The following is a 288,358-nucleotide window of genomic DNA, read 5'->3' as shown; positions in this document are numbered from 1 at the left end:
ACTAAAGCTTCACTCAGTGTTTTTAAATCATTTAACTAAAAATTACTTTTACTTACATTTTACCCCACAGGGGAGTAAAAAACAAATAGACTTCTTGGATCTGACGATTTTATTGAGAACAGGTCGATACAGACCAGAACCTATCACAAACCAACAGACACTAATAGTTTCATACCCTTAGAGTTGCCACCTACCAGTTTGGCTCACCAATATACCCTGTAGCCAATACATAAGAGCCCGTAGAAACTGCACTAGTGATGCACACTTCAAAGAAGAGCCTAACCTGCTTAATAATAAATTTATTGAGAAGGGTTACCTATTTAAGGATCTGGAACCCATTATAGAACAGGTTAAAGAACTAAACCGTAATGAACTCTTACAAGAGAAAACCTTGAAGGAAGCACTTACCAACAATGAAGGTACAACCAAACCTGATGCCCTGAAGGTCCCCATTATCACTAGATATAGTGAGGGTGCCCGTACTTTAAATTATCAGACAACATTAGGAGGTTCTGAAGCAGGACAAATTGATTGGCGACAAAATTCCCATACATCCCTTTTTTATATTTAGAAGGCTCCCAACTTGGCTAATTTAATAGCTCCCACGATTAAATACGACAAATCAGCAATAAAGCAGACTAGGAAGAAAGGCTTTTTTCCTTGCAATAAGTGTGGGAACTGCAAATTGACCAAACAATTAGCAAAATGACCAATTTTGGAGATGAAAGGCGACCGACTGACATACAGAATTAACCAACACATTACATGTAGTACTAAGGGCGTTGTATACTATATAAACTGTCCATGCCAGAAAATGTATGTGGGAAGAACAAAACGGGAGTTGAAAATAAGGATTAGGGAACATATTTAGAACATACGTAAAAAGTATGATGGACACCCGTTATCTCACCATTACATACAACACCATGCAGGAAATTTTTGGGGATCTATATTTGGGGGCATAGAAAAGGTGGCAATGAATATAAGAGGGGGGAATTACATAAAACAAATGTACCGTAGCGAAAGCAAATTGATATTCAGGTTCTCATAAATTTCCCTTCTCATAAAAACAGTTTTTTTCAATAAACAAAGAGAAATTGGTGCTTATTCCAACAAACTCACTGGTGTTTCTATGTTTTCCTCTAGACTCAAATATCTTTTAGCTAGGTATTCCAGAAAAAAAAAATGGGCAAATCTAAAAGAACTGATAAATTGAGTGATGCTTGCAAGGAAGACCTCTCTTAGAAGCCTTGCAGTTCTCATTGGGAAGATAATTACAATGCAACCAGGTCTCAAACGAGTCCCACTATTGTGCAGACAGATGCAAATGTGATTGGCAGAGTTACAGAGAGAAGGGCTCAGCAAAAACGCTTCCGTTACTGATAATACAACCATCTGCATCCATTATGAACAGATACAGTTGTATTATCTTTACCATAGCCAAGACGGATCCGTCATGAACACCATTGAACGTCAATAGGGGACAGTTCTGTTTTCTATTGTGTCAAATTGTGTCAGAGTTAAATGGATCTGTCCCCATTGACTTGCATTGTGGGTTATGACGCATTTATCTTGCTCCACATTCCATGATGGAAAGAAAACCGCAGCTTGCTGTGGTTTGCTCTCTAATATGGGAACGCAACCAAATGGAACTGAATGCTTTTTGGAGCATTCCATTCTGTTCAGTTACGTTTTGTTCCAAGTGACAATGAATGGGGACAAACAGAAGCGTTTTTCTCCAGTATTGAGATACATTGACGGATCTGAATAACGAAAAATAGAAACGCTAGTGTGAAAGTAGCCTTACAGAAAAGAAACTGCACATAAACATTCCGGAACTCAGAGCATCAAAACTAGGTTACCAGGCCTTAATACAAAACATTTCCCCCCAGAAGTCAGTCCTCTTTCAAATGGACAACAGGACTATAGCATATATAAACATGATGAGGGGACATGATCAAGGATCTTGTGTGCAGAAGCCCTAGAATTGGGCTCTGGAAAAGGACATAAACCTAAAAGCTCAGTATTTTCCAGGACAGACATTTGAAATTGCAGATGTGATATCCGGACTTTAGCTACATTGACCCTGAAGAATCAAGTATTCTTGAGAATACTACAAACCTATGGCAACATACAAATCAATCTGTTTGCGTCAGGGACAACAACACAGACACCCATATTTGTAGCGAGAACTTGGTCTCCGAAAGCATGAAAAGTAGATGCATTATCCTTCCCGTGGTCAGGCCTAGTAGCTCTGTACACATTATCTCCCACTATCTTACTTCCAAGAATAATTCAGAAGATTCAGGAGGAACAAATAGAACATTTAGTCATGGTATTCAGTGTAGCCATCCAGGCCATGGTACCCAAAGATTCACAAGTTAATGATAGAGAAGAAATTTCCATTGGGCACCACATTGGGGTGTTTTCAGGGTCCAGCAGACCTGCTAGCTCAGTTGCCACAACTCATGTGGATAGCAGGGTTAGTCAGCTATTAATTTACCCAGAATTATCTACTTTAACTAACGAGTTATTAAATTTGTCACTATAGCCTAAGGCTCAAAAACGATATCTGTCTACAATATCAAAGTTCCACTCTTGGAGATCTGAGAAGGAAGGAGATCCCAGCGTACACCTGATATTGGGACAACTCTAGAGTTCTTAACAATGAAGTTCCATTCTGGCTTAACTATAAATACTTTAAAGTCTATTGGTTCTGCTCTTAACATTATAATCACAGACCTTATGACTAATGATCTTTATTTAAGGATTTTCTAGGCCTAGTATTCCCAAATATTCAAAAACATCGGATATTGACCCCCTTTTGAAATATCTAAGTGAACTATCATATCCAGATTTATCTTTTAAAATGACAAGGACAAAGCTGGCGTGTCTTGGCTTTAGCCTTGGCTGCAAGAACTATGGAATTGATACTGATTCATATCAATGAACCCTGGTTAACTACAAGACCATTTGATTCTTAAGGGAAGAACAAAAACATCATAAAAAATAGAAAACAAAATATGTAACAGACAAATAAAAGTAGCTAAACTAGAGACCGAGAGATTAATTTCCATAGAGAGTACAACTAACCCTAAAATGCTCTTTAATCATATAAATGGTAAAAAGTATAAATCTGAAGGTGTCAGCCCTTTACAGAGTGATGAGGGGGGAGTTGCAGAGAGCGATGAGGAGAAATTAAATATTTTAAATATTTTTTTCTCCACTGTATTCACTGAGGAAAATAAACTGTCAGATAAAATGCAGAATGTGAAAGTAAATTACCCATTAAAAGTGCCCTGTCTGACCCAGGAAGAAGTACAGTGGCGTCCTAAAAAGATTAAAATAGATAAATAGCCAGACCCTTATTTCTGATATTTAAGGACTCTATACTAACAGGGAGTAATCCACAGGATTGTTGCATAGCAAATGTGGTGCCAATATTCAAAAAGGGTCCAAAAAGATAGCCCGAAAACTATAGGCCAGTAAGTTTAAACTTTTGTGTAAACTTTTTGAAGGTTGCTATCTCTTGTGCTACCTCAATGAAAATAAGCAAATAATGCCATATCAGCATGGCTTCGTGAGGGATCGGTCATGTCAAATTAATGTAATAAGTTTCTATGAGGAGGTAAGTTCTAGACTTGACCACATAGAATCAATGGATGTTGTATACCTTGCCTTCGCCAAAGCATGTGATACTGTACCACATAAAAGGATTAAATGAAAAGATTGAGCAGCTCTCACCTGCTGCACCTGTAGTGAATCTGGATAGATTGGAGGCTTGGGCAGATAAGGTTTAACACTGACAAATGTAAGGTTATGCACATGGGAAGGAATAATGCAAGTCACCAGTACATACTAAATGGTAAAACACTGGGTAACACTGACATGAAAAAGGACCTAGGAATTTTAGTGAACATCAAACTAAGCTGTCGAAACCAGTGTCAGGCAGCTGCTGCCAAGGCCAATAAGATAATAGGTTGCATCAAAAGGGGGCATAGATGGCCGTGATGAGAACATAGTCCTGGCATTTTACAAATGACTAGTCAGACCACACATGGAGTACTGTGTACAGTTCTGAGCTCCTGTGAACAAGGCAGACATAGCAGAGCTGGAGAGGGTTCAGAGGAGGGCAATTAAAGTAATAAAAGGAATGGGTGGACTACGGTACTCTGAAAGGTTATCAAAATTAGGGTTATTCACTTTTGAAATAAGACGACTGAGGGGAGATCTAATTACTATGTATAAATATATCAGGGGTCAGTACAGAGATCTATCCCATCAGCTATTTATCCCCAGGACTGTGACGAGAGGACATCTTCTGCATCTGGAGGAAAGAAGGTTTGTAGAAGAGGATAGAAGAGAATTCTTTACGGAAAGAGCAGTGAAACTATGGAGCTCTCTGCCTGAGGAGGTGGTCATGATGAATTCACTAAAAGAGGAGCCTAGATGTATTTCTGGAGTGTAATAATATTGCAGGTTATAGCTACTAGAGATGAGTTGTTGATACAGGGAGTTATTCTGATTGGAGTCGGGAAGGAATTTTCTTTTCTTGATCAGCTGAATATGAGCCCTAATAAAATACATACTTTATACCATAGATGTATTGCTTGTGTTTTCTAATCTTACATGTTAGTAAAAAGACCTAAAGAAACCAAGAAGCTCAATAGATGCCTGGATCATAGTCTACAGATGATTTTACAACTAGACATTTTTATCACACTTCAAAAATTCCCTGTAAAGTCTCTGTGACATTGCTCTTCATAGGGAATGCACGAAGTAGGTTAAAAATCACGTCCAACTTGCTCCAGCCAAATAAGTGTTACTGGAGATCGTTAATTACTAGAAATAAAATCGCTTTAAAATCGCTGAAGACTGTAGCTGTGACTATTTAGCAGCATTTTAAATTATATGCTGCGGTTTCAAAACAACTTCAAAGCTACCTTTTTCTTCCATAAACCGACACTGATAAAGAACACACTGTACATATATAATTGTAAAAATGAAGATACTTTATTATGATGCACAATTAAAACACAAATAAAAGGTATTGACACACACCATAGATGAGGCACTAAATATATGGTCATAAATGACACAATAATGGCAGCAAGATATAATCAAGTTGTCACAGTGTGGTTCACTATGACAAGGGTTACTGTGTTGCTCACTTTTGTGCTCTGGATACGGCGGATTCCGTGTAGGCTGGTTTCCAGGGGCGACGTGTAGTACCAGCAGCCTCTGTGTGTATTGTTCGTTGTTGATGCACGCTCCCCTCCCTGTCTGGTTCTTGTGGGTTTTATTTGTTGGTATGGGTGTGGTCACTAGGTGCAATATATTCCTGTTAGCTGTGGGCCTGAAGTCACTCTGTCTTCAGCTTTGCTGGTTGCAGGAGCAATGCACCTGACCTGGGGATATTCCATCTGCCCAGTCTCTGTGGTCTCCTAGTGAGATATCAATGTCCCCTTGTCCTGTTCTGTGTCTTGTGGTGCAGCTGTCTGTTCGCCCATGGACTAACTCTGCCTGGGTAACAGGCATCTGCTAGTCCGGGTCTGTGTCCTGTTGTGCAGCTGTCTGTTTGCCCATGGACTAACTCCGCATGGGGAACAAGTATCTGTTAGTCCAGACATCTAGTCTACGTTTGCAGCTCTGCCTGTGACCGCCATGTGTCGTTCCGCATGGGGTCCAGGCATCTGCTTGTTCTGGTTCCCGTTTGTCTTCTCTGCATTGTGCTCCTTGCGGTTGTTTGGGTACTCTTCGTGTGCTGGAGTTCCAGTCCTTGTTTGTGTAGACTGCTGGTGCTTGCCCCATCAGTCTGCAGGTAAGTGGCCAAGTGCACCAGGACAATCCTGGATGTGCGGCCAGTGAGCCCTTGGCTAAGTTCATCCCCACCATCAAGGGCTCTTTGAAGAATGAGGCTCGCTGGGTCTGTGCCCTCTGGGTTTGGCCCCAAGTCAAACCGGTGCACTTGGTCCAATGGTATTACCTGCTACTGGTCCCTTACCTTCTAGCAGTGGCGTCACCAAGGGGGGGCCAGAGGGGGCCACGGCCCCCCCTACATCATTCTGTGCCCCCCCATGTGGCCTCCCAACTAAAATGCCCCCCCCCAAGTGAGCCGCCGCCGCAGCCAGGCACAGGGAGATGAGTGCTTCCATTGCGCTCGTCTCCATAGTAATCTGCCTGTGCTGCGGCGGTGCAGGGGAGGGAGAGGTGTGTCCCTTCCCCTTCCTCTGATAGGCTGCAGGCACTAGGCCGGCAGCCTATCAGAGGCCGGCTCAGGCGGCGCGATGACGTCATCGCGCCGCCTGAGCCATACAGCATGGGACACAGGCCGGAAGAGGCCTGCATCGCATCGCTGACACTGAGGTATATTTTTTACTATAGTATTACTGGCACATTGGGAGGGGCTTAATACTCGCACATGATGGGGGGCTTTAATACTCGCACATGATGGAAGGCTTAATACTGGCACATGATGGGGGGCCTTAATACTGGCACATGATGGGGGGACTTAATACTGGCACATGATGGGGGAGACCTAATACTGGCACATGATGGGGGGCCTTAATACTGGCACATGATGGGGGGACTTAATACTGGCACATGATGGGGGGACTTAATACTGGCACATGATGGGGGACTTAATACTGGCACATGATGGGGGGGCCTTAATACTGGCAAATGATGGGGGCCTTTAATACTGGCACATGATGGGGGGCTTAATACTGGCACATGATGGGGGACCTAATACTGGCACATGATGGGGGTGACTTAATACTGGCACATGATGGGGGGACTTAATACTGGCACCTGATGGGGGGCCTTAGTACTGGAACATGATGGGGGGACCTTAATACTGGCACATGGGGGGGCCTTAATACTGGCACGTGATGGGGGGGCTTAATACTGGCACATGAAGGGGAAGGCCTAAATACTCGCACATGATGGGGGGCTTTAATACTCGCACATGATGGGGGGCTTAATACTGGCACATGATGGGGGAGACCTAATACTGGCACATGATGGGGGGACTTAATACTGGCACATGATGGGGGGACTTAATACTGGCACATGATGGGGGACTTAATACTGGTACATGATGGGGGGGCCTTAATACTGGCACATGATGGGGGGCTTTAATACTGGCACATGATGGGGGGCTTAATACTGGCACATGATGGGGGCCTTAATACTGGCACATGGTGGGGGGACTTATTACTGGCACATTATTGGTGGGCACTATAGGGGCATCTACTGAGGCCACAAAGAAGGGGTGTTTTATATGGGGGGGCTCTGTACAGTAGCATTTTATACTGGGACACATTATGGTGGGTACTATGGGGAAGGGGGAGAGGAGTACTATGGAGTCATCCACAGGGGCACTAAGAAGGGGTAATATATACTTGCAAATTATGGGGGACACTGAGGGCATCTACTGGAGCATTTTAACTGTAAGTGTTCATGTGAAATATGTTTATGTTATAGACATAAAGCCTACACTGTGCCCCACAATATACAGTATACCGCTACACTGTGCCCCACAATATAAAGTATACCTCTACACTGTGCCACACAATATACAGTATACCTCTACACTGTGCCACACAATATACAGTATACCTCTACACTGTGTCACACATTCAGCAGGCTGAATCCAGCCTGCTTTTGTGGGAGGGGCGTAGGGGGCTTCTTAAGCTCCGCCGCCCAGCTCTCCTGGTGCACGTCCTCTCTCGCCTTTTCGTCTTGGTAGGAGGAGTTGCACCAGTCATTCCTTACTTCCAGCCAAGCTGCCCGCACGTGCAGCGTTTCTGTGCGCCAGAACCCGCCGCCGTCCAGGTAAGTTGCCCCCCTCCAGCTTCCTCTTCATCCCCCTCCTGTGTCCACACCACCCACCCCGCGCCACCACTTCATCCCTCCGCCAGTCCGCTCCTTCGCCTGCCGCTTCCGCCTTGCCTCCATGCGCTCCAGCGTGGAGCGCATCACGTGGCCGCTGGACAGCAAGGCGGAAGTCACCGGGGGCCGCCGGCACGATCCTCCTGCCCCCACACTCGGACCGGCGCAACCAGTCCCCAGGGTCCCACAGATCCCCCTCCTACCGTGCCACCTCTCCCTGCAGGACCACGTACCGCTCCGCCAGCTCCTCCCACCGGGTCCATCGCTTGCAGCCTACTTCCGGTCCCACCACTCCCGCGACTTCCGCCCGCCGTGCATCCCAGCGTGGAACGCATCGCACTAACACGGCGGGTCAGGGGTCGGCAGGGTGGGGCCTGGCACCGGCATCCACTCCTGCATTCAGTCCGACCGCTTCCGCCCGCCGCGGACCACAAAAACAATAAAATACAGTGAACAGTGGGGACGGTTCTGATGCGAAGGACAATCTCGGCGCAGCGCTGCCACAATGCATACAACGATTCACTCACATCAGAATACATTGCTTTCACAGAGGGGACGTCCATAATCACGTCAGTCTCCGTGTAGACTGATGAACCTCCAGAACTCATGCCCCTGCCCAGCCCCCGGCCACCCCCACTTCCTCCTGCCGCCCTGCCTAGGCCGGTACCCCGCTCCCGACCGCGGCAGGGAGCCAGTAAAAAAAAAACACTCGCCATCACATGGCCGCGGCCATCCCTGTCCAAACGTACAACCCCCCCCCACCTTCCATCTCCCATCACACCCGCACACCGGCATCAGGGGAGGGACAGTGCAGCCTTCCCGCCCGGCACCTGTCCCTCCCACTTTTGCCCCCCCAACACTGGTTCGTACACCCACCACCACTGGGGCTCTTGTCCGCGCGGGCTTGCCTTCCCCGGTGCTGGTCCGGTGCCCCCCCGCCGAGCGCCGCCGCCCCCCCTCCCTTTCTCCTCCCGAGTCCGGGTGGTGGCCGCCCGCACAGCCGGGGGGGGGGGCCCGGCCGCTTCGGGGTCCACCATCCTAGCACCCGCCAGGTGTCTCCGGCATCATCCTTCTTCGGGTGGTCACGTCCGGGTAAAAAAAAAAAAAAAAAATCATGTTTTCCACCACCGTCCATCCTCCACTACTCTTCTGTCCGCAGGAACGCCCTGCTCTCTTCTCACCTCTTTCCTCTCTCTTGTCGCTTGTCGCTCTTCACAGGCAAGGCCTGTTTCCCTCCGTCTATCCGACATCACCTGCCTGGTACGCCCAGGCCCCACTTTGTCCCAACAGTCTTCTTCACAGGTACGCCCTGAACCGCTCCTTAACCTCGTCCACCCAGGATCGCCCTGGCACACATTTCACTCAGCGACCCCTCATTACAAACTCCATCAGTTCCGCCGGGATGCAATCCCAACCATGGCGCGCTTTTCCCCACTCCTTTGCTTGCCGCTGCAGCAGTCACACGTGTCATTCCCGGCACCGGCACGGTCATACCCCAGGAAACCTCTGGTCATGCACCAGCTACGGTTTCCCAAATCAACATGTCCGGTCTTGTTCTTTCAGGTGGCTAAGCTACTCCGTGAGTGCTCCTTTAGAATCCATTTGGTCTTCCAGGTAAGTAGCAGCCACGATTCGCTATTCTGGCCACCCGGCATAGCCAATCATAGCATCATATACCATTTTTTTCAGGTGAACTAGTGACAATCTCCACTTCGCCAGTTTTTTCCGTCCCCTTTATTCGCGGCGCAAACTGCTCCAGTGACTTAAGGTAAGTTGATAAATCACGCCCAGCAAGGGGACCACGCGTCCTCCGGCCTCGCCCAGACGCACGGCACCACCGTCCCGCTACGCGCATTCTTCTGTAACACCGCCCGCACCCATCTCGCTTCCCCCTCCAGCTTTCGTCTTCTCCCTCTTCATTTTTCAGCTCTAACATGTCCCACGTTTCCAATCTCGAGGACGCTCTATCGACCGTAGAGTCCGCGGTATCGGAACGAGCAAGTCGCTCTTCTTACCGGACATGGACCATCCCCAAGATGATCGCTGAGCTGAACAAGCAAGGAATCCGCCATTCGGCCACAGCCCGAAAGGCCGAATTATATCGCCTCTTGTTTCCTGAGCCATCCACAGGGTCCACAGATCAGGTCTCCATGTCAACCATACAGTTGTCACTGACGCAACTACACGCCACTATCAATAACCTGTCCAGTTCCATCTGCGACATCAACACCAGGCTCCAGGCAGTCGAAAGCAGGTACGCTTCGCCTGCCGCTCCCTCCAGTCCCGCCCCTGGTCCTTCCACTTCCCAGCCGTCTTCCCCAGGTAGGTTGTCCGGGGCTCCCGAAATAGCACCTTCCTTTTTCTTCCCCGAAAACCTGCGCAGAGACATTCTCGCAGGCAAGGACATGAACCTGGCAGCGGTCCTCATCTCCACGCACGACACGGTGGAAAACCGGACCATCGCATGCGGGGATGTGTCCGTAGTTCTGAAGGCCAAAGACTCCCGCCTGAACAAAAAATTCTCCATCCCAGAGTTCGTGCTCGCGTTCAGCCTCTGCCGTGACATCATCTGCTCGGCACATCCAGCTAGAAGAGAGGAGCTGGACGCATATTTATACAGGGTCACGGAGCTCGGGCACAAATACGGAGGATTCGCTTTCTACGACTATCACCGGTCACTTTTGGCGAAGGCAGCCGCAGCCCTCGCCCAGTTCCAGCATATCACCAACTGGGCCTCCCTAAACATGGAGCTATTCTGCAGACACTTTGCAGGTCTCAGGTCACCTTTTTGCTCCAACTGCCAGTCAGTTCTGCACGCATCCGATTGGTGCCCAAACTCCCACGCCTCCTCCCAGCCCAAACAACAGCCCAGCACTTCTGCCCCCCAGAAGCCGGGTCCGCTCCTGGACAAATTAGGTCGCCCCATCATGTACCTGGGTAAAAACCAGTTGTGTAATAATTTGAATTCCATCTTCTGCAACTATAGCAAATGTAAGGCGCTCCACATTTGTTCCACCTGCTTCTGGGCCCACCCCCAGTCCTCCTGCTCCCAGCGCTCGGCCAAAAGCTGACTAGCCGACATTAATGTCCCCCTTCTCATCTCCCTCCTCAATACCCACCACGATCCCGCCTTCATCGATTTCCTGCATTTCGGTTTTTCAACAGGCTTCCACACCGGTGCCAATCGTAACTGAAAATATCTAAACCAAAGTATTTCTCATGTGTTTTCCTTCTGCATTATCTCCTCGAGAGAGAGGATCCGTCCATCACCAACTACTTGCGCTATGTAGTGAATATTCTTGGACCTTCAGTACTGCTGGCAATCAAAGTCCCCCAGCACTGGAAGTCTTTGATTTTGCCATAGTGGGGTGCAAACCAATGAAGATGTGATAGAAAGCCAGATCTTTATCAATTTCCAGGCCCTGGTGACAAGCTTAACAAAACCTCCAAACTCCTGCCTGCGACTCATTAGGCATCCTGACTCTAACAGGGTAAAGAAGTCAAGAAAACCAAATTGATCCACTAATTTTTTACATAAGGGGCTGGCCTCCCACTCATGAAAAAAAACATAGCTGAGAGTCAATAAAGTATCCCCTGAAACTCGGAAGGTTCAAACCCCCTCATTCCAACGGCATTGAAAAAAAAATCCAGTTTCAGCCTTACCCGCTTTCTCCCCCATAACAAATCATCGATCATCTTCTCTATCAATTTATAGAATTTATCCTCTATCCAAACAGGGGAATTTCAGAAAACTTAAAGCAGTTGGGGAAAAACTATCATTTTCACCAAAGAGACCCTATTTCCTCTCGAAAGGGTGAACAGATGCCATATTCTAATTTTAGATCTAATCTTTATAATGGCCGGAAGTAAATTAAGTTGAACATAATTCTGAATATTACCAGAGATGTTTATCCCCATGTACTTCATGGAATCCGCAAACCCCAGGTCCAGAGGTAGATTCTCCACTAACGCTTGAGGCTTATCTATAGGGAGGAGGGTCGTTTTGGACCAATTCACCTCCAGGCCCGAGAACCTGGAGTACAATTCTACAATCTCCATGACTTTTGGCAGAGTAATATTGGTCTGTTGCATAAAGAACAGATTATCGTCTGCATACAAAGAAATCCGATCATAATCTCCCGCAATCCCCAATCCAAGAACCCCCGGGTCCTGTCTGATATTTATGGCCAAAGGCTCAATATAAATGTTAAATAAGAGTGGAGAGAAAGGACATCCTTGACGGGTGCCTCTCTCCAACATCAAAGACTTAGTCAGGATCCCGTTAATCCTAAATTTGGCCAGGGGGGATTTGTAAAGCAAACGCACCATGGCTATAAACCTTGGACCAAATCCCATTCTTCCCATAACCCTCCAGTGGAAACTCCACTCAACCCTGTCGAAGGCCTTAGTGGCATCTAACGACAGGATCGAGCGGGTGGTCCCCCCGGGGGATTGAATATTAGCAAACAAGCGATGTATATTATAATGGGTACCCCTCCTGGGCATGAACCCATTTTGGTCTGGGTGAATTAGTGATGTAATCACCTTGGAAAGTCTGTTAGCCAGGACCTTGGAGAGCAGCTTGATATCAGTGTTAAGTAAAGAAATAGGTCTATAAGCACCTATCTCAAGAATATCCTTATCCTTTTTTGGAGTTAAAACTATGAGTGCCTCATACATGGAGGTCAGAAGGCCTTCTCCCTGCAACCCCTTTGTAAATACTTCTAAAAGATGCGGGAGGAGTATATCCCCATATTTCCTGTATAAGTCATATGGAAGGCCATCCAGCCCCGGGGACAAATTACCTGATATTGACCCGAGTGCCAAATAGATCTCCTGGATGGTTATCTCCCTCTCCAGCGAGGCCCTCTGGCCTTCTGAAAGAACCGGAAAAGAAAGACCATTCAGATAAGCGTCCACGAGGCTGTCCAGCACATGAGGAGCCGCCCTGTAGACTGCTGCAAAATATTCCCGAAAAACCTCAGCTATACCCTCCAAGTCTCGTACAATCCTACCATCAGGCCCACAAATGACAGTTATTTCCTTCCTCCTGTTCTCTTGTTGCTTAACTATCCTAGCTAAGATCCTGCCTGGTCGTCCTGACTCCGAAAAATATTTCTGTCCCTTAAAAAACAAACTGTGGTGGGCCTTATCCAAGAGAAAGTGTTTAAGGTCCTGACTAGCTTTCTGCATTTTTTCCCTATTTTTTTCCGTTTTTTGAATAATAAGCTGCTCTGTGGTGCTAGCCACTAAGTTAATTCCTTCTCTCTTCTCTTAAATGATCCTCTTAGTGCAGAGATATTACTAATAAACAGCCCCCTCATATAGGCCTTCAAAGTATCCCATACACAGCCAATACCAGCTGAGGGGTAGTTATTCTGCTAAAAAGAGGTTATCTGTGTTTTGATAGACTGATGGTCATCCATTATAGCCAACCAATATGGGTTTAATCTAAATAACGAATCTAATTTAACCTGACCTGGCCATAGCAGAATTTCTATTGAGTGGGGAGAATGATCTGAGAGAGTTCTCGTTCCGTATTTCACTGATTTAATATTTCTAATATTATCTCTATTGATCAGTGCCAGGTCAATCCTGGACATTGACCTCCCTCCATTACTAACACATGAGAAGATACTCTTTCCCCTCCCCATATACTCCCACACATCCACAAAGCCCGTCTCTCGGCAGAAATGTGACAGCAGCGTCCCAGTCCCACTGATTGGGGTGCTGGGATCTGCTGTCAACCTGTCTCTACTGGGATCCATCACATTGTTAAAGTCACCTGTCAGGACCCCCCTACAATCTGGCCACCGTTCCAGAAAGGACAACAGGCAGTTAAGGGGGTGCAAGGAGAATGGGGGGTATATTAAAAAAGGGAAGAATATATGGGTGACCCCCAAGTCTACCATGGAGAAAGACAAACCTTCCCTGATCATCTATCCAGGAGTTAGTCAGGACAAAGTCCACTGCTTGGTGTATCAAGACTGATACCCCTCTAGAGTAGCTATTAAATTTTGAATGGTAGATCTGTGCTGCCCAACACAACCCCCCCCCCCCAAATGAGGGGTCACCATCCCTGAAAAGTGGGTTTCGACCAAGCAGACTATTGTGGAGAGATAGCTCCGATTTGCGTCCATCTGCCTGTCTTTTAGCTCTCTCTCCAAGGCCCCTGACGTTCCAAGATAAAATCTTAACAATTACTCAAAAACAGGCGGCATACCCCAATATTTCTCCCCCCTCCCCAACACTCCCAGAACCCCGTGACCCTCCTGCTCCTTCACTACCTGTGACAGACCCCCTAACTAGGACCATCCCTCCCCCACTCCCTCAGCAGAGCCTCCAAAAATAGTGAAAAACACAGATTTTAAACATTTTTCCGGTCTAACCAATCCATAGCCGCATCTGGAGTATCATCAAAGAGAACATTATCATTAAACACAATCCTTAATTTAGCCGGGTATAGAAAAGAGTACTTAATATCCTTGGACTGGGGATGTTTGTTATTATCCAGAAAAGTGCATCTTTTATCTTGCACTTCCTTTGAAAGATCTGGAAAGAAAGAGTTTACATCCGTTATACAAAATCGAGGGGGAATCTCGTGCTCGCCTCAAAATCATATCTCTATCAGAAGCGGCCAAGATCTTAATTATCACTGTCCTTGGCGGCCGCCCCGGAATGAGTTTATCCCCAGGGATTCGATGGGCCCTTTCGATTAAAAATAAGGGTGAAAAATATTCCTTCCCGAAATTGTAAAAAATAATGGATAGTATTATTCTTACTAATGTCCAATAATGTTCGTACATTTGATCTTCTGGACCGATCTTCTAAATCAACCATTTTTTTTTTCAGATAGATATAATCAATTTTGAATGTAGTGTTCTCTTCTTTTAATATTTTCGCTTGTTGCTCCAAATTAATCACTGTATTTTCGAGTTCTTTAATTCTGTCCCAGATCTTTGTTAAATCGTCCTTTATAATTAGAACATCTGTCTGTATTGACCCCAGTTGCACTGCCATGCTTTGTATCGCCTTTCTGTTATTTTTTACAGCTGATAAAATTTCCTCTAATGGAGAGGTGTTATCCGTAAACGTCTCCGCCTCTCCAATATGAGGGTCCCCCTCAAGTGCCTCCTCCGGTCTATGTTCTGAAATATTTTTAACCCCGACCTGGTGCTTAAATTTGGGGATCTCAGAAACTGGTCAATTTTGGAAAACTCTACTTGTTTTTGCATTGCTTTACCCCCAGTCAGGTTTATTGAGCATCTATTCTGTTTAGGGATCTTTTTTTTTTTTTTTTTCCCCTTTCCTTCCCTTCTTTCTTTTCTCTTTTTTTTTCCTCTCTCTCTCCTTTACCCCCCTTTTTTTCCTTTTTTTTTTCTTTCCCCCTTCTTCTTCTTCCTTCTTTATTTCCTTCCTTCCTCTCCGCCCCCTTGTCAGCACCTCTTTATATATTGATTTTTTATTTATTTTTTTATATATTTTTTTATTTAATTTTATTATTTTTTATGTGTATTACTTTTTTTTTTCCTTATTTCTCTCCCTCTTTCTCTCCTTTTTTTGGGCTCAATTCCTAAATAAACAGTAACAAAAAATTAGTATAAGATGTTAGTTAAAGATAGAGGCTCAGTAGTGGGGGGTTAGGAAAGGGGGCCTTGTAGTTAGCTGTAGTTAGATGGGGAGGCGAGGGAGACCAGAAATCACAAAGAAGTACACAATGTCCATGGGGGGGCGATCAGTTTAGATCTCACCCAGCCAAGATGTTTCCAGTCCACTCCGGATCCCAGGACCAGCATCAATCCACGAAGGCTGTGGAAGTAAGCCACCGATCTTCTCACCCCGTCCGGACAGAGATGCGCAGAAGATAGAGCACTGGAGACAGTCAGGGAGCCCAGGGACCCCTGCAGATCCAACTCCGGCACAGAAAACCAGCCGGAAAAGCAGACCTTCCAGTCCCACCAAGCGCCATGCAAGGAACCCAGCGCACAGATCGAGCACCACGGATTACAGCTCAGGAGGGAGAGACAGCGTTCAGGACATCTGCCCCTGCACCCCCGCAGCAAACCGAAGATCCGATGTAGGTAAATACTTTGTCACAGGAGAGGGTCGGCGCGGGGCCGGAGCAAATTCAGGCTCTCGATATCATCATTCAAACACCCGCTCCATGGCAGAGGAGGTAGATCAGAGAGCCCTCGGTGTTGAGGGAGGAGGGGGAGGAGCGACAATGCGCTATCATGTCATCACGTCCTCTCCTTAAAGGGTTTCTAGGGGCGGAGCTTGGAACCCATGCAGAGAGGAAGCAGCTAGGCACAGCTCCTCGTGTATACCTGCTCAAGCTACAAAATAAGGCGACTTATGACTGTCAAACAAGCGCAGGCAGCCTAAGAAAAGGCCCTAGATACAAGAGCTTTATTCTGAACTAATCAGTCTTCGGAGAAATCTGGCGTGAGAACATATTTCAAGATCTGAAGCAAAGCCGCGGCGCTGGGAGGAAGAAGCGCGAAAGAACGCATCACAAAAGGGGCGGAGTCAGCAAAGGAAGAGAAAGGAGCGACATCTTGTGTGGACCGCAAGGCAAAGAGACTGCCAGAGTTAAAACGTAAGCTGCAAGACAACTCCCCTAGCTGCTCGTGAGGAGCGCTGCTACTGAAGCAGCAGGCAACAGCTCAGTAACGGTCACGATCTCTAAAAGTGACCGGGGGTGGAGAGCATAAAGAGAAGGGACACAGAACGGTGAAGCTGCTGAAGAGAGGCACTAACTAACCTGCGGATCACAGCCTGGCAGCAGTGCGACCCTTAACAGTGGAGAAATATACAACGATCTCTGTCAGCAGGAAATTGAAAAGCTGAGGCACAGCTCTGATTACAGCAGCACCAGGAACAGCAGCGCATACATTAACCCATCAAGTCCCAGAGCCCAGCGGCACAACAACCACAGCAAGTAACCTGGTAGGACTGGGGGACATTTTATAAGTGGGATATACTGCTGTACAGGCTGCATCACAGATATTGCCTTTTATAAAAACAAGCTGCTATTGAAAGCCCTTCCTCACTAACATGAAATACAGCATCCTGCTTTAATATATAGAACTTACAGTATCCCTGCTGTATATACACATCATAGCTCCCTTATTTACGCAGTGAGATGCAACAGAAACATAACCACCCTTATCGTACAAGAGGGATAAATAATCCTGAAGCTTGGAGAACCCCATCAAATAAAACTTATCAGTCAAAAGATTATCTAGAAGAAGATTTCCCGGACATATACACCATGCAAAGCGCGCAGAAAAATAAGACGAAATATCCCAAAACTAAAGGCCTCAAGATTAACAATAAAATTATGGGAAATGAGGAACAGGAGGACAACATGGAGAACGAAAATATCTCAGACAATTCCTCAGATACTGCTAGCCCTCAAAAACAGAGAGCAAGGAAAAAATCATTCAGTGGATCCTTAAATTAAGAAACTCAGACACTTCGAACAGATCAGACCAAAACTATACCTGAACCTAATCAGGGAATAGACCTGAACTCTATCATTGCTACTGACAAAGCGGCCTCCGAATCCTTTATAAAAGAGACGATTTTACTGCTACACAAATCCTTTACAAAAGAGATAAGCAGTGTCTTCTTATCAACTACCTCAAAGCTGGAAAAAATGGACTCCAGAGTAACACACATAGAAAACAAAGTAGATCAGATCTGCAAGTCACATAATGAGATCGCTGACACCATTAATTGCAACTCAGATGAAATTGAAAGATTACAACTTAAAATAGCTGATCTAGAAGACCGAAATAGGAGAAACAACTTGAAATTCAGGGGCATACCGGAATCCGTTTTGCCCTCGGAATTAACACAATACTTACAAAAACTAATGGGCACAGTACTTCCAGACTGTTCCTCACAGGACTTTGAAATAGATAGAGCCCACCATCTGCCCAAACCAAAAGGACTAGACCCTTCAATTCCAAGAGACACTATCGCTAGAATACACTTTTATAAAATCAAAGAGAAGTTCAACCAAGAATTCAGAAAGTGCAAACAACTACCAGAAGAATTCAAGAATATACAAGTCTATACAGACTTATCACAATTCACAATCCAACAGAGGAAAAAATACCAAACGATAACTAATGCTTTACGCAAACATAATATACCTTACAGATGGGGCTTTCCGGTAAAGCTATTAATCCCAGACGGAGGAACGACAAGGATCATCACGTCCATGGAACAAGGTCTAGATCTTCTGAACAAATGGGACATTTCACCAGAAATAGAAGACGGTCCACCTGAAAGACCATCAAAAAGAGAAAGACCGCGCTGAAGAAGAAGAGATGAAACTACGATGATGAAACCACTATGTATCTTTCTACAATAGTTTCAAAACATGTTGACAATCTTTACAATTATTGCAGTATACACTGGAGTACATGTATCACCAAGACTCCAAGTGTACTTACTGTATTTTCTTTTCCCTTCCCTCTCCTACAATTGACCCCAATTGTGTAGCGAAGGCTACTCTTCTATAACACCTATATTCCCCTATCTTATTTTTACTCTTTATTGTTTTCTATTTTTACTTTTACTTTATTTTCCTATCTATCAATATAGTGGGCCCTTATGGGGTAACCCCCCTTTCTGGGTTGCCGCATTAGTGCTCACGCATCCTATAACTTTTGCTTACCATTCTATTTTTTTCTTTACTTTTGTTGACCTAATTATCTCTATACTCTTGTTAACTACGAGTTTATTTACTATTTAGGTTGGGCTTGATCAGCTCTTGTCATATATTGTGCCTTTACTTAAAGTATAACCTATATATATATATACACAGGTGTAAATTACCCACGTACAGATCGTCCAGGCTATCACCAAGTCTTGTACTCATCTCATCTCATACCTTGAAAAAACATACGCGCTAACAGAGGTACGGAAGACTACAAACGTAAGTGACCTCCTTCGGACACACTCCACCCCCGCATCCAACACTTCCACTAAGAATACTCAACCTTCCTGCCTCTGCTAGATACAGGAAAGTAGCATGACATTGTTAATGCTTAGTTATAATGTAAGGGGCCTGAATAGTCCTCAAAAGAGAGCATTCCTGAAACATGACCTACAAAAGCTCAAACCAGACATAGTTTTTATTCAAGAAACACACTACAAAGAAGGAGACAATCCACAGATAAAAATTAAAGGTTATTCGAAAACTTTCTATGCTAATGCGGCATCCAAAAGGGCAGGTGTTGCTATCCTTATCAAAGACACAATAACCTTCCAAGAGGAAAAAGTAACAAAAAGCAGCGAAGGAAGATTCATCATCCTAAACTGCAAAATAAACAATACCACATACACACTAGTGAATATCTATACCCCCAATACCAGACAAATAAGATTCCTGAACAAACTTCACAAAAAAATTGATAGACTATCCACAGGGATTCTCTTGATGGGAGGCGATTTTAACGCAATACAGGACCCAATCCTAGATACAAACAGCGGGAAAAACAAGAACAGAGTTCTCATAGATAAGTGGCTAAAGGACAAGGAACTGTACGACATATGGAGATGTTTAAACGCCTCTGAAAGAGACTACACACACTATTCACAATGCCATAATTCGTACGCAAGAATTGATATGTTCTTAGCTAAAGCTGATGCATTCAATCATATTACATCGAGTACTATAAACAACATAACCTGGTCAGATCACGCGCCAATATTGCTAAAAATTAAAAATACAGCACCAGCCCCTACATCCTTCACATGGAAAAATAACATATTCATACTCAACAATGAAGAATCTAATCAAGCAATAAGGAAAAACTTAAAAGAATTCTTTGAATTTAATTCCTCCTCACATTCTGACCCCATTATGGTGTGGAGAGCTCACAAAGCCTTTTCAAGAGGGATAATAATTCAACAGACGGCCAGATTTAATAAGTCTCATAAAAGGGAAATCACAAACACATTAAAGGAATTGGGACACCTTGAGGAAAAACACAAACTAGACAACTCTTTTTCCACACTAGAAGCCCTAACTAAGATTAGGCTAAAACTTCACAACATCTTACTTAAAAATCATCTAAAAACAACAAAAAGAATAGCAGCACATTACTATAGGGATTTCAATAAACCAACTAAACTAATGGCCAGACAATCCAAAAATATCAAAAGTCAGTTCAGAATACAACACTTAATAGACGAAATCACGAAAGAAAAAATAACTAACCCGATAGAAATAGCTAACTCAATAGCTAAATACTATGAAAAACTTTACAACTTAAGAAAAGATAAAGACACACACCAACCAACAAAAGAAGAAATTACCGATTACCTGAAAGAATGCAAACTTCCAAATATTAATCCAGAAATTAAAAATTCGCTTGAATCCCCTATATCTGAAAAAGAAACAGAGCTAGCAATAAGATCCTTAAAACAAGGGAAAGCGCCGGGCCCAGACGGATTCTCATCTGAATATTATAAGATCTTCAATGACATTCTAATTCCTCATATGACCAAGACTTTTAACAAAGCAATGGAACAAGGAGAATTCCCTCAAGAAATGTTATCAGCCAACATAATCACGCTCCCTAAACAAGGTAAGGACCCCACCAGCCCAGGAAACTTCCGCCCAATTTCACTGATAAATGCGGACGTCAAATTATACGCAAAAATTCTAGAATACAGGTTGAAAGATTTAATACCGTCTCTGGTAGACTTAGACAAAGTAGGATTTACCAAAAACAGACAACCATATGATGGTACTAGAAAGATCATTGACCTAGCTTTCTGGTCAAAAACCAGGAAAACGCCCTCTCTGCTTCTCTCCCTGGACGCAGAGAAGGCGTTTGATAGAATTCAATGGGATTACGCCAAATTAGTCCTATCTCACTACGATCTTCCGGAAACAATGATTAAAGCGATTTTCGCGCTATATAAAAGTCCGTCTGCAAGAGTCCAATGTAATGGTATACAGGTCCTTCTCAAAAAATTAGCATATTGTGATAAAGTTCATTATTTTCTGTAATGTACTGATAAACATTAGACTTTCATATATTTTAGATTCATTACACACCAACTGAAGTAGTTCAAGCCTTTTATTGTTTTAATATTGATGATTTTGGCATACAGCTCATGAAAACCCAAAATTCCTATCTCAAAAAATTAGCATATCATGAAAAGGTTCTCTAAACGAGCTATTAACCTAATCATCTGAATCAACTAATTAACTCTAAACACCTGCAAAAGATTCCTGAGGCTTTTAAAAACTCCCAGCCTGGTTCATTACTCAAAACCGCAATCATGGGTAAGACTGCCGACCTGACTGCTGTCCAGAAGGCCATCATTGACACCCTCAAGCAAGAGGGTAAGACACAGAAAGAAATTTCTGAACGAATAGGCTGTTCCCAGAGTGCTGTATCAAGGCACCTCAGTGGGAAGTCTGTGGGAAGGAAAAAGTGTGGCAGAAAACGCTGCACAACGAGAAGAGGTGACCGGACCCTGAGGAAGATTGTGGAGAAGGACCGATTCCAGACCTTGGGGGACCTGCGGAAGCAGTGGACTGAGTCTGGAGTAGAAACATCCAGAGCCACCGTGTACAGGCGTGTGCAGGAAATGGGCTACAGGTGCCGCATTCCCCAGGTCAAGCCACTTTTGAACCAGAAACAGCGGCAGAAGCGCCTGACCTGGGCTACAAAGAAGCAGCACTGGACTGTTGCTCAGTGGTCCAAAGTACTTTTTTTCGGATGAAAGCAAATTTTGCATGTCATTCGGAAATCAAGGTGCCAGAGTCTGGAGGAAGACTGGGGAGAGGGAAATGCCAAAATGCCTGAAGTCCAGTGTCAAGTACCCACAGTCAGTGATGGTCTGGGGTGCCATGTCAGCTGCTGGTGTTGGTCCACTGTGTTTTACCAAGGGCAGGGTCAATGCAGCTAGCTATCAGGAGATTTTGGAGCACTTCATGCTTCCATCTGCTGAAAAGCTTTATGGAGATGAAGATTTCATTTTTCAGCATGACCTGGCACCTGCTCACAGTGCCAAAACCACTGGTAAATGGTTTACTGACCATGGTATTACTGTGCTCAATTGGCCTGCCAACTCTCCTGACCTGAACCCCATAGAGAATATGTGGGATATTGGGAAGAGAAAGTTGAGAGACGCAAGACCCAACACTCTGGATGAGCTTAAAGGCCGCTATCGAAGCATCCTGGGCCTCCATAACACCTCAGCAGTGCCACAGGCTGATTGCCTCCATGCCACGCCGCATTGAAGCAGTCATTTCTGCAAAAGGACTCCCGACCAAGTATTGAGTGCATAACTGAACATAATTATTTGAAGGTTGACTTTTTTTGTATTAAAAACACTATTCTTTTATTGGTCGGATGAAATATGCTAATTTTTTTAGATAGGAAATTTGGGTTTTCATGAGCTGTATGCCAAAATCATCAATATTAAAACAATAAAAGGCTTGAACTACTTCAGTTGGTGTGTAATGAATCTAAAATATATGAAAGTCTAATGTTTATCAGTACATTACAGAAAATAATGAACTTTATCACAATATGCTAATTTTTTGAGAAGGACCTGTATATTCAGATACCTTCCTTATCAGTAATGGGACTAGACAGGGATGCCCACTATCCCCAACTATATTCATTCTGGCAATTGAACCCTTGATAACACACATAAGACTAAACCCGAATATAAAAGGCATTAAAATAACTGATAAATCATATAAAACTACACTATTCGCAGATGATATGATATTAACTTTGACTGATCCACTTAGGTCCATTAGAGAAACACAGAAAGAATTAGACAGATTTGGAAAAATCTCCTACCACAAAGTAAACCAAAACAAATCTCATATACTAGGGATTCACATTAATGAAGATACCAGAACCAAGATTATGGAAGAGTTCAACTACATATGGAATCATAAAACGATAACCTTTTTAGGATCAGAAATAGCACCAGACAGAAACCTTCTAATAAAAGAAAATTTTCACACACTGCTTAAAAATCTCAGGAAAGATATAGATTTGTTAGCGTTAAGAGAATGGAGTTGGTTTGGCAGATTAACCCTTTATAAAATGCTTATACTGCCTAAAGTGCTGTACAAATTTAGAACAGTACCCATCTCTCTACCAAAATACATACTAAAAAACCTCCAAACGCAAGCTAATAACTTTATATGGAACAAACAGAAACCTAGAATCCCAATGCAAGTTATCACAAAAAAGACACAGTTCGGAGGAATATCCCTTCCTAATATAGAAGCTTATCATAACACCAATCTGCTGCAGCAATCAATGGACTGGATAAGACATATAAAGGAACCCAAAATTTGGGTAGAAATAGAATCGGAAGCAACTCAAGTAAAAAACTGGACACACCTCATAATGAACTCTGATAAGCTCCCTGAATTTACAAAGAAAATTTTACCCACCGTAAAATGCACCACAGAGGCTTGGAACACACAAATCTCCAAACATAAAAAATCACCAAACTCAATTAGGCACCCTCTGGAAATAGTATTATTAAAACATATCATCGCACTCAAAAACATTGAAAACTGGACGTCTAAAGGACTAGTCCACTTAAGACAATTGACTGAAAACAACAACTTCAAAACATATGAGTCTCTTAAAGAAAAATATAATTTAACAGACAGAGACATGTACAAAACTATAAAAACCATTTGGGAAAAATACCCTTCAGCAGAAATAGTGATGCCACAACAGCTATCGGACCTCTTAAACCACTCTATAAGCGGCTTGACAAAAAACAACTTTAAAAAGATATATGACTATTGCAACAACGATACACTACAAGAAAGTGTATCATATCATAAGAAATGGGAAATGGATCTAAACAGAAATATATCACTTAATAATTGGAACAAGGCAACACAATTGTTTAAAAAAGCCACCATCTGCACGAACCATAGAGAGCAATTCTTTAAAATGTACAGCAGATGGTATTACACTCCGGTTAAGCTCCACCAGTTCTACAACACTTGCTCAGATTACTGTTGGAGAAAATGCAACCAAAGGGGCACCCTATTACACACCTTTTGGATATGCCCAAAACTTACCAAGCTAAAAAAGGACCTAGAGATCCTAACTAGTATGATAATGGGGAAACCTATTAAGATAACCCCTGAACTGGTGCTGCTAAACTTGGAAATGGAAAATATAACCTCGGAAATACAATACCCTCTTACTCACATATGTATAGCATACAGAATGTTGATTGCTAAAAATTGGAAGTCGGAAATATCCCTAACATAAGAAATGTAATTGAGATGGTTTCAAAGAACTACATAAACGAAAAAATGTATGGAATATGTGCAGGGAAAAGCAATTACATAAAACTAAAGTGGGACACCTGGTTAAAACATTTTCCGGAGAATTAACGGAAGCTGAAGTCATTGACAAGAGCCGATCACCCTTAATTTACTGTTGTATGTACGTTTATATACAGTTAAGTATTACAGGTCACATGAGCCTGTAACATTCTGTAAGAGCTTATGATAATTTTATGTATCACAAATGACAAAAGAACGTTTGTAACAGCAAGTGTTAAAATGTTTTTGTAGGTTAACTACACTCTACCCTTCTTACCCTTACCCTTCTTAAAATAAAACATATCGAGAAGACGTGATATAAAAGTGTACCATAATGTGGATGTACTAATGCTTTTCAAACAATATGTAACGGATAATCCTCTTATGACTTGTATTACTTGTGTCGAAATCAATATATTTTTCTGATATCTCTGATATTTCAATAAAAATTACTTTGACTTAAAGGGTTTCTACCACCACATTTTGACCTAATTAGCTGTCTGACACTAGCGATCTGCTAGTGTCTGCTGTACCTAACCATGCTATTGCAATACTTTTCTCTGCAGCGGTTACCCTAAAAAACAAACTTTTATTGCTATGCAAATGAGCCTCTAGGCGTCTTTTCAGCACCTAGAGGCTCCGTCTACTCACAATGTCTGCCGCCCAGCTCGTCCCTCCAGCCCGCCCATCTCCTCTAGATTGACAGCCTCCATCGCGGCCGAATTCTCGCGCCTGCGCCGTGTGCGTCTGTATTCGGCGCAGGCGCAGTGACTGTCAGACCACTCCCTGTGACGGCATCTCCACTGCGCCTGCGCATCTCCACTGCTTGAGGCCGGGCGTCGTCTGTTCCTGGGAGCACTCTGACATCATCGGCATAGGCGCAATGGAGATGCCGGTGCAGGGAGCGGTCTGACAGTCACTGCGCCTGCGCCGAATACAGACGCACATGGCGCAGGCGCAAAAATGAGCTAATTAGGTCAAAATGTGGTGGTAGAAACCCTTTAATGCCAGTCTTTTTTTTTTTTTTCTTTCAATGCCAGATTTTGAAAGAAAAAAAAGCATACTCAGTGTATGATGAGATTTGAAAAGAAAATGACATTGACCCAAAAATACCACTGCAAAAAAATGCCTGTGTTAAAGTTTTCATAGACTTCCATGCAACATCTGGAACTGATGCTATGCACCAAAAAACACATTATCCCTCTAAAACGTCCATTCACCTAACGCTTTTTTACGGTAAAATCACCAGCTCTGGATATTAGCTGACAGTCTATAGAAAAAATGAAAGGCAGGACATGTAACCATATTTTTTTTTTTGCTACTGGTATTTTTGTTAAGTGAATTTTTGACTCTCTACAGTTTTATTTTAATTACTATACAACAAGGTCTACAGCTAGTGTAATCTTACATGACCGGAATACTCAATTTTTCAATCTAACAACAACTGAGAGAGTATATATGATTCCTTCAATATAAAATATGTTTATTGGTAATTTTTTAAAAAGTGTACAAAACACTATCATGAACAACATATAATACGAGTTTCCAAAGTTATAATACCACATCTATAACGCTCAATTACTTATACAATAATACCACATGTATATTGGATCAGTATGGAAAGGACACACAATATGCGTGATTGCATGAACTGCAGGATATGATAATCCTTGCTGAATTAGACCGCTCCTGTGTCCATATATCTATCTGATTGAAAGTAAAGCGACTAATGCATATGAATAGACAACATGTAGGGTTTGTCTATATCTGTGTGGTGACAATATAGATGAAGGTGCCTCTCCTCGACGTGCGTTTCGTCGTCTGTGACTTCCTCAGGAGGACTGAACTTTTAATAGGGAGAATAATGATATATTTAAATTATGTGTTGTCACCAGCCTAAAAAAGGGTCATGTGATATGTCATGTGTTAGATGTTAATTACATATGCTGATCAGGTAATGAACGCGGCGCATGACACACCTCTTCCAAATACATGTTGCGACCTCTGCCCTCACCCTGAGTCGCGCATAGACTGTCATGTAGCTGACAGTCTATAGAAAAAATAAAAGGCAGGACATGTAACCATATTTTTTTTTTGCTACTGGTATTTTGGTTAAGTGAATTTTTGACTCTCTACAGTTTTATTTTAATGCAGCATAATGGCATTTTTTATGGTGTTTTCATGTGTTCTCTATAGACGAAAATCGGTTCACTTCACACACACACACACACACACACAAAAGTGAGATTCCTATAGCTTTTTTTTTTTGCTGAACAAAAATCCCTTTTTTCCTTTTTGGCATATTTGGTGGTAAATGCATTAAAACTGGTGAAAGGGCACTTACTCCGAAATTTGTGAATTTTGTAGACCAGAATGCTGGCATACAAGTTTCAACACTACTTCATGTGTTTTTTGTATTTTATTTTATTTTTTCATAATTTAAACATGCATTTTTCTAGAATTTTTCAACTCCTATGGGGATACCTAAAAATGCCCAGACCTAGACCATATAGCAGTTTACCAAGAAGGAAAAAAAAAAAACAATAGATACAGGACAACACAATAACACCATTAAAAAAGAAAAACTTTGACTGTAGTGAATTTCACAGTTCTAATCCTACAACTGAAGCTTTATCTACATGTGTAAAGGTCAAGGCTAGGTCTTGATCTCATGACCCAGAGTACAGGTCTTAACTAGTCACACAATGTGCCAACTGCTGTCTGAACAGTTGTATTGTAGGCACATTTGGTATTTGCAAAGCGGCACAAGATCAGAACATTGAGTGGAAATTAGCAAGGTTGGTGTCACACATAAGTGGGTAGCAAAAAAATGTCATGCATCCATATTAGCATACCAACATACATACATTTTTGTTAAAAGTTCAAAACCTATATGCAGAGATGACCTTGCATGGAAGTCCCAATGCCATGATGGAAGCCAGATCCATTACTTGCAAAATAAAGAAACCATACTAAACAATAAACAATATAAATAATATGCATAAAACCATTAATATGCAAACAGTACACAACTAGAATATACAATGTGACATGCAATAAGTTGAAATAACACATGGAAAATGTACTAAGAGGACCAGGAACCAGGCCATTGTGTCTGACTAAGTTGTATTGTGCTGCACTGTTTTCATTGTCCTCTGTTTTGTTCGTTTTGCACCCAGGAATCTGTTGTAATGGTACTGGATGACTGGAATTTCCACTGTTTCTCATGCTTAAAGGGAACCTGTCATGTGGATATTTGATTGCAATCTAACTAATTATATACAATCATTAACTACTAAAAAGTACCTTAGATATATTCACTTACTGGTGTGACAGATGGTTACCTCATAATATACACACAAAGATGCTGCATGCTAATGAGCTGATTCGAGTCCAGCATGATGTCATTGAGTCCAGCGTATATTTAATTAACATCTATAGCCACTCCCCTGCCCACCTGCTGCTGATTCATATGGAAAATAACTGTCACTCAGCAGCAGGTGGGCGGGGAGAGTCAGGAGCTCATGAATATTCATGACTCATCATTATCAGTTGGAGCTTTTCAATACAAGATGTTGGCAGATTGACTGGGTCAATTAAAGAAAGTGACCCAGCATTTTGCTAAGCGAATCAGTCACTTATTTATGTTGCCCTTAGTTCGGACACCATAAAAATGGTGACAAGTTCCCTTTAATTGTGTATTAAAAAAACTACAATTAAAGCTTTAAAGCTCTGTCAACAGAAAAATAAAAAAAAGGATGAGCCCTAAAAAATTGCAAAAACAAAACTATTAAAAAAATATATATATTTTTTCAAAAGTTGTAAAGCTTAACTTCTTGTGTATCTCCCATACATATTTGGTGGTCTGCATTTAACTCTTCAAGGATGTTTCTGAACATCCTTGCAGAGGTCAGTCAGTGACAGCTGGACTCCAGTGGAAGTGGCAGAGAAGTTTTATTTCCATCTCTGTCTTCTCCATCATTGTATACATACTGGCAATGCCACTTCCTACTTTAGACCAAGTGATCATGTGATTGCTGGGGCCCAGATAACTGCACTAGCTACTAGGTCTCAGCAAAGATAGATTAGCTCTGGAATGAGGTTGTAGTCCTGGGACTATGTCAAGCCTAGTTACAGGAGAAATCAGTAATAATCATAAAAAATGAAATATTCTATTGTCCCTCACAGGCCTTGTATGACATTACACAAAATGTAACATAAAAAATAAAGAAAGAAAGAAATAAGTAAAGATTTACCACTGCTAGTTGACACTGCAGCTTCTAGCCCCATCTCTGCCACTAACACAATGTAAATAATTAAAATTATTTCAATAACTAATCAGAAACCAGACAGGCAAAAGTTATGGCTTTCGAAGATGCATATACTGAAAAAACTGAAAATGCATTTGGGCAGGAAACAGGGGTTAAAAGACCCAGTCTTGAACTGGTTAAATAAACAATATAAATTTGGTATTGCTGTATCCTGCATGGTTAAACAAAGCCAGATTGCTGTTTTTTGCCCCCCCCCCCAAACAAACAAACAAAAAAACTAAATAAAAAACTAAAATGTAAAGCGATTATAAAGTCATATGTACCACAAAATGATAACTTTAAAAGCTACAACTCATCATGCTTATAAAAAAAATAAATGCCTGACACAACTTAAGAGAAAAATACAATGTTATGTCTTTTGGAATGTGATGAAAACCAAAAAATATTTTAGGACATTATGGCCCAAAAAGGCAGGTTACTAAGTGGTTAAGAGACAAAATCAACTTTGACAGTTTATTTCAGTATTCAGTATGTTTCCGTTTTTATATTGTAGATTAAAACTTTCACATAAACTTTGCTTATTATGCTTGTATAATTTTAATGTAAGTTATAGTGACTCAAGTGGCAGTGGCTGGCATTACCCTTGGACAGTAATTTGTGCAACAGCTGTGCCTTTATCATCTTCCTGTTCTCATCTAGTTTTAAGACTTGTGGGGAGAGCGTAAATGTATTCATGAGTTTCTTCTCTGTTAAAACTAACGTTTCTTATGTCACATATTTCTAGCCGTGGCCTAAAAAATAGACAGAATGGTGTGACTCTCCTGGGTAGGATGTTGTCTTCAGAATACTTTATAAGTTTTGACGATAAAAAGGCTTTTTCCACCACTGTGGACCTGTTGATCTATTCAATCAACTTTCCAGGGCAAAAAATAAATAAATACATTTACATAACTGGATAAACTTTTTTCTTTGATAAATAATTTTCTCTTACCCTCCTAGTACTATGTATATGTATGTGTGTGTGTATATATATATATATATATATATATATATATATTTATATAAAAAAAATCTGGCAGCACTCCCTTCATATGCAGCTGTAAGGTGCCCGCGGTGGTCCCTCAATTCAGGACGGAAGACAACAAAGAAAAGGAGTGCTGCAGACTTTTCTTTGTTTTATATATATATATATATATATATATAATGTGGACATTGGGGAAGGCGTGTGTATCCCACTCGCATACCTCAGCTGGGTGAGATACCTAAAATCCGGAAAGCTGCAGTGGTCTATATAGTTTGCTGAGACAGTTTTGTATAGATTTTCTTATGGGATGGATTTTACTTGGATTGGCAGATAGGTTTGGTAGTGGGATCTGCCAGTCCACACCCTTCCGGCATAGGTATTCCCTTTCACCTGTGGTGATCGCAGGTGAGGCCTGCTATAATCAAGGAGGCATAAAACCAACCCTTTGTGTGTTAGTCAGGGGGAAGGAAAGGCTGAGGAGGCCTGAGAGTGAGAGAGAAAGGCTGAGGAAGCCGGAGTTTGGTAGACCTAGTGACGCCTGCGGAGAGAGGATCGCAAGGCCAGAGTCAGGCAAACTTCTGGGTATTGATATTGTTGTAGTCACAGCCTGGAGGCTGCTGGACTGTTTGGGCTAAAAAAAAGGTGCTTCTGATCACGTGTGTAAACTGTGTTCTTTAGAGGTGAATCAGGGAATGAATTATGTATTAGGTAGTGCCTAGATGGGCAGGAGTTAATTTGGTTGCTGTATTGTGCTAAAGTGCTAGAAAATAAAGCATTGTTTGGACTTCAGTCTGGTTATCTGCTAGAAATCTGTGATTGAGACCCCCTGAGAGAGAGCGATCCTTTACAGTATATATATAGTAAGGGATCGCTCTCTCTGTCTGGGGTGGCAATGACAAACTTTTCATCAAACAGGGTTTTGAAGCTCAAACACTGCTTTATTTGTCACACAGCACGTCAAATTTCCAAGTTTGGCATCACTTGGCATGATAAAGTCGTAGCTTCACATGAACAACAGTGTGTTACATCAACAAAAAATAATAAATCCTTGCCCGGCAAGGCGATCACTATACAGAGGCTTTCCCTAACTCACCTCTAGCTGAATGTTCACACTGTAGTATATGGCTTTACTCAGCCATATGGTCAGAAAGCTTCCTTGCTGTAACCAATGAAACCCATTAGGGTCTCAAACAACTAGTCCTCCTGACGGTGACAATGCAATACCTTGGGGTTGGTGGTATGATCCAGCAGTTCTTCCGACTCTGACCGTGTGAGACCTTATTTCCTTTGGCGTTGTTGAGCCCCCCCAAAACTCAGACTTTACTCAGCCTTGTGGCTCCACACACTGAGTATTGATTTCTCTCTCAGTGATTAATCACAGCTGGCCTCACCTCAGGCGAGGTAAATACACCACTATATATATACACTGAACGAAAATATAAACACAACACTTTCAGTTTTGCTCCCATTTTGCATGAGCTGAACTCAAAGATCTGAAACATTTTCTACATACACAAAAGACCCATTACTTTCAAATATTGTTCACAAATCTGTCTAAATCTAGCGAGCACTTATCCTTTGCCGAGATAATCCATCCCACCTCACAGGTGTGGCATATCAAGGTGATTATTAGACAGCATGAATATTGCACAGGTGTGCCTTAGACTGCCCACAATAAAAGGTCTCTCTGAAATGTGCACAGTTTTGCCTTACTGGGGTGGGGGGGGGGGGGGGGGTCAGAAAACCAGTCAGTATCTGGTGTGGCCACAATTTGCCTCACGCAGTGCAACACAGCTCCGTCACATAGAGTTGATCAGGTTGTTGATTGTGGCCTGTGGAATGTTGGTCCACTCCTCTTCAATAGCTGTGAGAGGTTGCACAGCTATTGAGGCATGAGGCAAATGGTGACCACACCAGATACTGACTGTTTTTTTTACCTCCCCCCCCCCAGTAAGGCAAAAAGTGTATCTTATGGGGTGAAAAATACGGTATATATATAATCATCAAATTAAAATACTCTGAACACCATTGAATTGAACACTAAAAAAGACAAGCTGAAGCAGGTGTCGCTATGTTCTGCAAATGATCAAATGTTCAAGCACCAAGCTCCAATCTGTAGCTTATGGGAGAAGCATAAAAGCCAGATTAACCACCTCCCGACCGCCTAACGCACCGATGCGTCCGGGAGGTGGTTGATTTGTTCCTCCTGGACGCATCGGCGCGTCATCTCGCGAGACGCGAGATTACGTCACAGCCGGCCCGCGCATGCGCATCGCGGGCCGGCATTTCGTAGCCAAGTATTTAGTCAGCAGCCTGCCGGCCACGATCATTGGCTGGCAGGTTGCTGATTTTTAAAAAATCCAATCAGCAGCCATTTAACCCCACATATTAGTAAATATGATGGGGTTATATGGCTGCTGTGCTCCTCTGCTCCTTCTTTTGGTCGGTTGGTTCCAGCAGAGGAGCAGAGGAGCACACATCACTGTGAGTACCCACTACACCACATACTAGCCTCAGATCACCCCAATTAACCCTTTGATCACCCCTTTGATCGCCCCTGTCAATCACTAGTGAAAGGAAAAAAGTGATCAGTGCAAACTGTCACATTTTTTTTTCACTGGTATTGACCGTTAGGTTTCAGTATAGTTTAGGCCCCTTGGTTAGGTAGTTTAGGGATCGGTTAGCGCCCAGCCCACCGCACCGCAGTCCGTTATTCGCTGATTAGCGTATCGCTAATCAGCATTTGTACTTTTATAGTATCTGGAAGTGATCAAAACTGATCACGGTCAGATCTATAATAGTACTAGTGTCACTTTAGTTCTCCCTCCACCCAAAACGCAGTGTTTGCCCGATCAGGCCTGATCAGTCGCCCACACGTGCGTTCGCCCACGCCCGCCCCACCGCAGTGACAAAAAAAAATTTTTTTTTGATCGCTGCACATTCACTTTACACGCACTGCGGCGATAAAAAAATCAGTTTTGATATTTTTTATCAACCGCAGCGGCCTCCGGTACTTCGCTAGCCTCCCATTTGTAAGACAGGCTTGCTTTTTTTTTCTTGGGTAGTCTCAGGGAATACCCCTAAATTTAGTTGCCCACATGTCTAACAGGGGGTATTCCTCTGAAGAGGCCTACAGGCTTCTGACCCAGTCGGATGAGGAGTGGGAACCCTCATCTGATGAATCCAGCGGGTCAGAATACGAACCTGTAGAAAGCAGTGGCTCTCTGACCCAAAGTTCGGATGAGGAGGCTGAGGTCCCTGATAGCAGCAGGCGTACCCGGCCCCGTGTCGCTAGACCGCAGGTTGCGCAGGATCCGCTTCAAGAGCAGCAGAGTGGGGCTGGTGCTGTCGGATTACGTGGTGAGGCATACACCAGCAGCCCAGCCCTTCCTGGACCTAGTACCAGCACTGCCGTAGAACATGGTGAAGTAGCGAGCACCAGAAGGGCAGTTGAAGCTGGTACGGTGGCACGTGCAGTAGTGACCCCGTCGCAGCCACCGCAAAGACGTGCCCGTAGAGCCCCTAGAATCCCAGAGGTGCTGGCAAACCCTGATTGGCAGTCCCCAACTTCAGCCGCACCTGTAGTTCCCCCTTTCACCGCCCAGTCTGGAGTTCGGGTTGAGACAGCTCAGATCGGTTCGGCCCTGGGATTTTTTGAGCTGTTCTTGACTGCGGAGCTCTTAGACTTAGTTGTGGCAGAGACAAACCGGTATGCCACACAATTTATAACTGCTAACCCGGGAAGCTTTTATGCCCAGCCTTTCCGGTGGAAACCAGTCCAAGTTTCCGAAATTAAAACTTTTCTGGGCCTCCTCCTCAACATGGGCCTGACAAAAAAGCATGAATTGCGGTCATATTGGTCCACGAACCCGATTCACCACATGCCCATGTTCTCTGCTGCTATGTCCAGGACACGATTTGAGACCATCCTGCGTTTCCTGCACTTTAGTGATAACAGCACCTCCCGTCCCAGAGGCCACCCTGCTTTTGACCGGCTCCACAAAATTCGACCCCTCATAGACCATTTCAACCTGAAATTTGCAGATATTTATACCCCAGAGCAAAACATCTGCGTAGACGAGTCCCTTATACATTTTACCGGGCGCCTTGGCTTCAAACAATACATCCCAAGCAAGCGCGCCCGGTATGGGGTCAAATTGTATAAGCTCTGTGAAAGGGCCACAGGCTATACACACAAATTTCGTGTCTATGAGGGAAAAGATCAGACCCTGGAGCCGGTCGGTTGCCCTGACTACCTGGGGAGCAGTGGGAAGATAGTCTGGGACTTGGTGTCACCCTTATTCGGCAAGGGGTACCATCTTTATGTGGACAATTTTTACACAAGTGTGGCCCTCTTTAGGCATTTGTTTCTAGAACGGATTGGCGCCTGTGGTACCGCGCGAACTAGTCGCGCGGGCTTCCCCCAACGGCTCGTTAGCACCCGTCTTGCAAGGGGGCAGAGGGCCGCACTGTGTAACGAAGAACTGCTCGCGGTGAAATGGAGAGACAAGCGTGACGTTTACATGCTCTCCTCCATTCACGCAGACACGACAATACAAATTGAGCGAGCAACCCGTGTCATTGAAAAGCCCCTCTCAGTCCACGACTATAACCTCCACATGGGAGGGGTGGACTTCAATGACCAGATGTTGTCTCCGTATTTAGTTTCCCGCAGAACCAGACGCTGGTATAAGAAGGTGTCTGTATATTTAATTCAATTGGCTCTGTACAATAGTTTTGTTCTCTACAGTAAGGCTGGGAGAACTGGATCCTTCCTCAAATTTCAGGAAGAGATCATCGAGAACCTCCTGTATCCAGGAGGTTCCGTGGCCCCATCCACCAGTGTAGTTAGCCGTCTACACGAGCGACATTTCCCCAATGTCGTTGCTGGTACCTCAACCCACCCGTCACCCCGAAAAAGATGTAGTGTCTGTAGCAGGAGTGGAATAAGGCGTGACACCCGCTATTTCTGTCCTGACTGTCCTGACCACCCTGCCCTATGCTTAGGGGAGTGTTTCCGAAAGTACCACACACAGGTACACCTAGCATAGGGATCATCTCACCAGGATAGGCACACAGGGCTATTAGGGCCCATTCACTCACTGCTGCTGCAAACGTCTCCTTTCACATGGGACAAAGTGCATAACGCACTTCGCCACATCTTTGGGCGATTTGCGCTTTGCACATTGACCCATGGGGAAGGAGAGGTTTGTTCTATAAAGGTAAAAAACAAAAAAAAAAAAACACCAGTAAGCAAACACGTTAATGTTTAGTTCAAAAAGTTAAAGTTACATGTTCTGTTCCAAAGTTAATAAAATTATTGCGTTGTGGCCTGTTTTTTTCTTTTTTTTTTTTTTTGTCTTTTTACCTTCCAGGTGGACCAACCAATCAACTAGCTGCAGCACCGATGTGCATTCTGACAGAAGCATTGCGCTGCTGTCAGATTACACGCAAGTCGGTGTATGCGGCGCTGCAAGATGGGATTTTCTCCTCTGCAGTGACAGATACGTTTGCCAAGGCATACGAGCTGAGGAGGAGGCGGCGTTCCTATGCTTTGGCAAACACTTTGTATATATATAAAAAAATAATAAAAAAATCCCGGCAATGATTTATTCATCCACATCGATTAATGCGAATGGAGAAATCTGGTTTGCCAGGGCATACGAGCTAAGTGGGCATGGATGTAGGGCGGAGCTCCTATGTCCTGGCAGACGCCTTTCCCCTCCATTTTTTTTTTTTGGCAGAGATTTTTTCATCCACATTGATCGATGCGAATGAAGAAATCTGTGCCGTTCATTTTTTTCTTTCAGCCCAGAGGCTGAACGGAAAAAAAAATCTCATTACCTGTATGCTCAATATAAGGAGAATAGCAGAAACTCCTAATGCTGACCATACATGTATTGATTGCGGAGACCCTCAAATGCCAGGGCAGTACAAACACCCCACAACTGACCCCATTTTAGAAAGAAGACACCCCAAGGTATTTGCTGAGGGGCATATTGAGTCCATGAAAGATTGAAATTTTTGTCCTAAGTTAGCGGAAAGTGAGACTTTGTGAGAAAAAACAAAAAAAAAATCAATTTCCGCTAACTTTTGCAAATTTGCAAAAAAAAAAAAAATTCTATGAACTTGCCAGGCCCCTCATTGGATACCTTGGGGTGTCTTCTTTCCAAAGTGGGGTCACATGTGGGGTATTTATACTGCCCTGGCTTTTTAGGGGCCCTAAAGCGTGAGAAGAAGTCTGGGATCCAAATGTCTAAAAATGCCCTCCTAAAAGGAATTTGGGCACCTTTGCGCATCTAGGCTGCAAAAAAGTGTCACACATCTGGTATCGCCGTACTCAGGAGAAGTTGGGGAATGTGTTTTGGGGTGTCATTTTACATATACCCATATTGGGTGAGATAAATATCTTGGTCAAATGCCAACTTTGTATAAAAAAATGGGAAAAGTTGTCATTTGCCAAGATATTTCTCTCACCCAGCATGGGTATATGTAAAATGGCACCCCAAAACACATTCCCCAACTTCTCCTGAGTACGGTGATACCAGATGTGTGACACTTTTTTGCTGCCAAGGTGGGCAAAGGGGCGCATATTCCAAAGTGCACCTTTCGGATTTTGCAGGCCATTTTTTACACATTTTGATTGCAAAGTGCTTCTCACACATATGGGCCCCTAAATTGCCAGGGCAGTATAACTACCCCACAAATGACCCCATTTTGGAAAGAAGACACCCCAAGGTATTCCGTGAAGGGCCTGGCGAGTTCCTAGAATTTTTTATTTTTTGTCGCAAGTTAGTGGAATATGAGACTTTGTAAGGAAAAAAGAGAAAAAAAAAATCATCATTTTCCGCTAACTTGTGACCAAAAAAAAAAAATTCTAGGAACTCGCAGTTCCCCTCACGGAATACCTTGGGGTGTCTTCTTTCCAAAATGGGGTCACTTGTGGCGTAGTTATACTGCCCTGGCAATTTAGGGGCCCATATGTGTTTTTATTTTTTGTCGCAAGTTAGTGGAATATGAGACTTTGTAAGAAAAAAATAAAATAAAATCATCATAATTTTCCGCTAACTTGTGACAAAAAATAAAAAGTTCTATGAACTCACTATGCCCATCAGCGAATACCTTAGAGTGTCTACTTTCCGAAATGGGGTCATTTGTGGGGTTTTCTACTGTTTGGGCATTGTAGAACCTCAGGAAACATGACAGGTGCTCAGAAAATCTGAGCTGTTTCAAAAAGCGGAAATTCACATTTTTGTACCATAGTTTGTAAACCCTATAACTTTTACCCAAACCATTTATTTTTTTTGCCCAAACATTTTTTTTTTATCAAAGACATGTAGAACAATAAATTTGGATAAAAATTTATATACGGATGTCCTTTTTATTTGCAAAATTTTACAGCTGAAAGTGAAAAATGTCATTTTTTTGCAAAAAAATCGTTACATTTTGATTAATAACAAAAAAAGTTAAAATGTCAGCAGCAATAAAATACCACCAAATGAAAGCTCCATTAGTGAGAAGAAAATTCATTTGGGTGGTAAGTTGCATGACCGAGCGATAAACGGTGAAAGTAGTGTAGTGCCGAAGTGTAAAAAGTGGCCTGGTCATGAAGGGGGTTTCAGCTAGCGGGGCTGAAGTGGTTAAAAGCATTTTTTAGCCACATGAAACCTTAAAAATCAGTTGTGTGTGATGACGTGCCTGCCACTTATTGCATTTGTCGCAGACTGAAAGGGACATAAACCTGAAACTTAGAGACCATGATTTTTCACTCTGGCTGATCACTATGTGTTTAAGCCAAGATGTCAATACTGTTGAATGATGTATGTCCCATTGGTTTTACTTTGATCTGAATTTCAGGAAAAAATGTATTTGCTGTGAAGCTGAATATCCTCGCTCTTTGTGGTAACAAATCTATTTTTCCTGAAATTATGGCAAAAACCCCAATTTTTTTTAATACTCACCTCATCTATTTGCTCACAGAGAGGCTGTTGTGGCCATCTTGTCTGAAGATACAGCACAGAATCTCGCACGGGGTGATGTGTGACCGTGTCACTATGTTCGGTTAACATGATTACATCATTATGTCACCGCATGAGATTCCATATGGTGTCTTCAATATGCTTTGAAACTGACAATTAAATGATTAAAGCTCCTTGCTGCAACAGCTAAAATTCACCCATTCAATTAGTTGTATGTTCTATATTGAATATTTCTTGTTGCAAGCAGGAAATACAACAATGTTTATGCAGAGCAATTCTGCTACTTTAAACTCTGTGAGTGAGCGAGCCTGGTGGGTCTCTGGAAGAATAAATGACGCAATATGGGATATAGTCATTTTAATTAAATTTACTGTATTAAAAGGACTTGTGAAAAATTACAGATATTCCTTCTTTAATCTCATTCTCTTATTTTAGCCGTTGAGGCCCAATTCATAGAAATACATAATGGCATAGTACATTTCATTTTATTTAGTTGGAAATTAATATAGTCATAATAATGTTACTTGGGTAATAGGAATCCATGGTCCTGCTGGAATCTTCTGGTCTGGCAGGAGAATGAAGAAAGCTGGATCTGGATTGGTGGGCAGCCTAACAGCCAACTGGAAGAACCTATAAAAAGAAGGAAAAAACGGTTAGTGTGCATGCACATATTTACCATAAATAAGGAGTCCATCTGCTCCACAGATGATGGAATAGACAGAACATCCACAGGCAGCTAGTAGAGCATGCCAGCTATGTACACAAAAAATATTCTATATTTTTAATAAAGCCCAATTGAAAAAATGATTTTCAGCTCAAAACAAGTACAATGCAGTAATAAAAGAAAATTCCCACACAGGTGTACATAGCCTTTAACAAATGTGCCTTTATGTTTTTTTTTTTTGCTTTTTTTCATTCATTTATTTCACCGTGGAGAGGGGGATCGAAAAATGTCTGAAAAATGTAATTGCTTCAACATGCTATGGTTTTCACAAAATGTCAGACACACAAAAAAATTAAATAATTAGAAAAAAACACCAGTAGCTAAAAATACATATGTGTCCTGCATTTCATATTTCCCATTGACTTCCAGCTAACGTGGAACTGGCGTTTATTCACAAAAATGTAAAAAAAATAATGTGGGTGCCAATAAACATAATTAAAAAACAAATGTACTAAAAACCCTACGTGTGCATCCAACCTTAGGCAGCTGGCATCAGCATGGGCATCACTCACTGCTGCCAAACCAGACACTAAGCCCTACCCTATGCACAAGCCCCACCTTTAATTGTCTTTTACATAAAATAGAAGGCATCAAGAGTAAATTTACACTTTTGGCCTTGATTAGTTTTTATAGAGAACCTAAAAAGTAGCATTCATTTGTCACTTTAATATGACTTGTCATGTGACATGTTGTTTTCATTTGGAAAAATAACTCATTAATAGGGATGAGCGAACTCGAACTGTATAGTTCGGGTTCGTACCGAATTTTGGGGTGTCCGTGACACGGACCCGAACCCGGACATTTTCGTAAAAGTCCGGGTTCGGGTTCGGTGTTCGTCGCTTTCTTCGCGCTTTTGTGACGCTTTCTTGGCGCTTTTTGAAAGGCTGCAAAGCAGCCAATCAACAAGCGTCATACTACTTGCCCCAAGAGGCCATCACAGCCATGCCTACTATTGGCATGGCTGTGATTGGCCAGAGCACCATGTGACCCAGCCTCTATTTAAGCTGGAGTCACATAGCGCCGCCCGTCACTCTGCTCTGATTAGCGTAGGGAGAGGTTGCGGCTGCGACAGTAGGGCGAGATTAGGCAGATTAACTCCTCCAAAGGACTTGATTAACTGATCGATCTGCAGCTGTGGATCATTGAGCTGCTGATCCTCAATTGCTCACTGTTTTTAGGCTGCACAGACCGTTTGTCAGTCTCATTTTTCTGGGGTGATCGGCGGCCATTTTGTGTCTTGTGGTGCGCCAGCACAAGCTGCGACCAAGTGCATTTAACCCTCAATGGTGTGGTTGTTTTTTGGCTAAAGCCTACATCAGGGTGAAGCTGTCACACCAAGTGCATTTAACCAGCAATAGTCTGTTCATTTTTTGGCCATATACAAAATCAGGGGCAAGCTGCGCCTGTCACCAAGTGCATTTAACCCTCAATGGTGTGGTTGTTTTTTGGCTAAAGCCTACATCAGGGTGAAGCTGTCACACCAAGTGCATTTAACCAGCAATAGTCTGTTCATTTTTTGGCCATATACAAAATCAGGGGCAAGCTGCGCCTGTCACCAAGTGCATTTAACCCTCAATGGTGTGGTTGTTTTTTGGCTAAAGCCTACATCAGGGTGAAGCTGTCACACCAAGTGCATTTAACCAGCAATAGTCTGTTCATTTTTTGGCCATATACAAAATCAGGGGCAAGCTGCGCCTGTCACCAAGTGCATTTAACCCTCAATGGTGTGGTTGTTTTTTGGCTAAAGCCTACATCAGGGTGAAGCTGTCACACCAAGTGCATTTAACCAGCAATAGTCTGTTCATTTTTTGGCCATATCCCAGTCTAATTCTGTCACTAAATCCATACCGGTCACCCAGCGCCTAAATACTAGGCCTCAAATTTATATCCAGCTAAATCTGTCCCTAGTGCTGTAGCTGGGCGAGTTATTTAGTGTCCGTTCAAGCACATTTCTTGTTCTGGGTTGAAATACAATTCCCAATTTAGCAATTTCATAATTTAGTGGTTCCTGCTATATCAGAGCTCTTTGAAATCTATCCCAAAAAGGGTATATAATATTGAAGGTGCACATAGGGTCATTCAGAGTAACTTCACACACACCCGCTACTGTGTATTTCCAAGTCTAATTCTGTCACTAAATCCATACCGGTGACCCAGCGCCTAAATACTAGGCCTCAAATTTAATTCCCTCTAAATCTCTCGTTACCCACCGCTGTACTGTTGTTGCTGGGCAAGATATTTAGTGTCCGTCAAAGCACATTTTTTGTTCTGGGTTGAAGTACAATTCCCAATTTAGCAATTTCATAATTTAGTGGTTTCTGCTATATCAGAGCTATTTGAAATCTATCCCAAAAAGGGTATATAATATTGAAGGTGCACATAGGGTCATTCAGAATAACTTCACACACACCCGCTACTGTGTATTTCCAAGTCTAATTCTGTCACTAAACCCATACCTGTCACCCAGCGCCTAAATACTAGGCCTCAAATTTAAATCCCTCTAAATCTCTCGTTACCGTTGTCCTGTTGTAGCTGGGAAAGTTATTTAGTGCCCGTCAAAGCACATTTTTTGTTCTGGGTTGAAGTACAATTCCCAATTTAGCAATTTCATAATTTAGTGGTTCCTGCTATATCAGAGCTATTTGAAATCTATCCCAAAAAGGGTATATAATATTGAAGGTGCACATAGGGTCATTCAGAATAACTTCACACACACCCGCTACTGTGTATTTCCAAGTCTAATTCTGTCACTAAATCCATACCGGTGACCCAGCGCCTAAATACTAGGCCTCAAATTTAATTCCCTCTAAATCTCTCGTTACCCACCGCTGTACTGTTGTTGCTGGGCAAGATATTTAGTGTCCGTCAAAGCACATTTTTTGTTCTGGGTTGAAGTACAATTCCCAATTTAGCAATTTCATAATTTAGTGGTTTCTGCTATATCAGAGCTATTTGAAATCTATCCCTAAAAGGGTATATAATATTGAAGGTGCACATAGGGTCATTCAGAATAACTTCACACACACCCGCTACTGTGTATTTCCAAGTCTAATTCTGTCACTAAACCCATACCTGTCACCCAGCGCCTAAATACTAGGCCTCAAATTTATATCCAGCTAAATCTGTCCCTAGTGCTGTAGCTGGGCGAGTTATTTAGTGTCCGTTCAAGCACATTTCTTGTTCTGGGTTGAAATACAATTCTCAATTTAGCAATTTCATAATTTAGTGGTTCCTGCTATATCAGAGCTCTTTGAAATCTATCCCAAAAAGGGTATATAATATTGAAGGTGCACATAGGGTCATTCAGAGTAACTTCACACACACCCGCTACTGTGTATTTCCAAGTCTAATTCTGTCACTAAATCCATACCGGTGACCCAGCGCCTAAATACTAGGCCTCAAATTTAATTCCCTCTAAATCTCTCGTTACCCACCGCTGTACTGTTGTTGCTGGGCAAGATATTTAGTGTCCGTCAAAGCACATTTTTTGTTCTGGGTTGAAGTACAATTCCCAATTTAGCAATTTCATAATTTAGTGGTTTCTGCTATATCAGAGCTATTTGAAATCTATCCCAAAAAGGGTATATAATATTGAAGGTGCACATAGGGTCATTCAGAATAACTTCACACACACCCGCTACTGTGTATTTCCAAGTCTAATTCTGTCACTAAACCCATACCTGTCACCCAGCGCCTAAATACTAGGCCTCAAATTTAAATCCCTCTAAATCTCTCGTTACCGTTGTCCTGTTGTAGCTGGGAAAGTTATTTAGTGCCCGTCAAAGCACATTTTTTGTTCTGGGTTGAAGTACAATTCCCAATTTAGCAATTTCATAATTTAGTGGTTCCTGCTATATCAGAGCTATTTGAAATCTATCCCTAAAAGGGTATATAATATTGAAGGTGCACATAGGGTCATTCAGAATAACTTCACACACACCCGCTACTGTGTATTTCCAAGTCTAATTCTGTCACTAAATCCATACCGGTGACCCAGCGCCTAAATACTAGGCCTCAAATTTAATTCCCTCTAAATCTCTCGTTACCCACCGCTGTACTGTTGTTGCTGGGCAAGATATTTAGTGTCCGTCAAAGCACATTTTTTGTTCTGGGTTGAAGTACAATTCCCAATTTAGCAATTTCATAATTTAGTGGTTTCTGCTATATCAGAGCTATTTGAAATCTATCCCTAAAAGGGTATATAATATTGAAGGTGCACATAGGGTCATTCAGAATAACTTCACACACACCCGCTACTGTGTATTTCCAAGTCTAATTCTGTCACTAAATCCATACCGGTGACCCAGCGCCTAAATACTAGGCCTCAAATTTAAATCCCTCTAAATCTCTCGTTACCCACCGCTGTACTGTTGTTGCTGGGCAAGATATTTAGTGTCCGTCAAAGCACATTTTTTGTTCTGGGTTGAAGTACAATTCCCAATTTAGCAATTTCATAATTTAGTGGTTCCTGCTATATCAGAGCTATTTGAAATCTATCCCTAAAAGGGTATATAATATTGAAGGTGCACATAGGGTCATTCAGAATAACTTCACACACACCGCTACTGTGTATTTCCAAGTCTAATTCTGTCACTAAATCCATACCGGTGACCCAGCGCCTAAATACTAGGCCTCAAATTTAAATCCCTCTAAATCTCTCGTTACCCACCGCTGTACTGTTGTTGCTGGGCAAGATATTTAGTGTCCGTCAAAGCACATTTTTTGTTCTGGGTTGAAGTACAATTCCCAATTTAGCAATTTCATAATTTAGTGGTTTCTGCTATATCAGAGCTATTTGAAATCTATCCCTAAAAGGGTATATAATATTGAAGGTGCACATAGGGTCATTCAGAATAACTTCACACACACGCTTCTGTGCATTTCCAAGTCTAATTCTGTCACTAAATCCATACCGGTGACCCAGCGCCTAAATACTAGGCCTCAAATTTAAATCCCTCTAAATCTCTCGTTACCCACCGCTGTACTGTTGTTGCTGGGCAAGATATTTAGTGTCCGTCAAAGCACATTTTTTGTTCTGGGTTGAAGTACAATTCCCAATTTAGCAATTTCATAATTTAGTGGTTCCTGCTATATCAGAGCTATTTGAAATCTATCCCTAAAAGGGTATATAATATTGAAGGTGCACATAGGGTCATTCAGAATAACTTCACACACACCGCTACTGTGTATTTCCAAGTCTAATTCTGTCACTAAATCCATACCGGTGACCCAGCGCCTAAATACTAGGCCTCAAATTTAAATCCCTCTAAATCTCTCGTTACCCACCGCTGTACTGTTGTTGCTGGGCAAGATATTTAGTGTCCGTCAAAGCACATTTTTTGTTCTGGGTTGAAGTACAATTCCCAATTTAGCAATTTCATAATTTAGTGGTTTCTGCTATATCAGAGCTATTTGAAATCTATCCCTAAAAGGGTATATAATATTGAAGGTGCACATAGGGTCATTCAGAATAACTTCACACACACCGCTTCTGTGCATTTCCAAGTCTAATTCTGTCACTAAATCCATACCGGTGACCCAGCGCCTAAATACTAGGCCTCAAATTTAAATCCCTCTAAATCTCTCGTTACCCACCGCTGTACTGTTGTTGCTGGGCAAGATATTTAGTGTCCGTCAAAGCACATTTTTTGTTCTGGGTTGAAGTACAATTCCCAATTTAGCAATTTCATAATTTAGTGGTTTCTGCTATATCAGAGCTATTTGAAATCTATCCCTAAAAGGGTATATAATATTGAAGGTGCACATAGGGTCATTCAGAATAACTTCACACACACCGCTTCTGTGCATTTCCAAGTCTAATTCTGTCACTAAATCCATACCGGTGACCCAGCGCCTAAATACTAGGCCTCAAATTTAAATCCCTCTAAATCTCTCGTTACCCACCGCTGTACTGTTGTTGCTGGGCAAGATATTTAGTGTCCGTCAAAGCACATTTTTTGTTCTGGGTTGAAGTACAATTCCCAATTTAGCAATTTCATAATTTAGTGGTTTCTGCTATATCAGAGCTATTTGAAATCTATCCCTAAAAGGGTATATAATATTGAAGGTGCACATAGGGTCATTCAGAATAACTTCACACACACCGCTTCTGTGCATTTCCAAGTCTAATTCTGTCACTAAATCCATACCGGTGACCCAGCGCCTAAATACTAGGCCTCAAATTTAAATCCCTCTAAATCTCTCGTTACCCACCGCTGTACTGTTGTTGCTGGGCAAGATATTTAGTGTCCGTCAAAGCACATTTTTTGTTCTGGGTTGAAGTACAATTCCCAATTTAGCAATTTCATAATTTAGTGGTTTCTGCTATATCAGAGCTATTTGAAATCTATCCCTAAAAGGGTATATAATATTGAAGGTGCACATAGGGTCATTCAGAATAACTTCACACACACGCTTCTGTGCATTTCCAAGTCTAATTCTGTCACTAAATCCATACCGGTCACCCAGCGCCTAAATACTAGGCCTCAAATTTATATCCCGCTGAATTTGAATACAATACATTGGGCCAAATAATATATTTGTTGTTGTGGTGAACCATAACAATGAGAAAAACATCTAGTAAGGGACGCGGACGTGGACATGGTCGTGGTGGTGTTAGTGGACCCTCTGGTGCTGGGAGAGGACGTGGCCGTTCTGCCACATCCACACGTCCTAGTGTACCAACTACCTCAGGTCCCAGTAGCCGCCAGAATTTACAGCGATATATGGTGGGGCCCAATGCCGTTCTAAGGATGGTAAGGCCTGAGCAGGTACAGGCATTAGTCAATTGGGTGGCCGACAGTGGATCCAGCACGTTCACATTATCTCCCACCCAGTCTTCTGCAGAAAGCGCACAGATGGCGCCTGAAAACCAACCCCATCAGTCTGTCACATCACCCCCATGCATACCAGGGAAACTGTCTCAGCCTCAAGTTATGCAGCAGTCTCTTATGCTGTTTGAAGACTCCGCTGGCAGGGTTTCCCAAGGGCATCCACCTAGCCCTTCCCCAGCGGTGAAAGACATAGAATGCACTGACGCACAACCACTTATGTTTCCTGATGATGAGGACATGGGAATACCACCTCAGCATGTCTCTGATGATGACGAAACACAGGTGCCAACTGCTGCGTCTTTCTGCAGTGTGCAGACTGAACAGGAGGTCAGGGATCAAGACTGGGTGGAAGACGATGCAGGGGACGATGAGGTCCTAGACCCCACATGGAATGAAGGTCGTGCCACTGACTTTCACAGTTCGGAGGAAGAGGCAGTGGTGAGACCGAGCCAACAGCGTAGCAAAAGAGGGAGCAGTGGGCAAAAGCAGAACACCCGCCGCCAAGAGACTCCGCCTGCTACTGACCGCCGCCATCTGGGACCGAGCACCCCAAAGGCAGCTTCAAGGAGTTCCCTGGCATGGCACTTCTTCAAACAATGTGCTGACGACAAGACCCGAGTGGTTTGCACGCTGTGCCATCAGAGCCTGAAGCGAGGCATTAACGTTCTGAACCTGAGCACAACCTGCATGACCAGGCACCTGCATGCAAAGCATGAACTGCAGTGGAGTAAACACCTTAAAACCAAGGAAGTCACTCAGGCTCCCCCTGCTACCTCTTCTGCTGCTGCCGCCTCGGCCTATTCTGCTGCTGCCGCCTCGGCCTCTTCCTCCGCCTCTGGAGGAACGTTGGCACCTGCCGCCCAGCAAACAGGGGATGTACCACCAACACCACCACCACCACCTCCGTCACCAAGCGTCTCAACCATGTCACACGCCAGCGTTCAGCTCTCCATCTCACAAACATTTGATAGAAAGCGTAAATTCCCACCTAGCCACCCTCGATCCCTGGCCCTGAATGCCAGCATTTCTAAACTACTGGCCTATGAAATGCTGTCATTTAGGCTGGTGGACACAGACAGCTTCAAACAGCTCATGTCGCTTGCTGTCCCACAGTATGTTGTTCCCAGCCGGCACTACTTCTCCAAGAGAGCCGTGCCTTCCCTGCACAACCAAGTATCCGATAAAATCAAGTGTGCACTGCGCAACGCCATCTGTAGCAAGGTCCACCTAACCACAGATACGTGGACCAGTAAGCACGGCCAGGGACGCTATATCTCCCTAACTGCACACTGGGTAAATGTAGTGGCAGCTGGGCCCCAGGCGGAGAGCTGTTTGGCGCACGTCCTGCCGCCGCCAAGGATCGCAGGGCAACATTCTTTGCCTCCTGTTGCCACCTCCTCCTTCTCGGCTTCCTCCTCCTCTTCTTCCACCTGCTCATCCAGTCAGCCACACACCTTCACCACCAACTTCAGCACAGCCCGGGGTAAACGTCAGCAGGCCATTCTGAAACTCATATGTTTGGGGGACAGGCCCCACACCGCACAGGAGTTGTGGCGGGGTATTGAACAACAGACCGACGAGTGGTTGCTGCCGGTGAGCCTCAAGCCCGGCCTGGTGGTGTGTGATAATGGGCGAAATCTCGTTGCAGCTCTGGGACTAGCCAATTTGACGCACATCCCTTGCTTGGCGCATGTGCTGAATTTGGTGGTGCAGAAGTTCATTCACAACTACCCCGACATGTCAGAGCTGCTGCATAAAGTGCGGGCCGTCTGTTCGCGCTTCCGGCGTTCACATCCTGCCGCTGCTCGCCTGTCTGCGCTACAGCGTAACTTCGGCCTTCCCGCTCACCGCCTCATATGCGACGTGCCCACCAGGTGGAACTCCACCTTGCACATGCTGGACAGACTGTGCGAGCAGCAGCAGGCCATAGTGGAGTTTCAGCTGCAGCACGCACGGGTCAGTCGCACTACAGAACAGCACCACTTCACCACCAATGACTGGGCCTCCATGCGAGACCTGTGTGCCCTGTTGCGCTGTTTCGAGTACTCCACCAACATGGCCAGTGGCGATGACACCGTTATCAGCGTTACAATACCACTTCTATGTCTCCTTGAGAAAACACTTAGGGCGATGATGGAACAGGAGGTGGCCCAGGAGGAGGAGGAGGAGGATGAGGAAGAGGGGTCATTTTTAGCACTTTCAGGCCAGTCTCTTCGAAGTGACTCAGAGGGAGGTTTTTTGCAACAGCAGAGGCCAGGTACAAATGTGGCCAGCCAGGGCCCACTACTGGAGGACGAGGAGGACGAGGATGAGGAGGAGGTGGAGGAGGATGAGGATGAAGCATGGTCACAGCGGGGTGGCACCCAACGCAGCTCGGGTCCATCACTGGTGCGTGGCTGGGGGGAAAGGCAGGACGATGACGATACGCCTCCCACAGAGGACAGCTTGTCCTTACCCCTGGGCAGCCTGGCACACATGAGCGACTACATGCTGCAGTGCCTGCGCAACGACAGCAGAGTTGCCCACATTTTAACCTGTGCGGACTACTGGGTTGCCACCCTGCTGGATCCACGCTACAAAGACAATGTGCCCACCTTACTTCCTGCACTGGAGCGTGATAGGAAGATGCGCGAGTACAAGCGCACGTTGGTAGACGCGCTACTGAGAGCATTCCCAAATGTCACAGGGGAACAAGTGGAAGCCCAAGGCCAAGGCAGAGGAGGAGCAAGAGGTCGCCAAGGCAGCTGTGTCACGGCCAGCTCCTCTGAGGGCAGGGTTAGCATGGCAGAGATGTGGAAAACTTTTGTCAACACGCCACAGCTAACTGCACCACCACCTGATACGCAACGTGTTAGCAGGAGGCAACATTTCACTAACATGGTGGAACAGTACGTGTGCACACCCCTCCACGTACTGACTGATGGTTCGGCCCCATTCAACTTCTGGGTCTCTAAATTGTCCACGTGGCCAGAGCTAGCCTTTTATGCCTTGGAGGTGCTGGCCTGCCCGGCAGCCAGCGTTTTGTCTGAACGTGTATTCAGCACGGCAGGGGGCGTCATTACAGACAAACGCAGCCGCCTGTCTACAGCCAATGTGGACAAGCTGACGTTCATAAAAATGAACCAGGCATGGATCCCACAGGACCTGTCCGTCCCTTGTCCAGATTAGACATTAACTACCTCCCCATAACCATATATTATTGGACTCCAGGGCACTTCCTCATTCAATCCTATTTTTATTTTCATTTTACCATTATATTGCGATGCTACCCAAAGTTGAATGAACCTCTCCTCTGCCTGTGTGCTAGGCCTAAATATATGCCAATGGACTGTTGCAGTGGTGGCTGACATGAAGCCTGATTCTCTGCTATGACATGCAGACTAATTCTCTGCTGACATGAAGCCAGATTGTCTGTTACGGGACCTCTCTCCTCTGCCTGGGTGCTGGGCCTAAATTTATGACAATGGACTGTTGCAGTGGTGGCTGACGTGAAGCCTGATTCTCTGCTATGACATGCAGACTGATTCTCTGCTGACATGAAGCCAGATTGTCTGTTACGGGACCTCTCTGCTCTGCCTGTGTGCTAGGCCTAAATATATGCCAATGGACTGTTGCAGTGGTGGGTGACGTGAAGCCTCATTCTCTGCTATGACATGCAGACTGATTCTCTGCTGACATGAAGCCAGATTGTCTGTTACGGGACCTCTCTGCTCTGCCTGTGTGCTAGGCCTAAATATATGCCAATGGACTGTTGCAGTGGTGGGTGACGTGAAGCCTCATTCTCTGCTATGACATGCAGACTGATTCTCTGCTGACATGAAGCCAGATTGTCTGTTACGGGACCTCTCTGCTCTGCCTGTGTGCTAGGCCTAAATATATGCCAATGGACTGTTGCAGTGGTGGGTGACGTGAAGCCTCATTCTCTGCTATGACATGCAGACTGATTCTCTGCTGACATGAAGCCAGATTGCTCTGTTACGGGACCTCTCTCCTCTGCCTGGGTGCTAGGCCTAAATTTATGACAATGGACTGTTGCAGTGGTGGGTGACGTGAAGCCTGATTCTCTGCTATGACTATGCAGACTGATTCTCTGCTGACATGAAGCCAGATTGTCTGTTACGGGACCTCTCTGCTCTGCCTGTGTGCTAGGCCTAAATATATGCCAATGGACTGTTGCAGTGGTGGGTGACGTGAAGCCTCATTCTCTGCTATGACATGCAGACTGATTCTCTGCTGACATGAAGCCAGATTCTCTGTTACGGGACCTCTCTCCTCTGCCTGTGTGTGTGCTGGGCCTAAATATATGCCAATGGACTGTTGCAGTGGTGGCTGACGTGAAGCCTCATTCTCTGCTATGACATGCAGACTAATTCTCTGCTGACATGAAGACAGATTCTCTGTTACGGGACCTCTCTCCTCTGCCTGGGTGCTGGGCCTAAATATATGCCAATGGACTGTTGCAGTGGTGGCTGACGTGAAGCCTCATTCTCTGCTATGACATGCAGACTGATTCTCTGCTGACATGAAGCCAGATTCTCTGTTACGGGACCTCTCTCCTCTGCCTGTGTGTGTGCTGGGCCTAAATATATGCCAATGGACTGTTGCAGTGGTGGCTGACGTGAAGCCTCATTCTCTGCTATGACATGCAGACTGATTCTCTGCTGACATGAAGCCAGATTCTCTGTTACGGGACCTCTCTCCTCTGCCTGTGTGTGTGCTGGGCCTAAATATATGCCAATGGACTGTTGCAGTGGTGGCTGACGTGAAGCCTCATTCTCTGCTATGACATGCAGACTAATTCTCTGCTGACATGAAGACAGATTCTCTGTTACGGGACCTCCCTCCTCTGCCTGGGTGCTGGGCCTAAATATATGCCAATGGACTGTTGCAGTGGTGGCTGACGTGAAGCCTCATTCTCTGCTATGACATGCAGACTAATTCTCTGCTGACATGAAGACAGATTCTCTGTTACGGGACCTCTCTCCTCTGCCTGGGTGCCGGGGCCTAAATATCTGAGAATGGACTGTTCCAGTGGTGGGTGACGGGAAGCCAGATTCTCTGCTATGGAACCTCTCTCCAATTGATTTTGGTTAATTTTTATTTATTTAATTTTTATTTTAATTCATTTCCCTATCCACATTTGTTTGCAGGGGATTTACCTACATGTTGCTGCCTTTTGCAGCCCTCTAGCTCTTTCCTGGGCTGTTTTACAGCCTTTTTAGTGCCGAAAAGTTCGGGTCCCCATTGACTTCAATGGGGTTCGGGTTCGGGACGAAGTTCGGATCGGGTTCGGATCCCGAACCCGAACATTTCCGGGATGTTCGGCCGAACTTCTCGAACCCGAACATCCAGGTGTTCGCTCAACTCTACTCATTAAGTAAAATAAAACTAAATAAAAAGCTGTGTGACTATAATATTAAAATGAATGTGAAACTATCACATGTGACTATGCAAGTAGCCAGTATGTCAAACAAATTAACTCTGTACAAATATGACTACTCAGAAAATCAGATGTATAGTGCAGTGTTTATCATTTGTCCTTGCGTCCCTCTGTACAGTACATTGATTTCTGCTTAGAACAGATTAACCTATAATGTCTACAAATTAATAAGATATGAAGTAATACAATTTGTTCTGGTTAGTTAGAGACAATGAATGACTCCTTTTGCATGCATCTGCAAAACCATAGACAAAGATACAAATTAATTGGTGTGACTGAAGATATTATTATCATGCGTTCAATGGCTTTTAGAGTTGACGGTGGTTACATTATATAGATACTTTTTTTTTTTTTTTTTTACCAGTGATCTTGGTTCTAATAATATTATGTTTGAACAGCAGTTCATATACAGCATACACAGTGCACATAATTCAGCTTTTGCTAACTTTTTATACACTTTGAAAGAGCACATTTTAATGGCATCCTTCTAAGGCTCCCTGCTCCAGAGCTGGAATCTAGAGGGGTGGTGCAGGACTAGAACTGATGCTAGAGCTGCACACTCAAGTTTTTACTGGTTTTATTTATCCAGTCTTTGGGACCTTAATAAATACTAAACTCTAAAATTTTAAGCATTTTTTCATATTTTGAGAATCTGCCTTGTGAGCAAAATCAATAATATTAGCAACAGCAATGAGATCTAATAAATCGAGACCATGATGCCACAAATCCGTAAATCTGTTAGTTTATTCGTAGAAATACTGTGCCTCAGTATTAAAGGGTGGTCTAATATTTCACAGTGTGTATCTTCAACTGCTGCCACATTCTTAGTTACATTAAATTATTACGTTACTGATACAGTTAGGATCCATTCACACGTCCTTATGTGTTTTGCTTATCCTCAAAACACGGACACTGGCAATGTGCGTTCCGCATTTTGCAGACAGCACATCGCCGGCACTCTCATAGAAAATGCCTTTTCTTGTCTGCAATTGCGGATTCGGACAGCACATTCTGGCCCCATTGAAAATTTATGGGTCTGCACCTATTCCGCAAAATTGAGGAACAGATGCGGACCCATTTTGCGGACGTGTAAATGGATCCTTTCTGTACACTATAGCCAACAGACAGTTGCTTGGGCCCTCCAAAAGAAACAGCCAGTGACAAAAATGCTTCTGTAGCCCACACAAGTAGTATCAAAAGAAGGGCTAGTTGAAGCAGCAGCCACAGCAACAGGCCAGAGCTGCCACTGTCATCTAGTGGTCGTGTTTTGACCAACAATTTTTCTGTTAACAATTCAGCTATACTGGAATTGTTGACTTCAACATCATCTCAAGTGACAACAGATACAAACATCCAGGATTCGGTGGGTTTCTCTGACACCATGCTTAGTTGGCATGACCCAGGAAATGCCTCTTTGCTCTCACCTGTCTGAACCTGCCTCTTGCTTTTGCTGCTCCTTCCACTAGCTAAGAAATGTATGTCGCCAGTTCTGCTCTGCTTTTCAGCAAGGATGAGCTTTGTGAGGACAGTCAACAGTTACAGGCCAGCACAGATTTGGAGGAGAGGTCTACTGCGAACTTCTCTAGGCATGCAACTACATGACAGTTGGGTGGGAGCACATGTTGCGAGAGGTCACAGATGTGCTCAAGAGACAGGTGAGGGTGATACAAGTGAAAACAAACAGATATAGATGGTGATGTAGCCAATCATTTGTGGGAGCTGGGTGGAGAGGGGGCATTGCCATCATCAAGGGGCAAGGCTGGCAGTGTGCCCATGACACAGCAGGTTGGAAGCGATGAGAGATCTGGAGACAAATGCTGGAGGGGTACACTATCTGCTACTCGAGAGACTACCTGAGAGGAACAAACTAGCAGATCACGGGTTCATAAAAGCAACAGCAGGCAAGCATCACACAGTGGTGGAGGAAAATGCTATACTCACTAGTGTGGGAATTTTTCACCAAGTTGCTGGGAGATGTTAGTGTGGTGGTATGCACCAGCCTGCACTCCCTCTCAAGCATTTAGGGCTTGTCAACATTAGCAAAATGAAACTGTTGTCACTTTCCATTGACTTTAATGTCCTTGATTGCTCCTGATCTTCCTTCTACTCCTCGTCAATTTAGACAGCAATCGATCATCACGGCCATTGCAAAAATACAACAGTGTGTGTGCACTTATCCAACGGCACAAAAGCTGAACGTGCACATTGCCGATTTTCTGGTACTACAGTCCCTTTCTTTCCATGTAGTTGACTTTGCCTATTTTAGAGAACTGATGGCTTGTGCCCACACAAGGTGGAGAGTCTCTGCACACGTGAGCCAGGCCTCTCAGTGTTTGGTAGAGTTCACGGCAGTGCTGACGTATGGAGTTGTAACTATGGTCAAGGACAGTATATGTCGTTCATGGTCCACTGGGTAAATGTCATTCTGGCCCAGGTGATGGCAATGCTGCCTCTGTGCTGTAAAGCTGGGATTTCTGCGCCAATGTCCTCCTCTGCCTCATCCTTCGCTTTGTCCTCATCCTCCCCAATAGGCTCAATTCACAGTGGTCCTCCAGCATATCACGTATGCAAAGTTAGGTGTTGTCATGCGGTTCTGCACCTAGTCAGCCTTGGTGAATAGAGTCTCACGGGGAGGAACTGCTCTGCATCACCAAAATAAAGAAATCGAACACTGACTGTCTCCTTGATGACTGGAGATAGGAAATTAGTGTTGATTGAGTACCAAAGTACCCGAACACCTTGGGATGCTCGGGTGCTCTACCGAGCACCCGAGCACAATGGAAGTCAATGAGAGAACCCGAGCATTGAACCAGGCACCCCCTGCTCTGAAGAGGGGAGGGTGCCTGGTTCATAGGAAAATGTCAGGAATTGATGGAAACACCACTGAAATGGTTCGGAAACAGCATGGGAAATATAATTACACACACTTCATATGTTTCAAAGGCTTTTATCGACAATTACATGACATTTATGCAAAGAGTCAACATTTGCAGTGTTGGCCCTTCTTTTTAAGGACCTCTGCAATTCGACTGGGCATGCTCTCAATCAACTTCTGGGCCAATTCCTAACTGATAGCAACCCATTCTTTCATAATCACTTCTTGGAGTTTGTCAGAGTTAGTGCGTTTTTGTTTGTCCACCAGCCTCTTGAGGATTGACCACAAGTTCTCAATGGGATTAAGATCTGGGGAGTTTCCAGGCCATGGACCCAAAATGTCAACGTTTTGGTCCCCGTGCCACTTAGTTATCACTTTTGCCTTATAGCACGGTGCTCCATCGTACTGGAAAATGCATTGTTCTTCATCAAACTATTGTTGGATTGTTGGAGGGTGTTTTGGTTGCTGTTGGAGGGTGTTTTGGTACAATTCTTTATTCATGGCTGTGTTTTTGGTCAAAATTATGAGTGAGCCCACTCTCTTGGATGAGAAGCAACCCCACACATGAATGGTCTCAGGATGCTTTACTGTTGGCATGACACAGGACTGATGGTAGCGCTCACCTTTTCTTCTCCGGACAAGCCTTTTTCCTGATGCCCCAAACAATCGTAAAGAGGCTTCATCAGAGAATATGACTTTGCCCCAGTCCTCAGCAGTCCATTCACCATATTTTCTGGAGAAGATCAATCTGTCCCTGATGTTTTTTTTGGAGAGAAGTGGCTTATTTGCTGCCTTTCTTGACACCAGGCCATCTTCCAAAAGTCTTTGCCTCACTGTGCGTGCAGATGCGCTCACACCTGCCTGCTGCCATTCCTGAGCAAGCTCTGCACTGGTGGCACTCCGATCCCGCAGCTGAATCCTCTTTAGGAGACGATCCTGGCGCTTGCTGGACTTTCTTGGACGCCCTGAAGCCTTCTTAACAAAAATTGAACCTCTTTCCTTGAAGTTCTTGATGATCCTATAAATTGTTGATTGAGGTGCAATCTTAGTAGCCACAATATCCTTGCCTGTGAAGCCATTTTTATGCAACGCAATGATGGCTGCACGCGTTTCTTTGCAGGTCACCATGGTTAAGAATGGAAGAACAATGATTTCAAGCATCACCCTCCTTTTAACAGGTCAAGTCTGCCATTTTAACCCAATCAGCCTGACATAAGGATCTCCAGCCTTGTGCTTGTCAACATTCTCACCTGAGGTAACAAGTAGAGTTGAGCGAACACCTGGATGTTCGGGTTCGAGAAGTTCGGCCGAACATCCCGGAAATGTTCGGGTTCGGGATCCGAACCCGATCCGAACTTCGTCCCGAACCCGAACCCCATTGAAGTCAATGGGGACCCGAACTTTTCGGCACTAAAAAGGCTGTAAAACAGCCCAGGAAAGAGCTAGAGGGCTGCAAAAGGCAGCAACATGTAGGTAAATCCCCTGCAAACAAATGTGGATAGGGAAATGAATTAAAATAAAAATTAAATAAATAAAAATTAACCAAAATCAATTGGAGAGAGGTTCCATAGCAGAGAATCTGGCTTCCCGTCACCCACCACTGGAACAGTCCATTCTCAGATATTTAGGCCCCGGCACCCAGGCAGAGGAGAGAGGTCCCGTAACAGAGAATCTGTCTTCATGTCAGCAGAGAATTAGTCTGCATGTCATAGCAGAGAATGAGGCTTCACGTCAGCCACCACTGCAACAGTCCATTGGCATATATTTAGGCCCAGCACCCAGGCAGAGGAGGGAGGTCCCGTAACAGAGAATCTGTCTTCATGTCAGCAGAGAATTAGTCTGCATGTCATAGCAGAGAATGAGGCTTCACGTCAGCCACCACTGCAACAGTCCATTGGCATATATTTAGGCCCAGCACACACACAGGCAGAGGAGAGAGGTCCCGTAACAGAGAATCTGGCTTCATGTCAGCAGAGAATCAGTCTGCATGTCATAGCAGAGAATGAGGCTTCACGTCACCCACCACTGCAACAGTCCATTGGCATATATTTAGGCCTAGCACACAGGCAGAGCAGAGAGGTCCCGTAACAGACAATCTGGCTTCATGTCAGCAGAGAATCAGTCTGCATGTCATAGCAGAGAATGAGGCTTCACGTCACCCACCACTGCAACAGTCCATTGGCATATATTTAGGCCTAGCACACAGGCAGAGCAGAGAGGTCCCGTAACAGACAATCTGGCTTCATGACAGCAGAGAATTAGTCTGCATGTCATAGCAGAGAATGAGGCTTCACGTCAGCCACCACTGCAACAGTCCATTGGCATATATTTAGGCCCAGCACCCAGGCAGAGGAGAGAGGTCCCGTAACAGACAATCTGGCTTCATGTCAGCAGAGAATTAGTCTGCATGTCATAGCAGAGAATCAGGCTTCACGTCAGCCACCACTGCAACAGTCCATTGTCATAAATTTAGGCCCAGCACCCAGGCAGAGGAGAGAGGTCCCGTAACAGACAATCTGGCTTCATGTCAGCAGAGAATTAGTCTGCATGTCATAGCAGAGAATGAGGCTTCACGTCAGCCACCACTGCAACAGTCCATTGGCATATATTTAGGCCTAGCACACAGGCAGAGCAGAGAGGTCCCGTAACAGACAATCTGGCTTCATGACAGCAGAGAATCAGTCTGCATGTCATAGCAGAGAATCAGGCTTCACGTCAGCCACCACTGCAACAGTCCATTGTCATAAATTTAGGCCCAGCACCCAGGCAGAGGAGAGAGGTCCCGTAACAGAGAATCTGGCTTCATGTCAGCAGAGAATCAGTCTTCATATCATAGCAGAGAATCAGGCTTCACGTCACCCACCACTGTAAGAGTCAATTTTCATAAATTTAGGCCCAGAACCCAGGCAGAGGAGAAAGGTCCCGTAACAGACAATCTGGCTTCATGTCAGCAGAGAATCAGTCTTCATATCATAGCCTAGAATCAGGCTTCACGTCACCCACCACTGTAAGAGTCAATTTTCATAAATTTAGGCCCAGAACCCAGGCAGAGGAGAAAGGTCCCGTAACAGACAATCTGGCTTCATGTCAGCAGAGAATCAGTCTTCATATCATAGCAGAGAATCAGGCTTCACGTCACCCACCACTGCAACAGTCAATTGTCATAAATTTAGGCCCAGCACCCAGGCAGAGGAGAGAGCTCCCGTAACAGAGGATCTGGCTTCATGTCAGCAGAGAATCAGTCTGCATGTCATAGCAGAGAATGAGGCTTCACGTCACCCACCACTGCAACAGTCCATTGGCATATATTTAGGCCTAGCACACAGGCAGAGCAGAGAGGTCCCGTAACAGACAATCTGGCTTCATGTCAGCAGAGAATCAGTCTGCATGTCATAGCAGAGAATGAGGCTTCACGTCACCCACCACTGCAACAGTCCATTGGCATATATTTAGGCCTAGCACACAGGCAGAGCAGAGAGGTCCCGTAACAGACAATCTGGCTTCATGACAGCAGAGAATCAGTCTGCATGTCATAGCAGAGAATGAGGCTTCACGTCAGCCACCACTGCAACAGTCCATTGGCATATATTTAGGCCTAGCACACAGGCAGAGCAGAGAGGTCCCGTAACAGACAATCTGGCTTCATGACAGCAGAGAATCAGTCTGCATGTCATAGCAGAGAATCAGGCTTCACGTCAGCCACCACTGCAACAGTCCATTGTCATAAATTTAGGCCCAGCACCCAGGCAGAGGAGAGAGGTCCCGTAACAGAGAATCTGGCTTCATGTCAGCAGAGAATCAGTCTTCATATCATAGCAGAGAATCAGGCTTCACGTCACCCACCACTGTAAGAGTCAATTTTCATAAATTTAGGCCCAGAACCCAGGCAGAGGAGAAAGGTCCCGTAACAGACAATCTGGCTTCATGTCAGCAGAGAATCAGTCTTCATATCATAGCCTAGAATCAGGCTTCACGTCACCCACCACTGTAAGAGTCAATTTTCATAAATTTAGGCCCAGAACCCAGGCAGAGGAGAAAGGTCCCGTAACAGACAATCTGGCTTCATGTCAGCAGAGAATCAGTCTTCATATCATAGCAGAGAATCAGGCTTCACGTCACCCACCACTGCAACAGTCAATTGTCATAAATTTAGGCCCAGCACCCAGGCAGAGGAGAGAGCTCCCGTAACAGAGGATCTGGCTTCATGTCAGCAGAGAATCAGTCTGCATGTCATAGCAGAGAATGAGGCTTCACGTCACCCACCACTGCAACAGTCCATTGGCATATATTTAGGCCTAGCACACAGGCAGAGCAGAGAGGTCCCGTAACAGACAATCTGGCTTCATGTCAGCAGAGAATCAGTCTGCATGTCATAGCAGAGAATGAGGCTTCACGTCACCCACCACTGCAACAGTCCATTGGCATATATTTAGGCCTAGCACACAGGCAGAGCAGAGAGGTCCCGTAACAGACAATCTGGCTTCATGACAGCAGAGAATCAGTCTGCATGTCATAGCAGAGAATGAGGCTTCACGTCACCCACCACTGCAACAGTCCATTGGCATATATTTAGGCCTAGCACACAGGCAGAGCAGAGAGGTCCCGTAACAGACAATCTGGCTTCATGTCAGCAGAGAATCAGTCTGCATGTCATAGCAGAGAATGAGGCTTCACGTCACCCACCACTGCAACAGTCCATTGGCATATATTTAGGCCTAGCACACAGGCAGAGCAGAGAGGTCCCGTAACAGACGATCTGGCTTCATGTCAGCAGAGAATCAGTCTGCATGTCATAGCAGAGAATCAGGCTTCACGTCAGCCACCACTGCAACAGTCCATGGTCATAAATTTAGGCCCAGCACCCAGGCAGAGGAGAGAGGTCCCGTAACAGACAATCTGGCTTCATGTCAGCAGAGAATTAGTCTGCATGTCATAGCAGAGAATCAGGCTTCATGTCAGCCACCACTGCAACAGTCCATTGGCATATATTTAGGCCTAGCACACAGGCAGAGGAGAGGTTCATTCAACTTTGGGTAGCATCGCAATATAATGGTAAAATGAAAATAAAAATAGGATTGAATGAGGAAGTGCCCTGGAGTCCAATAATATATGGTTATGGGGAGGTAGTTAATGTCTAATCTGGACAAGGGACGGACAGGTCCTGTGGGATCCATGCCTGGTTCATTTTTATGAACGTCAGCTTGTCCACATTGGCTGTAGACAGGCGGCTGCGTTTGTCTGTAATGACGCCCCCTGCCGTGCTGAATACACGTTCAGACAAAACGCTGGCTGCCGGGCAGGCCAGCACCTCCAAGGCATAAAAGGCTAGCTCTGGCCACGTGGACAATTTAGAGACCCAGAAGTTGAATGGGGCCGAACCATCAGTCAGTACGTGGAGGGGTGTGCACACGTACTGTTCCACCATGTTAGTGAAATGTTGCCTCCTGCTAACACGTTGCGTATCAGGTGGTGGTGCAGTTAGCTGTGGCGTGTTGACAAAAGTTTTCCACATCTCTGCCATGCTAACCCTGCCCTCAGAGGAGCTGGCCGTGACACAGCTGCCTTGGCGACCTCTTGCTCCTCCTCTGCCTTGGCCTTGGGCTTCCACTTGTTCCCCTGTGACATTTGGGAATGCTCTCAGTAGCGCGTCTACCAACGTGCGCTTGTACTCGCGCATCTTCCTATCACGCTCCAGTGCAGGAAGTAAGGTGGGCACATTGTCTTTGTAGCGTGGATCCAGCAGGGTGGCAACCCAGTAGTCCGCACAGGTTAAAATGTGGGCAACTCTGCTGTCGTTGCGCAGGCACTGCAGCATGTAGTCGCTCATGTGTGCCAGGCTGCCCAGGGGTAAGGACAAGCTGTCCTCTGTGGGAGGCGTATCGTCATCGTCCTGCCTTTCCCCCCAGCCACGCACCAGTGATGGACCCGAGCTGCGTTGGGTGCCACCCCGCTGTGACCATGCTTCATCCTCATCCTCCTCCACCTCCTCCTCATCCTCGTCCTCCTCGTCCTCCAGTAGTGGGCCCTGGCTGGCCACATTTGTACCTGGCCTCTGCTGTTGCAAAAAACCTCCCTCTGAGTCACTTCGAAGAGACTGGCCTGAAAGTGCTAAAAATGACCCCTCTTCCTCATCCTCCTCCTCCTCCTCCTGGGCCACCTCCTGTTCCATCATCGCCCTAAGTGTTTTCTCAAGGAGACATAGAAGTGGTATTGTAACGCTGATAACGGTGTCATCGCCACTGGCCATGTTGGTGGAGTACTCGAAACAGCGCAACAGGGCACACAGGTCTCGCATGGAGGCCCAGTCATTGGTGGTGAAGTGGTGCTGTTCTGTAGTGCGACTGACCCGTGCGTGCTGCAGCTGAAACTCCACTATGGCCTGCTGCTGCTCGCACAGTCTGTCCAGCATGTGCAAGGTGGAGTTCCACCTGGTGGGCACGTCGCATATGAGGCGGTGAGCGGGAAGGCCGAAGTTACGCTGTAGCGCAGACAGGCGAGCAGCGGCAGGATGTGAACGCCGGAAGCGCGAACAGACGGCCCGCACTTTATGCAGCAGCTCTGACATGTCGGGGTAGTTGTGAATGAACTTCTGCACCACCAAATTCAGCACATGCGCCAAGCAAGGGATGTGCGTCAAATTGGCTAGTCCCAGAGCTGCAACGAGATTTCGCCCATTATCACACACCACCAGGCCGGGCTTGAGGCTCACCGGCAGCAACCACTCGTCGGTCTGTTGTTCAATACCCCGCCACAACTCCTGTGCGGTGTGGGGCCTGTCCCCCAAACATATGAGTTTCAGAATGGCCTGCTGACGTTTACCCCGGGCTGTGCTGAAGTTGGTGGTGAAGGTGTGTGGCTGACTGGATGAGCAGGTGGAAGAAGAGGAGGAGGAAGCCGAGAAGGAGGAGGTGGCAACAGGAGGCAAAGAATGTTGCCCTGCGATCCTTGGCGGCGGCAGGACGTGCGCCAAACAGCTCTCCGCCTGGGGCCCAGCTGCCACTACATTTACCCAGTGTGCAGTTAGGGAGATATAGCGTCCCTGGCCGTGCTTACTGGTCCACGTATCTGTGGTTAGGTGGACCTTGCTACAGATGGCGTTGCGCAGTGCACACTTGATTTTATCGGATACTTGGTTGTGCAGGGAAGGCACGGCTCTCTTGGAGAAGTAGTGCCGGCTGGGAACAACATACTGTGGGACAGCAAGCGACATGAGCTGTTTGAAGCTGTCTGTGTCCACCAGCCTAAATGACAGCATTTCATAGGCCAGTAGTTTAGAAATGCTGGCATTCAGGGCCAGGGATCGAGGGTGGCTAGGTGGGAATTTACGCTTTCTATCAAATGTTTGTGAGATGGAGAGCTGAACGCTGGCGTGTGACATGGTTGAGACGCTTGGTGACGGAGGTGGTGGTGGTGGTGTTGGTGGTACATCCCCTGTTTGCTGGGCGGCAGGTGCCAACGTTCCTCCAGAGGCGGAGGAAGAGGCCGAGGCGGCAGCAGCAGAATAGGCCGAGGCGGCAGCAGCAGAAGAGGTAGCAGGGGGAGCCTGAGTGACTTCCTTGGTTTTAAGGTGTTTACTCCACTGCAGTTCATGCTTTGCATGCAGGTGCCTGGTCATGCAGGTTGTGCTCAGGTTCAGAACGTTAATGCCTCGCTTCAGGCTCTGATGGCACAGCGTGCAAACCACTCGGGTCTTGTCGTCAGCACATTGTTTGAAGAAGTGCCATGCCAGGGAACTCCTTGAAGCTGCCTTTGGGGTGCTCGGTCCCAGATGGCGGCGGTCAGTAGCAGGCGGAGTCTCTTGGCGGCGGGTGTTCTGCTTTTGCCCACTGCTCCCTCTTTTGCTACGCTGTTGGCTCGGTCTCACCACTGCCTCTTCCTCCGAACTGTGAAAGTCAGTGGCACGACCTTCATTCCATGTGGGGTCTAGGACCTCATCGTCCCCTGCATCGTCTTCCACCCAGTCTTGATCCCTGACCTCCTGTTCAGTCTGCACACTGCAGAAAGACGCAGCAGTTGGCACCTGTGTTTCGTCATCATCAGAGACATGCTGAGGTGGTATTCCCATGTCCTCATCATCAGGAAACATAAGTGGTTGTGCGTCAGTGCATTCTATGTCTTTCACCGCTGGGGAAGGGCTAGGTGGATGCCCTTGGGAAACCCTGCCAGCGGAGTCTTCAAACAGCATAAGAGACTGCTGCATAACTTGAGGCTGAGACAGTTTCCCTGGTATGCATGGGGGTGATGTGACAGACTGATGGGGTTGGTTTTCAGGCGCCATCTGTGCGCTTTCTGCAGAAGACTGGGTGGGAGATAATGTGAACGTGCTGGATCCACTGTCGGCCACCCAATTGACTAATGCCTGTACCTGCTCAGGCCTTACCATCCTTAGAACGGCATTGGGCCCCACCATATATCGCTGTAAATTCTGGCGGCTACTGGGACCTGAGGTAGTTGGTACACTAGGACGTGTGGATGTGGCAGAACGGCCACGTCCTCTCCCAGCACCAGAGGGTCCACTAACACCACCACGACCATGTCCACGTCCGCGTCCCTTACTAGATGTTTTTCTCATTGTTATGGTTCACCACAACAACAAATATATTATTTGGCCCAATGTATTGTATTCAAATTCAGCGGGATATAAATTTGAGGCCTAGTATTTAGGCGCTGGGTGACCGGTATGGATTTAGTGACAGAATTAGACTTGGAAATGCACAGAAGCGTGTGTGTGAAGTTATTCTGAATGACCCTATGTGCACCTTCAATATTATATACCCTTTTAGGGATAGATTTCAAATAGCTCTGATATAGCAGAAACCACTAAATTATGAAATTGCTAAATTGGGAATTGTACTTCAACCCAGAACAAAAAATGTGCTTTGACGGACACTAAATATCTTGCCCAGCAACAACAGTACAGCGGTGGGTAACGAGAGATTTAGAGGGATTTAAATTTGAGGCCTAGTATTTAGGCGCTGGGTCACCGGTATGGATTTAGTGACAGAATTAGACTTGGAAATGCACAGAAGCGGTGTGTGTGAAGTTATTCTGAATGACCCTATGTGCACCTTCAATATTATATACCCTTTTAGGGATAGATTTCAAATAGCTCTGATATAGCAGAAACCACTAAATTATGAAATTGCTAAATTGGGAATTGTACTTCAACCCAGAACAAAAAATGTGCTTTGACGGACACTAAATATCTTGCCCAGCAACAACAGTACAGCGGTGGGTAACGAGAGATTTAGAGGGATTAAATTTGAGGCCTAGTATTTAGGCGCTGGGTCACCGGTATGGATTTAGTGACAGAATTAGACTTGGAAATGCACAGAAGCGGTGTGTGTGAAGTTATTCTGAATGACCCTATGTGCACCTTCAATATTATATACCCTTTTAGGGATAGATTTCAAATAGCTCTGATATAGCAGAAACCACTAAATTATGAAATTGCTAAATTGGGAATTGTACTTCAACCCAGAACAAAAAATGTGCTTTGACGGACACTAAATATCTTGCCCAGCAACAACAGTACAGCGGTGGGTAACGAGAGATTTAGAGGGATTTAAATTTGAGGCCTAGTATTTAGGCGCTGGGTCACCGGTATGGATTTAGTGACAGAATTAGACTTGGAAATGCACAGTAAGCGGTGTGTGTGAAGTTATTCTGAATGACCCTATGTGCACCTTCAATATTATATACCCTTTTAGGGATAGATTTCAAATAGCTCTGATATAGCAGAAACCACTAAATTATGAAATTGCTAAATTGGGAATTGTACTTCAACCCAGAACAAAAAATGTGCTTTGACGGACACTAAATATCTTGCCCAGCAACAACAGTACAGCGGTGGGTAACGAGAGATTTAGAGGGATTAAATTTGAGGCCTAGTATTTAGGCGCTGGGTCACCGGTATGGATTTAGTGACAGAATTAGACTTGGAAATGCACAGAAGCGTGTGTGTGAAGTTATTCTGAATGACCCTATGTGCACCTTCAATATTATATACCCTTTTAGGGATAGATTTCAAATAGCTCTGATATAGCAGAAACCACTAAATTATGAAATTGCTAAATTGGGAATTGTACTTCAACCCAGAACAAAAAATGTGCTTTGACGGACACTAAATATCTTGCCCAGCAACAACAGTACAGCGGTGGGTAACGAGAGATTTAGAGGGATTTAAATTTGAGGCCTAGTATTTAGGCGCTGGGTCACCGGTATGGATTTAGTGACAGAATTAGACTTGGAAATGCACAGAAGCGGTGTGTGTGAAGTTATTCTGAATGACCCTATGTGCACCTTCAATATTATATACCCTTTTAGGGATAGATTTCAAATAGCTCTGATATAGCAGAAACCACTAAATTATGAAATTGCTAAATTGGGAATTGTACTTCAACCCAGAACAAAAAATGTGCTTTGACGGACACTAAATATCTTGCCCAGCAACAACAGTACAGCGGTGGGTAACGAGAGATTTAGAGGGATTAAATTTGAGGCCTAGTATTTAGGCGCTGGGTCACCGGTATGGATTTAGTGACAGAATTAGACTTGGAAATACACAGTAGCGGTGTGTGTGAAGTTATTCTGAATGACCCTATGTGCACCTTCAATATTATATACCCTTTTAGGGATAGATTTCAAATAGCTCTGATATAGCAGAAACCACTAAATTATGAAATTGCTAAATTGGGAATTGTACTTCAACCCAGAACAAAAAATGTGCTTTGACGGACACTAAATATCTTGCCCAGCAACAACAGTACAGCGGTGGGTAACGAGAGATTTAGAGGGATTAAATTTGAGGCCTAGTATTTAGGCGCTGGGTCACCGGTATGGATTTAGTGACAGAATTAGACTTGGAAATGCACAGTAAGCGGTGTGTGTGAAGTTATTCTGAATGACCCTATGTGCACCTTCAATATTATATACCCTTTTAGGGATAGATTTCAAATAGCTCTGATATAGCAGAAACCACTAAATTATGAAATTGCTAAATTGGGAATTGTACTTCAACCCAGAACAAAAAATGTGCTTTGACGGACACTAAATATCTTGCCCAGCAACAACAGTACAGCGGTGGGTAACGAGAGATTTAGAGGGATTTAAATTTGAGGCCTAGTATTTAGGCGCTGGGTCACCGGTATGGATTTAGTGACAGAATTAGACTTGGAAATACACAGTAGCGGTGTGTGTGAAGTTATTCTGAATGACCCTATGTGCACCTTCAATATTATATACCCTTTTAGGGATAGATTTCAAATAGCTCTGATATAGCAGAAACCACTAAATTATGAAATTGCTAAATTGGGAATTGTACTTCAACCCAGAACAAAAAATGTGCTTTGACGGACACTAAATATCTTGCCCAGCAACAACAGTACAGCGGTGGGTAACGAGAGATTTAGAGGGAATTAAATTTGAGGCCTAGTATTTAGGCGCTGGGTCACCGGTATGGATTTAGTGACAGAATTAGACTTGGAAATACACAGTAGCGGTGTGTGTGAAGTTATTCTGAATGACCCTATGTGCACCTTCAATATTATATACCCTTTTAGGGATAGATTTCAAATAGCTCTGATATAGCAGAAACCACTAAATTATGAAATTGCTAAATTGGGAATTGTACTTCAACCCAGAACAAAAAATGTGCTTTGACGGACACTAAATATCTTGCCCAGCAACAACAGTACAGCGGTGGGTAACGAGAGATTTAGAGGGATTAAATTTGAGGCCTAGTATTTAGGCGCTGGGTCACCGGTATGGATTTAGTGACAGAATTAGACTTGGAAATACACAGTAGCGGGTGTGTGTGAAGTTATTCTGAATGACCCTATGTGCACCTTCAATATTATATACCCTTTTAGGGATAGATTTCAAATAGCTCTGATATAGCAGAAACCACTAAATTATGAAATTGCTAAATTGGGAATTGTACTTCAACCCAGAACAAAAAATGTGCTTTGACGGACACTAAATATCTTGCCCAGCAACAACAGTACAGCGGTGGGTAACGAGAGATTTAGAGGGAATTAAATTTGAGGCCTAGTATTTAGGCGCTGGGTCACCGGTATGGATTTAGTGACAGAATTAGACTTGGAAATACACAGTAGCGGGTGTGTGTGAAGTTATTCTGAATGACCCTATGTGCACCTTCAATATTATATACCCTTTTAGGGATAGATTTCAAATAGCTCTGATATAGCAGAAACCACTAAATTATGAAATTGCTAAATTGGGAATTGTACTTCAACCCAGAACAAAAAATGTGCTTTGACGGACACTAAATATCTTGCCCAGCAACAACAGTACAGCGGTGGTAACGAGAGATTTAGAGGGATTAAATTTGAGGCCTAGTATTTAGGCGCTGGGTGCACCGGTATGGATTTAGTGACAGAATTAGACTTGGAAATACACAGTAGCGGGTGTGTGTGAAGTTATTCTGAATGACCCTATGTGCACCTTCAATATTATATACCCTTTTAGGGATAGATTTCAAATAGCTCTGATATAGCAGAAACCACTAAATTATGAAATTGCTAAATTGGGAATTGTACTTCAACCCAGAACAAAAAATGTGCTTTGACGGACACTAAATATCTTGCCCAGCAACAACAGTACAGCGGTGGGTAACGAGAGATTTAGAGGGAATTAAATTTGAGGCCTAGTATTTAGGCGCTGGGTCACCGGTATGGATTTAGTGACAGAATTAGACTTGGAAATACACAGTAGCGGGTGTGTGTGAAGTTATTCTGAATGACCCTATGTGCACCTTCAATATTATATACCCTTTTAGGGATAGATTTCAAATAGCTCTGATATAGCAGAAACCACTAAATTATGAAATTGCTAAATTGGGAATTGTACTTCAACCCAGAACAAAAAATGTGCTTTGACGGACACTAAATATCTTGCCCAGCAACAACAGTACAGCGGTGGGTAACGAGAGATTTAGAGGGAATTAAATTTGAGGCCTAGTATTTAGGCGCTGGGTCACCGGTATGGATTTAGTGACAGAATTAGACTTGGAAATGCACAGTAGCGGTGTGTGTGAAGTTATTCTGAATGACCCTATGTGCACCTTCAATATTATATACCCTTTTGGGATAGATTTCAAATAGCTCTGATATAGCAGAAACCACTAAATTATGAAATTGCTAAATTGGGAATTGTACTTCAACCCAGAACAAAAAATGTGCTTTGACGGACACTAAATATCTTGCCCAGCAACAACAGTACAGCGGTGGGTAACGAGAGATTTAGAGGGATTAAATTTGAGGCCTAGTATTTAGGCGCTGGGTGCACAGGTATGGATTTAGTGACAGAATTAGACTTGGAAATACACAGTAGCGGGTGTGTGTGAAGTTATTCTGAATGACCCTATGTGCACCTTCAATATTATATACCCTTTTAGGGATAGATTTCAAATAGCTCTGATATAGCAGAAACCACTAAATTATGAAATTGCTAAATTGGGAATTGTACTTCAACCCAGAACAAAAAATGTGCTTTGACGGACACTAAATATCTTGCCCAGCAACAACAGTACACGGTGGGTAACGAGAGATTTAGAGGGATTAAATTTGAGGCCTAGTATTTAGGCGCTGGGTCACCGGTATGGATTTAGTGACAGAATTAGACTTGGAAATACACAGTAGCGGGTGTGTGTGAAGTTATTCTGAATGACCCTATGTGCACCTTCAATATTATATACCCTTTTAGGGATAGATTTCAAATAGCTCTGATATAGCAGAAACCACTAAATTATGAAATTGCTAAATTGGGAATTGTACTTCAACCCAGAACAAAAAATGTGCTTTGACGGACACTAAATATCTTGCCCAGCAACAACAGTACAGCGGTGGGTAACGAGAGATTTAGAGGGAATTAAATTTGAGGCCTAGTATTTAGGCGCTGGGTCACCGGTATGGATTTAGTGACAGAATTAGACTTGGAAATACACAGTAGCGGGTGTGTGTGAAGTTATTCTGAATGACCCTATGTGCACCTTCAATATTATATACCCTTTTTGGGATAGATTTCAAATAGCTCTGATATAGCAGGAACCACTAAATTATGAAATTGCTAAATTGGGAATTGTACTTCAACCCAGAACAAAAAATGTGCTTTGACGGGCACTAAATAACTTTCCCAGCTACAACAGGACAACGGTAACGAGAGATTTAGAGGGATTTAAATTTGAGGCCTAGTATTTAGGCGCTGGGTGACAGGTATGGGTTTAGTGACAGAATTAGACTTGGAAATACACAGTAGCGGGTGTGTGTGAAGTTATTCTGAATGACCCTATGTGCACCTTCAATATTATATACCCTTTTTGGGATAGATTTCAAATAGCTCTGATATAGCAGAAACCACTAAATTATGAAATTGCTAAATTGGGAATTGTACTTCAACCCAGAACAAAAAATGTGCTTTGACGGACACTAAATATCTTGCCCAGCAACAACAGTACAGCGGTGGGTAACGAGAGATTTAGAGGGAATTAAATTTGAGGCCTAGTATTTAGGCGCTGGGTCACCGGTATGGATTTAGTGACAGAATTAGACTTGGAAATACACAGTAGCGGGTGTGTGTGAAGTTACTCTGAATGACCCTATGTGCACCTTCAATATTATATACCCTTTTTGGGATAGATTTCAAAGAGCTCTGATATAGCAGGAACCACTAAATTATGAAATTGCTAAATTGGGAATTGTATTTCAACCCAGAACAAGAAATGTGCTTGAACGGACACTAAATAACTCGCCCAGCTACAGCACTAGGGACAGATTTAGCTGGATATAAATTTGAGGCCTAGTATTTAGGCGCTGGGTGACCGGTATGGATTTAGTGACAGAATTAGACTGGGATATGGCCAAAAAATGAACAGACTATTGCTGGTTAAATGCACTTGGTGTGACAGCTTCACCCTGATGTAGGCTTTAGCCAAAAAACAACCACACCATTGAGGGTTAAATGCACTTGGTGACAGGCGCAGCTTGCCCCTGATTTTGTATATGGCCAAAAAATGAACAGACTATTGCTGGTTAAATGCACTTGGTGTGACAGCTTCACCCTGATGTAGGCTTTAGCCAAAAAACAACCACACCATTGAGGGTTAAATGCACTTGGTGACAGGCGCAGCTTGCCCCTGATTTTGTATATGGCCAAAAAATGAACAGACTATTGCTGGTTAAATGCACTTGGTGTGACAGCTTCACCCTGATGTAGGCTTTAGCCAAAAAACAACCACACCATTGAGGGTTAAATGCACTTGGTGACAGGCGCAGCTTGCCCCTGATTTTGTATATGGCCAAAAAATGAACAGACTATTGCTGGTTAAATGCACTTGGTGTGACAGCTTCACCCTGATGTAGGCTTTAGCCAAAAAACAACCACACCATTGAGGGTTAAATGCACTTGGTCGCAGCTTGTGCTGGCGCACCACAAGACACAAAATGGCCGCCGATCACCCCAGAAAAATGAGACTGACAAACGGTCTGTGCAGCCTAAAAACAGTGAGCAATTGAGGATCAGCAGCTCAATGATCCACAGCTGCAGATCGATCAGTTAATCAAGTCCTTTGGAGGAGTTAATCTGCCTAATCTCGCCCTACTGTCGCAGCCGCAACCTCTCCCTACGCTAATCAGAGCAGAGTGACGGGCGGCGCTATGTGACTCCAGCTTAAATAGAGGCTGGGTCACATGGTGCTCTGGCCAATCACAGCCATGCCAATAGTAGGCATGGCTGTGATGGCCTCTTGGGGCAAGTAGTATGACGCTTGTTGATTGGCTGCTTTGCAGCCTTTCAAAAAGCGCCAAGAAAGCGTCACAAAAGCGCGAAGAAAGCGACGAACACCGAACCCGAACCCGGACTTTTACGAAAATGTCCGGGTTCGGGTCCGTGTCACGGACACCCCAAAATTCGGTACGAACCCGAACTATACAGTTCGAGTTCGCTCATCCCTAGTAACAAGACAATTACTGAAATGATCTCAGCAGGTCCATTAATAACAGCAATGAAATGCAGTGGAAAGTTTTTTGGGGGATTAAGTTAATTTTCATGGCAAAGAAGGACTATGCAATTCATCTGATCACTCTTCATAACATTCTGGAGTACATGCAAATTGCTATTATAAAAACTTAAGCAGCAACTTTTCCAATTTCCAATATTTATGTAATTCTCAAAACTTTTGGCCATGACTGTATAGGAGTGTATTATATGCGATGAATAAGCATGTTGATATGATGGAAGAGGAGGAGGATGAGAAAAGGAAGATTCAACCATATACCCTTGTTTGTGGTGGAAGGGGTCCATGGGAATAGAGTGTATTAAGTGCATTATAAACAACACATTTAAAGTGCCTTTATATGTTCATCAGCTTTGCTCTGATGGAGACGAGAAGTCATGGTCAATCCAGGCCTTGTTCATTTTTATAAGAGTCAACCTGTCAGCATTTTCAGTTGACAGGCGGATACACTTATCTGTTATAATGCCACCAGCAGCACCAAATACCCGCTCTGACAAAACGATGGCGGCAGGGCAGGCCAGCACCTCCAAGTCGTAGAGCACCAGTTCGTGCCATGTGTCCAGCTTGGACACTCAGTAGTTGTAAGGCACTGATGGATCACTGAGGACTCTGACACGGTCTGCTACGTACTCCTTCACCATCTTCCCAAATGTTTCCCTCCTTGTGACAGTAGGCCACACATCAGGGTGAGGGTGTTGGCGGGGTGTCATGAAACTGTCCCAGGCTTTGGAAAGTGTTGCCCTGTCTCTGTTGGAACTTCTGGGTGTTCCCCTCGTCTCCCCTCCTTGGTTGCCCAAGGAACTACGTACTCTGCCGCCAGTGTTGTCAGCTGGAAATTTTTGGAGCAATTTTTCATCAAGGACCTTCTGGTATTGCACCCTTTTGCTCATCCTCTCCACCAGAGAAATGAGAGATGAGAAGTTCTCTTTGTAGCAGGTGTCAAGAAGGGTGAATAACCAGTAATTGGTATTGTCTAAAATGTGTATAACGCGCTGTTCGCTGGAAAGGCAGCTTAACATGAAGTCAGCCATGTGTGCCAGAGTACAAACAGGCAAGACTTTGCTGTCGTCATCAGGAGGATGACTCTCAATCTCCTCATCCTCTTGTTCCTCTTCTGCCCACCCACTCAGAACAGATGGAATTAAACTTCCATGGGTACTACCCTCTGTAGCGGAGGCAAACATCTCCTGCTCCTCCTCTTCATCATTCAATTCGCGCTGAGAAGACGAACTGAGGGTGGTCTGGCTATCATCCTGTATAATGTCTTTCCCTATTTCCACCTCTTCCACATGCAAAGTGTCATCCATAATCGTGAGCAATGAGCGTTCGAGTAGACACAGAAGTGGGATGGTTATGCTGATAATAGTGGCATCGCCACACACCATCTGTGTTGATTCCTCAAAGTTGCGTAAAACCTCACAGAGGTCAGACATCAATGCCCACTCGTCGCTTGTGAAGAGTGGAAGCTGGCTGGAAAGGTGACGTCCATGTTGCAGCTGGTATTCCACTACTGCCCTCTGCTGCTCACAAAGCCTAGCCAACATGTGGAACATTGAGTTCCATCGCATGCTCACGTCGCACAATAGCCGGTGAGCTTGCAATTTCCAGCGCTTCTGCAACGCTGACAGACCAGCTAAAGCTGTCGACGACTTTCGGAATTGTGCACACACGCGGAACACCTTCACCAGTAGCTCAGGCAAATTGGGGTAGGTTTTGAGAAACCGCTCAACCACTAAGTTTAAGACGTGGGCTAGGCATGGGATGTGTTCGAGCCTGCCGAAATCCAAAGCCGCCAACAAATTATGGCCATTATAAGACATAACCATGCTTGGTTCTAGGTTAAGTGGTGAGAGCCACAGCTCAGTCTGTTGTCTTATCCCCTGCAACAGCTCCCCTAAGCATATCAGCTTCAGTACGGCCTGTTGCCGCTTCCCCACTGCAGTGCTATACTGCTTCCAGCTACTGACTGATGGCTGACTGGTGCTCCACATGGATAATTCGGAGGTAGAAGTAGAGGAGGAGAAGTGGGGGTTGGAGCCACTAACGTAGGTGCTGTCGGAAACCCTGATCGACGTAGGGCCCGCAATCCTTGGCATTGTTAGCACCTGTGCCATCCCAGGGTACAACTCCCGGCCTCCACAACGTTCAGTGTGCCGTCAGGGGAATGTAGCGTCCCTGGCCGAATGCACTTTTCCATGTGTCAGTGGTTAAGTGAACTTTCCCAGTAACTGCGTTGGTCAGGGCACGTGTGATGCTATGGGACACATATTGGTGTAAGGCGGGCATGGCACACCTTGAAAAATAGTGGCAGCTAGGGACTGCGTAGCGTGGGACGGCCCTCAAAAAAACGACTGCAGAAGGCCTCAGTGTTCACAAGCCTAAATGGCAATGTTCCCAGGGACAGTAATTTGGAAAGTTGCTCATTTAGTGCTATGGTCTGTGGGTGGGTGGCTGGGTATTTGTGCTTAAGTTCAAATGCCTGGGGTAAGGACATTTGTACACTGCGCTGGGACAAGGAAGTGGGTGTGGTCACTGATGGTGCTTGCGAAGGTCCAGGTGCAGTGTGGGAGGCATCCGGGCCTGCGCCTTCGTCAGGGGATTGGCCAGCATGTAACACAGAGGAAGAGGAGGCAGTGGTGTGACCCGCAGACCCAGGCGTTCATCTCACTTATTATGGTGCTTGGATGCCATTTTTCGGATCATGCTGGTGGTGGTGAGGTTGCTAGTGTTCACGCACTGGCTCATTTTGGTACTGCACAGGTTGCCAATTTCTAATTTTTTGTCGTCCGCACTTTCCTAAAAAAAGCGCCATACTACGGAACACCTACCCCTTGGCAAGGGAGATTGCCGCAAGGGCGTGCTCCGTGGAACAGTTGCGGGTCTGTTTGGTGTGGCCTGTCTTCTCCCTTTTGCCACCCCACTGCCTCTTCTAGCCTGTTGCAATGCCGCAGATACCCCCCCCCCCCCTCTGTACTGCTGTCCTTGCTTGGCTTGCCACTTCCCAGTTTGGGTCAGTGACTTCATCGTCCACCACATCCTCTTCTACTTACTCACTCTGCTCATCCTTCTGACTTGTTGACTTAACCACAACCTCAGTTATTGAAAGATGTATCTCATCCTCTTCATCAACCTCTTGAGACAGTAATTGCCGTTAACTAATTGGCAACTGTGTCTCATCATCATTCACGTCATTAAACAGTAATTGCCGTTACCCACTGTCATCTTCTTGTGACTGTGGATGCTCAAGAGTTTCGGAATCAGGGCACAAGATCTGTCCCTCTTCAAGCGTGCTTGACGAAAGGGCCAAATCAAGGAATGACGCTGAAAAGAGCTGCTTGGAATATCCGAGTGTGGGATCACTTGTTTTCCAAGACTCTCTATGGTGGGAGGAAGGAGGATCAGAGTGAGGATTGTGTTGAGCAGACTCTTGCCTACTGAGACTAGACTTGGTGGAAGACAGGATGGTGCTTAACTGACTGGAAGCATTATCTGCTGCAATCCAATCGACCACCTGGTCGCACTGGTCTGACTTCAAGAGTGGTGTCCTGCGCCGCCCTGCAAACTGGGACATGAAGCTAGCTATTGTGGATGATTGTTTTTCTTGTGCTCTGGCAGCAGGCACAGTTTCACTGCGCCCAGGGCCACGGCCTCTGCGCCCACCATCAGGATCATGCCACTGCCCCGTCCCTAACTGCTCGCCTTCTTCATATTAAATGTTATATATGCTTGAAAGTATGTCACATATATGGTAGCATTGGAATTGTATGCGCAAACAAATTTAAAAAGGTATTTGGGATGTGGACAGGTCACACAGGAGATATCCCACAAATAATGTCAATGCTGTCTCCAGCGGCTAATAAAAAATGACAGGGAATATCACAGGTATTTGGGATGAGGAAACGTTATACAGAAGTGTCTTCGAAAAAAGTACACTATTTGTCACAGATACATTTTTTAAGCGCACATGTTACACTGCAGATGTGGCATTGGTTATGTCACTGTCAGAAGCGGACACAGTCTATTGAAAAAGTACACTGCATGTCACAGATAAAAAAATTTAGAGCACACATTACAATGCAGATGTGGCATTGGTTATGTCACTGTCACAAGCAGACACAGTCTAATGAAAAAGTACGCTGTATTGCACAGATATTTTTGGGATGCGCACACTTTACACTGTTCGCAGCAGACACCGTCTACGGAAAAATTACACTGGATGTGACAGATATTTTTGGGATGTGCACACTTCACACAGGAGATGTGGCGCTGCTAATGTCGATGTCGGCAGCACCCTAACTATTGCACGCTATTTAGCGCAGGATGTGCTAAAAATAGATATTGATGCTGCCACACACAAATAGTCCTTAAAAGGACTTTTGGGTCTGTTAAGTTTTAGCAATTTAGCGCAGGTTGCACTAAAAATATATGTCGCTGCTGCCACACACATTAGTCCTTAAAAGGACTTTTGGGTCTCTGAAAAGTTTTTCTACTAAAAATATTTGTATATCACATCACTCCCTACACTGTCTGTCCCTTCCTCAGCACAGCTCACTAAGACTGAGTCAAATACGCGCCTTCGGGTGCTATATAGCACCCGATGACGCGTATCAGCCAGCCAATCACTGTAATGCCAGTAACCAACATGGCTACCACATTACAGTAAGGGTAGTACTCACCTGCACGTTTATTGGCTGCGTAGCAGCCAAGAAACGTGCGGGGGCGAGACTCGAGCATTATGCAATACATAGTATAACACCCTACAGTATGCAGTATAGCATCCTATAGTATACAGTAAAGCACCCCACAGTATACAATAGAGCAGTATAGCACTCCAAAATATACAGCACCCCACAATATAGAGTAGAGCAGTATAGCACCCAGTATACAGCACCCCACAGTATACAGTAGAGCAGTATAGCACCCAGTATACAGCACCCCACAGTATACAGTAGAGCAGTATAGCACACCAAAATCCAGCACCCCACAGTATGCAATCCATAGTATAACACCCAATAGTATGCAGCATAGCATCCTATAGCATACAGTATAGCACCCCACAGTATACAGTAGAGCAGTATAGCACTCCACAAAATACAGCACCCCACAATATACAGTAGGGCAGTAGAGCAGTATAGCACTCCACAATATACAGCACCCCTCAATATACAGTAGAGCAGTATAGCATGCAGTATACAGCACCCCACAGTATACAGTAGAGCAGTTCAGCACCCAGCATACAGCACTTCACAATATAAAGCACCCCACAGTATACAGTGGAGCAGTATAGAACCCAGTATACAGCACCACACAGTATACAGTAGAGCAGTTTATAACCCAGTATACAGCACCCCACAGTATACAGTAGAGAAGTTTAGCACCCAGTATACAGCAACCCACAATATACAGAACCCCACAGTATACAGTAGAGCAGTATAGCACCCCACAGTATACAGTCCCCCAAAGTATACAGCACCCCACAGTATACAGTAGAGCAATATAGCACCCAGTATACAGCACTCCACAATATACAGAATCCCACAGTATACAGTAGAGCAGTATAGCACCCAGTATACAGCACCCCACAGTATACAGTAGAGCAGTATAGTAACCCACAGTGCAAAAAAGAACAAAGATTCCAGCTCTTCACTAGTGTTGATCATGAATATTCGAATTGCGAATATCGGCACTTTGGGAATTTGTGAATATTTAGAACATCGCAAAATATATTCGTAATCACGAATATTTGATTTTTTTTTTAAATACCAGTTCATGCGAATTTTTATGTGAAAAAATGTTTATGCAAATTTTATGCGAATTTTTGCAATCAAGAAAATAATGCCTGGAGATCACAAATTCGCGAATTTTCGAATATATGGCGAATATTCGCCCAAATATTCGCAAAATATCGCAAATTCGAATATTGCCCCTGCCCTCATCACGACTCTTCACAATAAAAGGCTTACCCACAGTATACAGCACCCCACGGTATACAGCACCCACAGTATATAATCTACTATAGCAGCCCCCAGTATACAATCTTATACAGCAGCCCCCCAGTATATAATCTCATACAGCACCCCCAGTATATAATCTCATACAGCAGCCCCCCGGCCCCAGTATATAATATTATACAGCAGCCCCCAGTATATAATCCCACACAGCCTCCCCCAGCATACAATCCTCAGACCCTTTCCAGTATATAATCCCACACAGCAGCCCCTCAGTATATAATTCTACACAGCAGCCCCCCCCCAGTATATAATCTCATACAGAAGCCCCCCCAGTATATAATCCCACACAGCAGCCCCCCAGTATATAATCCCACACAGCACCCCCAGTATATAATCTCATACAGAAGCCCCCCCAGTATATAATCCCACACAGCAGCCCCCCAGTATATAATCCCACACAGCCTCCCCCAGAATGCAATCCTCAGACCCTACCCAGTAGTCACATCCACCTCTCCAGCGCTGACAGACTCTCTCTAATCTACAGACGATACTGAGCAGCCATCCCTGATCTTCCTACTCTGCAGACAGTCGGCCAGTACAGAGCGCTGCCGACCCACGTGACCTACCCTTCTCCTGCAGGCTGCAGCAAAACTGAGTCACGGAAGAAAGAAAGGACCTTTGATTTGACCTACCTCATAGCCATGTGACCAGTAATATTGCTATGTTACTGGTCACATGGTGATGATGTCCCCCAGCTCTCACTCTCTGTCAGAATACTATACCTTACCGGCACGCATGATGCATGTCCTAAATCTCATTGTCACCTGGTTCCTGAGCTGCAAGGTCTTTTAAAAACGTCCAGGAAATTGTGCATGCACTTCAGCCCTTCTTACTCTGCAAAACAGGCCCTCCTTGAGCTGGAAAAGAAAAATACACCAACATTGCCTCATATGTAACGTTTTCAACCATTGGAATTCCACGCCCCATATGTAAGACCACCTGTACCAGTAAAGGAAAGCAGTCAAGTGATTTCTTAATGCTGCAGACAGACAGGTCTACTCCCTGGAGTAACTTCCACATCAGCCAATGACAGCTCATGCGTGACACTTGCCATTTGATCAGGCCCTTTGAGGAGGCCACTTTGTCAGTCGGTAGAACTATGGGAAGAATGATGTAATTTCACTTCTTCACGTCCTGGAGGGGATGCTGACAAATCTGATTGGTGAGGGGACAGTAGATGTGGCACCTCCATTTCATGGTCACCTGAGCCCAGGGGAGATTAAACTGGCAGAAGGGGAGTAGGAAGACATAAACGCCGAGGAATTTTATACACAACTGTGGTGGTTTATCTTCCCAAGTGACAGGAGAGGAGCATGAGGAGCTGGAGGGTGATGCCGAAATTATGCAGATCATGGCAGTATGCAGTAGAGATGGAGGCAGGGAGGCCCTTACGAGTCCCTTGCGCAAATGGCCAAATGCATGCTGTCATGTTTGTCATGATTCACCAGAAGGATGATTACTGGCTATCCACATTGTTAGACCCTCTCATTGTCAGAAATGGATGTATTTTTTTTAGACCTGAGAAGGATGCAAAAATGGACTACTGTAGAGACATGCTGTGTAGTAAGCTGGTCGGTGTCTATGAGTGCAATCGGCTGGGGTCCCTCTGGCTCATATACCACTGACATGACTGGTGGGGTGCGGTGCAGGAGCAGCACCAGCTCCAAATGCAGCAACTTCAGTCTGCAGTCTATTATGAACAGTGTTCTTCTTCTGCCTACTGAACAAACTTGAAGTGAGGCCACAACTGACGAGTTTGCTATGAGCATACTTTCCTGCCATCCAGGAGCGTGGCAGCAGAGCAAGTGTTCAGTGCAGTGGGGGACATCGTTTTCCCCTAAGAGAACTTGCCTTTCCTCCCAAAATGTTGAGAGACCAGAGAGACAATCATAACGATGAATCAGGCGTGGATCGACCCGGACATCCAGACGGCGGTGCCTGATGCAACAGAACACATTATTCTGTCACTAATAATTATACTGTAGTGTGCTGCCACACCATAATATTCTATACTTCTGGCCTCGTGCTGCTGACACCATTCTGATGCTGCCACCCACCTGATGCCACCCGCATGCTGCCTCTACTGCCATTCCTAAAATGGGGCTTTTTGACCAACTGATATGTACATGGTAAATTTTTACTAGGATATGCAGACCACTAAGCCTTGCTATCACACTGCTATTTTTTGGTTCAGCTACTACTGTGATCTTCCACCATCTTATGCTGTATGCCATTGCTGCTGTCTCCTTCTCCACTCTGTCATGGGGTGACTATTGTGACTGTCACTGTGGGGACACTATGTCATGGGGCCACGATGATCCCTGCTACTGCCACTGCTGATGGACCTCACCCACACTCTGTTATGGGGCAACTATTTTTCCTGTTACTGCCACTGCTGTTGCCCCCGATCCTACTCCCTGTTTGTCTGTGTTGACATCACCACTTGTTCTTGCGTTCTTCTTACCCGTCAGAAGAACTGAAAAAAAAAAAAAAAAGGCTCCTGTATTTTGAGCATCTGTAAGACCTCTTTCACATGGTCAGTATTTAATTTTGTAAGCCAAAAGCAGGAGTGGATTCAAGACAATAAAGTTACTGGTTATTGGTTACGTAACTAACTGGGCAGTGCTTCCCCACCGGCCTGGCACAGAGGCCGGGCCCGACCCGACTGGCCATTAAACCAAGCACTTGCTCCGCAAAAATAATAGTGCTGCAACTGTGCGCAAGCACGGGCCACATGACACAGCTTCGCGGGCCAGATGTGGCCCGCGGGCCATAGATTGGGCATCTCTGATCTAAAACATTAGGGGCGAGGGTCTGTTGATCGACCATCTAAAATATTAGGGGTGAAGGTCTGCTGCTGATCTGACCTTCTAAAACATTAGGGGTGAGGGTCTGCTGCTGAGCTGACCATCTAAAACATTAGGGGTGAGGGCCTGCTGCTGATCTAACCTTCTAAAACATTGGGGGTGAGGGTCTGCTGCTGATCTGACCTTCTAAAACATTAGGGGTGAGGGTCTGCTGCTGAGCTGACCATCAAAAACATTAGGAGCGAGGGCAGCCTAATAAGCATGTTGATATGATGGAAGAAGAGGACGAGAAAAGGAAGATTGAACCATATACCCTTTTTTGTGGTGAAAGGGGTGCATGGGAATACAGTGTATTCAATACACTATAAAAGCCACATTTTAAGTGCCTTTATGTTCAGCCGATTTCCTCTGGTGGGGTAGAGAAGTCAGGGGCAATCCAGGCCTTGTTCATTTTGATAAGAGTCAACCTGTCAGCATTTTCAGTTTACAGTCGGATGCGCTTATCAGTCATTTTCCCCTCAGCAGCACTAAATACCTGCTCTGACAAAACGCTGGCGGCAGGACTGGCCAGTACCTCCAAGGCCAGTTCGTGCCATGTGTCCAGCTTGGACACCCAATAGTTGTAAGGCACAGATGGATCATTGAGGATGCTGACACAGTCTGCTATGTACTCCTTCACCATCTTCCAAAACGTTTCTCTCTTTGTGACACTAGGCTGTGCATCAGGGTGAGGGTGCTGGTGGGGTGTCATAAAACTGTCCCAGGCCTTGGAGAGTGTTGCCTTGTCTCTGTTGGAACTGCTGTGTGTTCCCCTCGTCTCCCCTCCTTGGTTGCCCAAGGAACTAAATATTCTGCCGCCAGTGTTGTCAGCTGGAAATTTTGGGACCAATTTTTCCACAAGGACCTTCTGGTATTGCACAATTTTGCTAGTCCTCTACACCATAGGAACAAGAGATGAGAAGTTCTCTTTGTCGCGGAGGTCGAGAATGGTGAACAACCAGTAATCAGTGTTGGCCAAAATGCATATAACGCAAGGGTCATGGGATAAGGCAGCATAACATAAAGTCAGCCATGTTTGACAGAGTCCCAACAGACAATACTTTGCTGTTGTCATTAGGAGGATGACTCTCAATCTCCTCATCCTCTTCCTCCTCTTTGGCCCATCCACACTGAACAGATGGAATAAACCTGCTATGGGTACTACCCTCTGTAGCGGAGACAACCGTATTCTCATCAACATCATCATCCAATTCGCGCTGAGAAGACGAACTGAGGGTGGTCTGACTGTCATCCTGTGTACTGTCTTTCCCATTTCCACCTCTTCCACATACAAAGCGTCCGCCTTCATTGTGAGCAGCGAGCATTTGAGTAGACACAGAAGTGGCTACGGCATTAGAGTGAGTGGCAGTACCTCCGCGCACGTTTGTTGGCTGCGTAGCAGCCACCAAACATGCAGGAATGAGACGTTGTTCGGCCGAACACTGCGATGTGCCGAGCACATGCTCGGGTAAAAAAGTGTTCGGCCGAGCATGCTCGCCTAACACTAGCCTTGATTAATTAGATCTCATTGCTGCTGCTAATATGATTGATTTTGCTCATAAGACAGATTCTCAAAATCTTAAAAGTGCTTAAAATGAAGTTAGATCTTTTCAGAAGTTAGATCAGAGGAAAATAGATAGTGTATATAGTATTCCAACTTACATGGTGATTGGAGCATAATCCATTCGTACTGGAAATTAATTTTAAGAAATTTGTTCATACCTATCTATGTATCTATTTTTATTCTAGATATGTCAATACATTTTGATAAAAATAAATAAACTGATATCACCTTTTGTTTACACGATTAGCAGTGTTATTTCACAGTTTGTTATTGCTCCATCTGATCATATATGCTAAAATAACGTGAAAATAAGTGTGAGGTAGTTTGTTACATTTCCGGTACATATCAAGTAATTCTATCATCTTTATGACATGCATTGTCAGAAACATGCAGTCTTCTCATCTCTTTAGCGCTATTAAATTGACCCCAGAGGTCTAACTTAATTTAACCGTTGTAGCGATCACCTCATTTATTTGTCATTTGTTTAGTACAAATTTGTTTTTCAGACTCTGAAAACATAGCAGAAATTTTTCAAAGCCTTTCAAATAGTTTTTTGAACACTGAAAGATGCAGTAATTGCTTGACTTCACTATAATGTAAAGTATAATTAAACTGATACTGTACACCATCATCAAAGTCGTTATATACTTAATGTAATAAATACAGTAATAACACATCAAGCAAACAACATGTCCAACATTTGTGACAGATACTAACCCGGATTAAATCCACAATATAGTATGCATCGCTAATTGTAGAAAGACAGCTGGGAATCAACCCATAACAGCAAATTCCTACACCACATACTGAAAAGAGTTTATGATGCCTGAAATGTCAAACTGATTTTAAGATCTTATCTACAGGCAGTTTCCTTCTTACTTTCTGCCTTTAATCATTTTAACTCCTTAAGGACCCAGCCTAGTTTGTTATTTGTTCAACTCGATTCCATCCTCTGCATCGATGAGTGAGAACTCAATATGCGAGCACTTTTCTCTTCTTATTCTGGTGATCGATGGGGTTCTCAGCACTCGGACCCCAAGCAATCAAAAAAATTTCTATGTCCCTTTGACATACAGTCTAAAATTTTTGGGAGAGCTCAGTGACCATATTTTACTCTTTTTTTCATTTCAAAACCACACTTTTTATTGTTTCTTTCAACATGAGGGCTTGTTTTTTTCACAAAGTATTGTATTTGGGTTACACCTAAAGTATTGTTTAACTTACAAATTTTGCCCGCCCCCTGAGATGTAAGACACACGAGTGTACTGCGTAGCGTCGTTCCACACCACTAAGCACACCGAGGTGGTGAGAGCACCTCGGTGCATGTATGTGCTCTGCTGTAGGTTCACTGGAGGTGGGAGAGATAGTTTGCAATTGCAGTGTGGTAGATAGAGGGAGCATACCAAGCTGCTCTCCCACGCTGCAAGAGTGAAAAGTGGAGAAGCATAAGGAACCCATCCCCATCTGCCACCTAATTGCCCTGCTTCGGATAGATCCATAGAGCCACCAATATCCATGCAAGAAGATCGGTGGAGAGCCTGAGGATTGGAAAGAGGAAGAGACTGCCACAGAAGCCCAGCACAGAGGCTCAGAACTAATAATTGAACATTCCATCTTCTCCATCTCTACTTCTATTCCCCATTGGCTAATGCTCTGTCTCTATTGACTATATACCCTGAACAGTTAAGAGCAAGGAAGGAAGAAAAGAGAGGGGGCAAATAAAAAAAAAAAATTTAAATAAAGAGGGGGAGGCGAAGAGTAAGTAAAAGAGAAAAAGAGGATAAGGGGAAGAAAAAAAAATATAAATAAATAAAAGTAGGAAATAAAAAGGGAAAATTTGGCTAAGAGGTACTGCACTACACGATATAAGGTGGCCAGGTGCCTTGATAACATATATCTCTCCTCACTGTGGCACCTAAAGCAGTAAAATATCAAGAAGGGAATCAGTGAAAATGGGGAAACTCAGAGTAAAAACGCAGAGGAAAAATCTCCTGGTCTGTGTAAATATTTTTTTCTAGAAAAAAACAGGTACAGCAATATATTAAAGACTCTATTCACAAAGCGATCAAGCAGGCTATTCCTACTACGAATGACACTATTCAGCAATGAAATGTCCAATTAGTAAAAGGTTAAAACAGACATTTCATCCTATACCTCTAAAGTAGAGGAATTGGAACAAAGTATTGGGGTAATGGAGGACAAAATAGAAGAATACATCAGCAGAAAAGCAGGGAAGAGATAATGCTTGGTTAAAAGAAAAAACGGAGGATCTAGAAAACAGGTCCAGGGGAAACAAAGTCAGAATACTGGTGATACCGGAATCGGTGTCTCTGGACAGGTCCTATTTTTCAGCCCAAATATGTAAGACACTTTTGCTGACCAAAGAAATGAAAGTAGAAAGGATCCATAGAGTTGGACAATTATCAACAGAAATGAAGTATCCATGACTAGGGTTGAGCAAACCTGAACTGTAAAGTTCAGGTTCGAACCGAACTTTAGGATTTTTGGACCCTGTACCCGAATTCGGTGTTTAGTGATTTAATGGCGCTTTTTGAAAGGCTGCAGGGCAGCCAATCAACAAGCGTTTAACTCGTGTGCCCTTAGAAGCCATCACAGCCATGCCTACTAATGGCATGGCTGTAATTGGCCAATGCAGCATGTGACCCAGCCTCTATATAAGTTTGGGGTCACGTAGCGCTGCACGTCACTCTGCTCTTACTAGTGTAGGGATAGGATGCTGGTGCTGTGAGGGAGAGAATAAGAAATAATCTATCTGTTATCAGAACAAGTTGTTAAAGTTTTATCCATCTGTTAGTTAGGTGGCCATCGGCGGCCATTTTGTGCAAGTTCAGTGCACCAGCACTGCATATGTACCAGGGACAATAATTTACTCCCTACTCTTTTAGTTCGGTGGGCAACATATATTCATTTTTTAAGTGCACCTCCACTGCATATGTTCCAGGGGAAGGGAAAATAATAGATAGAATCTGTCTGTGAGTTCAGGGACCCAGACCGTGTCCACACCATAGTTAGCGTAGTGGTAGGACCCCTTGCCATGCTGAAAGACCATAACGTGGTACATGAGGGGCTCCCATGTGTTCCTGACAGGCATATATTGGCAAAAGTCTCAGCTTTTAATATCTGTTTGCATGACTAGCTAGTATAGTCAGTGGCATATCTGTTTGGTGCATTTTTTTTCTGTGATTTATATATTTATATATTTTCATCCGCACAATGCTCCGTTTTGTGTAGGATGCCTTTGTGGTTCACATGGACTGCATCCTCCATTGTACGCATTTTTTGCTAGGAATGGTCGTTTGCTGTGGTCCACATGCGGTGGGACTGCTCCCCCAATGAGAAACATGCTACAGTGTTTAGGGTCTGAGCAGTTCCCCCATATTGGCCACTATATTTCTGTGATTTTGTTCCATATGTATTGAATGTGCCTTCACCTGGCATTTAACATTCTTTTGCACCTGATAGCCTCCATCACACGGTCTGATATGGGTGTGGCTTACAGTCTTGTTTATTCACATTGCATTAGTTGTCCTGCTATGCGGTTGTGTGGAAGCTTGGCTGTGAGCTGGATTTCATCACCTTCAGACCGTGTTCACACCATAGTTAGCGTAGTGGTAGGACCCCTTGCCATGCTGAGAGACCGTGACATGGTGCATGAGGGGCTCTGATGTGTTCCTGCAAGGAATATATTGGCAAAAGTCTCAGCTTTTAATATCTGCCTGGCTAATATGACTAGCTAGTATAGTCTGTAGCATATCCGTTTGGTGCATTTTTCCCCCCTGTGATTTATATATTAAAAAAACACCCATTTTGTGCAAGATACGAAATTTGCGGCCTTTGCTGCATTTGTGACAGTCCAAAACAAGCTTTAAATACTGCCGTTATTTTCTGGTTTTAAAAAAACACCAATTTTGTGCTAGATACTACATTTGGGGCCTTTGCAGCATTTCTGACAGGCCAATACAAGCGTTAAATACTGCTGTTATATTCTGGTTTTAAAAAAACACCCATTTTGTGCTAAATACTACATTTGGGTCCTTTGCTGCATTTCTGACAGTCTAATACAAGCGTTAAATACTGCTGTTATATTCTGGTTTAAAAAAAAAAACACACATTTTTTCCTAGATGCTACATTTGGGGCCTTTGCTGCAGTTGTGATAACTACTGCTGTTATATTCTGGTTAAAAAAGAACACCCATTTTGTTCAAGATACTAATTTTGCAGACTTTGCTGCATTTGTGACAGTCAAATACAGGCTTTTATATACTGCAGTTATATTATGGTTTCAAAAAAACACCCATTTTTTGCAAGATACTACATTTGCGGCCTTTGCTGCATTTGTGACAGTCCAATACAAGCAATAAATACTGCTGCTATATTCTGGTTTTAAAATAACACCCATTTTGTGCTAGATACTACATTTGGGTCCTTTGCTGCATTTCTGACAGTCCAATACAAGCGTTGAATACCGCTGTTATATTCTGGTTATAAAAAACACCCATTTTGTGCTATATACTACATTTGGGGCCTTTGCTGCATTTATTACAGTCAAACACAAGCGTTAAATACTGCAGTTATACTCTGGTTTTAAAAAAAATACACATTTTGTCCTAGATTCTACATTTGAGGCATTTGTTGCATTTGTGACAGTCCAATACAAGCGTTAAATACTGCTGTTATATTCTGGTTTTAAAAAAACACCCGTTTTGTCCTAAATGCTACATTTGGGGCCTTTGCTGCATTTGTGACAGTCCAATACAAGCAATAAATACTGCTGCTATATTCTGGTTTTAAAATAACACCCATTTTGTGCTAGATACTACATTTGGGTCCTTTGCTGCATTTATGACAGTCCAATACAAGCGTTAAATACTGCTGTTATATTCTGGTTATAAAAAACACCCATTTTGTGCTATATACTACATTTGGGGCCTTTGCTGCATTTATTACAGTCAAACACAAGCGTTAAAGACTGCTGTTATATTCTGGTATTAAATAACACCCATTTTGTTCAAAATACAAATTTTGCAGCCTTTGCTGCACTTGTAACAGTCCAATACAAGCGATAAATACTGCTGTTATATTCTGTTTTTTTAAAAAAAAACACCAATTTTGTGCTAGATACTACATTTGGGGCCTTTGCTGCATTTGTGACAGTCCAATATAAGTGTTAAAAACTGCTGTAATTTTCTGGTTTTAAAAAAACACCAATTTTTTCCTAGATACTACATTTGGGGCTTTTGCTGCATTTCTGACAGTCCAATACAAGCGTTAAATATTGCTGTTATATTCTGGTATTAAAAAATCACCTATTTTGTGCAAGATACTACATTTTGGGCCTTTGCTGCATTTGTGACAGTCCAATACAAGCGCTAAATATTGCTGTTATATTCTGGTTTTAAAAAAACACACATTTTGTTCAAGATATTAAATTTGCGGCCTTTGTTGCATTTGTGACAGTCCAATACAAGCTTTGAATACTGCAGTTATATTTTGTTTGTTTTTAAAAACAACCACATTTTGTACTAGATACCACATTTGGGTCCTTTGCTGCATTTGTAACAGTCCAAAACAAGTGTAAAGTACTGCTGTTATATTTTGGCTTAAAAAAAACACCTATTTTGTGCAAGATACTACATTTAGGGCCTTTGCTGCATTTCTGACAGTCCAATACAAGCGTTAAATAATGTTGTTATATTCTGGTATTAAAAAAACACCCATTTTGTTCAAGATACTAAATTTGCAGCCTTTGCTCCATTTGTAAAAGTCCAATACAAGCTATAAATACTGCTGTTATATTCTGGTTTTTAAAAAACACCAATTTTGTGCTAGATAATACAGTCGTGGCCAAAAGTTTAGAGAATGACACAAATATTAGTTTTCACAAAGTTTGCTGCTAAACTGCTCTTAGATCTTTGTTTCAGTTGTTTCTGTGATGTAGTGAAATATAATTACACGCACTACATACGTTTCAAATGCTTTTATCGACAATTACATGATATTTATGCAAAGAGTCAGTATTTGCAGTGTTGGCCCTTCTTTTTCAGGACCTCTGCAATTCGACTGGGCATGTTCTCAATCAACTTCTGGGCCAATTCCTGACTGATAGCAACCCATTCTTTCATAATCACTTCTTGGACTTTGTCAGAATTAGTGGGTTTTTGTTTTTACACCCGCCTCTTGAGGATTGACCATAAGTTCTCAATGGGATTAAGATCTGGGGAGTTTCCAGGCCATGGACCCAAAATGTCAACGTTTTGGTCCCAGAGCCACTTAGTTATCACTTTTGCCTTATGGCACGGTGCTCCATCGTGCTGTAAAATGCATTGTTCTTCACCAAACTGTTGTTGGATTGTTGGAAGAAGTTGCTGTTGGAGGGTGTTTTGGTACCATTCTTTATTCATGGCTGTGTTTTTGGGCAAAATTGTGAGTGAGCCACACATGAATGGTCTCAAGCGTTAAAAACTGCTGTTAGATTATGGTTTTAAAAAAACACCAATTTTGTGAAAGATACTAATTTTTCGGCCTTTGCTTCATTTGCGACAGTCCAATACAAGCTTTAGATAATGCAGTTATATTATGGTTTTAAAAAAACACCCATTTTGTCCTACATACTTCATTTGCCACTTTTACTACAGTTTTCTGACAGTCCAATAAAAGCAATAAATACTGCTGTTATATTCTAGTATTAAAAAACACCCATTGTGTGCAAGATATAAAATTTGCTGCTTTTGCTGCATTCGTGACAGTCCAATACAAGCGATAAATATTACTGTTATAGTCTGGTTTTAAAAAAAAACACCCATTTTGTGCAAGATACTAAATTTGTGGCCTTTGCAGCATTTTTGACAGTCCAATACAAGCTTTAAATATTGAAGTTATATTCTGGTTTAAAAAAATAAAAACACATTTTATACTACAACATTTGGGGCCTTTGCTGCATTTGTGACAGTCAAATACACGCGTTAAAAACTGCTGTTATATTCTGGTTTTAAAAAAATACACATTTTGTCCTAGATTCTACATTTGGGGCATTTGTTGCATTTGTGGCATTTCAATACAAATGTTAAATACTGCTGTTATATTCTGGTTTTAAGAAAACACCCATTTTGTGCAAGATACTACATTTGGGGCCTTTGCTAAATTTGTTACAGTCCAATACAAGCGTTTAAATACTGCTGTTATTTTCTGGTTTAAAAAAAAAACACCCATTTTGTCCTAGATGCTACATTTGGGGCCTTTGCTGCATTTGTGACAGTCAAATACAAGTGATAAATACTGCTGTTATATTCTGGTTTAAAAAAAAATACCCATTTTGTGCTAAATACTACATTTAGGTCCTTTTCTGCATTTCTGACAGTCCAATAGAAGAGTTAAATACTGCTGTTATATTCTGGTGTAAAAAAAAAAACCATTTTGTGCAAGATACTACATTTGGGGCCTTTTCTGCAATTCTGACAGTGTAATACAAGCGCCAAATACTTCTGTTATATTCAGTTTTTTTTTTTAAAACACCCATTTTGTCCTAGATACTAGATTTAGGGCTTTTGCTGCATTTGTGACAGTCCAATACATGCGTTAAATACTGCTGTTATTTTCTGGTTTAAAAAAACACCAATTTTTTCCTAGATACTAAATTTGGGGCCTTTGCTGCATTTCTGACAGTCAAATACAAGCGTTAAATACTGCTGTTATATTCTGATTTAAAAAAAACAAACACCCATTTTGTGCTAGATACTACATTTGGGGCCTTTGCTGCATTTTTGACAGTCGAATACAAGCTTTAAAAACTGGAGTTATATTCTGGTTTTAAAAAAACACCCATTTTGTCCTAGATACCACACTTGGGTCCTTTGCTGCATTTGTGAGTCGAATACAAGCGTTAAATACTGCTGTTATATTCTAATATAAAAAAAAAAAACACCTATTTTGTGTAAGATGCAGAATTTGTGGCCTTTGCTGCATTTGTGACAGTCCAATGCTAGCGTTAAATACTGCTTTTAGACTATGGTTTAAAAAAAAAACACCTATTTTGTGAAAGATATTAATTTTGCGGCTTTTGTGACAGTCCAATACAAGCTTTAAATATTGCAGTTATATTCTGGTATTAAAAAAACACAATCACAGAAATATAGTGGTTAACATGGGGGAACTGCTCAGACTCCAAACACTGTAGCGTGTTTCTCATTGGGGGAGCAGTCCTACCGCATGTGGACCGCAGAAAACGACCATCCCCAGCAAAAAATGCGTACAATGGAGGATGCCGGCATGGTCCACGTGCACAGCAAAGGCATCCTACACATACGAAGCATTGTGCGGATGAAAATATATAAATCACTGAAAAAAAATGCACTAAACGGATATGCCACTGACTATACTAGCTGGTCATGCAAGCAGATATTAAAAGCTGAGACTTTTGCCAATATATTCCTGTCAGGAACACATCGGAGCCCCTCATGCACCACGTTGCGGTCTCTCAACATGGCAAGGGGTCCTACATTTACGCTAACTATGGTGTGAACACGATCTGTAGGTGATGTAATCCAGCTCACAGCCAAGCTTCCACACAACCGCATAGCAGGACAACTAATGCAATGTGAATAAAGCAAGACTGTAAGCCACACTCATATCAGACCGTGTGATGGAGGCTGCCAAGTGCAAAAGAATGTTAAATGCCAGGTGAAGGCGCATTCAATACATATGGAACAAAATCACAGAAATATAGTGGCCAATATGGGGGAACTGCTCAGACCCCAAACACTGTAGCAGTCCCACATGCGGTGGGACTGCTCCCCCAATGATAAACACGCTACAGTGTTTAGGGTCTGAGCAGTTCTCCCATATTGGCCACTATATTTCTGTGATTTTGTTCCATAAATATTGAATGTGCCTTCATCTGGCATTTAACATTCTTTTGCACCTGGTAGCCTCCGTCACACGGTCTGATATGGGTGTGGCTTACAGTCTTGTTTATTCACATTGCATTAGTTGTCCTGCTATGCGGTTGTGTGGAAGCTTGGCTGTGAGCTGGATTTCATCACCTTCAGACCGTGTTCACACCATAGTTAGCGTAGTGGTAGGACCCCTTGCCATGCTGAGAGACCGTTACATGGTGCATGAGGGGCTCCGATGTGTTCCTGAAAGGAATATATTGGAAAAAGTCTCAGCTTTTAATATCTGCTTGCATGACTGGCTAGTATAGTCAGTGGCATATCCGTTTAGTGCATTTTTCCCCCTATAAAAAAAACACCCATTTTGTGCAAGATAATAAATTTGCGGCCTTTGCTGCATTTGTGACAGTCCAATACAAGCTATAAATACTGCTGCTATATTTTGGTTTAAAAAAAAAACACCCATTTTGTGCTAGATACTACATTTGGTGCATTTGCAGCATTTCTGACAGGCCAATACAAGCGTTAAATCCTGCTGCTTTATTCTGGCATTAAAAAACACCCATTTTGCAAGATATTAAATTTGCGGCCTTTGCTGCATTTGTGACAGTCCAGTACAAGCTTTAAATACTGCATTTATATTCTGGATTTAAAAAAACACCCATTTTATACTAGATACTACATTTAGGGCATTTGCTGCATTTCTGACAGTCCATTACAAGCTTTAATTATTGCTGTTATATTTTGGTTTAAAAAAAAAAAAAACATTTTGTGCTAGATATTACATTTGGTGACTTTGCTGCATTTCTGGCAGTCCAATACAAACGTTAAATACTGCTGTTATTTTCTGGTTCAAAAAGAACACCCATTTTGTAAAAGATAATAAATTTGTGGATGTAGCTGCATTTGTGACAGTTAAATACAGGCTTTGTATACTGCAGTTATATTCTGGTTTAAAAAAAACACCCATTTTTTTGCAAGATACTAAATTTGCGGCCTTTGCGGCATTTGTGACAGTCCAATGCAAGCTTTAAATACTGCTGTTATATTCTGGTTTTAAGAAAACACCCATTTTGTCCTAGATGTTACATTTGGGTCCTTTGCTGCATTTCTGACAGTCTAATACAAGCGTTAAATACTGCTGTTATATTCTGGTTTAAAAAAACACCCATTTTGTGCTAGATACTAAATTTGGGTCCTTTGCTGCATTTCTGATAGTCTAATACAAGCGATAAATTCTGCTGTTATATTCTGGTTTTAAAAAAACACCCGTTTTGTGCAAGATACTAAATTTGCGTCCGTTGCTGCATTTGGGAGAGTCCAATAAAAGCGTTAAAAACTGCTGTTAGATTATGGTTTTAAAAAAACACCCATTTTGTTAAAGATACAACATTTTCGGCCTTTTCTTCATTTGTTACAGTCCAATACAAGCTTTAAATAATGCAGTTATATTATGGTTTTTACAAAACACCCATTTTGTCCTAGATACTACATTTGGGGCTTTTGCTACATTTCTGATAGTCCAATACAAGCGTTAAATACTGCTGGTATATTCTAGTTTTAATAAAACACCCATTGTGTGCAAGATATTAAATTTGCTGCCTTTGCTGCATTCGTGACAGTCCAATACAAGGACTAAATATTGCTGTCATATTCTGGTTTTAAAAAAATACACATTTTGTGCAAGATACTAAATTTGGGGCATTTGTTGCATTTGTGGCATTTCAATACAAGCGTTAAATACTGCTGTTATATTTTGGTTTAAAAAAATACACATTTTTATCCTAGATTCTATATTTGGGGCATTTGTTGCATTTGTGGCATTTCAATACAAGCGTTAAATACTGCTGTTATATTTTGGTTTTAAGAAAACACCCCTTTTATGCAAGATACTACATTTTGGGCCTTTGCTGCATTTGTAATAGTCTAATACAAGCGTTAAATACTGCTGTTATATTCATGTTTTAAAAAACATCAATTTTGTGCTAGATACTACATTTGGGCCCTTTTCTGCATTTATGAAAGTCCAATACAAGAGTTAAAAACTGCTGTTATATTCTGGTATTAAAAAAACCCATTTTGTTCAAGATACTAATTTTGCAGCCTTTGCTGCATTTGTAACAGTCCAATACAAGCGAGAAATACTGCTGTTATATTCTGGTTTTTAAAAAACACCAATTTTATGCTAGATACTACATTTGGGGCCTTTGCTGCATTTATGACAGTCCAATACGAGCGTTAAATACTGCTATTATATTCTAGTATTAAAAAACACCCATTCTGTGCAAGATATAAAATTTGCGGCCTTTGCTGCAATTGTGACAGTCCAATACAACCTTTGAATACTGCTGTTATATTTTGGATTATAAAAAAAGAACACATTTTGTACTAGATACTACATTTAGGACCTTTGATGCATTTGTGACAGTACAATACAAGCGTTAACTACTGCTGTTATATTCTGTTTTAAAAAAAAAAAACACCTATTTTGTGCTAGATACTACATTTTGGACCTTGATGCATTTCTGACAGTCCAATACAAGCCATAAATACTGCTGTTATATTTTGGTTTTAAAAAACACAAATTTTGTGCAAGATACTACATTTGTGGCCTTTGATGCATTCGTGACAGTCCAATACAAGCGTTAAATCATGCTGCTATATTCTGGTTTAAAAAAACACCCATTTTGTGAAAGATACTAAATTTGCGGCCTTTGCTGCATTTGTGAGAGTCCAAAACAAACTTTAAATACTGCAGTCATATTCTGTTTAAAAAAAAAATATATATATATATATATATATTTTGTCCTAGATACTACATTTCGGGCCTTTGCTGCATTTTTGACAGTCCAATACAAGCTTTAAATAATGCATTTATAATATGGTCTAAGGCCTCATGCACACGACAGTATTTTTTCACGGTCCGCAAAAACGGGGTCCGTTTGTCCGTGACCGTTTTTTCGTCCGTGGGTCTTCCTTGATTTTTGGAGGATCCACGGACATGAAAAAAAAGTCGTTTTGGTGTCCGCCTGGCTGTGCGGAGCCAAACGGATCCGTCCTGAATTACAATGCAAGTCAATGGGGACGAATCTGTTTGACGTTGACACAATATGGTGCCATTTCAAACGGATCCGTCCCCATTGACTTTCAATGTAAAGTTTGGAGTCCCTTTTATACTATCGGATCGGAGTTTTCTCCAATCCGATGGTATATTTTAACTTGAAGCGTCCCCATCACCATGGGAACGCCTCTATGTTAGAATATACTGCCGGATATGAGTTAGATCGTGAAAACTCATTTCCGACAGTATATTCTAACACAGAATTTACTACAAACTGTGTACATGACTGCCCCCTGCTGCCTGGCAGCACCCGATCTCTTACAGGGGGCCGTGATCAGCACAATTAACCCCTCAGGTGCCGCACCTGAAGGGGTTAATTGTACTATCATATCCCCCTGTAAGAGATCAGGGCTGCCAGGCAGCAGGGGGCAGACCCCCCCTCCCCAGTTAGAATATCATTGGTGGCCAGTGCGGCCCCCCCTCCCTCCCTCTATTGTAATAATAGTTTGGTGGCACAGTGTGCGGCCCCCCACCACCCCCTCCCTCCCTCTATTGTAATAATTTGTTGGTGGCACAGTGTGCGCCCCCCATCGCCCCCCCTTCCTCCCTCTATTGTAATAATTCATTGGTGGCACAGTGTGCACACAGGCGCGCGCGTTCACAGGAACTGCATCTAAGCGAGTGGATCTACAGCCTGCCAGCGGCGATCGTTCGCTGGCAGGCTGTAGATGCTTTTTCTTTTTTAACCCCTAACAGGTATATTAGACGCTGTTTTGATAACAGCGTCTAATATAACTGCTACCTGATCCTCAGGTGGTCCCTTTTGCTTGGATCGACCACCAGAGGACACAGGCAGCTCTGTAATATGTAGCACCAAGCACCACACTACACTACACCCCCGTCACTTATTAACCCCTTATTAACCCCTGATCAGGGAGTCGATATGGGGTGATCACCACCCTGTCATTGATCACCCCCCTGTAAGGCTCCATTCAGACATCCGTATGTGTTTTGCGGATCTGCGGTGTCCGAGGTTTGGGGATCAGTGGATCCGCAAAACACATACGGATGTCTGAATGGAGCCTTACAGGGGGGTTATCAATGACAGGGGGGTGATCACCTCATATCGACTCCCTGATCACACCCCTGTCATTGATCACCCCCCTGTAAGGCTCCAGTCAGACATCCGTATGTGTTTTACGGATCCATGGATCCATGGATCGGATCTGCAAAACACATACGGACGTCTGAATGGAGCCTTACAGGGGGGTAATCAATGATAGGGGGTGATCACCCCATATACACTCCCTGATCACCCCCCGTCATTGATTACCCCCCTGTAAGTCTCCATTCAGACGTCCATATGTGTTTTGAGGATCCGAACCATGGATCCGTGGATCCGCAAAACACATACGGACCTCTGAATGGAGCCTTACAGGGGGGTGATCAATGACAGGGGTGTGATCAGGGAGTCGATATCAGGTGATCACCCCCCTGTCATTGATAACCCCCCTGTAAGGCTCCATTCAGACATCCGTATGTGTTTTGCGGATCCACTGATCCCCAAACCTCGGACACCGCAGATCCGCAAAACACATACGGACGTCTGAATGGAGCCTTACAGGGGGGTGATCAATGACAGGGTGGTGATCACCCCATATCGACTCCCTGATCACCCCCCTGTCATTGATCACCCCCCTGTAAGGCTCCATTCAGACATTGTTTTGGCACAAGTTAGCAGAAATTGATTTTTTAGTTTTTTTGTTTTTTCTTACAAAGTCTCATATTCCACTAACTTGTGTCAAAAAAAAAAAATCTCACATGAACTCATCATACCCCTCACGGAATCCAAATGCTTAAAATTTTTTAGACATTTATATTCCAGACTTCTTCTCACGCTTTAGAGCCCCTAAAATGCCAGGGCAGTATAAATACCCCACATGTGACCCCATTTCGGAAAGAAGACACCCCAAGGTATTCGCTGAGGGGCATATGGAGTCCATGAAAGATTGAACTTTTTGTCCCAAGTTAGCGGAAAGGGAGACTTTGTGAAAAAAAAATAATAACCAATTTCCGCTAACTTGTGCCCCCAAAAAAATCTTTTATGAACTTGCCATGCCCCTCATTGAATACCTTGGGGTGTCTTCTTTCCAAAATGGGGTCAAATGTGGGGTATTTATACTGCCCTGCCATTTTAGGGGCCCTAATGCGTGAGAAGAAGTCTGGGATTCAAATGTCTAAAAATGCTCTCCTAAAAGGAATTTGGGCCCCTTTGCGCATCTAGGCTGCAAAAAAGTGTCACACATGTGGTATCAGCCGTACTCAGGAGAAGTAGGGCAATATGTTTTGGGGTGTCTTTGTACATCTACCCATGCTGGGTGAGAGAAATATCTCTCTATAATGACAACTTTGTATATAAAAATGGGAAAAGTTGACTTTTAGAGAGATATTTCTCTCACCCAGCATGTGTATATGTAAAAAGACACCCCAACACATTGCTCTACTTCTTCCGAGTACGGAGATACCACATGTGTGACACTTTTTTTCAGCCTAGGTGGGCAAAGGGGCCCAAATTCTAAAGAGCTCCTTTAGGATTTCACAGGGCATTTTTTACGCATATATATATTTTTTTTTTACTTTTAACTTTTTTATTGAGCAAAATCAAAGCTTACAGAGATGAGGCTGCATGACATTGGTGGTATCAACAGGTCTCCAACAATTACAATTGGTTTACAAAGTGCCTTTCGTCCCATGAGGGAGACTACTTCTCACACATTAGGGCCCCTAAAATGCCAGGGCAGTATAACTGCCCCACAAGTGACCCCATTTTGGAAAGAAGACACCCCAAAGTATTTCATGATGTGGGCATAGTGAGTTCATGTAAGTTTTTATTTTTTGTCCCAAGTTAGTGGAATATGAGACTTTGTAAGGAAAAAAAATAAAATTAAAAAATCATAATTTTCCGCTAACTTGTGACAAAAAATAAAAAGTTCTATGAACTCACTATGCCCATCAGCGAATACCTTAGGGTGTCTACTTTCCGAAATGGGGTCATTTGTGGGGGTTTTCTACTGTCTGGGCATTGTAGAACCTCAGGAAACATGACAGATGCTCAGAAAGTCAGAGCTGCTTCATAGTTTGTAAACGCTATAACTTTTACCCAAACCATTTTTTTTACCCAAAGATTTTTTTTATCAAAGACATGTAGAACAATAAATTTAGAATTTTTTTTATATAGAAATGTAGTTTTTTATTTATTTTACAACTGAAAGTGAAAAATTTCATTTTTTGGCAAAATTTTCGGTAAATTAATTTGGGTGGTAAGTTGCATGACCGAGCAATAAACCGTGAAAGTAGTGTAGTGCAGAATTGTAAAAAGTGGTCTGGTCATTAAGGGTGTTTAAGCTAGGGGAGCTGAGGTGGTTAAATACTGCAATTTTTTTCTGGTTTCAAAAAAACACCTATTTTGTCCTAGATACTACATTTGGGGCCTTTTCTGCATTTGTGACAGTCTAATACAAGCGTTAAATACTCCTGTAATATTCAGTTTTTTTTAAAACAACCATTTTATGCTTGATACTAAATTTAGGGCCTTTGCTGCATTTGTGACAGTCCAATACAAGCGTTAAATCCTGCTGTTATATTCTGGTAAAAAAAACACACCCATTTTGTGCAAGATGTAAAATTTGCTGTCTTTGCTGCATTTGTGACAGTCCAATACAATTTTAAAATATATGCCGTGATAAATACTGCTATTAGATTCTGAATTAAAAAAATCAACCATTTTGCGCAAGATACTACATTTTTGACAGTCCAATACAAATAGTCAATACTGCTGTTACATTGTTGGTGAACAAATACAATTTTTTTGTGTCCGTGAAGTAATTGTATAACATTTGCCTGTCACACTATTGTGTGACCTCAAGACATTTTTCCTCTCTATGACACCGGCACTGCCTCACTGTCAGGGAACTTAATTTTGGACCATTGGTGGTTACATTGTCTTCTGACATAAACCATCTGTTAGTTTGGTGGGTGAACTTAAATAATGAGGAGACCGTCAAATAAGGGACGTGGCCGCTGTATTGGTGCTGCTGGTGTTGGTGGAGCTCCTGTTGCAGGGACAGGACATGGTTGATCTGTGCCAGCTACACGCACAATTGAAACACCTTCCTCAGGTGTGAGTAGGCAACAGAACCTTCAGCGTTATTTGGTCGGGCCTAATACGGCTCTACGAATGGTGAGGCCAGAACAAGTGCAGGCGATAGTAGATTAGGCTGCTGACAGTGCCTCCAGTTCCTTCACATTGTCTCGCACCCATTCTGCTGAAAGATCAGAGTTGGCACCTACAGCCCATGGCCATCTGTCTTTCAACTCACCCCCTTGCAAATCAGGCAAGCAGTCTGAGCCCCAAGTCATGCAGCAGTCTCTTATGCTTTTGATGACTCTGCTGGCAGGGTTTACCAGGGCCATCCACATAGTCCGGTACCAGAAGTGGAAGAGATTGAGTGCACTGATGCCCAACCACTTGTGTTTCAGGATGAGGACATGGGAAGACCACCGCAGCACGTCTCTAATCATGACAAAACACAAGTGTCAATTGCTGCGGCTTTCTGCAGTATGCAGACCGACAAAGAGGGCAGGGGTAAAGAGTGGGTGGAAGATGATGTGGAGGATGATGAGGTACTAGACCCCACATTGAATCAAGGTCATGCGAGTGATGTGTGCAGTTTGCAGGAAGAGGCCGTGGTCGCACAGAGGCACCAGCACAGCAAAAGAGGGAGTAGGGTGCAAAAGCGTCTGTTACATTCTTGGGTGACATTTTAAATTTTTTATCGTAAATAAACCCCTGCTCTGCATAGGTGACAGGGACCTAAATTTCAATAAATCGTCGGCTACCTTCTCAGGTGATATTATATCTTTACATAGGTGATAGGGAACTAATTTTTGTAAAATCATCTGTTCAATTGGTGGGTGACATGAACCCAGTTTTGCCGTGAATAAACCCCTGCTCTTCGTAGGTGACAAGGGGTGTTCCATTGGTGGGTGACATTAATCCATTTTTTGCGGATTAAAAATCCCTGCTCTGCATAGGTGACAGGGACTTAAATTTCTAAAATTCGCCTTTAATCGACGCGCGCCCCCTCCTTTCATTCGATCCTTCCGCTTTAACAACTTGTCCCACATTTCCGCTAGATCACATTTCAGCCATTGACCTCCCTTGGATGTGGTATCCCTTTCTCACGCTCCCTCTCCGGCATGGAACCCTGATTCCCCGTTACCCGTGATCACCTAAAAAGAACATTGAAAGTTGATAGAGAAGATATCCAATTGGATTGTGGACATCACGGGGACGTGCGACATGGTGGAGCAGTATGTTTGCACACACCTACACGTACTGACTGATGGCTCTGCCCCCTTCAACTTCTGGGTCTCCAAATTGGGCACATGGCCTGAGCTTGCCCTTTATGCCTTGGAGGTGCTGGCCTGCCCTGCAGCCAGTGTATTGTCTGAACGTTTGTTTACCACGGCAGAAGGGTTGCGCAGCCGCCTGTCCACAGCCAATGTGGATAAACTCATGTTGATTAAGATGAACCAGGCAGGGATCACACAGGACTTGTCCGTACCTTGTGCAGAATAGGCATGTACACCGGCCTCTCCCAGCCATTGTTGTACTCCAGCGCACTTTCTCTTTGTTTTATTTTTTATATTTCCCAATGTTTTGGGGTCTACCCAAATTTGAACAAAAAATAAATAAAATTAAATAAAATATAAAACAAAAACCAGTGTTGGCTACCTCCTCCTCCTCCACCGCCTCCTCAACCTCTTACTCCATATAAACCTCCTCCTCCTAGATCAAAATTTTTTTATTTTTTTTTTACGTATTTTAAGTCTTTTCCCTATCCACATTTGTTTGCAGAGCACTTGCCATGCTCTTAACCACATTTTGCAGCCCTCTAGCCCTTTCCATGACTTTTTTTTTAGAGCCATTTTAGTGCTCCAAAATTCGGGTCCCCATTGATTTCAATGGGGTTTGGGGTCAAGTTCGGGTCCTTTTTTGTGAAGTTCGGCCGAACCTGTTGAACCCGAACAGCCAGGTGTCCACTCAACTCTATCCATGACCGCTAATAATTAAAGGACTTTAACAATAAACTTGGTCTTATGCAGATGTATAGGAAGCAGTACCCACTTGCCACTAGTATCTAAAATACTGTTATTTTCAGATTATTCTGCAATAACGGTTATCAAAAGAAAAGCATGGGCTTATATATGCCATATGTAATGCAAGTGGGTGAGGACCCACTGTGCCACTGACTGGCTGTACTCTGGAGGGGCGTAACTAAGCAAGTACCTGGTCTTCACTAAAGCCTCTGATGTTTAAAATCGGCTTGAGCCATTTGGGTAGTTGCCAGGTGCCACTCCATAGCAGTCCCCAATTCAGAAGCAGCTGACCAGGGGGTAACAGTACCCAGTGCAAGCACCGAGGTGACGTGCGTGGCCATGAGGATTGGGGTATGGACAGACAGGTCAGCAAGCGAAGGTCAGAGGCAAACAAACAAAGTCCTTAAACGAGATCCCAGGTCAGAAGTAGGCGGCAAACAGGCAAAGTCCATAAACGAGATCTGAGGTCAGAGGCAGGCGGCAAACAGGCAAAGTCCAGGAATTCAATAAGCAGAGTCTGGTACACAGTGAAGAAGATAAGAGAAACACCATTGCACATGAAGCTAGACAAGCTAGAGACCATGAGTTGCTCAGGCATCTTCCTGCGGAAAGAAGCGCCTTTAAATGCCTCCTGCAATCCAGCCATATGCTGGTGAGACAGAGAGCGGGTATGTGCTGCTTCATAGGTGAAGAGAGACTCACCCATGCAAGCTCAAATACCAGTACAAGTTTTTAGCAGGACGAAAACTCTGGCATGGAACACAGATACAATAGTTAAGCTATCTGCTGCCCGCGCTTGTCAGCATGGTGCATGGCGGCAGGGAAAGAGAGAGCCCAGAGCCCTTGCCCACGGTTAGGGGCAGCAGCACCGGCACGGACCGCTGAACTAAAAGTACCCCCCTTACACCTCCACTCCTCCCAGATTTTAGAGAACTCTCTTGAGGTGGCATCTGCAGCAGGGATACCGGAAGAAGAAGACACCGAGAGTGGGATATTTGGTTGTTGGCCATAAACAAAAAATTTAGATTTTTTAGAAGACTCGCTGACATGATTGTTGTGATGACTGTTAGTGAAGTGATGCAAAAAGTTAGGAAGAATTTATTTGACATGCTCCACCTGACCATTGAACTTAGGATGATATGCTGATGAGAAGTCCAGAGACTTAATAGTTTAGTCCAGAGATTTAAATACTTTACACAGAGCTCTTCAGAATGTTGACATGAACTGTACTCCTCTATCGGACACAATACAGAGTGGGGAGCCATGGAGATGAAAAATGTGCTTATTAAATTTCTTTGCCACTTGGGGAGCAGAAGGAAGTCCAGGCAGAGGAACGAAACGTGCCATTTTAGAGAAGCGGTCAACCACTACCCAAATTACAGATCAACCAGAGGAAATGGGTAGATCTGTGATAAATTCCATGGCTATTTGTTGCCAGGGAACCTCAGGAACAGAAGGCTGGATGGACATTGTTTGGGAGTCTTATTTTGCACACAGGGTGGACAGCTACAAATTCTTGGATGTCTTGTCGCATGGATGGCCACCAGTACTGCTGCACAATGAACCTGAAGGTTTTTCACTGACCAGCATGACCCGGCACTTTAGACGAACGGCCCAATAGTAAGATTTGCTTTCTGAGGGACTCTGCAACAAAGGTTTTTCCAGGAGGGCTTTCGGATAGGTTGACAGGACAGGCCGAGATCTTAGCGGGATCAATGATGAATTGAGGCTACTCCTCCTGGTCAGTGGAATCAAAGGATCTAGAAAGAGCATCTGCTTTGACGTTCTTATCTGCAGCATGAAAGTAAAGAACAAAATCAAAATGAACAAAGAACAGGGACCATCGAGCTTGTCGAGGATTAAGTCTCTGTGCAGACTGTAGTTTCTTGTGGTCAGCATAGATCACTACAGGATGACTGGCTACTTCCAGAAGGTATCGCCATTCCTCCAATGCCATCTTAGAAACATAGAATGTGTTGGCAGATAAGAACCATTTGGCCCATCTAGTCTGCCCAATATACTGAATACTATGAATAGCCCTTGGCCCTATCTTATATGAAGGATGGCCTTATACCTATCCCATGCATGCTTAAACTCCTTCACTGTATTTGCAGCTACTACTTCTGCAGGAAGGCTATTCCATGCATCCACTACTCTCTCCGTAAAGTAATACTTCCTGATATTATTTTTAAGCCTTTGCCCCTCTAATTTAAAACTACGTCCTCTTGTAGCAGTTTTTCTTCTTTTAAATATTCTCTCCTCTTTTACCTTGTTGATTCCCTTTATGTATTTAAAAGTTTCTATCCTATCCCCCCTGTCTCTTCTTTCTTCCAAGCTAGACATGTTAAGGTCCTTTAATCTTTCCTGGTAAGTTTTATCCTGCAATCCATGTACTAGTTTAGTAGCTCTTCTCTGAACTCTCTCCAAAGTATCAATATCCTTCTGGAGATATGGTCTCCAGTACTGTGCACAATACTACAAATAAGGTCTCACTAGTGCTCTGTAGAGCAGCATGAGGACCTCCCTCTTTCTACTGTTACAAGCACAGAGCACATGATCAGAACCACCACAATAGAAACAAAATCCTTTGGCACGGCAGTGATCACATTCCTGTTCATTCAGCCTAACTCGGTCGACCTGCATGGGCTCAGGAACTGCAGACCACATGAAAGGCAGAGGATTAGTAGCTTGCTGAAAAGAAGACGCCAGGCGAAAAGGTCTCCCCTCATGTGCCACTGCTCTGGCACGTTCCTGGAACCATAAATCAGTTCGAGTAGCCAGGAAGATGAGGTTATCCAAGGTGGAAGGAACATCTCGTCCGACCAGCTCGTCTTTAATTCTCCCACAGAGGTCCTCCCAAAAGGTAGCCACAAGTGCCTCATTATTCTGGCCAAGTTCAGAGGCTAGCGTACGGAACTGGACTGGCACATGGATTTGTTCCTTTGACGTAACCACAGTAGGGAGGATGTGGCTGAGGTGGTGAATCTGAACTCGGTGAACACCCAGCGGAAGGCCTGTAAATTCATTATGACTATTTCGTTCCTTTCCCAGAGATGATTGACCCAGGCCAGTGACTCCCCAGTAAGGTGTGACATAAGAAAAGCCACTTTGGCTCGGTCCGAGTTCAAAATGAAGGATGCATTAATTTATGAACCCCTGGCACTGCTTAGGCTCACCATTGAAGCATGGAGAAGCTGAGAGACAAGGTCCAGATCCTGGTACGTAGGAAGAATTCATAGCAGGAGCCGAATTTACCAGGGCAGAGGAGCCCGATGACACTGGGTTAGCAGATGTCAGGTCAATTAGACGCATATTTACATTACGTAAATAGGACAGGATTTGATCCTGCCTCTCACTCTGTTGGGCCAACTCCTGTTGTAACTCGGTTAGACTAGGAGGGTTTGGATCAGCGGGGTCCATGGCCTGAGCAAACTGTAATGCAAGCAGGTGTGGACCCACTGCACCACTGACTGCCTGTACTATGAAGGGACGTAACTAAGCAACTACCTGGTCTTCACTAGAGCCTCTGATGGTTAAAATTGGTTTGAGCCATTTGGGTAGTTGCCAGGTGCCACTCCAGAGCAGTCCCAGTGGCAGCTGACCAGGGGTCAGAGTACCCAGTGCTAGCACCGAGGGGACGTGCGTGGCCAGAAGGATCTGTGTCTGGACAGACTGCGATCAAGAAAGGTCAGTAAGCAAATTCCAAGGTCAGAGGCAGGCGGCAAAACAAACAAAGTCTATAAACGAGATCTGAGGTCAGAGGCAGGCAGCAAACAGGCAAAGTTCATAAATGAGATCTGAGGTCAGAGGCAGGCGGCAAACAGGCAAAGTCCAGGAATTCAATAAGCAGAGTCCGGTACACAGTGGAGCAGATAACAGAAACACCTTTGCACATGAAGCTAGACAAGTTAAACACCATGAGTTGCTCAGGCATCTTTCTGTGGTAGGAAGTGCCTTTAACTGCCTCTTGCAATCCAGCCATAGGCTGGTGAGACAGAGGGCGTGTATGTGCTGCTTCATAGGTGAAGAGAGACACACCTATGCAAGCTCAAACACCAGTACAAGTTTCCAGCAGGAAGGAAACTCTGGCATGATACACAGACACCATAGTTAAGCTATCTGCTGCCTGCGCTTGTCAACATGGCGCATGGCGGCAGGGAAAGAGAGAGCCCGGCGCCCTTGCCCGCGGTAAGGGGCAGCCGCGCTGGTACAGACCGCTGAGCTAACACCATAAATGAGTGAAAAGTGAACGATTTTTTGATATCCTGCCTTACTGCATGTTGTGAATAGAAATGGGTGTAAAGATGAATTTAGGGAAACGCCAAGAAAGATAGGAATAAAACACGGAAATATGTTTGGATAGATATGTGTGCACTGACATGTGGTTATATACCAAAAGGTACAATGTGGTTATAGGTCACTATGGGGCCCATTTATCAAACTGGTGTAAAGAAATGAAAAAAATAATATGATTGCTTGCTATGGGCAACTAAGCCAGTTCTATGTTACACTAGTTTGATAAATGACCCCCTATATGTATAATAAGTGCATATAATTTACTTAAGACACAGTGATAACATTAGCAGAGGTACAAGAACGTAGGGACACATTGTAATTATATAATGTAGATGCAAGAAGGGGAAAGTAGGAATAAGAACGAATAAGGGGCCCTTTGTATTCCTAGCAATGAGTTTCAGCATGGGCCCCTCATATTAATTATTGAAAATAGTAAGACTTTATGCTTAGTGGCAAAGAGGTAGTCTGGGGAGTAGGGGAAGTCCTGATCAAGGTATGGGAAGGAGGGATAGGGGTAAGAAAGGGCAGACTCACCCATCAAAGTGGAAGCATCTCTTGGGTAGAGGAGCGGAAAAAAAGAAATAATAGGCTATGGAGAGGTTAGTAGTGATATCATTGAATGTTAAAAGCATTGTGTCCCTGGCATAAAGGGATACAATTTTGGGACACATAAGGAGACCTAATACAGATATAGCACTTTCATGCCACAATAGTTGAAAGAAATATTGATCAATAATGCCATTCAATGCAGACCAAATTAAATTCCTTAGGGAACTGAGCATGTTGATAGTCCAAGGCCCCAACCCTTTAACAATTGTGGGAGGAGAATTTAGTGAGGTCATGAGCTATGGGGAAGATAAATCTAGGTTTAGGGCCCAAACCAATACCCACTTACCAGATTTCGCGCAGGTTATCAATATAACGTGGGGGGGTTGCATCTGATTCTATTCACCTGTACACAGCACCCTTTAACAAATCAATATTATTATTTTTTTAAAGACAGATGATGAATATGGTGGTTAGGGCGGATAATCTACATAGTGTTATATCAGACCTTGCTCCTATTCGTTTAACATTGGAGAAGCTAGTAAGGAAAAGAAAAGGCGTGATGAATTGGAGATTCCCAGTTGCGTTAAGTATTAATCCTAATTTTGTGAAATCACTTAAAAAATGGTGGAAAACCTATGAAAATAAAGTATAGAGGCAAAAAAAGATTTTATACTATCCTGGGAAATGCTGTCGCTTAGAGGGCAGATAATGGAATATATCTTATGGTATAAAAAAAAAAAAAAAGATCCAAAATGACTAAAAGGAGAGCCATGCATATAGACAGGCAGACAATAAATATTAAATAGATACCTCACTCATTAACAGGATATGCCGAGAACATGCGAAAAAAACAACTCTTTGTACCAGATACAAGATACCAGATTACTTAAATATGGTAATGAATTGGGAAAAATGCTTTCAAATTTGGCCAAACATTTCTCAAAGGAGATGCCCCCCCCCCCCCTTCCCAACATATGAAAGCCATAAGAGATCCTAGGGGTCAAATTATAACAGAATTCAAGGGGATATTGGAATTCTTTCAGGTTTTCAATGCTTAAGTATAGCAAAAAGAAACTGATGAGGCTAGTGGCATTGAATTTCTGAGAAAATCTTGACTCCCCAAACTGACGGATGAACAACTATCTGCTTTAAATGCCTATATAACAGAGACAGAGGTGGGGGAGGTGATCAGGTCATCCAAGAGCAAAAAAGCACCAGGTCCAGATGAATATGCAAATTAGTTATTTTATGATCCTACGAGAGGAAGTTAGTGAAGAACTATTGAGTATATAGACAGATGATGGAGGGGGTAGACGAGATGTGCTTTAATCTAAGCATAACCACATATATTAAAGTGTTCCAGAAGAAATACTCCGTTCTGCTGGACATAGACCCATATCTCTGATAAAACAAGATAGACCCATATCTCTGATAAAACAAGATTTAAAATATATATGTAAGATATTAGCTGACAGGCTAGCTGTCAATTTATGGTCATGAAATAAAATTCTTAAAAATAGATTGTCAATGGTAAATACTGTATTTTAGGCAACAAAGAAGGTCATTTTATGTAACCGGCTTACAGTAAGAATGAAACTCCAAATATGTCCATGGTTGATGACATTTTGCTATGCATACTAAGATTGGAAATAACTATATTTCAGACTGCAGGAGAAGTAAAATGATATAATAAAGTGAAAGCAAAATGGAGGATCTTCTTAAAAGGAGTATATGGTTATGCGGACCAAGAAATTCAAAGCTATCTAAACGGCATCTGTCGACCTCTGTGATTTAGCAGTCAGCTAGCAAGAGACTAAGAAAGAGGCCTTTTAGCCCCTCCCTCTACATGTGAGATTCCAGGGACGGTGGGAGGTAGTTTGAGGAGGAGATATAGATCATGTAGTGAAAAATATATTGGATATGTAACAATCATTAATTAATGTTTACATTTTGTAATATGAAATATGAATTAATAAAGATATCTAAAAGTGTTGCAATTCTGTCATTGTTATTAGGGCTTCATTTTACGCTGTTGACAGTGTAGTAAAAATAACTAGAGTTGAGCGAACACCTGGATGTTCGGGTTCGAGAAGTTCGGCTGAACTTCCCGGAAATGTTCGGGTTCGGGATCCAAACCCGACCCGAACTTCGTCCCGAACCCGAACCCCATTGAAGTCAATGGGAACCCAAACTTTTCGGCACTAAAAAGGCTGTAAAACAGCCCAGGAAAGGGCTAGAGGGCTGCAAAAGGCAGCAACATGTAGGTAAATCCCCTGCAAACAAATGTGGATAGGGAAATGAATAAAAATAAAATAAATAAAAATTAACCAATATCAATTGGAGAGAGGTCCCATAGCAGAGAATCTGGCTTCACGTCACCCACCACTGTAACAGTCCATTGTCATATATTTAGGCCCCGGCACCCAGGCAGAGGAGAGAGGTCCCATAACAGAGAATCTGGCTTCATGTCAGCAGAGAATCAGTCTTCTTGTCATAGCAGAGAATCATGCTTCACGTCACCCAACACTGGAACAGTCCATTGTCAGATATTTAGGCCCAGGCACCCAGGCAGAGGAGAGAGGTCCCGTAACAGAGAATCAGTCTTCATATCATAGCAGAGAATCATGCTTCACGTCACCCAACACTGGAACAGTCCACTGTCAGATATTTAGACCCAGGCAGAGGAGAGGTTCATTCAACTTTGGGTTGCCCCGCAATATAATGGTAAAATGAAAATAAAAATAGGATTGAATGAGGAAGTGCCCTGGAGTACAATAATATATGGGTAGTTAATGTCTAATCTGCACAAGGGATGGACAGGTCCTGTGGGATCCATAAGTAAATCAAAAATAGGGTCCTGTGGGATCCATGCCTGGTTCATTTTTATGAACGTCAGCTTGTCCACATTGGCTGTAGACAGGCGGCTGCGTTTGTCTGTAATGACGCCCCCTGCCGTGCTGAATACACGTTCAGACAAAACGCTGGCCGCCGGGCAGGCCAGCACCTCTAAGGCATAAAAGGCTAGCTCTGGCCACGTGGACAATTTAGAGACCCAGAAGTTGAATGGGGCCGAACCATCAGTCAGTACGTGGAGGGGTGTGCACACGTACTGTTCCACCATGTTAGTGAAATGTTGCCTCCTGCTAACACGTTGCGTATCAGGTGGTGGTGCAGTTAGCTGTGGCGTATTGACAAAACTTTTCCACATCTCTGCCATGCTAACCCTGCCCTCAGAGGAGCTGGCCGTGACACAGCTGCCTTGGCGACCTCTTGCTCCTCTTCTGCCTTGGCCTTGGGCTTCCACTTGTTCCCCTGTGACATTTGGGAATGCTCTCAGTAGCGCATCTACCAACGTGCGCATGTACTCACGCATCTTCCTATCATGCTCCAGTGCAGGAAGTAAGGTGGGCACATTGTCTTTGTACCGTGGATCCAGCAGGGTGGCAACCCAGTAGTCCGCAAACGTTAAAATGTGGGCAACTCTGCTGTCGTTGCGCAGGCACTGCTGCATGTAGTCGCTCATGTGTGCCAGGCTGCCCAGAGGTAAGGACAAGCTGTCCTCTGTGGGAGGCGTATCGTCATCGTCCTGCGTTTCCCCCCAGCCACGCACCAGTGATGGGCCCGAGCTGCGTTGGGTGCCACCCCGCTGTGACCATGCTTCATCCTCATCCTCCTCCACCTCCTCCTCATCCTCGTCCTCCAGTAGTGGGCCCTGGCTGGCCACATTTGTACCTGGCCTCTGCTGTTACAAAAAACCTCCCTCTGAGTCACTTCGAAGAGACTAGCCTGAAAGTGCTAAAAATGACCCCTCTTCCTCCTCCTCCTGGGCCACCTCCTCTTCCATCATCGCCCTAAGTGTTTTCTCAAGGAGACATAGAAGTGGTATTGTAACGCTGAGAACGGCGTCATCGCCACTGGCCATGTTGATGGAGTACTTGAAACAGCGCAACAGGGCACACAGGTCTCGCATGGAGGCCGAGTCATTGGTGGTGCTGTTCCGCAGTGCGACTGACCCGTGCGTGCTGCAGCCGAAACTCCACTATGGCCTGCTGCTGCTCGCACAGTCTGTCCAGCATCTGCAAGGTGGAGTTCCACCTGGTGGGCACGTCGCATATGAGGCGGTGAGCGGGAAGGCCGAAGTTACGCTGTAGTGCAGACAGGCGAGCAGCGGCAGGATATGAACGCCGGAAGCGCAAACAGACGGCCCGCACTTTATGCAGCAGCTCTGACATGTCGAGGTAGTTGTGAATTAACTTCTGCACCACCAAATTCAGCACATGCGCCAGGCAAGGGATGTGCGTCAAACCGACTAGTCCCAGAGCTACAACGAGATTTCGCCCATTATCGCACACCACCAGGCCGGGCTTGAGGCTCACCGGCAGCAACCACTCGTCGGTCTGTTGTTCTATACCCCGCCACAACTCCTGTGCGGTGTGGGGCCTGTCCCCCAAACATATGAGTTTCAGAATGGCCTGCTGACGTTTACCCCGGGCTGTGCTGAAGTTGGTGGTGAAAGTGTGTGGCTGACTGGATGAGCAGGTGGAAGAAGAGGAGGAGGAAGCCGAGTAGGAGGAGGAGGCAACAGGAGGCAAAGAATGTTGCCCTGCGATCCTTGGCGGCGGAAGGACGTGCGCTAAACAGCTCTCCGCCTGGGGCCCAGACGCCACTACATTTACCCAGTGTGCAGTTAGGGAGATATAGCGTCCCTGGCCGTGCTTACTGGTCCACGTATCTGTGGTTAGGTGGACCTTGCCACAGATGGCGTTGCACAGTGCACACTTGATTTTATCGGATACTTGGTTGTGCAGGGAAGGCACGGCTCTCTTGGAGAAGTAGTGCCGGCTGGGAACAACATACTGTGGGACAGCAAGCGATATGAGCTGTTTGAAGCTGTCTGTGTCCACCAGCCTAAATGACAGCATTTCATAGGCCAGTAGTTTAGAAATGCTGGCATTCAGGGCCAGGGATCGAGGGTGGCTAGGTGGGAATTTATGCTTTCTCTCAAATGTTTGTGAGATGGAGAGCTGAACGCTAGCGTGTGACATGGTTGAGATGCTTGGTGAGGTGGTGGTGTTGGTGGTACATCCTCTGTTTGCTGGGCGGCAGGTGCCAATGCTCCTCCAGAGGCGGAGGAAGAGGCCGAGGCGGCAGCAGCAGAAGAGGTAGCAGGGGGAGCCTGAGTGACTTCCTTGTTTTTAAGGTGTTTACTCCACTGCAGTTCATGCTTTGCATGCAGGTGCCTGGTCATGCAGGTTGTGCTAAGGTTCAGAACGTTAATGCCTCGCTTCAGGCTCTGATGGCACAGCGTGCAAACCACTCAGGTCTTGTCGTCAGCACATTGTTTGAAAAAGTGCCATGCCAGGGAACTCCTTGAAGCTGTCTTTGGGGTGCTCGGTCCCAGATGGCGGCGGTCAGTAGCAGGCGGAGTCTCTTGGCGGCGGGTGTTCTGCTTTTGCCCACTGCTACCTCTTTTGCTACGCTGTTGGCTCGGTCTCACCACTGCCTTTTCCTCCGAACTGTGAAAGTCAGTGGCACGACCTTCATTCCATGTGGGGTCTAGGACCTCATCGTCCCCTGCATCGTCTTCCACCCAGTCTTGATCCCTGACCTCCTGTTCAGTCTGCACACTGCAGAAAGACGCAGCAGTTGGCACCTGTGTTTCGTCATCATCAGAGACGTGCTGAGGTGGTATTCCCATGTCCTCATCATCAGGAAACACAAGTGGTTGTGCGTCAGTGCATTCTGTCTTCCACCGCTGGGGAAGGGCTAGGTGGATGCCCTTGGGAAACCCTGCCAGCGGAGTCTTCAAACAGCATAAGAGACTGCTGCATAACTTGAGGCTCAGACAGTTTCCCTGGTATGCATGGGGGTGATGTGACAGACAGATGGGCTTGGTTTTCAGGCGCCATCTGTGCGCTTTTTGCAGAAGACTGGGTGGGAGATAATGTGAAAGTGCTGGATCCACTGTCGGCCACCCAATTGACTAATGCCTGTACCTGCTCAGGCCTTACCATCCTTAGAACAGCATTGGGCCCCACCAAATATCGCTGTAAATTATGGCGGCTACTGGGACCTGAGGTAGTTGGTACACTAGGACGTGTGGCTGTGGCAGAACGGCCACGTCCTCTCCCAGCACCAGTGGGTCCACTAACACCACCACGACCATGTCCGCATCCCCGTCCCTTACTAGATGTTTTCCTCATTGTTACCGTTCACCACAATAAGAAAAATATTATTTGGCCCAATGTATTGAATTCAAATTCAGGCCTTTTTTTACAGACACCTAACACTATCTGGCTATCTATTTAGGTACCGTATTACACTAATAAAGGCACAGCAGTAACGACAGATTTAGCTGAATATAAATTTGAGGCCTAGTATTTAGGCGCTGGATGACAGGTATACGTTTATGGACAGAATTAGACTTGGAAATGCAGGGTAGCGTGTGAAGTTATTGTGGATGACTCTATCAGCACCTTGAATCTAATATTTTAGGGATAGATTTAGGGATAGATTTAAAGTAGGTCTGATACAACAGAAACCACTAAATTAGGAAATTGCTAAATTGGGAATTGTTTTTCGACCCAGAACAAAAACTGTGCTTTGACGGACTAAATAACTTGACCAGCTACAGCAATAATGACAGATTTGGATGAATATAAATTTAAGGCCAATTCTTTAGGCGCTGGGTGACAGGTATACGTTTACACACAGAATTAGACTTGGAAATGCACGGTAGCGTGTGAAGTTATTGTGGATGACCCTATCAGCACCTTGAATCTAATATACCCTTTTAGGGATAGATTTAAAGTAGGTCTGATACAGCAGAAACCACTAAATTAGGAAATTGCTAAATTGGGAATTGTATTTCAACCCAGAACAAAAACTGTGCTTTGACGGACACTAAATAACTTGACCAGCCACAGCAATAACCACAGATTTAGATGGATGTAAATTTGAGGCCTAGTATTTAGGCGCTGGGTGAAAGGTATACGTTTACAGACAGAATTAGACTTGGAAATGCACAGTAGCGTGTGTGTGAAGTTATTGAGAATGACCCTATCTGCACCTTGAATCTTATATACCCTTTTAGGGATAGATTTAAAGTAGGTCTGATACAGCAGAAACCACTAAATTAGGAAATTGCAAAATTGGGAATTGTATTTCAACCCAGAACAAAAACTGTGCTTTGATGGACACTAAATAACTTGACCAGCCACAGCAATAACCACAGATTTAGATGGATGTAAATTTGAGGCCTATTTTTTAGGCGCTGGGTGACAGGTATACGTTTACACACAGAATTAGACTTGGAATTGCACAGTAGCGTGTGTGTGAAGTTATTGAAAATAACCCTATCTGCACCTTGAATCTTATATACCCTTTTAGGGATAGATTTAAAGTAGGCCTGATACAGCAGAAACCACTAAATTAGGAAATTGCTAAATTGGGAATTGTATTTCAACCCAGAACAAAAACTATGCTTTGACGGACACTAAATAACTTGACGGGTTAAATGCACTTGGTGACAGGCTCAGCTTGCCCCTGATGTAGTATATGGCCAAAAAATAACCACACTATTGATGGTTAAATGCACTTGGTGTGACAGCTTGACCGATGTAGGATATAGCCAAAAAACAACCACACTATTGAGGGTTAAATGCTCTTGGTGACAGGCTCAGCTTGCCCCTGATGTAGTATATGGCCAAAAAGTAACCACACTATTGATGGTTAAATGCACTTGGTGACAGCTTGACCCTGATGTAGGATATAGCCAAAAAACGACCACACTATTGAGGGTTAAATGCACTTGGAGACAGGCTCAGCTTGTCCCTGATGTAGTATATAGCCAAAAAATAACCACACTATTGATGGTTAAATGCACTTGGTGACCGCTTGACCCTGATGTGGGATATAGCCAAAAAACAACCACACTATTGAGTGTTAAATGCACTTGGTGACAGGCTCAGCTTGCTCCTGATGTAGTATATGGCCAAAAAATAACCACACTATTGATGGTTAAATGCACTTGGTGTGACAGCTTGACCGATGTAGGATATAGCCAAAAAACAACCACACTATTGAGGGTTAAATGCACTTGGTGACAGGCTCAGCTTGCCCCTGATGTAGTATATGGCCAAAAAATAACAACACTATTGATGGTTAAATGCACTTGGTGTGACAGCTTGACCCTGATGTAGGATATAGCCAAAAAATAACCACACTGTTGAGGGTTAAATGTACTTGGTGGCAGCTTGTGCTGGCGCACCACAAGACACAAAATGGCCGCCGATCACCCCAGAAAAAAGTGAATGAAAAACGCTCTGGGCAGCCTAAAAGCACTGAGCAATTTAATAGCAGCAGTTCAATGATCCACAGCTGCAGATCGATCACTGAATTAAGTCTTTTGGAGGAGTTAATCACTGCCTAATCTCGCCCTAACGTCGCAGCTGCAACCTCTCCCTATACTGATCAGAGCAGAGTGACGTGCGGCGCTACGTGACTCCAGCTTAAATAGAGGCTGGGTCACATGCTGCACTGGCCAATCACAGCCATGCCAATAGTAGGCATGGCTGTGACGGCCTCTTGGGGCAAGTAGTATGACGCTTGTTGATTGGCTGCTTTGCAGCCTTTCAAAAAGTGCCAAGAAAGCGACGAACACCGAACCCAAACCCGGACTTTTACTAAAATGTTCGGGTTCGGGTCCGTGTCACGGACACCCCAAAATTCGGTACGAACCCGAACTATACAGTTCGGGTTCACTCATCCCTAAAAATAACATGTTGATTTTATTCTATGGGTCAGTATGATTGTGGAGATACCAAATCTATACTGTTTTGCTACTTAAAAAATGAAAAAGCCTTCAAAAGTAAATATATATTTTTTTTTTGCCGGATGATTTTTTGTCTTTTTAAAGACAGGACAGTACAATTTTTTTTGCGTTTTTTTAACAAAATAGGAAAAAGGTTTTTTTTTAGTCTTAAACACTTTTTTGAACTGTTTTAGAATTTTTTGTATCCCCTTAAAGTGGTTGTCTCATTTCAGCAAATCTAATTTATCATGTAGACAAAGTTAATGCAAGGCATTTACTAATTCATTGTTATTGCCCATATTGCTTCCGTTGCTCGCTTGATTTATTTTTCCATCACATTATACACTGCTTGTATCCAAGTGCTTGTGCACTGTAGGAAAAAATGCCGTCCTCTCTGAACTCTCTGGAGTTCAATCACAGCCACTGCTGCTGGATTGTAGGGTGGTTATGAAGCCTGAATATGAGCAGTGTATAATGTGATGGAAAAATAAATCAAGTGAGCAAAGGAAGCAATATGGGCAATGACAATGCATTGTATTAACTTTGTCTACATGATAACTGTAGCTTTTATCTGTAACCCAATGTATATAAGTGTCGGATTAAATTGCGATCTGCCGGAGCCCTGTGGCACTGTAGATCTCTGTGAAAGCACTGTCATTAGACAGCTATGGTCACAGTAAGTATCCGAGACCAGGCAAAGTGTTCTCCCTGTGTGGCATCCATGTGTACAGTGATCAATTGCAGTGTGAAGTCAAAAAGCCAGCAGGGGTGCATTCTTCTTGATGTGAGAGTGCCCCCTTCTGGCTGTAAAATTAACTGTGAGCCTAAAGTCTGTGAATTAACCCCCTCATTACTTGACTGTGACAAGAAGAGGTTAATTCACCTTTTTTCATAAAGTAAAAATAATACACGAATAAAGAATTAAAAATGTAATTTAAAAAATATTTAAAACATCTATATAAAAAGTGAAATAAAGAAAATAAAAAAATATGTAAAAATTGTATCTATAGTTACTAGTTTCGGCAATAGTATAGCAGACTACGTATGCACACATACGCACATTTTTCCCCCTTTTTGTTCATAGAAAATAATTTGGAGGTATAAAATATGCAAACATATTTCTTTGCCTTTTTCTTTCATAAAATATTTAAAAATATAGGTATTCATTTTACCTTTATTTAGTATAGCGGGGGGTATGGATAACATATACAAATGCACCATTTTTTTTTTCATTTATAAACAAAATGTAAAAAAAAAAAAAAAAATGAATATCTTGGGGTGGTCAACAGAAAAAAAAAGTCACTTTGAAGGAGCTTCTAATGTTTTGACTCTGTACAAGATCTGTAATGCCTGTACAGTGCCATAGAACCAGCAATAGAAAAATGTATTCTAGTCCTTTGAAGCCTTGCAGTGGACCCAGCCAGTAGGTAAGTTACACAAATAACATCTATTTTCATTGTACAAACATATTGCAATGGTTTTCTAAATGTTTCATCCTCAACTCTTTTGTAACAGAAAAAAAGAGCACAAATGAAAAAAATAAACCATATAAAGATTTTTAGTAGGGGACAGTTCTATGGATCAGTTAATGAAATGTCCCGACTTCCCACATGTGAGTTCCAGTTCTGGTGTCCCTCAGGAATCACAATTCTATTATTCCTAATGGGAAATCCTTCCTTGATTGTTTATTGTCTCACTTGTAGACAATTTTGTGTAGTAGTTGCTTCTAGAGATCCATTAATTTTCTGTAAAAAAAAACCTAAAAAAAACATGCGTCTCCTCATCATCACTGGATCTACATTGGCATCTTATTCTTCCACTTCTATCAAAATCTTTTTCTCTAGCCAGTTAGCTATTTATATTGATAAATAGTAATGAGCGGAAGGAGCAATATTCGAATTTGTGATATTTTGTGAATATTTGGGCGAATATTCACCATATATTTGCAAATTCGAGAATTCGTTATCTCCAGTCATTATTTTCTTGATTGCGGAAATTGGCAATTGAAAAATTTGCAATAAAAATTTGCATTACAAGAATTCGCATTACAAAAATTTGCAATCAACACTACTCCTGAAATCAAAGATATTGCAGTCTTCTCATTGGTCCACAAGCTAGAAGAAGGGAGAGATCATGTGTACTGATAAAACAAAAAATCTCGAAATATTCGTAATTACAAATATATATCGCTATATTCTAAATATTTGCAAACTTTCGAAGTGCCAATATTCACGATAAAAATTTGCAATTTGAATATTCGTGATCAACACTATTGATGAATACGAAGTGGGTCAAGCTTGTCTATCTTTTCTTTGAGACCATACTGGAAAATTGGTTCTACTGGTTATCTAGTTGGTTCTCTAGGTTTGTAAGTTGCAGTGAAAGTGATCCTCAATGATTTTTCGTACCCGGACCCGAACTTTGCCGGAAAAGTTCGAGTTCAAGTACAGTGTTTGGGCATTTAATAAAGCTTGCTGAAAGGCTGCAGGACAGCCAATCAACAAGCTTTTAAGCCATGTGCCCTTAGAAGCCATCACAGCCATGCCTACTAATGGCATGGCTGTTATTGGCTGGTGCATCATGTGACCCAGTCTCTATATAAGCTGGATCACGTGTAGCACTGCCCATCAGCTCCCCCAGGCTGTGAGATCTGTGCTGCGATTGAACAGCGCTACAGTCTGGGAGAAGGAACGCCCAGGGAGAAACAGGGCAGACGCCGCCTAGTATAACTAATTCAGCAAAAATACTGGGGGACATAGCGGGAGAACGGAGCGGTGCCCCAGAATAATACTAAAGGGTTTCTACCACTTCGTTTTCACATAATTAGCTTTCAGACACTAGCGATCCGCTAGTGTCTGCTCTGCCAAACAATCCTAATATAATAGCTTTTGGGGCAGCCGTTTTGCTAAAAAAAAGAACTTATATTGATATGCTAATGACCCTCTAGGTGCTATGGGGGTGTCATTAGCACCTAGAGGATCGGTCTACCTTCACAAAATGCCGCCGCCCAGCGCGTCCCTCCAGCCCGCCCATCTCCTCCGGAATACGATCAAGCGGACGACTTCTCGCGCATGCGCCGTGCGCGTCTGTATTCGGCGCATGCGCAGTGAATGTCCGACCGCTTCCCTGCTCAGACATCTCCACTGCTTCTGCGCCGATGGAGCACTATGACGTCATCGGCGCAGGCGCAGTGGAGATGTCTGAGCAGGGAAGCAGTCGGACATTCACTGCGCATGCGCCAAATACAGACGCGCACGGCGCATGCGCGAGAAGTCATCCGCTTGATCGTATTCCGGAGGAGATGGGCGGGCTGGAGGGACGCGCTGGGCGGCGGCATTTTGTGAAGGTAGACCGATCCTCTAGGTGCTAATGACACCCCCATAGCACCTAGAGGGTCATTAGCATATCAATATAAGTTCTTTTTTTTAGCAAAACGGCTGCCCCAAAAGCTATTATATTAGGATTGTTTGGCAGAGCAGACACTAGCGGATCGCTAGTGTCTGAAAGCTAATTATGTGAAAACGAAGTGGTAGAAACCCTTAAGTGCAGTGAGATCCTGGGGCGCCGCTCTACACAGCCTGATAATTATCTTACAATGTTTGGACTGATGAAAGGTCCTCTTTAGGCCATCTCTTAGTTAGGTGAACGTCATATACCCATTTATTGCGTGAAGTATACTGAAGAGAAATGTGACTCCATCTTGTCTTCTCTTCCATGTACAGAATTGTTATAATATCTCACCCACGCACTGTTTCACATCCGCCAGCTGTGAGTTAGGTTTCCTTATCTGTCCCAGGACAGATTCTGGGAATATCCTAGAACTAGAACAAATGTTCTGTTTCATTCAGGGTCATTCGGCACAACTGCGTACATTCTTATATGTGACGTATTACATACCATAAAAGGATGTTCTGGTAGTATCTGTATGAGCACCAATGTTTATCTTTTATGATTGGTTTAACGCTGTTGTTATGCAAACTTTTCTACTGCCTATATAAGGCCAAGCTATAGCATAATAAAGTTAGTGTTTCTCAGTAATACTTGTGTTGTGTGTCGGTTATTGCCAACTGAGAAACATCTCTCCTGACGTCAGTGACATCCAACCAAGGTGGTCGTAGAGATCCAGAAAGGTCCGAATCCTTTCATACACCTGCACTGCATACATGACAGGGAAATTGATATAGTTAATCCGTCTGTTAGTTAGGTGCACGTCATATACCCATTTATTGCGTGAAGTACACCCGCACTGCATACGTGACAGGGAAATTGATATAGTTAATCCGTCTGTTAGTTAGGTGCACGTCATATACCCATTTATTGCGTGAAGTACACCTGCACTTCATACGTGACAGGGAAATTAATATAGTTAATCTCTCTGTTAGTTCAGTGGGTGACCTCAAAGAATGAGAAGAGCATCAAATAAGGGACGTGGCCCTAGTCATGGTGCTGCTGGGGTTGGTGGAGCTCCTGTTGCAGGGAGAGGACGTGGTCGATCTGTGCCAGCTACAAGCCCAAATGAAACACCTTCCTCAGGTGTGTGTAGGCGACAGAACTTTCTGCGTTATTTTGTAGGCCCGAATACCAGTGTATGAATGGTGAGGCCGGAACAAGTGGAGGCGGTAGTAGATTGGGTGGCTGACAGTGCCTTAACTTCCTTAACATTGTCTCCCACCCGGTCCTCTGCTGAAAGCGCAGAATTGGCACCTGCACCCCATGGGCATCTGTCTTTTACCTCACCCCCTGGCAAATCAGCCAAGCAGTCTGAGCCCCAATTCATGAAGCAGTCTCTTATGCTTTTTTATGACTCTGCTGGCAGGGTTTCCAAGGGCTGTCCACATAGCTCCAGAAGTGGAAGATAATGAGTGCAGTGATGCTCAACCACTTATGTTTCAGAATGTGGACATGGAAGGACCACCACAGCACATCTCGGATTATGACGAAACACAAGTTCCAACTGCGGCGGCTTTCTGCAGTGTGCAGACCGGCAAGGAGGGCAGGGGTGAAGAGTGGGTGGAAGATGATGTGGAGGATGATGAGGTCCTAGACCCCACATGGAATTAAGGTCATGCAAGTGACATGTGCAGTTCGGAGGAAGAGGTGGTGCTCACATAGCACCAGTCACACAGCAAAAGAGGGAGCAGTGTGCAAAAGCACAGTGGCCATCCCCTAGCCAGTACGCCAAAGCAAGCTCCATGGAGTTCCCTGGCATGGCAGTTCTTCAGAAAATGTGCTGACGACAAAACGCGAGTGGTTCGCAAGCTGTGCAATCAGAGCCTGAAGCAAGGCATACATGTTCTAAACCTGAGCAACTAAATCCAAAGCACGAGCTACAGTGGAGTAAGCACCTCAAAAACCACAAAAGATCTCAGGCTCCTCCTGGTCCCTCTTTTGCTGCAGTCTCGGCCTCTTCCTCCCCCTCTGGAGTGACAGTGGCACCTGCCACTGCGCAAACGGAGGATGTGGCAGCAACGCCACCTCGTCCGTCACCATCACCAAGCATCTCCACAATGTCCCATGGAAGACTTCAGCTGTCCATCTCCCAAACACTGGAGAGAAAGAGGAAGTGCCCCCCCTTCCTGGCCTTTGAAATGCTGTCATTCGGGCTGGTGGAGACGGAGACTTTTAAAAACTTATGGCGGTGGCTGTCCCACAGTACGTGGTTCCCAGCCACCACTGGTGTGTGATAATGGGCAAAATTTTGTAGCAGCTCTTGGCCTAGCCGGTTTGACGCACAACCCTTGCCTGGCTCATGTGCTGAATACAACCCTTGCCTGGCTCATGTGCTGAATTTGGTGGTGCAGAGGTTCCTGAAAAATTCACCCGATATGTCAGAGCTGCTGCAGAAAGTGCGATCCATCTGTGTACGCTTTTGGCGTTATCACCCTGCTGCTGCTCGCCTGTCCACGCTGCAGCATAATTTCGGCATTCCCGCTCACCGCCTCATATGCGACGTGCCCACAAGGTGCGAGTACTCCACCAACATGGCCAGTGCAGATGACGCAGTCCTCAGCGTTACTATCCCACTTCTATGTCTCCTTGAAAAAACGCTTTGGGCGATGATGGAAGAGGATGCGGCACAGGAGGAGGAGGAGTAGGAGGAGGAAGAGGGATAATTTTCACGGTTATCGGGCCAGTCATTCACAAGTGGCTCGGAGGGTGGGTTTCTGTACCAACAGAGGCCAGGTACACAATACACAATTGTTCAGCCATGGCACAGTTCTGGAGGATGAGAAAGATGATGATGAAGAGGAACCATGTTCACAGCACGGTGGCACCTAAAGCAGCTCATGGGCATCACTGGAGCATGGTTGGGGGATACAGATGACACAGATGATACACCTCCCACAGAGGACAGCTTGTCGTTGCCTCTGGACAGCCTGCCACACATGAGCGACTACATGCTGCAATGACTGCTGAGTTGCCAACATTCTAACCAGTGCTGATTACTGGGTTGCCACCCTTCTGGATCCCTGCTACAAGGACAACGTGCCATCTTTAATTCCATCACTGGAGCGTGATCAGAAGATGCGCGAGTACAAGAGCATGCTGTTAGACACCCTGCTGATGGCATTCCCACCTGAAACCAGGGGCTCAGTGGAAGCACAAGGCGAAGGCAAAGGAGGAGGAAGAAGTTATCAACGCAGCTGAAGCACAACCAGCACCTCAGAAGGGAGGGCTAGCATGGCCGAAATGTTGAAAAGCTTTGTCAGCACGCAACAACAACCAGCACCACCAGCTGATATGGAACGTCTTAGCAGGAGGCAGCATTTCATAAACATGGTGGAACAGTACGTGTGCACACACCTACACGTACTGACTAATGGGTATGCCCCATTCAACTTTTGGGTCTCCAAATTGGGCACGTGGCCTGAGCTTGCCCTTTATGCCTTGGAGGTGCTTGCCTGCCCTGCGGCCAGTGTATTGTCGGAACGTGTGTTAAGCACGGCAGGGGGGGGGGGTGATCACAGACAAGCGCAGCCACCTGTCCACAGCCAATGTGGACAAGCTCACGTTCATTAAAATGAACCAGGCAGGGATCTCACAGGGCTTGTCCGTACCTTCTGCAGATTCAGACTAGACAAGTATACCGGCCGCACCCAGCCATTGTTATATTTCAGTGCACTTTATCTTTGTTTTATTTTTTATAATTCCCAATGTTTCGGGGTCTTCCCATATTTTTAAAAAATAAAAAAATAGAAAAACTACAAAAATAGTGTTGGCTACCTCCTTCTCCACCACCTCTTCCACCTACACTGCTACGTCCAAAGCCTCCTCAAACTCCTAATCCACTTTGACCTCTGCCTCCTAGTTCAAGATCATTATTTTTTACTTTCTTTTTAATTCTGTTATTTTAATTCATTTCCCTATCCACATTTGTTTGCAGGACAATTGTCCTGCTCTTACCCCTATTTTGCTTCCTTTTGCAGCCCTCTAGCCCTTTTTTAGAGCCATTTTAGTGCCCCAACGTTCGGGTCCCCATTGATTTCAATGAGGTTCGGGGTCAAGTTCGGGTCCAGAACCCGAACTCAGCGGCGAAGTTCGGCCGAACCCGGCGAAACCAAGCTTCCAGGTGTTCGCTCAACCCTAGTTATTATACCAACTTTACATTAAAGCACAGAATATTGAAACTTTTATTTAAAAAAGTATTTTAGGGTAGACAATAATTTTTAATTAATCACATAAGGAGTCAGTTATCAAATCTGCTATGCCAGTTTTGTGGTGTAAAAAAGTCACAAGTGATGCCCATGTGCAACATTTGGTGCATATTTTTTTTGACATTTGGTCAACTTTTTTGACATTTGGTGAGCAGTGATGGCCAGTTCGCCATTTTCGCCAGCAAACACATGCGAGCTGCCATCTTAACTGACAAGTCCGGCGATGCACAGGTAAGTCCCTACCTGTGCGCGAGCCTGTCTGAAATAAAATGCGGTCACCGGGTGCACGCAGTTCTGAGGACAGCCCGAAGGCCCCCGGTTGCTGTTCTTGGAATTGCATGCTCCCGGTGACCGCATTTCATTTCAGACCGTCTTGCACACAGGCACAGTAAGGCCTTTTCTGTGCATCGGCGGACTTGTCAGTTAAGATGGCGAACGAACACGGGGAACTGGCCATCACTGTTGGTGAGCCTCGCCACTTTCAGAAGTGGAGTAAAAGTAGGTAAGGCTTTCAGATTAGAACACCTTTAAGTCTAATTTATCATGTGACTTTTTAAAAAGTCACCAAAAAGTTGCATCTCCATACAAGTCAACCTCCTGGTGTACTTTTACAAAGACATACACCATATTACACTTGCGCCAAATTTATTATTACTGTGCACCATTTAATTAATTTGGTGCAACCTATCAAAGACAAACTTAAAAATTACACCAAAACCACCACAAAAAATAAATTGCCCTAAAAGAATACTTTGAATTAGTAAATAATTTACAATATGCTAACTCTAGGCTGATAAAAGTATTAATACAGACCATCTGTCGGCGTAATTTGTACCTATGAAACTGGCTGACCTCTTGCACGTCCTCTGGGCAGCTGAAGACATCTATGTTAGTCCCATGTACACATGTGCCCACATTGCAGAGAAAATGAAGTTTTAATATATACAAATCAGCCTCTAGGAGCAATAGGGGCATTGCCATTAGTTCAGCATCCGACACAGGTGCACTACAAGAAAGAGGCTCACCGGCAGTTCTCTTCTGTAGTTCGAGCCTCTTTCCTGTACTGCGCCGGATATTAAAGTGCATGCCTCAACACAAGACTTTAGGAGAAGTCAGGGCCTGGCTTGAAAACATTTACTGAAGGTGTAGTCTGCTCAGCATGTGTAAGATAAACATAAAATATCTTTATTTCATCTTAGGACATAAACAAGTTTAAAACATGGCAACAACAGTTTTTTTCATTATGATTGAACCAAGTATAAAGAGGAAAATAATGAATAAAAAAAAAAAACAAAGCAAACTATTCTAATATAACTAATGTTTTTTGGGGACTTAGATTTCAAGAGCAACTGACTATACAAAACCTGTATGAATTGAGTCAAGAATCCACACCCAAAAAAGGCCCTTGATCTGGTAGTATCCAATCCAAACTAGAACAAAAAGTATGGACAAATGTCAGACTATTAAGACTGAAGACATTACAAACAAACTTAATTTTTTTTTTTTTTTAAGTGTTTAAGAATATGTCCTTTTCCATATACAAACCTCTAATAGAACTACAATCTAATAAAAAAAAATCACCATCCACAACTCTGAAAAAAGAGGAGCGGTGGTGGTATTAAAAAGTGAAGATTATAAACAAGCTATTGCCAACATTTTACAGGACAAGGAAACTTATTGCCAACTTAATAGAGACCCACAACAAAAGATCTTAGTAAAGCACTGATACAAATCCTAGAGGAAGGATTGTCTATGGGAACTATTAGCAATCAGGAAAAGGAATCTCTATATTTTGCAAACCTGTGCATTCCACTAATGTATAGTCTTCCTAAAGTGTATACAAAATAACTTTTACTGTCATACCGCTCCATTGTAGCCTGTTCAGGGTCGTTATTTGAAAAGTTCTGCCAATGGCTGGACAGTCACCTTCAGCCTTTGACTGCACAGGTTCCTAGCTTTTTGAAGGACTATAAAGTTTTGAAAGCCTGAATGAAATTCAATGGCACTTTACTTTTTGCTCATGGGTTACCTGCTTTGTATCCCTCCATTCCCCACTCAGCTGCCATCTCTGCGTTATCATTCCATCTTCATAAATAAAGTGATTATCCTGAGACTCTGAAAGAATATATTCTTTAAGTCACTCATTGCTGCTTACTAATAGTGATGATCGAGCACCAAAGTATTCGGGTGTTCGGCCCGAACACATTTCTATATTTGTGTGCTCGGCCGAGCACCCGAGTATAATGGAAGTCAATGGGAGACAACAAGGCACACCTTGCTTTGAAGAGGGGAGGGTGCCTGTTCCATTGGAAAAGGTCAGAAAGTTACAGAAACACCACCGAAATGGATCGGGAACACCGTGGGAACGGTGTCTGGATGCATCTTGGACTCCCATGTCGTTGCTGGGAGCGATGTTGTCTGAGTAGAACGCCACTTTTACAGACTGACAATAATATGCACAAAACCAAAGATAAAATCGATTTTAGAGTAAAAATTGTTAGGAAACATTCTTCACTGGGGCCATGATTAAGAGGGACAGCCAGTGGCATCCGTATTGTACCGCTATAAGTGAAATTCTTGGATTTTCGCTGAGAGCCTGTGGGTTAGCTGACCCTGTAAAAAATTATATGAGAGGGCCTGATGGTGAGCTGACGCTCTAAAACAGGCATGTCCAAACTGCGGCCCTCCAGACTTGCGGAAATGGGCACAGACATGGCGCGCCTTCACTAGTAGCTCTGGCAAATCGGGGTAGGTTTTGATAAACCGCTGAACCACTAAGTTTAAGACGTGGGCTAGGCATTGGATGTGTGTCAGGTTGCCGAGCTCCAAAGCCACCACCAAGTTACGGCCATTGTCAGACACAACCATGCCTGGTTGTAGGTTGAGTGGCGAGAGCCACAGCTCGGTTTGGTCCCTTAAACCCTGCCACAGCTCTGCGGCGGTGTACTGTTTGTCCCCTAAACAGATCAACTTCAGCACGGCCTGTTGACGCTTACCCACAGCAATGCTACACTGCTTCCAGCTAGGGTCTGATGGCTGACTGCTGCTGGAGGTGGAAGTGGAGGAGGATGCGGCGGAGGAGGAGAAGTGGGGGTTGTAGCCAGTAATATAGCTGCTGGAGGAGACCCTGATGGACCTTGGGCCCGTAATCCTGGGCATGGGTAGCACCTGTGCAATCCCAGGGTACGACTCACTCCCGGCCTCCACAACATTCACCCAGTGTGCGGTCAGGGAAATGTAGCTTCCCTGGCCACCAGCACTTTTCCATGTATCCGTGGTGAAGTGGACCTTCCCAGTAACTGTGTTGGTCAGGGCACGGGTGATGTTCTGGGACACATGCTGGTGTAAGGCGGGCACGGCACAATGTGAAAAATAGTGACAGCTGGGGACGGCTGCCGACATCAGGCTGCGGAAGGCCTCAGTGTCCACAAGCCTAAATGTCAACATTTCAAGGGCCAATACTTTAAAAAGTTGTGCATTTAGTGCTATGGCCTGTGGGTGGGTGGTAATTTGCGCTTGCGTTCAAATGACGGTGTTATGGACATTTTGACGCTGCGCTGGGGCAGAAAAGGGAAGTGGATGTTGTTGCTGATGGTTCATGCGAAGGTACAGGTGCAGGCGAGGGGCATCCGGGCCTGCGCCTTCAACAGGGGATTGGCCAGCAGTGTGTAACACAGGGGAATAGAATGCAGTGGTGTGACCCGCAGACCCAGATTGTTGACCCAGGCGTTCGGCCCACTTGTTAGGTTGCTTGGATGCCATGTGGCAGATAATGCTGGTACTGGTGATGTTGCTAGTGTTTACGCCCTGGCTCTTTTGTTGTCTGCACTTTCATAAAAAAAGCGCCATACTGCTGAACATTGCTTCTTCCAGCCTGTTGCGGCATTTCACCTTCCCATGTTGGGTCAGTGACCTGATCGCCAACCACCTCCACTTCCTGACTCTGCTCATCCTCCTGACTTGACCTAACCACAACCTCAGTGATTGGTAACTGTGTCTCATCATCATCCGGCTCGTGAACAAATGATTACCGTTCACCACTGTCATCTTCTTGAGACTATGAAGGCTCAAGAGGTTGGGAATCAGTGCACAATATCTCAGGTCCCTCTTCAAGCGTGCTGGGCGCGAGAGCCAAATGTAATAGTGGCGCAGGATAGAGCTTCTCGGAATATCCAAGTGTGGGATCACTCGTTTGGTAAGCCTCTCCATGGTGGGAGGAATGATGATCAGAGATAGGATTCGGTTGACCAGACTCTTGGCTACAGAGACTGGACTTGGTGGAAGAGAGGGTGGTGCTTAACCGACTGGAAGCACTATCTTCAGCAATCCAACCAACTGTTCGCACTGGTCTGACTTTTTTACATTTTCTGGTGCACTGGCAGCAGGCACAGTTTTATTGCTCCCAGGACCACGGCCTCTGCGTGCACCATCAGCATCACGCCCACTTCCCGGTCCCTTAGTGCTCTCTTTCTTCATATTAATGGTTTTGTCACAAAATGTGGTGCAGATTTTTTTACAGTCCGCTAAAGACACCGTTTTCTGATGCAGGACAGTATATGTCACAGAAGCACACAGAATATGGACACTATATTAGCCCCAGATTTTTGGAATTTGCCCTAAATAAACAGTTTTTGGATGGCGTACTGTATATGTCATGAACACCACAGAATATGGACACTATTTTAGGCTCAGATTATTGGAATCTGTGGTACAGAAACTGTTTTCTGATGAAGTTTATATTGATATTTTTCCCTATATCTAGGCCTGACAACCGCACAATGTATTAAAGCGCAGATCACGCAATTCATGGATTACACAGTTGATAGCAAAAATGTGGATAGATTATGGGAGAAAAAAAGTTTTCTGTTTTTTTTACATTTTTTCCATATATCTAGGCCTGAGAACCACACAATTTATTGAAGCGAAAATCACACAATTCACGGATTACACCGTTGACAGCAAAAATGTGAATAGATTATGGGAAAAAAATAGTTTTCTGTATTTTACATTTTTTCCATATATCTAGGCCTGACAAACACACAATGTATTGAAGCGCAGATCACACAATTCACAGATTACACTGTTGACACCAATTATGTGGATAGATTGATAATGTCATCCTCGTTCTCCTCCCCCGATCCATGGACAACACCAGGGATCCCCGAAAGGTTTAAGGCAGGCTCTTCTTGCTCCTCCTCATCCACCCCAGCACCATCCTCCTCTGAATCCTCTTCAGACTCCTGTTGTTGACTTGTCTCAGATGGAGTAGCCCCCTTGGGAATTCATCCAGCATTGTGACTTCCTCATCTTCCTGCTCCTGCTCCTCGATGGCTTGATCAATGACACAACGCAATGCACGCTCCAGAGAGAAGGCGCCCTGGCTGCGACTGACCAGATTGGTGATCTCATCAAATGGCTGCAGAAGTCTGCATGCGCTGCAATGGAGCAGCCACTGGCGTGATAGAATAAAAACAAGCTCCCCAGAATCTGTCCTGCCACAGAGTTCGTACAGTTAGTCATTAACTGCACGTTTCTGCTGGAGCAGCCTATCAAGCATATACAAGGTGGTGTTCAATCGCGTCGGGCAGTCACAAATCAGACGTCTGACGGGCAGGTTGTGTCGCCGCTGAATGTCAGCAAGGCGAGCCATGGCCGTGTAAGATCTCCTGAAATGGTCAGAGATTTTCCTGGGCTGCCACAAGACGTCCTGGACCCTGGGGTATTTGGCAACGAATCACAGCACGACTAAGTTCAGGACGTGTGCCATGCACGGCACGTGTGTCATTTTGCCCTGTTTCAGTGCTCTCAGCAGATTGGCACCGTTGTTGCACACCACTTTGCCAACTGTCAAATTGAGCTGGGTTAGCCACTGAATCTGCCTGTGAATGCAAATCTGAAAGGAGTGCAGGACCGGTGTGGCTCTTGGCTTCCAGGCACAATAGACGCAGCACAGCATGGCAACGTCTCACCTGGCATGTCGTATAGGTTCTGGCGATCTTGGGGGGCGCAGCAGAATAGACGGTAGCAGCAGAAAAGGAGGAGGAGAAAAGAGGCAGGGCTGCATGCAATCTGTGGCAGTAACACCAAATCTACACGGGTGCCACAGGTTGCATGCTTGACGGCCGTCAGAAGGTTCACCCAGTGGTCAGTAAAAGTTATGTACCTTCCCTGCCCGTGTTTGCAAGATCACGTGTCTGTGGTCAGATGTATCTTGGCACCGACACTGTGTGCCAAAGATACATTTACTTGCCGCTGAACGTGGCATATAGCTCTGGGATGCCCTTCTGGGAGAAATATTTCCTTCCTGGGACCTTCCATTGCGGTGTTCCAATGGCCACAAATTTTCTAAAGGCCTCCGAGTCCACCAGTTTTTATGGCAGTAGTTGGCGGGCTAGCTGTTCCGACAAGCCAGAGGTCAACCGTTGGGCAAGAGGGTTATCCGGCGTCATCATCTTTTTACGCTTGGACATTTGGGCCATGGAAGCCTGCCTTTTGCCAGAGAAAAGTTAGGACAGCATGATGGAAGGTGGAGTGGAGGACAATTGGGAGGAGAGAGAAGAGGCTGGACGCTGAGCGCCTGGAGTGTGGCTTTGTGGGCTCTGACGGCGTTGCTCCCACAGGGCTCGATTATGGGAGGCCAGGTGCCTTCTTCAGGCGGTCGTCCCTAGGTGAGTGTTGGGCTTACCGCGATTTATGCTTTGACAGCAAAGGCTGCAGATGGCAACACTATTGTCAGCAGCGGACACGTTAAAAAAAGCCCACACGGCGGAGCCATGTGCCGGCGTCTTGGGAGCGCCAGATGTGACCGTGCATGGTAGATGGCTCACTTCTGATACATTAACAGTCTGCTTTTTGACTCCTGTGCAATGTAAGTTCTGCCTGCTACTCCTCCCTGTCTACTGGTCCATCTCTCCCTCTGAACTCCCTTCCTCTTCCTCTCTTGTGGGCACCCACGTGACGTCCATAGACACGTCATCATCGACATCACCTTCCCCACCACTAACATTAGAGATCTCGGAGTAGGCAGCAACAGCGGGGACCAACCTCCTTGGGCTGATCTGTGCACCGTCGTCAGACTGCTGAGTGGCAGCCATTGCTACCTCCTCTACCTGATCCGATGCCAAGAATGGCTGCGCATCTGAAATGCCTTGTCATGGATCGGAAAATAATTCCTGTGACTCAAGCGGAGGGTATATGTGGTGGTGGTGGTGTTGGTGGTGGTGTCTTTGGGGGTGCACACAGCAGAGAGTGAAGAGGGTGCAGATAGAGAGGATGAGAAGGGTGCAGAAGCGGAAGGCTGAGTGAGCCACTCAGCCAAGTCTGGTGCGTCCTTTGACATAATCGCACGCATCTTCTGCAACTTCCCACTTAGACTCCGTCCTGGTGCTCCTGCCCGACCCCTACCACCCCTGCGGAAGGGCCTGCCTCTTCCTCTGCCTGTCATTTTTTAAATGACCTTGTGACAAAAAACTCTAGAGAAGCGCAGTGTTTGTGGAAGAAGCCATGTAACTCCCCTCTTCAATCAGTCGTTTTGGGGGGGGAGACTGGTACATCACATCCGTTTGTCACTGTGTGTAGCAGAGGGAACGCAGCAAAACAGCAAACAAATACTGCAGTACCCAAATACACTATTATGAAAGTATATTGGTATATAACACACCACTTCAATCTGTCGTTTTGGTGGGCGAATGGTATATCACACCAGTTATAATATTTTTTTACAGTACCGTTTGTCACTGTGTGTAGCAGAGGGAACGCAGCAAAACAGCAAACAAATGCGGCAGTACCTAAATACACTATTATGAAAGTGTATATATATATATATATATATATATATATACATATATAACACCCCGCTTCAATCTGTTATTGGGGGGCGACTGGTATATCACACCAGTTCTAATTATTTTTTCTAATTGCGTTTGTCACTCTTTGTAGTTGTAGTATCGCTGCAGAACCGCTCACCAGTTACAATGCTGCACAATAAAAATCCACTATAATATGCTTTCTATGTTAGAAAGTATATTATAAGTGTATTACACCCATATGTACTGCACACCTATCAATAGTACCCCTATACCAGTCCTTAAAAGGACTTTTGTGGACCTATTAGCTAGCGATTTGTGTCCCTAACAGTCTGTCTCTGCTCCACACAGCAACCTCTCTCTACACTGACAAAAGACAGAATGTAAAATGGCAGCTAGATCAGGTCTATTTATTAGGTAGGGGGTATGTCCATGTCCTGAAACTTTTCAATTGGCTGTCCTGTACCACCTTATGGATGTTTCATGGGTCAAAGTTCTTTACAATGTAAAAGAATATGGCGGGCACAAATATCGCCATATGTTTGCATGTTTGGCGAATCGCGAAAACCATACCAGTGACTATACCATACCAGTGTTTGGTTTTTAGAAGTTGTAGTTTGTTGGAGATTCAGGAGTCAAAGGGATTTTAAGGGTGGTAAAGCTAAAGTCTTTTTCTTCAAAATTTTAGTGAAATCTTGGCTTATATGATCTAGCATGTCCTGTGATATTATTCTATGTAAGAGAGAAAAAGGGTGATGATGTATGAAGAATTTTAATATGAGAAATATACCAAGCTATGCTGCAGAACATTTCCAGCAATGTTACCAGTTTGTTATTTTAATGTGTCATCTTTTTGTCTTGACTTGGAAGTAATTAGATGTTCTTTGTTGTTTACATTATTGAATTGGAAAGAAATTGAACGTTGAATTTTATCATCATTCTCCATGCAGGGAATGCTTGCATTGTTCATATAGTTATCTAGAGGCTCCACTTTAGTTGTATACTATTCATCAAGGAATAATAAATTGGTGTTTGATTTAACAGATCTGAGTGGGTGAAGTAAGTTCCATGCCGCCTGGTGTAAAATGAAGTAAATTACCATTAAAAAACTTTTTTTTTCTGACATGGAATAATTTAACTAAGCAATTCTGCTACCTGAATGTTCTACCTTGTTTAAAAGGTCATTAAACTTTTGATATGTCAAAGCAGCATATCAAAGGTTTTGATTAGTAGGGGTTTGAGTGCTGAAACCACCACTGGTCACTAGGATGCGGAGTGAGAAGGGTTTCACTCTCTCCGTCCTGTAGGGGATGGATTCGAGACTGTCAATAGACATTCTATTGAGTCCACCTTGCTTCCTCTCTTGTAGAGAGGAGAGAGAACATGATTTGTGAGCACATCTCTCTCCTAGTTCTAGTGATTGTTGGGGTTCCCAGTACTCCGATCCCCACCAATCAAAACCTTTGATATGTCTCTGTGACACATCAATAATTTTATAAAAACTCTGTGACTTTCTAAAGAGGGTCCCTCTCCTGATATGTATGTTTTAGTAAATCCTTGCATGCTTCATGTAACAACAATTCTGGAGCATCTTTTCATATATAACTTTATGTTGTTCTCTTTCTCAGTTATGGCTTCTAGAAGTGAAATAAACCACACCCTTTTCCCACTAAGAAATGCCCACTTGTCTAGCAAGGCTCCAAAAGTATGTAAGATGCTTAGTAAATGTGGCTGATTAAAGTCTGGACCAATTTGAGGGAGAATTCTGGTGCACTTTTATTAGTAAATCTACCCCAGTGTGTGCAAGTTAGTTTGTCATTTCTAAACATCTTCCATAGCCTGCACTTTAGTACCTAATCCGAACAAAAGATGCTCCTTCAGCACTCCATTAAGAGCAAAAGAAAATGTATTTTTAAATCTATAAAGAGATATTATAACAGATTTTCTATGTCTTTAATAGAGTGCCACCTTTCATTTGGATTATTACTATTCTTACATTTGCCAACTCAGGAGTCTTCTACCTGCACCCTGGAATTGACTAAAAGTGCTTAAATTGGTGAGCTAAATTAGTGATTCTATTTTTTTACTTTAGAACATACAGTAGCTTTGTGTTATCTGCAAAAATTACAAACAGTGCTGCAATCCTATCTTCTACAGATGTAGCATGCATTAAAGTGACAGATTATTTACTGCACTATTAACATAGTGTACTGTTCTAATAGTATGTGCATTAGAATGGTTTGCTATGTTAAAGAAGCATTCTGAGATTTTTTTTTATTTGCCTATACAGTGCATGATAGACCATTAATAAAGAATAAGACTCTGTATGCCTTGTGCATACCTGTTTTATTTGATGTATAATATGTGGATTATCAACCATCTTGATTCCTTCTTCCCCTTAGATATAGTTTTCCTAAATAATCCTACATTTCCCATCATTCCTATCTTTGCACAGACAGAGGGGTGGGGTGTGAGTCTCATCACACTGCACTGCTCTGAGCCCTCTGAGGAGAGCCATCAGATCGGTGACACAGCATGCTTTCCCCTTACACTGCAGGGTTTTTCATGATTTCCTGTGTAATTCTGCTTCAGCCTCTCTGCCCTGTCATTTCTCTCTCCCCTGTCAGCTCTTTTATGTAGGAGGCAGGAAGACCAGTGTGAAGCTACATCCCATAGAACTACACTGGAGAGTCAGCACACATAGATGGCAAAGGTGGGCAATGTCACGAGATTTATATAACTGCAGCTAATCACTACATATACTTAGCTGCTATATATCCTATATATCTGCACTTCTGGTCCTTAAGATAGATGAGACATTATATCTATATAGTGGAAGATATATAAATGGAGGGTAGAGAGGGGAGCGGCCTGAAAACTGTTAGGAAAGATTTCATAGGTGATGATTGTCATCCTTTAGTTCACAGGAAGTCAGCCACACAGGAGAACTTCCTGCTTACACAGGAAGTCAGCCACACAGGAGAGTTCCTGCTTACACATTATAGCTAGCTATGGTCTGATGGTTGGACTTGAGCTCTTATGACCTGGTTCCCATAATGGAAAGTTTCAAACTATATGGATGGAACTGAGTTAGGGTGTAACAATTACACTGCTAGAATACTGGTGATGAGTAAGTAATATATGATTTTTTTTAAAAATGCTTCTTTAACAAATTAATGCTTGCTGCATTAGTATATGGTTAGTAAATATGCTGAATAATACTGGACTTAACACTTAACCATTGTGAACACCAATTATAACTGATGACTATTCAGAGTTGTAATCATTTACCACAAATATCTGGACATGGTCTTAAGCTAAAGGTATAGGTATACTTTTAGTGAAATAGGCGCAACCACCTTGCACTTGCATCAAATGTATTATTACTGTGCACCAGTTTCAAAAATTTGTCACAGGGGCATATAGCAACTTCAATCTAAAAACTTAAAAACCTAAAATACAACTAGAATTCTAAATCCCCCCCCCCCCTCCCCCTGGTGTCTATGAGGTATAGTGTCAAATGCTTTTGCAATGCTTGTATTTATCAATATGTAAATATCCTTCAAACAATAATTGAGTTAATCTGCTGCCAGTTACTAGCATATGCATATGTTGTCATTATAAATGTTGATTCTCAAAATCATACCAGATGGCTAAATCTGATTATTTATGGGTGCTGCCAGTTCTAGTCAAATAAAACTTATGAAAATCTGATCAGTTTATTTTGTATCAATTGTAGGTTGTGTGAGTTCTGTGAATTGTGACTTTACGTAATCATTTTTCTCTAGTCTGTGAAAATGTAATTTCTCTACGGGCCTCAAGTGAGGCAAGATAGATTTGGCAAGGGTATGATTTATATTATTATGAATAAAGCTTGAAAGATTGAACTATTTAACTTTCTCCAATGTATACAGTATGTCTTTTTATCAGGTATTTTTATATGGATATATTGAGGCAGAATTACTAATCCTGTAGACTATGCCCCATGATGAGCTATTTGTAGTTCATTTTTCGAAAACTAGAAATTAGGTATTGCACAAATGTGAGTCATATTGGGCACAATTTACAGCAAAGTCTAGGTACCCTCATATTAGTACTTGTAAGACATAAGGTTAACACGTTCAGGACCTTGGATGGAACACCGGTGCTTTAGGATGAGTATACTCGTCCTGGCATTAAACTGTCACCATGTCTGCAGACATGGTGACAGCGCTGAGTGCCGGCTGTTACACACAGCCAGGCACCCAGGGTCAATGCCGAGGGGAGTCCTGTGACCCTCCCCCGTATCGGCGATCACTGCAAACTGCAGGTCAATTCAGACCTGCGGTTTGCAGCGCTTTCTGTAGTTTCTGATCCCTGCGGTCCCTGACCGCAGGGATCAGAAACTTTAAAATGACCAAAGTTAAAAAAAATGAACCCCCCCTGCACCCCTGAATGATTTTATGTCGGCGGGGTGCAGTTGCGGGAGGCGGACGGTGCGGCAGGCGGAATCGCTATCCCTCGCCCGCCTCCCCCTGAATTTTCATTGGTGGTCAGTGCACAATGGTAGCACATTGCTGACACTCTGGTATAAATGGCTGACATCGCTTTGATGTCAGCCGTTTCACCCTTTCCATACAGCGGTCCGTACGGACCGCTGTATGGAAAGGGTTAAGTCAGGGAGCTCCCTCCCTCTGCCATCGGGGGGCTGCTGTGCCTTTGCAGCCCCAGATGGATGGGGGGACAGAGGGAGGGAGCTCCCCTCCTTCCCCTTCCCCGTCTGCTCAGTTGTGGCAGACGGGGAAGGTTCCCATGGCAACAGGACGCCTTCTCAGGCGTCCTGCTGTCCATGGTGATGAACAGATCTATGCTAAAGGCATAGATCTGTTCAGACAGTGTAATTAAAATACAGTACAGTACCCTATATAGTGTACTGTAATGTATTATACAGACATCAGACCCACTGGATCTTCAAGAACCAAGTGGGTCTGGGTCCAAAAAATAAGATAATAAAACACATTAACATAGAAACATAGAAACATAGAATGTGTCGGCAGATAAGAACCATTTGGCCCATCTAGTCTGCCCAATATATCTGAATCCTATGAATAGTCCCTGGCCCTATCTTATATGAAGTATAGCCTTATGCCTATCCCATGCATGCTTAAACTCCTTCACTGTATTTGCAGCTACTACTTCTGCAGGAAGGCTATTCCATGCATCCACTACTCTCTCAGTAAAGTAATACTTCCTTATATTACTTTTAAACCTTTGCCCCTCTAATTTAAAACTGTGTCCTCTTGTGGTAGTTTTTCTTCTTTTAAAAATGCTCTCCTCCTTTACCGAGTTGATTCCCTTTATGTATTTAAAAGTTTCTATCATATCCCCTCTGTCTCTTCTTTCTTCCAAACTATACATATTAAGGTCCTTTAACCTTTCCTGGTAAGTTTTATCCTGCAATCCATGTACTAGTTTAGTAGCTCTTCTCTGAACTCTCTCTAGAGTATCTATATCCTTCTGGAGATATGGCCTCCAGTACTGCGCACAATACTCCAAGTGAGGTCTCACCAGTGTTCTGTACAGCGGCATAAGCACTTCACTCTTTCTACTGCTTATACCTCTCCCTATACATCCAAGCATTCTGCTGGCATTTCGTGCTGCTCTATTACATTGTCTTCCCACCTTTAAGTCTTCTGAAATAATTACTCCTAAATTTCTTTCCTCAGATACTGCAGTCAGGACTGTGTCAAATATTCTATATTCTGCCCTTGGGTTTTTACGCCCCATGTGCATTATCTTGCACTTATCCACATTAAATTTCAGTTGCCAGAGTTCTGACCATTCTTCTAGTTTTCCTAAATCCTTTTCCATTTGGCGTTTCCCTCCAGGAACATCAACCCTGTTACATATCTTTGTGTCATCAGCAAAAAGACAAACCTTACCATCGAGGCCTTTTGCAATATCACTTATGAAGATATTAAACAAAATTGGTCCCAGTACAGATCCCTGTGGAACCCCACTGGTAACATGACCTTGTTTTGAATGTTCTCCATTGACTACAACCCTCTGTTGTCTGTCACTCAGCCACTGCCTAATCCACTCAACAATATGGGAATCCATGCTCAACGACTGCAGTTTATTGATAAGTCTTCTGTGTGGGACAGTGTCAAAAGCCTTACTAAAATCTAGATATGCGATGTCTACTGCACCTCCACCGTCTATTATTTTAGTCACCCAGTCAAAAAAATCTATAAGATTAGTTTGACATGATCTCCCTGAAGTAAACCCATGTTGTTTTTCATCTTGCAATCCATGGGATTTTAGATGTTCCACAATCCTATCCTTTAATAGGGTTTCCATTAATTTGCCTACTATTGATGTCAGACTCACTGGTCTATAGTTGCTCGATTCCTCCCTACTACCTTTCTTGTGAATGGGCACGACATTTGCCAATTTCCAATCTTCCGGGACGACTCCTGTTACTAATGATTGGTTAAATAAATCTGTTAACGGTTTTGCCAGCTCACCACTAAGCTCTTTTAATAATTTTGGGTGTATCTCATCAGGCCCCTGTGACTTATTTGTCTTCACTTTAGACAGCAAACCTAGAACATCTTCCTCTGTAAAGACACATGCATCAAACGATTTATTAGTCATCCTTTCTAGTGGAGGTCTTTCTCCTTTTTCTTCTGTAAAAACTGAACAGAAGTATTCATTAAGGCAGTCGGCTAGCCCTTTATTCTCTTCTACATACCTTCTGTCCTTTGTTTTTAATTTAGTTATTCCTTGTTTTAATTTCCTTTTTTCATTTATATATCTGAAGAATGTCTTATCCCATTTTTTCATAGACTGAGCTAGTTTTTCTTCTGCCTGCGCTTTAGATGTTCTTATAACTTGCTTGGCCTCTTTCTGCCTAATCTTGTAGATTTCCTTATCTTCATTGCTCTGGGTTTTTTTTATAATTACAAAATGCTAGCTTTTTATTTTTAATGATTTGGGCCACTTCTGCTGAGTACCACAGTGGTCTCTTCCTTTTTTTGCTTTTACTGACAAGTCTAATGCAATTTTCTGTTGCCTTCACATTTATCACTGAATAAAAATTAAAAAAATTAAATAAACTACACATATTAGGTATCGCCGCGTCCATAAAGACCTGATCTATAAAACGGTCATGTTACTTTCTCCGCATAGAGAACGCCATAAAAAATAAAAAACTATCAGGAAATTGAAATTTTGCCCACCTTACTTCCCAAAAAAGGTAATAAAAGTGATCAAAAGAGTTGCAGGTACGCCGAAATAGTGCCAATCAAACCGTCACCTCATCCCGCAAAAAATGAGCCCCTACATGAGACAATGGCCCAAAAAAAATAAAAACTATGGGGACACTATAACAGGAATTTTTTTTGTTTCAAAAATGATATTATTGTGTAAAACTTACATAAATAAAAAAGTATACATATTAGGTGTCGCCGTGTCCATATCAACCAGTTCTATAATAATATCACATGAGCTAACCCCTCAGATGAACACCGTAAAAAATAAAAAATAAAAACTGTGCTAAATAAAAAAGAAATTGTCAACTTACATCACAAAAAGTGTTATAGCAAGCGATCACAAAGTCATATGCACCTTATAATAGTGCCAATCAAACCGTCATCTCATCCCGTAAAAATAATACCCTACCCAAGATAATCACCCAAAAACTGAAAAAACTATGGCTCTCAGACTATGGAGACACTAAAACACATTTGTTTTGTTTCAAAAATGAAATCATTGTGTAAAACTTACATAAATAAAAAAATGGTATACATATTGGGTATCGCCGCGTCCATGACAACCTGCTCTATAAAAATACCACATGATCTAACCTGTCAGATGAATGTTGTAAATAACAAAAAAAAACTGCCAAAAAAGCTATTTCTTGTTACCTTGCCTCACAAAAAGTGTAATATAGAGCAACCAAAAATCATATGTACCCTAAACTGGTACCAACAAAACTTCCACCCTATCCCTTAGTTTCTAAAATGGGGTCACTTTTTGGGGGTTTCTACTCTAGGGGTGCATCAGGGGGGCTTCAAATGGGTCATGGTGTCCAAAAAAAAACTGTCTAGCAAAATCTGCCTTCCAGAAACCGTATGGCATTCCTTTCCTTCTGTGCTCTGCCATGTGCCTGTACAGCAATTTACGACCACATATGGGGAGTTTCTGTAAACTACAGAATCAGGGTCATAAATAATGAGTTTTGTTTGGATGTTAACCCTTGCTTTGTAACTGGAAAAAAAAAATGTAAAATTGAAAATTTGCCCAAAAATTTTAATTCTGAAATTTCATCTCTATTTGCCAATAACTCTTGTGGAACACCTAAAGGGTTAACAACGTTTGTAAAATCAATTTTGAATATCTTAAGGGGTGTAGTTTCTTAGATGGAGTCACTTTTATGGAGTTTCTACTCTAGGGGTGCATTAGGGGGGCTTCAAATGGGACATGGTGTCCAAAAAAACTGTCTAGCAAAATCTGCCTTTCAAAAACCGTATGGCATTCCTTTCTTTGTGTGCCCGTACAGTGGTTTATGACCACATATGGGGTGTTTCTGAAAACTACAGAATCAGGGTCATAAATAATGAGTTTTGTTTGGCTGTTAACCCTTGCTTTGTAACTGGAAAAAACAGTAAAATTGAAATTTTGCCCAAAAATTTTAATTCTGAAATGTCATCTCTATTTGCCAATAACTCTTGTGGAACACCTAAAGGGTTAACGACATTTGTAAAATCAATTTTGAATACCTTGAGGGGTGTAGTTTCTTAGATGGAGTCACTTTTATGGAGTTTCTACTCTAGGGGTGCATCAGGAGGGCTTCAAATGGGTCATGGTGTAAAAAAAATACTGTCTAGCAAAATCTGCCTTTCAAAAATGTATGGCATTCCTTTCCTTTTGTGTCCTACCGTGTGCCTGTGCAGTGGTTTACTACCACATATGGGATGTTTCTGTAAACTTTTGAGTCATAAATATTGAGTCTTGTTTGGCTGCTAACCCTTGTTTTGTAACTGGAAAAAAATTTTTAAAATGGATAATCTGCCAAAAAAGTGAAATTTTGAAATTAATTCTCCATGAAATCTATTTTCCATTAATACTTGTGGGACACCTAAAGGGTTAACAAAGTTTGTAAAATCAGATTTGAATACCTTGAGGGGTGTAGTTTCTAGAATGGGGTCATTTTTGGGTGGTTTCTATTATATAAGCCTCACAAAGTGACTTAAGACTTGAACTGGTCCCTAAAAATTGGGTTTTTGAAAGGTTCAGAACAATTTCAAGATTTGCTTCTTGCTTCCAAACTTCTAAGCCTTGTAACATCCCCAAAATATAAAATATCTTTCCCAAAATGATGCAAACATGAAGTAGACATATGGGGAATGTAAAGTAATAACTATGTTTGGAGGTATTACTATGTATTATAGAAGTTGAGAAATTGAAACTTGGAAATGTGCAAATTTTTGGTAAATTTGGTATTTTTTTATAAATAAAAATTTATTTTTTTACTTCATTTTACCAGTGTCATGAAGTACAATATGTGCCGAAAAAACTGTCTCAGAATGGCCTGGATAAGTCAAAGCGTTTTAAAGTTATCACCACATAAAGTGACACTGGTCAGAATTGCAAAAAATAGCCTGGTCCTTAAGGTGAAAATGAACTCGGTCCTTAAGGTGTTAAACTTGTTAAAACATGCTATAGAATTTTTTTGGGGTGGATTTAGGAATACTTTGTTTTTGTTTCAAACTAGAATCACATTTATAAAGTGAGCATAACTTTTTCTAATTCAAGACCTATAAAACCAATCTACTCTACAAGGACATGCAACAGTTTGTGTACAAATAATGCAATAATGTTAATAAAAACTTTTGTTAAAATCACGATTTTAGTAAATGATCCACATAGATTTGAATGTACAGTCATGGCCAAAAGTTTAGAGAATGACACAAATATTAGTTTTCATAAAGTTTGCTGCTAAACTGCTTTTAGATCTTTGTTTCAGTTGTTTCTGTGATGTAGTGAAATATAATTACACGCACTTCATACGTTTCAAAGGCTTTTATCGACAATTACATGACATTTATGCAAAGAGTCAGTATTTGCAGTGTTGGCCCTTCTTTTTCAGGACCTCTGCAATTCGACTGGGCATGCTCTCAATCAACTTCTGGACCAATTCCTGACTGATAGCAACCCATTCTTTCATAATCACTTCTTGGAGTTTGTCAGAATTAGTGGGTTTTTGGTTGTCCCCCCCGCCTCTTGAGGATTGACCACAAGTTTTCAATGGGATTAAGATTGGGGGAGTTTCCAGGCCATGGACCCAAAATGTCAACGTTTTGGTCCCCGAGCCACTTAGTTATCACTTTTGCCTTATGGCACGGTGCTCCATCGTGCTGGAAAATGCATTGTTCTTCACCAAACTGTTGTTGGGTTGTTGGAAGAAGTTGCTGTTGGAGGGTGTTTTGGTATCATTCTTTATTCATGGCTGTGTTTTGGGGCAAAATTGTGAGTGAGCCCACTCCCTTGGATGAGAAGCAACCCCACACATGAATGGTCTCAGGATGCTTTACTGTTGGCATGACACAGGACTGATGGTAGCGCTCACCTTTTCTTATCCGGGCAAGCCTTTTTCCTGATGCTCCAAACAATCGGCTTCATCTGAGAATATGACTTTGCTCCAGTCCTCAGCAGTCCATTCACCATATTTTCTGCAGAAGATCAATCTGTCCCTGATGTTTTTTTTGGAGAGAAATGTCTTCTTTGCTGCCCTTCTTGACACCAGGCCATCTTCCAAAAGTCTTTGCCTCACTGTGCGTGCAGATACGCTCACACCTGCCTGCTGCCATTCCTGAGCAAGCTCTGCACTGGTGGCACTCCGATCCCGCAGCTGAATCCTCTTTAGGAGATGATCCTGGTGCTGGCTGGACTTTCTTGGACGCCCTGAAGCCTTCTTAACAAGAATTTAACCTCTTTCCTTGAAGTTCTTGATGATTCTATAAATTGTTGATTGAGGTGCAATCTTAGTAGCCACAATATGCTTGTCTGTGAAGCCATTTTTATGCAACGCAATGATGGCTGCACGCGTTTCTTTGCAGGTCACCATGGTTAACAATGGAAGAACAATGATTTCAAGCATCACCCTCCTTTTAACAGGTCAAGTCTGCCATTTTAACCCAATCAGCCTGACATAATGATCTTCAGCCTTGTGCTCGTCAACATTCTCACCTGAGTTAACAAGACGATTACTGAAATGATCTCAGCAGGTCCTTTAATGGCAGCAATTAAATGCAGTGGAAAGTTTTTTTTAGGATTAAGTTAATTTTCATGGCAAAGAAGGACTATGCAATTCATCTGATCACTCTTCATAACATTTTGGAGTATATGCAAATTGCTATTATAAAAACTTAAGAAGCAACTTTTCCAATTTCCAATATTTATGTAATTCTCAAAACTTTTGGCCACCACTGTATAAAAAACACACAGACACACTTTATATGTTTCCAGAAATAAACTCAATTGCATTGCATGTAAGATATCCATATTATTCAGTTGAATATAAAATATAAGGCTTTTTTCTCAGTCGCAGATTCTGTCATATTTGATTCCTGTATTTATTTATATTTTTCAAATGCTGCCAAAACTCTGTATAACAACACAATAACTACAGATCTGGACTTTGCTACACCCACTCACACACAACAAACCCTGAAAAATCAACAGAAAACCCTGGCACACTAGCCTGACCAAAAAACTGAGACAAACTTCCAGGGCTGCTTAGTGGCGATGGAAGAAATCTTATTCTAAGGAGCACTTCACCACATACAAACAATTTCTCCTCATTTTCAAATCCTCACTACTCCCACAAAGGTCTGTCCTTGGACCCCTGCTCTTCTCAATCTACACCTTTGGCCTGGGACAGCTCATAGAGTCCCATGGCTTTCAGTATCACTTTTATGCTGACGACACACAAATTTAACTCTCTGGTCCAGACATCACCACCTTACTATCCAGAATCCCACAATGTCTATCTTCTATTTTCTCCTTTTTCTCCTCTCGCTTTCTGTAATATGGATAAAACGGAATGTATCATCTTTCCCCTATCTTTTTCAACCCCTCCCCACCAGTCCTATTTATCATGATCAATGGCTGCACACTCTACCCGGTCAACCAAGTCCGCTGCCTTGCAGTAACCTTAGATTCTGCCCTGTCCTTCAAATAACACATCCAAGCCCTTTCCACTACTTGCTGCCTCCAGTTCGAAAATATCTCTCGCATCTGCGCATTCCTCAGCCAGGAGTTTTCAAAAATGCTTGTACATGCCATTTTCATCTCCCGCCTAGACTACTATAACATCCTCCTAGCACTCTCTCACCTCTTCAATCTATCCTAACCTCTGCTGCCTGACTAATCCACCTATTACCCTGTTACTCCTCTGCCTCACCCCTCTGCCAATCCCTTAACTGGCTTCCCATTGCCCAGCGAATTCAGTTTAAAATACTGACAAATACATACAAGGCAATCCACATCCAGTCCCCTCCATATATCTCTGAGCTACTTCACCGATACATCCCCACACATAATCTCTGATCTTCACAAGACCTACTTCTCTCCTCTCCTCTTATCACCTCTTACTACAATCGCTTCCAAGCTTTCTCCTGTGCATCAACCATACTGGAATTCTCTACCCCAACATATCAGACTCTCACCTACGGTGGAATCCTTCAAAAGAAACCTGAAAACCCGCCTCTGCAGACAAGCCTACAATCAGTGACACTGCTGCTACGATACCACCATGACCAGCTTTAACCTTACCTACTGTGTCCTTCCTTCATACCTTGTAGATTGTAAGCCCTCAAAGGTAGGGCCCTCTCTCCTTCTGGACCAGTTTGTAACTTATCTCGTTCATGCTTATTGCACTTGTCTGCATTATATGAACCCCTTATCATATGTACAGCACAATGGAATGAATGGCGCTTTATTAATAAATAATAATAATAATAAGTAGCCTAATATAGGGAAGGTATGAAATAAATGAAATTGCTCCATGCCAATTCTATGAGCTACAGTACTGTACTAATATGTTAACCATGTACCATTCACCAACAACAGTTTAATTTAGGATTGAAAACATACCATTGTAAATATATGGAGTGGGCTTAAGGGTTTTGCTACTGTAGCTTAGTAACATAGTAATACATTTTCGAGCTCAACATTGGTTGAGACTGTGGAACCAGCTACGAATAAGTGAATGACTCATTAAGATAAACTGAGATAAAGCAGGTAATCAAGGACACTGTGCATTTGGTGCATGCATTAGCATAGCACAATCAAAGATATCATTTTAACCAAACTCTGCTCCCAAAAACAGAAGTATGGCTGTCTCAATTAGAACAGAAAATGTACTTTCTGTACCTGTCTTATAAAAGCCAAAAAGCTTCCCTTTCTCCTTTCTTTCCTTCCAGTATACAGGACTTTCTTCGTCCACCTCCCTTCAACTTAAAAACATAACTGTTTACTCTATTTCCCATATTTGTGGACTAAGGAAATTATGTGAATGTTGTGCTTTATCAATATGAATATAATATGCCGTACATTTTGTTGACAAAGTATTCACCACATAAAAATCATCTAATATGTCTGGATTACAAATGACACCCTCACATAGTGTGGCAGCTAGCATTGTTATTGCAAACCAGGCTACAATAAAATCAACAAACTTAAAGTTGTGGATTGTATTAGTATTCAACCCCTGGTCTGAAGAGAGTCCTATTGACCTCACATAGAAGTCAAATACAGAAAATGATCCATTGTGGTAGATACCAACTTTGACGTGATGCCTGGGAAAGAAGGAATGAAAGAGCTCTGCAATGAATAAATGCAAAATAAATTCAGGTACACATGGTGGTGCTGGTTACTGGTGCTCAAATCAAGCCAACAAAAACATGAACAACAATTATGGGTCGTTGTCCAGTGCCTGTCTGATCTAAGAAGACCCTTTAATAGAACAAAGCTGCAATACCAAGCACAGCCGCTACGTGTACAAAAAGTCCAGCCTTCTGTGTTACTGAGACATGGTTCAAGGGGAGTAATGACTGGGATATATCAATACCAGGGTTCTCTCAATACAGGAAAGACAGAGAAGGCAAGGAGGGGGGAGGGGTGGCCCTGTATGTGAAAGATAGCATAAAATCTAATTTGATACAAGTTAGCAAGAACAATTTAGAGTCAGTTTGGGTTACCTTCTAGCTTAATAATCATAAGGTAACTCGTGTAGGTGTGATATATAGACCACCTAGCCAAGTCAAATATTTAGATGATCTACTAGTTGAGGAAATAGCTAAAATGACATTGAAGGGGGAAGTTATCATTATGAGAGACTTCAATCTTCCAGATGTAAACTGGAAAACCAAAATAGCTAGTTCTGCTAGGAGTACAGATATTCTAAATTCCCTACTGGGATTATCTCTACAGCAAGTAGTAGAGGAGCCAACCCGGAAGGAGGCCATTTTAGATTTAGTATTCACAAATGGGAATTTGGTATCTGATATTACTGTAGGGGAAACCTTGGGATCAAGTGATCACCAGTCAGTGTGGTTTACTATAAGTACAGTGACTGAGTCACACCACACAAAAACAAAAGTTTTAGATTTTAGAAAAACTGACTTTTCTAAAATTAGATTAGTGGTATACAAGTCCCTATCGGACTGGAACAGTTTCATTGGAGTCCAGGAGAAATGGGACTACTTAAAAGTGGCACTATTGAAGGCAACAGAAAATTGCATTAGGCTTGTCAGTAAAAGAAAAAAAAGGAAGAGAACACTGTGGTACTCAGCAGAAGTGGCCAAAATCATGAAAAACAAAAAGATAGTATTTAGGAATTATAAAAAAAAAAAAAAAACAGGATGACAGACAAATTTATAACATTAGGCAGAGAGAGGCCAAACAAGTTATAAGAGCTTCTAAAGCACAGGCAGAAGAGAAATTAGCTCAGTCAGGGAAAAAAGGCGATAAGACATTCTTCAGATACATAAATGAAAAAAGGAAACTAAAACAAGGAATTACCAAATTAAAAACAAAAGAAGGAAGGTATATGGAAGAAGATAAAGAACTAGCTGACTGCCTCAATGAATACTTCTGTTCAGTTTTTACAAAGGAAAATGAAGGAGAAGGACCTCAGTTAGGAAAGAAGACTAATGAATCTTTTGATGCATGTGTCTTTACAGAGGAAGAGGTTCTAAGTCAACTGTCTAAAATTAATACAAATAAGTCACAGGGGCCTGATGGGATCAGGGCTGTGGAGTCGGTAGATAAATGCTCCGACTCCGACTCCGTCTCCGACTCCTCAGTTTTTTGTACTTCCGACTCCGACTCCGACTCCCCGACTCCGACTCCTCTGTATTTAATATGCAAATGTATTTTATACATTCCTTGAAGGAAAGAAAGAAGTTCTTCTAAGCTCTTCTAGCACAGAGAGGTAGTTGGGCAGAAGCTGCTACCTTCTCCTTTGTGGGCTGATCTTCTGCTGAAGATAGGGCAGTGGGAGGATCCAGGAAGGGACATTTATTTTAAAACATGATTTCCCTAGAAGAATCCCATAGTCATGTTTAAAGTTTAAGATAACATTCTGAGTTTACACGTTTTATAGCCTTAGGCCCCATGCACACGGCCGTGTTTCACGGCCGTGTGCGGGCCGTGGAACCGCGGCCTGGATCCCTCCTGAGAGCAGGAGCGCACGGCGTCACTGGTTGCTATGACGCCGTGCGCTCCCTGCTGCCGGCACAGTACAGTAATACACTGGTATAGATCATACCAGTGTATTACTGTACTGTGCCGGCAGCAGGGAGCGCACGGCGTCATAGCAACCAGTGACGCTGTGCGCTCCTGCTCTCAGGAGGGATCCAGGCCGCGGTTCCACGGCACGCACACGGCCGTGAAACACGGCCGTGTGCATGGGGCCTTAGCTGAATGACAGCAGTTTTTCCAATGGTTTACAGCTTCAGTCTTGAACTATTGACCCTCCATTCCCTTCACTTATACAAGTGTCTCTAGTCCTGCAAAACACATATTTACTTAATCCCTTATCAGTGAGAGGCTAGGTAAACCATGGGCATTGTGTTCCCTGTAACATCAGAACACAACACAATGGAAAGTATATGTATTGCCACTCCAAATTGTGCATTGCGTGCCATATAGTGAAGCATATGAAAAGCATGCTTCTTCACATCACTGAACGCGTTTGTTTTGCGGTTACGTGAGGCACTGCATGCATTGGCCTTTATTCTTACAGTAGAGAAGTCATTAATTATAACTGTTTATGAATTCGGACATTTAAACTTGCTTTTTTTTTTTTTTATTCCAATTTAAATTTTGTAGGAGTCGGAGTCGGTTCATTTTTTGCCGACTCCGACTCCAGGTACCCAAAATTGACTCCGACTCCGACTCCTCGACTCCGACTCCGACTCCGACTCCACAGCCCTGGATGGGATACACCCAAAGCTATTAAAAGAGCTCAGCGGTGAACTAGCAAAACCATTAACAGATTTATTTAACCAATCACTGGCAGCAGGAGTCGTCCCAGAAGATTGGAAATTAGCAAATGTTGTGCCCATTCACAAGAAAGTTAGTAGGGAGGAATCGGGCAACTATAGGCCAGTAAGCCTGACATCAATAGTGCGGAAATTAATAGAAACCATACTTAAGGAGAGGATTGTGAAACATCTAAAATCCCATGGATTGAAAGATGAAAAACAGCATGGGTTTACTTCAGGGAGATCATGTCAAACTAATCTTATTGATTTTTTTGATTGGGTGACTAAAATAATAGATGGAGGAGGTGCAGTAGACATCGCTTATCTAGACTTTAGTAAGGCTTTTGATACTGTCCCACATAGAAGGCGTATCAATAAAGTGCAGTCTTTGGGCTTGGACTCCCATATTGTTGAATGGATTAGGCAGTGGCTGAGGAACAGGCAACAGAGGGTTGTAGTCAATGGAGTATATTCAGACCAAGGTCTTGTTACCAGTGGGGTACTTCAGAGATCTGTTCTGGGACCCATATTGTTTAATATCTTTATCAGCGAAATTGCAGAAGGCCTCAATGGTAAGGTGTGTCTTTTTGCTGATGACACAAAGATTTGTAACAGCGTTGATGTTCCTGGAGGGATACACCAAATGGAAAAGGACCTAGGAAAACTAGAGGAATGGTCAAAAATCTGGCAACTAAAATTTTATGTTGATAAGTGCAAGATAATGCACCTGGGACGTAAAAACCCAAGAGCAGAATATAAAATCAGTGATACAGTCCTAACCTCAGTATCTGAGGAAAGGGATTTAGGGATCATTATTTCAGAAGACTTAAAGGTAGGCAGACAATGTCAGAGCAGCAGGAAATGCTAGCAGGATGCTTGGGTGTATAGGGAGAGGCATTACCAGTAGAAAGAGGGAGGTGCTCATGCCGCTCTACAGAGCACTAATGAGACCTCATTTGGAGTATTGTGCTCAGTACTGGAGACCATATCTCCAGAAGGATATTGATACTTTGGAGAGAGTTCAGAGAAGAGCTACTAAACTGGTACATGGATTGCAGGATAAAACTTACCAGGAAAGATTAAAGGACCTTAACATGTATAGCTTGGAAGAAAGACGAGACAGAGGGGATATGATAGAAACTTTTAAATACATAAAGGGAATCAACAAGGTAAAAGAGGAGAGAATATTTAAATGAAGAAAAACTGCTACAAGAGGACATAGTTTTAAATTAGAGGGGCAAAGGTTTAAAAGTAATATCAGGAAGTATTACTTTACTGAGAGAGTAGTGGATGCATGGAATAGCCTTCCTGCAGAAGTGGTAGCTGCAAATACAGTGGAGGAGTGTAAGCATGCATGGGATAGGCATAAGGCCATCCTTCATATAAGATAGGACATGGGGTTATCCATAGTATTTAGTATATTGGGCAGACTAGATGGGCCAAATGGTTCTTATCTGCCGACACATTCTATGTTTCTATGTAGCAGTGTAAACAATGAAGACGCCACAGCTCATTTTAAACAGCTGGATGGCACAATTGCTGAAAGTTGGATGCCACAATCTAATGCTGATCACCTACCCTAAGGTGGGATGACCCCTTTATAGCTATTTAATCTATAATTCATAAACTATTTTTGTCATATTTCTATTATACGTTTTTACTACAATTATTTACATTTTTGTCACTCCTAGGAAGAAACTAGCATTCCAAGTCATGAACTGCAGCCATACTGTGTCTTCTTTAGTTTGACGTTCTTTCAACTTCATTAAGAAATGCAGGTGGCCTGGGTGCAAACATGTGATGGTAAGAATCTCTGTGGTTATTCAATTAGATTTTTATAATGATGTATAGTTTTCCTGACCTTTCCCACTTATCAGCAAATGTTGTTTACTTGAGTCTTAATAAACCATATTCTCTGTGTCAATTCATTGCTATTAAAATTATTCTTTATATTGTGTCAGCATTTCAAGATCTGCATAATGAGGGTCAGGAATAAAGACTTATTATAGTAGCACATGCTGAGAGGTAAGAGAGTCCATTCATTAGACATTACTGTAATACTCAATGAAGGGTAATCACTTTTATAGTGCTTATGACTGTGTTAGAACAGTAAAAGGTGAGCACAGCAGGTGTTATAATGTTCGAAATGCTAATTTCTAATTTAAAAAGTTACTGAAGTTAAGAAAAAGAATCATTATACAGTATAATGCAGACCACAATACATTCTACATACAGATATGTACTGTATAAGCATTAACCGTTTGAGAAGTACCCATGTAAGGTCATGTTATTATTTAATTACGCTCCAAGTATTTCTGCAGTTAAAGGACTCAATCCTTGAGGTTTTTTTTTTATATTATTTCACATTCTTTTTTTAATAATCATTAGCTCAACACACTAAGCCATGAGCAATATGCATAGTAGAGATTAGCGAACCAGTCGAGATTCAGTTTGGGTCTGGTTTGCAGATTTTTTTAAAAGTTTGGTTTGGACCCAAAACGATTTGGGCCAAACCGAAGTTGCTACATTTAACTCATCATGTTAGTTGTTATCTATTTTTGTTGTTTTCACAGTATAAACATTTTTTCCCTTCCCACTTCCCCAAGCTCTTGACAGCAATGACAGCAATATTGAATTGTGTGACAATGACATACATACCTGTGAGTAAACGCAGATTTAACGATGTTAACATACAGTTAATAAACAAAATGTCCAGCTCACCAGGTAAGTTCTCAAGATAAAAACAGCAGAAAAAAGTTCCAGCACCATTGAAGATTCTGTTGCTTTGTCTTTATTTTCGTTAACAAATAATATAATATGTGGACACCATCTCACACCCCCGCACACTGACACGTTTCGAACTATACCATTCTTAGGCCCCTTTCACACGGGGGAGAATTCCGTGTGTGTGCAACGCATTGCCCCCACACTGAATCCGGACCCATTCACTTCAATTGGGCTGTGTACATGAGCGGTTATTTTCATGCATCACTTGTGTGTTGCGTGAAAATCGCAGCAAGCTCTATATTGTGCGTTTTTCACGCAACACAGGCCCTCTAGAAGTGAATGGGGCTGCGTGAAAATCGCAAGCATCCGCAAGCAACTGCGGATGCGGTGCGATTTTCACGCATGGTTGCTAGGAGACGATTGGAATAGGGACCCGATCTTTATTATTTTCCCTTATAACATGGTTATAAGGGAAAATAATAGCATTCTTAACTCTTAATTCTTAACCATGGTGATGGACCATGTGATGAGCGCAGTGACTTCATCAAAGGTCCTTTAGCCAGGTCCTGAAGAAAGTAGAAAGAAGAGGAGATGCGCTACTCGATCAAGTGGATGGGGTGAGTTAACTTTGTTTACAATTTTTAACCCCTCAATTGACATTTTACTAAGCATTCTGTATTAAGAATGCTATTATTTTCCCTTTTAACTAGAGTTGACCAGACACCTGGATGTTCAGGTTTGATAGGTTCGGTCGAACTTCACAAAAAAGTTTGAGTTCGGGACCCGAACTTGACCCCAAACCCCAAAATTGAAGTCAATGGAGACCCGAACTTTGGAGCACTAAAATGACTCTAAAAAAATTATGGAAAAAGCTAGAGGGCTGCAAATGGCAGAAAAAATTATAATCTTGATCTAGGAGGACGAGGTCCATATGGAGTAGTAGGTTGATATGGCGCTGTAGGTGGAAGCGGCGGTGGAGAAGGAGGTAGCTAACACTGGTTTTTGTTTTTGTTTTTCATTTTATTTCATTATTATTATTTTTTGTTTCAATTTTAGTAGAAACTACAAATTGGCGTGGTATTAAAAAGCAGGAAGTGCTCAACCCCATATGCAGTGGTGCATCTATACGGGGGGGGGGGGGCAGATCCTGCACTTGTGGCCCGTTGCTAATGGCAATCCCCAGCAAAAATGCACACAATGGAGGATGCCTGCAGCGGACCACAATGGACATACTACACAGGATAGCAATTGTGTGGATGTGATAAGTAGTCAAAATAACTGTCATGGAACCATGAACCAGACGTACAACAAGAGATAAGTGGAAATAAGAAGGCTTTATTGAAGATCAAGCTGTAAGGCAAAAGTCCAAGCGGATGGCTAAACCGAAGCAGGGTCTTGCGAAGCCAGAGGTCAGGAACCAGAAGGGTAGTCAGACGAAGCCTGGATCAGGAACCAGCAGGGTAGTCAGACGAAGCCTGGATCAGGAACCAGCAGGGTAGTCAGACGAAGCCAGGATCAGGAACCAGAAGGGTAGTCAGACGAAGCCAGGATCAGGAACCAGAAGCAGCAGCAGTCTTAGAAGCATGTGAACACAGGAGGACCAAGCAGGGAACTGAAGCCACAGACCTCCTATATATATGAGCTAGGCATCCAGCTCCTCCCAGTGGGAAGGAGAAGCCGCAGGGTGGAGGCTACAAGAACCCCAGAAACCAAGATGGCCGCCAGCACATGTCAAACGAAGGAGAACAGCAAGAAGGTAAGACCATGACAGTACCTCCCCCTCAAGGGCCCCTCCTCCGCGGAGTAAAGAACGGTTTCTGAGGGAAGCGTGCGTGGAAGGCTCGGAGCAAGGCAGGAGCATGGACATCTGCGGAGGGAACCCAGGAACGCTCCTCTGGACCATAACCACGCCAATGGACCAAAAACTGCACCCGACCGCGGACCAGGCGTGAGTCCAGGATATTGCTCACCTCATACTCCTCACGATTACCCACTTGGACCGGACGAGGCCGAGGAACCGAGGAAGTGAAACGATTACACACCAGTGGCTTCAACAGGGAGACATGAAACACGTTGGAGATCCGCATGCCAGGAGGAAGCGCAAGGGCATAGGCTACCGGGTTTACCCTGCGAAGCACTCGGAAGGGACCAACAAAGTGAGGCGCCAGCTTGGGAGTGGGCACTCGAAGGTTGAGGTTGCGGGTGGACAACCATACGCGGTATCCGACCTGGTAGGAAGGAGCGGGCGCTCGTCTGCGATCAGCCTGGAGTCTCTGGCGCTGCGCAGAGACCTCAAGGGACCTCTGGATCTGTACCCAAGAAGCACGTAGGACGGAAAGGTGATCCTCCACAGCCGGAATATCCTGGGGAGAGAATACCTCCGGTAACACGGCAGGTTGGAACCCATAATTGGCCATGAAGGGAGACGTCCCAGAGGAAGAGTTCACCGCCGTGTTCCTGGCAAACTCAGCCCAAGGCAGGAGGTCAACCCAATTGTCTTGGTGATCGGAGACATAGCAACGAAGGAATTGCTCCAAGGCCTGATTGGATCGTTCTGCGGCCCCATTGGACTGAGGGTGGTAGGCCGAGGAGAAAGAGAGATGAATCCCCAACTGGGAGCAAAAGGTGCGCCAGAACCTGGACACAAACTGACTCCCCCCGATCCGACACAATCTTCTTGGGCAAACCGTGCAACCGGAAGACCTCCCTGGCAAAAATCGAGGCCAACTCTTGTGCAGAGGGTAACTTCTTGAGAGGAACACAGTGGCACATTTTGGAAAACCGATCCACAATCATGAGAATGACCGTATGGCCTCGGGATGCAGGGAGGTCCACAATGAAATCCATCCCCAGGTGTGACCATGGACGCTCCCCGGTGGCTATGGGTTGCAAAAGGCCCAACGGAAGGTGCCGAGGGGACTTACTCTGGGCACAAACGGAGCATGCCGCTACATATGCGGCGATGTCGGAACGTAGAGAAGGCCACCAGAACAGACGTGAAACAGCCCAGGACAGCTGATTCTTTCCAGGATGCCCCGCGGCCTTGGAGTTATGGTAGGTTCGCAACAACCGAGTGCGCAACTCCTCAGGCACAAAACATCACCAGATTGAGCCGCCAAAATCTGCTCACCCAGGGGAGAGGTCAGGCTGGTGCGAATAGCGGCCAGGATCTGATTCGGAGGTATGACCGAAGTCGGAATCGACTCCTCCCCGGACAGCTCGGAGTACTGCCGTGATAAGGCATCCGCTCTGATGTTCTTGGAACCGGGAAGGTAGGAGACCACGTAATTAAAACGTGACAAGAACAGAGCCCATCTGGCCTGACGTGGTGTCAATCTCTTGGCCTCAGAGAGGTAGGTCAGATTCTTGTGGTCCGTCAGGATGAGAACCGGAACCACCGAGCCCTCGAGCAAGTGCCTCCATTCTTTAAGGGCCTGCACGATGGCCAATAACTCCCTGTCACCAATCTGATAGTTGCACTCCGCGGAAGACAGTTTCCGGGAGTAAAACCCACAAGGAAGCAGAGGACCCTCTGGTGTTCTACGCTGAGACAGGAGGGTGCCTACTCCCGTCTCAGACGCGTCCACCTCGAGGAAAAAAGGCAACCCAGGGTTGGGATGCGACAGAATCGGAGCCGACACAAAGGCGGACTTTAGAGCCTCAAAAGCTCGGATGGCCTCGAGCAGCCAGACCTGGGGATTACTGCCCTTCCTGGTCAGATCCGTGAGAGGCTTGGCTAGCATGGAAAAGTCCCTGATGAACTTCCGATAATAATTGGCGAAGCCCAAAAAGCGCTGCAGGGCACGAAGACCACTGGGCTGGGGCCACTGTAAGACAGCCGAAACCTTCTCAGGATCCATGGAGAACCCCTCAGCGGAAATGATGTAACCTAAGAAGGTTACCTGGGATCGGTGAAATTCGCATTTCTCAAGCTTACCGAACAGCTTGTTCTCTCGTAAGCGTTGCAACACTCGTCTGACATCCAGAATGTGGGCCTCCATGGATTCAGAATATACCAAGATGTCATCCAAATAGACCACCACACACTGCTGCAACAGGTCACGGAAAACATCGTTGATGAATTCCTGGAAGACTGCGGGCGCATTGCACAACCCAAAGGGCATAACCAAGGATTCATAATGACCGGTCCTGGTGTTAAACGCGGTCTTCCACTCATCGCCCGCCTTGATCCTTACCAGGTTATATGCCGCCCTCAGGTCGAGTTTGGTAAAGACCGTGGCCCCTTTGAGGCGATCGAACAGCTCGGAAATCAAGGGTATCGGGTAAGCGTTCTTGATCGTGATGCGATTGAGACCCCTGTAATCGATGCAAGGCCTCAACTCACCGCCCTTCTTTTTCACAAAGAAAAATCCAGCCCCTGCCGGGGACGAGGATTTGCGAATGTGTCCGCGTGAAAGCGCCTCCCTCACGTACTCCTCCATGGCCTCATTCTCCGCTACCGACAGTGGATAGACTTTGCCACGAGGAGGAACGGCACCAGATTGTAACTCTATGGCACAATCGTATGGGCGGTGCGGAGGTAGGGCAACCGCACGCACCTTATCGAATACATCCCGGTACTCCTCGTATTCAGGAGGCAACAGAGAGTCCGAGGAAGTACACAGCAACTTGACAGGCCCATGGATGCAACTAGCCCCACACTGCGGTGACCACGAGAGGATCTCGGCCGATCTCCAATCGAAAGTCGGATTATGCTTCTGGAGCCAGGGGTACCCCAAGACCACCGAGTAGTGTGGAGACGAAATAACCTGGAGACAGACCGACTCTCTGTGAATGGCACCAATGGCCATCCCCACTGGAAGGGTCTCCTGAGTCACGTGTGGCGGCAGAAGGGGTCTGCCGTCTATCGCCTCAAGAGCCAGTGGGGAACCTCGAGGCTGCAGAGGAATGGAATTGGCGGCAGCGAACACACTATCAATGAACAAACCACCAGCACCAGAGTCCACCAACGCCTGGGTCGTCACCGAGCCCCCGACCCAGGAGAGGACAACAGTAATCAGTGGTTTGTCAACACGGGAAACCGGGGACGAGGAGACTCCACCCAAGATCTGCCCCCGACAGGATCTCAGGTGCGAGCGTTTCCCGGACGGTTCGGGCATGCCAACCGAAAATGCCCACCGAGACCACAGTACATGCATCGGCCCTCGCGTCTCCGGAGTACCCTCTCCCCCTCGGACAGGCGAGCAAACCCCAGCTGCATGGGTTCACCCCCAGACAAGTCATCCCCAGGAGGCGTGGGAGGAGAGGGAGGCACGGGTGGGACAGCAAACGTAGGCGCCAATCTGTTGGAAGACCTCCGCAGGCTCTCCTTAAAGGAAGGTCTCTCCCTGAGTCTGGTGTCAATCAAAATCAGGAAAGAAATAAGGGACTCGAGCTCCACTGGTAGGTCCTTAGCTGCAACCTCATCCTTCAAGGCATCCGAGAGACCATGAGAGAAAGCAGCGACCAGAGCCTCATTATTCCAGCCCACCTCTGCTGCCAGGGTACGAAACTCAATGGCGTATTCAGCTACGGATCGTGAACCCTGTCTGATGGACATAAGGAGCTTCGCAGCAGAGGCAGCACGAGCCGGCACATCGAATACCTTCCGAAGAGAAGCAACAAAACCGGAAAACTCGGCAACCACCGGATTGTTGTTCTCCCATAAAGGGCTGGCCCAGGCCAAGGCCTTGTCCGAGAGCAGCGAGATCAAGAAGCCCACCTTTGATCTCTCAGTAGGAAAGGGATGTGGCAGCAACTCGAAATAAATGCCCACCTGGTTAAGGAAACCTCGGCACTGAGTTGGCTCTCCCCCAAAGCGCTGTGGAAGGGGGGCAGAACCGGTCATACCCCGAAACACCGCAGGCGCAGCAACAGGTGTCGGGGTAGACTCTGGCGCAACAACCGGAGCGGCAGTAGGAGCGGGCCCAGGAGCGACAACCGACCCATCGGCAACAGAAGCTAAATGAGCCGTGCGTTCAAGCAGGGTTTGCAACGCCACAGCGAACCGACCCAACAGGTGATCCTGCTGATCAAGTCTGGCAACCAGCGTAGGTAGCGAGGATGGCCCTGTAACGTCAGAATTCATGGCTTGGTCCTAATGTCATGGAACCATGAACCAGACGTACAACAAGAGATAAGTGGAAATAAGAAGGCTTTATTGAAGATCAAGCTGTAAGGCAAAAGTCCAAGCGGATGGCTAAACCGAAGCAGGGTCTTGCGAAGCCAGAGGTCAGGAACCAGAAGGGTAGTCAGACGAAGCCTGGATCAGGAACCAGCAGGGTAGTCAGACGAAGCCTGGATCAGGAACCAGCAGGGTAGTCAGACGAAGCCAGGATCAGGAACCAGAAGGGTAGTCAGACGAAGCCAGGATTAGGAACCAGAAGTAGCAGCAGTCTTAGAAGCATGTGAACACTGGAGGACCAAGCAGGGAACTGAAGCCACAGACCTCCTATATATATGAGCTAGGCATCCAGCTCCTCCCAGTGGGAAGGAGAAGCCGCAGGGTGGGAGGCTACAAGAACCCCAGAAACCAAGATGGCCGCCAGCACATGTCAAACGAAGGAGAACAGCAAGAAGGTAAGACCATGACAATAACATAACAAAAACAAAGACAGGTGCACTCTGTGGTCTTACTAACCTTCGTACTAGTGTAAAATTGAGAATTAGAAAACATATCCTGCATGGAGGACATGTCTGAGCCTGAGCACCGCGCCAAGGTTTCTCAAGTAGCTCGGGAACCTAACGCTAAACCTACCTGGGCCGTATGGGCAATACCAGTAGCCAGTGGGTGAATTACAGGTGCGCAAGGTCCGACTCAAAGCAATCTCCCAGTAACCTCCAGCATGTGACCATGCATACAATGGGAGGAGGCAGAGAGCTCTGAGCCCCACCTAAGACTGGCTGATATAGCCCGGGCCTCACATGTGCACCAGAATGCTGCCTGTGGATGTAAATTAAGGCACATTCAGACTAGGAGTTTCTACACCTCCAAAAATTTAAAATACAAACTACAAATTGGCGTGGTATTAAAAAGCAGGAAGTGCTCCACCCCATATGCAGTGGTGCATCTATACGGGGGGGGGGGGGGCATATCCTGCACTTGTGGCCCGTTGCTAATGGCAATCCCCAGCAAAAATGCATACAATGGAGGATGCCTGCAGTGGACCACAAGTACCACAATGGACATCCTACACAGGATAGCAATTGTGTGGATGTGATAAGCAGTCAAAATAACATAACAAAGACAGGTGCACTCTGCGGTCTTACTAACCCTCGTACTGGTGTAAAATTGAGAATTAGCCAACATATCCTGCTTGGAGGACATGTCTGAGCCTGAGCACCGCGCCAAGGTTTCTCAAGTAGCTCGGGAACCTAACGCTAAACCTACCTGGGCCATATGGGCAATACCAGGAGCCAGTGGGTGAATTACAGGTGCACAAGGTACGACTCAAAGCAATCTCCCAGTATCCTCCAGCATGTGACCATGCATACAATGGGAGGAGGCAGAGAGCTCTGAGCCCCACACAAGACTTAGTAGACCCCAAAACATTGGGAAATATAACCTGTGATAGCCCCCTCCAGCTGTGCTAAACAAACGTTCAGACAATACACTGGCCGCAGGGCAGGCCAGCACCTTCAAGGTGTAAAGGGCAAGATCAGGCCTTGTGCCCAATTTAGAGACCCAGAAGTTGAAGGGGGCAGACCCATCAGTCAGTACGTGTAGGTGTGTGCACACATACTGCTTCACCATGTCGCACTAACCCCGTGATGTCCACGATCCAATTGTATATCTTCTCTATCAACTTTCGATGTTCTTTTCTGCGCCTACCATGTTGATCACGGTTAGCGGCGAATCAGGGTTCCACGCCGGAGAGGGAGCGTGAGAAAGGGATACCACATTCAATGGAGGTCATTGTATGAAATTAAATGTGATCGAGCGGAAATGTGGGAGAAGTTATCAAAGAGGATCGAATGAAAGGAGGGGGCGAAAGGTAGTGACGATAAATAACAATACAGGACTCTTAAGATGCCCTATTATTGGAATTATTAATACAAATTTATAGGGAATGTTACTGGGGTATTTTGGATTTAGAAGTGTTAGACAGGAGAGGCCCTGCTGCCGCTTTGTTGACTCTAGATAACTTCTGCATGATCACATGTCCCTGTGACATCCATGATCCAATTGGATATCTTTTCTATAAAGGGTTCCATGCCGTAGAGGGAGCGTGAGAAAGGGATACCACACCCAAGGGAGGTCAATGGTTGCAATGTGATCGAGCTGAAATGTGGGACAAGTCATTAAAATGGAAGGATTGAATGAAAGGGCCAATTAAAGATGAATTTTAGAAATTTAAGTCCCTGTCACCTATGCAGAGCAGGGGTTTTTCATCGGCAATAATGGGTTAAAGTCACTAACCAATGGAAAAGACAATCTTTAAAAATTCCAGTCCCTGTCAACTATGCAGAGCAGGGGTTTATTCACAACAAAACTGTGTTCATGTCACCCACTAATTGAACAGATGATTTTACAAACATTAGGTCCCTGTCACCTATGCAGAGGAGGGGTTTGTATATGGCAAAATTGTTAAAATGTCACCGAACAATGTAACAGACGATTTATTGAAATTAAGGTCCCTGTCACCTATGCAGAGCAGGGGTTTATTTACAGCAAAAATTGTAAAATGTCACCCAAGAATAACAGATGCTTTTGCATCCTGCTCCCTTTTTTGCTATGCAAGTGCCTCTGTGCGACCACCACCTCTTCCTCCAAACTAGACAGGTCACTCGCATGACCTTGATTCCATGTGTGGTCTAGTATCTCATCATCCTGCACATCATCTTCCACCCACTCTTTACCCCTGCCCTCCTTGTCGGTCTGCATACTGCAGAAAGCCGCAGCAGTTGTTTTGTCATCATCAGAGACGTGCTGCAGTGGTCTTCCAACGTCCTCATCCTGAAACATAAGTGGTTGGGTATCAGTGCACTCAATCTCTTCCACTTCTGGTGCAGAACTATGTGGATAGTACACAGAAACCCTGCCAGCAGAGTCATCAAAAAGCATAACAGACTGCTGCATGACTTGGGGCTCAGACTGCTTGCATGATTTGCAAGGGGGTAAGTTGAAAGACAGGTGGCCGTGGGCTGTAGGTGCCAACTCTGATCTTTCAACAGGGGAATGGGTGGGAGACAATGCAAAGGAACTGTAGGCACTGTCAGCCCCCCAATCTACTATAGTCTGTACTTGTTCTGGCCTCAGCTGATTCATACTGTCCTAAATGCAGTGTAGGCTGCAAATGTACTTTCTAGCGCAAAAGATGAGCATTTGTCACCCAACAATGTAACAGACGAATTAGTGAAATATATTTCCTTGTCCACTAGGTAGAGCAGGGGTATATCACAGCCCAAAATTGGTGAATTTCACCCGTCAATGTAACAGACAAATTAGTGAAATATATTAACCTGTCCACTAGGTATGGCAGGGGAATATCACAGCCAAAAATTAGTGAATGTCACCCAACTATGTAACAGAAAAATTTGTGAAATTGATTAACTTGTCTACTAGGTAGAGCAGGGGTATATCACAGCCAAAAAATTGGGATATGTAACCCAAGAATGTATCAGACAAACGAGTGAAATGACTTAAAATAAAATACGTAAAAATTTACAAAAAATAATTTTTATGTATGAGGTGGAGGTCCATATGGAGTAGGAGGTCGAGGAGGCGGTGGACGTAGCGTTGTAGGTGGAAGCGGCGGTGGAGGAGGACGAGGTAGCCAACACTGTTTTTTTGTTTTATTTTATTATTATTATATATTTTTTTTTTATTATGGTACACCCTAAAAGGGAAATATCAAAAATACAACAATTGGCAATTGGGCTGCAGTATAACAATGGCTGGGTAAGGCCGGTATACATGTCTATTCTGCACAAGGTACAGACAAGTCCTGTAAGATCCATGCCTGGTTCATTTTAATGAACAACAGGCATCTGCGCTTGTCTGTGACCAGTACATGTAAGCGTGTGCACACATACTGCTTCACTATGTTGGTGAAATGCTGCCTCCTGCTAAGACGTACAGCTGGTGGTGCTGGTTGTTATTGCGTGCTGACAAAGCTTTTCCACATTTTGGCCATGCTAACCCTGCCTTCTGAAGTGCTGGTGGTGCCCAGGCTACGTTGGCGACCTCTTTCTCCTCCTCTGCCTTTGCCTTGTGCTTCCACTGTGCCCCCTGTTGTGGAAATTTTATTATGCGGACATTTTATCTTAGGATGTGTGTGTGTTTTTATAGATTGTCATCTGTCTCCCTGTGTCGGATTTAGCCAAAGAACGCTCTAGAAGAGGGTACTTGGGTTGAATCGGGACCAGTGGTAAAACCGTCAGTATGAAAACCTTCTCATGGGCTTGGAGATGTGTTCTCAGTGTGTAGGGGGGGGGGGGGGGGCGTTTGCCGGTTTGTGAGCACTAAGTGCAATGCACTGGGCTTCTTCCCTTCAAATCTCTATACACATTAGAGAAGTGAAGTCTGCATAACGAGAGATAAAATTATACCTCTGCTGCCGCTTCGCTATCCCTTTCTGGATACATATCTACTTTTAAGACATACATATCTGCCTTTTCGGTATACTCGTACCGTATACTGACAATAGCCATAGCAATGTCTTGCAGATAATCTCAAACCTATAAGAACCAGTAGAATGATCTTGAGCCCCTTTTACACCTTTCTGTGAGTAAATAAAAAAAACAGACTGGGCAGGAAGGAGGAGGAGTTGCTCAGAATTCAAGCAAGATCGTAACACCTGTGTCTGCCTCTGACTGCGGTTGAGGGAAAAGTGATTTACCTTTCCTTGCACAAAGTTTGATGCAAGCAGATTACAACTATTAATATTTCTACAACACCCCGCTGTCAGGTGGGAATGCCACCAGCAGCGCGTCTACCAGCATGTGCTTGTAATCGCGCATCTTACGATCATGCTCCAGTCATTTCTTTTGCCCAAAATGGGTGTTTTATTAATAGCAGAATAGAACCACAGTATCTAAAGGATATATCTCACACGTACAGATGCAGTCTAGGCCGCAATTAAAGATTTTTGCCCAAAATTGCAGTTTTTTTTATACCAGAATAAAACCACAAAAGGGTGTATCTCACAATGACAGATGCAGCAAAGGCTGCAAAATTAAGCTTTGTGCCCAAAATGGGTGTTTTTTTTTTATTGCAGAATAGAACCACAGTATCTAAAGGGTGTATCTCACAATGACATATGCTGCAAAGGCTGCAAAAAAAAAGAAATTGCCCAAAATAAGTGTTTTTTTAATAGCAGAATAGAACCACAGTATCTAAAGGGGGTATCTCACAATAAAATATGCAGCAAAGGCTGCCAAAATTTTGTTTTTGCCCAAAATGGGTGTTTTTTTAATAGCAGAATAGATCCACAGTATCTAAAGAGTGTATCTCAAAATGAAATATGCAGCAAAGGCTGCAAAAATAAGTTTTCTTGCCCAAAATGGGTGTTTTTTTTAAATAGCAGAATAGATCCACAGTATCTAAAGGGTGTATCTCAAAATGAAATATGCAGCAAAGGATGCAAAAATACGTTTTTTGCCCAAAATGGGTGTTTTTTTACTAACAGAATATGACAGCAGTATATAGCGCTTGAATTTCACACGTTCAGATGCAAAAAAGGGTTGTAAAATTGTGTATTTTGCCCAAAAAATGTGTTTTTTATTGCACACTGACTAATGCAGCAGAGTGCCAAGATAAAGGTTATTTCCAAAAAGGGTGTTTTTTCAAAGCCAGAAAATATAGAAGTATTTCAAGCATGTTTTTAACAATCACATATGCAGCAAAGGCTGCAAAGTATTATTTTTTTTACCCAAAAGTGGTGTTTTTTATAGCAGAATAGAACCAGAGTATCTAAAAGGTGTATCTCAGAAGTACATATGAAGACTAGGCCGCAATTAAAGATTTTTGCCCAAAATAGGTGTTTTATTAATAGCAGAATAGAACCACAATATCTAATGTGTGTATCTCACACGTACAGATGAGGACTAGGCCGCAATTAAAGATTTTTGCCCAAAATGGATGTTTTATTAATAAAAGAATAGAACCACAGTATCTAAAGGGTGTATCTCACAAGGACATATGCAGCAAAGGTTGCCAAATTAAGTTTTTGGACTAACAGAATATGACAGCAGTATATAACGCTTGAATTTCACACGTGCAGATGCAGCAAGGGCTGTAAAATTGTATATTTTGCCCAAAAAGTGTGTTTTTAAAATCCAGAAAATTCTAGCTGTATTTCTAGCTTAAATTGCACACTGACTAATGCGGTACAGACCCAAGATGAAGGTTATTGACAAAAATGGGTGTTTTTTTAAAGCCAGAAAATGATTGAAGTATTTTAAATTTGTTTTTAACAATCACAGATGCAGCAAGGGCTGCAATATTAAGTATTTTGCCCAAAATGGGTGTTTTTTTACTAACAGAATATGACAGCTGTATATAACACTTGAATTTCACACGTGCAGATGCAGCAAGGGCTGTAGAATTGTGTATTTTGCCCAAAAGGGTGTTTTTAAAAACCCACAAAATTATAGCTGTATTTCTAGCATAAATTGCACACTGACTAATGCTGCAAAGGCACCAGATGTAGGATATTGCCAAAAAGGGTGTTTTTTAAAAAACAGATTATTATTGCAGTATTTCAAGCTTGGATTTGAATGTTACAAAAGCACATATGCAGTGCTGGTTCACTAAACTTGCATAAAATGGCCGCAGACGCCCACCTAACTAATAGACGGATAAAAGTTATTTTTCTCTGTCACTGGGCTCAGGGCAGGGTAAAAAGATTGTGCACTGCACCCACACAACTAAATCTATGTAGATCTCTGATTTCAATTGGAGTTCTGATTAAATATTCTGTCCTATTCTCTCCCTCACAGCAGCAGCATACTCTCCCTACACTAAGCACTGCAGAGTGACATGCAGCGCTACGTGACTCCAGCTTATATAGAGGCTGGGTCACATGCTGCACTGGCAAATCACAGCCATGCCATTAGTAGGCATGGCTGTGATGGCTTCTAAGGGCACACAGTTAAACGCTTGTTGATTTTTTTTTTTTACGGTACTTACCTGAGGGGTTAGGTCATGTGATATTTTTATAGAGCAGGTTCTTACAGACGTGGCGATACCTAATAATATATTTATTTTTCTTTTACTTTAACACAATAACAGCATTTTAGAAAAAAATTTAAATGTTTTGGTGTCTCCGTAGTCTGAGAGCCATATTTTTTTTACTTTTTGGGCGATTGTCTCATGTTGGAGCTTATTTTTTGCAGGATGAGTTTTTGATTTGATTAGTACCATTTTAGAGTACATACAACTTTTTTATCACTTTTATTATCTTTTTGGGGAAGTAAGGTGGTCAAAATTAAAATTTCATCATATTTTTTTTTTTTTATGGCGTTCACCGTGCAGGGAAAGTAACATGACAGTTTCATAGATCAGGTCATTACGGATGCTGTGATATCAATTACACTTAGTCTGATTAGACTTCTGCCTTTAGCAAAAGTCTCATCAGACTTAGCCTTACCATGGCAAGCCGGAAGCCTGTGAAGGCGTCCGGTTGCCATGGTAACCACCACCGGCTGCCACAACAGAGCAGAGGGTGATGGGGAGGGAGGGGGCCCCTCCCTCTGTGCTGTTTCAGCCCCCGATGGGAGAGGGAGGGAGCTCCCTCCCTGTTAACCCCTTACATACAGCGTTCCCTATGGACCCGGCATGGAAGGGGTTAAGCGGCTGACATCTGTGGCTAATACTCTGCTAACCACTCGGCCATCCTGGAATTGAGAGTGGGGGTGGGCTGATGATCGCGCACCTGCCCTGCCAGCACTGCCGCTCACACAGCCTGCATCCCCCTGTCATTGAAAAATTAAAAGATGTGTAATTTTGAAGTTTCTGATCCCCGTAGTCACAGACCACAGGGATCAGAAACTTCCAAAATCGCTGCAAACCACAGGTCTGAATTGACACAGGACCCCCCTCGGCATTTTCACAGAGTGCCTGCTGAATGATTTCAGCAGGCCCTCTGTTCCGATCACCACCCGCCTCGCGGTGGTGATCGGGAATACAAAGGATGTACCTGTACGTCCTGTGTCCCCAAGAGGTTAAAAGGACTTTTGGGTCTATAACAAGTATAAAAGCTAAAATATTCCTATTTCATTCCCTACACTATCTCTCCCTTCTACACTCCCTGACTAAGACTGAGCCGAACACATGTCATCGGGTGCTATATAGCAGCCGATGAGGCGTTCCGGCCAGGCAATCACTGTAATGCAGGTAGCCAACATGGATAAGGCATTAAAGTGAATGGTAGCACTTACCTGCATGTTTATTGACAGCGTAGCAGCCAACAAACGTGCGGGGAGAAGACTCGAGCATCGCACTCGAGCACATGCTGAATTCAGCCAAACACCACAATATGCCGAGCATCATGATGCTCAAGCAAAATTAGTGTTTGTCCGAGCATGCTCACCGAACACTACATAAGACTCACACTCCCTCAAGCTCTTCATCTAAAATCCCCAGTTTTTTACATGTCTCTTTGTCATAAGATCTGATGAATTTTTTTTCCATTTAAGTTTACGAGTAAATAAATTAATGTACTTTATCCAATTAAATAAATTTAACTTAGTTGTCGGTAAAAAAGAGAAACCCTTTGCCAAGAGACTATTCTCAACTTCACATAATGATCGTGTAGAGAGGTTGATGATCTGATTTGAATGGGGCATTACTTTTGTTTCTGTAACTTTGGATTGGTTGATCCGATAATTCGGCAGGTCAATTTGTACAAGATGAAGAGAAGGGAAAGTAATAAATTAACAGAGAACAAAATATAGGGACAAGGGGTTAAATGAAGCATGCAAAATATATATGCTCATTAAGGCCCAGCCTGCACACGATTTTTAAAAGGTGTATCCACTGGGCCTCCTTGCAGAGAATCCTCCTATCCCAATCACCTCCTCTGGGTGATTTTCTGATCACCTCAATGACTTGAGGTCATCAGACTCTTGGGGTCATCAGACACATCAGTGTATAGAGGGAGGGGGAGAGTTAGAAAGAGATGGCCCCAGAGAGGATACAGGACACCCGTACCCAACCGGCCCCCCCCCCCCCCAAAAAAAAAAACTCTGGGGTAACACATACACTCAGTCCACTTACTTCATCCTCATCTTCTGCGTCGTCTTCTTTTTTAGAAGCAAATGGCGGGAATGTCTTCCCGTATCAATTGAGGGACAGAGAGGGGGCAACACATCTAAAGTTACAGAAACAAAAGTAATACCTCATTCAAAACAGATCAACCTCTCTACACAATGATTATCTGAAGTTGAGAATAGCCTGGGGGCAAAGGGTTTCTCTTTTGTACCGACAACTAAGTTCAATTTATTTAATTGGATAAAGGACATTAATTTATTTACTCGCAAACTTAAATGGAAAAAAATCTTCAGATCTCATGAAAAAGAGACATGTAAAAAACTGGGGATTTTAGATGAAGAGCTAGAGGAAGTAGAAGTCTCGAGCTCTCTTTTGGAGGATGGGGAGTGGATCCCGGGACAAGGGACCCTTTACCTCTCGAAATGAAAAAGGTAGTAGGATGCCTCCACCATAGGATGCTCTGCCATCGATATCTTTTGTAAATTGGTAACTGAAGAGATAGATAAAATTCCCTCGACTAATCCTAGCATGTTAAGAAATCTTAATAAGGAGGAATGGGAGGTGTTAAATGACCTTGAAACAGACCCTACTATCATCTGTAAACCCTCTGATAAAGCGGGAAATGTGGTTATAATGGATCATTATACATACCAAACCATGTGCCTTAGTCTCTTTTATGATAAAACTTGTTATGGGATTTTACCGAAGAATCCCACAGAGGACTTTTGCAGGGAATTAGAATTTATTCTCGTAGAAGCACTGGATAATAAGGTGATCTCTAATGAGGAATTTAGATTCATGGTCCCCAAAAATCCTCAATTCCCTACTTTTTATGCCCTCCCTAAAATGCACAAGGGATATCCTCCCCTGAAGGGTGGCCCAATTGTCTCGGGAGTAGATTCCATGACACAAAATTTTAGTATTTACATTGATGTGATTCTTCGCCCTTTTCTAGCATCCCTACCATCTTACATACGTGACACCACAGACCTTATGATAAAGATTGAAAGCATCTCAACTGGATGATCATCTGTATCTGGCTTTAATTGACATGGAGGCACTTTACACTAGCATACCACATGAATTTGGCCTGAAAGCAATAGAATATTTTCTGAAAAATTGGGCTGTACAATATAAGATCCATAACTGCTTCATATTAAAAATCTTGGAATTTATCCTCTTACACAACTATTTTTTGTTTGATGGTACGTTTTTTCACCAACTCAGAGGGACCGCCATAGGGAGCCCCTGTGCGCCCAGTTATGTAAACTTCTTTCTGGGCTGGTGGGAAGATACCATAGTTTTTAATGAAATGCCTGAACAATGGACCCCCCACATTATCTTCTGGGGAAGGCACATTGATGATTTTCTGGTGTTGTGGGATGGGTCCATTGACCTCTTCAATAATTTTTTTACAACAACTGAGTATTGCCTTCTTGGATATATACATTAACCAAGAAAAATGGCAAATTATGGGACAGCCATCATCCCTTGAGCTTAAAAAAGGGTATCCCCAAGGGACAGTATCTACGTATCAGAATAAACTGTTCCACATTTACTTCCTTCAGGACTCAGGCGAGGGATTTAAAGGCATGTTTTTCTCAAAGGGGATATCCCCCAGAAATTTTAAAGGATGCATTTAAACACTCTTTACAGAAAGACAGACAAGCACTCTTAAATCCCAATTTATATCCTAAAGAAGAGAATAAAGTTATGAGAATTATAGGTACATTCGATGAACAATACTCAAGAGTCTTGGGTATCTTACAAAAATACTGGGGAATTCTCCTGTCCGACACTGACATCAGTGATTTAATCCCTACGTGACCATCAGTCACAGCCACTATACAAAACCACCCAATAGGGGTACCTGGCTTGTAGTGATGCAGAACATTTGCCGGGATGTTCCTGAACCGCACGTTCGCGGCGTGCACCATGCACTTTAATGGCAGGCGAACCTGAAAAACCTTCATGTCATATTTGCAGCCACCGAATACTTACAGTACTAGAAGTGCACAAATAGTCCCACAACATAGACAGTGACATACCAGAGGGGGAGGGGGGTCAATGGCAAAAATTCCCACTTAAAATATGTATTTTAATCAGGGGCCAATTTTCTGTGTCTTAAAGGGAATCTCTCAAAAATGTGCCCTGCTTGAACCGAGAAAAAAAATATTTTAGGCCACGGGAGTACAGGCACTAAAAATTTGGCATTCACCTTGCAGAAAAGAGCAATTGATTATGTGGCTGGAGGTACATTAGGCGGTCACTGAATAACAATTTTACTGTAGGCCAGTGGAGCATTCATCTGACAGAAAAGAACAATTGATTATGTGGCTGGAGGTATATTAGATGGTCAGTGGGCCAATAGTGATGGATGAACATCGGCCAGGACGATTCACAAACACAATCAAATGTTCGCGAACCTCAAGTTCGCAGCGAGCCCCATTCACTTTAATGGCAGGCTAACCTTAAAAACCTTCAGGTCATATCAGCCATATCAGCCACCAAATACTTACTAGAATTGCACAAATTGTGCCAATACATGGACAGTGACATACCAGAGGGGGATCAATGGCAAAAATTCCCACAAAAATATGTATTTTAATCAGGGGCCATTTTTATGCGTCTTAAAGGGAAACTCTCAAAACTGTGCCCTGCTGGAGCCTAGAATAATTTTATTTTAGGCCACAGGAGTACAGGCCCCAAACATTAGTCATTCACTGGACAGAAAACATCAAGTGATTATGTGGCTGGAGAAATAGTAGACGGTAAATGGATATCAATTTTATTGTAGGCCAGTGGACTACAGGCCCAAAAAATTATTAATTCACAATAAAGAAAAGAACAATTGAAATTGTGGATGGAAGTTCATTAGGTGGTAGAGAAGTCGCGAACATAAAATTTTCCGTTCGCGAGCAGCGAACGCGAATTTTCGCAAATGTTCGTGAACGGGCAAACCGCCATTGACTTCAGTGGGCAGGCGAATTTTAAAAACCACAGGGATTCTTTCTGGCCACAATAGTGATGGAAAAGTTGTTTCAAGGGGACTAACACCTGGACTGTGGCATGCCGGAGGGGGATCCATGGCAAAACTCCCATGGAAAATTACATAGTTGACGCAGAGTTGGATTTTAATCCATAAAGGGCATAAATCACCTAACAATCCAATATTTTTTTTTGAACAACGTGGTTTAATACATCCAGTGTGTGCATACGATCAGGTATGATGTTGTATCGATCAGGTAGTGTAAGGGTTACGCCCGCTTCGCAGACATTGACAGACCAAACTCCCCTTTTAATGCACCGTAAACCACCGCAAACAGTCCATTTGCCCAACCGCAAACTTCCCATTTGCAGAAGGTTGGATACCAAGCTAGCCATATCCCGTTGATGTCATTGAAAGTTTCTTCCTCCACGCAGCCACTTACAACACCAAGGGTCCCGGAAAGGTAAATTGAATAGATTTTTCGAATGGGGAGATGGTTAAAAAATTGCTAGCTCCTTCCCCTTTGTTTGAATCCACGGTCACTGCGTCTGTGCCGTGCAATTTACTGTCCCACCCGATATGAGTGCTATTTTATATAGTTCTCTCTTCTCATCAGTTTAATCCCTGTTACGTCCCCAATCTGGGGTCCATTTATTAAATAGATTTTTCGAATGGGGAGATGGCTAAAAAATTGCTGGCTCCCTCCCCTTTGTTCGAATCCACGCCGCGGTCACTGCGTCTGCGCCGTGCAATTTACGGTCCCACCCGATATGAGTGGTATTTCCTGTAGTTCTCTCTTCTCATCAGTTTAATTCCTGTTACGTCCCCAATCTGGGGTCCATTTATTAAATAGATTTTTTGAATGGGGAGATGGTTAAAAAATTGCTGGCTCCCTCCGCTTTGTTTGAATCCACGCCACGGTCACTGCGTCTGTGTCGTGCAATTTACTGTCACACCCGATATGAGTGCTATTTTCTGTAGTACTATTCTCATCAGTTTAATCACAGTGACAGACCAAACTCTGATACACCAAACTGAATTGATTTTAGGAACCGGGAGATGGAAAAAGCAGCTTGGTCGGTCCTCTTACTCCCAAGTTGGGGCACTGCGCATGCACGGAGTAATGTGCTGTGACACCCTGTATGAGTGGTGTCTTAACTAGTCCTATTCCTACGAGTTTAATCCCTGTTACTTCCCCTATCCGGGGACGTGTGTCGAATTGATTAACCATTGTCGAATTAACGAACCATTACGACATCCTGGAATAATTTAGTTCTGAGCTTTCTACTTGATTTGTATTGGAATTGTTGGGGATTTTTTTAATTGTCTGCATTATTTCTAATAGACTATTAAGAGACTTTATTATGATTTTTTTTTTTTTTATGTATTAAAAACCCACCCATACATCTTAAAAAAAGATAAAAAAAGATAAAAAAAGTTTTTTCTATTAAAAATTGATGTTTTCAAGGCAGAAAGGTGACTAAAACATTGCGGCTTGAACCCTAGTTGGTGGCGGAGAATTCACGAAAGTCATCCGGTATGCAGACATTAAATACAGCAGCGTGGGGACCATATTGAGGCCAAGGCATGCCAGGCCTTTTGTTAGTTAAACGTATCCCCTACTGTCAGTCCCTTCGGGATCCATGCCTCATTCATCTTAATAAAGGTGAGGTAATCAACACTTTTTTGACCAAGGCGACTTCTTTTGTCAGTGACAATGCCTCCTGCTGCACTGAAGGTCCTTTCTGACAGGACACTTTAAGCGGGGCAGGCCAGAAGTTCTATCGCAAACTGGGATAGCTCAGGCCACAGGTCAAGCCTGCACACCCAGTAGTCAAGGGGTTCATCGTTCCTCAGAGTGTCGATATCTGCAGTTAAGGCGAAGTAGTCTGCCACCTGTCGGTCGAGTCGTTCTCTAAGGCTGGATCCCGAAGGGCTGTGGCGATGTGTAGGACTGAAAAAGCTCTGCATGTCCTCCATCAACAACACATCTGTAAAGTGTCCTGTCCTTGCCGCCGTGGTCGTGGTAGGAGGAGGATTACTTTGACCTCTTCCCCAGTTAGATTCCCGTTGTGCTGTGACATCTCCCTTATAAGCTGTGTAAAGCATATTTTTTGTTTGATTTTGAACTGCTGCATTCTTTCTGACTTCCAGTAATTTGGTAACATTTCTGCCACTTTCTGCTTATACCGGGGTTCTAGTAGCGTGGCCACCCAGTACAGGTCGTTCTCCTTCATCCTTTTTATACGAGGGTCCCTCAACAGACATGACAGCATGAAAGACTCCATTTGCACAAGGTTAAATGCCGAGCTACTAATTTCCCGTTCCTCCTCCTCACTGATGTCATTGACGGTCTGTTCTTCCCCACAGCCACGTACAAGACCACAGGTCCCAGATAGGTGACAACAATGAGCACCCTGGGATTCCTGCTGTGGTTGGTCTTCCTCCTCCTCAAAGCCACATTCCTCCTCTTACTCCTCATACTCCTCTTGCAGCGTTGCCGCAGGTCCGGCAAGCGATGATGACAAGGCTGTTTCTGGTGGTGATGGTGACCACAGCTTTTCCTCTTCACGCTCATCTACAGCCTGATCCAGCACTCTTCGCAGGGCATGCTCCAGGAAGAAAACAAATGGGATAAGGTCGCTGATGGTGCCTTCGGTGCGACTGACTAGGTTTGTCACCTCCTCAAAAGGTTGCATGAGCCTACAGGCATTGCGCATGAGCGTCCAGTAACGTGGCAAAAAAATTCCCAGCTCCGCAGAGGCTGTCCTAGCACCCCGGTCATACAAATACTCGTTGACTGCTTTTTCTTGTTGGAGCAGGCGGTCGAACATAAGGAGTGTTGAATTCCAATGTGTCGGGCTGTCGCAAATCAAGCGCCTCACTGGCATGTTGTTTCGGCACTGAATGTCTGAAAAGTGCGCCATGGCCGTGTGGGAATGCCTGAAATTGCCGCACACCTTACTGGCCTGCTTGAGGACATCCTGTAAGCCTGGGTACTTATGCACAAAGCGTTGTACGATCAGATTTAACACATGTGCCATGCACGGCACATGCGTCAACTTGCCCAAATTCAATGCCGCCAACAAATTGCTTCCATTGTCACACACCACTTTGCCGATCTCCAGTTGGTGCGGGGTCAGCCACTGATCCACCTGTGCGTTCAGGGTGGACAGGAGTGCTGGTCCAGTGTGGCTCTCTGCTTTCAGGCAAGTCAACCCCAAGACAGTGTGACACTGTCGTATCCGGGATGTGGAATAGCCCCTGGGGAGCTGGGGGGGTTCAGTTGATGTGCAGCCAGACGCCGCAGCAGAAGAGGACTCAGCCGAGGAGGTTATGGAAGAGGATGTAGTAGGAGAAGTAGAGGAGGCGGCAGTAGGCCTGCCTGCAAGTCATGGCGGTGTCACCAACTCCGCTGCAGAGCCACGCATTCCATGCTTGGCAGCCGTCAGCAGGTTGACCCAATGCGCAGTGTAGGTGATATACCTGCTCTGACCGTGCTTTGCAGACCAGGTATCAGTGGTCAGATGGACCCTTGCCCCAACACTGTATGTCAGAGATGCCATGACTTCCTTTTCAATCACAGAGTAGAGGTTTTTGATTGCCTTATTAGAAAAAAAAAATTGTCCGGGTACATTCCACTGTGGTGTCCCAATAGCGACAAATATTTTGAAGGCCTTAGACTCCACCAGCTGGTATGGTAAAAGCTGGCGGGCTAAGAGTTCTGTCAAGCCAGCTGTCAGACGCCGGGCAAGGGGGTGACTCTGTGACATTGGCTTCTTACGCTCAAACATTTCCTTAACAGACACCTGACTGTGGGCAGATTAGATGGAACTGCTCAAGGTGAGAGGCAGAGTGGCGGGTGGTTGAGAGGGGGCAAGGAGGACAGCAGTGGTTGACGTGGCTGAAGATGCTGGACCAGGAGGAGGATGGTGGTTTTGAGCTTGTGTGCTGCTTCTACTCGTCATCATGTGTTGATCCCATAGGCTTTTGTGATGTGCGATCATGTGCATTCGCAAAGCAGTTGTACCTAGATGGGTGTTGGATTTCCCACGACTCAGTTTCTTTTGGCACAGGTTGCAAATGGCATCGCTGTTGTCAGAGGCAGACACACAAATAAAATGCCACACTGCTGAGCTTTGCAATGACTGCATTCTGGTGGTGGCAACAGCATGCGTTGATTGGCGTGCTGTCTGATTGACCCTGGGTGCCGATACATGCTGTCTGACTGTGCCACTAGCTCCTTGCGACGACCTCCCCCTGCTTCCAACTCGTCTCCTCCTTCTCTCTGTCTCCCCTTCTGAACTTTCCCCCTCTTCTTCTTCTCTTCGAGCAGGCACCCACGTGACATCCACGGACACATCGTCATCATCAACCGCTTCACTTGTATCTGACACCTCAGCAAAGGAAGCAGCAGCGGGTACAGCATCATCATCATCTTCACACTGTACGTCCATGTGTGTAATGCTGCCTGACTTAGACATATCCCTGTTATCTACATCCCCTGGCAATAATGGTTGCGCATCACTAATTTCATCCAACTGATGTGTAAATAACTCCTCTGAGGGATCAAGTGAAGCGGCTGTGGTGGCTGTGGTGGTAGTGGTGGTGGTGGTGGCGGCGGGCGAGAGTGGTGACCAAAGCTGAGCTGGAGGAGGATTGTGCGTTAAGGTTCTTAGCGGAAGCTGTTGAAGATTGGGTGTCCTGTGTAAGCCAGTCAACTATTTTCTCAGAATTTTTTGGGTTCAGGGTACGTGGCCTCTGAACACTGGGCATTATTCCAGGGCCAGTGGAAATCACAGCACCACGAACACGACGGCCCCTGCGGCGTGGCCTGCCTCTGTCTGTCATTTTTTATTAGATAAGTGTTACTATGCGTGCAAGGTACTGTGCCACTCTATATAAGTGGTGGGCGGTGGGCACAGTACAGTCTGTGTGGACGCCTGACACACACGGGCTTGCTAATGTGATTAGATCACAGTTAAATTTTAAATATAATATTTTTTTTTCTGAAAGGTATTTGGGCGAATGACACCCTGTAATGGTATGAGTGCAGGCCTAACCAGCCACTAGCCAGTGGACACAATAGAGTATGTGTGGGCACCTGACACACACGGGCCTGCTAATGTGATTAGATCACAGTAAAATTTTAAATAGAATTTTTTTTTTCTGAAAGGTATTTGGGTGAATGACACCCTGTAACAGTATGAGTGCAGGCCTAACCAGCCACTAGCCAGTGGACACAATAGAGTATGTGTGGGCGCCTGACACACACGGGCTTGCTAATGTGATTAGATCACAGTTAAATTTAAAATAGATTATTTTTTTCTGAAAGTTATTTGGGTGAATGACACCCTGTGACACATATATATATATGGGGGGGGGGGGGAGATGTACCAGCCCTGAAAAGGGCTTTTTGGGGTGCTGTCTGGATGCTGTCCTTACAGCAGATGAGTATGTGGTCACAGAACAATGCCCTAGCTAACTCTTTCCCTATTGAGTCAGCAGCAGCTACACTCTCCCTCCTCTCTCTGTGAATGCAGATTCCGAATGAATCTAAAATGGATGCTGTCCTGGAGGTGGGAGGGTCTCGAAGGGAGGGTCTGCTGCTGATTGGCTAGAATGTGTCTGCTGACTGTGAGATAGAGGGTCAAAGTTTACTCAATGATGATGTATAGGGGGCGGACCGAACATCACATATGTTCGCCCTCAGCGGCGAACGCGAACAAGCTATGTTCGCCGGGAACTATTCGCCGGCGAATAGTTCGGGACATCACTATTAGACGGTCAGGGTATAACAATTTTACGGTTGGCCAGTTAGATTACAGGCCCCAAAAATTATTCATTCACCAGACAGAAAACATCAAGTGATTATGTGGCTGGAGGTACAGTATATTAGACAGTCATTGGATAACAATTTTACTGCAAGCCAGTGGAGTACAGGCCCCAAAAATTAGGCAATTACCTGACAGAAAAGAACAAGTGATTATGTGGCTGGGGGTACTGTATATTAGATGGTCAGTGGATAATAATTTTACTCTAGGCCAATAGTGATGGACGAACATCGGCCGGGACGATTCGCAAACACGATCAAATGCTCGTGAACCACAAGTTCGCGGCGAGCCCCATTCACTTTAATGGCAGGCGAACCTTAAAAACCTTCAAGTCATATTTTCAGCCACCAAATACAGGTCCTTCTCAAAAAATTAGCATATTGTGATAAAGTTCATTATTTTCTGTAATGTACTGATAAACATTAGACTTTCATATATTTTAGATTCATTACACACCAACTGAAGTAGTTCATGCCTTTTATTGTTTTAATATTGATGATTTTGGCATACAGCTCTGGAAAACCCAAAATTCCTATCTAAAAAAATTAGCATATCATGAAAAGGTTCTCTAAACGAGCTATTAACTAAATCATCTGAATCAACTAATTAACTCTAAACACCTGCAAAAGATTCCTGAGGCTTTTAAAAACTCCCAGCCTGGTTCATTACTCAAAACCGCAATCATGGGTAAGACTGCCGACCTGACTGCTGTCCAGAAGGCCATCATTGACACCCTCAAGCAAGACTTACCCTCAAGCAAGAGGGTAAGTCACAGAAAGAAATTTCTGAACGAATAGGCTGTTCCCAGAGTGCTGTATCAAGGCACCTCAGTGGGAAGTCTGTGGGAAGGAAAAAGTGTGGCAGAAAACCCTGCACAACAAGAAGAGGTGACCGGACCCTGAGGAAGATTGTGGAGAAGGACCGATTCCAGACCTTGGGGGACCTGCAGAAGCAGTGGACTGAGTCTGGAGTAGAAACATCCAGAGCCACCGTGTACATTCCCCAGGTCAAGCCACTTTTGAACCAGAAACAGCGGCAGAAGCGCCTGACCTGGGCTACAGAGAAGCAGCACTGGACTGTTGCATGTCGTTCGGAAATCAAGGTGCCAGAGTCTGGAGGAAGACTGGGGAGAGGGAAATGCCAAAATGCCTGAAGTCCAGTGTCAAGTATCCACAGTCAGTGATGGTCTGGGGTGCCATGTCAGCTGCTGGTGTTGGTCCACTGTGTTTTATTAAGCAGCTAGCTATCAGGAGATTTTGGAGCACTTCATGCTTCCATCTGCCGAAAAGCTTTATGGAGATGAAGATTTCATTTTTCAGCACGACCTGGCACCTGCTCACAGTGCCAAAACCACTGGTAAATGGTTTACTGACCATGGTATTACTGTGCTCAATTGGCCTGCCAACTCTCCTGACCTGAACCCCATAGAGAATCTGTGGGATATTGGGAAGAGAAAGTTGAGAGACGCAAGACCCAACACTCTGGATGAGCTTAAGGCCGCTATCGAAGCATCCTGGGCCTCCATAACACCTCAGCAGTGCCACAGGCTGATTGCCTCCATGCCACGCCGCATTGAAGCAGTAATTTCTGCAAAAGGATTCCCGACCAAGTATTGAGTGCATAACTGAACATAATTATTTGAAGGTTGACTTTTTTTGTATTAAAAACACTTTTCTTTTATTGGTCGGATGAAATATGCTAATTTTTTTAGATAGGAAATTTGGGTTTTCATGAGCTGTATGCCAAAATTATCAATATTAAAACAATAAAAGGCTTGAACTACTTCAGTTGGTGTGTAATGAATCTAAAATATATGAAAGTCTAATGTTTATCAGTACATTACAGAAAATAATGAACTTTATCACAATATGCTAATTTTTTTAGAAGGACCTGTACTTACTAGAAGTGCACAAATCGTCCCAATACATGGACAGTGACATACCAGAGGGGTATCAATGGCAAAAATTCCTACAAAACATATGTATTTTAACCGGGGGCCATTTTTATGCATCTTAAGGCCTCATGCACACGACCGTTGTGTGCATCCGTGGCCGTTGTGCCGTTTTCCGTTTTTTTTCGCGGACCCATTGACTTTCAATGGGTCCGTGGAAAAATCGGAAAATGCACCGTTTTGCAGCCGAGGCCGTGATCCGTGTATCCTGTCCGTCAAAAAAATATGACCTGTCCTATTTTTTTGACGGACAACGGTTCACGGACCCATTCAAGTCAATGGGTCCGTGAAAGAACACGGATGCACACAAGATTGGCATCCGTGTCCGTGATCCGTGGCCGTAGGTTGCTTTCATACAGACGGATCCGAAGATCCGTCTGCATAAAAGCTTTTTCTGATCTAAGTTTTCACTTCGTGAAAACTCATTTCCGACAGTATATTCTAACACAGAAGCGTTCCCATGGTGATGGGGACGCTTCTAGTTAGAATACACTGCAAACTTTGTACAAGACTGCCCCCTGCTGCCTGGCACCACCCGATCTCTTACAGGGGGATATGATAGCACAATTAACCCCTTCAGGTGCGGCACCTAAAGGGGTTAATTGTACTATCATATTCCCCTGTAAGAGATCAGGGCTGCCAGGCAGCAGGGGGCAGACCCCCCCTCCCCAGTTTGAATATCGTTGGTGGCACAGTGTGCGCCCACCATCGCCCCCCCTTCCCTCCCTCTATTGTAATAAATCGTTGGTGGCACAGTGTGCACCCACCATCGGCCCCCCTCTCTCTATAGTAGTAACAACCATTGGTGGCAGTGTGCGGCCTCCCATTCCCCCCCCCCCACAGTAGAAGATTCATACTTACCTGCTTGCTGCTGCGATGTCTGTGAACGGCCGGGAGCTCCTCCTACTGGTAAGTGACAGTTTTTTAGCAATGCGCCGCACAGACCTTTCACTTACCAGTAGGTGGAGCTCCCGGCCGGTCACAGACATCGCAGCAGCAAGCAGGTAAGTATGAATCTTCTACAATTGTACTATTGCTAAGTAACCATGGCAACCAGGGATGCAGTAGCTTCCTGGTTGCCATGGTTACCGATCGGAGCCCCAGCGATTAAACTGGGACTCCGATCGGAACTCCGCTGCCACCAATGATGGGGGGGGGAGATGGGAGGCCGCACACTGCCACCAATGGTTGTTACTACTATAGGGAGAGGGGGGCCGATGGTGGGCGCACACTGTGCCACCAACGATTTTTAACTATAGAGGGAGGAAGGGGGGGCGATGGTGGGCGCACACTGTGCCACCAATGATTTTTAACTATAGAGGGAGGAAGGGGGGGCGATGGTGGGCGCACACTGTGCCACCAACGATTTTTAACTATAGAGGGAGGAAGGGGGGGCGATGGTGGGCGCACATTGTGCCACCAACGATATTCAAACTGGGGAGGGGGGGGGGTCTGCCCCCTGCTGCCTGGCAGCCCTGATCTCTTACAGGGGGATATGATAGTATGTGCGGCACCTGAGGAGTTAATTGTGCTGATCACGGCCCCCTGTAAGAGATCGGGTGCTGCCAGGCAGCAGGGGGCAGTCATGTACACAGTTTTTCAGTGTATTCTAACTTGAAGTGTCCCCATCACCATGGGAACGCCTCTGTGTTAGAATATACTGTCGGAAATGAGTTTCACGATGTAGCTCATATCCGACAGTATATTCTAACGTAGAGGCGTTCCCATGGTGATGGGGACGCTTCAAGTTATGTTCGGGTGTCCGCCTGGCCGTGCGGAGGCAAGCGGATCCGTCCAGACTTATAATGTAAGTCAATGGGGACGGATCCGTTTGAAGATGACACACTGTGGCTCAATTTTCAAACGGATCCGTCCCCCATTGACTTTCAATGTAAAGTCTGGACGGATCCGTCTGAGGCTATTTTCACACTTTAGATATTTTTTACCAATATAATGCAGACGGATCCGCTCTGAACGGAGCCACCGTCTGCATTATGAACACAAGTGTGAAAGTTAAGGGACTCCTGACTTTACATTGAAAGTCAATGGGGACGGATCCGTTTTTCAATTGCACCATATTGTGTCAACGTCAAACGGATCCGTCCCCATTGACTTGCATTGTAATTCAGGACGGATCCGTTTGGCTCCGCACGGCCAGGCGGACGCCAAAACGACTTTTTTTTCATGTCCGTGGATCCTCCAAAAATCAAGGAAGACCCACGGACGAAAAAACGGTCACGGATCACGGATCACGGAAATATGTTTAACCACCTCAGCCCCCCTAGCTTAAACCCCCTTAATGACCAGACCACTTTTTACAATTCTGCACTACACTACTTTCACGGTTTATTGCTCAGTCATACAACGTACCACCCAAATGAATTTTAGCTCCTTTTCTTCTCACTAATATAGCTTTCATTTGGTGGTATTTCATTGCTGCTGACATTTTAACTTGTTTTGATATTAATCAAAATTGACCAAAAGTTTTGCAAAAAAATGACATTTTTCACTTTCTGTAAAATGTTTCAAATAAAACTACATTTCTATATAAAATTTTCTCAAAATTTATTTTTTTACATGTCTTTGATAAAAAAAAATGCAAAAAGGGTATATTTAATGGTTTGGGTAAAAGTTATAGCGTTTACAAACTATGGTGCAAAAAAACTTTGTTACACACTTTGACTTTCTGAGCACCTGTCATGTTTCCTTAAGTTCTACAATGCCCAGACAGTAGAAACACCCCACAAATGACCCCATTTCGGAAATAGACACCCTGAGGTATTCGCTGATGGGCATAGTGAGTTCATGGAAGTTTTTATTTTTTGTCACAAGTTAGCTGGAAATGATTTTTTTTTATTTCTTACAAAGCCTCATATTCCACTAACTTTATGAGGGCATTTTTAGGCATTTGGATTCCAAACTACTTCTCACGCTTTAGGGCCCCTAAAATGCCTGGGCAGTATAAATATCCCACGTGTGACCCTATTTTGGAAAGAAGACACCCCAAGGTATTCTGTGAGGGGCATGGCGAGTTCATAGAAGTTTTTTTTGGCACAAGTTAGCGGAAAATGTTTTTTTTTTTTTCTTACAAAGTCTCATATTCCACTAACAAAAAATAAAATTTTACATGAACTCGCCATGCCCCTCATGGAATACCTTGGGGTGTCTTCTTTCCAAAATGGGGTCACACTTGGGGTATTTATACTGCCCTGGCATTTTAGGGGCCCTAAAGCTTGAGAAGAAGTCTGGAATCCAAATGTCTAAAAATGCCCTCCTAAAAGGTACTCATTGGAATTTGGGCCACTTTGTGTACCTAGGCTGCAAAAAAGTGTCACACATGTGGTATCGCCATACTCAGGAGAAGTAGGGCAATGTGTTTTGGGGTGTATTTTTACATATTCCCATACTGTGTGTGAGAAATATCTCTGTAAATGATAACTTTTCACATTATTTTATACAAAGTTGTCAATTTACTGATATATTTCTCTCACCCAGCATGGGTATATGTAAAAATACACCCCAAACCACATTGCTCTACTTCTTCTGAGTACGGCGATACCACATGTGACACTTTTTTGAAGCCTATGTGCGCAAAGGGGCCCAAATTCCAATGAGTACCTTTAGGATTTCACAGGGCATTTTTACGCGTTTGGATTCCGTGAGGGGTATGGTGAGTTCATGTAAGCTTTTATATTTTTTATCACAAGTTAGTGGAATATGAGACTTTGTAAGAAAAAACAAAAAAAAATATTTGTGCCCCAAAAAAATCTTCTATGAACTCGCCATGCCCCTCAAAAGTGATCTTTATAGCGCCGTAGCGATTTTACTGTGTTTTTGCAGTGATCAGAAAAAAAAAATTCAGTCAATGCGGTGGGGCGGACTGAACACAAATGTGTGCACAAGATCAGGCCTGATCGGGCGTTTTTTGTAGAGCCTATAGAACATGTCCTATTCTTGTCCGCAATTGCTATATAGTTCTGGCAATGTGCAGATCTGCAAAATGTGGAAAGCACATTGCCGGTGTCCGTGTTTTGCGGATCCGCGGATCCGCAAAACACATACGGACGTCTGAATGGAGCCTTACAGGGGGGTGATCAATGACGGGGGTGATCAGGGAGTCTATATGGGGTGATCAGGGGTTAATAAGGGGTTAATAAGTGATGGGGGGTGTAGTTAGTGTGGTGATTGGTGCTACTTACAGAGCTGCCTGTGTCCTCTGGTTGTCGATCCAAGCAAAAAGGGACCACCAGAGGACTAGGTAGCAGGTATATTGACGCTGTTAACAAAACAGCGTCTAATATACCTTTTTGGGGGTTAAAAAAATCGCATCTACGAATGATCGCTGCTGGCAGGCTGTAGATCAACTTCTAAGCATGCGCGCGTGCGTTCGCGCGAAATCTCGCCGCTTGCGAGATGACGCGCCGATGCGTCAAGGATGAATAACCCGGCTGCCCGCAGGACGCATCGCTGCGTTAGGCGGTCGGGAGATGATTAAAAGAACTAAAAATATAAAATTGGATTAAAAACATGTCTAACGAAATCCCCCCTCTTGAATAAACCCTAACTGATAATAGGTGAAATTCGATAACATGTGGTTGTCACAGGTGTTGAATTCCTCCCAGGCCCCAACAATTAGGCATTCACTGTACAGAAAAGATCAAGTAATTATGTGGCTGGAGGTATATTAGACGGTCAATGGATTTCAATTTTACTTAAGGCCAGTGGACTACAGGCCCCAAAATGTATTTATTCATCATACAGAAAAGAACAAGTGATTATGTGGCTGGAGGTATATTAGACGGTCAATGGATATAAATTTTATTGCAGGCCAGTGGACTATAGGCCCCAAAAATTATTCATTCACCAGACAGAAAAGAACAATTGATAATGTGGCTGGAGGTACATTAGGCGGTCACCGTATAGCAATTTTACGGTTGGCCAGTTAGATTAAAGGTATATCAATCCCCTTAATCATTATTTTGTGGATGCAGGTATATCGCACTTCTCAATCTGAATTTTGTGGAAGCAGGTATATCAAACACCTTAATCAGTATTTAGCTGATGCTGGTATATCGCGGGCCTCAATCAATTTTTGGTAAAAGCAGGTATATCAATCCCCTAAATCAGTATTTTGTGGAAGCAGGTGTATCGTAGGCCTCAATCAATATTTGGCGGAAGCAGCTATATCAATTACCTTAGTCACTATTTTGTGGAAGCAGGTATATAAAAAACCCTTAATCAGAATTTGGTGGAAGCAGGAATATTGCACCCCTCAATCAGTATTTTGTGGAAACAGGTATATCGCAGGCCTCAATCAGCATTTGGTGGATGCAGGTATATCGCACCACTCAATTAATGTTTATTGGAAGTAGGTATATCAAACCCCTAATCAGTATTTTGTGGACGCATGTATATTGCACTCCTCAATCAGTTTTTTGGGCAACAGGTATATCACACCCGTTGCAAATAGTTGCTCCAATAGCGCTTTTCCCTCTATATACCTGTGGTATTACATCAGAACAGCACACAACTGCTGCACAATACAAATGCACTATATACTTTCTATGTTAGAAAGTATATTTTATGTATATCACACCAGTTGCAATTAGTTATTCGAATAGCGTTTGTCACTCTATATAGCTGCAGAATCGCAGCAGATCCGCACACAACTGCTGCACAATACAAATGCACTATATACTTTCTATGTTAGAAAGTATATTTTATGTATATCACACCAGTTGCAATTAGTTATTCGAATAGCGTTTGTCACTCTATATAGCTGCAGAATCGCAGCAGATTCGCACACAACTGCTGCACAATACAAATGCACTATAATATACTTTCTATGTTAGGAAGTATATTATAAGTATATTGCTCTTTAGGGCTTTTTCCTAGGGCTTTGATTAGGGTTTAGACACTGATAAGGGGGGTTGCCCCTTTCATGGTGGGCGCTCCGCTTTTAGGCAGGGATAGCCTAAAAGTGATACCTAGGGACAGGCTATCTCCCGAAAACACTGTTGGTTGAAAAAACACCCTTAACTGACGACTTTAGGATTTGCGCGGCAACCGCATTTTCACCTAGCAGCAAATCTACTTTGACGGAAACGATCCTAGTTGACTTGTACCGCAAGTGTATGGTAACCGTGAGTAAATCTGCTAACCAGCCCTCATTGTTTTGGAAGTATATCTGCCTAGGATACTGCTTGAAGTAATAGCTTTTGTGTATCTACCACACTTTTTGTGGGCATATTAGTTTTTTATAGATGAATATCTTTTTCTTATTTTGTTTAGATTAAAAGTTAAATTTTAGAGGTTTTTTTTTCTTATAAGCACTAATTTCTTATAAGCACTAATTTCTCTTCTCTACTAATAACGTTTCAGTGAGATGGTTATTGTTTAGAAAAAGAAAAAAGAAAATTTCACCCCTTTGCTAGGAAGCCCATAAAAAGATTTGATGCAACCAATTACCTTAAGAAGTCACATAATTAGTGAAATGATATCCTGTGTGCAATCTAAGTGTCACATTATCTGTCATTACATATACACACCTTTTTTTAAAGGCCCCAGAGGCTGCAACACCTGAGCAAGAGGCGTCACTAACCAAACACTGCCATGAAGACCAAGGAACTCTCCAAACAAGTAAGGGACAATGTTGTTGAGAAGTAGTCAGGGTTAGGTTATAAAAATATCCAAATCTTTGATGATCCCCAGGAGCACCATCAAATGTATCATAATTAGGGATGAGCGAACTCGAACTGTATAGTTCGGGTTCGTACCGAATTTTGGGGTGTCCGTGACACGGACCCGAACCCGGACATTTTCGTAAAAGTCCGGGTTCGGGTTCGGTGTTCGTCGCTTTCTTGGCGCTTTTGTGACGCTTTCTTGGCGCTTTTTGAAAGGCTGCAAAGCAGCCAATCAACAAGCGTCATACTACTTGCCCCAAGAGGCCATCACAGCCATGCCTACTATTGGCATGGCTGTGATTGGCCAGAGCACCATGTGACCCAGCCTCTATTTAAGCTGGAGTCACATAGCGCCGCCCGTCACTCTGCTCTGATTAGCGTAGGGAGAGGTTGCGGCTGCGACAGTAGGGCGAGATTAGGCAGATTAACTCCTCCAAAGGACTTGATTAACTGATCGATCTGCAGCTGTGGATCATTGAGCTGCTGATCCTCAATTGCTCACTGTTTTTAGGCTGCCCAGACCGTTTGTCAGTCACATTTTTCTGGGGTGATCGGCGGCCATTTTGTGTCTTGTGGTGCGCCAGCACAAGCTGCGACCAAGTGCATTTAACCCTCAATGGTGTGGTTGTTTTTTGGCTAAAGCCTACATCAGGGTGAAGCTGTCACACCAAGTGCATTTAACCAGCAATAGTCTGTTCATTTTTTGGCCATATACAAAATCAGGGGCAAGCTGCGCCTGTCACCAAGTGCATTTAACCCTCAATGGTGTGGTTGTTTTTTGGCTAAAGCCTACATCAGGGTGAAGCTGTCACACCAAGTGCATTTAACCAGCAATAGTCTGTTCATTTTTTGGCCATATACAAAATCAGGGGCAAGCTGCGCCTGTCACCAAGTGCATTTAACCCTCAATGGTGTGGTTGTTTTTTGGCTAAAGCCTACATCAGGGTGAAGCTGTCACACCAAGTGCATTTAACCAGCAATAGTCTGTTCATTTTTTGGCCATATACAAAATCAGGGGCAAGCTGCGCCTGTCACCAAGTGCATTTAACCCTCAATGGTGTGGTTGTTTTTTGGCTAAAGCCTACATCAGGGTGAAGCTGTCACACCAAGTGCATTTAACCAGCAATAGTCTGTTCATTTTTTGGCCATATACAAAATCAGGGGCAAGCTGCGCCTGTCACCAAGTGCATTTAACCCTCAATGGTGTGGTTGTTTTCTGGCTAAAGCCTACATCAGGGTGAAGCTGTCACACCAAGTGCATTTAACCAGCAATAGTCTGTTTATTTTTTGGCCATATACTACATCAGGGGCAAGCTGCGCCCGTCACCAAGTGCATTTAACCCTCAGTAGTGTGGTTGGTCAAGCTGTGACACCAAGTGCATTTAACCAGCAATAGTCTGTTCATTTTTTGGCCATATACTACATCAGGGGCAAGCTGCGCCCGTCACCAAGTGCATTTAACCAGCAATAGTGTGGTTATTTTTTGGCCATATCCCAGTCTAATTCTGTCACTAAATCCATACCGGTCACCCAGCGCCTAAATACTAGGCCTCAAATTTATATCCCGCTAAATCTCTCGTTACCGCTGTCCTGTTGTAGCTGGGAAAGTTATTTAGTGTCCGTCAAAGCACATTTTTTGTTCTGGGTTGAAGTACAATTCCCAATTTAGCAATTTCATAATTTAGTGGTTTCTGCTATATCAGAGCTATTTGAAATCTATCCCTAAAAGGGTATATAATATTCAAGGTGCACATTGGGTCATTCAGAATAACTTCACACACACCCGCTACTGTGTATTTTCAAGTCTAATTCTGTCACTAAACCCATACCTGTCACCCAGCGCCTAAATACTAGGCCTCAAATTTATATCCTGCTAAATCTCTCGTTACCGCTGTCCTGTTGTAGCTGGGAAAGTTATTTAGTGTCCGTCAAAGCACATTTTTTGTTCTGGGTTGAAGTACAATTCCCAATTTAGCAATTTCATAATTTAGTGGTTTCTGCTATATCAGAGCTATTTGAAATCTATCCCTAAAAGGGTATATAATATTCAAGGTGCACATTGGGTCATTCAGAATAACTTCACACACACCCGCTACTGTGTATTTTCAAGTCTAATTCTGTCACTAAACCCATACCTGTCACCCAGCGCCTAAATACTAGGCCTCAAATTTATATCCTGCTAAATCTCTCGTTACCGCTGTCCTGTTGTAGCTGGGAAAGTTATTTAGTGTCCGTCAAAGCACATTTTTTGTTCTGGGTTGAAGTACAATTCCCAATTTAGCAATTTCATAATTTAGTGGTTTCTGCTATATCAGAGCTATTTGAAATCTATCCCTAAAAGGGTATATAATATTCAAGGTGCACATTGGGTCATTCAGAATAACTTCACACACACCCGCTACTGTGTATTTTCAAGTCTAATTCTGTCACTAAACCCATACCTGTCACCCAGCGCCTAAATACTAGGCCTCAAATTTATATCCTGCTAAATCTCTCGTTACCGCTGTACTGTTGTTGCTGGGCAAGATATTTAGTGTCCGTCAAAGCACATTTTTTGTTCTGGGTTGAAATACAATTCCCAATTTAGCAATTTCATAATTTAGTGGTTCCTGCTATATCAGAGCTATTTGAAATCTATCCCAAAAAGGGTATATAATATTCAAGGTGCACATAGGGTCATTCAGAATAACTTCACACACACGCTTCTGTGCATTTCCAAGTCTAATTCTGTCACTAAATCCATACCGGTCACCCAGCGCCTAAATACTAGGCCTCAAATTTATATCCCGCTGAATTTGAATACAATACATTGGGCCAAATAATATATTTGTTGTTGTGGTGAACCATAACAATGAGAAAAACATCTAGTAAGGGACGCGGACGTGGACATGGTCGTGGTGGTGTTAGTGGACCCTCTGGTGCTGGGAGAGGACGTGGCCGTTCTGCCACATCCACACGTCCTAGTGTACCAACTACCTCAGGTCCCAGTAGCCGCCAGAATTTACAGCGATATATGGTGGGGCCCAATGCCGTTCTAAGGATGGTAAGGCCTGAGCAGGTACAGGCATTAGTCAATTGGGTGGCCGACAGTGGATCCAGCACGTTCACATTATCTCCCACCCAGTCTTCTGCAGAAAGCGCACAGATGGCGCCTGAAAACCAACCCCATCAGTCTGTCACATCACCCCCATGCATACCAGGGAAACTGTCTCAGCCTCAAGTTATGCAGCAGTCTCTTATGCTGTTTGAAGACTCCGCTGGCAGGGTTTCCCAAGGGCATCCACCTAGCCCTTCCCCAGCGGTGAAAGACATAGAATGCACTGACGCACAACCACTTATGTTTCCTGATGATGAGGACATGGGAATACCACCTCAGCATGTCTCTGATGATGACGAAACACAGGTGCCAACTGCTGAGTCTTTCTGCAGTGTGCAGACTGAACAGGAGGTCAGGGATCAAGACTGGGTGGAAGACGATGCAGGGGACGATGAGGTCCTAGACCCCACATGGAATGAAGGTCGTGCCACTGACTTTCACAGTTCGGAGGAAGAGGCAGTGGTGAGACCGAGCCAACAGCGTAGCAAAAGAGGGAGCAGTGGGCAAAAGCAGAACACCCGCCGCCAAGAGACTCCGCCTGCTACTGACCGCCGCCATCTGGGACCGAGCACCCCAAAGGCAGCTTCAAGGAGTTCCCTGGCATGGCACTTCTTCAAACAATGTGCTGACGACAAGACCCGAGTGGTTTGCACGCTGTGCCATCAGAGCCTGAAGCGAGGCATTAACGTTCTGAACCTGAGCACAACCTGCATGACCAGGCACCTGCATGCAAAGCATGAACTGCAGTGGAGTAAACACCTTAAAACCAAGGAAGTCACTCAGGCTCCCCCTGCTACCTCTTCTGCTGCTGCCGCCTCGGCCTATTCTGCTGCTGCCGCCTCGGCCTCTTCCTCCGCCTCTGGAGGAACGTTGGCACCTGCCGCCCAGCAAACAGGGGATGTACCACCAACACCACCACCACCACCTCCGTCACCAAGCGTCTCAACCATGTCACACGCCAGCGTTCAGCTCTCCATCTCACAAACATTTGATAGAAAGCGTAAATTCCCACCTAGCCACCCTCGATCCCTGGCCCTGAATGCCAGCATTTCTAAACTACTGGCCTATGAAATGCTGTCATTTAGGCTGGTGGACACAGACAGCTTCAAACAGCTCATGTCGCTTGCTGTCCCACAGTATGTTGTTCCCAGCCGGCACTACTTCTCCAAGAGAGCCGTGCCTTCCCTGCACAACCAAGTATCCGATAAAATCAAGTGTGCACTGCGCAACGCCATCTGTAGCAAGGTCCACCTAACCACAGATACGTGGACCAGTAAGCACGGCCAGGGACGCTATATCTCCCTAACTGCACACTGGGTAAATGTAGTGGCAGCTGGGCCCCAGGCGGAGAGCTGTTTGGCGCACGTCCTTCCGCCGCCAAGGATCGCAGGGCAACATTCTTTGCCTCCTGTTGCCACCTCCTCCTTCTCGGCTTCCTCCTCCTGAGTTGTGGCGGGGTATTGAACAACAGACCGACGAGTGGTTGCTGCCGGTGAGCCTCAAGCCCGGCCTGGTGGTGTGTGATAATGGGCGAAATCTCGTTGCAGCTCTGGGACTAGCCAATTTGACGCACATCCCTTGCTTGGCGCATGTGCTGAATTTGGTGGTGCAGAAGTTCATTCACAACTACCCCGACATGTCAGAGCTGCTGCATAAAGTGCGGGCCGTCTGTTCGCGCTTCCGGCGTTCACATCCTGCCGCTGCTCGCCTGTCTGCGCTACAGCGTAACTTCGGCCTTCCCGCTCACCGCCTCATATGCGACGTGCCCACCAGGTGGAACTCCACCTTGCACATGCTGGACAGACTGTGCGAGCAGCAGCAGGCCATAGTGGAGTTTCAGCTGCAGCACGCACGGGTCAGTCGCACTACAGAACAGCACCACTTCACCACCAATGACTGGGCCTCCATGCGAGACCTGTGTGCCCTGTTGCGCTGTTTCGAGTACTCCACCAACATGGCCAGTGGCGATGACACCGTTATCAGCGTTACAATACCACTTCTATGTCTCCTTGAGAAAACACTTAGGGCGATGATGGAAGAGGAGGTGGCCCAGGAGGAGGAGGAGGAGGAGGAGGAAGAGGGGTCATTTTTAGCACTTTCAGGCCAGTCTCTTCGAAGTGACTCAGAGGGAGGTTTTTGGCAACAGCAGAGGCCAGGTACAAATGTGGCCAGCCAGGGCCCACTACTGGAGGACGAGGAGGACGAGGATGAGGAGGAGGTGGAGGAGGATGAGGATGAAGCATGGTCACAGCGGGGTGGCACCCAACGCAGCTCGGGTCCATCACTGGTGCGTGGCTGGGGGGAAAGGCAGGACGATGACGATACGCCTCCCACAGAGGACAGCTTGTCCTTACCCCTGGGCAGCCTGGCACACATGAGCGACTACATGCTGCAGTGCCTGCGCAACGACAGCAGAGTTGCCCACATTTTAACCTGTGCGGACTACTGGGTTGCCACCCTGCTGGATCCACGCTACAAAGACAATGTGCCCACCTTACTTCCTGCACTGGAGCGTGATAGGAAGATGCGCGAGTACAAGCGCACGTTGGTAGACGCGCTACTGAGAGCATTCCCAAATGTCACAGGGGAACAAGTGGAAGCCCAAGGCCAAGGCAGAGGAGGAGCAAGAGGTCGCCAAGGCAGCTGTGTCACGGCCAGCTCCTCTGAGGGCAGGGTTAGCATGGCAGAGATGTGGAAAACTTTTGTCAACACGCCACAGCTAACTGCACCACCACCTGATACGCAACGTGTTAGCAGGAGGCAACATTTCACTAACATGGTGGAACAGTACGTGTGCACACCCCTCCACGTACTGACTGATGGTTCGGCCCCATTCAACTTCTGGGTCTCTAAATTGTCCACGTGGCCAGAGCTAGCCTTTTATGCCTTGGAGGTGCTGGCCTGCCCGGCAGCCAGCGTTTTGTCTGAACGTGTATTCAGCACGGCAGGGGGCGTCATTACAGACAAACGCAGCCGCCTGTCTACAGCCAATGTGGACAAGCTGACGTTCATAAAAATGAACCAGGCATGGATCCCACAGGACCTGTCCGTCCCTTGTCCAGATTAGACATTAACTACCTCCCCATAACCATATATTATTGGACTCCAGGGCACTTCCTCATTCAATCCTATTTTTATTTTCATTTTACCATTATATTGCAAGGCTACCCAAAGTTGAATGAACCTCTCCTCTGCCTGTGTGCTAGGCCTAAATATATGCCAATGGATTGTTGCAGTGGTGGCTGACGTGAAGCCTCATTCTCTGCTATGACATGCAGACTGATTCTCTGGTGACATGAAGCCAGATTGTCTGTTACGGGACCTCTCTCCTCTGCCTGGGTGCTGGGCCTGAATTTATGACAATGGACTGTTGCAGTGGTGGCTGACGTGAAGCCTGATTCTCTGCTATGACATGCAGACTGATTCTCTGCTGACATGAAGCCAGATCCTCTGTTGCGGGACCTCTCTCCTCTGCCTGGGTGCTGGGCCTAAATTTATGAAAATGGACTGTTGCAGTGGTGGGTGACGTGAAGCCTCATTCTCTGCTATGACATGCAGACTGATTCTCTGCTGACATGAAGCCAGATTGTCTGTTACGGGACCTCTCTCCTCTGCCTGGGTGCTGGGCCTAAATATCTGACAATGGACTGTTGCATTGGTGGCTGACGTGAAGCCTGATTCTCTGCTATGATATGAAGACTGATTCTCTGCTGACATGAAGCCAGATTGTCTGTTACGGGACCTCTCTCCTCTGCCTGTGTGCTAGGCCTAAATATATGCCAATGGATTGTTGCAGTGGTGGCTGACGTGAAGCCTGATTCTCTGCTATGACATGCAGACTAATTCTCTGCTGACATGAAGCCAGATTGTCTGTTACGGGACCTCTCTCCTCTGCCTGGGTGCTGGGCCTAAATTTATGACAATGGACTGTTGCAGTGGTGGCTGACGTGAAGCCTGATTCTCTGCTATGACATGCAGACTGATTCTCTGCTGACATGAAGCCAGATCCTCTGTTACGGGACCTCTCTCCTCTGCCTGGGTGCTGGGCCTAAATTTATGAAAATGGACTGTTGCAGTGGTGGGTGACGTGAAGCCTCATTCTCTGCTATGACATGCAGACTGATTCTCTGCTGACATGAAGCCAGATTGTCTGTTACGGGACCTCTCTCCTCTGCCTGGGTGCTGGGCCTGAATTTATGACAATGGACTGTTGCAGTGGTGGCTGACGTGAAGCCTGATTCTCTGCTATGACATGCAGACTAATTCTCTGCTGACATGAAGCCAGATTGTCTGTTACGGGACCTCTCTCCTCTGCCTGGGTGCTGGGCCTAAATTTATGAAAATGGACTCTTACAGTGGTGGGTGACGTGAAGCCTGATTCTCTGCTATGACATGAAGACTGATTCTCTGCTGACATGAAGCCAGATCCTCTGTTACGGGACCTCTCTCCTCTGCCTGGGTGCTGGGCCTAAATATCTGACAATGGACTGTTGCATTGGTGGCTGACGTGAAGCCTGATTCTCTGCTATGATATGAAGACTGATTCTCTGCTGACATGAAGCCAGATTGTCTGTTACGGGACCTCTCTCCTCTGCCTGTGTGCTAGGCCTAAATATATGCCAATGGATTGTTGCAGTGGTGGCTGACGTGAAGCCTGATTCTCTGCTATGACATGCAGACTGATTCTCTGGTGACATGAAGCCAGATCCTCTGTTACGGGACCTCTCTCCTCTGCCTGGGTGCTGGGCCTAAATTTATGAAAATGGACTGTTGCAGTGGTGGGTGACGTGAAGCCTGATTCTCTGCTATGACATGCAGACTGATTCTCTGGTGACATGAAGCCAGATCCTCTGTTACGGGACCTCTCTCCTCTGCCTGGGTGCTGGGCCTAAATATCTGACAATGGACTGTTGCATTGGTGGCTGACGTGAAGCCTGATTCTCTGCTATGACATGCAGACTAATTCTCTGCTGACATGAAGCCAGATTGTCTGTTACGGGACCTCTCTCCTCTGCCTGGGTGCTGGGCCTAAATTTATGAAAATGGACTGTTGCAGTGGTGGGTGACGTGAAGCCTGATTCTCTGCTATGACATGAAGACTGATTCTCTCCTGACATGAAGCCAGATTGTCTGTTACGGGACCTCTCTCCTCTGCCTGGGTGCTGGGCCTAAATTTATGAAAATGGACTGTTACAGTGGTGGGTGACGTGAAGCCTGATTCTCTGCTATGATATGAAGACTGATTCTCTGCTGACATGAAGCCAGATTGTCTGTTACGGGACCTCTCTCCTCTGCCTGGGTGCTGGGCCTAAATTTATGAAAATGGACTCTTACAGTGGTGGGTGACGTGAAGCCTGATTCTCTGCTATGACATGAAGACTGATTCTCTGCTGACATGAAGCCAGATTGTCTGTTACGGGACCTCTCTCCTCTGCCTGGGTGCCGGGGCCTAAATATCTGAGAATGGACTGTTCCAGTGGTGGGTGACGGGAAGCCAGATTCTCTGCTATGGAACCTCTCTCCAATTGATTTTGGTTAATTTTTATTTATTTAATTTTTATTTTAATTAATTTCCCTATCCACATTTGTTTGCAGGGGATTTACCTACATGTTGCTGCCTTTTGCAGCCCTCTAGCCCTTTCCTGGGCTGTTTTACAGCCGTTTTAGTGCCGAAAAGTTCGGGTCCCCATTGACTTCAATGGGGTTCGGGTTCGGGACGAAGTTCGGATCGGGTTCGGATCCCGAACCCGAACATTTCCGGGATGTTCGGCCGAACTTCTCGAACCCGAACATCCAGGTGTTCGCTCAACTCTAATCATAATCAAATGGAAAGAATATGGCACAACAGAAAACCTGGCAAGAGACGGCCGCCCACCAAAACTTATGGACCAGGCAAGGAGGGCATTAATCAGAGAGGAAGCACAGAGATGCTGCAGAGTTAACCCTGGAGATACTGCAGAGTTCCACAGCAGAGATTGCAGTATCTGTACATAGGACGACAATAAGCCGTACGCTCCATAGAGTTGGGCTTTATGGCAGAGTGGCCAGAAGAAAGCCATTACTATCCGCTGAAAATAAAAAGGCACGTTGTGAGTTTGCGAAAAGGCATGTGGGAGATAAAATGTATGGAGGAAGGCGCTCTGGTCTGATAAGACTAAAATTGAAATTTTCGTCCATCAAAGAAAATGCTATGTCTGGCGCAAACCCAACATATTACATCACCCAAAGAACACCATCGTGCTGTGGGGATGCTTTTCAGCAGCTGGAACTGGGAAACTGGTCAGAGTTGAGGAAAAGGTGGATGTTGCTAAATACAGGGATATTCTTGAGCAAAACCTGTACTACTCTTTGCAAGATTTGAGGCTAGGACGGAGCTGCACCTTCCAGCAGGACAATGACCTCAAACACACTGCTAAAGCAACACTTGAGTGGAAAAGGGGAAACATGTAAATGTGTTGGAATGGCCTAGTCAAAGTTCAGATCTTAATCCAATAGAACATTTGTGGTCAGACTTAAAGATTGCTGTTCACAAGCACAAACCATCCAACTTGAAGGAGCTGGAGCAGTTTTGAAAGAAGGAATGGGCAAAAATCCCAGTGGTAAGATGTAGCAAGCTCATAGAGACTTATCCAAAGCGACTTGGAGCTGTGATTGCCGCAAAAGGTGGCTCTACAAAGTATTGACTTTAGTTGGGTGAATTGTTATGCACATTGACTTTTTCAGCTATTTTGTCCTATTTGTGTCACGGCTGAGAATGGGGAAAACCCTCAGCCGTGCGATGACAGAAGATGGTTGTCACAACTTGGCCAGAACCACAGAATTAGGGAGCAGGTCACCTCCTATTGCTTCCCTAATCTGACCCTAACTCCTAGCGACATGAGCCGACCTTGAAGGTAGGAGGACTCATGCTCTGGAACCTCGGGTCCCTAAGCTAGGAGCTGGGTAGACTACCTGTTCCTCCTGGACATGGAGAAATAGGAGTCTAAAAATGGCCAAACTATAAAGAAAGGGGAACAGGAACAGTCATATGGCAATGGCAGGTAAGTGCAACTAGTACTAACACCTACCTGCCACAGACACAGAGCCTGGGACCCAAGTATAAGTGCTGTTGTCCACAAACACAATAGACAGAGCACACACACCACACAGGACACCAGGAAACCATACACTGCAATAAATAGATATGATACACAAACACATCCTCATAACATCGTGTATAACAATATATAACAATTTGTAACAATTTGTTTATGACCACAAGGGTCGCCCCCACTGGCAGGTGTAAATACCAAGAGGGTGTCTCCAGCAAAGCATGGCTGAAGCACCCCTCAGATTCTGATCTCCAACAAGGCTTTATAGCCCAAAGTGGCCACACCCACGCGGACACACCCAGTGCTCACAGCCTAGGAAGGGAATTAACCCTTCACACACCAGACAAGGGAAAACAGCAACTTAAAGGGGAAGTAAACACACAAACAACCCTGTGCACACCAAACATGGGAAGTGCACACCAATCACACAAGTTGCCAGAGACAACTGCCTGCTATGACAGCGAGCAGCCTAGCAACCAGCTCCAGCTGCTCTACTGCCACACACCAAATGTTGCCAGTGGCAACCACAAGTGAGGCAACAAACTAGCGGCCCTCACCTGTGATTGAACGAGCAACCAAAACCGCAGGCAACAGCAAGCGGTTCAGGAGTCAGATGCAAAACCTCAAACAATCCATGTTAATTCCAGGTTGTGAGGCACCAAAACACGAAAAAAGTCAAGGGGGTGAATACTTTTGCAAGGCACTGTATACATATTTATATGAAGAACTTGTGATAAAGCAATTGGTAACTCCAACATCTGTCTTCTCTCAGAGAGTGACAAGGGAAAATAAAATTATTTATCTCTACAGCTCTTTGCAGATAAAGGTTATATACTGCGACAGCACTTTGCATTTCTGTATACATAAAGTTGAATTTAATTTTTCTCAGCTGTATATTGTAGGGACTGTTCTTGTATTATTTATACTTTTGGTGCTTGCAATTGCACCACAGTTATACTTTTGTGCTATAAAATCTGTGGTCCATTGACAATATAGTATACGTGTACATAATTTGTTGTCCTTCTCTGAACTTTCTTGGACTTCAGTCCTTTAGTCTTTTAACAAAAAAGAGAAAAACCTTAAGATTGTGTGTGTGTGTGTATATATATATATATATATATATGTGTGTGTGTATATATATATATATATACAGTTGCAAGAAAAAGTATGTGAACCCTTTGGAATGATATGGATTTCTGTATACATTGGTCATAAAATGTGATCTGATCTTCATCTAAGTCACAACAATAGACAATCACAGTCTGCTTAAACTAATAACACACAAATAATTAAATGTTACCATGTTTTTATTGAACACACCATGTAAACATTCACAGTACAGGTGGAAAAAGTATGGGAACCCTTGGATTTAATAACTGGTTGAACCTCCTTTGGCAGCAATAACTTCAACCAAACGTTTCCTGTAGTTGCAGATCAGACGTGCACAACGGTCAGGAGTAATTCTTGACCGTTCCTCTTTACAGAACTGTTTCAGTTCAGCAACATTTTTGTGATGTCTGGTGTGAATCGCTTTCTTGAGGTCATGCCACAGCATCTCAATCGGGTTGAGGTCAGGGCTGTGACTGGGCCACTCCAGAAGGAGCATTTTCTTATGTTTAAGCCATTCTGTTGTTGATTTACTTCTATGCTTTAGGTCGTTGTCCTGTTGCAACACCCATCTTCTGTTTAACTTCAGCTGGTGGACAGATGGCCTTAAGTTCTCCTGCAAAATGATAAACTTGGGAATTCATTTTTCCTTCAATGATAGCAATCCGTCCAGGCCCTGACGCAGCAAAGCAGCCCCAAACCATGATGCCCCCACCACCATACTTCACAGTTGGGATGAGGTTTTGATGTTGGTGTGCTGTGCCTCTTTTTCTCCACACATAGTGTTGTGTGTTTCTTCCAAACAACTCAACTTTGGTTCCATCTGTCCACAGAATATTTTCCCAGTACTGCTGTGGAACATCCAGGTGCTCTTGTGCAAACCGTAAACGTACAGCAATGTTTTTTTGGGACAGCAGTGGCATCCTCTGTGGTATCCTCCAGTCTGTGCTGTGCTTTTGCAGTTATCTTTACAGGACGGCAACTCTTAGGGAGAGTAGCAGCAGTGCTGAACTTTTCCATTTATAGGCAATTTGTCTTACCGTGGACTGATGAACAGCAAGGCTTTTGGAGATAGTTTTATAACCCTTTCCAGCTTTATGCAAGTCAACAATTCTTAACCCCTTAGTGACCAAGCCTGTTTGGGCCTTTATGACCTAGCGTTTTTCTTCCTTTTTTCATGGTCTCGTTCCAAGAGCTATAACTTTTATATTTTTTCGTCTATATAGCTTTATGAGGGCTTGTTTTTTACGGGACAAGTTGTAGTTTTCAATGGCACCATTTTGGGGTACACATAACTTTCTGATTAACTTTTATTAACTCTTTCTGGGAGGGAGATGGGGAAAATAGCAATACTGCCACTGCGTTTTTACATTATAAATTTTACGGCGTTCATTTTTCGGTACAAATAACATAATATCTTTATTCTCTGGGTCAGTACGATTACAGTGATACTAAATACTTATAATTTTTTTTACGTTTTACTACTTTTTTTTCCAATAAAACCCCTTTTATTAACCAAAAAAATGATTTTGCATTGCCACTTCACAAGACCCATAACTTTTTCTTTTCTTTTTATATGGAGTTGTGTGAGGGCTTTATTTTTGAGGGACAACTTGTATTTTTCATTGGTATCATTTTGGAGTAAATGGCGCTTTTTGATCGCTTGTTATTTTTTTCGGTGGAAACTAAGAATAAATTAGAAATTCTGTCTTTTTTTTATTTTTATTTTTTACGGCGTTCACCATAGGGGATAATTTATGTAATATTTATGTAGTCCGGGTCGTTACGGACGCGGCAATACCAAACATATGGGGGATATTTTCTTTTTGCAATTTTTTTCATTGAAAAGCGTATTTTCAATGGAAAAAAAAGCATATTTTTTTATTTTATTGAATTTTTTTTATTTAATAAATGTGTATTTTTATTATTTTTTTTACTACTTAAAAGTCCCACAAGGGGACTATAATATACAGTATTTTGATTGCTTTTAAAATGTAATGCATTATCTCTATAAGGCATTACATTTCAATAGCAATGCATTTCAAACATTGACCAGCAGGCTGCGCCAGAGAGGCACAGCCTGCTGGAGAGAACTGAAGACAGGCTCGGGGCCCTGATCGGAAGCAAGGTAAGCTTCCGAACACATCAGCACCCCGCAATCTTATTTTCGGGGTGCTGATGGGAGACAGAGGGAGTCCGCTCCCTCTGTCACCACTTTACATGCAGCGGGCGCTATTGCGCCCGGCATGTAAAGGGTTAAACAGCCTGGATCGGCACTCCTGCCGGTCCGGGCTGTTAGAGCGGGGTCCCGGCTCTCATGTGAGAGCCGGGTCCGCGCTCCCCGCTGCACGAGGGAGCCATGCAGCGCTTAGACCGGGCCGCCGTAAAAACGCGGCGGCCCAGCCTAAAGCCCCTTAGTGACCGCCGTAAAAACACGCATGGGTGGTCACTAAGGGGTTAATCGTAGGTCTTCTGAGATCGAGGCATCATTCACATCAGGCAATGCTTCATGTGAAAAGCAAACCCAGAACTGGTGTGCAAACCCAGGGCAGCTGTAACCAACACCTCCAATCTCATCTCATTGATTTGACTCCAGTTGGCTGACACCTCACTCCAATTAGCTCTTGGAGATGTAATTAGTCTAGTGGTTCACATACTTTTTACACCTACACTGTGAATGTTTACATGGTATGTTCAATAAAAAACATTGTAACATTTAATTCTTTGTTTGTTATTAGTTTAAGCAGACTGTGATTCTCTATTGTTATGACTTAGATGAAGATCAGATCACATTTTATGACCAATTTGTACAGATGATACAGGGTTAATAGTGGCTCACCCTTTAGATAACCAGGTCAGGTGCTCTCACTAAGGTGTGGTTCACCCAAACCACATTGGCAAGTAAGAAATTGTATATAGTATATAGTGGGCACTCAATAACTGGCGCTACACATCAGGTCCATCTAATATTAATCACAGTACTTTTTATTCAACAATGATTACAATACAATAAACAATAGTCTATCTATAGGTTCCAGATAAGTAAGTTAGAATCCTGTAAAACTGTCCAATAAAATTTGCATGTGTGAATATATGCGCTAATATTAGCGCTTCAAAGAGTCTCAATCGTATAAATCGCTACTAGGGAATATAGTCCTCGGTCTCACTCAGTATCAATGCTGAGTAGTTACTCACTGTTTGATGTCCTGGTTGGCTTGTCTCTGCCTGTGGCGGCGTCCCACCGCAGGTCAGCGCACTCACCCGACTTCCTTGCTGTGTTAAGATGTTAAATTTCCACAATATCACTGCGGTAGTTAGCCACCTCCTCGTAACTCACAGTTATATGTCCCCACGTGTTGCTGGCGTCCTGCGTATTATCAGCAGTCCATGTGATCAGGACTTCAGGATGTCCTTGTTCATTAGTTAGTTTAGGATTCCTGTAGAGGATCGGGGGTGGTATCAAACAGCCGTCTGATGTCAATGTAGAGAGCCGTCAATGTAGAGAGGTGTCTTTTCAATATAAGGATCCCATCCGCTATACGCGTTTCGAGGTCTCAGACCTCTTCCTCAGTAGCTAGTTATGAGATCCTCCATTCCTTCCTTAAATATCCATACAGGTTACACCTCTATTAATTGATCCACGTTCGGTATAAGATCTGGATCACACCGACAGACAGAATATAACAGAAGATCGACCAAATATTATCAAAACCCTAAGTCAGAGAGAAAGAGATATAAATAAAGAAAGACCGTCACAATACAATATCCCAACTACGAATAGATATGAAACACTGAGTAATCCCCTTTTTTTAGACCGCACACCCCCACACCACAGAATCCGGACGAGATCCTCCCGACAATCACCACAGGATCACTATTACACGACACCAGTCACAGGACACAATTACAATTTGAGACACAGGGAGGAAACACAGAAGAAAAATCTGAATCAGTATTCTCAGAGAACACATCAAACGAGGAACCAGTACGCATCTCACAACAGCAGAGGGACATACGTAGGGAATCATCACAAACACCAGCACAATCAAAACTTAGAAACCAGAAGACACGAAGAGGTAAGAGAAGGAAGGGAAAGGACAAATCACAGGAGACACCAATAGAGGAGGATAGCTCCATAATAAACTTAAGCTCAGTGACCCTTACTAAGGCACAACACACGTTGTTAAATAAAGGATTGAAATTTGCGCCCACGGCACCATTAAGTAAATTTGACACCTATATAGGGGTAGAAAAGTTTATACGTAAACTATGTCTAAAAAAATCATTTTTTGAAGAACCCTATAATTACAACAGGGCAAGCACAAGGGATATATGTGCATACGGACCTTAAGTTAAAAAGTAAATCATATCCAAGACATGAAATGGGACAAGACATTATCACTTTTAAGAAAAATGTGGAGGCGGACATAAGGAAAATCAAAAGGGATCCAAGAAGATTTAATAATCTAAAACCACATGAAATTCATGCAATTAAACAATTGCAACAAAATGATAATATAACTGTGCGTCCAGCTGACAAAGGGGGGGCAATTGTGATTTTAGACACATGTAAATATGGGGAATGTAGAAGACAACTAGGAGACATGGAAACCTATTTAAAACTACAAAAGGATCCAGTGACAGAATTTGTGGAATCTTTGGAATTATATGTAGAACAAGGCCGTGTAAGAGGATTTCTAAATGAACATGAATCCAAATTTATTATGGGTACATCTGAACGTATGCCTGTTTTCTACACTATACCAAAGGTGCACAAAAATATACTGGACCCTCCGGGGAGACCTATCATCTCCGGGATAGGATCATATACATCCAACTTGTCCCAATATTTAGACAGACTACTACAACCTGTAGTGAGGAAGACATTCGCTTATATTAGGGATACAACGCAGGTAGTTCAGATCATTGAGAACCTTAATTATGAACCGAATTGGATCCTTGGGACCCTTGACGTCAATTCCCTATATACCATCATAAGACACGATCAGGGATTAGAGGCTCTGACACAACAATTGACGTCATATGGGGAATACTTACCGGATCAAATAGAATACATAGCGGAGGGGGTACAACATATCCCGACCCACAATTATTTTGTATATAATTCCGATTTCTTCCTCCAGATGAGGGGCACCGCCATGGGCACCAGGTTCGCCCCCAGTTATGCCAACTTGTTTATGGCACAATGGGAGGATCAACATATAGCACCCAGACTGGGGACAGACCTGGTGCTATGGTGAAGATTCATTGATGACGTGCTCTTCATCTGGCGGGGGACAGAGGAACAATTAGTATTGTTCCTCGATTATGTAAATCAGAATGAGAAGAACATCAAATTCAGTTGAAAAGTCGATAAAAAACAAATAGAAATTTTGGATCTGACTATTATAGTGGAAGATGATAAGCTGGTCTGTCAAACATACCAAAAGGATATAGCTAGAAATAGCTAAATCCTTTACACAAGCTGCCATCTTCCAAGATGGCTGCTGAATATCCCTAAGGGACAATTTAGGAGGTTACGACGGAATTGTACGAAAGAAGAGGACTACATTAGAGAAGCTATGTCCATGAAGGAACAGTTTTTGACAAAAAAATATCCCCTAAAACAGGTCGAGAAATCCTTAGAAGAAGTGAAAAATATGGAGAGGAAAACGTTTTTTGAAGAAAAAAGAGAGCCTAAAATAGGAATTGACCCCAAAATTGGAGATCTAATGAGGATTATTTTACCCTATAGTGCGCAATATAGGAAGATTGAAGCCATTATTCATAATCATTGGCATCATATCACAAATGATAAAGTGATAGGACCATATTTAACTAATGGTCCACAGGTTGTGTACACAAGAGCACCTAATCTGGCCCTTAAAATAGCACCGACTGTTAAAGGTAAAAAGAATAATACCCAAAAAAATTATTTCAATCTAAAGGGATTTTATAGGTGCAATACTTGCAGTAAATGCAAAGACACAAAATTTCCGAAAAAGACAAATATAGTCTCCTCTACATCTAATACATTTATATATGAAATCGATACATTCTTGTCATGCAATACATCAAATGTCCTGTACCTAATTGAGTGCCCCTGTAAAAAACAATATATAGGGAGAACAAAAAGGCTACTAAAGGTCAGGATTGCAGAACATATGACTAAGATCAGAACAGGATATGAGAAACACTCATTGTCTAAACATTTTAAAGATCACCATTACCAAGACCCCTCCCAATTAAGATTTATGGCATTTGAAAAAATAGATAGACATTGGAGGGGAGGGGATCATATCTCCAATATGTCAAGACAGGAAGCGAGACGTATATATGATTTCAATACCCTGTTACCTGAAGGTCTCAATGCAGATTTTGAAATATTTGGATTTCTGTAAATGGAAGAGAACTTCAGGTGGATGCCCCCTGCGGATGAGACATCGGCACTCCGATCTCTCCTTCGCTGGGGGCCCCACATCCATATAGCATTACCATTATGAACCACATAGGAATCCAGATTATTTTTAGTTAAATTATTATTTTAATGACATTTTATTATTGTAATGAGATTTTAGTATTATATTTGAAAAAGAGCCTCGAATGGAAATTCTATAATAATTGGATTAATTTTATGAATGTTCGAGAAAAAAATTTTCGCGAGATATTCGCTTGCCTTTTATTCGCATGAAAATTTCCGCATGAGAAATTTTCGCAAGGGGAAATTTTCGCATGGGGGAATTTTTCGCATGAAATTTTCGCATGAAATGTTTATTGTAATTTTATTACTATGAAGTTATGTGTCACAGTTAATAAAGTTTGTTGGAAATATATGTAGTATAAGCTGACTAAGGAGCGATAATTAGAGTTGAGCGAACACCTGGATGTTCGGGTTCGAGAAGTTCGGCCAAACTTCCCGAAAATGTTCGGGTTCGGGATCTGAACCCGATCCGAACTTCGTCCCGAACCCGAACCCCATTGAAGTCAATGGGGACCCAAACTTTTCGGCACTAAAACGGCTGTAAAACAGCCCAGGAAAGGGCTAGAGGGCTGCAAAAGGCAGCAACATGTAGGTAAATCCCCTGCAAACAAATGTGGATAGGGAAATGAATTAAAATAAAAGTTAAATAAATAAAAATTAACCAAAATCAATTGGAGAGAGGTCCCATAGCAGAGAATCTGGCTTCCCGTCACCCACCACTGGAACAGTCCATTCTCAGATATTTAGGCCCCGGCACCCAGGCAGAGGAGAGAGGTGCCGTAACAGACAATCTGGCTTCATGTCAGCAGAGAATCAGTCTTCATGTCATAGCAGAGAATCAGGCTTCACGTCACCCACCACTGCAAAAATCCATTTTCATAAATTTAGGCCCAGCACCCAGGCAGAGGAGAGAGGTCCCGTAACAGACAATCTGGCTTCATGTCAGCAGAGAATCAGTCTTCATGTCATAGCAGAGAATCAGGCTTCACGTCACCCACCACTGCAACAGTCCATTTTCATAAATTTAGGCCCAGCACCCAGGCAGAGGAGAGAGGTCCCGTAACAGACAATCTAGCTTCATGTCAGCAGAGAATTAGTCTGCATGTCATAGCAGAGAATGAGGCTTCACATCAGCCACCACTGCAACAGTCCATTGGCATATATTTAGGCCCAGCACACAGGCAGAGGAGAGAGGTCCCGTAACAGAGGATCTGGCTTCATGTCAGCAGAGAATCAGTCTTCATGTCATAGCAGAGAATCAGGCTTCACGTCACCCACCACTGTAAGAGTCCATTTTCATAAATTTAGGCCCAGCACCCAGGCAGAGGAGAGAGGTCCCGTAACAGACAATCTGGCTTCATGTCAGCAGAGAATCAGTCTTCATGTCATAGCAGAGAATCAGGCTTCACGTCACCCACCACTGCAACAGTCCATTTTCATAAATTTAGGCCCAGCACCCAGGCAAAGGAGAGAGGTCCCGTAACAGACAATCTGGCTTCATGTCAGCAGAGAATTAGTCTGCATGTCATAGCAGAGAATCAGGCTTCACGTCACCCACCACTGCAACAGTCCATTTTCATAAATTTAGGCCCAGCACCCAGGCAGAGGAGAGAGGTCCCGTAACAGACAATCTGGCTTCATGTCAGCAGAGAATTAGTCTGCATGTCATAGCAGAGAATAGGCTTTACGTCAGCCACCAATGCGACAGTCCATTGTCAGATATTTAGGCCCAGCACCCAGGCAGAGGAGAGAGGTCCCGTAACAGAGGATCTGGCTTTATGTCAGCAGAGAATCAGTCTTCATATCATAGCAGAGAATCAAGCTTCACGTCACCCACCACTGCAACAGTCCATTTTCATAAATTTAGGCCCAGCACCCAGGCAGAGGAGAGAGGTCCCGTAACAGACAATCTGGCTTCATGTCAGCAGAGAATTAGTCTGCATGTCATAGCAGAGAATGAGGCTTCACGTCAGCCACCACTGCAACAGTCCATTGGCATATATTTAGGCCCAGCACACAGGCAGAGGAGAGAGGTCCCGTGACAGAGGATCTGGCTTCATGTCAGCAGAGAATCAGTCTTCATGTCATAGCAGAGAATCAGGCTTCACGTCACCCACCACTGTAAGAGTCCATTTTCATAAATTTAGGCCCAGCACCCAGGCAGAGGAGAGAGGTCCCGTAACAGACAATCTGGCTTCATGTCAGCAGAGAATTAGTCTGCATGTCATAGCAGAGAATGAGGCTTCACGTCAGCCACCATTGCAACAGTCCATTGTCAGATATTTAGGCCCAGCACCCAGGCAGAGGAGAGAGGTCCCGTAACAGAGGATCTGGCTTCATGTCAGCAGAGAATCAGTCTTCATGTCATAGCAGAGAATCAGGCTTCACGTCACCCACCACTGTAAGAGTCCATTTTCATAAATTTAGGCCCAGCACCCAGGCAGAGAAGAGAGGTCCCGTAACAGACAATCTGGCTTTATGTCAGCAGAGAATCAGTCTTCATGTCATAGCAGAGAATCAGGCTTCACGTCACCCACCACTACAACAGTCCATTTTCATAAATTTAGGCCCAGCACCCAGGCAGAGGAGAGAGGTCCCGTAACAGACAATCTGGCTTCATGTCAGCAGAGAATTAGTCTGCATGTCATAGCAGAGAATGAGGCTTCACATCAGCCACCTCTGCAACAGTCCATTGGCATATATTTAGGCCCAGCACACAGGCAGAGGAGAGAGGTCCCGTAACAGAGGATCTGGCTTCATGTCAGCAGAGAATCAGTCTTCATGTCATAGCAGAGAATCAGGCTTCACGTCACCCACCACTGTAAGAGTCCATTTTCATAAATTTAGGCCCAGCACCCAGGCAGAGGAGAGAGGTCCCGTAACAGACAATCTGGCTTCATGTCAGCAGAGAATTAGTCTGCATGTCATAGCAGAGAATGAGGCTTCACGTCAGCCACCACTGCAACAGTCCATTGGCATATATTTAGGCCCAGCACACAGGCAGAGGAGAGAGGTCCCGTAACAGACAATCTGGCTTCATGTCAGCAGAGAATTAGTCTGCATGTCATAGCAGAGAATGAGGCTTCACGTCAGCCACCAATGCAACAGTCCATTGTCAGATATTTAGGCCCAGCACCCAGGCAGAGGAGAGAGGTCCCGTAACAGAGGATCTGGCTTCATGTCAGCAGAGAATCAGTCTTCATATCATAGCAGAGAATCAGGCTTCACGTCACCCACCACTGCAACAGTCCATTTTCATAAATTTAGGCCCAGCACCCAGGCAGAGGAGAGAGGTCCCGTAACAGACAATCTGGCTTCATGTAAGCAGAGAATTAGTCTGCATGTCATAGCAGAGAATGAGGCTTCACGTCAGCCACCACTGCAACAGTCCATTGGCATATATTTAGGCCCAGCACCCAGACAGAGGAGAGGTTCATTCAACTTTGGGTAGCCTCGCAATATAATGGTAAAATGAAAATAAAAATAGGATTGAATGAGGAAGTGCCCTGGAGTACAATAATATATGGTTAAGGGGAGGTAGTTAATGTCTAATCTGGACAAGGGACGGACAGGTCCTGTGGGATCCATGCCTGGTTAATTTTTAAGAACGTCAACTTGTCCACATTGGCTGTAGACAGGCGGCTGCGTTTGTCTGTAATGACGCCCCCTGCCGTGCTGAATACACGTTCAGACAAAACGCTGGCCGCCGGGCAGGCCAGCACCTCCAAGGCATAAAAGGCTAGCTCTGGCCACGTGGACAATTTAGAGACCCAGAAGTTGAATGGGGCCGAAACATCAGTCAGTACGTGGAGGGATGTGCACACGTACTGTTCCACCATGTTAGTGAAATGTTGCCTCCTGCTAACACGTTGCGTATCAGGTGGTGGTGCAGTTAGCTGTGGCGTGTTGACAAAAGTTTTCCACATCTCTGCCATGCTAACCCTGCCCTCAGAGGAGCTGGCCGTGACACAGCTGCCTTGGCGACCTCTTGCTCCTCCTCTGCCTTGGCCTTGGGCTTCCACTTGTTCCCCTGTGACATTTGGGAATGCTCTAAGTAGCGCGTCTACCAACGTGCGCTTGTACTCGCGCATCTTCCTATCACGCTCCAGTGCAGGAAGTAAGGTGGGCACATTGTCTTTGTAGCGTGGATCCAGCAGGGTGGCAACCCAGTAGTCCGCACACGTTAAAATGTGGGCAACTCTGCTGTCGTTGTGCAGGCACTGCAGCATGTAGTCGCTCATGTGTGCCAGGCTGCCCAGGGGTAAGGACAAGCTGTCCTCTGTGGGAGGCATATCGTCATTGTCCTGCCTTTCCCCCCAGCCACGCACTAGTGATGGACCCGAGCTGCGTTGGGTGCCACCCCGCTGTGACCATGCTTCATCCTCATCCTCCTCCACCTCCTCCTCATCCTCGTCCTCCTCGTCCTCCAGTAGTGGGCCCTGTCTGGCCACATTTGTACCTGGCCTCTGCTGTTGCCAAAAACCTCCCTCTGAGTCACTTCGAAGAGACTGGCCTAAAAGTGTTAAAAATGACCCCTCTTCCTCCTCCTCCTCCTCCTGGGCCACCTCCTCTTCCATCATCGCCCTAAGTGTTTTCTCAAGGAGACATAGAAGTGGTATTGTAACGCTGATAACGGCGTCATCGCCACTGGCCATGTTGGTGGAGTACTCGAAACAGCGCAACAGGGCACACAGGTCTCGCATGGAGGCCCAGTCATTGGTGGTGAAGTGGTGCTTTTCTGTAGTGCGACTGACCCGTGCGTGCTGCAGCTGAAACTCCACTATGGCCTGCTGCTACTCGCACAGTCTGTCCAGCATGTGCAAGGTGGAGTTCCACCTGGTGGGCACGTCGCATATGAGGCAGTGAGCGGGAAGGCCGAAGTTACGCTGTAGCGCAGACAGGCGAGCAGCAGCAGGATGTGAACGCCGGAAGCGCGAACAGACGGCCCGCACTTTATGCAGCAGCTCTGACATGTCGGGGTAGTTGTGAATGAACTTCTGCACAACCAAATTCAGCACATGCGCCAAGCAAGGGATGTGCGTCAAATTGGCTAGTCCCAGAGCTGCAACGAGATTTCGCCCATTATCACACACCACCAGGCCGGGCTTGAGGCTCACCGGCAGCAACCACTCGTCGGTCTGTTGTTCTATACCCCGCCACAACTCCTGTGCGGTGTGGGGCCTGTCCCCCAAACATATGAGTTTCAGAATGGCCTGCTGACGTTTACCCCGGGCTGTGCTGAAGTTGGTGGTGAAGGTGTGTGGCTGACTGGATGAGCAGGTGGAAGAAGAGAAGGAGGAAGCCGAGAATGTGGAGGTGGCAACAGGAGGCAAAGAATGTTGCCCTGCGATCCTTGGCGGCGGAAGGACGTGCGCTAAACAGCTCTCCGCCTGGGGCCTAGCTGCCACTACATTTACCCAGTGTGCAGTTAGGGAGATATAGCGTCCCTGGCCGTGCTTACTGGTCCACGTATCTATGGTTAGGTGGACCTTGCTACAGATGGCGTTGCGCAGTGCACACTTGATTTTATCGGATACTTGGTTGTGCAGGGAAGGCACGGCTCTCTTGGAGAAGTAGTGGCGGCTGGGAACAACATACTGTGGGACAGCAAGCGACATGAGCTGTTTGAAGCTGTCTGTGTCCACCAGCCTAAATGACAGCATTTCATAGGCCAGTAGTTTAGAAATGCTGGCATTCAGGGCCAGGGATCGAGGGTGGCTAGGTGGGAATTTACGCTTTCTCTCAAATGTTTGTGAGATGGAGAGCTGAACGCTGCCGTGTGACATGGTTGAGACGCTTGGTGACGGAGGTGGTGGTGGTGTTGGTGGTACATCCCCTGTTTGCTGGGCGGCAGGTGCCAACGTTCCTCCAGAGGCGGAGGAAGAGGCCGAGGCGGCAGCAGCAGAAGAGGTAGCAGGGGGAGCCTGAGTGACTTCCTTGGTTTTAAGGTGTTTACTCCACTGCAGTTCATGCTTTGCATGCAGGTGCCTGGTCATGCAGGTTGTGCTCAGGTTCAGAACGTTAATGCCTCGCTTCAGGCTCTGATGGCACAGCGTGCAAACCACTCGGGTCTTGTCGTCAGCACATTGTTTGAAGAAGTGCCATGCCAGGGAACTCCTTGAAGCTGCCTTTGGGGTGCTCGGTCCCAGATGGCGGCGGTCAGTAGCAGGCGGAGTCTCTTGGCGGCGGGTGTTCTGCTTTTGCCCACTGCTCCCTCTTTTGCTACGCTGTTGGCTCGGTCTCACCACTGCCTCTTCCTCCGAACTGTGAAAGTCAGTGGCACGACCTTCATTCCATGTGGGGTCTAGGACCTCATCGTCCCGTGCATCGTCTTCCACCCAGTCTTGATCCCTGACCTCCTGTTCAGTCTGCACACTGCAGAAAGACTCAGCAGTTGGCACCTGTGTTTCGTCATCATCAGAGACATGCTGAGGTGGTATTCCCATGTCCTCATCATCAGGAAACATGAGTGGTTGTGCGTCAGTGCAGTCTATGTCTTCCACCGCTGGGGAAGGGCTAGGTGGATGCCCTTGGGAAACCCTGCCAGCGGAGTCTTTAAACAGCATAAGAGACTGCTGCATAACTTGAGGCTGAGACAGTTTCCCTGGTATGCATGGGGGTGATGTGACAGACTGATGGGGTTGGTTTTCAGGCGCCATCTGTGCGCTTTCTGCAGAAGACTGGGTGGGAGATAATGTGAACGTGCTGGATCCACTGTCGGCCACCCAATTGACTAATGCCTGTACCTGCTCAGGCCTTACCATCCTTAGAACGACATTGGGCCCCACCATATATCGCTGTAAATTCTGGCGGCTACTGGGACCTGAGGTAGTTGGTACACTAGGACGTGTGGATGTGGCAGAACGGCCACGTCCTCTCCCAGCACCAGAGGGTCCACTAACACCACCACGACCATGTCCACGTCCGGGTCCCTTACTAGATGTTTTCCTCATTGTTATGGTTCACCACAACAACAAAAATATTATTTGGCCCAATGTATTGTATTCAAATTCAGCAGGATATAAATTTGAGGCCTAGTATTTAGGCGCTGGGTGACCGGTATGGATTTAGTGACAGAATTAGACTTGGAAATGCACAGTAGCGTGTGTGTGAAGTTATTCTGAATGACCCTATGTGCACCTTGAATATTATATACCCTTTTAGGGATAGATTTCAAATAGCTCTGATATAGCAGAAACCACTAAATTATGAAATTGCTAAATTGGGAATTGTATTTCAACCCTGAACAAAAAATGTGCTTTAACGGACACTAAATAACTTGCCCAGCCACAACAGTACAGTGGTAACGACAGATTTAGCGGGATATAAATTTGAGGCCTAGTATTTAGGCGCTGTGTGACCGGTATGGATTTACTAACAGAATTAGACTTGGAAATGCACAGTAGCGTGTGTGTGAAGTTATTCTGAATGACCCTATGTGCATCTTGAATATTATATACCCTTTTAGGGATAGATTTCAAATAGCTCTGATATAGCAGAAACCACTAAATTATGAAATTGCTAAATTGGGAATTGTATTTCAACCCAGAACAAAAAATGTCCTTTGGCAGACACTAAATAACTTGCCCATCCACAACAGGACAGCGGTAACTACAGATTTAGCGGGATATAAATTTGAGGCCTAGTATTTATGCGCTGGGTGACCGGTATGGATTTAGTGACAGAATTAGACTTGGAAATGCACAGTAGCGTGTGTGTGAAGTTATTCTGAATGACCCTATGTGCACCTTGAATATTATATACCCTTTTAGGGATAGATTTCAAATAGCTCTGATATAGCAGAAACCACTAAATTATGAAATTGCTAAATTGGGAATTGTATTTCAACCCTGAACAAAAAATGTGCTTTAGCGGACACTAAATAACTTGCCCAGCCACAACAGTACAGCGGTAACGACAGATTTAGCGGGATATAAATTTGAGGCCTAGTATTTAGGCGCTGGGTGACCGGTATGGATTTACTAACAGAATTAGACTTGGAAATGCACAGTAGCGTGTGTGTGAAGTTATTCTGAATGACCCTATGTGCACCTTGAATATTATATACCCTTTTAGGGATAGATTTCAAATAGCTCTGATATAGCAGAAACCACTAAATTATGAAATTGCTAAATTGGGAATTGTATTTCAATCCTGAACAAAAAATGTGCTTTAACGGACACTAAATAACTTGCCCAGCCACAACAGTACAGCGGTAACGACAGATTTAGCGGGATATAAATTTGAGGCCTAGTATTTAGGCGCTGTGTGACCGGTATGGATTTACTAACAGAATTAGACTTGGAAATGCACAGTAGCGTGTGTGTGAAGTTATTCTGAATGACCCTATGTGCATCTTGAATATTATATACCCTTTTAGGGATAGATTTCAAATAGCTCTGATATAGCAGAAACCACTAAATTATGAAATTGCTAAATTGGGAATTGTATTTCAACCCAGAACAAAAAATGTCCTTTGGCAGACACTAAATAACTTGCCCATTCACAACAGGACAGCGGTAACTACAGATTTAGCGGGATATAAATTTGAGGCCTAGTATTTATGCGCTGGGTGACCGGTATGGATTTAGTGACAGAATTAGACTTGGAAATGCACAGTAGCGTGTGTGTGAAGTTATTCTGAATGACCCTATGTGCACCTTGAATATTATATACCCTTTTAGGGATAGATTTCAAATAGCTCTGATATAGCAGAAACCACTAAATTATGAAATTGCTAAATTGGGAATTGTATTTCAACCCTGAACAAAAAATGTGCTTTAGCGGACACTAAATAACTTGCCCAGCCACAACAGTACAGCGGTAACGACAGATTTAGCGGGATATAAATTTGAGGCCTAGTATTTAGGCGCTGGGTGACCGGTATGGATTTACTAACAGAATTAGACTTGGAAATGCACAGTAGCGTGTGTGTGAAGTTATTCTGAATGACCCTATGTGCACCTTGAATATTATATACCCTTTTAGGGATAGATTTCAAATAGCTCTGATATAGCAGAAACCACTAAATTATGAAATTGCTAAATTGGGAATTGTATTTCAACCCAGAACAAAAAATGTGCTTTGACGGACACTAAATAACTTGCCCATCCACAACAGGACAGCGGTAACGAGAGATTTAGCGGGATATAAATTTGAGGCCTAGTATTTAGGCGCTGGGTGACCGGTATGGATTTACTAACAGAATTAGACTTGGAAATGCACAGTAGCGTGTGTGTGAAGTTATTCTGAATGACCCTATGTGCACCTTGAATATTATATACCCTTTTAGGGATAGATTTCAAATAGCTCTGATATAGCAGAAACCACTAAATTATGAAATTGCTAAATTGGGAATTGTATTTCAACCCAGAACAAAAAATGTGCTTTGACGGACACTAAATAACTTGCCCATCCACAACAGGACAGCGGTAACGAGAGATTTAGCGGGATATAAATTTGAGGCCTAGTATTTAGGCGCTGGGTGACCGGTATGGATTTAGTGACAGAATTAGACTTGGAAATGCACAGTAGCGTGTGTGTGAAGTTATTCTGAATGACCCTATGTGCATCTTGAATATTATATACCCTTTTAGGGATAGATTTCAAATAGCTCTGATATAGCAGAAACCACTAAATTATGAAATTGCTAAATTGGGAATTGTATTTCAACCCTGAACAAAAAATGTGCTTTGACGGACACTAAATAACTTGCCCAGCCACAACAGTACAGCGGTAACGACAGATTTAGCGGGATATAAATTTGAGGCCTAGTATTTAGGCGCTGGGTGACCGGTATGGATTTAGTGACAGAATTAGACTGGGATATGGCCAAAAAATAACCACACTATTGCTGGTTAAATGCACTTGGTGTGACAGCTTGACCAACCACACTACTGAGGGTTAAATGCACTTGGTGACGGGCGCAGCTTGCCCCTGATGTAGTATATGGCCAAAAAATGAACAGACTATTGCTGGTTAAATGCACTTGGTGTGACAGCTTGACCAACCACACTACTGAGGGTTAAATGCACTTGGTGACGGGCGCAGCTTGCCCCTGATGTAGTATATGGCCAAAAAATGAACAGACTATTGCTGGTTAAATGCACTTGGTGACGGGCGCAGCTCGCCCCTGATTTAGTATATGGCCAAAAAATTAACAGACTATTGCTGGTTAAATGCACTTGGTGTGACAGCTTCACCCTGATGTAGGCTTTAGCCAAAAAACAACCACACCATTGAGTGTTAAATGCACTTGGTGACAGGCGCAGCTTGCCCCTGATGTAGTATATGGCCAAAAAATAAACAGACTATTGCTGGTTAAATGCACTTGGTGTGACAGCTTCACCCTGATGTAGGCTTTAGCCAAAAAACAACCACACCATTGAGGGTTAAATGCACTTGGTGACAGGCGCAGCTTGCCCCTGATGTAGTACATGGCCAAAAAATAAACAGACTATTGCTGGTTAAATGCACTTGGTGTGACAGCTTCACACTGATGTAGGCTTTAGCCAAAAAACAACCACACCATTGAGGGTAAATGCACTTGGTCGCAGCTTGTGCTGGCGCACCACAAGACACAAAATGGCCGCCGATCACCCCAGAAAAAAGTGACTGACAAACGGTCTGGGCAGCCTAAAAACAGTGAGCAATTGAATTTCAGCAGCTCAATGATGCACAGCTGCAGATAGATCGATTAATCAAGTCCTTTGGAGAAGTTAATCTGCCTAATCTCGCCCTACTGTCGCAGCCGCAACCTCTCCCTACGCTAATCAGAGCAGAGTGACGGGCGGCCCTATGTGACTCCAGCTTAAATAGAGGCTGGGTCACATGGTGCTCTGGCCAATCACAGCCATGCCAATAGTAGGCATGGCTGTGACGGCCTCTTCGGGCAAGTAGTATGACGCTTGTTGATTGGCTGCTTTGCAGTCTTTCAAAAAGCGCCAAGAAAGCGTCACAAACGCGCCAAGAAAGCGACGAACACCGAACCCGAACCCGGACTTTTACGAAAATGTCCGGGTTCGGGTCCGTGTCACGGACACCCCAAAATTCGGTACGAACCCGAACTATACAGTTCGAGTTCGCTCATCCCTAGCGATAATATCAGCTAAGGAATACAATGAAAGATCGGAAAACCACTCCAATCCAAACCAGATCTTATACCGAACTTGGATCAATTAATAGAGGTGTAACCTGTATGGATATATAAGGAAGGAATGGAGGATCTCATAACTAGCTACTGAGGAAGAGGTCTGAGACCTCGAAATGCGTATAGCGGATGGGATCCTTATATTGAAAAGACACCTCTCTACATTGGAAATATAAGCTGATCAGCTACGGATAAAACCAACTAGACGGCTGTTTGATACCACCCCCGATCCTCTACAGGAAACCTAAACTAACTAATGAACAAGGACATCCTGAAGTCCTGATCACGTGGACTGCTGATAATACGCAGGACGCCAGCAACACGTGGGGACATATAACTGTGAGTTACGAGGAGGTGGCTAACTACCACAGTGATATTGTGGAAATTTAACATCTTAACACAGCAAGGAAGTCAGGTGAGTGCGCTGACCTGCGGTGGGACGCCGCCACAGGCAGAGACAAGCCAACCAGGACATCAAACAGTGAGTAACTACTCAGCATTGATACTGAGTGAGACCGAGGACTATATTCCCTAGTAGCGATCTATACGATTGAGACTCTTTGAAGCGCTAATATTAGCGCATATATTCACACATGCAAATTTTATTGGACAGTTTTACAGGATTCTAACTTACTTATCTGGAACCTATAGATAGACTATTGTTTATTGTATTGTAATCATTGTTGAATAAAAAGTACTGTGATTAATATTAGATGGACCTGATGTGTAGCGCCAGTTATTGAGTGCCCACTATATACTATATACAATTTGTACAGATATCTATATCATTCCAAAGGGTTCACATACTTTTTCTTGCAACAGTGTGTATATATATATATATATATATATATATATATATCCAGAAAAAGGACGGCACTCCAGCAGGATGAAAGTGAAAAGCTTCTTTTAATCGACCATACGGTGCAACGTTTCGGCTCAACTGAGCCTTTCTCAAGCGCTTGAGAAAGGCTTGAGAAAGGCTCAGTTGAGCCGAAACGTTGCACCGTATGGTCGATTAAAAGAAGCTTTTCACTTTCATCCTGCTGGAGTGCCGTCCTTTTTCTGGATATATTGGTTGGGGTAAGGTCGATTCCCCAGTGCAGCCAGTGCCACCATTTTTCCTTTGTATATATATATATATATATATATATATATACACACACACAAAGTAAATTCAGACCCTCAGTATTATGAATGCGTTAATTCTTAAAGTGGATCTGTCATTTCAGTTTTTTGCTTCATTTAAGGGTAGCATAGTATTGGGGGTCTGCTCTGCTCTATTAGCACAAAGGCACTAGCAGCTAACAAATAATGTACCTTACTTAGTGAATCATTTGGATTATTAGTAGAATGAAGTTGTCCACATATTGTGCTACCCTTGAAGGGAACCTGTCATCTGGATATTGTCCCCCAAATCACCTGTTGTATCTAACCATTGTGCTCTGTAAGTCCCTGATTGTACTTAAAGGAAGTTTTCCACAAAAAAAAAATATTTTTAGCAAGTTCCTGCAGCATGGCCATTGAAATGGCACTCTGCGCTGCCTCCACTCTCTTCATCTTTCGGTCCCGACACTGTTTACCTCCAGCTGGCTATGAGCAGGGTCACATGCATGTCTCCAGCCAAGGACTGGCTTCATCGATTACAGATATACCACGCTACCTTCAGACTCGCGTGAGCGCATAGCGATATCCAATTTTATTTACAAACCCGAAGCACGTAAATAGAGTGAGAAAATTCAGGGTGCAATTTAGGTTTGTGAACACCAGATGGCGCATGGAACTATATGGTAAACCCTTCTGCCGCACCCTTCTTCACTGAGCCAGAGTATGAGTCTTTCCGATCCTTAGTCCGGTAATATAGTCTCCCCAGCTTTAGTGTAGATATCCCCGATAGCTTAATTATGTGATAGAGAGAAGATCTATATCTTAATTGCAGGGATATCTACACTAAATCTGCGGAGAGAAGGTGTGCTATATATATACATAGTCATGTATTGGTAACGAAAATATTTAACTTGTCTTTATTTTAATTATAGAAGAGCTGTATGCTGGTGGTATGCGCCAGTGAGAAGCGCGATGTGGCAGCAGGAGAAGCGCGGTCCCGCTGAGTGTCTATAATATTATTAATAAACTGTTACTTTATTTAGTAGTCAATTCAGCTAAGAAGGAGTTAACATTGGGACTCTGGATCTTGGGAGATGGTGCTATGGTGGGTTCAGGCGGGGAGAGATTTAGTTGGGGACATATATATATGTAGCTGGCAATCATGGATCTTGTGTAGTGGTTATCTGCTCACTACAGTACTATTATATGGTAGCAATAAAATGTGCAATTGTATTTTTCAATTTTTTTGTTATCTTTTTCTATGTTTTTTTTAAAATAAGGACACAGGGATTTTAGTGATTTTATGCACAGTATATTATTTAAAAAAATAAATAGATTAATACTTTATATACAGAGCCTACCATCGATCCTATATTTAAATGTATGCAAAAGGGTAGGCACAGTACTTTCTTATTTAAACTGTTTTGTCCATAGTGATAGTGCCAGCATTACTATAAAAGATGGACACTTTACTTTCAGTCCACGAACCCGAGATAACACCAGTTTTTTTTTTACTTTCTACCTTACTACAGTATTTAAATAAATAATCATTCATACTGGGTACAGATTATGTCACTGAGCTCTCCGTTTATGTATATAGAGAAAAACAAATAATAATATACATTATATCTTCTTATTAGCGAAGATTAGCATATGAATCGCGATTTGCATCTAAATGAATTATGATGATAACACTGGCACCATCAAAACTAATAATATTGTTACATGAAAAACAAAATACTGTAAATGATATATTGTATTGTTTGGCTTGCTAAAATGAACTAAGATAGAGAATATACCGCAGTAGTAAGGGGGAATATGTTTAGTCAAACTGCAAAGAGACAGGTACCATGCCCCCTTTTATACAGATATCCCCGCCCCTTTTATATTGCTTGATATTAAATTTATATTGCTTGATATTAAATTTATAGTGCTTGATATTAAATTTATATTGATTCTTACTACATTTGTATTCGACCATTAATGTTTTATCACTTCTCAGATTCCTGACATCTTATACAGATGGTGACATCCTCCCAGACATTCTTCTCAGATTACTGCTAATGCCCGGCAGTTTACAAATGAAGACAAAAGCCTACTGTAAGCAGGATGTTGAGGTTTTGAGAGATTTCTGACAGCTTACTACAGATGGTGACATCTAATGTCCGGCAGTTTACAAATGAAATTATGACATCTTACTACAGATTTTGACATCTAATGTCCGGTAGTTTACAAATTAAAACCAAAACACATCTGTTTAAAGCATGGATTTATACTTCAAAGGTTATGACATCTTACTACAGATGGTGATATCTAATGTCCAGCAGTTTACAAATGAAGACAAAAGCACACAGCTTTTGATATAAAAGTCACCCACTTTGATAGGAATTTATATCAAATTATACAGGTTGATAAATTTCATTTTGATAAAATCCTATTTTGATAACACGCCCAGTTTCATAAACTTTATTTTTATAAAAATCCTTTTTATAAAATCTTATTTTCATAAAATATTTTTGATAAGCCCATTTATAACATTTTGATAAGCTTTTGATATAAAATTAAGATTCAGACATAAAAAAGGCTTATAATAAACATATACATTCTTATAAAACATAATCTAATTATTTGAGAGACATCAACTAATGAATATGCCAAAAGTTGCCACATGGTGTGGTTTACAACAGGAACCACCTATATAAACAGGACACAGTCTGTGCAGGGCTACCACAGAGATACGTATGCAAGGACAGGCATAGGTCACCAAGACATTAAACACCTCAAAAGGTAAGCACAATTTGTCTGTTATGCTTTTAAATCTTTCACTATTTATTGAATATGACTTATGTTACCTGTATCTATGTAACTGTGCTTATTTATAGGGCGTAATGCGTCACTAAGTAAATGTCTTTTCTTTTACAGCATACAAATGTTGCTATTTTTTAACTAACAATATGCAATTTGTTTAGATGGATTATTACCAAAATTTATGGGGAGACGACATTATCCCTAATGCGCAGCTGCTTATCGCGGCCGACGATTTTTATGAGTCGTACATGAGCGGTGGTGGGGCACAACTGCTTTCAGACAAGGCGCACAGTATGGCGATAGCCCATACTGACATTTAAAACAAACCTGATTACAATCCAACGACTCATTGCCTGATCAGTAAGTATAACCATCTTATACTTTTATTACATATATAGTTTTAGCGCTAGTTACATTTCATACACGTTTATTACAGACAATCAAATCCGAGACATTTTAAGAATTGTAAAACGGAAACATTGATACTGAAAATACAGAACATTAAAACATGGCAGTTACTAGCAACAACAATTCTGACGATCTAAAGGAGAACGATCCGGCGTGAGTTATCGATCTCACTACCCCAGGGTGACCTGAAATTAAACAGACGACCCGGCTAGCCAGAACATGTAAGGCTCGATCGACGTCTTTGATGTTGTCGGTTTTAAACATTATCTATATTTCTAATACACTTTTTTTAAACGCAGCACTGAAAAGAAAAGTGTATACAATTGACGACATCGCGACACTCGCCGATGATTCCCTACAAAAGCGTCGCAAGCGGGACAAAGAGCGTAAGGACCAAAACGCATTGTTGCTGTAATATATTTAAACATTGTTTATAAGTCTAAAACTTTTTTTTAAATGCAGCACTAAAAAGAAAAATGGCCACGACTGGTGTCTCCAAAGCGGCATCAAAGAAATCTAACACAACGGGTAAGGCTCCCTCTACATCCGATCAAACAATCCGATGTCTATAACTTTTAAGCATGTATAAACAAAGTTTTTCAGTGTCAGCAGAACTGCTTCATTCCCAGAACCACCAGAGCCGTGCACCAGTGCCCGCGACAGTTGGCGGTCTGAAAATCCAGCAATGCCGATTATCCGCTGTCCTGATGCCCGTAAGTTAATATTATGCGGCGCTCTGCTTTAATAATAGTCGTAATGACCTATCTAGCTATCTATCTATCTTTCGCGGTGAGCTGTTTTAATTAGCGCTCTTGAAATTCTTATTACTTATATCTTAATGTTTGTCTTTAAATTTCAGCCAAAAGAAAAGAAAACACCAAATCCCGCGTCGTTAAAGAGAGACGACGATCAACCACAAAACATCATCAGGAACAGTTTACACCGATAGCTGGAACTCTAACATTGCTGCAGCCGGTTCTGCAGAGTGGTGATCCAACTAGCGTAATAAATGATATTACAGCTTTATGTGACATAACACCAATACCTAATACGCAAGATGTAATACGTTGTAAAAAGCTCATTTGATATGCCAGACACATGCAGCAATGTACAACAGATAAGCGAACCCCAACAGCGATACGCGCCTCTTGTCCATTCCTGTTATTGCTGGGGTGGAGAGACGTATGACGCGTTGAGGGATATAGCGAAATGTAATGACAAAATGGCATGCGTGGCGATGTATTTAAAATGTTACGTTAAAGACTCTACGTCTCTAGCGTTTAACAGTCCCAACAAAATTACTGCGGGGCAAATACATGCTAGCATAACACATATACACGACTGATTAAGCATCTTGACGCTCTTGAAAAAGAGCTGCTAGACAGAGACTGACTAGTGATGACCTGTGGAGGTGGTCAACCTTTTAAAAGCAACTGTAAGTGCTAGGTTTAGAAAGTTAAAAAATCAGTTTTTCAGTTAAATGTTCTAAAATAGCTAGAGAAAAAAGTTTTCCATGTACATTCGCTCATTTTTGACGCTCTTGATGCGATACACGCTCCTATAAAGGCATTGTTAGAAAGGGTTTTACGGGACGCTGATCCAGTTGATTTCATACAATTGCGTTTAGACGGCGGCGAAACGTTTGATATAATTTTTTCTAATAGGTATTCTAGAGATGGATTTAGAGCCAAAACATTTTTGGACAATATCGCTAACGCTAACGCTCCACTAGTAACACGGAGTGCATAGCCGGTAATACACTTAAACTAGTTGTCTTCATTGTCAGGTATCGACGTGGTGGGGCCAGAAGGCGTTTGGCTGGTATTGCGTATAGTCGGATTATTTATCGTAAAAAATAACATTTATACGATTTTAATAATTACGATTATAACGTCTGCCTGGCCGCTAGTGTTTACGCTATTTTGGAGGGTGGTGCTTTGAGCGGCATTGCATTGTTAGAGAAAGCTCGACAACTGCATAGAGACTTACAAATATCTGGGGGGTATTTGGTGTCTTTTACTGACGTTGCTGAATTTCAAAAAAAAATTAAACATCACAATTAAAACTTTGTACCACAATAGGGGTCAGTGGCGTTATTATCACACAGCCAGCACAGCTAAAGAAAAGACCGTCTATATATTGCACCATGAAAAGCATTATTATGGCATAAAAAATCTAAAAGCTTTTATTGGTTTTGATTATTTTTGTGACGTTTGTTGCACTGTATACAAAAAAAATATTGACACGGGTGTATGCAGTTTTGTAAAGCGTGCTAGAGACCGAGTTGTGTTGAGCCCGATATGTAGGACGTATTATCGTTCAGAGGATTGTTTTGAAACACATAGAAACCTGGCACTTAGTGATATCCGCTTTTTTGCGGATTTTGTTACAGATATATAGACAGCGGCGATGATCACAAATGTAACGGTTTAAAATGCACCATCTGCGGCGGACAGGTTGACAAATTTGACTACCATGTTTGTTACATGCAGCCATACAACCCCCAAAAAATGACTGACAAGTATATCTTTTATGATTTTATATGCATGCAAGAAACAGACTTGCATTGCATATACCCAATTTAATTTACACAACCACACTATACTGCCCAAACTCCTGGCATTTTAGCGGAAAATCCTGTACTCGTGACTTTGTGCGATTTTTTGCCACCGGTAAGTTTTTCGGGGGTACACGTTCATAGCTCATAATGCAGGACGCTATGGAGCTTGTTTTGTTTTACAGCAGTTGAAAAATTTAAAATTGATATTATAAATCAAGGCGGTCGGTTAATGTGCGTTACCCTGAATGAATAAAAAATTTGATTCTTAGACTCGCTGAATTTCATGCCTATGAAGCTCAGCAAGATGCCCAAGGCTATGGGTTTTTCAGGCACCAAGGGTCACTTCCCACATTTTTTCGACACGGCGGAAAATCAAAACTACATAGGCGTTCTACCGGCCGCTAGGTATTAGGGCATCGATAACATGATGCCCGTTGAGAAAAAAGAATTCACAAATTGATACGAGAAACATAAAAATGACACCTTTAACATTCAGGCAGAGTTAAAAGCCTATTGTAAGCAGGATGTTTAGGTTTTTGAGAAGGGCTTGTGTTACAGGGATACCATTATGGCCATGACAGAACAAAAAGTTCTGCAATACATTCAATGTGAAAAGAAATACAGAACGGTCACTAAATGTATTGATCCGCTCCAACTTATCACATTGGCATCCGTGAGCATGGCTATGTACTGGTTTAAATTTCTACCCAAAAATATCATAGCGATTGTCCCTTCAGATAATTACCACAAGACCCTGAAACGATTTTCAACACCCGCTATACAGTGGCTCATATATATTGAACATGCTGAAGGCATTTCTATACAACACGCGTTAAAGGGTGGTGAAAAAAGGTTGGTAAATATTTTTGGGATGGGTATGCGTTTGTTAACGGTAAACACACCGCTTTTGAATTTCAGGGCTGTTTTTATCACGGGTGTCCTGTGTGCTATAACGAGCATGACAGTAGAGAGCTTACTAAATCGTCCTACGGGCAGCTATGCCAATCTTTCCTAGTCAGGAAAAGCCGACTACAGAGACAAGGATTTACGGTCCGCGTCCTGTGGGAACACGAGTGGTGGGAAATGATTGCAAACAATTCGGGGGTCGACAGCCTTTATGGATCGTATAACTAGGGAGACGCAAGGCCAGGAGGGCTCTAGTGTCATACAAATACGTAAAAAAAGTGTAAAAGAAAACGTGAACGCGCTGCCATTGTCTTACCAACTTTTATGAATAAAGTATCACAACCTAAGAGACGTTGCCGCCAGAAAACAAGAAGTCGTTCACCGAGCGACAACTTCTAGTCAGACGCTATGGCTTTCTTGCATTACGCCTCCGCTGAGTACGCCAAATCAGAGTTGGACATCTTTCAAATACCGCCTACACAAACAAGCATTGAAAAATCGCTTTATGTAGAGGTCCAAACAATCGCTGCAATCACTGACAATGCACCTTTGGATTTCTACATCACGGGCAGCAGTGAATATTTTTACGACCTTAATAACACATTGTTACACGTCGTTTGCAGAATCATTAGTCCTGATAACACACCCATACCAGAAGGATCCCGCGTTGCACTTATTAACTACCCTATAGCGAGTCTTTTTAATCAACTGGATATAACACTCGGCGACACGTTGATTTCAAGAAGAGATAACCTTTATACGTATAGAGCGTATATAGAGGCCCTAATAAAATATCATTCACAAACTTTAGCATCCCAACTTACAGCCGGTTTATTCTATAAAGACACAGCGGGACATCATGATAACCGGGTTCTCGGCGGGCGTAATGTCGGTTTAAGCACAGTATTCCGCACGCTCTAGAAGTGTGGAATAATGGGACCCATTTACGCCGATATATTTAATCAACCGAAGTTAATACTGAATGGTTTAGATCTAAAGATAAAATTGACCAGAAACAAAGACACTTTCTGCCTTATGTCGGCCGAGGCGCCCCATTTTAAAGTCCAAATACAGCACGCTTCCCTGTTTGTCAAAAGAGTATAAGTATCGCCCGCTGTAAGAATCGGTCACAGTCGCACTCTGTTAACATCTAACGCAAAGTACTCGATCGATCGAGCGTCGCTTAAAGTGTATTGCGTACCCGCTGGTACTCACATATCTAACCACGAGAATCTTTTTATCAGAAACCTACCAAAAACAGTAATACTAGCATTTGTGGATAACAAATCATTTTCCGGGAGTTGTGTAGGAAGACTGAGCACTCACCAGCTGGACCAATTAGAGAACAAACGGATATATAGCAAAATATTTATTTAATATGTATATATCTAAAATGCAGCGGAATCAATAATAATATGGTATATAAAATTGATATTCAAAAATACATACACCTATAATAAAATGCAGTCATATATAACTTAGACAATATTAAAAAATATATACTAGGCCTAAAAGCAATTATTCACAGTACATATTCAGATGATTGGATTAAATATTGGTAGACTACTGATCAGTTCGGGGAGTACGCCAAATGAAGTGTCCAGATCGGAATATTGTAATGAATATGCGATAAGTCACTGGTTAGTACAATAGATGCGCCAGATATGGTATCCAATAGTTATCAATAGTCAAAAGCAGATTAGTATCCCTGTGTTAGTTCACTTCTACGGCATACATATTAGGACATCGTCAGACATCATCCACAACTCCATCCTCCGTCAGGCAAAACTCCATCAGCCCTCAGACATCAGACAAAACTCCGTCCTCCGTCAGGCAAAACTCCATCAGATATCAGACAAAACTCCGTCCTCCGTCAGACAAAACTCCATCAGCCCTCAGACATCAGACAAAACTCCGTCCTCCGTCACCCAAAACTCCATCAGACCTCAGACATCAGACAAAACTCCGTCCTCCATCAGGCAAAACTCCATCAGACCTCAGACATTAGACAAAACTCCGTCCTCCGTCACCCAAAACTCCATCAGACCTCAGACATCAGACAAAACTCCGTCCTCCGTCACCCAAAACTCCATCAGACCTCAGACATCAGACAAAACTCCGTCCTCCATCAGGCAAAACTCCATCAGACCTCAGACATCAGACAAAACTCCGTCCTCCGTCACCCAAAACTCCATCAGACCTCAGACATCAGACAAAACTCCGTCCTCCGTCACCCAAAACTCCATCAGACCTCAGACATCAGACAAAACTCCGTCCTCCGTCACCCAAAACTCCATCAGACCTCAGACATCAGATAAAACTCCGTCCTCCGTCACCCAAAACTCCATCAGACCTCAGACATCAGCTAAAACTCTGTCCTCCCTCAGACATCAGCCAAAACTCCGTCCTCCCTAACTCAAAATACGCCCTACTACACACACTCTTCACCTGACAGAGCTGCTAGCTGCTGGAGAAGCAAAGGACCTGTGATGACGTCATGACCATGTGACGAGTCACGTGTGTGGGAGGGGTCAGATGTGCACAGCAGCTGGTAGAGTGTACAGAACAGTAGCCATCAAATAGAGCTCTGCACTAGAGATGTGTGTGTAACCTGCATGTAGCAGAGCTGTGTACTGTGTTACAGAAATGTATGTGTAACCTGCATGTAGCAGAGCTGTGTACTGTGTTACAGAGATGTATGTGTAACCTGCAGGTAGCAGATCTGTATGTGTAACCTGCATGTAGCAGAGCTGTGTACTGTGTAGCAGATCTGTATGTGTAACCTGCAGGTAGCAGAGCTGTGTACTGTGTTACAGAGATGTACGTGTAACCTGCAGGTAGCAGAGCTGTGTACTGTGTAGCAGATCTGTATGTGTAACCTGCATGTAGCAGAGCTGTGTACTGTGTAGCAGAGCTGTATGTGTAACCTGCATGTAGCAGAGCTGTGAACTGTGTAGCAGAGCTGTATGTGTAACCTGCATGTAGCAGAGCTGTGAACTGTGTAGCAGAGCTGTATGTGTAACCTGCATGTAGCAGAGCTGTGTACTGTGTTACAGGAATGTATGTGCAACCTGCAGGTAGCAGTGCTGTGTACTGTGTAGCAGAGCTGTACGTGTAACCTGCATGTAGCAGTGCGGTGTACTGTGTAGCAGAGCTGTATGTGTAACCTGCATGTAGCAGAGCTGTGTACTGTGTTACAGGGATGTATGTGCAACCTGCAGGTAGCAGTGCTGTGTACTGTGTAGCAGAGATGTGTGTGTAACCTGCATGTAGCAGAGCTGTGTACTGTGTATATAGAGCAGTGTGTGTAACAGCATGTAGCAGAGCTGTGTACTGTGTTACAGAGATGTGTGTGTAACCTGCATGTAGAAGTGCTGTGTACTGTGTAGCAGAGCTGTATGTGTAACCTGCATGTAGCAGAGCTGTGTACTGTGTTACAGGGATGTATGTGCAACCTGCAGGTAGCAGAGCTGTGTACTGTGTTACAGAGATGTGTGTGTAACCTGGGAACTATAAAAAAGTGTAAAAAAAAACCCATAAATATTCAGATCACCCCCCTTTTCCCAAAATTAAAATAAAAGACACATCATGGGTTTCGCAATGTGTAAAAACGCCCATTGTATAAAAATATATTCCCCATACGGCAAACAGCAAAACAGAAAAAAAAAAAGAGTCCAAATGTCCGATTCGCCGTTTTTGGTCACTTCATTTGCTACAAAAATGTAAATAAAAAGTGATCAAAAAGTCTTAAACACCCCAGAATGGTATCAGTAAAAAGTTTAGATTGCCCCGCAAAAAATGAGCCCCGACCCAGCTCCGTACACATAATTACAAAAAAGTTATGGGGCTCAAAATATGGCGACAAAAAAAATCGGATATTTTAAATTTTTTATCACTATTAAAACGCAATAAAAACTATACATATAAGGTATTGCCGGATTCGATCTGACCTGTAGAATAAAAGTAACCAGTCAGTTTTATCGCACATCGAATGTCGTAAATAAAAATCACGTAAAACTGTGGTGGAATTGCTTTTTTTTTTTTCAACAGGAAGAATGGGCAGTTTTACCATCTGAGAAAATAAAGAGCCTCATCCACAACTACCACAAAAGACTTCAAGCTGTCATTGATGTTAAAGGGGGCAATACATGGTATTAATAACTGGGGTGTGTAAACTTCTGACCAGGGTCATTTGGGGAGTTTGTGTTGTGATTATGATTTATAAAGAGTAAACACCGTTGTTTGACATAAATGGCTTCAGCCGACCACTAACCATGAGCGAGAGAAAAGTGTCCGTGTTATCATTCATATTCTCTGAACAATGGTTAAAGGGGTATCCTCATCTTAATGATCACTGTTACATCTGTTAATGATTTGACAGTGATAATTTTTCTAAATACATTTTATTACCCAATTCCCATCCTTTTTTAGAAAATAAGTCCCCTCTTACCTGATGTTGTCTTTGGTCTCCCCTGGTCACGGCCACCTCTCCTGTCGAATCCAGCCAGGCCACGCTTGCGCAGAAGACGGAAAATTCTCTCCCGGCTGGGCCTGCGCAATGTCCTGAACGCGCATGCAGCCGCGCATGCGCCATGATGACTTCTTCCTGGCCAGTATAGTACAGAGCCGCGAATGCGCACGCCGACTCTGTACTATACAGGCCAGGAATAAGTCACCATGGCACATGCGCGGCGCTGTGCGCGTTCAGGACATTGCGCGGCCCGGCCGGGAGAGAATCTTCAGTCTTCTGCGCAAGCGCGGCCCGGCCGGGAGAAGAATACAGGAAGTGAACGTCACGCTCAAGGAAGGCAAGTATGAAAAAGGGAAGATGAAAATACCCCTTTAAGAAATCATAAATTCTGCAAGGGTATGTAAACTTATCAGCACAACTGTAAGTAGCTCTGTGATATAAATCTGTGGAATATGGGAAGCACAAGAGGATGTGCACCTTAAATCCCATCTTTGTAAGGCCTCTTGCACATCGGCCGCTGTGTGACTGTGGTCGTATTGTGGACCACATACTGCGGTTCCGCAATACACAGGGCACCAGCCGTGTGCATCCCGCATCCGTGATGTCGACCCATTCACTTGAACGGAACAGAAACACGGATCGGATCCCCACAGAAGCATTACAGAGTGCTTCCGTGGTGTTTCTGGCCATCCCTCCGCACAGCAAAAAAGTAGAACATATTCACGGACCCATTCAAGTTGAATGGGTCTGGATCTGTCCCGGCCGCTGCACGCACGTTGCCCGTGCATTGGGGACTGCAAATTGCTGTCCCCAATGCACGGAATGGACCAACAACGTTCATGTGCAAGAGGCCTAACACTTGTGATCTGTGTGAAGCGGCATATATGCATTCATGTTGCATGTATTTATTAATTAGGGTTACCAATTCTGAGTAACTCGGAGTGACAGGAGATTTACAGAATCAGATTTTTTTTTTTGTCGTCATATTTTGAGCTCTATAACTTTTTGGGAATTATGTGTACAGAGCTGGATGGGGGCTCATTTTTTGCAGGGCAATCTAAACTTTTTACTGATACCATTCTGGGGTGTTTAAGACTTTTTGATCACTTTTTATTTACATTTTTGTAGCAAATGAAGCGACCAAAAACGGCGAATCGGACATTTGGACTCTTTTTTTTCTTCTGTTTTGCCGTTTGCCGTATGGGGAATATATTTTTATACAATGGGTGTTTTTACACATTGCGACACCCATGATGTGTATTTTTTTAGTTCTTTTATTTTCATTTTGGGAAAAGGGGGGTGATCTGAATTTTTATGTTTTATTTTACACTTTTTTATAGTTCCCAGGTTACACACACATCTCTGTTACACAGTAAAAAGCTCTGCTACATGCGGTTACCCACACATCTCTGTAACACAGTACACAGCACTGCTACATGCAGGTTGCACATACATCCCTGTAACACAGTACACAGCCTGCTACATGCAGGTTACACATACAGCTCCGCTACACAGCACACAGCTCTGATACATGCAGATTACACATACAGCTCTGCTACACAGTACACAGCTCTGCTACATTCAGGTTACAAATACAGCTCTGCTACACAGTACACAGCACTGCTACATGCAGGTTACACATACAGCTCTGCTACACAGTACACAGCTCTGCTACATGCAGGTTACACATACAGCTCTGCTACACAGTACACAGCTCTGCTACATGCAGGTTACACATACAGCACTGCTACACAGTACACAGCTCTGCTACATGCAGGTTACACATACAGCTCTGCTACACAGTACACAGCTCTGCTACATGCAGGTTACACATACAGATCTGCTACACAGTACACAGCTCTGCTACCTGCAGGTTACACATACATCTCTGTAACACAGTACACAGCCCTGCTACATGCAGGTTACACATACAGCTCTGCTACACAGTACACAGCACTGCTACATGCAGGTTACACATACAGCTCTGCGACACAGTACTCCGCTCTACTACATGCAGGTTACACATACAGATCTGCTACACAGTACACAGCTCTGCTACATGCAGGTTACACATACAGCTCTGCTACACAGTACACAGCTCTGCTACATGCAGGTTACACATACAGCTCTGCTACACAGTACACAGCTCTGCTACATGCAGGTTACACATACAGCACTGCTACACAGTACACAGCTCTGCTACATACAGGTTACACATACAGCTCTGCTACACAGTACACAGCTCTGCTACATGCAGGTTACACATACAGATCTGCTACACAGTACACAGCTCTGCTACCTGCAGGTTACACATACAGATCTGCTACACAGTACACAGCTCTGCTACCTGCAGGTTACACATACAGATCTGCTACCTGCAGGTTACACATACATCTCTGTAACACAGTACACAGCTCTGCTACATGCAGGTTACACATACAGATCTGCAACACAGTACACAGCTCTGCTACCTGCAGGTTACACATACAGATCTGCTACACAGTACACAGCTCTGCTACCTGCAGGTTACACATACAGATCTGCTACCTGCAGGTTACACATACATCTCTGTAACACAGTACACAGCTCTGCTACATGCAGGTTACACATACATCTCTGTAACACAGTACACAGCTCTGCTACATGCAGGTTACACATACATCTCTGTAACACAGTACACAGCTCTGCTACCTGCAGGTTACACATACAGATCTGCTACACAGTACACAGCTCTGCTACCTGCAGGTTACACATACAGATCTGCTACCTGCAGGTTACACATACATCTCTGTAACACAGTACACAGCTCTGCTACATTCAGGTTACACATACATCTCTGTAACACAGTACACAGCTCTGCTACATGCAGGTTACACATACATCTCTGTAACACAGTACACAGCTCTGCTACATGCAGGTTACACACACATCTCTAGTACAGAGCTCTATTTGATGGCTACTGTTCTGTACACTCTACCAGCTGCTGTGCACATCTGACCCCTCCCACACACGTGACTCGTCACATGGTCATGACGTCATCACAGGTCCTTTGCCTTTCCAGCAGCTAGCAGCTTCGTCAGGTGAAGAGTGTGTGTAGTAGGGCGTATTTTGAGTTAGGGAGGACGGAGTTTTGACTGATATCTGAGGGAGGACAGAGTTTTGTCTGATGTCTGAGGTCTGATGGAGTTTTGGGTGACAGAGGACGGAGTTTTGTCTGATGTCTGAGGTCTGATGGAGTTTTGGGTGACAGGAGGACGGAGTTTTGTCTGATGTCTGAGGTCTGATGGAGTTTTGCCTGATGGAGGACGGAGTTTTGTCTGATGTCTGAGGTCTGATGGAGTTTTGCCTGACGGAGGACGGAGTTTTGTCTGATGTCTGAGGGCTGATGGAGTTTTGCCTGATGGAGGACGGAGTTTTGTCTGAGGTCTGATGGAGTTTTGCCTGATGGAGGACGGAGTTTTGTCTGATGTCTGAGGTCTGATGGAGTTTTGCCTGATGGTGGACGGAGTTTTGTCTGATGTCTGAGGTCTGATGGAGTTTTGGGTGACGGAGGACGGAGTTTTGTCTGATGTCTGATGGAGTTTTGCCTGACGGAGGACGGAGTTTTGTCTGATGTCTGAGGGCGTATTGAGTTTTGCCTGACGGAGGATGGAGTTGTGGATGATGTCTGACGATGTCCTAATATGTATGCCGTACACTTCGTATAAAATGCTTTGATTCAATATAGCTAGGTGGACATATGAATGGGTATAGTACACCTGTTATACGCCGTCTAATGTGAGTATAACCGCGGCGTCCCACGAGGCTCACTAGATTAGATTCGGCGGTACCTGAGTCTGGTCGCTTGCTTGAGGTGGTTGAAATGAGCGTATAGCTCTCGGCGTGAGAAGTCTTCTGATGATATTCACCGATGCTGCAAGCCTGGACCTGGTTGATGAGTAACAAGGTGTTTCCTCCACACTAGCAAAGAAGGGTATACTTCCGGCAGAGTCAAAGTTCAAATGTCGGGATGTTAGGGTCTCGTGAGTTTTTTCATCAGCTGATGTCCGAGTACAATAACCAGACGCGTTTCGGGGTCCTTTCCTGGCCCCTTCCTCAGTGGTGGAGTTACCAAAGAAATCCTTTGTGCTTCAAACACTATAATGTGAATTATGCAGCCTTATATTTGGATGGTCAACAGATACCGGCAAAACCTTTTCAACTTAACTTCCAAGACGAATCAGCTGTTTGTGAATATATGGCCCTAGTACATATTTCGGGGAAACACAAGGCCAACAATGCTTCATCAGTGGATTGGCATGAGTTTTTGAACGGTTACACTTTGTTTGCTTTTGATTTATTGCCGAATCAAGAGCCCGGTGGTCATTTCTCTCTAGTAAAAACTGGCAATCTGAGAGCTGAAATTAGATTTGCCGAACCGATTGCGAACACAATTAACATGATTGTATATTCAGTTCATGAAAATATTATTGAAATAAATAATCGGCGGGAGGTATTATATGATTTTCAATAAATATGAATAATTATGAAATTGCCTGTGTTATTAAAGCTAATATTAACGCCAGGTGCATATTTTAAGGTGTATTTCCGTGCAATTTATTTGCAGGGGGGTAAAATCATCGACAGGCCCGCGGCATACATTGTAAATACGGATAATTCGTATCAGCGGGGGAAGCATTGGAATTTAATTGTATTATACCCGAATGATGTATCTATTTTTTTTATAGTAATGGTTTATCACCCGCAAATGAAATATTTCCTGGCGACTTTATGCAGTTTTTATATAAAAATTCTAAGACTATAAGGTATCAAATACAAGACGCCATTAGTGCGGTCTGTGGCCATTAGTGTATCTATATCTTACAATGTCTCGCTAAAGGAATGTCTTTTGATAATGTGTTAAAAATGTTCACTAACGATTTTAGAAAAAATGACCGTATTGTGTGTTCATTTGTAACAAAACACATGAAACGCTTATGTATACGATGCTGTAATTACAATCAAACGTGTCATCGTTTGATTTTTTTATGCTATTATTATATTAAATTAATATCACGCAATATAAATTGAATATCAAACACTATAAATTGAATATAAAGCAATATAAATTTAATATCAAGCGATATAAAATTTGATATCAAGCACTATAAATTTAATATCAAGCAATATAAATTTGATATCAAGCAATATAAAAGGGGCGGGGGTATCTTTGCAGTTTTACGAGACATATACCCCCTTACTACTTAGCTCTATATTTTCTATCTTCGCTAATAAGATATAATGTATATTATTATTTGTTTTTCTCTATATACATAAATGGAGAACTCAGTGACATAATCTGTACCCAGTATAAATGTTTTATTGTAATGTTGGCACTATCACTATAGACAAAGCAGATTAAATAAGAAAGTACTGTGCCTATCCTTTTGCATATATTTAAAAATAGGATCGATGGTCGGCTCTGTATATAAAATATTAATCTATTTTTTTTAACATAATATACTGTGCATAAAATCACTAAAATCCCTGTATCCTTATTTTTAAAAACATAGAAAAAGATAACAAAAAATAGAAAAATACAATTGCACATTTTATTACTACCATATAATAATTCCCACACCTATTCTTGCTATTCTTAATGTTGGATTACACTCTGTATCCACTACATTATATATCTGTATACTGTACACTGCTCCATTACATATCTGTATACAACACTATACTGTACTGTAGTGAGCAGATAACCACTACACAAGATCAGCTACACACACACACATATATATATATATATATATATATATATATATGTCCCCATCAAAATCTCTCTCCACCTGAACCCACCATAGCACAATCTCCCAAGAGCCAGAGCCCCAATGTTAACTTTAGATTAACACTGCCATCTACTAGCTTTGTTATGTATTTCAGCTGCAGTGGTTGTTTCGTTCATAGCGAAGGATGAGAACCCGCACTTCATTAGTAACGTTATGCAAAATAAAGTAGATGGTACAACTGTATGTGCTACTTGTGCTACATTTGATGGAGTGGTCCATCTGACCATCCTGATATCCGTTTGGATGTAAACAGTGCAAGGAACGGAAGATGGAGAGTGGAGGCAGCACTGACCACTGGAATGGCATGGAGAAGCTAATTATAAATCTTATGTTTCAGGGGACTTGTTGTCAGAACTTGTAAAAAAAATAATGATTTAGGAGAAAACCACTTTAATTGCCTCCTATTAAGGCTTATCTCTCAGAAACTGTTTTAAAGGTATTCTGTCAGTTCCAAAGCAACCCCAAAGTAGAGTATAGAGTGTGTAGTGTAAACTATGCCGAGTCTGATTATGTACTTTTTTTTTTCATACTCACTTGCTGTGCTTGTAATGCCTGTAGGTAGGGACTGACACAAACAGTGAGCCCTAAGCTAGAACCCACCCCAAAAGTAACTGTTCGACAATTCCTACCCTACTAAGGTGCAGAGACAAACACCTTAGTAGGCAACCAACACAAAGACAGAGTCGTATGTAAATGAGTCAGAACAAGGAAGACAATGTGGTACAAAATTGAGAAACAGAGAGTGGTTAAAGAAGAGCCGAGGTCAGAATCAGATGGTGTGTACAGTACATATCACAAGAGATAGTGGTCAGGGGGCGAGCTGAGGTAAAAAAGACGAGCAACCTAAATCAACACAGAAACCTATCTAGTGAGCCCAGACAAGACTATCACTGGCATTGGTATATGGACAGGAAGAGGTTTAAATAGAGCACCGAGTCCCTGGATCAGTATCTGATAGACATTCCATTAGTCAGAAAAACTAGCATACAGGAATAGAGCAGCTAAGCAATCAACCCACTGCTTATCTCCTCCAGGACAGAGCATTACATTGTGTTATAAGGATGCTGTTGCGTTACCAGTGGGCGTGGCTTAGCAGCACGTCTCTCCCAGCGTGGCTGTGCCGATGCTGACGATTGTGCTGCAGATAAGTTTATGACAGTGCTCCTACAAACCATCACTAACATGCAGAGTCAATAAGGTTGAGGCCTTGTGACTCAAAGTCAGTTAGTGCTGAAATCCTGCCCAATTAGTATAGATTAATATCCCTGATGACAGGAAATGCAATTAGCAGACCTCCTGGGGTCTCCTCAGGGATGTTGATCAATACTGATGGGGAACCATTTGGTAGCTGATTTCCAGTTTCAAGGCTGTGTGGGGTTTCGCTCTGGTAAATAGGATAAGCGGGAGCAGAGGAAAAATACAAGTTCTTAACTCAAAATGTCAGTGTTTATGCACACTTGAGGCAATTGCACAAAACAGCATGTCATTTTACAGTCTTGGCGTTAATTTGCACACAATGGAAAGTTCATATAACACAAATCACCTTGCTGGCAGTTCTGCCTCCAGTAGTCCACAGCAGGTTTTAGGGGGCCTGTTTCCCCAGCATGCAGCTCTCATTCCTCCAGCACGGCACAAAGCCTCAGATCCCAAAAACAGAGACATCTCTGCTGAGCGCAGCTGCCTATTTAAGGACAGCCAGGTGCTGTCAAAACGCGGTGCTGTCAAAACGCTCACCATCATTTAAACTCCGGTCCGGAATTTGACCTCACCTGGCTGGAAACCAGCCCAGCCGCACATGCTAGGGGGAAAATACCTGCCATGCCAGACACAACCCCTCACTGTGTCACTTACCACCCCCCCTTTGTTCAACCCTAAGGGGGTAGACACATGCCAGACAATGCACCCAGGACAGGGCATCTGCGTTTCCCTGCAACCGGCCTGCTATGTGATTTACCGAGAACTAAAAGTTCTGCAGAGACAAAAACCATCTGGTGAACTGGACATTCCTGTCTTTGGCCTGGCTCATCCACTTGAAAGGCGAGTGGTCGGTCACCAGGTGGAACTTTCTCCCCAACAAATAGTAGTGGAGAGAATCAAGTGCCTACTTGATAGCCAGGCACTCTCTCTCCTCTATACTGTACCTGGTTTCGGCTAGGGTGAGCTTGAGGATTAGGAAGACAAAGGGTTTCTCCTCCCCGTTGACTTCCTGAGACAGTACAGCACTGAAGCCCACTTTGGCGGCATCCGTTTCTACCACAAACTCCCTCTTGGAGTCAGGGGTGAAAAAAAAGGTGACCCACACAGGGCTGACTTCAAAGCGACTGATTTTCATCCCTTCAAGAGCCCTGTCAAGGGTGTGGCTAGAGTGGCAAAGTGGGGAACAAACCTCATGTAATAGCCCATCATTCCCAGGAAAGACTTTATTTGCCTAGTGGTGACAGGTCGGGGCCAATTCCGTATTGCCTCTATTTTGTTCACTTGGGGTTTGAGGACTCCGCGCCCAATGACATACCCCAAGTACTTAGTCTCTTCTAACTAGTGTTGATCGAGCACCAAAGTGCTCGTGTGCTCTGGCCGAAACAAATCGGGATACTCGTGTGCTCTACTGAGCACCCGAGTATAATGGAAGTCAATGGGAGAACCCTTGCATTAAACCTGGTACCCCCTGCTCTGAAAAGGGGAGGGTGCCTGGTTCATAGGAAAAGGTCATAAATTGATGGAAACACCACAGAAATGGTTCTGGAACAGCATGGGGAGGATGTCTCGATGCATCTTGGACTCCCAGGTCGCTGCTGGGAATCATGTTGTCCGAGTAGAACGCCACTTTTACAGACTGACAATAATACACACAAAACTGGAAAAAATAATAATAATTTGAGGATAAATTGTAAAGAAACATAGTCTAAAATGCGTATAATGTGCGAGTCGTGGGAAAGGCAGCCTAACATGAAGTCAGCCATATGTGCCAGAGTACCAACAGGCAAGACTTTGCTGTTCCAACAGGCAAGACTTTGCTGTCGCCATCAGAAGGTGAGCTGACCCTGTGTCACGGATGCTGCTGCAGATAGCTGGAAGTTATGAATAAACATCCGACTGGCTTGATCCCAAACTAAGGAGCATATAGGTGACCCCTATAAAACCCTAAGAGCTCACCCTGACTGCTAAGCACATACAAGGGTCTCAAAGGTAGATGATTGTATGCCCCCGTACCTAAGACTGACACCTGGAAATCCTCTAATAGTGAGAGGACACGACCACTGGCTCCCTGCACTTCATACGGAGGGAGTCAGGGTCACCTAAAATCAAGCCAGCAAGGAAACACAATACATGAAAGGACTTATCTGAACAAGCAGCAGCAGAAGTCTCCAGCAGTGAACACTTCAATCCAGGAAGTAGTATAAACCGCAAAGTGAGGCAGTATGGGAGGGAATATAAAGGAAAGAGGATTAGTCTAAATTGGTGACACCTGGAAGAAGAAAATGAGAAAGTGAAACCAAAACAAAGAACATCATGCAATAGGTAGAGAATGATGTCTGTCAGACCTTCTCACAGAAGTGGCGGTGACAGTACCCCTCCCTCTACAGCTGGACTCCGGACACTCAGAACCCACCTTCTCAGGATGAGACCTATGGAAAGCCTTGATGAGATGAGTGGCCTTAATGTCCGCCACTGGGACCCACATCCTCTCCTTAGGACCATAACCCTCCCAATGAACAAGTTACTGGAGAGAACCGCGGACAATACGAGAATCCACAATCCTAGAGACCTGGAATTCAAGATTACCATCAACAAAAATCGGAGGAGGAGGCAAAGAGGAGGGTACAGTGGGTTGGACTTAAGGTTTTAATAGGGACCTGTGAAAAACATTATGGATCTTCCAAGTCTGAGGAAGATCAAGACGGAAGGCAATGGGATTGATGACGGACAAGATCTTGTAAGGCCCAATAAACTTAGGACCCAACTTCCAGGAGAGATCCTTCAGTTTGATATTCTTTGTAGACAACCACACCAGATCACCCACATTCAGGTCCGGACCAGGCACACGTCTCTTATCCGCCACACGCTTATATCTCTCACTCATCCTCTTCAGATTACCCTGAATCTTTTGCCAAATAAATGACAAAGACGAGGAAAATCTCTCCTCATCAAGTAATCCAAAAGACCCCTCTCCATAGAATGTCCCAAACTGTGGATGAAACCCATATGCACCAAAAAATAATAGGGTGTCTGGCTCCCTCTAACCAATGGCGCCATTCCTCAAAAGCTAACTTGATGGCCAACCACTCCCTATCTCCCACATCGTAATTTTTCTTTGCGGAGGAGAGTTTCCTTGAGAAAAAGGCACACGGTCGCCATTTTAACAGGAGAGGGACCCTGAGATAAGACCGCACTCACACCCACCTCAGAAGCGTCCACCTCAACAATAAAAGGGAGAGAGACATCAGGTTGTACCAAAATGGGAGCGGAAGCAAAACTCTCTCTCTGATACTAGAAAAGGCCTTAAGCGCATCTACCAACCAGGAGGAAAAATCTACCCCCGTTTTAGTCATATCAGTGGCTTAACAACAGAGGAATAATTCAAAATGAACTTTCTGTAATAATTGGCAAAACCCAAAAAATGCATCAGCGCCTTCTTATTCTCAGGAAGCTCCCAATCAAGCATAGCGCGGACCTTCTCAGGGTCCATGCGAAAACGAGAAGCGGAGAGAAGAAAACCAAGAAATTGAATCTCCGGAACCGCAAACACACATTTTTCCAGTTTAGTGTACAATTTATTCTCCCGCAGAATGAGCAAGACCTGACATAGGTGGTCCCTATGAGTTTTGAAATCAGGAGAGAAAATCAAAAATCAAAATCATCTAGATACATCTGTACAAATTTCCCCATTAAATGATAAAAAGTGCTGTTCACAAAATGTTGGAAGACGGCCAGAGCATTCATCAAACCAAAGGGCATAACCAAATTCTCAAAATGACCCTCAGGGGTATTGAAGGCCGTATTCCATTCGTCCCCCTCCCTGACCCTGACTAGGTTGTATGCCACTCTTAAATCCAACTTAGAAAAAACTTTAGCCCCAACAATCTGGTTAAACAGGTTCGGGATTAGAGGAAGCGGATATGGGTCACGAATTGTGATACGGTTCAGCTCCTTGAAATCCAGACAAGGTCTTAAAGAACCATCTTTTTTATTAACCAACAGGTGACTTTGAGGGTCAGATGTGTCCCTTTCTCAGGCTCTCAGAGATATAAGTACGCATAGCGACTCTTTCAGGTTGGGAGAGATCGTATAAACGTGATATTGGCAGCTTGGCTCCTGGGATGAGATTATTAGGGCAATCGTACTCCCGGTGAGGGGGCAACTCCTGGACACCACTCTCGGAAAACCCATCTGAAAATTCAGAAAGAAAAGATGGTACAGTCTTGGTAGAAACCTCTGAAAGAGACGCCGTGAGGCATTTCTCTCTGAAAAAGTGACTCCAACCATTTATTTGCCTTGCTTGCCAATCAATGGTGGGGTTATGTTTAGAGGAGTAGGTAATCCGCTTAGGACGAAACATGACAAATCCTCAATAGAAATGACCCGAACTATTTGCCGGCGAACATCACTTGTTCGCGTTCGCCGCGGCGGGAGAACATATGCGATTTTCGGTCCGCCCCTATTTGTCATCATTGAGTAAACTTTGACCCTGTACCTCACAGTCAGCAGACACATTACAGCAAATCAGCAGCATACCCTCCCTCCCAGACCCTCCCACCTCCTAGCAAAAAGCAAGGACAGCATCCGTCTTAGATTCATTCGGAAGCTGCAGCGTTAGAGAGAGCAGGGACAGTGCAGCTGCTGCTCATTTATTAGGGAAATCGATAGCTAGGCCAGTGTATTTAGTGTCCACTCCAGTCCTGAAAGACTCATATGATCTGCTGTAAGGACAGCATCCTGACAGCACTCCAAAAAGCCCTTTTTAGGGCTAGTAAATCAGTCTGCTTTCTTTTTTTTTTTTTTGTTTCTCTGTAATCTAATTGCAGTTGCCTGCCAGCGTGTGTTTCAGGCCCACAGCATATACAGTGCCCACTACTGCCAGTGCCCAGTGCCACCACCAATATCTTGTGTCACAGTAGCTTGCATTTAAAAAAAACAAAAAAAACTTTTTGGACTGTAATATAATTGCAGTTCCCTGCAAGCATGTGTGTCAGGCTTACAGCGTGTACTGTAATTGTGATTACTACTACCAATGCCACCACTCATATCTGGTGTCACAGTAGATTACATTTAAAAAAACAAAACAATTATTTGACTGTAATATAATTGCAGTTGCCTGCAAGCGTGTGTTTCAGGCTTACATCGTGTACTGTGCCCACTACTGCCAGTGCAAGTGCAACCACTCATATCTGGTGTCACAGTAGCTTGCATTTAATTTAAAAAAAAAACTTTTTTCACTGTAATATAATTGCAGTTGCCTGCAAGCGTGTGTGTCAGGCCTACAGCGTGTACTGTGCCCACTACTGCCACTGCCCAGTGCCACCACTCATATCTGGTGTCACAGTAGATTACATTTAAAAAAAATAATAATTTTACAGTAGCTTGCACTCATAGTACAACTAATCGAAAAAAAATATGACCGGCAGAGGCAGGCCACCCCGCAGGACCCGTCGTGGTCGTGGTGCTGTGATTTTCTTTGGCCCTAGAATAATGCCCAGTGTTCAGAGGCCACATACCCTGAACTCGAAAAGTTCTGAGGACATAGTTGACTGGCTAACGCAGGACACCCAATCTTCTACAGCTTCCGCTCGGAACCTTGACGCACCATCCTCCTCCAGCACAGCTTTGGGCACCTCTCAAGTTACCACTCACCCGCCTGCCGCCACCACCAACACTAGCACCACAGCTGCTTCACTTGATTTGTCAGAGGAGTTATTTACACATCAGTTGAAAGAAATGAGTAATGCGCAACCATTATTGCCAGAGGATGTAGATAACAGGGATATGTCTCAGTCAGGCAGCATTACACACATGGACGTACGGTGTGATGATGATGATGTACCCGCTGCTGCTTCCTTTGCTGAGTTGTCAGATACAAGTGAAGCGGTTGATGATGACAATGTGTCCGTGGATGTCACGTGGGTGCCCGCTCGAAGAGAAGTAGAACAGGGGGAAAGTTTAGAAGGGGAGACAGAGAGGAGGAGGAGACAAGTTAGAAGCAAGGGGAGGTCGTCGCAAGGAGCTAGTGGCACAGTCAGACAGCATGTATTGGCACGCGGGATCAGCCAGACAGCACGCCAATCAACGCACCAGATTGCCGGCATTGCAAAGCTCAGCAGTCTGGCATTTTTTGGGTGTGTCTGCCTGGCGATGCCATTTGCAACCTGTGCCAAAAGAAACTGAGCTGAGGGAAGTCCAACACCCACCTAGGTACAACTGCTTTGCGAAGGCACATGATCTCACATCTCTTAGCCCGCCTGCTTTTACCATACAAGCTGGTGGAGTCTGAGGCCTTCAAAAAATTTGTAGCTATTGGGACACCGCAGTGGAAGGTACCTGGCCGAAATTTATTTTCACAAAAGGCAATCCCCAACCTGTACTCTATTGTGGAAAAGGAAGTCATGGCATGTCTGGCACACAGTGTTGGGGCAAGGGTTCATCTGATCACTGATACCTGGTTTGCAAAGCACGGTCAGGGCAGGTATATCACGTACACTGCACATTGGGTAAACCTGCTGACGGATGCCAAGCATGGAATGCGTGGCTCTGCAGAGGAGTTGGTGACACCTCCACGACTTGCAGGCAGGCCTGCTGCCAACTCCTCTACTCCTCCTACTCCATCCTCTTCGCTAACCTCCTCGGCTGAGTCCTCTTCTGCTGCTGCGTCTTGTTTCACATCAACTGCACCCCCCCAGCTTCCCAGGGGCTATTCCACATCCCGGATACGACAATGTCACGCTGTCTTGGGGTTGACTTGCCTGAAAGCAGAGAGTCACACCGGACTAGCACACCTGTCCGCCCTGAACGCACAGGTGGATCAGTGGCTGACTCCGCACCAACTGGAGATCGGCAAAGTGGTGTGTGACAATGGAAGCAATTTGTTGGCGGCATTGAATTTGGGCCAAGTTGACGCATGTGCCGTGCATGGCACATGTGTTGAATCTGATCGTACAACGCTTTGTGCATAAGTACCCAGGCTTACAGGATGTCCTCAAGCAGGCCAGGAAGGTGTGTGGCCATTTCAGGCGTTCCTACACGGCCATAGCGCACTTTTCAGATATTTAACGGTGAAACAACATGCCAGTGAGGCGCTTGATTTGCGACAGCCCGACACGTTGGAATTCAACACTCCTAACGTTCAACCGCCTGCTCCAACAAGAAAAAGCCGTCAACAAGTATTTGTATGACCGGGGTGCTAGGACAGCCTCTGCGGAGCTGGGTATTTTTTTGCCACGTTACTGGATGCTCATGCGCAATGCCTGTAGGCTCATGCGTCCTTTTGAGGAGGTGACAAACCTAGTCAGTCGCACGGAAGGCACCATCAGCGACATCATCCCATTTGTTTTCTTCCTGGAGCGTGCCCTGCGAAGAGTGCTGGATCAGGCCGTAGATGAGCGGGAAGAGGAAGAGTTGTGCTCACCATCACCACCAGAAACAGCCTTATCAGCATTGTTTGCTGGACCTGCGGCACCGCTGGAAGAGGAGTCAGAGCAGGAATGTGGCTTTGAGGAGGAGGAAGACCAACCACAGCAGGCTCCCCGGGGTGCTTGTTGTCACCTATCTGGTACCCGTGGTGTTGTACGTGGCTGGGTGGAAGAACAGACCTTCAGTGAGATCAGTGAGGACGAGGAACGGACATAAGCAGCTAGGCATCCAACCTTGTGCAAATGAGGTCTTTCATGCTGTCGTGCCTGTTGAGGGATCCTCGTATAAAAAGTCTGAATGAGAATGACCTGTACTGGGTGGCAACGTTACTAGACCCCCAGTATAAGCAGAAAGTGCCTGAAATGTTACCGAATTACCGGAAGTCGGAAAGGATGCAGCAGTTCCAAAACAAGTTAAAAAGTATGCTTTACACAGTGTATAAGGGTGATGTCACAGCACAATGGGAATCTAACAGGGGAAGAGGTGAAAGTAATCCTCCTCCGCCCACGACCACGCCGGCAAGGACAGGATGCTTTACAGACGTGTTGTTGATGGAGGACATGTGGAGCTTTTTAAGTCCTATGCATTGCCACAGGACTTAAAAAGGAAAACAAGGAAAACTAGAGGAATGGTCAAAAATCTGGCAACTAAAATTTAATGTGGATAAGTGCAAAATAATGAACCTGGGGCGTAAAAACCCAAGAGCAGAATATAAAATCAGTTATACAGTCCTAACCTCAGTATCTGAGGAAAGGGATTTAGGGGTCATTATTTCAGAAGACTTAAAGGTAGGCAGACAATGTCATAGAGCAGCAGGAAATGCTAGCAGAATGCTTGGGTGTATATGGAGAGGAATTACCAGTAGAAAGAGGGAGGTGCTCATGCCGCTCTACAGAGCACTAGTGAGACCTCATTTGGAGTATTGTGCTCAGTACTGGAGACCATATCTCCAGAAGGATATTGATATTTTGGAGAGAGTTCAGAGAAGAGCTACTAAACTGGTACATGGATTGCAGGATAAAACTTACCAGGAAATATTAAAGGACCTTAACATGTATAGCTTGGAAGAAAGACGAGACAGAGGGGATATGATAGAAACTTTTAAATACATAAAGGGAATCAACAAGGTAAAAGAGGAGAGAATATTTAAAAGAAGAAAAACTGCTACAAGAGGACATAGTTTTAAATTAGCGGGGCAAAGGTTTAAAAGTAATATCAGGAAGTATTACTTTACTGAGAGAGAGTAGTGGATGCATGGAATAGCCTTCCTGCAGAAGTGGTAGCTGCAAATACAGTGGAGGAGTTTAAGCATGCATGGGATATGCATAAGGCCATCCTTCATATAAGATAGGGCCAGGGGCTATCCATAGTACTTAGTATATTGGGCAGACTAGATGGGCCAGATGGTTCTTATCTGCCGACACATTCTATGTTTCTATGCTTTGGGGTCTACCCTCAGAGAACAACTCGACCGACAGGTAGCAGACTACCTCGCCTTAACCGCAGATATCGACACTCTGAGGAGCGATGAACCCCTTGACTACTGGGTGTGCAGGCTTGACCTGTGGCCTGAGCTATCCTAATTTGCAATAGTACTTATGGCCTGCCCCGCTTCAAGTGTCCTGTCAGAAAGGACCTTCAGTGCAGCAGGAGGTATTGTCACTGAGAAGAGAAGTCGCCTAGGTCAAAAAAGTCTAGATTACCTCACCTTTATTAAGATGAATGAGGCATGGATCCTGAAGGGACTGACAGTGGGCAATACATATGAATAAAAAAGGCCTTATGACATGAGGGCTAAAAATGGTCCACACGCTGCTGTATTTTATCTCTGCATGCCGGATGACATGCGTGACTTCTCCGCCACCAACTAGGGTTCAAGCTGCAATGTTTTAGTGCACTTTCTGCCTGGAAAACATAAAAGCGGCTGCAACAATACCTAGTTTTTCAGGAATGTGTACATGCTTAATTTTTCTGGCCTCTGGTGCTGCATTGTGGCTGCAAAAAAAAAAGGCACATGCATGTGTCAATTCCCCTTCGTGATTGTTACCTTGTTGTGGTGAAGGGGCTTGCGTATCACAATGAAGCGATCACCTCTATGAGTGTGTTGGCAGCGGCAATGTTGGCACACCCCAGATGATAAGGTCATTGCTTCATTGTGAACAGACCAAAAGCGATCGGCTGGATAATTTTGCATAGACAAAACATTAATTTTCTTTGTGATCATCTAAGGTGATCATTAAAGGCTACTAGGCCAAAAATGGGCCCACACTGCAGGATCATTGTTTTCTGGGTCCCTTAACTGTCACTGAACTACCTCAGCATGACCATAGGCTTTGAAAAACCGCCATCGCCTGCAATCTCCCAAACGTGCGCACGAGCAAAGTCATCACTACACCAAGATTGACGCATAGAGGAATAAAATTTATGTCATGAGTGTGTCAACTATTGACAACTCTTTGCGGTTGTCTAAAATCTATTCCATACACGTCCCCTGATAGGGGACGTAACAGGGATTAAACTGATAAGAATAGTACTACTTAACACACCACTCATATAGGGTAGCACAGTACATTGCACGGCGCACGCGCAGTGCCCCAAATTTGAAGTAGGAAGACCGACCAAGCATCTTTTTCCATCTCCCGGTTCCTAAAATCTATTCCATACACGTCCCCTGATAGGGGACGTAACAGGGATTAAACTGATAAGAATAGTACTACTTAACACACCACTCATATAGGGTAGCACAGTACATTGCACGGCACACGTGCAGTGCCCCAAATTGGAAGTAAGAGGACAAACCAAGCATCTTTTTCCATCTCCCGGTTCCTAAAATCTATTCCATACACGTCCCCTAATAGGGGACGTAACAGGGATTAAACTAATAGGAATAGTACTAATTAACATACCACTCATATTGGGATTGCACAGTACATTGCACGGCGCACGCTCCGTGCCCCAATTTGGAAGTAAGAGGAACGACCAAGCATCTTTTTCCATCTCCCTGTTCCTAAAATCTATTCCATACAACTTGGTCAGTCAAACCCAAGGCATCATCATCGACTTCATCCCATGTGCGTTTTTTCTGGAGCGTGCCCTGCGAAGAGTGCTGGATCAGGCCGTAGATGAGCATGAAGAGGAAGAGTTGTGGTCACCATCACCACCAGACCCAGCCTTGTCGTCGTCGATTGCTGGACCTGCGGCAACGCAGAGAGAGGAGTCTGAAGAAGAGGAGTCAGAGGAGGAAGGTTGCTTTGAGGAGGTGGAAGACCAAGCCCAGCAGGCATCCCAGGGGACTTGTTGTCACCTTTCGGGGACCCTTGGTGTTGTACGTGGCTGGGTGGAGGAAGAGACCTTCAATGATGTCAGCGAGGACAAGGAACTGGACATGGCTAGCTTTGTTTCCAACCTTGTGCAAATGGGGAGTTTGCGATTGTGCAAATGGACTGTTTTCTGTTTGCGGTGCGTTAAACGAGGAGTTTGGTCTGTCATAGTTTGGTCTGTCACTGTGAAGCGGGCTAAACCCTTACACTAACTGATCGATACATCATACCTGATGTTTTAAAGCACGTTATTCCAAACAATTTAGGAAAGATAGGTGATTTATGCCCTTTATGGATTAAAACCAGACTCTGCGTCAACTACGTAATTTTCCATGGGAGTTTTGCCATGGATCCCCTTCCGGCATGCCACAGTCCAGGTGTTAGTCCCCTTGAAACAACTTTTCATTCACTATTGTGGCCATAAAGAGTCCCTGTGGGTTTTAAAATTCGCCTGCCTATGGAAGTCAATGGCGGTTTGCCCGGTTGCGAACATTTGCTGAAATTCACGTTCGCCGTTCGCGAACGGAAAATTTTATGTTTCCAACATCTCTATTTGGAGGAAACTGATATATAGCACCCCTCAATCATTATTTTATGGAAGCAGGCGTATCGCAGCCCTCAGTCAGTATTTTGTGGAAGAAGTTATATAGCACCCCTCAATCAGTAATTGGCAGAAATTGTTATATAGCACCCCTTAATCAGTATTTGGCAGAAACAGGTAAATAGCACCCCTCAATCAGTATTTTGTGGAAGAAGGTGTATTGCAGCCCTTAATCAGTATTTGGTGGAAGAAGGTATATAGCAATAGCACCCCTCAACCAGTAATTGGCGGAAACTGTTATTTAGCGCCCCTCAACTAGGATTTGGTAGAAGAATATATATAGCACCCCACAATCAGTATTTGGCGAAAACAGGTATATGTCATTCCTCAATCAGTATTTTGTGGAAGCAGGTATATGGCAGCCCTCAATCAGTATTTGGTTGAAACAGGTATATAGCACCACTCAATCAATATTTTTGGGAAACAGGTATATGGCACCTCTCAATCAGTATTTTGCAAAACTAGGTGTATCACAGCCCTTAATTAGTATTTGGTGGAAGAAAGAATATAGCAATAGCATGCCTCAATCAGTATTTTGTGGAAGACGGTATATGGCACCCCTCAATCAGTATTTGGCGGAAAGAGGTATATGGCACCCCTTATTCATTATTTTGTGGAAGCAGGTGTATCGCAAGCCATTTTTAAACAAGATAATGCCAGACCACATTCTGCATCAATCACAACATCATGGCTGCGTAGGAGAAGGATCCGGGTACTGAAATGGCCAGTCTGCAGTCCAGATCTTTCACCTATAGAGAACATTTGGCGCATCATAAAGAGGAAGGTGCAACAAAGAAGGCCCAAGACAATTGAACAGTTACAGGCCTGTATTAGACAAGAATGGGAGAGCATTCCTATTTCTAAACTTGAGAAACTGGTCTCCTCGGTCCCCAGACGTCTGTTGAGTGTTGTAAGAAGGGGAGATGCCACACAGTGGTGAAAATGGCCTTGTCCCAACTTTTTGGGGATTTGTTGACACCATGAAATTCTGATTCAACATATTTTTCCCTTAAAATGGTCCATTCTCTCAGTTTAAACTTTTGTTCCGTGATTTATGTTCTATTCTGAATAAAATATTAGAAGTTGGCACCTCCACATCATTGCATTCAGTTTTTATTCACCATTTGTATAGTGTCCCAACTTTTTTGGAATCCGGTTTGTATGAAAATTGTCGATTCACAATGAAGGCATCAGCACTATGAATTAACACATGTGGAATTATATACATAACAAAAAAGTGTGAAACAACTCAAAATATGTCATATTCTAGGTTCTTCAAAGTAGCCACCTTTTGCTTTGATTACTGCTTTGCACACTCTTGGCATTCTCTTGATGAGCTTCAAGAGGTAGTCACCTGAAATGATCTTCCAACAGTCTTAAGGGAGTTCCTAGAGATGCTTAACACTTGTTGGCCCTTTTGCCTTCACTCTGCGGTCCAGCTCACCCCAAACCATCTTGATTGGGTTCAGGTCTGGTGACTGTGGAGGCCAGGTCATCTGGCGCAGCACCCCATCACTCTCCTTCATGGTCAAATAGCCCTTACACAGCCTGGAGGTTTGTTTTGGGTCATTGTCCTGTTGAAAAATAAATGATGGCCCAACTAAATGCAAACCGTATGGAATAGCATGCCGCTGCAAGATGCTGTGGTAGCCATGCTGGTTCAGTATGCCTTCAATTTTGAATAAATCCCCAACAGTCTCACCAGCAAAGCACCCCCACACCATCACACCTCCTCCTCCATGCTTCACGGTGGGAACCAGGCATGTAGAGACCATCCGTTCACCTTTTCTGCGTCGCACAAAGACACAGTGGTTGGAACCAAAGATTTCAAATTTGGACTCATCAGACCAAAGCGCAGATTTCCACTGGTCTAATGTCCATTCCTTGTGTTCTTTAGCCCAAACAAGTCTCTTCTGCTTGTTGCCTGTCCTTAGCAGTGGTTTCCTAGCAGATATTCTACCATGAAGGCCTGATTCACACAGTCTCCTCTTAACAGTTGTTCTAGAGATGTGTCTGCTGCTAGAACTCTGTGTGGCATTGACCTGGTCTCTAATCTGAGCTGCTGTTAACCTGCGATTTCTGAGGCTGGTGACTCGGATGAACTTATCCTCCGCAGCAGAGGTGACTCTTGGTCTTCTTTTCCTGGGGCGGTCTGCACGTGAGCCAGTTTCTTTGTAGCGCTTGATGGTTTTTGTGACTGCACTTGGGGACACTTTCAAAGTTTTCCCAATTTTTCGGCCTGACTGACCTTCATTTCTTAATGAAGTAATGATGGCCACTTGTTTTTTTTTTACTTAGCTGCTTTTTTCTTGCTATAATACAAATGCTAACAGTTTATTAAGTAGGACTATCAGCTGTGTATTCACCTGACTTCTCCACAACGCAACTGATGGTCACAACCCCATTTATAAGGCAAGAAATCCCATGTATTAAACCTGACAGGGCACACCTGTGAAGTGAAAACCATTTCAGGTTATCAAGAGAATGCCAAGAGTGTGCAAAGCAGTAATCAAAGCAAAAGGTGGCTACTTTGAAGAACCTAGAATATGACATATTTTCAGTTGTTTCACACTTTTTATGTATATAATTCTACATGTGTTAATTCATAGTTTTGATGCCTTCAGTGTGAATCTACAACTTTCATAGTCATGAAAATAAAGAAAACTCTTTCAATGAGAAGGTGTGTCCAAACTTTTGGTCTGTAATGAGTTATTTTTGGGGCAACAGGTATATCACACCCGTTGCAATTAGTTACTACAATATCGTTTGTCCCTCTAGCTGTGGTATCACAAAAGAACCGCACACAACTGCTTCACAATTCAATTACACTATAAAATAATTTCTATGTTAGAAAGTATATTATAAGTATATCACACCCCTCTATATCACACCTATCGATTTCACACCTATATCAGTCCTTAAAAGGACTTTTGTGACCCTACTAGCTAGCGTTTGGTGTCCCTAACTGTCCCTACTCCAAAATGCAACCTCTTCCTACACTGGTAAAACAGATAATGTAAAATGGTTGCTAGATCGGGTTTTGTTATAGGGTTGGGGGTGTGTCCATGTGCTGAAACATCTCAATTGGCTGTCCTGTCCCACCTGATGGATGAGTCATGGGTCAAAGTTCGGCACTATGCAAAAAAATATGGTGCGTGCGAATATCGCCATATGTTTACATGTTCGGCGAATCGCAAATGATTAAAGTTCACCCCAAAATGACCACTGGGCGAACTGCATCTGTATTCCTAAGCTGACCACATAGAATAGAAGCAGATCTGGCTCTGGCAGTTATCTTATTTTGGAGGTTTTGGCAGTATAAATGTAACAGGGTTAACACACAAACCGTTAACTCAAATTTCTTAACTCATCATGTTATCTTGAAACAAAAGCCATTAAAAAGCAATTGAAGGTGTTTGCTTAACGCATTTAATTTAGATAACACGTTGCATAAAGCATGTGTGTTAACTCTACTACATCTGTATGTTGCCTTTGCTATTTATTGCCATAGCAGCCATCACCCTCCTACTATCATGTCACCCCCTCCTCCTGGCCAATACCTGGCCTCCAATTCACAATCATCATCAAAGTCCTCACTCGCCACTCCACTTTTATCAGACTATGATATGTCTTTGTGGGATTCTTAGCCCCCCTCTCAAGTTTCTATTTTATATTTGCGCCGAGTGTCACTATAGTTACCACTGCTCCTACCGCAACCACAGTGGCTATACGGTAGTTGTGTTACGACTGTAGGTAGGGACAGACAAGGACAGTGAGGCCTCCTAAGGCTAGAACCCAGCCAACTTTCCTTACCTATTTGCAGTACAAGCCCAAAGTTATTAGCACATAAAGTGACTCATATCAGATTAGTAAAAATCGGCCCTGGATTTAAGGTCAAAATTGGTTCGGTAGTGAAGGGGTTAAACACACACTGTGTTATGGAATAAATAAATACAAAATAAAAAACATATGCCGTACCAGGGTTGAAATGCCTGTCCATATGACATGCACAAATGTTTATTGTCAGAAGAAAAAGTGGCTCGTTGTGAACCAAGCCTAAAAATGTATTTTCCTTTTAATTGAGATCAGCAGCAGTGTGATGTGGATGTGGTAGGGTATGGAATGGATGTAGTGGCAGCAACAGGCACAGTATAGCATGGAACATACAACGCTGTCTATGAGTAGTAGTAGCAATAGTAGTAGTAGTGATTTTGGTGCCAGATGCTTTGCGTTAATGGTGGTGGCACTTAAGAAAAGGCTGGTCAAGCTCTTTAATGACAATGATCTTTATTTTTACCATTATATCTGGAATATTTTGGTAAAAATATATAATTAAAAGCCATACAAATGAATATGAAATTGTAATTGAGACAGGTTGGATGGAATCCTGCATAAGAAGAATGATATGTGGTAGCTTAGATAACATCTGGCCAGGTTGTAAATTATAATAGATAAATATATTCTAATCAAATATAAAGCAAAATAGGGAGATAAATTAAGGACTCATCTGAAAACCAGAATGCAGTAAAAATATTTTTATTCGATAGCTTCAAGATTTTTTATGGTGAAGATTAAGGCCTCATGCACACGACAGTATTTTTATGCGGTCCGCAAAAAGGGGTTCCGTTGTTTTGTGATCCGTGTCCATTTTTGTTTCCGTGTGTCTTCCTTTGTTTTTGGAGGATCTCCAAACATGAAGGAAAGTAAAAAAAAATCTAAGTTTAGTTTGCCATGCAAATGATAGGAAAAAATGGACGCGGATGACAATCCTGTGTGCATCCGTGTTTTTTCAAGGATGCATTGACTTGAATGGTTCCACAAACCGTTGTCCGTGAAAAAAATAGGACAGGTCATATTTTTTTCACGGACTGGAAACACTTATCACGGACGCGGATGACAAACGGTGCATTAGCCGAGTTTTCCACGGACCCATTGAAAGTCAATGGGCCCGCAGAAAATCACGGAAAACGGAACAACGGACACGGGACACAACAACGGTCATGTGCATGAGGCCTTAGACAAAGATTAAGACAAGGAGATTTTAAAGGAAAAGATAGTGAAAAGGAGGTTGGATGTCAGCACTCATCAAGGAATTGTATTAAAGAGGACTTTTCACCGATTATTAAACTGTGAACTAAGAATACGGACACGGAGAGTGGCACCCGGGGATCTCACTGCACTTACTATAATCCCTGGGCGCCGCTCCGTTCTCCCACTATGCCCTTCGGTATCTCCGCTCACTAAGTTATAGTAGGCAGAGATTTCAGTCACAAAGTTTTGGTAGGCAAAGTCTGCCCTTTTTCTGCTCTAGCGCTGGCCAATCGCAGCGCAGAGCTCACAGCCTGGGAGGTTATTTTCTCCCAGGCTGTGAGCTCTGCAATGCGATTGGCCAGCGCTACAGAAGAACAAGGGCAGACTCCGCCTACCGGAGGGCATAGCAGAAGAACGGAGTGGCGCCCGGGGATAATAGTGCAGTGAGATCACCGGGCGCCGCTCTACATGTCTATATACTTAGTTCACAGTGTAATAATCGGTGAAAGGTCCTCTTTAATATAAAAAAAACATGAGCAATGAATTGGCAAGTTACTGTATATGTCACTAAAATAAGTAACATGCCTGGAACAAGCATATGTATAATTTATTATAAATTATAAAACAATTTAAATAGAAAAATGATTAATATTTCTTCTATTCGGTATTGTGAAAATATTTCATTGTAAAGTACACAAAAATTTGCATCTCAATTTGGACACCAAAAAACAAAAAATATCTTTCTCACACTGATTTCATTATAAAATATTGTATGCTAACCTTAAAGTCAGTGTATATATATATATTATTTTTTTTTACTGGATCTCAGGAGCCTGTAGGCACTAATTGCCTGGTGCTTCAGGGCCATCCTTTAAATAAAGTGTCAGCAAAAATCATCATGCATCATAAAGATAAACTGAAATGCATTAATATCTTTAACTAAGAACCAAGTCATTACTTGCACATTACAATTTTTCTAACATGCAATATCTAAAAAAAGAGAAAATAGGTAAAGAAGAAATGCAAAAAGTTAGTATAACAGTTAGTATAGCAGTTATGCAGTTTACTTTTTTTTTTATAAATTCACTGTTCACCTATGTCTTTGTGCATTAATCAGTGTGCTGCTACTTGTAGTCCCATGCAATATTTGGCTTTCAGGTGAAATTTATGGAAGATGTAAAAAGTTCACGCTACAGTGATATTATCTCATGAAAGTAGTAACATACAAAGGTGATTTCCTCTTCTCAAACACTTTATTGAAACAAAAGCCCAAAACAGTGGTGGGTATACACCCTCACAAAAAATTTCAATGTCTCAAAAACTTGTCATGTGGCCTTGAGCATCAATTACAGCTTAATAACGACATCTCATGTTGTTCACAAGTCGACTTATTGTCTTCTAAAACATGGCATTCCACTGTTATTGAAGCATGGCCCTCAAATCATTGAGGTTCTGGGGTAGAGTTACAAGCATCTAAACAGCAACTTAGCTGACCCCATAGGTTTTCAATAGGATTCAGGTCTAGAGAAAGTGCAGGCCACTCCATTTGAGGTACCTCAGTCTCCAGCAGCCATTCCCTAACAAAGCAACCTCGATGAGCTGGCACATTTAGTCCATGAAGATGAAATTAGGCCTGTGTTGTTCATGCAGATGCACAATGACTGGATTAATGATTTTATTCAAGTAGTATGGGCTTTTTTCAAAATGAAGGGCAGTTCTGTATTGACTAAACACACCTGCTCACACTGTAACGCCACCACCACCAGCAAAAGCATGGCTGGTGACAGCAGTGGCTGATGCATAGCACTCTCCTTGACGTCTCCAACATCATTGGTGGCCATCATTTCTGCTTAGTGTGAATTGACTTTCATCATTGAACAGTACTGAGGCCCACTGGTCCCTCATCCAATGTATATGCTCCCTGGCCCATGTAAGACGATGTCGCCTGTGGTCAGGTACCCTTGTAGGTCATCTAGCACACAGACCACGCTGATGTAAACAGTTTTAAATGGTCTGATGTGACATTTGGGTGCCTTTCACCTCACTTGAATGTGCCTGGAGTTGTGTAGCATTGATATTCCTGTTCCACAGTGCATTGTCCAAAATGAAGCCATAATCAGTGTGGGATATGGCAAACGAAAATCTACTTCTATGCCTTTATGTGAATCTTCCAGTATCTCAGTATCTCTGTTGAAACTTGCTGATGACACTCTGTTGATTAATTGTTAGCCGTTGTCTTGGTGTTGTGATGTCAAAATGTGAACAACATGAGGAGGACTGTTTAAATATCAATTCTAATTGAACCAGGAAATTTATTGAGTGATTTATGGATCAAACACCTGTAGTGAATTTTGCCATTAAGCTCCTTGTTAGAGAACAAAAAGTACTGGAACATTTAGCAGTTGGACATGTGCATTCAAAAGTTTAGAGAAGGTTACATTAAGTTAATCTGTAAAGGTTAGAGTGCATTTTAGGTTCATCCTGAAATTTCACCCACAAGCCGAATATCCCTATTTTTTTGTGAGTAGTGTGTATATATATATATATATATATATATATATATATAAAATGCCTTGGAGTTAGGTTCAAGGCATAAACAAACAACAATGGTGACATATGATAACAGCCTAATAGCAGTCTAATGATGGAAAACACTGCTGATACAGCTTGGTGGAACTCTTTTGCAAATCTTACCACTCCACAGCTATCACAATTCCTATCAGTTTTCTCTAACTGTGTCCTACTTTTCTTATGTTGGCATCTGAGCATGAAAGGATAGCTCCCCTCTCTCTGTCACCTATAGTACAGGTCTCCAATAAGGAAAGCCTTCCACTGATACACCAAAGCTCTCAAGAAGCTCAGGGGCATCATCTCTAATAAAGACAGAATGTGCAAAACTAGGTGGGCATGATTCTACAGTCTTACTTATTGAGAATTGTGGTAAAAGTGCAGAAGCAAGGGATTATCCCGAAAGCTTTAAAACCAGTGTGTATATTCTGTGTTACTATACCCTTCCAATTGCAACTGCTTCAGGTATCCATCAAGGAGCACACCTTGCCACACAGTGAGAATTGCAAGGAGCAGCCCACATTCTCCACCACGTGACAGTACAAAGTAGGGATGGTACTTTTGGAAAAATAATGCCTGTGTCACGAACCAGCGGGTGTGACCCCACTGTGCCACATGTATTACCTCCACTAAGCGTGTTGTCTAAGTGAACCCCTCAATTCTTCACAGTACCCCTGATGTTGGGGATAGACTTTCCAGAAGGGAACACCAGGTTGCTACCTCTTGAGGAGTGTAGGCACACGAGGCAGCTGGTCCAAGCATAGTCAGACAGGTGGAGTCATTACCAGGCAAGGTCAGGCAATCCGGGTTGGCCAAACGAGAGTCAAGGCAAGCAGGCATGAATCAGACGGTTAGCAGAATCCAGAAATAAAGTACAAGTCAGGAACACACATGAGTATCAGGCTCTTTAGCAAAACACAAGGACCTTGACACTGAAGCATCTGGGAAAGGGGGCTGAGCCACTGATATATGCGCATGAGGGCTAGGATTGGTGAACGAGGTCACATGACCTAACCCATAAAACCCAGGAAGTGACGCGCGCCAGCCCTCAAGGAAGTGCGGCAAAAAAACAGCAGCAAGCATGCAATGTCCGGGGCTGAGATAAAACTGTGGAGTGGATCCTCAGAACCACAGCACCTACACAAACAGAGCCCAAAGCTGCAGCAGTGAATGGGAAGCTCTGGCCACAGATTACCGCTGAGCATGGCGCCCGGGACCACTTTTGTAAGCAGGGGAGCAGCGGTCCACAGCTGCCGCTGTTACACCCTGCTAGGTATCTTCCAGCAAGGTTAAGAACACACCATCAGTTCCCTAAAGGCAGAGGAAACTTTGATGGTAAGAAAGCGATTGCACCAACAGCAATTTGGCCAGGTGGGAGTTAAGATCACCTTGTCATGCCCTGCTCAGGTTATGTGCGGAGGTCTGCCAGGTTAGCAGCACGTGTGTAGCCTTTTGTTTTTGTTTTGGAGTTAAGCTGTAGCCGCCTCCCTTCAGGTGCACTGGTTGGGGTCATTGGTATGAGTTTAAATTATGCCCACTCCCAGTGTTCTGTGCGGGTTATAGCTTCTGTCTTGCTCAGTGGAAGGAAGGAAGGATTTGCTGTTCCTGCTCAGTACAAGATAAGTTGTTTTTTTGTTTTTCTTGTGGTTGTCTAGGCTGTTAGAGAGACGCCTGCCCCCTCCAGGTCCTGAGGGAGCAGGCTGCCTCTTTCCCCCTTTCACCATCTTAGGGATTTTTCAGCCCCCTCATCATGACTATGATTGTCCAGTTAATCTCATCCCAGAGGCTAAATTGCCAAAGTCTCGGCTTTACAATCTTTCTCAACCTGAAAGAGAGGTCATGCGGAAGTATATTGCCGAGAGTTTGGCAAAAGGTCATATTAGGCCATCTAAGTCTCCGGTTGCAGTTGGTTTATTCTTTGTAAAGAAAAAGGATGGATCGCTGAGACCTTGTTTGGATTTCTGGGAATTGAACCGTATTACGGTCCGTGATCCGTATCCCCTTCCTTTGATCTCTGATCTTTTTGATCAAATTGTTGCAGCCCAGGTGTTCTCCAAGTTGGATTTAAGAGGGGCCTACAATCTGATCAGAATCAGGATCACGTGAGACAGGTTTTGTCAATCCTTCGGGAAAATAAATTATATGCCAAATTGGAGAAATTTCTGTTTTCTGTGCAGGAGCTTCCGTTTCTGGGATATCTGCTTTCTGACTCTAGTTTTCATATGGACGCCGAAAAGGTCCGGGCGGTTCTGGAATGTGACCAACCGGAGAATCAGAAAGCTTTGATGCGGTTTTTGGGGTTTACTAATTACAGGTCCTTCTAAAAAAATTAGCATATTGTGATAAAGTTCATTATTTTCTGTAATGTACTGATAAACATTAGACTTTCATATATTTTAGATTCATTACACACCAACTGAAGTAGTTCAAGCCTTTTATTGTTTTAATATTGATGATTTTGGCATACAGCTCATGAAAACCCAAAATTCCTATCTCAAAAAATTAGCATATCATGAAAAGGTTCTCTAAACGAGCTATTAACCTAATCATCTGAATCAACTAATTACCTCTAAACACCTGCAAAAGATTCCTGAGGCTTTTAAAAACTCCCAGCCTGGTTCATTACTCAAAACCGCAATCATGGGTAAGACTGCCGACCTGACTGCTGTCCAGAAGGCCATCATTGACACCCTCAAGCAAGAGGGTAAGACACAGAAAGAAATTTCTGAACGAATAGGCTGTTCCCAGAGTGCTGTATCAAGGCACCTCAGTGGGAAGTCTGTGGGAAGGAAAAAGTGTGGCAGAAAACGCTGCACAACGAGAAGAGGTGACCGGACCCTGAGGAAGATTGTGGAGAAGGACCGATTCCAGACCTTGGGGGACCTGCGGAAGCAGTGGACTGAGTCTGGAGTAGAAACATCCAGAGCCACCGTGTACAGGCGTGTGCAGGAAATGGGCTACAGGTGCCGCATTCCCCAGGTCAAGCCACTTTTGAACCAGAAACAGCGGCAGAAGCGCCTGACCTGGGCTACAGAGAAGCAGCACTGGACTGTTGCATGTCATTCGGAAATCAAGGTGCCAGAGTCTGGAGGAAGACTGGGGAGAGGGAAATGCCAAAATGCCTGAAGTCCAGAGTCAAGTACCCACAGTCAGTGATGGTCTGGGATGCCATGTCAGCTGCTGGTGTTGGTCCACTGTGTTTTATCAAGGGCAGGGTCAATGCAGCTAGCTATCAGGAGATTTTGGAGCACTTCATGCTTCCATCTGCTGAAAAGCTTTATGGAGATGAAGATTTCATTTTTCAGCACGACTTGGCACCTGCTCACAGTGCCAAAACCACTGGTAAATGGTTTACTGACCATGGTATTACTGTGCTCAATTGGCCTGCCAACTCTCCTGACCTGAACCCCATAGAGAATCTGTGGGATATTGGAAAGAGAAAGTTGAGAGACGCAAGATCCAACACTCTGGATGAGCTTAAGGCCGCTATCGAAGCATCCTGGGCCTCCATAACACCTCAGCAGTGCCACAGGCTGATTGCCTCCATGCCACGCCGCATTGAAGCAGTCATTTCTGCAAAAGGATTCCCAACCAAGTAGTGAGTGCATAACTGAACATAATTATTTGAAGGTTGACTTTTTTTGTATTAAAAACACTTTTCTTTTATTGGTCGGATGAAATATGCTAATTTTTTGAGATAGGAAATTTGGGTTTTCATGAGCTGTATGCCAAAATCATCAATATTAAAACAATAAAAGGCTTGAACTACTTCAGTTGGTGTGTAAGTAATGTAAAATATATGAAAGTCTAATGTTTATCAGTACATTACAGAAAATAATGAACTTTATCACAATATGCTAATTATTTGAGAAGGACCTGTATTATAGAAAATTTATCTTGAACTATTCTACCATTGCAAAACCTCTGACCGATATGACTAAGAAGGGTGTCGAAGTCTCTGTCTGGTCGGATGAGGCATTGCAGGCCTTTTCGGCTATTAAGGAATGTTTTGCGTCTGCTCCCCTTCTGGTGCAGCCCGATGTTTCTCAGCCTTTCGTGGTGGAGGTTGATGCATCAGAAGTGGGGGTTGGAGCAGTGCTGTGGCAGGGTTCATCTCCTGGCAAATGGGTTCCGTGTGCTTCTTTTTTCCAAGAAGCTCTCGGTCGCCGAGAGGAATTATGATGTAGGAGATAGGGAATTGCTGGCCATCAAATTGGCCTTTGAGGAATGGCGTCACTGGTTGGAGGGGACGTCTCATCCCGGTATATACTGATCAAAGGAATTTGCCTTGCCTACAATCTGCCAAGCGTCCGAATCCTAGATGGTCACTGTTCTTTACCAGGTTCAATTTTGTGGTTACTTTTCGCCCGGGGGTTAAAAACGTCAAGGCAGATGCATTGTCTCGCAGTTTTCCTGGGGGATGTGATTCAGAGTATCCTGCTCCGATTTTGGCTGATGGGGTGGGGGTCTCCACTCTGTACCCTGTATTGGAGATGGAGGTGTTGGGAGCCCAGGAGGGGGCTCCTGGTTCTTGTCCCCCAGGGAGGTTGTTTGTTCCTGATGGACTGTGATACAAGGTATTAAGGGAACATCACGATACTGTCCTTGCTGGACAATCTGGTGGTAAGTCCACCTTTGATCTTGTGTCCCGGAGGTTCTGGTGGCCCGGGTTACGTAGCAGTGTTGAGGACTACGTAGCAGCTTGTGAAACCTGTGCACGGTCAAAGGTTGCTCACACTCAACCTTCTGGTTCACTTCTTCCTTTGTGTATTCCGTCTTGTCCTTGGACGCACTTGTCTATGGACTTTATTACGAATCTGCCGAGTTCCTCCGGGAAAACAGTAATTTTGGTGGTTGTTGACCGTTTTAGTAAAATGGCTCACTTTGTATCGTTAGCTAGTCTGCCCAATGTCAATACTCTTGCTCAGATTTTTGATGATAATATCGTGAAATTACATGGCATCCCCTCAGATGTGGTTTCTGATAGGGGCACACAGTTTGTCTCTAGTGATGTCCCGAACTATTCGCCGGCGAATAGTTCCCGGCGAACATAGCTTGTTCGCGTTCGCCGCTGCGTGCGAACATATGCAATATTTGGTCCGCCCCCTATACATCATCATTGAGTAAACTTTGACCCTGTACCTCACAGTCAGCAGACACATTCCAGCCAATCAGCAGCAGACCCTCCCTCCCAGACCCTCCCACCTCCTGGACAGCATCCATTTTAAATTCATTTGGAAACTGCATTCACAGTGAGAGGAGGGAGAGTGTAGCTGCTGCTGATTCAATAGGGAAAGCGTTAGCTAGGGCATTGTTCTGTGTCCACAGACTCATCTGCTATAAGGACAGCATCCTGACAGCACCCCAAAAAGCCATTTTCAGGGCTGGTACATCAGTGTTCTTTATTTATATATATATATATATATATATATATATTGCAGTTTCCTGGCTGCCCGTGTGTGAGAGGCTGCAGGCTCAGTCATAGACAGCTCTGTGTGCACAGTCCATTCATACAGGGTGTGACAGAAAATACCTCGCAGAAAAAAAGAAATTCTATTTAATATTTTTCTGTGACATAATCACATTTGCAAGCCTGTGTGTGTCAGGCCCACACATACTGTATTGTGCCCACTGGCTAGTGGCTAGGCCTGCACTCATACCATTACAGGGTGTCATTCACTTAAATACCTTGCAGAAAAAAAAAAATATATTTAAAATTTTTCTGTTATCTAATCACATTTGCAAGCCTGTGTGCGTCAGGCCAACACATACTGTATTGTGCCCACTGGCTAGTGGCTAGGCCTGCACTCATACCGTTACAGGGTGTCATTCACTCAAATACCTTGCAGGAAAAAAAAACTATTTAAAATGTTTCTGTGAACTAATCACATTTGCAAGCCCATATGCGTCAGGCCCACACATACTGTATTGTGCCCACTGGCTAGTGGCTAGGCCTGCACTCATACTGTTACAGGGTGTCATTCACCCAAATATCTTGCAGGGAAAAAAAAATCTATTTAAAATTTTTCTGTGATCTAATCACATTTGCAAGCCCGTGTGCATCAGGCCCACACAGACTGTACTGTGGCCACTGCCCACCACTTATATAGGGTGGCACAGTACCTTGCACGCATAGTAACACTTATCTAATAAAAAGTGACAGGCAGAGGCAGGCCACGCCGCAGGGGCCGCCGTGTTTGTGGTGCTGTGATTTCCACTGGCCCTGGAATAATGCCCAGTGTTCAGAGACCACATACCCTGAACCCCAAAAATTCAGAGAAAATAGTTGACTGGCTTACACAGGACACCCAATCTTCAACAGCTTCCGCTAAGAACCTTGACGCACCATCCTCGTCCAGCTCAGCTTTGGTCACCTGCTCTCAAGTTACCACTCTCCCCCCCACCGCCACCACCACCACTACCACCACAGCCGCTTCACTTGATCCCTCAGAGGAGTTATTTACACATCAGTTGGATGAAATTAGTGATGCACAACCATTATTGCCAGGGGATGTAGATAACAGGGATATGTCTCAGTCAGGCAGCATTACACACATGAACGTACAGTGTGATGATGATAATTATGTTATAGCCCGCTGCTGCTTCCTTTGCTGAGGTGTCAGATACAAGTGAAGTGGTTGATGATGACGATGTGTCCGTGGATGCCACGTGGGTGCCTGCTCGAAGAGAATAAGCAGAGGGGGAAAGTTCAGAAGGGGAGACAGAGAGAAGGAGGAGACGAGTTGGAAGCAGGGTGAGGTCGTCGCAAGGAGCTAGTGGTACAGTCAGACAGCATGTATCGGCACCCGGGGTCAGCCAGACAGCATGCCAATCAACGCATGCTGTTGCCACCACCAGAATGCCGTCATTGCAAAGCTCAGCAGTGTGGCATTTTTTGTTGTGTGTCTGCCTCTGACAACAGCAATGCCATTTGCAACCTGTGCCAAAAGAAACTGAGTCGTGGAAAAACCAACACCCACCTAGGTACAACTGCTTTGCGAAGGCACATGATCGCACATCACAAACGCCTATGGGATCAACACATGATGACGGTCCAGGTCCAGCATCTTCAGCCACGTCAACCACTGCTGTCCTCCTTGCCCCCTCTCAACCACCCACCACTCTGCCTCTCACCTTGAGCAGTTCCATCTCATCTGCCCACAGTCAGGTGTCTGTAAAGGAAATGTTTGAGCGTAAGAAGCCAATGTCACAGAGTCACCCCCTTGCCCGGCATCTGACAGCTGGCTTGACGGAACTCTTAGCCCGCCAGATTTTACCATACCAGCTGGTGGAGTCTGAGGCCTTTAAAAAATTTGTCACTATTGGGACACCACAGTGGAAGGTACCCGGACGAATTTTTTTTTTCTAATAAGGCAATCCCAAACCTCTACTCAGTTATTGAAAAGGAAGTCATGGCATCTCTGGCATACAGTGTTGGGGCAAGGGTCCTTCTGACCACTGATACCTGGTCTGCAAAGCACGGTCAGGGCAGGTATATCACCTACACTGCACATTGGGTCAACCTGCTGACGGCTGCCAAGCATGGAATGCGTGGTTCTGCAGCGAAGTTAATGACACCGCCACGACTTGCAGGCAGGCCTACTGCCACCTCCTCTACTCCTCCTACTCCATCCTCTTCCATAACCTCCTCGGCTGAGTCCTCTTCTGCTGCAGCGTCTGGCTGCGCATCAACTGAATCCCCCCAGCTATTCCACATCCCGGATACGACAGTGTCACGCTGTCTTGGGGTTGACTTGCCTGAAAGCAGAGAGCCACACCGGACCAGCACTCCTGTCCGCCCTGAACGCACAGATGGATCAGTGGCTGACCCCGCACCAACTGGAGATCGGGAAAGTGGTGTGTGACAATGGAAGCAATTTGTTGGCGGCATCGAATTTGGGCAAGTTGTCACAGTGCCGTGCATGGCACATGTGTTGAATCTCATCGTACAACGCTTTGTGTCTAAGTACCTAGGCTTACAGGACGTCCACAGGCAGGCCAGGAAGGTGTGTGGCCATTTCAGGCGTTCCTACACGGCCATGGCGCACTTTTCAGACATTCAGCACCGAAACAACATGCCAGTGAGGCGCTTGATTTGCGACAGCCCGAAACGTTGGAATTCAACACTCCTAATGTTCGACCGCCTGCTCCAACAAGAAAAAGCTGTCAACGAGTACTTGTATGACCGGGGTGCTAGGACAGCCTCTGCGGAGCTGCAAATTTTTTTGCCACATTACTGGATGCTCATGCGCAATGCCTGTAGGCTCATGCGTCCTTTTGAGGAGGTGACAAACCTAGTCAGTCGCACCGAAGGCACCATCAGCGACCTCATCCCATTTGTTTTCTTCCTGGAGCGTGCCCTGCGAAGAGTGCTGGATCGGGCTGTAGATGAGCGTGAAGAGGAAAAGTTGTGGTCACCATCACCACCAGAAACAGCCTTGTCATCATCGCTTGCTGGACCTGCAGCAACGCTGCAAGAGGAGTATGAGGAAGAGGAGTCAGAGGAGGAATGTGGCTTTGAGGAGGAGGAAGACCAACCACAGCAGGCATCCCAGGGTGCTCGTTGTTGTCACCTATCTGGGACCCGTGGTGTTGTACGTGGCTGGGGGGAAGAACAGACCGTCAATGACATCAGTGAGGAGGAGGAACGGGAAATGAGTAGCTCGGCATCCAACCTTGTGCAAATGGGGTCTTTCATGCTGTCATGGCTGTTGAGGGACCCTCGTATAAAAAGGATGAAGGAGAACGACCTGTACTGGGTCGCCACGCTACTAGACCCCCGGTATAAGCAGAAAGTGGCGGAAATGTTACCAAATTACCGTAAGTCAGAAAGGATGCAGCAGTTCAAAACCAAACTAAAAAATATGCTTTACACAGCTTATAAGGGGGATGTCACAACATCGGGAATCTAACAGGGGAAGAGGTGAAAGTAATCCTCCTCCTACCACGACAACGGCGGCAAGGACAGGACACTTTACAGATGTGTTGTTGATGGAGGACATGCAGAGCTTTTTCAGTCCTACACATCGCCACAGCCCTTCGGGATCCAGCCTTAGACAACGACTCGACCAACAGGTGGCAGACTACCTTGCCTTAACTGCAGATATCGACACTCTGAGGAGCGATGAACCCCTTGACTACTGGGTGTGCAGGCTTGACCTGTGGCCTGAGCTATCCCAGTATGCGATAGAACTACTGGCCTGCCCCACTTCAAGTGTCCTGTCAGAAAGGACCTTCAGTGCAGCAGGAGGCATTGTCACTGACAAAAGAAGCCGCCTCGGTCAAAAGAGTGTTGATTACCTCACCTTCATTAAGATGAATGAGGCATGGATCCCGAAGGGACTGACAGTAGGGGATACGTTTAACTAACAAAAGGTCTGATGACATGCCTTGGCCTCAAAATGGTCCCCACGGTGCTCTATCTAATGTCTGCATACCGGATGACTTTCGTGAATTCTCCGCCACCAACTAGGGTTCAATCCGCAATGTTTTAGTCACCTTTCTGCCTTGAAAACATCAATTTTTCCGGTCACTGCTACAACAGCGGCTGCAACAATAACATTGTTTTTCAGGCATGTGTACATGCCTAATTTTTCTGGCCTCTGGTGCTGCACTGTGGCTGCAAAAACAAAACAAAACAAAAAAAGGCACATGCAAGTGTCAATTCCCCTTTCGTGATCGTTACCTTGTTGTGGTGAAGGGGCTTGCGTATCACAATGAAGCGATCATCACCTTTATGAGTGTGTTGGCAATGTTGCCACACCCCAGATTATAAGGCCGTTGCTTCATTATGATCAGACCAAAAGCGATCGGGACGGCTGGATGTTTTTTCATAGAAAAAACTTAATTTTTTTTTAAAGTTGTATGGGTGGGTTTTTAATACATAAAATAAAAAAAATCATAATACCGTCTCTTAATAGTTTATTTTTAAATAATGCTGACATTTTAAAAAATCCCCATCAATTCCAATACAAATCAAGTACAAAGCTCAGAACTAAATTATTCCAGGATGTCGTAATGGTTCGTTAATTCGACAATGGTTAATCAATTCGACACACGTCCCCGGATAGGGGACGTAACAGGGATTAAACTGATAGGAATAATACTAGTTAAGACACCACTCATATAGGGTGTCACAGCACATTGCTCCGTGCATGCGCAGTGCCCCAACTTGGGAGTAAGAGGACCAACCAAGCTGCTTTTTCCATCTCCCGGTTCCTAAAATCAATTCAGTTTAGTGTATCAGAGTTTGGTCTGTCACTGTGAAGGCAGTCGAAGGTACCCGTCCTAAATGTATTTTCACAAAAGGCAATCCAACCCTGATATGGGACGTAACAGGGATTAAACTGATGAGAATAGTACTACAGAAAATAGCACTCATATCGGGTGTGACAGTAAATTGCACGCGCAGACGCAGTGACCGTGGCATGGATTCAAACAAAGGGGTGGGAGCTAGCGTTTTTTTAACCATCTCCCCATTTGAAAAATCAATTTAATAAATGGACCCCAGATTGGGGATGTCACGTAACAGGGATTAAACTGATGAGAATAGTACTACAGAAAATAGCACTCATATCGGGTGTGACAGTAAATTGCATGGCGCAGACGCAGTGAACGTGGCGTGGATTCAAACAAAGGGGAGGGAGCCAGCGTTTTTTTTAACCATCTCCCCATTTGAAAAATCAATTTAATAAATAGACCCCAGATTGGGGACATAACAGTGATTAAACTGATGAGAAGAGAGAACTATAGAAAATAGAACTCATATCGGGTGGGACAGTAAATTGCACGGCACAGAACTTTCGTTCTCTTCGGCTTTTTATCCGCAGTCGAATGGGCAGACAGAGCATACTAATCAAAACCTGGAGACCTACTTGAGGTGCTTTGTGGCTGAGAATCAGGAGGACTGTTCCTCATTCTTATCCCTAGCAGAGTTTGCTTTGAATAATCATAGGCAGGAGTCCATTTTTGGGTGCATACGGTTTTCATCCTCAGTTTGGTACCTTTTCTGGGACTAGTTCCAGGAGGAGAGATATTCTGCTGCCTTGCCTTCTATCTGGCGGAGGATCCAAGTGAATTTGGAGAAGATGGGTGAGAGGTATTAAGCGAATGGCTGACAAGAGACGTATGACTAGAAGTAAGCCACTCAGTCCATATTTCATCTGAAATAAACATTAATAAGGAGGGTGCACTACTACGGATGCAAACAAACAAGTCTGACTAAACCCTCAAACTGGTGTTAAAATTGAGAATTTAGCCAATAATGTGTATAGATGCACAACTGCATATGGGGTCGAGCACTTCCTGCCTTTTGACACCACGCCATTTTTTGAAGTTTATATATAGATATGTTTGGAGGTATATTAACTCCATATTTAAATGTGCCTGATTTTCATCCATAGGCAACATTTAGGTGCACCTGTGAGGCCTGGGCCTTATCAGACAGTCTTGGGTGGGACTCACAGCCTCCTCCCTCCTCCCATTGCAAGCATGGCTGCATGCTGGAGGTAACTGGGAGTTTGCTGTGAGTCGGACCCCGCTCCTATAATTCACCCACTGGCTCCTGGTATTGCCCATATGGCACAGCTAGGTTAGCGTTAGGTCCCGAGCTACTTGAGATACCTTAGCGAGGTGCTCAGATATGTCTGGCAGATGTCTTGGCAGCGCTGACGTATAAAAGTGACGTATTGACGTCACCACGTTAGGATGCCTGAGGAAGAGTGATTTACATGAAACGGTCATCGCCTCATGGTGCCTGTGTGGCATCCTGCTCCCCTATCGTCTGCCTGTATTTCTGTGTCTGTGTGGAATAATAAAATAAGAATTGGACTTTTACTGGTAAGTGTTGTCTTTCATCTTCATATCCCAAACCTTGGCGCGGTGCTCGGGCTCAGATATGTCCTTCATATAAGGATATATTGGCTAAATTCTAAATTTTAACACATGTTTGAGGGTTTAGTCACACTTGTTTGTTTGCATCCACAGTAGTGCACCTTCCTTATTAATGTTTATTTCATATACAGTAGCTATTTATATCCACAGATTTTTTTATCTTGTGTAGAATGTTTTTTGTGGTACTTGTGGTCCGCTGTGGGCATCTTCCACTGTTAGCATTTTTGCTGGGGATCGCCATTAGCAACGGGCCACAAGTGCAGGATCTGCTCCCCTGAGTATAGATGCACGACTGCATATGGGGTTGAGCACTTCCTGCCTTTTGACACCATGTTTTTTTAGTTTGTACATAATTTCATCTGCTTTTAAATCAAGAATAATGTGGAACCTATCGGTAGCAAGGGAACACTATGGCTTGCAGTCACTACTAGTAGTACTACATAAACATCATAGTAAGCAACACTATATACCCCACCATTGGGAAAAGTCCAATTGTCTCCGGTACCAGTGATTGTGGTCCAAACGTGGTGCTCGCAGGTCGAGATCCAGGCTAAGAGTCCCTTGGTATAACAAAAATTTGAAAAATCTGCAGCACTCTTCCATTTTGCTATTTATTTAGCTAAGCAGCATACAATTGCGATGTTTCAACTTATAGAAGTCTTTATCAAGCAGTGCAATAATGGACAATATCGTTCTTATATAACCCTGTGCAACGTGATAAGTGCCTCCCCCCTTAGGGGGTGTGTTCACATAATTATCCACAATTAAAAACATCCTTTCTTTAGGTAATATCAATGTGTAATATAATCATAACGTACTCACACAAGTGACCATCCTTGTGCTCCCAAGGCACTCTCATCTTACGGCAAAGAACCTGCCCGTATCCGGCGTGCTCCTGCTGTGACTGCGCAGGCGCCCCAGATTGGCGTACTCTTGATGCGATTAAGCACGCACCAACCGTCATGTGAGAATAATACAATCACATGACCAGAGCGATTAGCCATTAAGGATCCAACATTCACTATATGGATATGACGTAAGCTGTTGCTAAGTAACTCACATAGAGGCCGGGAAGGTTATCCACTAGGAAACCGACACATCACCACAAAAATTATGACGTAAGCTGTTGTCATGTGATTCATAGGTTTCAAGAAGGAATAATTACCTCCAATACATATACAGACCAATCATCAGTAATTAAGACATATTTGTAGCAACAATAAAGATTGAATTAGATCAGGATAAACAAGAGTCCCTTGGGTATACATAGCTGCACTCAGCATATATAAACAAAACCCAAGAGGGGGTCAATAGCTAAATGCAGGACATCAGGCACAATTTCTACACTGAAAAGTCCCTAGGGATGGAATCATTATTTAAATGACCCCCAATCCCATTTTGGGATTCCAGAAGGCATACTGAGGCCTCCCAAAGGTATGGGATCATCATTTAGATGACCCTGACCTTCTACAGGGACGTCCAAGTGTCCACCCATCTCATGGTTGGTCCTAGGTTTGGGAGCACCCTTCAAAGTGATCCTAATCCACCCTGAAAACATCAAAGGGGCCATTCACTTACCTCATTTACAGGTTAATGGAAAAGTACCCAGAATCGAGGGTCTATCCCAAAAACAGCCCTTACATGAGTTTATTAGGGTCATCTGTAGGTTCCTCCCTTAAGTACTCAGGTACATCATTAACACCATGACCCATTCATTCACTAACAATTCTGATTAGCCTGCATTAATGCCATAAATAAACTCACCCTCTGATGGCTATATACCAAAAGGGCTCGCCATCATTGTTAAGAGGGAAATCCCAGAGCTCCCCGTCAGTGTTAGGGGAAGGGGGAATCCTAGAAATCACTAATGGGTCGCACAGTCAAACAGGAGCACCCATGATGAAAATTAGAGAGTCCCTGTGTCCACATAGAATATCACCTGAAAGAGAGAACAACAAAGTGAAAGAAAAGAATACGGGCAGGTTCTTTGCCGTAGGATGAGAGTGCCTTGGGAGCACATGGATGGTCACCTGAGTGAGTACGTTATGATTATATTACAGATTGATATTACCTAAAGAAAGGATGTTTTTAATTGTAGATTATTATGTGAACACACCCCCTAAAGGGGAGAGGCACTTATCACGTTGCACTTTATTGTCCATTATTGCACTGCTTGATAAAGACTTCTATAAGTCGAAACATCGCAGTTGTATGCTGCTTACCAAAATAAATACACTGGATACACCGGACTGCTGCAGACTTTTCAAATTTTTACTATTACTACTAGTCACATGTTTGCTACTGTTTGTACTACCACCCTCATTCTGACTCTCAGATGATTAGGCCTGTGTCTTTACTTTTGCATCCTTCTGTTTACCAAAGATGTTATAATGATGCTTATAAAATAAAGTCATAAGTTTAGTACACATACTTTCAAAATCGTAAGTGTTCTTTTCCTGTAATTTAAAGACAGAGGTGCAATTAATTGTCCCTCCCTTTCTATAAACACAATATGCACTGGCATGTTAATAATGCAGTTTTTAAGTAAAATATGTTAAAAATATATGTTGCAGTAATGCATTCAATAACACAGGTATAAGAATGCAATTTGTTCAGTAAAATGTCTTTCAACTACATGTTAGGATGCAGTAATGTGTTCACTATTACAGGTATAAGAATGCGATTTTGCTGTTTAAAATCTTTGAACTATTTGGTATGACACAGTAATACACTCTCTAACATGGGTATAACAAATACATTTTTGCAATAAAATGTCTTTGACCCAAATGGTCTTTTGCAGTAATATGTTTACTAACACCAGGTATATGAATGCAAATTTTGCAGTAAAATGTCTAAACTACAGTACACGGAATGGTGCAGTATTTTATTCACTATATACCTGTATTCAGGTATAACTATTTTTGCTGTAAAATGTGCTTGAACTACAGTCTGCTATAGTAATACATTCACATGTGTTTAATGCAACAAAATGCACAATTACAAATTATACATTTAAACTGATGTTTAACCAAGGACCAGCCCCTTACTCCCTCATTCTCTGTATATGCTTTTCCTGATCAAATCCCTAAAGTATACTCAATTATTTATCCTTATTCTCTGACTTTACTCCGCTTACAGTGTCCCTAGATGACACTAGATTAGTGGCTTGTGTTTATAATAGCTTTTTTGTCACACACTGCCATAAAACATCCCTACAGGTTGCAATTTGAACACAGAATGGCAATTTTACATTTTTTTTTTGCAGAAGGACCTAGTTAAATACTGCCCAGGGCAAGACCTTCCCACAGTTTCCTCAAGTATCATGTGATCCTCCATTTTCTTCTTATGTCATGGTTTTTACCTCCAATATTTACAGTAAAATGATGCCAGGCACCATTTTTTTTTTTTTTGCCACTCATCCAAAACTAATCAACAAAAGTTCGGATTCGTTTGGCAACATATTTTTTGTGAAATTTATAAAAAATTTGATTTGTTTATAATTGATTTACTCATCTCTAATTTAGACACCTCTTGAACTTTTTAATGAATGAATGAATCAATCAATCAATCGTTCATCACAACCTCCTCTGTCAGATAATTTTATAATCTTAGTGTTCTTACAGGGAAAAATCCATGTCTATGCTGACAGTTAAGCCTGCTTTCCTCTAGATGAAGAGGATATGGAGAAGTGTCTTCATATATGATATGATATGATATTTCGACTTGGTGGCTCACCTCTCTTCTCCACTATGTACAAGGTGCTCTGTTCACCCTGTTCATATACAATATCAAATTTATTTATAACTATAGCCAGGCACACTTCATTTGGAGGAATCCAGAGAGACCTTATCCATGTCACTCAAATCTTTCATTTATTAGTTGATCATATATATAAAATAATATAAGATATATAATAAAATAATATAATAATAGGCCACTGAAGAAGGAGTGTTTGGTATAAAAGATACACGGAACCCTGAACCCACCATAAATAACCCACTGAATCTAAGGATGCAATTAGATCCTCTTTTTTAAAGTGCTTCATATGTGAGAACTATCCTGGTAAGTAAGCATATCCCAATACACATGCTGATTGAGATTCCACTAACACCTGGAATGCTCACTCCTGCCACAGCTTATCCAAAGGCTGCTTGCTCACGGCAACGATCACGGCAGCTGCCACTTCTGAGGGGATCACCATTTCACCACCCATCACCTTACCACTGTGCCACGTGAAACACTGAGGTCCGTCGGCTACCACACAGGCTGATTACCTACATCAGTGATAATGGCGGCTGCCACCTTTGAGGGAATTGTCACCTCGCCGCCCACTGCCTCACCCATGTATTGCGTTTATCTGAAGGTAGCGCTACCTGTTTGAGTACCTCCATACTGCCCACCATCATATAGAGGTTTGCAAAACTAACAGGCCACTGATCGGCTAACAGTGAATAAAAACTACTGAGTGCCACTATTGCAATATGATACCATAAACAGATCAACACAAACTGTTACAAACCAACTATGAGAACTGTTTGCTTAATGAGGTATTGATACAGGAGCTGAATACATCAGAGCAATATTTAAAGACACTAGGCTGATACATGAATGTATATGGTTAATAAATAAGCTATGAAAATACACCCATTGCAAGAATATAAATACTCAATTTTGCTTCTATGTATGTCCTTCGGTCATTCTCTTCAACAATTTGACATACAGAGGGAAGTAAGAGAAATAAGTAGCCCGTTTCTGTATATTACAATTCATATATATTTATGCAATAACTTGTTTATATATATTATCTGTGTATATTTTTATATTTTTTTTTTTTCATATATCTTATATTATTTTATATATATGATCAACTAATAAATGAAAGATTTGAGCGACATTTATAAGGTCTCTCTGGATTCCTCCAAATGAAGTGTGCCGTTATAAATCAATTACAGAATTGTCTTCTTTGCTTATCAGCATTGATTTGATAAGTTAATGGCTTAAAATAAACCAGTACCCAAAGAAGAAAGAGAAATAATAACCCAAAACAAAAAGATTGATTCTGTCCCAATAGGGGACAATTTTTAGAACATTTTATTAAATTTAAAAAGAATAACAAATTTGATGGCGCAGTGTGTTTTTAAATACTGTCAGCCATACATATTTATAGCTACCGTATTTTTTGCCCTATAAGACACTTTTTTCCCACCAAAAGTGTGGGGGAAATGGCAGTGCATCTTATGGGGCGAATGCTGCCATTTAACACTGATACATCGCCAGCAGTGATGCTGCACAGCACGGCTGGAGATGCATCAGCGGGGAGGGAGGAGGGTCTGGGGGCCGGTAACTGATATTGGCATGGCAGCAGGGCCCAGTCACTGTATTCTATTACACCGGGCCCCGCTCACTGTAGTATTCATGTGTAATGTGTAGGCATGGGATCTTTGTTAAACTATAGAAATCCTCTGCAGCAGTAGCGAAATCCCCATAGTACTCAATTGAAACTCGCGTAGAAGGAAGGCCGGGTGGCAGCGTAACATCACTCACTACGTCGCGCGCCTGCTCCTCCCAATTTATGAATGAAGCAGGCGGAGCAGGCGCGTGACGTAGCGAGTGACGTTACACTGCCGCCCGGCCTGCCTGCTACAGAAGTTTCAATGAGTACTATGTGGATTTCGCTACTGCTGCAGAGGATTTCTATAGTATAACAAAGCTTCCATACCTACATGCTACATATGATTACTACAGTGATCGGGGCCCGATGTAATAGAATACAGTGACTGCACCGGGCCTGCTGCCATTCCAAAACCAGTTGCCGGCCCCCACCCCCTGTATTGGGGGTCATTCACTATTTACACAGGGACACTGTTATAGGGGGATCTGTAGATGCCACTTATATAGCATAAGATGCTATATATGTGTCATCCACAGATCCCCCCATAGCAGTGTCAGCCACAAATCCCCCCATAACAGTGTCATCCACAGATCCCCCCATAACAGTGTCATCCACAGATCCCCCATAACAGTGCCATCCACAGATCCACCATAACAGTGCCATCCACAGATGCCCCCATAACAGTGTCATCTACAGATCCCCATAACAGTGTCATCCAGAGATCCCTCATAACAGTGCATCATCCACAGATCCCCTCCATACCCGTGTCATCCACAGATCCCCCATAATAGTGTCTTCCACAGACCACCATTAGTTCAAAACCCACCAAAAGCATACCTTTTGGTTCAAAATATTTTTTTTTCTTTCTTTGTTTCCTCCTCAAAAACCTAGGTGCGTCTTATGGGCTGATGCGTCTTATAGGCTGAAAAATACGGTATATATCTGTGTCTCTCTTATGTTATATATTTACTATTGCTATATTTGCTTGAAATGGGAGGGACAGAGAGAGAGAAAAAAAATAAAAAAGAGAAAAACAAGAGAGAAACATTAAGGAGATGTTTCTCTCTTCAGAGGAGACTTCAGAGTGTCATATGGAAATTTCCAGTCCAAATGGAGGACTTTTGATTTTGGTGATATTTATTCATACCAAAATAAAAAAATTTGACTGGTTTGTTAGAATCCACAAATTTCAAGAAATTCACTCTTCTCTAGAGGGTGGTTTAAAAATGTTTTGCTATAGAATTTAGAAATATCTTTTGTAATAAATACTTGGAGTTATCTTCTCAAAAAAATTTTTTTTCTTACCAACCATAAACTTTGTGTCACGTCAGTCAAATATACGTAGTTTTACTACAAATGTATATCCCAACTGTATTATGGTATTGTCTTCTTGATAACATTAGGTTGCAAATGTATACCATATGTGGAGGTGACAAATAATTAATTAATGTAAGCCACCATCTGTTCTTACCCTGTAACAAACATGACTCTTGTCACAATGTTCTTGTTAACTTAACATCTGTGAGACTGAGAAGCAGCATCAGAGTTAGTGGTCATAGTGTATGTATTGTATATTATGTAATTACATAATTATTATGGAGTGCAGGTTCTTTTTGGGTTAAAATACATAATGGTTCCAATTTCTCATCATTCAGAGTTTTGATTTACCTAATTTCTTTTGTCTCATCTGGCACAGTGTCAAATATACTACGGAGAATTCATTTGTGCCAGAATGTACAAAAAAAGGCACTTCTATATGGTGTTTTACCTTGCCTGACAAGGGGAGTGGCTTAGCATATAGGGGCATCGGTTAAATGTGATAAAATAATGCTAAATCTTTGGGAGTAAATTTAGTTAAATAATAGGTGGTGAAAAGTTATGCTAAATAGTCTAAAGGTTCATCAGCATGAGCTGGTGCAGTTTAACCCCCTTGATGACTTACGCTGTACATGGTTCACCCGAGCCTTCCTCATGGCTGCTGGCCAGGTACAAATTGCATTAATTAATGTTGGCACATCAGATACTTATGCACCTGGCCAGCAGCCACTTGGGCCCTCCTGAACTTAACTGTATCACTGTCCTCAGTATGGTGATAGGACAGTATTTTATGCTGCACTGTGGTATTTGGTTCTGCTAAGGTGGTATTTTGAGATGCACTGTGGTATTTTGTTCTGTTAGGGCAGTATTTTGTGCTGCACTATGGTATTGCTGGCCCCGTCTACTTCTGTTATCCCTGTCTACTTGTGGCTTGTATTGGCCCTTCCTTCTGTTATTGCCCCACCTTCTGTTAATTTGGACTCGTCTATAATATGGGCCACTTTTTTTTTCCAGGACCACTTTAAGTTCCCAGTCCGCCCCTGGCCAAGCCCCTTCTGCATCTGCGAGTATTGCTTTAAACTTAGAATTCTAACTGCCTCATTTAAGAGGTTTAGGAAGGGAAGGGGCTGCTTCTCTTAATCCATCGGCTCCCCGAGAATCAATTGCAGGGCTCCAATGGTTGCTATAGCACACATAAGGCTTCTAGGTCTGGCAGCTATTAAGGCATATCAAGCACAGCCCCCAGGCTTTGTCTCATAGGAAACTGTCAGTATAAAACTGACAGTTTTGATGCAGTACAATACAGCAAGTGTTTCTAAATTGTACGGAAAGCCTATTGGGTCAAAGCACTAATTATACCTCTCAAATAATTAATTGACGGATTTAGTTTCCAAAAAGGGGGCCACTTTTTGGGAGATTCCATTGGTGAGGGTTTTTTAATCATGAAACATGATTACTGAAAACCATTTCAGTAAAATCCACCCTTCAAGAGTCAAATTGTGCTCCTTCCCATACAGCAGTTTATGATCACATATGTAGTGTTTCTGTATTCATGAGAAAATGGGCAAAAAATTGTAGGGTGCGTTTTCTCCTGTTAATTTTGATAATTAAAAATTTAGGGCTAAAATGAATTTTATTGGGAATTTTTTTTTTTTCAATTTCATTGCCAAGTGTTTCTAAATTCTGTGACACGACTGTTCGATCAAAGCACTCAATATACCCCTCAGAAAATTCTTTGAGATGTATAATTTCCAAAATTGGGTCACATTTTAGAGCTTTCCACTGTAAGACTCCCTCAGGGTCTCTTCAAATTCAACTTGGTACCCTGAAATAATTCCACTGAAATCTTCTCTCTAAGAGCCAATTGGCACTCCTTCTCTTCTTGACTAGTTTATGATCACATATGGATGTTTCTATAAACTGCAGAATCAGGGTAATTGATTTAGTGGTTTATTTTTCTGTGTTACATAATTTTTTTTATCAACATGGAAAATCTGCAAATAAAAAGTTCACCTCCACTTTGCTTTATTTTGTGTGGAACACCTAAATGGTTAACAAAGTTGGTGAAATTAATGTTTAATAACTCAAGGGTTGTAGTTTCGAAACTGCAGTCATTTATGAGTAGTTTCTATTATATAAACCCCTCAAAGTAACTTCAAAGTTCAATTGATCCTTAAAAAGTGTTTTTTTTCTTGAAAATATAAAATCTTGCTTCCAAAATTCTAATGCTTCTTATGTCTGAAAAAAATAAAGTGACATTTACAAAGTTATAAAGTTTAGTCAGTGTGGAGGGCACTCATTACCTAGGGTTGGATAGTTGTTTGGCAGTGTAAATAGTAGATAGTATGAAATAAAATATAACTACAGTATACCTAAAAGTGGATTTTTATTATTAAATATAAAAATTAAAAATATAAATAGGAATGGATATTTATTATTGGTGGATGTATAAAAAAGAAATGGATATTTATTACTAGTGGATGTATATAAAAAAAAAGGGGGGGGAGAGCTGTAATAATTATAGGAATAGAGAAAATGAAGGATCATAAAAAAGTATATAAAAAGGGTATAAATCAAAATAAGAGTAAAAAAAAGTCCCAGAAAGAAGATAAAGTCAATGTCCAGGGATGGATCCGATGTAGGCTCCAGATGGTGGTATTCCGAACACCTGTGGAAAGTCTTGTATGGAAAAGAGTCTGTTCATGAGATTGCTGGGAATTGTGGTACTACCTGTTGCAGCGTTTATATTTCTTCACATTTGTCTGCTTGATGGCAGTACTTGGCATTTAAGAGGGAATATTCCTGCTCATAGACACAAGTGCTACACAGAGAGGTCATTAATGCTGCACAGCGTTGTGAATAGCTGTGCCACAGTACGGATCCCCCAGTGAGCAACAGCGATCTATAGTAATGCTCAATGTGGTAGTTACATTGGAATAAATGTAGCCAATGTGTTTAAAAGGTATATATAACCTTAGCAGGTAACTTAGCTTTTGAAAAAAAGTTGGATGGTGCCTTTCAGACCTGTATGGAAATAGTAGGTCAAATCTTTCTTGTAGAATCCAGTAGAGTAGATATCCAATTAGACCAACCTATAAGAAAAAACTCACATATAATGTGTAGCTAACACTGGGGTCTAGTATAATATACTGAGCCAACCCAAAAACAATACCAATAACCCCAAAGAAAAGTGGGAGACACACATATAAAATATATGTAATTTATTAAGACATGATCACATAACAAACAATATATGAAACATAAGGCACAAGTGTACAGGAGGGGGGAGACCTCATGTAAGGAGGTCAGATACAACCTCTCTCCCAAACACCCAACTGGCAGGGAAAAATATGTCACAGCCCTAGGTATACATCAGCATAAAAATTGTGAGAACTGTAGGTTCACTCAAAGTAACATGTACTGGTATGTATGTTGCATGCACAGAAAGATAAATGAAAAAAATGTACAAATAGCACAAGGCAAACTAGCCCACCCAAAGACCTGGGATGGCCGCATAAGGTATGCACATAGCCATTGAACTGTACAATACAGACAGAGGCAAGTGTGCTAAGTGCAGGTGGTAATAGAGATATAAAAAGAAATGTAACAACTAACTGAGTAAAACAACAAAACATGTATTACCCATGATATGCTGGACCCAGGGCTTGTGACCAAAAGCTGCACCTCGACGTACGTTTAACCTGGAGAGGCTTCGTCAGGAGGTGCAGCTTTTGGTCACACCCCCTGGGTCCAGCATATCATGGGTAATACATGTTTTGTTGTTTTGCTCAGTTAGTTGTTACATTTCTATGTTCTCATCACGGGCATCTATGCCCCTTTTGATGCAGCCCATTATCTTATTGGCCTTGGCAGCAGCTGCCTGACACTGTTTTTTGCAGCTTAGTTTGCTGTTTATTAAAATTCCTAGATCCTTTTCCATGTCAGTGTTACCGAGTGTTTTACCATTTAATAAGTACGGGTGACTTGCATTATTCCTTCCCATGTGCATAACTTTACATTTGTCAGTGTTAAACCTCATCTGCCACTTATCTGCCCAAGACTGCAATCTATCCAGATCGCTCTGTAGTAGTATACTGTCCTTTTCAGTGTTAATTACTTTACACAGTTTAGTGTCATCTGAGTATGTACCATTAATAACTACCCTCTGTTTTCTATCATTGAGCCAGTTACTTACCCACTTACAGACGTTTTCTCCCAGTCCGAGCATTCTCATTTTATATACTAACCTTTTATGCGGTACAGTGTCAAATGCTTTGGAGAAGTCCAGACACACGACATCCATTGATTCGCCGCTGTCAAGTCTAGAACTTACCTCCTCATAGAAACTGATTAAATTAGTTTGACATGACCGATCCCTCACGAAGCCATGCTGATATGGCGTTATTAGCTTATTTCCGTTATGATGCTCTAACATAGCATCTCTCAGAAAACCTTCAAACAGTTTACCCACAACAGATGTTAAACTTACCGGCCTATAGTTTCCAGGCTCTGTTTTTGGACCCTTTTTGAATATTGGCACCACATTTGCCATGCGCCAATCCTGTGGGACATTCCCTGTCAATATAGAATCTGCAAATATCAGAAATAAGGGTCTGGCTATGACATTACTGTATTGGAATGCATTAGCTGTATGAGTAATACAGTGTGTATTACTCATACAGCTTCCAGCCTGTGAGATCCAGGGCCATCGGGTTCCCCCCACAGCCCCATAGGGACTCGATGGCACCACCACCGCCGCCGCTGCCGCACCAGGTAAAAACCGCAAACCGCAGGTCTGAATTGACCTGCGGTTTGCGGCGATCGCCGACACGGGGTGGTGACGCGGTGCCTGCGATCGCCGACACGGGGTGGTGACGAGGTGCCTGCTCAATGATTTGAGCAGGCACCTTGTTCTGATCACCACCCGCCGGGCGTAAGTGATCGGAACAACACATGACGTACTGGTACGTCATGGGTCCATAAGGACTCGGGAACCATGCCTTACTGATACGTCATGGGTCCCTAAGGGGTTAATAACTCAAGGGTTGTAGTTTCTAAACTGCAGTCATTTATGAGTAGTCTCTATTATTTAAACCCCTTAAAGTAACTTCAAAATTCAATTGATCCTTAAAAAGTGTTTTTGGGCAATTTTCTTGAAAATATAAAATCTTGCTTCCAAAATTCTAAGGCTTCTTATGTCTGAAAAAATAAAGTGACATTTACAAAATTATGCAAACATAAAGTACACTTAAGGTGAATTTTAATAACTATTATGTGATGTAACATTATCTGTCTTAAAAGCAGATACAGTACATTTACATTTAGAAAACTGTGAATGTTTTCAATTTTTTTTGTAAATTTAGTATTTTTGTTATAAATAAAGGTAAAACATTTATCAATTCAAATTCACCACTAACATAAAATATGATGTTTCACAAAAAAATTGTTCTCTTAATTGTTTGGATAAGTACAAGCATTCCAAAGTTATTAACACAAATAGTGACACATGTTAGATATACAAAATTAGGTTGTTTTCTATAGGTGAAAACTGTGTGTGCCCTTTTTAATGTAATTTAATTTAATTTTTAATTTTTTGTAATGTGAAGGGATGGTGACAAGGAAAGTTTTTTCTAATATACTTTATTAAGTGAATTTGTACATTTGTATGAAAAAAGGAAGTCTCAGAAGTGTCCTTTAGCAGTGCTCTCTAAACGAGCATTGCTAAGGAATATCCGTTTTCATAGCACATCGCAGTACTGAACTCTGAAGACGTTGGGTTTGCTGCTGCTGAACTCACTGAATCTACCTACATATTGTTAGAACTGACAATATATACATACTATCTATATACAGTATATTCTACCCTGTCTCCCTGCTATTTTTACACTTTCAGTGTGGTGAATAGTGATGAGCGGCATAGGCAATATTTGTTTTCATTATATTTCACGAATTTATGGTCTAATGTAGACATGGCTCAATTTTGCTACATTTGTCAAGCAGCTAGAAGTTTCCTCAGACTGGAGAAAATGGTTGGCAGCAAATGTTGTGACTGTGAGGAAGAACTCCTGATAGAGTACTCCAATATATTCGCGATTGCGCAAATCAGTACTAATGATGCGCATAAGGTATGTTCCCCAGTTATGGCATCTCTTCTTTATAATGGGTCTCTATATATGTTCCAAAGGTTTTCATGTACTTATGAATTCGGTTGTGCATACGCACCATACTTTAGCTGTTTCAGGTATCCATTCCCTGTGCACCCCAGACTTTCTCTGTCCATCGTGTTATATACAGACATTCCTTGATATTTACTCCTATATATCCGCCAATATACGTATTTCCATACTCAAATTAGCACTTTTGTGCCCTACAGGTTCCATCAAAGTCTCTCTTGGGATCCCAAGTAACTTGCGATGTTCTACAATCCCCTCTTATCTGTTTAATCAAATCTATCTACAGTTTGTACTGCACTAATAGTAATTGCTCCTCTGTATATCACACTCCAATATGATTCACATTTATGTACTGTATATTGTATGAATTTAAATTATATTTCTCTGACATATATATTCGTGTTACTAATTGACTAATATCTAGGAATATTTAATTTCTTAAGCATAAATTCTCGTGTGTACCATATCTCTAATTCTATCTCAGGCCGTGAACAAGGTCTTGTGATAAGACCGAAACGTTTGCCAGTTTATACAATTAATTCCTGGATGGATAAAAAATAAAAAAGCATAAGGCCCCTTTCACATGGGCGAGTATGCCGCGCGGATGCGATGCGTGAGTTGAACGCATTGCACCCGCACTGAATCCCGACCCATTCATTTCTATGGGGCTGTTCATATGAGCGGTGATTTGGGTACCAAACATGCACGATTTTTCTCACGCAACACCCTTCTGAAAGAGGCCTAATTGATTCAACTATACATAACGAGTGCCATGGTTTATTCCCACTATATTGATCATAATTACCATTGAGCACCATACTGAAGAACCAGAGGAGCGCCGTCCAATTAACTCTAAACACTTGAGTAGATATTACTGATTGGTGCACTAAGTATTGTTGTGACATCACAGCACTATTTATGTCTGTAGCATGTACAGGTGAAACTCGAAAAATTTGAATATTGTGCAAAGTAAATTTTTTTCAGTAATGCAACTAAAAAGGTGAAACTAATATATGAAATAGCCTCATTACATGCAAAGCGAGATATTTCAAGCCTTTATTTGTTATAATTTGGATGATTATGGATTACAGGTTATGAGAACCCCAAAGTCACAATCTCAGGTACCCTTTGCTCAGGGGGTATGGATTAATTAGCTGACTAGAGTGTGACACTTTGAGCCTAGAATATTCAACCTTTTCACAAAATTCTAATTTTAAGTTGCATTAATGCAACTCCTTTTACGTTGCAACTTTTGCAAGATATTCTAATTATTTAAGTTTCACCTGTACCTAACACCCTGCACGTAACCTATTAGCTACCCTATATCACTATCTAACCTACACTGACTATCTCCCATTAACTATCTGTATTATATCTATGAGCTAACTATCTAATGTAATTTAAAAAAAGATCCAGATGAGTCTGCAAAGCTCAGAGCACAGCAATGTCACTGCTCTCTCTCTCTCACAAGTGCAAAAAAACCAGCAGAAAATGGCTGCTGGGAGGTTCTTATATAGTAAGGGGTAGGCAACTTCCCTGTTGGTTGCTAGAGATGTTGCTAAGCTCTGACAAAGTTATTGCAGCCTTCTAATTGGCCCACAAGCAAGAAGGGAGGGTACTGATGAAAAAAAAAACTAGAATATTCGTGATTACGAATATACAGCACTATAGTCTAGATTTTCGAGAATTCTCGAAGTGCCGATATTCGCAATAAAAATTTGCGATTAGAATATTCGCGCTCAACACTAGTGGTGAACACTGTCAGTGTATGATCCTTCTGTATCCCCGATGCACTGAATACCTAACCAGCCATCCACCCTGGGAGATGCAGGGGCACGGGGCACTCAGTGCTTGCTATTGTCAGCAAGTAAAGAGGCCGGTAGACCGAGAGAAGCCATTCTACAATAAATATGTATAGTTATATGTGCTATATTTATACAGTACATTCATGTAATATAATATCATGTATGGAGAGGATTACCTCACCTGGACCCAATTGTGAGTGCTTGAGACACTAGTGTACGGCAGGTATTTTCTGCTTTTATTACACTAAATTTTGCAACTTTCCTATCCTGTGATTTTTAATGTATAGAAACCAATAGATTAATTATTTTCTTTTTAGCATCTCCCCCGAGTTGCTGATGCCCCCTGATAAATACCAGACTGCTGCATGAATTATAAGGGCTGTCCTATATATAATTACCTATTTTTAATATTACCAGTCTAGCTGAAATTATCATTGGCTGTGCACGTTGGTGTGCGAGAGGAACCTAAGTTTCTGGTACCCATTTATTACTGGACTGCTTCTGCACATGCTGTATGTACGGTATGGTACTGATCTATAAAATATAAGTGCTTCTATTAATAATGTGCAACTTCAATTATAAGTAAGTGTGAAGGAAATGTCGAACCTCTTCAACTCCCTGCTAACTAGATGATACCAGATTGCTGCTCTACAAGACTAACTTAGGTCTCATGCACACAACAATTTTTTGCGTTCCTGTCTGATTTTCATTTTTTGCGGATTGCACATAAACCCATTCATTACTATGGGTCTGTCAAAAATATGGACAACAAACAGAAGTCACCTGTATGCTGTCCACATCCGTGTGGCCGATCTGCACATTATGAAAAATGTCCTATTCTTGTCCATTTTGCAGACAATAATAGTCATTTCTGGAGATCGGAGTGAGAAACTTTCTATATGCACACGGACAGTGTCTGTATTTTTTGGATCCGTGATATAAGGACCGCAAAATGGATATGGTCATGTGCATGAAGCCTTACACTTGTTCAAGTACTCAGTCGAGGAGCCCATTCTCTTTGCTCCACACAAGATGACGGTGTGCTGCAGCAGCACTCTCCACTTACTGTCCTGGTTCCAGTGCTGCAATAGATAAATAATATCAGAGAGCTAGCTAGTGTCATAACATCCTTTACCAGTGCAAAGGAGTTGGGGAACTCGTCCTTGTCACGGCCTGCTATTAGATGCCCCCTCCATCAACAGATGTTTTGATCTGCGGTTGTGCGGGGATCAGGAGCGATGCGGGTGCTGGGAAGCAGGGTAAGTATAATCTGTATGAGGGGCCTGGGCGTGGGGGGGGGGGGGCATGTGTTATACTAAGGGGAAGATACCTGGTCTTCTAGAATAGTAAAAGGGTTAATAAGGATAACCCTGTTGGCATATAGCCATAAAGTGGTTAATAAGGGCATTGTTGTTGATATAGGGCAGTAAGGGGGTTAATAAGAGCATTAATGTTGGTATAGGACAGTAAGGGGGTGAAAAGGGGCATTGTTTATGGTGTATGTAAGGCTACTTTCACACTAGCGTTCGGGTGTCCGCTTGTGAGCTCCATTTGAAGGGGCTCACAAGCGGCCCCGAACGCATCCGTCCAGCCCTAATGCATTCTGAGTGGACGCGGATCCGCTCAGAATGCATCAGTCTGGCAGCATTCAGCCTCCGCTCCGCTCAGCAGGCGGACACCTGAACGCTGCTTGCAGCGTTCGGGTGTTCGCCTGGCCGTGCGGAGGCAAGCGGATCCGTCCAGACTTACAATGTAAGTCAATGGGGACGGATCCGTTTGAATATGACACAATATGGCTCAATCTTCAAACGGATCCGTCCCCCATTGACTTTCAATGTAAAGTCTGGACGGATCCGTTCAGGCTACTTTTTTAACAATATAATGCAGACGGATCCGTTCTGAACGGAGCCACCGTCTGCATTATATGAGCGGATCCGCTCTGAACGCAAATGTGAAAGTAGCCTTAGTAAGGGAGTTAATAAAAGGGCAGTGCTATGTATTACAGCTTAACTGCAGTAGATTGTGTAGTCACACACTTACCCAGTCCTGCCTCCATTAACTGTTTGGCTGTTTGGAAAGGACTGGAGGGAAATGGCCTGGGAGTCTGCTGTCCCATGTGTGCATATCCTGATCAGCCATGAGAAGGAGCAGCAGATGCTTGAAGAAGACGGAGAGGAGGGATGCAGAGAAAACAGTCTTATAGTCAGACACAGAAGACCATTGTTAGCTCTGTCCACACAGACATCCTAAGTAGGAGATTCTAATAACAAGGAGGATTGGCCCATTGGGTAAATAGGCAGAGCAGCCTGGGGCAGATTGTTGGTCCAGCTTTGCTTGCAAGCTCAGCTATGGACAGAGGAGTCTGTAGTTTTTGCCAGGTTCACTGCTGTTGCAAGTGGTGGGCCCTGTATTACATAATAAACAGTCCATCCTCATCCTGCTGTCAGTGCCTGTTTTCCTGAGCTTTTGGGTCTTGGCAACCAGGCCCCCTGCTGTTGCATGCCTTGTAGCAGCCACTATGACTGCTATGGCAATAGTTATGGCACTGGTCTTATTAACACTTCACAACATTTGTAGAATTTTTCACCCCAAGGTTTAATATTAAGTGAAGAGCGGCAGGTCCAATAATCGAATTCGCAATATTTTGTGAATATTCGCTGGACTATTTGTTTTATATTTGCAAATATTCGTATTCGAGAATTATTTTTTCGCGATTGCAATTAATCTAAAATGTAAAAATCGCATAATGCGAAGTTGATAAAAAAATATTATAGAGCAGTAAATAAATATAGTGCTACAGTATATATTCGTTTTAAGAATATTCGTCATATTCTTAAACAACAATATATAGCAATATAGCGAATATTCGTAACATACACATATAGACTGCAATTTAGCGAATATAATGCTATAACCTTTTTTTTCAAAGTTGTAATTTTTCTTCAAATCTGAAGTTCATAACAGAAAAAAAATTACGACTGTAAAAAAAAGTTTATAGCACTATATTAGCTAAATTGCAGTCTATATATGTATTTTACGAATATTCGCTATATTGCTATATATTATTTTCTTAGAATATGACAAATATTCTAAAAAACAAAGTTATAGCAATATAGTAACATAGTAACATAGTAGATAAGGCCGAAAAAAGACATTTGTCCATCCAGTTCGGCCTATCATCCTGCAAGTTGATCCAGAGGAAATATATAGCGAATATATTTGTTATTTAGAATATTCAGTTCTTTTTTCAATCTGTACTGTTATTCCACTTTGGCATACTCCTCCCAGACAAGTGTCCCCGTCACCATGGGAACGCCTGTGGGTTAGAATATACCATTGGATCTGAGTTTTCACGATCTCAGGAAAAACTCAGATCCGATGGTATTTTCTAAACCACAGGCGTTCCCATGGTGACGGGGACGCTTGTCGGGGAGAAGTATGCCGAAGTGGAATAACAGTACACATTGAAAAAGAACAAAAAACAAATAATCTAAATAACAAATATATTTGCTATATTGATATATATTTATTTTTTCGAATATTCGTGGATTTTCGAATAAAAATAATATTTATGATAAACAAAAACTTCGCAAGACACGCTTAGATGATTACCTCGGTCAGGCAGGCTAAGCAGGAAGAAGCACCGGTATGGCAACGGCCGGGTGCAATAATCGAAATCGTGATTTTGAAAAAATCGCTATCCCTAATTTAAATAAAGCGTGTAACGTAAACATGTGTGAAAAAGCGTCTGACGTAATTTACTGTATTCAAACCACCCAGTGACTGTGACCAGTGTGAACTACCCTTCATCAATCATTCATCACTAGTTGAACTTGACATGTGAATGAATACAATGACTACTGGAAGTACGTCAAAGTTTAGACACATATTTGAGAAAGATGAGGACAACATCATATTAACTGTAAGTAATATTCAATTAAAGCATATATGTTGTTTTTGTACATATTGCATGCAGCACAATGATTGTTCGGTAGATCACGAATTCTGAAATATTCGTAGATGCGATTTTTATCTATATTGATACGATTTATTAATTTTTTCTGAAATTCAATTCAACACATTTTAACTGGTTACAGTATATATAACGAAATGGTGAAATTTGTATTCTTGTTAGTAGCATGTATGTATGGTCCATGGGAAAACTCTATCACATGCACATAGCACATCAATTTTCCTGCCACTAAATATATACCACACACTATATAACACACACAATATATATAGAGATTCTATTTTATGACCAAGAGCTTTCTAAGGGCTCTTTCACACCTGCGTTCTTTTCTTCCGGCATAGAGTTCCGTCGTCGGGGCTCTATGCCGGAAGAATCCTGATCAGTTTTATCCTAATGCATTCTGAATGGAGAGAAATCCGTTCAGGATGCATCAGGATGTCTTCAGTTCCGGACCGGAACGTTTTTTGGCTGGAGAAAATACCGCAGCATGCTGCGCTTTATGCTCCGGCCAAAAATTCTGAAGACTTGCCGCAAGGCCGGATCCGGAATGAATGCCCATTGAAAGGCATTGATCCGGATCCGGTCTTAAGCTTAACGTAGTCCTGGCAGCCATGGTAAAGTGTAGTGGGGAGTGGGGGAGCGGTATACTTACCGTCCGTGCGGCTCCCGGGGCGCTCCAGAGTGACGTCAGGGCGCCCCAAGCGCATGGATCACGTGAGGCGCTCTGACGCCCCAGGAGCCGCATGGACTGTAAGTATACCGCTCCCCCGCTCCCCACTACTACTATGGCAACCAGGACTTTAATAGCATCCTGGCTGCCATAGTAACACTGAAAGCATTTTGAAGACGGATCCGTCTTCAAATGTTTTCAGTTAACTTGCGTTTTCCCGGATCCGGCGTGTAATTCCGGCAAGTGGAGTACACGCCGGATCCGGACAATGCAAGTGTGAAAGAGGCCTTAGTCTGAATGTAAGGTTTTGCCAGTTCATCTTTGCGTTACACAGGGTGCACCCCGGCAAGGCGAACCAGCTATACAACACATACGGTACCGTGCCTTAACAAGACAGGTACATCTCAGCTTACTTGGGCAATATCTGATTTGTCAGAGCCCACACACATAGAATAGCAATAGAATCAGGATTATTAACAGTAACAAAAAAATGTTAATTTGGCTTTCAAATTCCCCCCCCCCCCCCCCCCCCCCGGATATATGTTTAATATGTGGTATACTAAAAATATTTTGAATATATGCTTTTATCTTTATCCATCAGCAATTTCTTCTTCGGGGATATGACCACACCAAGAAAAGAAAGGACAAAATTGAAATAGTACTGTCTTTTCAATCAGAATTATATGCAAAATATGGAGTGTGGCATGAAATACCAGCCATCCCCAAAAAATTGTATGACATCAAGCAACACTATGATGGAATAGTAGAGTATAGTAAGCGATTATGCCCAGGTACAATGCTTACATGAATTTGGTCCCTCTCTCTACAACACTCTGTAATGTATATATACAGTAATGCTGCTAATCCTCACAGATGTAGTAGGGTTAACACACAAACTCTTAACTCAAATGTATTAACTCATCACGTTTTCTTGAAACAAAATCCATTAAAAAAAAATATTATTGACGCATAACATTTCATTTAGTTTACATAACATGTCTCATAAAGCATGTGTGTTAACTTTGCCACATCCGTATTTTATCCTTTTACAAATGATTACTTAATACCGGTTTTAACATGTACAAAATCATCCGGTTACGTCATACAGCTCTTCCTCAATGTGATTGTATACATAAATAGAGTTATACACACAGCGTGGTACCGATATATAATGTCACCGAATGATTTAATATGTTTCACACACACATAAATATATATATATATATATATATATATATATATACACTGCTCAAAAAAATAAAGGGAACACAAAAATAACACATCCTAGATCCAAATGAATTAAATATTCTTCTGAAATACTTTGTTCTTTACATAGTTGAATGTGCTGACAACAAAATCACACAAAAATGTAAAAATGGAAATTCAATTTTTCAACCCATGGAGGTCTGGATTTGGAGTCGCACTCAAAATTAAAGTGGAAAAACACCTTCCCTGTTAAGCTCACTCCAACCAGAGTTAGACAGCATGGCTAGGGCAGAACTGTCATGGCTTGGACGTATCGCAGCATTTCAACAACACACCCTCCCTAAGATGTTATATTTATTCCGCACTATTCCTATACCTATTCCGATGTCCTTTTTCCACTCAGCCAACAAGATGTTAAATTCCTTTATTTGGAACAAGTCTAAACCGAGAGTGGCAAAAAGCATAATGAATAGACATAAAAGAAGTGGCGGAGTGGGACTACCGAACCTCTATGACTATTATTTAGCATCCAGAGTAAATCAACTAAAGGAATGGTGGAAAGAGGACATAAGGAAACACTGGGTACATATTGAGCAATCACAAGTCTCAGGTCATAGTTTACGCGCCTTACTCATGGCTGCGTTGCACGATAGTTATGCGGCTATACAACCCTCTTATTATGTTTCTACATCTTTAGCAATATGGCAAATATACCATAGCAAAGGAAATGGTGACCCAATATCTATGGCACATCTAGTGCCAATTGAGTCTTTACAGCATCTTGCTACTGATCTAAACCTAAAGGCGTGGAAGGATAAGGGTATAAAATTGGTAGCTGATGTGGTCTCAGGATCGACCTTAATGCCCTTTGACACAATTGCACGCAAGTTTAATATCCCCCCCAGCGAAACCTTCTCTTATATTAAATTTCAACATGTATTAGGGGACAATCCGTCCTTTAGTTTCAAAGGGAATCTCCAACTACTAACTCGTTGGTCTGCGGCTAACCATGTACATACGGGGATTAGATTCTTATATATGTATTTAGGGGACAAAGACCAATTTATCTAAACGACCCCTCTATTATCATGGGAGAAGGATTTGAAGACATCATTCTCTTTGGCGCAGTGGAGATCTGTCTATAAAATGGCAATGTCTATCTTCAGATGTTCCTCACATGTAGAGGCCTATATCAAAACCACACTCAGATGGTATTACACGCCGGTTCAATTACAGGTGCTCTTTTCTAATGTTAGTGCTCACTGCTGGAGAGGGTGTGGGGAGCAGGGGTCACTATACCATATCCTATGGTCTTGTCCGAAGATCCATCCCCTTTGGATCCAGGTATTCACAAAGACGTCCGAGATTGCTGGATATCGGATCTCTCCGGACCCCGCCTTGGCCCTACTTTTCATAGACCTTGACAAATTACCTCTCAAATTAAGAGCTATAATAGCCCATCTCTTATTAGCAAGCAAATTAGCAATTACAAGAAACTGGAAAAGCAAAAATATCCCTGTTGTGCACAAAATTGTTAGATCAGTAGATTTGACCAGGTCATATGAGTATATGCTTGCCCATCAAGCGTTTCAAGTTAATCGTCACCTTAAAGCATGGGGGTCCTGGAGGGGTCTGACTCCATCGATTCAGGAAAGAATTGGAGTAGGGTGAGGGTAGGTGTGACAGTCAGAGAGTGGGATAGCTCTCGGACCTTTTTGGCTGCATAAGTATATTTAGATGTAGCATCACTATTTATGTCTCCCACTGACATTAAGATGTACTGATTCTCTGACATGACTTTGTTTGTATGTTATATTTTACTTTGTATTCTTTTCCTTTTGCTTTCTGAGCTAACTATTGTTCTTGGATTGAACTTACCTATGTTTTCTGTCAAAACTGAAAAACTTTGGAGAAATATGTTCTTATTACATCATTGTATTTGCAAACTGTACACATTGTATATGAGCATATTCTCTGTCAATAAAAAACTATTGAAACTAAAGTGGAAAAACACACTACGGGCTGATCCAACTTTGATGTAATGTCCTTAAAACAAGTCAAAATGAGGCTCAGTAGTGTGTGTGGCCTCCACGTGCCTGTATGACCTCCTTACAACGCCTGTGCATGCTCCTGATGAGGTGGCGGACGGTCTCTTGAGAGATCTCCTCCCAGACCTGGACTAAAGCATCTGCCAACTCCTGGACAGTCTGTGGTGCAACGTGACGTTGGTGGCTAGAGCGAGACATGATTTCCCAGATGTGCTCAATTGGATTCAGGTCTGGGGAATGGCCGGGCCAGTCCATAGCATCAATGCCTTCGTCTTGCAGGAACTGCTGACACACTTCAGCCACATGAGGTCTAGCATTGTCTTGCATTAGGAGGAACCCAGGGCCAACTGCACCAGCATATGGTCTCACAAGGGGTCTGATCTCGGTACCTAATGGCAGTCAGGCTACCTCTGGCGAGCACATGGAGGGCTGTGCGGCCCTCCAAAGAAATGCCACCCCACACCATTACTGACCCAATGCCAAACTGTTCATGCTGGAGGATGTTGCAGGCAGCAGAACGTTTTCCACGGCGTCTCCAGACTCTGTCACGTCTGTCATGTGCTCAGTGTGAATCTGCTTTGATCTGTGAAGAGCACAGGGCGCCAGTGGCGAATTTGCCAATTTTGGTGTTCTCTGGCAAATGCCAAACGTCCTGCACAGTGTTGGGCTGTAAGCACAACCCCCACCTGTGGACGTCGGGCCCTCATATCACCTTCATGGAGTCTGTTTCTGACTGTTTGAGCAGACACATGCACATTTGTGGCCTGCTGGAGGTCATTTTGCAGGGCTCTGGCAGTGCTCCTCCTGTTCCTCCTTGCACAAAGGCGGAGGTAGTGGTCCTGATGCTGGGTTGTTGCCCTCCTATGGCCTCCTCCACGTCTCCTGATGTACTGGCCTGTCTCCTGGTAGCGCCTCCATGCTCTGGAAACTACGCTGACAGACACAGCAAACCTTCTTGCCACAGCTCGCATTGATGTGCCATCCTGGATAAGTTGCACTACCTGAGCCACTTGTGTGGGTTCTAGACTCCGTCTCATGCTACCACTAGAGTGAAAGCACTGCCAGCATTCAAAAGTGACAAAAACAGCCAGGAAGCATAGGAACTGAGAAGTGGTCTGTGGTCACCACCTGCAGAACCATTCCTTTATTGGGGGTGTCTTGCTAATTGCCTATAATTTCCACCTGTTGTCTATCCCATTTGCACAACAGCATGTGAAATTGATTGTCACTCAGTGTTGCTTCCTAAGTGGGCAGTTTGATTTCACAGAAGTGTGATTGACTTGGAGTTACATTGTGTTGTTTAAGTGTTCCCTTTATTTTTTTGAGCAGTGTATATACGTCTCGTTGTTTATATACACATCAACAGCAAACATCTTTCAGTATTCCGGTGAAAGGCCCCGTCCATTACATACATCCCCCTCGTAATTTGCATGGCATTACAGAGTATATATATATATATATATATATATATATATATGTACACACACCAGTAAATTCACCTCATAAACCAATAATTCAATGCTACATGAAAGGTTAAGATTGTAATAGGGGGAAGGTATGGGAGATCAGACATTAGTGATGTAAACTGTTGATTTTACATGGAAGACTAACATTAACCGCTGAATAGACCTGCGATAAACTGTGGGTAAATAGAATTTAACCATCAAGTCTGGTCACCAGTCACTACCTATCGGCAAGCTTAACCCCCCTTCTAATAAGTGACTGTGACAACTAAGTCAACAGGGAGGGAGGGCGGGCAGGCTGCAGATCATGAATATGTGGCTTGGCAGACAGTATAACGCTGACAGTCACCAAAAGTAACTTACCCAACATAACACCATCCAATAACCCCGTATCTAATTGCAGAACTTTTGTTTAGTTCCCCTAACCGTCAAAAACCAAGCCACAATACCCTATAGCACATCCTCCTTACAACTTCCTTGTTACATCATCGTACATTGTAACTTTGACTAGTTCTACCTATCTGTAACACTTGTTTTGGCCTATTATAATACCACAAATTGAGGAAAATACACCATGTGGATAATCATAATCCAAAGCAGAGTAATACATCTTGGAATTTCTTGATTTATTACTTTGTTATGAATTCTGAGTTGTTGGTCTAAATTCTTAACATTGTGTGATTATTTACAGGGCTTCCCGTTCCATCGACAAAACGACAAAGACCCAAAAGGCCTGTTGTGAACATGGTACAGGTGTCGGCGGTCGAAGAGTCGGAGGAGCAGTCGGAGAGAGAGCAGGCTGGACCCTCTGCAAATGTCTTGGCCACTTCCCCCCTCTGATGTCTGCGCTTCCCCCCCTGATGTCTGCACTTCCCCCCCTGATGTCTGCACTTCCCCTCCCTGATGTCTGCGCAATGGTGGAAGTCGAGGTGGAGGAGGCCGGACCTTCTCATCCACCAGAATCTAATCGCCCAGGTCAAGAAGAAGAGGAGAAGGGAGAGGTGGTCTACACCCCCCACCAGGAGGGTAAATATGTGCACATATCAAAATAAATCTGCATACATAAGATGTTCACATGCATCACATGATCCCCCGACCCTTCTTTAACTCTGGAGCTCAAATGCACATGTGTAAAAATTCTAAACTATAGCCGACATTAGTTAACATGGCTGCCTTTTTACCTGAGCAGCCTTTGCACCCCTGTTAGCAAGCGACTACACCTGGGGCCCTGGGGTTTGTTGTTACATAATAGTACGTCCCTGTGCGTCCAGTCACTTCCCGCTGCGGCTTACTAGTAAATTGGCCGATTGGTAATTGTTTATAAGTGCCTACAATGAGGGGGTCGACATAAACTACCTTACTATAAAGAAACAGAAATGCACCCTTCCATTAGGCGCATGACCTTTGTTTAGGTCCGCGTCCGAGCCGCAGTTTTTACAGCTTGAAAATGGACCCATTCAATTCCATGATGCTGAAATTGATCTGCAATCTGTGTGCTGTCCCAATCCGTAGCTCTGTTATGTGGTGCCTAGAAAAAATATTACCTGTCCTATTTTTGTCCATTTTGCGGACAAGAATGTGCAGTTATTGAAATGGCTCTCTGGGCAGTTACGCTAATTGCATAACACACAGGGAAGCCTTACAGGTTTTTCAGATACACCATTGACGCACCATGCAAAACACACAATGGTCGTGTGCATGTAGCCTAAGGCCCCTTGCACACGGTCGTATGCCCTCCGAGACATACGGTCCATGAGCATGCCATAAGTTCCGGAGCGGCATACAAGGAGCACACAGGAGCGCGCTGCATCATAGGTTACTATGACAATAATGTATGTTAACCGTAGGTTACTATTGATGCTGTGCGCATAGGCCACACGCGGGACGCTTGTCCTGCACTCATATGAACACAGGACTATAGTTCCACAGGCGGCCGATGCGGAGAGTATCATAGTAACCTCTGCTTCTTTGCGCTCCCATGTTAGCGATGTATTTCGCTTCGGGGCATATGGCATGTTCATGGACCGTATGTCTCGAAGGGCATACGGTCATGTGCAAGTGGCGTAAGTGTCTTAAGTAGCTAAAAATTATAAATTACCCCAAAAAATAACATTAAACTGTATTCGAACTATCGCTAATCCAAAAAACACTATAATGACCATAAACATATGTGACTTCTGGATTTTGATGTAACTATTAAGTGTTTATACATAGTGATGTCCCGAACTATTCGCCGGCGAATAGTTCACGGCGAACATAGCTTGTTTGCGTTCGCTGCTGCGGGCGAACATATGCGATGTTCGGTCCGCCCCCTATACATCATCATTGAGTAAACTTTGACCCTGTACCTCACAGTCAGCAGACACATACCAGCCAATCAGCAGCAGACCCTCCCTCCCAGACCCTCCCACCTCCTGGACAGCATCCATTTTAGATTCATTCAGAAACTGCATTCACAGTGAGAGGAGGGAGAGTGTAGCTGCTGCTGATTCAATAGGGAAAGCGTTAGCTAAGGCATTGTTCTGTGTCCACAGACTCTACTGCTGTAAGGACAGCGTCTGCCTGGCTGCCCGTGTGTGAGAGGCTGCAGGCTCAGTCATAGACAGCACTGTGTGCACAGTGCACACCATTCATACAGGGTGTGACAGAAAATACCTTGCAGATAAAAAAAAATTATATTTAATATTTTTCTGTGACATAATCAGATTTGCAAGCCTGTGTGTGTCAGGCCCACACATACTGTATACTGCTAGTGGCTAGGCCTGCACTCATACCATTACAGGATGTCATTCACTCAAATACCTTGCAGAAAAAAAAAATCTATTTAACATTTTTCTGTGATCTAATCACATTTTCAAGCCCGTGTGCGTCAGGCCCACACATAATGTATTGTGCCCACTGGCTAGTGGCTAGGCCTGCACTCATACCATTAACCCCTTAAGGACCGGGCTCATTTTCACCTTAAGGACCAGGCCATTTTTTGCAAATCTGACCAGTGTCACTTTAAGTGGTGATAACTTTAAAACGCTTTGACTTATCCAGGCCATTCTGAGATTGTTTTTTCGTCACATATTGTACTTCATGATACTAGTAAAAAAAAGTCAAAAAAATTAATTTTTTTGCATAATAAAATACCTAATTTACCAAAAATTTGGAAAAATTAGCAAATTTCAAAGTTTCAGTTTCTCTACTTCTGTAATACATAGTAATACCCCAAAAAATTGTGATGACTTAACATTCCCCATATGTCTACTTCATGTTTGAATTATTTTGGGAATGATATTTTATTTTTTGGGGATGTTACAAGGCTTAGAAGTTTAGAAGCAAATCTTGAAATTTTTCAGAAATTTACAAAAACCCAATTTTTAGGGACCACTACAGCTCTGAAGTCACTTTGCGAGGCTTACATAATAGAAACCGCCCAAAAATGACCCCATTCTATAAACTACACCCCTCAAGGTATTCAAAACTGATTTTACAAACTCCGTTAACCCTTTAGGTGTTGCACAAGAGTTATTGGCAAATGGGGATGAAATTTGAGAGTTTCATTTTTTTGCCTAATTTTCCATTTTAACCCATTTTTTCCACTAACAAAGCAAGGGTTAACAGCCAAACAAGACTGTATCTTTATTGCCCTGACTCTGCTGTTTACAGAAACACCCCATATGTGGCCATAAACTACTGTACGGCCACACAGCGGGGCGTAGAGTGAAAGGTGCGCCGTATGGTTTTTGGAAGCCAGATTTTGCTGGACAGTTTTTTTGACACCATGTCCCATTTGAAGCCCCCTGATGCACCCCTAGAGTAGAAACTCCATAAAAGTGACCCCATCTAAGAAACTACACCCCTCAAGGTATTCAAAACTGATTTTACAAACTCCGTTAACCCTTTAGGTGTTGCACAAGAGTTATTGGCAAATGGGGATGAAATTTGAGAATTTCATTTTTTTGCCTAATTTTCCATTTTAACCCATTTTTTCCACTAACAAAGCAAGGGTTAACAGCCAAACAAGACTGTATCTTTATTGCCCTGACTCTACTGTTTACAGAAACACCCCATATGTGGCCATAAACTACTGTACGGCCACACAGCGGGGCGTAGAGTGAAAGGTGCGCCGTATGGTTTTTGGAAGCCAGATTGTGCTGGACAGTTTTTTTGACACCATGTCCCATTTGAAGCCCCCCTGATGCACCCCTAGAGTAGAAACTCCATAAAAGTGACCCCATCTAAGAAACTACACCCCTCAAGGTATTCAAAACTGATTTTACAAACTTTGTTAACCCTTTAGGTGTTGCACAAGATTCAATGGAAAATAGAGATACAATTTCAAAATTTCACTTTTTTGGCAGATTTTCCATTTTAATATTTTTTTTCCAGTAACAAAGCAAGGGTTAACTGCCAATCAAAACTCATTATTTATGGCCCTGATTCTGTAGTTTACAGAAACACCCCATATGTGGTCGTAAACTACTGTACGGGCACACAGCAGGGCGCAGAAGGAAAGGAATGCCATACGGTTTTTGGAAGGCAGATTTTGCTGGACTGGTTTTTTGACACCATGTCCCATTTGGAGCCCCCCTGATGCCCCCCTAGAGTAGAAACTCCATAAAAGTGACCCCATCTAAGAAACTACACCCCTCAAGGTATTCAAAACTGATTTTACAAACTTTGTTAACCCTTTAGGTGTTGCACAAGATTCAATGGAAAATAGAGATACAATTTCAAAATTTCACTTTTTTGGCAGATTTTCCATTTTAATATTTTTTTTCCTGTAACAAAGCAAGGGTTAACAGCCAAACAAAACTCATTATTTATGGCCCTGATTCTGTAGTTTACAGAAACACCCCATATGTGGTCCTAAACTACTGTACGGGCACACGGCAGGGTGCAGAAGAAAAGGAATGCCATACGGTTTTTGGAAGGCAGATTTTGCTGGACTGGTTTTTTGACACCATGTCCCATTTGAAGCCCCCCTGATGCACCCCTAGAGTAGAAACTCCAAAAAAAGTGACCCCATTTTAGAAAGTACGGAATAGGGTGGCAGTATTGTTGGTACTAGTTTAGGGTACATATGATTTTTGGTTGCTCTATATTACACTTTTTGTGCGGCAAGGTAACAAGAAATAGCTTTTTTGGCATGTTTTTTTTTTTGTTATTTACAACATTCATCTGACAGGTTAGATCACGTGGTAATTTTATAGAGCAGGTTGTCACGGACGCGGCGATACCTAATATGTATACAATTTTTTTTATTTATGTAAGTTTTATACAATAACTTCATTTTGAAAACCAAAAAATTGTTTAGTGTCTCCATAGTCTAAGAGCCATAGTTTTTTCAGTTTTTGGGTGATTATCTTGAGTAGGGTCTAATTTTTTGCGGGGTGAGATGACAGTTTGATTGGCACTATTTTGGGGTGCATATGACTTTTTGATCGCTTGCTATTACACTTTTTGTGACGTAAGATGGCAAAAAATTGCTTTTTTTACACAGTTTTTTTTTTTTTTTTTTTACGGTGGTCACCTGAGGGGTTAGGTCATGTGATATTTATATAGAGCCGGTCGATACGGACGCGGCGATACCTAATATGTATACTTTATTTTTATTTATGTACATTTTACACAATGATTTTATTTTTGAAACCAAAAAAAATCATGTTTTAGTGTTTCCATAGTCTAAGAGCCATAGTTTTTTCAGTTTTTGGGCGATTATCTTGAGTAGGGTCTCATTTTTTGCGGGATGAGATGACGGTTTGATTGGTACTATTTTGGCGTACATGCGACTTTTTTGATCACTTTTATTACCTTTTTTGGGAAGTAAGGTGGGCAAAATTTCAATTTTCTCATAGTTTTTATTTTTTTATTTTTATGGCGTTCACTGTGCGGGGAAAGTAACATGACCATTTTATAGATCAGGTCGTTACGGACGCGGCGATACCTAATATGTGTAGTGTATTTTATTTTTTTAATTTTTATTCAGTGATAAATGTTTTTTTTTTTATCTTAACTTTTTTCACTTTTTATTTGATTTTTTTGACCCAGACCCACTTGGTTCTTGAAGATCCAGTGGGTCTGATGTCTGTAAAATACAGAACAGAACCTATATTGGTTTCTGCACTGTATTTTACTTACACTGAACAGGTCTATGCTTTCAGCACAGATCTGTTCAGCACCATGGACAGCAGGACGCCTGATCAGGCGTCCTGTTGCCATGGGAACCTTCCCCGTCTGCTCA

This window comes from Bufo gargarizans, chromosome 4 (genome assembly GCF_014858855.1).
Source record: "Bufo gargarizans isolate SCDJY-AF-19 chromosome 4, ASM1485885v1, whole genome shotgun sequence".
In the NCBI taxonomy this organism is placed as follows: domain Eukaryota; kingdom Metazoa; phylum Chordata; class Amphibia; order Anura; family Bufonidae; genus Bufo; species Bufo gargarizans.
Note: the sequence above shows the minus strand (reverse complement) of the source record.